Consider the following 284,503-nt stretch of genomic DNA (forward strand, 5'->3'; position numbering starts at 1 on the left):
CACCAACGGAGTCTCGTCGGCCTTCGCCGTACGGGGTTCTCCCGGACGGAAGGAAGGAGGGAGGGGTGGGGAGCGTGGTCCTCCTCATCCAGGCGTAATGTTTTTTCCGAGGAACGCTCGGGCTACGTGGAGTAGAGCCCGGCACACAGCGAATGGAGCTGGTGAGGGCGGGAGAGGAAAAACAGAATGGAAGCAAGAACCCAGGGTGGGAGACACTTGATTCTACTCTTCCGATTCGGGGTCAAGTTTCAGTGACTTCCCCGGAAGCTCTCACTGGCAACGGAGAAGCAGCCCGGCCTAGTGGATAGAGCACGGGCCCGGGCGTCAGAAGAACCGGGGTTCTGATCCTGCCTCCGCCACGTGTCCGCCGCGTGACCTTGGGCAAGTCACTCCGCTTCTCTGGGCCTCGTTACCTCCTCTGTAGAATGGGGGTTAACGTCACGACCCCTACGGGGGACCGGGACCCTGTCCAACCCGATTAGCTTGCATCTACCCCGGTGCCTGGCCCGTAGTATCTGTTGAGGAACCCGGCGATGGGCCCGAGAAGGGGAATGTATAAATGGTTTCGGCCTTAAGGTGGAGGAAAACCCGGGATAAGTCCCAGAGTGAGATAGGCCGAGACGACGAGGGCTCAGGAAGGGGGCTTCAGAGGAGCGGCACCGCGGAGAGAGGGATTCGCTCAGCCAACAAACAGATCGTTGGCTCTCCTGGTCTCTCCCGGAGGCTCCGGGGCTACCCTGACCCCGGGCTTTGGATGGGAACTCGGCCCCTCTCGACTCTCCCCTGGGGTCTGAGGGCGGGCGACTCCAGCTTCCGGGTGGGGCGGAGAGAATCTTAGATCCAAGACTCTCCGCGGCTTGGTCAGTTCGGGCTTTCCACGGGGGGCGGTTTATAGGGCCGGGTTCCGCATCCAGGTCCTCGGACGCTGCCAAATCCTCAGACGGGGGCGGGGGTCCGGAGCCCGAAAGGCTCCGCGATTCCCAGGGGCCCTCAGACCGAGGAAGCCTCGGGGCGGGACGGTCCCGCCCCGGGGCCGAGAGAGCCCCGGACCACCGAGTCGGCCACGCTCCCCTTGGGCTCGGGGAAACGCTTTCCTCCAGCGTGAGGAGAGGGCACCTTGTCCGACTGCCTATTTTGGACCTCACTCTCTGGGTCCTGAATCGCTACGAACGATCCCGCTGGGAGGGAGAGCGCCAGCGTCGGAGGACTGAAGGACCCACGACGGAGGGACGGCTGTGAACCCAAAGCCGGCCGCCTGGACCTCGGCTCACCGGGCCTTAGCCGGGGGATTTGGGGAATGGCGAGAGAGCGCTCAGAGAGCGTCAAATCCTTTGTCAGCTGGCCAGGTCCCCAGCAGTGGCCTTCACCCCTGACAGTCCCACACGATGATCACATTCCCACATGCCCAACGGGCACCCGGCTCATTTGGCTTTCCAACCGTGAGAAGCAGCGCGGCTCGGTGGACGGAACCCCGGCTTGGGTGGCGGAGGTCATGGGTTCTAACCCCGGCTCCGCCACCCGTCAGCCGTGTGGCTTTGGGCAAATCACTTCACTCCTCTGGGCCTCAGTTCCCTCATCTGTCAAATGGGGATGAAGATGGTGAGCCCCACGTGGGATGACCTCGTATCCCCCCCGGGGCTTGGCGCATACTAAGCGCTTAACAAGAACCGACATTATTATTATTAGTGGACGGATCACAGGCCTGAGAATCGGAAAGAACCGGATTCTAACCCCGGCTCGGCCACGTGCCGACTCTGTGACCTCGGGCCGCTCGCCTAAATTCTCTGTGCCTCAGTTACCTCATCTTGTAAAATGGGGATGAGAGTGGGAGCCCCGTGTGGGACAAGGACCGTGTCCACCTCGTTACGCCGTACCTCCCCCAGCCTTTAGGACAGCGTTTGGCGGAGAGCGAGCACTTAACAAGTACCGTAATTAAGTAACCCGACCCCCTCTCGCCCTCCCCGACAGCTCTCCTTTCCACACGTACCCCTTCCGGGCTCTCTCACCGACGAGGCAGCCCTCGCTTTAATCTACCCTTCTTTTCCGATTTCCAGACCTCTCAAGCCAAAGGTCCACAGCCCCGCACGATCGACTCGAATCGCAGACCCAGCTCCACCGGCCCAGAGGTGCCGGTTGATTTGGACGATCGGAATCGGAGGCTTTCCCATTGGTAACTGAGGCCTCAGATCCTCAGGGCTCTCTGGATTCAGCCCCGGTCCCCGACTCGTGACTCCTCGGCCGGAGGCCACCCACTGGATTCTGCTGACCATCGGCCCCGGGGGGAGCGGAAACAGACCCCTGCCCCGTGCCCGAATCTGCAGGGATCCTTGGTTTCGTGACAGTCGCAGATACATTAGTAGTTGATGACTCCCGGCGGCGGGCAGGGTCTTGAAGGGACGGTGCGTTTCCCAACGGGAAGATCCGCTGAGAGGACCGAGGGGAGAAGAAGACGCTTCACGCCGTGCCGGGAAGAGTGGGGTTTGTGCCTATGTGTGTGTGTGTGTGTGTGTTTCTTTTGCGTACGTGCGGACGCGCCAGTGAGACACAAGCCTTCCAGGAAGCCATGATAATAACGATGGTATTTGTTAAGCGCTTACTCTGTGCAAAGCACCGCACACACAAGGGGATACGAGGTGATCGGGATGTCCCACGTGGGGCTCCCAGTCTTCATCCCCATTTGACAGATGAGGGAACTGAGGCCCAGAGAAGTGAAGCGACCTGCCCGGAGTCACACGGCTGACGAGCGACGGAGCTGGGATTCGAACCCATGACCTCTGACTCCCCAGCCCGGGCGCTTTCCACTGAGCCCCGCTGCTTCTCCTGGACTGAGCGATACCAGGAAGGATCAGGGAAGTCTCTCGACTTCCGGGAACTTCTCCCCCCTTCCCTTCACACGGAGGACAATCGGTTTTTCCGAACCATCGCCCGGCACCGAGGCGCTCCTAGATCTCGTGGGTTCGCGTCTCCGAAGAGCCTCCCGTGTCCGAAAAGCGGTATGGCTCGGTGGAAAGAGCCCGGGCTGGGGAGCCGGAGGTCACGGGTTCGAATCCTGGCTCCGCCACCTGTCAGCCGGGTGACCGTGGGCGAGTCGCTTCACTTCTCTGGGCCTCAGTTCCCTCATCTGGAAAATGGGGATTAACCGGGAGCCTCACGTGGGACGACCCGAGGACCCCGTATCTCCCCCGGCGCTTAGAACGGTGCTCCGCACCTAGTAAGTGCTTAACAGATACCAACATTATCATTATTATCCTAAGCGCTGGGGTAGATAGATACAGGGTAATCAGATTGTCCCTCGTGGGGCTCACGGTCTTCATCCCCATTTGACAGGTGAGGTCACTGACCAGTGGCGGGGCCGGGATTAGAACCCGCGACCTCTGACTCCCAAGCCCGGATTCTTTCCGCTGAGCCGTGCTGCTTCTCTATGCGCAGAGCACTGTGCGAAGCACTTGGGAGAGTAGGATGCAAGAGAAGCAGCAGACTGGGTCCCCGCCCATTAGGAGTATCCATCATCCTCCCTTGGGATTGGCCTGAGTTTTGAAACTAAACAGGTCTGAGCCTGGTTAGTGTCTGTTTAGGTGTCTATGTGGGAGTCCAGGGTGCTTTGATCCTCCCAAGAGGGCAGCGCCCGGGACTCGGTGGTCTCTCGACTTACTTTCCGGTTTTATGATCTGACTTCTTTCTGTTGCCGAGTCGCCCATTCCCAGCGCTCAGTCCAGTGCTCTGCACATAGTAAGCGCTCAATGAATAAATACGATTGAACGATCTATTGGGTTCTGATGGTCTTCTACAGCCAAGGGCACTTGGATTTATACGCATCGAGTTCCCAAATAGCCACCACTAGGAATAATAATAATGTCGGTATTTGTTAAGCGCTTCCTACGCGCAGAGCGCTGTTCTAAGCGCTGGGGGAGATACAGGGTCATCAGGTTGTCCCACGTGAAGCTCACGGTCTCAATCCCCATTTTACAGATGAGGTCACTGAGGCCCGGAGAAGGGAAGCGACTCGCCCACGGTCACCCGGCTGGCAGGTGGCGGAGCCGGGATTCGGACCCGTGACCTCTGACTCCCCAGCCCGGGCTCTTGCCACTGAGCCGCGCTGCTTCTCATCCTGGCACGGAGTAAGCGCTTCACTATTGCCATCGTAAGGTTATTCATCACTCATCATTGGGAAGCGGCGGGGCTCAGTGGAAAGAGACTGGGTCTGGGACCCCGAGGTGGTGGGTTCTAAACCTGGCTCCGCCGCTTGTCTGCTGCGTGACCTCGGGCAAGCCCATTCCCTCCTCTGTGCCTCGGTGACCTCATCTGTCAAATGGGGATGAAGACTGGGAGCCCCACGTGGGGCGACCTGATATCCCTGCGTGTCCCCCAGCGCTTAGAACAGTGCTTGGCACCTAGTGAGCGCTTAACAAATGCCAGTATTCTTCTTCTTCTTCTTCTTCCTTGGGTCTCAGTGACCTCATCTGTCAAATGAGGATTTAGACTGTGAGCCCCACGTAGGGCAACCTCATGACCCTGTATCTCCCCCAGCGCTTAGCACACTGCTTGGCACCTAATGAGCGCTTAACAAATGCCAATGTTACTATTCTTCTTCTTCCCTGGGCCTCAGTGACCTGATCTGTCAAATGGGGTTGAAGACTGTGAGCCCCACGTGGGGCGACCTGATATCCCTGCGTGTCCCCCAGCGCTTAGAACAGTGCTTGGCACCTAGTAAGCGCTTAACAAATGCCAGTATTCTTCTTCTTCTTCTTCTTCTTCTTCTTCTTCTTCTTCTTCTTCCCTGGGCCTCAGTGACCTGATCTGCCAAATGGGGTTGAAGACTGTGAGCCCCACGTGGGGCGACCTGATATCCCTGCGTGTCCCCCAGCGCTTAGCACAGTGCTTGGCACCTAGTGAGTGCTTAACAAATGCCAATCTTCTTCTTCTTCTTCTTCCCTGGGCCTCAGTGACCTCATCTGTCAAATGAGGGTTTGCACTGTGAGCCCCGCGGGGGGGTGGGGGGGGGAGACACAACGTGCTGCCCCTGCCTGTCCCCCAGCGCTTAGCAGAGTGTCCCGGGCCGGGCCGGGCCGGGCCGGGCCGGGCCAGGCGCTGCAGGGCGAGCTCCCCTCTGGTTGCTCCCGCGCAGGCGCGTAGGGGTGGGGACCACCGAGGTGGGCGGCGGCGCTGCGTCCTAGAGCGGCCCGGAGGACCCCCGGCACCGCCCTCCCGACGGACTTCCGGTTTCCGACGCCCCCCCCCGGCCCGGAACCAAAGGTCCGGGGGGCCGCGCGCTCCGCCGGAGCCCCCCTCCGGCCCGCCGCTTCCCATTCCCATCCCCATCCCATCCCCATCCCATCCCATTCCCATCCGCATCCCCACCCATCCCTGCGGCCTGCGGCGGGGCCCGGCCGGCGCGGGGGAGGAAGAAAGGGGACGGAACCGCGCGGGCCGGAAGCGGCCGCCGGGGGCGCGCCGGGGCAGCGGGGGCGCGCGCGGCTAGGGTCGCCCGCTCCAGCGGGCCGCGCTTTTGGCTGGGCGCCCCCTCGCGGCGAAGCGCCGTACTAGACGCTCGGGAGACCGCACGGCAGACGTAGTAGACACCTCTCCTGAGCTGACTGTCTAGAGATCGGCCCGTGGCATTTATTGCGCGCCCCCTGGGTGCGCAGCGCCGTACTAGACGCTCGGGAGACCGCACGGCGGCGTAGTAGAGCCCTCTCCTGCCCACCGCGAGCTGTCTAGTGATCGGCCCGTGGCATTTATTGCGTGCCCCCTGGGCGCTCAGCACTGTACTAGACGCTCGGGAGAGCGCACGGCAGCGTAGTAGACCCCTCTCCTGCCCACAGCGAGCTGACTGTCTAGTGATCGGCCCGTGGCATTTATTGAGCGCTCCCCGGGTGCACAGCGCTGCGCTAGACGCTCGGGAGAGCCCCGTGCTGCATGGCAGACATCTTTCCTGCCCACAGAGAGCTGACAGTCTAGAGATCGGCCCGTGGCATTTATTGAGCACTTACTAGGTGCACAGCGCTGCACTAGACACTTGGGAGAGCGCACGGCAGCATAGTAGGCACCTTTCCTGAGCTGACAGTCTGGAGATCGGCCCGCGGCGTTTATTGAGCGCTCCCTGGGTGCCCAGCGCCGGGCTAGACGCTCGGGAGAGCGCACGGCAGCGTAGTAGACACCTTTCCTGAGCTGACTGTCCAGAGATCGGCCCGTGGGGTTTATTGAGCGCTTCCTGGGTGCCCAGCCCTGTACTGGTCACCTGGGAGAGTGCAGCGCAGCAGAGCTAGTAGCCACCTTTCCTGCCCACAGCGAGCTGACTGTCTAGTGATCGGCCCGTGGGATTCGTCGAGCGCTTCCCGCGTGCGCGGCACCGTACTAGATGCTGGGAGAGCACGGCGCGCCATACTAGACGCACCCTCCCCGCCCACGGTGAGCTGACGGTCTAAAGATCAGCCCGTGGGATTTATCGAGCGTTTCCCGGGTGCGCGGCGCTGCGCCAGACGCTCGGGAGACCGCGCGGCGGCACAGTAGACACCCCCTCCTGCCCACAGCGAGCCGACGGTCTAGAGATCGGCCCGTGGGACTATGGAGCGCTTCCCGGGTGCGCGGCGCTGTACCGGACGCTTGGGAGGCCACGCCGCGGCAGAGTTAGTAGACACGGTCCCGGCCCTCAGCGAGTTTATTCATAGATCGTGAGCTTTTCCGGTGCGGGATCCGTATCTCCTTCCCACCCGTCCGCCCTTTCCCAGCGCTTAGCGTGGTGCTCCGCACGGATTAACTGCTTGATAAATATTAAGCGTATTGATTACAGGTAAGATTGATATTATCGCTTACCACTGCCGGGAGGGCGAGGTACGTTTACCGGTCTGGGACCCAAGCGGGCGGTTCACGCGATTAAAAGTGATTCAGTTCGACGGAAAGGATCGATGGATCGGAATAGATGACGATCAACCCCTTTCAGAGCGTGAGCCCCGTGTGGGAGCGGGACCCCGTCCGACCCGATCATCTCGCGTCTGTCGCGGCGCTCAGCTCAGTGCACGGCGGGAGCCGAAGGGTCACCGTTGAAGAAAACGAGCGTCGACCGCGAAGCGACAGCCGAGGGGCGGCCAGACGGGGCCGAACCGTTCCCCGTCTCCTCCCGCGGGGTTTCCGGTCTTTAAACCGGCCGGCGTCCTCCCGACGGGGCAAGGGGAGAGATCCTCGGGGGCGGATCCCCACGACTCCAAGGAGAGCCCGATCCCGGGACGCGCGGGCGAGGGCGAAGGGGGACGGAGGGAGCGTCCGGCAAAGCCCCCCCCCGAAGCCCCTCGGTTCCGTCCCGTCGGACCCGCGGCCCTCGAGACGTCGTCGCGGGGGTGGGTTCTCCCGTCCCCCCCTCACCTCCCTTCCCGCCCCGGCCCCGTTCTCCCCGGGCCGTCCCGGAGCCCCTTCCGTCCGCCGCGGCCCCGGCGTCCGGCGGATGTTCCTCCTCCCCTCGGCCCCTTCTCCCGGCGGAGGCCCGACGTCGAGTCCGGATCCTCCCTCGGTTCCCGCAGGGGCGGGGAACGAGGCCGCCGTCGGGAAGGACGGCCCCGACCGCGAGAGACCCTCCGAGTGGCGCGAGCGCGCGAGGGGCTTCGGATTGAGCTCCCGCCTCATCCGCCACCGGACGACCCACGCGGGAGAGAAGCCCTACGGGAGATCCGCGGAGCCGGATCGGGCGGGACCGGACCGAGTCCGTCGGAGATTCATTCGATGGTATTCATCGAGCGCTTCCGACGTGCGGAGCGCCGTACTGAGCGCTTGGAATGGACAGGTCGGCACCAGATAGAGACGGTCCCTGCCCTCCGACGGGCTCACGGTCTCATCGACCCGGGGAGGGGGCCCACCGGCGGGATGCCCCGGGACCCGGGGGGGGGGGGGGGGCGAGGCGCGACGTGAGGCGGGAGGACGTGAAAGGGAGCTCGTCGGGTCCCGTCGGGGAAGAGCGAACCCGGGATCCCGAGACTCACCCTGCCCCTCGCGTCCAGCTCCCCCTCGTCGAACCGAACGGGCGGAGGAAGGCGGAGCGTTCCTCGTTCCGCCGTTGGTCCGACAGTACTCACTGAGCGCCGGCCACGTGCGGAGCGCCGTACTGAGAACGGACAGTGGGGCGGCCGATAGAGACCATCCCCGCCCGGTGACGGGGTGCGTCGGAAAGGCGATGGGCCTCTCCGACCGAGGCCGTCCCGGGTCAGGGGGAAGCGATCCCGCCTCGAACCCCGAAGCCGCCGGGACGGAGCGTCCGGAAGGCGCCGGAGGAACGGGCGCGCGGGGACGTTCCGCGAGCGGCCCCCGGGCCGCGGGCCCTCTGTCCGACGGGGCCGGTTCCGTAGCGCTCAACGAATAGTAAGCGCTCAACGAATGCCGCCGTCGTCATTATTCATCTAATAACGCCTCCCCGCCGGCTACGGGGCGACCCCGAATCCTGGGAGAAGAGCGGCGGGAGAAGCGCGCCCAGAGCCGGGACGCGTCGGATCGGGCAGCGGCCGCGTCCCCGACCCCGTCGAGGACGGAGGGTTCGAAACTCTGCCGCCCTCGCCCCGTCCCCTTCCCGGCCTCCTCTCTCATCTCCCGGCGCCCAGCGCGGCGCCTGGCACGTAGCAAGCGCTGGACAGACGCCGCCGTCACTGTCGCGTCGCGGTTTTCTGGAAGAGGGTTGGGGGCCGGGAAGCCGGCGCCGGCCCGTCGCTCTCCCCGGTTGGGCCGGCGAAGACGACGGGTCGAGGTCGAGAGGGGAGGCGGGCTGCGGGAGCGTGGTGAGGAGAGGAGCGGCGCGGCGCGGCGGAAAGAGCCCGGGCTTGGGAGCCGGAGGTCCCGGCTTCGAATCCCGGCCCGGCCGCCCGTCGGCTGCGTGACCGCGGGCGCGTCGCTTCACGGCCCTGTGCCTCGGTCCCCTCATCCGGAAAATGGGGATTCGCTGGGAGCCTCACGCGGGACGACCCGTCGACCCCCGTATCTCCCCCGGCGCTCAGAACGGCGCTCGGCACGTAGCGAGCGCTTAACGGACGCCGCCGTGACGATTATTTAGCCGTGAGGTCCGAGGGGGAGGCTCCTGGGAGAGAGGGATGTCGCCGGCTGACGGGCCGGCGCCGCGTCCCGCGAGGTGGACCGGATGAGATGCCAGCGGATCGGTCCTTCCGCTTGACCGCGGCCGCGCCGGGCCGGCGGTTGCCTTTCGGACGGGGGAAGGCCCGGCCGGATGCGGCGGAAGCCTCACGGAATAAAGACACGTCCGAGCAGTGATTTTTGCGGCCGTCGTCCTTCTCGGAAAGGGGGAAGGAGCGGGCCGGGATCGCCCCCGCTCAGGTCGTCCGTCCTCTCGGCCCGTGACCTCTCCCCTCTCTCCGCCCGACCTCACCCCCTGGAAACCGTCCGTCGTCCAGGCCGGCGGCTCCGGGAGGTAGCCCGAGGACACGGGCGCTCGGTGGAGGGGGCCCGGGAGTCGGAGGTCGTGGGTTCGAATCCCGGCTCCGCCACCCGTCGGCTGTGTGACCGTTTCCCTTCTCTGGGCCTCAGTTCCCTCATCTGGAAAATGGGGATTAACTGGGAGCCTCACGTGGGGCAACCCGATGACCCTGTATCTCCCCCGGCGCTCAGCACGGTGCTCTGCGCATAGTGAGCGCTTAACAGATACCGACATCGTCATCGTTATTATTAACGGAGTTAGCTGGTTCTCGAGGCACGGCCTTGAGTTCGGGGGGAGGAGAGCGTTCCCCCGGCAGCGCTCTCCCAGCTATTCCCGTCCGTCTCCGTACGGAAGGAACCCTTGCCTTACCGTGGAAATTCCCGCGCGGAAAACCCCGTGCCCAAGGCGGGACACGACCCATCGGGGCGATAACCGGACTGCAGGAGATTATCTCCCCCGTCTCCCAGGTACCGGTATTAATAATGGTGGGTTTGGGCAAGCGCGGCGCTTATTCTGTGCCAAGCACCGTACCGAGCAACGGGGTGGGCTCACTTTGGGTTACTGGTAAACCCCTAAGGCTTAGGGTCTCGGGGAAAAGAGTAGCCGCTGGGCCCTGAAGGATCGTCCCTTCCGAGCGCTTAGTACGGTGCCCTGCCCATAGTAAGCGCTCGATAAATACTACCGAATGAAGAAAGATCCTCAGGCCTCCAAGGGAGCCACGCTCTCTCCCAAACGGCTTTTGAGCCTCAACTCTCTCTTACTGGTGATTGGATAGGTGAGGAGGAGGTTTTTTCCCGTGGGAGGCAGCGTGGCTCAGGGGAAAGAGCCCGGGCTTGGGGGTCAGAGGTCATGGGTTCGAATGCCGGCCCCGCCACCTGTCAGCTGTGTGACCGTGGGCGAGTGGCTTCGCTTCTCTGGGCCTCGGTGACCTCATCTGTCAAATGGGGATGAAGACCGCGAGCCTCACGGGGGACGACCCCATCACCTCGCGTCCGCCCCCGGCGCTTAGGACGGGGCTCGGCACGGCGTAAGCGCTTAAATACCGGCGTCATCGTTGGCGTTATTAAAGCACCGAATGCCAGGCGCCGTATCAGCCACCGGCTCCGGTCGGAATCCCCCGATGGGCCTCGGGCACCGGTTTGCTTTCCTGGAAGTCCTCTGGGCGAGAGAGGGCCCGCGTCACCGAGTCAGCCGTGGACTGGCTGGTCGCCCCGGAGTTGCACGAGCCGCTTGGCCGACGGGATCCGGGCCCCGAGGTGTCCGGATAGCTAAAATGATAATCGTGTTAGCATCTGTCGGCGTAGGGCTAAGCCGATTTTACGAAACGTTCCGGTAGAGCTTGTCGTGGGCAGGGAACCTGTCTGCCGACGCTGTTATATCGCCACAGTCATAATAATGATGATGACGTTGGTATTTTTTTAAGCGCTTACTATGCGCCAAGCCCCGTTCTAAGCGCCGGGGTAGATACGAAGTCATCGGGTTCTCCCACACAGGGCACTCTAGGCTTCGAGTCTCTCCGTCCCCCGGCCCCCTCCCACCTCTCCTCCCTCCTCTCTCTCTCTCCCGCCCACCCCGCGCGCGCCGCTCCTCCGCCGCCCGCCTCCGCGCCGTCCCCCGTCCTCGCCCGTCCCGCCGTCGACCCCCGCGCCGGGTCCTCCCGCGGTCCCGGGACGCCCTCCCTCCTCCCCTCCGCCAAACTCATTCTCTTCCCCTCTTCGAAGCCCTGCCGAGGGCTCCCCTCCTCCGAGAGGCCTTCCCACACCGAGCTCCCCTTCTCCCTCCGCTCCCTCTGTCCCCCCCTCACCTCTCCGCAGCCAAACCCTCTTCTCCCCCCTCTCCCTCTGCTCCTCCCCCTCTCCCTTCCCCTCCCCTCGGCACTCTGCTCGTCCGCTCATTTGTATATATCTTTATCACCCTATCTATTTTGTTAATGAGATGTCCATCCCCTCGATTCTATTTATCGCCATTGTTCTAAGGAGACGTCCATCCCCCCCCCCCCCCCCCGATTCTATTTATCGCCGTCGTTTCGGCCCGTCCGTCTCCCCCGATTAGACTGTAAAACCGTCAGCGGGCGGGGACCGTCGCTATCTGTTGCCGACCTGTCCGTTCCGAGCGCTCAGTAGGGCGCTCTGCACGTCGTAAGCGCTCGATAATTGCTATTGAATGAAGGAAGGAGTTATCCCCATTTTACAGCTGAGGTGACTGAGACACGGAGAAGTGACTTGCCCAAGGTCACGCAGCTGAGAGGCGGCGGAGCCGGGACTAGAACCCAGGACCTCCGCCTCCCAAGCACACGGTGAGCACTCAATAGATACGATCGATCGGCGGATCGATTACGAAGAGTGCCTTTCGATGGAAACGAGGCGCTCGTCTCCCTCAGGCGCACAGTCGGGGAGCTAAGGTTCGACGTAACTACGTGACGGCCGGTCGACCCGGGCCTCCTCCCCGTCGGCCCCGCGGAATCGACCGTTGGCTATTCATCGGGTGCTCGCCGTGTCCCCAGCACTGTATATTCCATTCGATAGTATTTATCGAGCGCTGACTGTGTGCAGGGCACCGTACTAAGCGCTCGGAATGGACAGTTGGGCGACGGGTAAGCTCTTGGGAGACGGCAGTAGACTCCCGGTAGTCGGAAGACACGGTCCCTGCCTTCGAGGAGCTTACCATCTACCTTTGAGAGCGCACGAATCACGCTCCAGTTCATTACAACTCCAGTTTCTGGCTTCTGTAACGTGGCTTAGTGGCAAGGGCCCGCGCTGGCGCTTTAGAAGTCGCGGGTTCTAATCCCGGCCCCGCCACCCGTCGGCCGTGTGACTCGGGGCAAGTCCCTTCACCTCTCGGTGCCTCAGTTCCCTCATCTGCCAAATGGGGATGAAGACCGCGAGCTCCGTTTATTCTGTCAACGAGGTGTACGTCCCCTCGAGTCTGTTCATCTCGATGACGTCTTGTTTCTGTTTCGTCCTGTTTAGACCGGGAGCCCGTCGTTGGGCGGGGACGGTCTCTCTCCGTTGCCGAACTGTCCATTCCAAGCGCTCGGCGATAACAACGTTGGTATTCGTCGAGCGCTTACTATGTGCCGAGCACCGTTCTAAGCGCCGGGGTAGATTCGGGGTCATCGGATTGTCCCCCGTGGGGCTCACGGTCTTCCTCCCCATTTTCCAGATGAAGTCACTGAGGCCCAGAGAAGCGAAGTGACTCGCCCCCGGTCCCGCAGCTGACGCGTGGCGGAGCCGAGATTCGAACCCACGACCTCTGACTCCCAAGCCCGGGCTCTTTAATAATAAATAGTAACAACGTCGGTATCCGTTAGGCGCTCACTGTGCGCCGAGCACCGTTCTAAGCGCTGGGGTGGACACGGGGGAATCAGGTCGTCCCCCGTGGGGCCCGCGGTCTTCGTCCCCCTTTTACAGATGAGGTCACTGAGGCCCAGAGAAGCGAAGCGACTCGCCCACGGTGCCGCCGCTGAGGAGGGGCGGGGCCGGGATTCGAACTCACGACCTCCGACTCCAAAGCCCGGGCCCTCTCCCCTGAGCCGCGCTGCTTCGGACGGACGGGAAGGTGGTGAGACCGGACGAGGGAGACTGCAGCTGACTTTGGACGTGGTCGGTAAGAAGCAGCTCTTGGTACAGTGCTCTGCGCACAGTAAGCGCTCAATAAATAGTGGAATGAACGAATGAACCACCCGATGACCTCGTATCCGGCCCAGAGCTCAGAACAGGGCTCGGCACGTGACGAGCGCCTAACAGATACCGTCGTCACCGTTGGGTTTGAAATACACCCCGTCCCTCCCCGGTGAGTCGATCGTCCCCGTTTTGCAGATGAGGGAACCGAGGGCCCGAGAAGTCAAGCCGATAGCCCCAGGTCACGCGGCGGGCCTGCGGCGGAGTCACTCATCTCTTTTGACTGCTCGCTGCGAGAAGAGCGTCGTACTAAGCGCCCGGGAGAGTACGATGTAAGAGACCCGGTCCCTGCCCACCACAGGCTCCCAGTCCGGAAGGGGAGCCGGCCGTGAATATGAATAAAGAAAAGTACGGATGCGCGCTTGAAGCCCCGGGCTGCTTTCTGAACCCCAAACTCTCTCCTCCCGTCTCCCCCCCCCGGCACCCCCGACGCACACCTGCCACGTTTCCCTTCTATCCCGTATGTGCCCGTGTCGTTTCGGATAATATCGGTATCCGTTAGGCGCTTACTACGTGCAGAGCACTGCGCTAAGCGCCGGGGGAGAGACGGGGTCGTCGGGTCGTCCCCCCGTGAGGCTCGCGGTCTTCGTCCCCGTCCGCCAGACGAGGTCACCGAGGCCCAGAGAGGCGAAGCGCCTCGCCCACGGTCACCCAGCTGCCGAGGGGCCGAGCCGGGATCCGAACCCACGATCCGCGACTCCCAGGCCCGGGCTCTCTCCCCTGAGCCGCGCTGCCTCGGACGGAAGGGGAGGCGGTGCGCCCGGGCGAGGGAGACCGCGGCTGACTTCGGATGAGGTCGGCAAGAAGCAGCGTGGCTTAAGTGGGCTTAGGAGTCAGAGGTCCTGGGTTCTGATCCCGCTTCTGCCACTTGTCAGCCGGGTGACTTCGGGTAAGTCACTTCGCCTCTCTAGGTCTCAGTTCCCTCATCTGTCAAGCGGGGACGAAGTAAGTCTGTGAGCCCTCCTTGGGACACCCTGATGACCTCGTGTCTACGGCGCGGAAAGCTCGGTGAAAAAGAGCCCGGGCTCGGGAGTCGGAGGTCATGGGTTCGGATCCCCGCTCTGCCACTTGGCAGCTGGGTGACCGGGGGCGGGTCACCTCACTTCTCTGGGCCTCGGCGACCTCATCTGGAAAACGGGGATGAAGACGGTCAGCCCCACGTGGGACGACCCGATGACCCTGCGTCTCCCCCGGCGCTTAGAACGGTGCTCTGCGCATAGTGAGCGCTTAACGGGTACCAACGTGATTGTTACGATTATTTTCTTACCCCCCCCGGCGCTTAGAACAGTGCTCGGCACATGACGGGCGCTTAACAAGCACCGGTATCGTTATGATTATCATCTGGGAACTCTTAAAATCCGGGCGGGAAATGCGCGACCGGATAATCGAGTGTCCAGCGCAGTGATAATAATAATAATAATGATCTTGGTATCTGTTAAGCGCTTACTACGCGCCCGGCACCGTCCCAAGCGCCGGGGGAGATACAGGGTCGTCGGGCCGTCCCGCGGGAGGCCCCCGCCCGATCCCCGTTTGACAGACGAGGGAACCGAGGCCCAGAGAAGTGAAGCGACCCGCCCGCGGTCACCCGGCCGACGAGCGGCAGGGCCGGGAATCGAACCCGTGACCTCCGACTCCGAAGCCCGGGCTCTTTCCGCCGAGCCGCGCGGCGCTAAGGGGTGCCGGGGGGGGGGGGGGGGGGGGGAGAGAGGGGAGCCCGGGAGGGCGGAGGGGGCGGCTCGCGGGTGGGAGGGAAGGACGCCCCCGAAGCTCCAATTTGTCGTCCGGGTTGCTCGGGCCGTGGTGTCCGAAAAGGCCCGGAGGTTGGGGGATATCGGGAGGACAGGGAAATGGGAGTCAGTTCTCAATTTCCAATGCTTCCGCTTCTCACGGAGGGCCCTTGGGACGCTTCGAAATCGAAACGGCACCCCGGTTGTTATTTTCATCTCTCGTGATGGTCCCGTTGTCCCGTTCCATCTTCTCGGTGGCCGTGGTTTCGGCTGCGCCGCCCTCCCTCCTTTCCGGCGGCGGCGGCTCCGTTGTGGTATTCACCTCGTCGGAGGGGAGGTGGATCTACAGGGGCGCGTCCTCGGCGGCAAGAGAAGCAGCGCGGCTCGGCGGAGAGGGCCCGGGCTTGGGAGGCGGAGGTCGTGGGTTCGAGTCCCGGCTCCGCCGCCCGTCAGCTCTGTGACCGTGGGCTTCTCTCCGCCTCGGTGACCTCCTCTGTCAAACGGGGATGAAGACTGCGGGCCTCAGGCGGGTCGACCCGACGACCCCGTATCTGCCCCGGCGCTTAGGACGCTGCTCGGCACGTAGTAAGCGCTTACCAAATACCGACGTTATTACTGTCGTCGTTATCGTTCTCCACCCGTCCTTCAACACTTCCAGCTCCTCTCCCCCCAGCCCTCTTAAAATATCCCCCCTCGCTCTCTCCCGGACGAATCGTTTCTCCGCAGCCCCTTCCCTCCAAGCCCCGGGGGCCGGGAGCGAGCCATCCGATCTAGATAATCAGACGAATAACAGACGGATCTAATCTTAGAGAAGCGGCGCGGCTCGGTGGAAAGAGCCCGGGCTCGGGAGTCGGAGGGCGTGGGTTCGAATCCCGGCTCCGCCGCTCGTCGGCCGGGTGACTGGGGGCGAGTCACTTCATTTCTCCGGGCCTCGGTGACCTCGTCCGTCGGATGGGGATGAAGCCCGTGAGCCTCACGTGGGACGGCCCGATGACCCCGTATCCCCCCCCCCCCGGCGCTCTGCGCATAGTAAGCGCTTAACCGATACCGACATCCTTATTAATCCTCATTCTACCGACGAGGTAGCTGCGGCCCAGAGAAGTCAGGCGACTTGGCCAAGGTCACGCAGCGGACGCGCGGCGGGCTTGGGGTCAGAACCTAGATTTCCTGACTCCCGGGTCTCTTCTCCTTCTCGGGGAGCCGCACCGCTTCTCCCGTCGCCCCTCCGGGGGTTTTTATTGTCGTCTCAACGGTTGAAAGGCAGGCGACTGGAAATTCATCGCACCTCGTGTCTCTGCCTAGGCGGGCGGGGTTCTTGGGAGAACTGGAATCATAATTGCAGTATTTATTTGTTAAGAAGTGCTTATTACGCGCCGGGCGACAGGGTAGATAATCGGTTGACGGTCTCAGTAGGAGGGAGAACGTTCATTCATTCGTATTTATTGAGCGCTTCCTACGTGCAGAGCACCGTACTGAGCGCTTGCAACGGACAATTCGGCAACAGATAGAGACGGTCCCTGCCCACTGACGGGCTCACGGTCTAATCGGGGGAGACGGACGGACAGAAACGAGACAATATAATCTTATACGTTATATATATATGTAATATTATATATATACTTTATGTATTATATACATTATAGACCGTAAGCCCGTCAAAGGGCAGGGACCGTCTCTATCTGTTACCGATTTGTCCATTCCAAGCGCTCAGTCCGGTGCTCCGCACATAGGAAGCGCTCAATAAGTACTATTGAATGAGTAATCACCATAAATAGAATCGGGTATCGAAGCCCCGTCTTGCAGATCGAGAAGCAGCGCGGCTCCGTGGAAAGAGCCCGGGCTTGGGAGGCAGAGGTCATGGGTTCAAATCCCGGCTCCGCCACCCGTGTCACTCTGGGCAAGCCGCTTCACTTCCCTGGGCCTCGGTTCCCTCATCTGTCAAATGGGGATGAAGACTGGGACAACCCGATCACCTTATATCCCCCCCCCCAGCGCTTAGAACAGCGCTTTGCACATAGTAAGCGCTTAACGAGTGGCATCATTATTACCACCTCAGCGTTTAGGACAGTGCTCCGCACACAGTGAGTGCTTAAGAAGCCCCAACATCGTAATTATTACTTAGTGCTCAGTCCAGTGCTCTGCACGCAGCGAGCCCTCGAAAAATATGATTGAATGAATGACTGGCCGACGGACTGACTGAGACATACGATTGAATGACCTACTGACACACTTCATTCAATCGTATTTATTGAGCGCTCACTGTGTGCAGAGCACTGTTCTAAGCGCTTGAGCGCTGTACTAAGCGATTGAATGACTGACTGACGGACTGACTGACATTCGATCGATCGAATGAATGAATGAATGATATATGATTGAATGACTGACATACGATCGACTGACATCATAATCATAATAATGTTGGTATTCGTACCTCTTCCCCGAGGTAACTGAGGCCCAGGGAAGTCAAGTGACTCGCCCACAGTCACCCAGCTGACAAGTGGCGGAGCCGGGATTCGAACTCATGACCTCTGACTCCAAAGCCCGTGCTCTTTCCACCGAGCCACGCTGCTTCGGATTGAATGAATGAATGAATGACATACGATTGACTGAACGACACTTAGGATCGAATGGATGAACGAACGAATGACCGACATATGACTGAATGAATGAACGACCGACATACGATCGACTGAATGACCCCTACGATTGAATGAACGAATGACCGACACGTAGGATGGACTGATTGATTGAATGAATGAACGAGTGACCCATACGATCGAATGAACGAACGACGGACACATGATCGAATGACCGACCGACACGTATGAATGAATGAATGAATGAATGACACATATGACTGAATGACTGACACGATTGAATGAACGAACGACGGACACGTGATGGAATGACCGACCGACACATAGGATGGATTGATTGAATGAATGAGTGACCCATGCGATTGAATGAACGAACGACGGACACGTGATGGAATGACCGACCGACACATAGGATGGATTGATTGAATGAATGAGTGACCCATGCGATTGAATGAACGAACGACGGACACGTGATGGAATGACCGACCGACACATAGGATGGATTGATTGAATGAATGAGTGACCCATACGATCGAATGAACGAACGACGGACACATGATCGAATGACCGACCGACACGTATGAATGAATGAATGACACATATGACTGAATGACTGACACGATTGAATGAACGAACGACGGACACGTGATGGAGTGACCGACCGACACATAGGATGGATTGATTGAATGAATGAGTGACCCATACGAGTGAATGAACGAACGCCGGACACGTGATGGAATGACCGACCGACACATAGGATGGATTGATTGATTGAATGAATGAATGACACATATGACTGACCGCCTGACACATAGGATTGACTGACTATCACATCGGGCTGACTGAATGACTGCCCGACCCGTAGGATGGGATGACTGAATGCCTGCCTGACCCATAGGAATGAATGAGTGAATGCCTGCCCGACCCGTCGGATTGAATGACTGAACGCCCGCCCGCCCGCCCCCGCCAGCGCCCCCCAGCGTCCGAGGCCGGTGGTCTCCGGAGGCGGAGGCCGCGCAGGCGCGCCTGCCTCCTCCTCCCTCCCTCCCTCCCTCCCTCCCCCTCCCTCCCTCCCCCCCCCCCCTCCGTCCCCGCCCCCCGCGCCACCGGGGCCGGGCGGGCGAGGGGGCGGGGCCTCGTCCTCTCCTCGGCCGCTCATTGGGCGGCGTCGGCCTGGCGCCATCTCGGCCTAGGGGGCGTCCGGGGCTGCCGTTGGCTGAGGCCGCGGGGGGGGCGTGGCCCTCCCTCCCCTCCCTCTCTCCCTCCCTCCCTCCCTCCCTCCCTCCTCCTCGCCCAGCTCCCGGTTCCCCGCCTCCCCGGCGGGCCGCGGCCGGGCGGGGCCGCCGGCTTTTCCCCAGCCCGCCGCCTGCCCGAGCCCCGGCCGTGACACCCGGCCGCCGTCCGCCCGATTCCCCCCCCCCCCCGCGCCGGAGGACCGTCCCCCCGGGATTCGCCGCCGCCGCCGCCGCCCCGGGAGCGGGTGGACGAGCCGGACCGGTCCCGCCGCGCCGGAGGGGGATGGGGCCGGGGATATTCCCGGCATCCTCCGCGCCCGGAGGCCCTTGACATCGCTGGGGCCCCTCCGGCCGGCGGCCCCACGGCGGACGGACGGACGGACGGACGGACGGGAGGAGTCGCCCCCAAAAGCCCCGCCCGCCCGGCAGTCGGGCCCGAAATAGACGCGACCCCCCCGCTCCCCTCCATCCTCCGCCACGAATCCGAGCCGCCCCTTTCGGAGGGACTGGAGGGGGGGGGCCGCGCGTCCGCTGCCTTTCGGCGCCCGAGAACGCGTCTCTGTCCTCCCCTTTGGATAAACTCGGTCTCCGGGGGGTGTTAACCCCGCTGCCCTTCGGTAGGCGACTGGGGGGGTGGGGAGGGGGCGGCGGCCAAAGTCCCTCCTCTCCATTTCTATATACAAAAAAAAAAAATCGACCGTCGTCCCCGGAACCGTTGGGGCGGGGGCCGGGGGGGGGCCCGGGAAGCGAATGATTAGCCCCCGGCGAAGACAAGGAAGCCCCGGACGCGGACCCTCCGCCCTCCCGAAGAGAGGTTTGACCATGTGGACTTTCCTGGGGATCGCCACCTTCACCTACTTCTATAAGAAATGCGGGGACTTGGTGGGCTACGGCAACAGAGAGGTGCTGTCGTGCGTGCCGGTGTTCCTCTCGCTGGGTCTGCTGCTCTCTTATCGATACCGTTATCGCGACGGAGGCTTCCCCGGGCCCGAGCGGCGACGGTCCCGTCTCGGGCTCGCGTCCGACGTCCTCTCGGCCTTGCCTCTCGTTGGCTTCTTCTGGGCCGGACTGCCGTCCGGATCGGCAGGCGGAGACGAATTCCCATCCAGAAGGGTGAGTCGGGATGGGCTGAGTCTGGCCGGACGAACGCGCCCGGTTTTCTCCCGCGGAGGGTCGGGTTTCCAGATCCCGTAAACGGGAGGGTGCCGCCCCTAGAGAAGATTTCCCGCGTTTTCCGTGAAATCGTCTGAAAGAAACACCCGCCCCGGAGATTGGTTTTGAGCGACGGACTGCGCTTCTGGGAGGATTGAGCCGCGTGACCTCGGCCGGGTCACTTGCCCCGGCCTCGGTCCCCTCATCTGTCAAACGGGGCCGCGGACCGTGAGCCCCCACGCGGGACCACCCGAGGACCCCCCGGCCTCTCGCCCGGCGCCCGGCACGCGCTTGACGGAGAGCGGCGTGGCTCGGCGGAAGGGGCCCGGGCTTCGGAGTGCGAGGTCGTGAGTTCGATTCCCCGCCCTGCCGCTCGTCAGCCGGGTGACCGTGGGCCAGTGGCTTCGCATCTCCGGGGCTCTCGGTCCCCTCATCTGCGAAACGGGAGGGAGCCCGCCGAGCCCCCCACGTGGGACGGCCCGACTCCCCCGCGTCCACCCCGGCGCTCGGAACGGTGCCGGGCGCGTGGTGAGCGCTTGACGGAGGCCGGCGTTATGACTGGCTACCGCCGACGCCCTCCTCGGCGCGTCTCCGCCCCGCGCTCGGCACGGTGCCCGGCGCCTAAGTAGGCGCTCAGCGGACGCCCTGGAAGTGTCGACCGAGGGAAGGGGCCGATCCGCCGGGGCCTCGCCGCCTCGGGACCCGGTGGGCGAGGACGGAACCGAGCCTCTCGCTCGAGTCCCTCGGCCTCGGCGCTCCGTCCGTTTTCCGATGGCGCGCCTTATTTTTCATACTTTTAGGCCGCGGGTTTACAGACTAGATGGGTCTCGCTCGGCGTGAGGTCGTTTCGGCCGTATTTGCAGCAAGCGAGCGTGCCATCCGCACCGGCCGAATAGCGGGGCCGGGACCCTCCGGTACGTCCCGTGGCGTGTACTCCGGCCGCCGAACAGCGACCGAGGTTGGCGTCTGAGGTTTTGGAACACCGGCCCCCGAACGAAGACCGAAGGGATGGTTTCCAGCCAGTTGCTCGGCAGTATTTATCGAGCCCGTGCTGTGCGCGGGACTCCGAGCGAAGCCCTCGGGGGGGCGGGGGTGGGGGGCAGTCGAGTGAAAGGGTGGGATGCCCGCCCACGAGGAGTTAGCACCCAGTTAGTTAGCTGATTGACAGAACACGGGGAAGATGAGTTCCTAGCAATAACAGATCTTGTTCCGAATCTCAAAGATCTAGAACTTCCTGGAAACTTTGGAAAGACCCGCAGTCACGGTCGGTCACACCCCGGGGCTGTTTTCACAGCCTCTTCTCCTACAGAAAGTTGTCTGTTCTCGTGGAGAGATGACGATGAAAAGATTGCTGTGTTATCGTGGCCTTTAGGTGCTCACTCTGTGCCACGCCCTGTGCCGAGCGCAGGGGTACCACCGTTGGTATTTGTTGATGATGACGATAAGGATGTTGGTATTCGTTAAGCGCTCGCTACGTGCCGAGCACCGTCCTAAGCGCCCCGGGGGGGATACGGGGTCATCTTGTCGTCCCACGCGAGGCTCGCCGTTAATCCCCATTTCACAGATGAGGGAACTGAGGCACCCAGAAGTGAAGTGAGGTGGCGGGGTGGGGATTCGAACCCATGACCTGGGACCCCCAGGCCCGGGCTCTTCCCACGGAGCCACGCCGCTTCTCTGGGACGGGCTGGTCAGGTCAGGCACGGTTCCCGTCCCGCGGTCCAAGTAGGAGGGAGAACGGGTATCGAATCCCGATTAGACAGGCGGGGAAACCGAGGCACGGAGCAGTAAAGGGTCTGCCCAAGGTCCCGCAGCGAGCGAGTGGTGGAACCGGGAAGGGGAAAGGGATCGCGCAGGTAACACAGACGTGCCTTCCTTCGCCCGATCGGGGCCGCGCTTCAGCCAGCGGGTACGTCGGTATCCGTTGAGCGCTTACCGTGCGGTGCCGGGCCGTTCTAAGCGCTGAGGTAGATACCGGGTCATCGGGTCGGACGCGGTCCCGGTCCCACAGAGGGCTGAAATGGAAGGAGTAGAATTTAATCCCCATTTTACAGATGCGGTAGCTGAGGGCCGGAGAAGTTAAAGTGACTTGCCCGAGGTCGCGCAGCTGGCACGTGGCAGAGCCGGGACTAGAACCCGGGTAACCCTGCCTCCCAGATCCATGCGCTCTCTCTCTCAGGAGAAGCAGCGCGGCTCGGCGGAAAGAGCCCGGGCTTTGGAGTCGGGGTCATGGGTTCGAACGCCGGCTCTGCCGCTCGTCGGCTGGGCGACTGTGGGCGAGTCGCTTCACCGCTCTGGGCCTCGGTGACCTCATCTGTCAAACGGGGATGAAGACCGCGAGCCCCACGTGGGACGACCCGATTCCCCCGTGTCTGCCCCGGCGCTCAGAACGGTGCTCTGCGCGTAAGTGAGCGCTTAACGGATACCAACGGGATTGTTTCCACTGGGCCAGGCCGCTTCTCTCCAAGACTTACAGGCCGACATTCCTGACCCCTTGCTCCAAGTGAACTGCCCTCCCCACCGTCTCCGTCTCCCTCGTTGCTGTGCTCTCCGACTTGCCGCTGGGAATCAAATTGAAGTCCCCTTTTCCGGCTGCGTGTCTTTGTGTCTGGGCGAGAGGGCGCGTACGTTTGGTCAACAGCCCTTCCTTCTGCGCCGCATGCACCTAAAGTGGGTTCCCGGATGCAGGTTCGTTCATCCCACGCTACTGGCAAACTGACTCGCAAAAAGTGCCCCCCCCCCCCCCCCCCCCCGTCAGCGGCGTCGACCGTGTGGTTACTGGGCGCAGGGCACTGTACCGGGCGCTTGGGAGGGCACAGTCGACATCGTCCCTGCCGACGGTATCTACGGTCCGGTGGGGGGAGACGGACGTGGCTGGAAATCGCCGGGAGGGGAGCGTCGCCGGCTTCCCGACGGTCGCGGGAGGTGGATGAGTAGGCTGAACGGAGAAGCGGCCAGCGCGGCTCGGTGGAAAGAGCCCGGCCATGGGAGTCGGGGGTCATGGGTTCGGCTCCCGGCTCGGCCGCCTGTCAGCTGTGTGACCGTGGGCGAGTCACTTCACTTCTCTGGGCCTCGGTGACCTCATCTGTCAGATGGGGATGAAGACCGTGAGCCCCACGTGGGACGACCCGATGACCCCGTATCTCCCCCGGCGCTCAGAACGGTGCGCGGCGCACAGTGAGCGCTTAACAGATACCGACCCTTTTTTTTTTTTTTTCTTCTTTGAATTTTTGGCTCGGGAACTTAGGCGGGGAGAGATTTGAGAGGGGCCGGGGACACGATCCAGTGTTTAAACAGAAACCCCGCTCGAGTCCCGAGATTACATTTCCGAGGGACCGTTGAGAGGAAGGGCTAATTAACCGTCCCGTCCGCCTGATCTTCTTCCTAGGGCGAAAGGGGAAGAGAGGCTTCGGAGAGCGTCCCGCCCGGAGCCGCCGCCTCTACGCCGGCGATGCCTCGGCACGATCCAGAAGTTATCATCGTCGGGTCAGGCGTGCTCGGGTCAGCCCTAGCTGCCGTGCTCTCCAGGGACGGGAGGAAAGTGACCGTCATCGAAAGGGACCTAAAGGAGCCCGACAGGATAGTCGGAGAACTGCTGCAGCCCGGAGGTTATCGGGCCCTTAAAGATTTGGGCCTCGAAGGTGAGCGCCGTTTTAGGGTGCAGATTTGCCAGTTGTTCGGCGGATGGATATTCTCGACAGTGGAGAGTGGGAGCCGCCTGAGGGACGGGGACCGTGTCTGATCCCCCCCCCCCCCCCCCCCCCGGTGTTTTATTTCCCAGCGGTGAATACAGTGCTCTGCACGGAGAAGGGGCGTAGGAAACACCACGGCCGTTACCATTAGCGAAATTCCCCATGCTTCGCCTGACGTTTTAGCCAATTAAAGTCGTCCTCCAGTTCCGAAGCTGGTCCGAGTGACCCTTTCTACGTGCGGTGCCTTGCTAGGACGATGACATCGGTTCTGGCGTCCCGGCACTGGACGCGCGTGCTTCTCGGTCGGTCAGACCTCCGTTAGGTTTTCGTCGTGAAGAGCCGGCAGAGTGTGTAGTTCAGACCCGCCCCCCCCCCACTTTGCCGCGTCCGTTTTTGTAACCTCCGCATTGTTGCCGTCGACCCAGTCTGGAGAGCGTCTCTCCGGCCGGACCCGCCCTCTTTCGGGGCGTCAGGAGACCCGTCTGGGGTGGGCAGGGAGGAAGAAGGAGAGAAAGAACGAGATGGAGGTGGCCGAGGAGAAAGGACCACAGGTTCAGGTAGCGAGGAGGCCAGAATGGATAAACGGAGGGGACAAGGAGGGAAAACGAGATACGAGATTAAAGAATGGGCAATTCTGCGGGTTTACATAGATCTGATTTGAATTACGGTCTACGTGGAGCACTTGCCCGTGTGCTAGAACCCTCTGCTGAGCGCTGGGGTAGATAGCTGGTCATCCGAAACGTATATTCCAAGCGCTTAGTACAGTGCTCTGCACATAGTAAGCGCTCAATAAGTACTACTGAATGAATCTGATCGGCTACAGCGTCTCTCTCACGCAGGGCACACGCAGATGGTGTTTACTTACTCCGTGCTTACCGGGGTAGCTTCTGATCCGGTTGCGTTATTGGCGGTCTCTCTTCAGCTATTTGCGTAGTTGAAGATGAATTCATTTTACATTCTCTTGGCTCGCGTGCATTTCCGCCCTACGGTTAGAGGAGTCAAAGAACCGTCGACTCTCAAACCCTCTGCAGAGTTTATCAGTAGAAGGGCGAAAGCCGGTCGGTTCCCGGTTTCATTTGTAACTCTAGAAAAAAGACTCCAACAGACATGGATAATGTTTAGAAGCCCAGGCGTTGTAAACTTCCTTTCCTTGCTCCGGATTCACCGACGTTTATTTTGCAGATACGGTGGAAGGCCTCGACGCTCACGTTGTAAATGGCTACATAATCCACGATGGAGGAAGCAATTCAGAGGTTGAGATCCCCTACCCGCTATCCCCAGACAGCCAGGTGCAGAGCGGCCGAGCTTTTCATCACGGCCGTTTCATCATGGGGCTCCGAAAGGCGGCCATGGCGGAACCCAAGTAAGATGGGCCGGCGGAAGACGTCAGCTGGGTCGGCGGCCTCGCTCGGTCTGGCTCTTGGGACTCGGCGCGGAGCTGTCGTTCTGGGGGATTTTACAACCGCCCTGATTCGGCGGTCTTTAGCTGTAGCTAAATTCACTGTGGCGTCCGTGAAGCGCTCTCTGTGTGCCAAGCGCCGTTCTAAGCGCTGGGGAGGATACAGGGTGATCAGGTTGTCCCCCGTGGGGCTCCCAGTCTTCATCCCCATTGGACAGATGAGGTCACCGAGGCCCAGAGAAGCGAAGTGGCTCGCCCAGAGTCACCCAGCTGGCACGCGGCCGAACCGGGATTTGAACCCATGACCTCTGGCTCCCAAGCCCGGGCTCTTGCCACTGAGCCACGCCGCGTCTCTCATTCGAAGCAGGCCCTAAGAGAGGTCGACCGCCCTCAGCATGCCGCAGGACTCGGCGGGCAAAGGAAGGTTTCGGGAGGGTCGGCCGGTCAGTCGGCGGGGGTTTATCGAGTGCTTACCCTGGGCGGAGCACTGTGCTGAGCACTTGGGAGAGTACGGGTAACGACGTGACGGATCTAGTCCCTCCCACAGCGAGCTTAAAGTCGAGAGGGGTTTTGCAACCCCGGCTCCTGTGGTGCCGGCGACTCATTGGTTCCGGTCACTGCGACCAAATCCCCGCTCTCATCCTCGTTTTTCAAATAGAGTCGAAGGAGCACTGTCCAAGGCAACTCTTCGACTGCGAGACGTTTATTACTTTTGGATCCAGGTTGCGCATCGATCCGAGCCGTGGCCTGCGCGGGTGGACTTACCCGCGAAAGTTACTGTGCTTTGAACACGCTTTGCAATTCGTGTTGTCCGAGATCGACAGAAATGACTCAAGCCAATTCCGTGAAAGCGGAGCAGTTGGTAGGAGGTGGTTTTTATTAGGGAGGGACGTCCTCACTGGAGTTTCGTTTGAAGACTAGCTGGTTTGCTCAGGGTTAGAGAGGAAGGGTCGGGGAGATACGGCGAGGCAGAATTCCCCAAACTCAGTGACACGGAAGGGAGAGCGAACCAGGAAAAGGAGGGCTTAATCAGGGAAGGCCTCTGGGAGGAAATGTAACCTTCACAGGGTCGGGCAAGACTAGAAAACTGTCGCCGAAAGCTGGAAACGGGCAGGCCACCGTGGTTATGGTTGGGAGGTAGTGAAGGCTGAGAAGCTGAGAGGCAGCGGGGCTTAGTGGAAAAAGCGCGGGCTTGGGAGTCAGAGGTGGCGGGTTCTAATCCCGGCTCCGCCACCTGACAGCCCCGTGGCTTTGGGCCGGTCACCTAACTTCTCTGTGCCTCGGTGACCCCCGTCTGGAAGATGGGGATGAAGACCGTGAGCCTCAAGAGGGACAACCCGATTTACCTTGCGTCTACCCTAGTGCTTAGAACGGTGCTCGGCACGTGGGAAGCGCCTAACAGATGCCGGCGGTATTATTATTATTATTATTGAGGCAACGTGGGAAGCTTTTATTCTCACCGGTCCGTGCTGACATCCTCCACGTGGAAAAACACTGATTCCACGCTAGTGCAATTGCATATTATTTGGGGAATAGAGTGTTTTTGTCCTCGTTTTCTCTCACTGTTTTTCCTGAAGTTTTGATGGTGTTATTTCTTTCTCTCTCCCTTTCTGCCTCAGGTTGGGTCTCTCTCCTTTTTATCCCCTTCTCTCCTCCCACCCCTTCGAGACTCTCTGCTTTCCGCTCCCTCCGTTGAAGGTTCCGTCTCGTTTTCCGCTCTTTAGATTTGGGTACTTTCCTTATTACCTTCTTCCATTTTAAGGTTCTGTTCCGTGTTCTCCTTTCATGTTATTTATAATCTTCAAGTTTTTAAATATTCAGAATCATTCTTTAATGAGTCAGTATTGATTTTGTAAAAAAATCAATTTTCCAGCTCACTGGAGTGAGAATGACAAGGTATTTTCTAACCCGTTTTATTCCTTTATGTTTTTATTATGTTTTTAATAAGCGTGAGATTATCTGTCTATCCTCAGGGTAAGCAACCATTTTGACTCTTCTTGAATACTTTTTCCCTCCAGGTTTTCTTTTCCTCCGTCCTTTGTGGTTTTTCCTTGCAGTTACGGGAGCCAGCAAAGACATTTCTTCGCCTCTCGCTTCGGCAGTTGCCGCCAGGGCAGGGAGGAAGCTCACTGAACCATTCTCTCTCAGCCAGATGGGGTTCATCTCTACCCTGCCTTCTACAGAGCCGCTAGATTGATCGACGTGATCACGTTGGCGTTTCCTCCTGTGGCCCGACTGTAGTTTCTTAGGCGAGGGGGGCCCGTTGCCAATTAGGAATTGCCGGCGGGGCGTCTGCCAGATCAGCAGAATCCCGGTCACGGCGGCGGCCGCCCTCCCGGCTGGGGCCACTTTGATTCATTTCGATAGTATTTATTGAGCGTTTACTGTGTGCAGAGCACTGTACTAAGCGCTTGGAATGCACAGTTCGGCCACAGATAGAGACCATCCCTGCCCAGTGACGGGCTCACGGTCTAATCGACTGTACTATACCTGCAGTCGGGCGGGGGGGGGGGGGGGAGTCCGGTAAAACGGGGTCGTGTTCACCTCCCGTGGCTTTTCTTTTTCAGCACCAAGTTCATCGAGGGGGTTGTGTTACAGCTGCTAGAAGAAGATGACACTGTGATAGGGGTTCAGTACCGGGATAAAGAAACCGGAGACATCCAGGTAAGTTTGAGGCGATTTAGTCCTTTCAACACAGAGGAGGACTGGACCCTGTCCAGGAAGATGTGGAAGAGCGATCTTTGTTCTTTTGATTGGGGTTTATTAGTCGGCTATTCCTCACAACGGGCCCTGGAGAGCTCAAGTCAATCTCTTTCTAAAGCGGGTTAATTCTGAAGGCGCCAGATGGGAGGCCCCGTACATAAACGCACACTCCTCCTCTCTCCCTTCCCTTCTCTCCCTTCCCCTCCCTCACCTCCACCACTTGTAAAGCAACCCAGCCACATCATTTTCCAGCACAAAGACCAATAAACTACGTACATCTTGGCAAGCAGAACCCTGGGGCCTGTTCTGTGGTAGGTAGGCGCTGAGGGAAATTACACGAGAAACGTAAGGAAAGGCCCCATCCTCGAGGAGCTTACCGCGGGAGACGAGAAAACATCCTTCCCCCCCCAAATGCAAGAAAATTAGATACGTATACCCTAAAAGCTGGGGGAGTGAAATGTGGTGACGGTTGCAGAGATTTGGATAAAGAAGCCTTTGTGTGAGAGATTGGTTTTTAGAAGGGCTCTGGAGGAGGGGAGAGGACAGAGACGTGGTGAGACGGAGAGGAGGAGGGAGCGAATAACGGCTCCGTTGACGGAGGTGATGAGGTTGTATTGGACAGAGCGGAGGGACCAAAGCCGGCGAAGCAGGAGCCGGTCAAAAAAGGCCCAACGCCTCGAAGCCGGTGATCAAGAACTTGAATTTGATGGGCGTCGGGGCTGCCGACTGGGGGGAAAGTAAAGCGATGGGATCTGTGTTTGAGAAATCCCTACTGGTAGGTTGAAGAGAGAATACGGTGCGTGTATATGGACTAGAAAATGAGTCTTTTTCCACGCTGAATGTGCTTCATCTGGCTTATCGTTCGTTTGCGTCGTAGGAACTCCACGCGCCTCTCACAGTCGTCGCAGATGGACTCTTCTCGAAATTCAGGAAAAATCTGGTCTCCAACCAAGTTTTTGTCGCTTCCCATTTTGTAGGCTGCATTATGAAGGTAGGGGAGGCGTGTGATTCAAACAATAATGTCTGTCTTCATCTCGAGGATAGCAGATGCTTGAAAACTCCTTTTTTCCAGGATGCACCGCAGTTTAAAGCCAATCACGCCGAACTCATCTTAGCTAACCCCAGCCCAGTCCTCATCTATCAGATTTCGTCCAGTGAAACCCGAGTACTTGTCGACATTCGAGGGGAAATGCCAAGAAACTTAAGAGACTACATGGTGGAAAGGATATATCCGCAATTACCTGGTAAGGCAATTATATTCCTGTTTTGCAGCCTGGCGCTCTAACCCTCCCCCCGCCGCCGAAGGCATGACTGCCTGGCTTGGAAGTCGCCGGCCCACCTGGCGTCATTTCTCACTCACAGGGTGGTGGAGCAAGATTGAGGGTGGGATCGGGAGAGGACCACTCAGGCGGGAGATTTTCCCGAGGCTCTTTCCCAACCCTCACATCGGCAGAAGGTACTTGGGTTCATGAGAGGCGCCGGGGAGGCGGAAGATATTCCGCTTTAAACCCAGTGTGGGCAGGGATGGTCTCTCACGTGCTCGGTAAAGTGCCCTGCGCACACTGAGCGCTCAATAAATACCACCGAGTGAATGAATGAACAAGGCGAGAGGGTTGTGGGGCTGTTAGTCCAGTTTTAAGCGAGTGATGGGTTCTCCTGTTTTATTTACGAGGATGTATTCTGGCCTCTTACGAAGGATTTTCAGCGTTAAGTCCTTTTCCAAACAGTGCGCAGACAGACGAGGTGTCGCCGAAACGAAGACGTATTTCCGAAACGTGCGGTATGATTGAACTGAGAAGTTGAAACGTTCCTTTTTGTGTTGTTGCAGATCATATAAAAGAACCATTTCTCATATCGGTTCAGAACGATCGCTTTGAGGTCCCATGCCGGCAAGCTTCCTCCCTCCTTCACCGGTGAACAAGCGAGGTGGGGGTCATTGCATTTTCCACCCGGTAGTTTGTAAAAAGATCTGAGTGAATACGTAGGTATGATTTTTAGAAGTCTAATGATTCAGATTCCGGTAAAGAATCGAACCCTGCAAAAACGAAAGGCATTTCCTAGCGGAGCTGTACCGTATGGTGGAATCTCAACCATTTTTTTGAAATTTGTTGGGTCAGAATCGCATGGACAGTTGTCGCCCGTTTTCTTCAGTTTTTCCCTTTGGTAGGATTTGTATTAGCCGCCCAACCTCTCCCCTGGTTGGGGAAGAATATGCTAATGGAAGGTGCGGAAGACTCTGCCCGGGGGCGGGGGGGTGAGGAAGGGGGAAGGAGGGGGAGGAAGGGGGAAGAAGATGCTTTTTGGGGTGTCTGAAGCTTGGAGCCACCGAAGTTCAGAGCGGGAATTGAACTCACTCCATTTCTGACGGTATGGTCGCCAACGTGAATTTGGCAAGATATATTACCTAGAAACCTTTGACTTTTTTCCCTTCTGCTTAGGAGTTCTTCTTTTGGGAGACGCGTACAATATGAGACATCCTCTGACCGGAGGAGGGATGAGTGTTGTTTTGAATGATATAAAGATCTGGAGAGGGCTACTGAAAGGAATTCCAGATCTCTACGAGGACGCTGCGATTCTCCAGGTGAGACGTCCAGCCCCTCCGGGAGAAGAGAGTTCTCTCCGGGCGGCCGGGGCTCCAAGCCGGGAGGGTGGACTGAGGATGGGGTTCGGAATCGGGAGGGCCGACTGGAGTTGGATCCGTGCCCCTGTAGCGCTCCGGAATGCAGCGGAGACGAGGTTGGAAGCGAATAACAAAAGAATCGTCAAAAGATCTCAAAAAAACAGAAGGTGGCTGAGGAATCGGGGGAACCGCACAGTAATGGGGTACCTGAATTGGAGGCCTGGCTGGCAGATAGGTGGCCGGAGGCCCACGTAACACCCCTCTATCCAAAGAATTGGCTGTGGAGACCCGCTTTTTGCCAGCAGCACCCAGTAGGATAAGTGATAAGACAGCAAGCCCCCAATGCTCACCTTTTGGCTGCGTCGTGAGCTTTCTCGCTCTCTTAATCCCGTCTAGCTCTTGCTTGCCGTGGACTCCGGTGACCTCCCCCTCCTCTTAGAAACTATCTACGCTCGACTTCCCTCATACAGTATTCTTCTGGTTTTCTTCCTACCCCACCGATTCCTCCTCCTCAGTCTTCCTTCTCTCACCGTTTAACTGTGGGCGCCCCCCTTCGAAGAATTTTTCTTTCTCATCTTCTCATCGCGCTCTGCTGATTCTCTGGGGAAGCTCATTCGCTCTCGTGTCCTCAACTCTCTCCTTTCGGGAGAAACTCTCACACCAGCCCTGGTATCTCCCCTGGCTCAGGCGCTCGTGCTCCTCCTCCGTGTCCTGGGAACCGAACTCATTCCCCCACCCGCCCTTGCAAATCCAACTCCTCCCATCTTTTCTGTCGCCTTCAACGGTGCCCCTGAAGTATCTGCCCTTGATCTCGGTCTCTTAGTCTTGCTGGTTTCCCTCTGTGGAATTTCCTGGGCCTGCCCCTGCCTCCCCGCCTCCGTGGCCACCGCTTTGGTCGGTCGAGGACCGCTCTATCTGCCTCCTTACCGGTGGCCAGGCCTCCTTTCCGGGACAGAGAACTGTAAATGGTGGGGTTCCCCAGGGATCGGTGGTAGGACCGGTTTTGCTTTACGTCTTCATAAATGCTCAGGATGAGGAAGCGTGCAGTGAAATTTCCCAAGTGTGCAGATGACCCAACTCTCCTGGAATGCGAAAGACTATTCAGGAAGACCTCGTAATGCTGAACGAGTGGGTCAGAAAGGAGCAGAATAGGAATAAGTTGAAAGTAATTCAACTCGAAACTAAGCGGTAATAGGTACGAGTCCTAACTTGGGAAAAACGACTGTGGTATTCAATCAGTGGTTCAAAGGGTTCTAGGCCTCAAAAGGCCTTTCAGAGGCAGGATGAGCATGAGAAGCAGTGTGACCTGGCTAGTGCACAGGTTCAGGCATCAGAAGGTCCTGGGTTCTAATCCCAGCTCCGCCACCTGTCTGCCGTGTGACCTTGAGCAAGTCACTTCTCCGTGGCTCAGTGACCTCACGCGTAAAACGGGGATTAAGACTGGGAACTCCACGTGTCCGACCGATTAGCTTGCCAGGGCTTAGTAGGGTGGCTGGCATGGAGGAAATGCTTCACAGAAAGCATTCAAACAAAGGCTCTCTTTGGGAAGGAGATGGCAAGCAAAACCAAAGTCAGAGTTTTGCTGCAGTTTGTATCGCGGAAAACCTCCATCTGGAATTCGGCATGTAGTGTTGGTCACTGCCTCTCAGGACAGAACTGAGCCAGGGAAATTCGGAGCAGGGTGACCCCGATGGGGAAGGGGTTGGAGTTGTTTCTGAGTGATGGGAGACTGAAAAGATTGAGAGTTTTTCAGTCGGGGAAGGCAGGCTAGACAGAGGACATCATTTAAGTCTCTAATAATTGTATTTTTGAAAGGGTTTGGAGTACCCAAGCACTATTGCTAAGTGCTGGGGTAGGTTCACGATCATCAGTCGGACACAGTTTCTGTCTCGATCTAAGGGAAAGGCAGAACCTCATGGTAGAGATGGGGAAACTGAGCCACAGGGAATTTGGGATTTTGCCCCGGGTCACAAATAGGCAAGTGATGGGGCTGGGATTAGAACCCGGGCCCCCAGACTCCCGGGCCTGTGCTCTTGCACCATTAGGCCGCGCTAGGGTGTGGGCAGGGTAACCGTGGAGTTGTCGTTGACCACATCCCTTAGCAACAGGAGGAAGGGAGTACACACTGAAGCTCCAAGTGGGCAGGGACAAAAGAAACAGGTTCTTACATGTCAGCGGTAATGAGTCAACAGTAGGCACTGTTCAGGCTCACGAAGGGTTGAGTAAACTCAGGAATGAATGGCTCACAGTGGGTTCCTAAATGGAAGATCTGGGACGTGAGACGATACATCCCTAAACATCAGAATGGATATCGTCCGAGTGGTCAGCTGGTACGGCTGGGGAAAGGACGAGCCAGCGGAGACAACTCTTACGATTTTAAGCTTTGCCGCAGGGGAGCAGAGGTGTTCTCTCTCGCCTGCCGCGTTAAATGATTTTCTGGGGAATTATTTTCATCCCGCATACTCAATCACTCTTTCCTTTTCCAGGCCAAAAAAACCTTTTACTGGACAAGAAAAAATCTCATTCATTTGTAGTGAATGTTCTCGCTCAGGCCCTTTACGAGCTGTTCGCTGCCACAGACGGTAAGGGTAAAACTGAATTACAGAGCTTTCTGTTGAAGGAATAGGTTTTCCAGATCGTACCCCTAACCCACGTAGGTCAATCTTACGGTCGGTAGCGGTTGCCCCGTTCAGCAGCCCGCGGCCGTCTGCACGGCACCCGCTCGTTTGGACCGAATCCGTCGGTGCCCAGGAAGTTCTGAGCGTCGGTTCTTCCGCTGCTGGAATGTCCTGTTGGAAGAGACACGGCTCCTTCCCGGCAGACGCGGAAATCATTTGAAAGGCACGCCTAGCGCCTCTTTGGTCCAAACGGGTGCCGGCTCAGTCAACCCGCACGCACGTAGCTCTGCGATAGGGCAGGCGGATTTCCAGATGAAACAGTGTCCGTTCCCCTCCAAGGAAATGCCGGTCAAAGCAGATCAGATCTACGTAGGTAATCACTTACACGCCCGAGATCAGTAACCACGTAATTAGTTCACGTTTAAAATAATACCGGTAGGCACGGGAGAGGTTCGAGGGCGGGGACTCGAGTCCACTCCGCATTTTTACCAAGAAAACTCTAGGGCTACACTACCGGAACGATGGCGGACGGAGAGCGGGGCGCTCCGGGAGAGATGTGTCCGTGGAGTCGCTGCGGGTCGGCGACGACGGCACGAGGCAAGGCGAGACGAGGAATTATAAAAGCTGGCCCGCCTGGTCTAGAGAGGGTCGGTCCTTTCGGAGATGGCTTCGGGTGTACGGGCTGAAAATCGTGTTAAATCACATTGCAGATTCCCTGCATCAGCTGCGGAAGGCGTGCTTCCTTTACTTCAAGCTCGGAGGACAGTGTGTGGCCGGTCCGGTCGGGTTACTCTCCGTGTAAGTTGTTCCCTTGTGGGGGATGGGTGTGGAGCCCGGCAGCCCCTTTGACTTAATTTGTGCACTACTCTACTTAACTGATTTACTGACTACCTAAATGGGTGCAGAGCGCTGTACCGGACGCTTTGGAGAACACATTAAAATGAGCAGACGTGACGATCCCTGCCCACAGAGGATGAGGGGACGCGGGCTTATTTTTGCAGACCCAGCCTCAGTAATGACGTCTCATCAGACAAGTCGTATTGTTCTCGAACGGGCAGATCTTTTCTAGCCCGGGAAAGCGAGGCAGAGCTTGCTTGGGCCATTTAGATGCTTTCACGATCAGCCAGTGTCCGGATCAACCGTGACCACCCTCCGTAGGCACACGATGAACGCCGCGGCTTTCCCTGATACAGCTTCTTATTTTCCATTTCAGACTGACTCCTAACCCGTTGGCTCTGGTCGGACACTTCTTTGCCGTTTCACTGTACGCCGTTTACTTCTGTTTTAAGTCAGAACCCTGGATCACCAAACCAAGAGCCTTTTTCAGTAGCGGTGCTATCCTTTACCGGGCTTGTGGTGTCTTATTTCCTCTTATTTACTCTGAAATGAAGTACCTGATTCATTAAACTTGAAGTGGAACGGCTGAACGGACACGAGGAACACCCTGAGCCATAGGAGACATTTTGAGTGGGTGGGTGGGAATCCGCGCTACTAGATACTGGACTTTAAAATGCAAAAACCTTGGATCGAGATGGAAGATTAACTCGACTTTGAGACTATCTGTGTATAGACAGATGTAAACTACTTGTTTTACTTTGCAAGTGAAATTAGATATGAGGGACAGCCATTACATCTGTTCAGAGGGCTCACAAATTTTCTTAGGTTTATCTGCTGGGATGCACCGTTCCTGTTGGCAAGTAATTAAAATGAGGACTTGAATCCCTAGCCCCTCCGCGGCTGCCTTCGGTGCTGTGAGTTATTTCACACACCACCCACCCTGAGCGTCCAAACCTGACACTGTCCGAAAGCTAGGAATAATGGTTTGCGTGACACTGAAAATTCTAGGCTCTCCGGCGAAGGAGTGGTAGTCCAAGAATCGTAGGTAAAAATTTTGCTAGCATGGCCATAACTGGAACGTGAGGGACAGTCCCGTATAGATGAGTAGCAGACAGAGCAATGTTGCATATCTGTCGTTGAGGAGGGCTGGGGGTATTTTTTTGGATGATTTTGAACAAACACCACTAATGGTTGTGAGTTTAAAGGCATTTAAAAGATCACCTCATGGCATTCTTTCAGGAGAAGTCTTCAAAAGTAGGAAGTCGCAAGGATTTGCCAAGGACAGGTGAAACAGGAGACCCCGGGGGGAATATTACTCGGGAGGTATGGACTGAGGTTAGATAATGATCCTCGGATTTGGAGAGCATTTACGTAGCCCTGGGCCCCTCCCCCGAGTCGGGACCCGAAAACATTTCCGTCGAAACATTGCTCCTCTTCTACTTCGAGGACAAATCTAGGGCAATAGCAACCAGGTGACGGAGTCGAGATGAGAACCACAACGTACGGGATACGGATCGCCGAAGGCTTGTGTTAAAAGGTGATGTTGCGGCTTGAGGGTTCTGTTTCAGTACTGGATGCCCAAGGTGAATTTCAGTGAATGACAGTGAGTAAAACTAGAGAAAATCAGCTAAAACGGTGGGCCTCGAGTTTAGCTCTAGAACACCCAAGACGCATTTTATACACGACGGGTTTTCCAGAGCTCATGCTGGTTACTTTCGGCACCCGGAAAGGCTCAGTCGGTCTGAACTTTCCAGATAGTTTCGGTGCAGTGATACACCAGGCCCCTGCGTTGTCGCTGCTTACTCCACTCCCTCGGGGGAAGAGGTTTTTAAGTGAAAAGGAAACCCTGGCATCCTCTGAATGTGTAAATATCAGATTATTTTTTACTAATACTGTTTTACATAATACAAACGTCAGTTTTACCAAGAGTCCTTCAGAACGTAGCTCGGTGAATTGGGACAGAACAATTCACAGCGATCATCACTGGCAGACTGGCCGCCCGAGATTACACGGTGTAAATTGCGAAGAACGCGACAGAGGACGTCGTCGGGAGTACCAGGTGCTGTGAGATATCTGTTGGACCGGTAGAGGTTCACCCCGCCCCACACACACTTAAGACAAGAAGGTAGTTACGACACATTTACTTCACGGATGGGGAAATCACTGCCGGAACATCCCCCCGACCCCCGCGCAGAATAAAACAGAAAAGGTCACGGGACAGTTCTGAATTCATCGAAAATGAAGTTAGGCACATGGGCTTCAGCAACCTAAAAACAATTAAAGTACAGTTAAACAGCCACGGCCTAATCAAAGCAAGTCTGAAATACTTGGACTTCACCTGCGTTTTCTCTGTTCAGGGCTCAACAAAGTTAAGGAATTTGAGTTGGGCATCGGAAGAGCAGGATACCCGAAGACAGAGGTGGACTTTGGAAATTCTGCCAGATTTCCGCATTTAGAAAATTCCTGGCCGACTCTAGAGTTGTGACACGGCATTTCAGTTCTAACCCTTTTTCAGGTGCTTTATTTTTCCCCTTCTTCTCAAACTCTTCCATCCTAAGCTAAACTATCCGGGTTTTTCCGGAGAAGACCGTCCAAGACGATCATAGCAAAAAAGTACAGGCCCTTCTGCTCTACTGGTCTATGTGGACTTTAAAATCATTCCGTCTTCCCAGTGCTGTAGCAGTTCTATTACCGCCCTCCCAACCAGATGATTCCCCATATTCCCTTACCCTCCGCGGCAGTTTCGTGTAGCGGACGTAATCCTCCAGGAACAGAAGGGCCCCCACTACGTCCGCAGGCATTTCTGGGATCTTCTGGCTGCAAGAGTCCATTCATTCCATAGTATTTACTGAGCCCTTACTAATGTGCAGGGCGCTGTACTAAGCGCTTGGAATGGACAATTCGGCAACAGAGTCAATGAAAGCAAGCCACTGCTGTGCCGGCAGACTGGTTAGCGTTTTTAAAAGAACCCGAGGATCGGTGGAATCATGGCTGTGGAATCTCCACTCCCGGAGAACTATGACGGGGAGAAGGAAAAAACACCCGCCCCGTAAGATCTAGACATCTGCCTACCCGGGGGGGGGGGGGGGGGGGTCTGGACCAATGAACCCCACGGGGCCTTTCCCAGCTCCCAAATTTCTTTTGGGTTAGGCTTCCCATTATCGCTGCAGAGATGGCAAACGTCCCCGTGTCCCTGTCCTTCAAGGAAATAGACTTTTTTTTTTAAAAAAGAACCGGTATCCGTAAGGCGCTTCTTACGTTCCAGGGCATCGTGCTAAGCGCCGGGGTAGATACAAGTTAATCGGGTTGGACGTAGTCCAGGTCCCACGTGGAGACCACGGTTTTAATCCCCATTTTACAGAGGAACTAACTGAGGCGCAGAGAAGAGAACCGCCTCGTCCAAGGCCGCCCAGCAGACGGGTGGCAGAGCCGGGATTAGAATAATGGCAATGACGGTATCTGTTCAGCGCTTACTAGGTGCCGAGCGCCGTTTCAAGCGCCGGGACAGACAGAAGGTCAGCGGGTCGTCCCACGTGGGGCTCGCAGTCTTAATCCCTATTTTCCGGATGAGGTAAACTGGGGCCCGCAGAAGTGAAGCGACTGGCCCCGAGTCACACGGCGGACAGGTGGCGGAGCCGGGATTCGAACCAACTCTATCCCATTAGGCAACACTGCTTCGCACCCTCCCCTCTGGGTCTCCTCCCACGGCTCTGACAGAGTCCCACGGGGCCTGCCTTTGCTCCAGCCTCTCCTTCCCCTCTGCCTCCCGGTCACCCGAGCCCCTCGGCCACGAGACCCAAGCCCCCCCCCCCCCCCCGGGTCCGCCTCGCCACCCCCTCCGCCGACGGAGCCGCCCGGCCCTACCTCGTGCACTGTTCCACGGAGGAGCGGATAAACTGGCCGATCAGAGCGAGGAACTGTTCCGTGTAGCGGGAGTGGAACTGCTTCAGCAGAGTGAGGAGCCCCAGGACGAGGGGAGGCCAATCGACCGGGTCCGCCGGTTTCCGACAGACCATTCCTGAGGTGGAACGAGACCCCCGGTGAGATCCTGCCCGCCGTTCTGTCCTCCTGCCGTCCGGAGCCGGCGTTCAACCGTGACGCCGACCCGGTGGCCCCGCCTTTCTGGGACGCGTACCCTCCCGCGTGCTTACTACGTGCCCGGCGCTCGGCCGACGCCACCGACGGCGGCGGTGGGGGGGGGGGTGCCCTGCTGGCAGGGGGGCCACGGAGTGCGGGAATTGGAGGAGCCCGCTCTTAACGTTACGGCGTTCCGGACCCACGGCTCTTAGAGGGATCCGTGGAGAAGCCTGGCTTTGCCCCCGACGTATCCCGAGCTGGCGGTACAGCGGTCGGGTAGGAGGGAAAAATCAAGGGGATCTAACTCCCTCCGCCCCGTGAATCTCAGAGCCCCAAAAGGCACCCGGAGAGCACCGTTCCCCGCCACGTGGCCTCTACCGGTTTCCATTTCCCCACGAGCAGATATTCACGGCCCAGAGGCAGGCAGGCAGCCTGAGGGAACAGGAGAAGAGACAGAAGGCGGCCCCTTTTCCCTCCGCTCCCTCTCTACCTGCCCCTTCGCCTCCCCTCAGCTAAGCCTTTCTCCCCCTTTCCCTCTGCTCCTCCCCCTCTCTCTTCCCCTCCCCTCAGCACTGTGCTCATTTGTCTATATTTTTATTACCCTATTTATTCTGTTAATGCGATGTCCGTCCCCTCGATTCTATTTATTGCCGTCGTTTCTGTCTGTCTTCCCCGATTAGACTGTCAGCCCGTCAGTGGGCGGGGACCGTCTCTATCTGTTGCCGATTCGTACATTCCGAGCGCCTAGTACAGTGCTCTGCACGTAGTGAGCGCTCAATAAATGCTCCCGAACGAACGAATGAAGGCGTGAACCGTCCGCAGATTGCAAAATCGGCTCCCGAACAATCCAGGACCTCTAACCTGCCGGTTAGGGTCACGACGACCGTTAAAAAACTGGGGCATCGTATCGGAGTCCAAACCACATCTCCCTTCTATTTGGCTCGTCTCACCTCCCCCTCCACTGGACTCCTGCCACTCGAGTAGGTTCAGTGTACCCCGAGGGTGGATCTTGGCCTCGTTTTCTGCCCTCAGGGATCCTTCCCCGAAAACTTCCCGCTGACCGCGGAACCCCGCTGAGGGCCGGGGAGTCCTGACCAATTCCACTGTCTAGAAAACCGAGAGCCCTCAAAGCACTAACCTGATTATAATTACACCTCTTAGAGACAAAAATATATACGGTACCCAGGTTTTTGTTGTACTGAAGTTTTGGCAACTGGGCAATGAGAAACAGGAAATTGACAATGGGGAAATACGGCAGGCGCTTTGTCGTGATATAAATCTGAGGGAGAGAACGGAAGAAAAACGGGCGGTTTCAAAACACCGGACGGACCGAGTCTCCATTCCGCCTCACCGTGACCGAGAGAGGACGGCCCAGCTAAAGACAACGCTAAGGCCGGTGACGCCGATCCGTTCGCCTCCCCGTTGGGGGAGGGCGGAGGGCAAAGGTCTACAGAGCACAGCTCTCCCATTACCGTCCGCGAGTCGGAGGCCGGGGGGGGGGGGGGGAGGGGGGCGGGATCAGCCTTGGGCGGGCAGGACTGCCGGCACCATCTGCCCGAGCCCGAACTCCGTTGGATCGACTCGCCCGGACCGGCGGGCGAGCGGATCGACTGGGGGTAGGGCGGGAGTCTGACCTTATTCAGTGGGTTATGAATGCCGGCCGCTTCCAGGTAAGCTGTGATTTCATAGAGCAGGGTGTTATCTTCCTTGGGATAAGGCAGGGAAGGGTCCTGGTAGTGGGCTTCGATATCAGCCAAGATGGCCCTACACGACAACGGATCCGTCAAACCCACCGAGCGTCACGGAGGCGCCGGCCCGTGCACGGGAACGCGTCGGTTGTTATTAGGCAAGTCAACCCGAAGAGTCGTTCGGACGTTTAGGGTGAGCGAGGGCCCAGCCCCGCCACCTTCTCGGTGGGCCCCCGCCACACGCGTCTGACTCCACGGGGTGATGGACGGCCCCGAGGGCTCTCTGAACCGGACCCTCACACTCGCTCATCCCGGGTCTCTGCCAAGACCCGAGAGTTTCCAGTCGGGGCCGAAAAGACCCCAGATGGTGGCTTTTTAACCCACTCACTCTCTGAGGCTGTGCTCTCCCGATTCTCTCCTTCCCCTAAAGGCGAAAATCCTTGCCCCCTTCCCCTCTCCGTGCTCAAAAGGAAAAGCCGTCGCAGCTGAAACTAAAGAAATCGGGCCGGACCAGAACTCAAGCGCGAGGCTTGAGAAACGACAACAAGGTCTGCTTTTGGCCCCCATCTCCAAGGAGGCGATCCAGGTATTTCGGCGACCTCCGACCCCGTTCGCAAAGAACACGACGGCGGGAGCGGGAAATCCGGCCCGCTCTTCCACAGAGGGAACCTCGGGGCCCCTCGGACGGTCCGAACCTATCGGTTCTTACTTATTGAGATTCTCCAGGGCCGCCGCCAGATATTTGGAGTCGAACCTGCAGGAATAGTTCAGCTCATTGGCGATCTGCTGCCTCAAGATCTGCATCTGTCCAACCTGCGCACAAGCGAAAGACAAAGGTCGGCGAAGGCAGGACGAGGTCTAAGAGAGCGCCGCAAGTTAAAACGAAGTCGGAACGGGCCAGGAGCGGACGATAGGGTGGTTCTTCGCGGAAGCCTGAAGAGGCGCTCTGCAAACTCGGGAGCCGGTCTGCACAGTGGAAGGGGGAGGGATCCGAATACAAAATAGTTGAACACAGAACTGAAAAGGAAAATATATATATATACACACACGCACATATCAGTAAGCGTAGAGGAGTCAGGCCCCTAGGCCACCCCCGACGAAGGGCGGGCAGAAGCCACGCGACAACTTCTGGAACGGCAGCAAGGCCGCGGCAGGTCCTCCCCGTGGACTTCCCGGTAGAAATAACGGCATTTATTGAGCGCCTCCTCCACGTGAGGCGCTGGGCCGAGCGTTTGGGAAGGACGACAGAAGCCCCAAACGCCCTCCCCGTCCATACGGGGCTTCCGCTCTTTATGCCTGGAGGGGTGCCTTTATATCAGAGGACTGCTTCCTCCGGTTTCTGTTCTACTGCCCTCCTTTCCGGGTGCCATCTGGAACTCCTGAATCGCGGCCTGTCGTCCTGGTCGACCGGACCCGCTCTCCGTATCTGCCTCCCTCGTAGACCGGGAGCCCCCTGAAGACAAGGGACTCGACCGATGTCCGTATAATCGTCTAGAACTCAATATCCCGCGCGCCGTAAGGCTTAACTAACTTTTGCAGTAATAATCAGCCCCGCCATTCGCCCTCTGCTTTTTTTTTTTTTTTAAAAAAAACTGTACCTAAAACTCTTTTTAAAAACAGACATACCTTCATGATAGCCTCAAGGTACGCTCCCCAAATCTTCTGTGTTTTGGTAATGGCCGAAGAGTAGATTTTGCTTGAATTGGCTGAGAGGCAGAATGACACAAGACATGAGCGCATTTCGGGAGGGGCAGGGACGGGCTGACGTTCCTCTGGCTCAGCTGCGGCGATGTACTCACCTACAATGCCCTTCAGCGGGCTGACCGCATTCACGAGGGCTTTTAGGGTGTCCTGTACCGTTCTGTCCCTCAGGACAGTTCTCTGAAACGCGCTGAGGAAATTCTAAGAGAGATCAGTCGGGATTAAAAAAAAAAACAAACAAAACCAGAAAAAAAACCGCCCAAAACCAAGAGAGAAGCCTTCCTCTTCTAATGGTAGCGAGATTCCTTTCCTCCCCCACCCCCCCCCCCACCCGGCCTCGGCCGGAAGGGCGGGAGCTGACGATTCCAGACACGGAGGGCTTGTGGGATCCGACGTACCAGGCCACCCGGTCTACTGCGGTGCAAGTTCTATTCCCGAGACTCTCCCAGTACCTTACTCCCATTTCGGGGCTGGCGGGCCCCACGTAGAGAACTCGGCAGCTCCACCGCACCGCCAGGTCTCTGGGCGCTAACGGGGGGCCGGGGAGCGGCTGAGCCAGGCGAAGCGAGGCTCACCTGCAACTCTTTGACGATCATGAAACACAGCAGCCTGTCCAGCCCGTTCAGGCCAAAGGTGCCTAAGGTGGTTTGGATCTCCGAGAAGAGACGGCTGCTGGTGACTTCCTGGTGCGTCTTCAGGTCGTACCACGTGTTCAGCTGGTCGATGTAACACGTCGATCTGATTGGGAAACAAATCCGAACGAGAGCAAGTCAGCCCCGAGAGGGCCCGGGAACCTCAGTCGATCAATCCATCGATCGTGATTACTGAGCGCTTGCCGTGGGCAGAACACCGTACCGCTGAAGGACCGAGAGGAGCTCCCCACCTCTCCTCCCTGCCCCACGTCTAGGGGGAAGGTGCGAGAACCAGCACCCGCATCCCTAGAAACGCTCCGGCCCCACCGGGCCTCCCGGCCAATCGCCTACCGACGAAAGCGGACGCTGTTACCAGGGAAGAGCCCGGGACGTGGCCCTCGCTAACGGCTCAGTTGGCCAAAGAGCGAATCGGCGGCGGGCACGGAGAGAGGAGGAACCGGAGACGGTTCCTTCCGGATTCGGTTTCTGGACCCCCACCCGACCCCTTCTCTGCGGACTCCGTGGGAGGGTCATCCGGGGCCGGGGCCCAAGCCGACGGGCTCCGGCCCGATGACTGCGAATCATCTACCGAGTGCTCAGCACCCGGTCGGCCGTTGACAGACACCTCACGTCATCATCGTCATCACTACTGGACATCCCCTCCACGGTCAGGACGACGCAGAACCGCCGGGGGTGAACCAGGCGACGAGGGTGGAATATTTCCTATTGACCCCGGTGCCTGCGGGGCCCGAACGACTGCTACGAAAACAATCGTGTCTCCGCTGTCTGCGGATGAGCGTTCAGGGTTTCGACACCACTGGACTCGGGTCATTCTAATTACTCCGACGGCTCTGTAGACGTCCGTCCATTTCTAAATCTCTCCTGCCTCTCTCTCTACTCTAACACACGCTCCTGGAGGGCAGGGATTCCCTAACTCTCCGTGGCGCCCATCCGGGTCGACGTCGTCGGTTCACGCAGGTGACGGCTATCACGATCGGGTCCACGCAGCGGCTCCTCCGGAGAACGGCGGAGGCGGAAGTACGGAGCCGTCTGAAGCTCCCGGGGATTTCAAGCCAAAGACCTCGTTTGAAATCTTCCTCCCCTTCTTCTTTTCGGCAGCCAGACGTTTCCGAACATCTTCTGCTCATCACCCCCTCCGGTTTCCACATCCGGCGGCTCCGCCGTCGTCGCCCTGTTGGGCGATCGGCGGCCACCAGCCTTCTGGGCCATTTAGCCGATCACTTAATGGTATTTACCGAGCGCTCACCGTGTGCAGGGCGCCGCAGTGAGCGCTTAGAGAGGAGGCCACGAATGAATCGGCCGCCACGTTCCCTGCCCGGCTCGGGTGCGCTTACTTAGGGTCGGTGATCCTCAGGATTTCTCGACACAGGCGCCCGATGAAGGTGACTGACTCATCCACGGGAGTGAACTTGGGAATGGGGATGTGAGTCGACTGGTACACGCTCTGCCAGTCTTGAATCTAAGAAAGGAAAGACCGTAGCTTGGATGAAGCAGTTCGGCTTTTCGCAAATATCCCGTTACGGGGAGAGCGACGGGAAAAGCCGCGCCCTGCTCAGATGCTCCTTGCCAACGGCAGCTTCGAGGAGAGGAGGGGGGTCTGGGTCGGCTGCTGACATCCTGTCAAATCCCAAGACGAAATTCCACCCCCGCCCGTCCCCCTCCGGACTACGAGTAGCTTCAGTGGTGACGGAGCGAACGTCACCCTGGGGTTCGACCGGGACAGGATTCCCGCTCTCGCTCCCTCTCGGATGGGAAGCTCCACGTGTCCGATCCGATGACCTCGGATCTACTCTGCCATCTAGCTCGGTGCAGCTTGGCACGGGGTGAAGAGAGCTCTTCGGGTCGGATACGCCCCAAATTATTACCCCCCCGTTTACGGATGAGGACGCCGAGGCCCACGCCGGTTAAGTGATTTGCCCAGGGTTAAGCAGCGGGCCCATGGCCAGAGGCTGGGTTAGACCCCAACGTCTCTTGACCTGAGGAGCTCCTTCCATCGTGGCACCCTCCCTCCCTCAACCTCCCCGGTGTACATCCTGGTGGTGATTTCGCATGGGCATTTTCGTCGACCCGACCGGCCGCTGACCTAGAACCCGAGCTGTATGACGACGTTTCCGGGGATAAAACAAACTTCAAGGGTAAACGGCCCCCTTCAAAGATCGATCGGTTTCCACGGCGGACAGGTGGCGGAGCCGGGACCAGGACCCGGGCCCTTCTGACTCCCCGGCACGTGCTCTATCCACCCAGATCGTGCCGCTTCCCGGCTGACGCCAACTGTCCTCACAGACGGCTGTCACCGGCCCGGGCCGTGGTGCCTCAGGCCGCCGGCTCTCCCCGAAGCGGACCCGGGGGGTTTCCCGGTGCCCCGCCGCGTACCTTGGTTCTGAGGAAATTATTGCACTCCTGTTCCACGTTATAGTTGATGATGCGAGATACTTCTTCCTGCCAAATCTTCAGACCGTAAACGTTGACGTAATCTTGGATGTACTCGAAAGAGCGATGGAACCCATCCATGGTGGCTCCCATCTCTCTCAGCTTGGGCATCAGTTCGCTCGGCTAAAGGGAAGGGGAGAAACCAAGTGGATCGCACAGAAAAAGGCCGCAGCCCTTCCTAGGCGTCTGGGGTCTGCCGGGCCGCACGCATTGAGAGATGAAGAATAAATCATTCTTCCTGACCGTAAATGGAAAGCTTTTTTTTTTTTTTTTTTTACACGAGACGCAGCTTAGGGGAAAGAGCGCGGGCCTGGGAGTCGGATTCTAATCCCGGCTCTGCCACTTGCCTTCTGTGTGACCCTGGACAAGTCCTTGAACCGCTCTGTGCCTCAGTTTTTTCAAATGTGAAACGGGAATCGAACGCCTGTTCTCTCTTACTGAGGCTGTGAGCTCCAACTGGGACGGGCACTGGGCCCGATCCTACTACATGTCTCTGCCCCAGCACTGAGTTCAGTAATACCACATTTATCATTATTAGACTATTAAGATAACATAAAAAAAAAACCTACTTACTGACTGCCCGGGTGCGTAAACCGATACCGGACGAGTGCAAAAGGACGACGCTTTCACTAATTTTATTCTCTTGAACACCAGAGAACTTCAATGGGAGAAGGTGGGCTTGCAATCACTTTGCGTGGGCTGGTGATTTTTTGGAACTTTCCCAACAACGGGAGGTCCCAAATCGTCTGAAAAGTGTGTCGTCCCAAACACTGGAAATTAAACGTGAAACCCAAGTTTTCCCACCCGTCACCTTCGTGGAGCATCTCCATCTAGACTGTGAGCTCGTGGCGGGAAGGGAATGGGTCGGTTTATCGTCATACTGTACTCTTCCAAGTACTTGACACAGCGCGCTGTACACGGTAAGCGCTCGATAAATACAACGGACCGACTGACTCTATCCTGAGACGGCGGACAACGGCCCTTCCGCCAAGGATCGGTGGGGCTACGTCTCCGCTGAACGGCCTACACAGTCCTAGAGGGCGGGAGGGCTTTCGGACGCAGGAGGGGCCCCGGAAATCCTCAACTTGCAGCCCGGCACATTAGGGGGTGGACTCCCTTCCCGAAAGCTGCCTCTTAAAACGTGGAAACGCAACTACCTAAACCGACGTCGGATCAAGGAAGGGCCCGGGGATTTGCCAGCAGAGGAAGAGACGGTACCTTCCCAAACGATCAGTGGTATTTAGCCAGTACAGAGCGCTAAATGCTTGGGAGAGCACCGCGATATTACGAACGGTGATCGTAACAACAAGAATGATAACGTCGGTTAAAGGCTTTCCAAGCGTCAAGCGCTGTCCTGGGTGCTGCGGAGGTCCCAGAAGAATCGGGTTGGACCCAATCCCTGGCCCGTACGAGGCCCGCAGTGTAAGAGGGAGGGAGAACAGTTTCTGAATCTCCATTTTACCGGTGAAGCAACTGAGGCACGAACTTGAGAGACACGCCGAAGTCACAGAGTAGATGAGCGGCAGAGCTGGGATTGGAACCCGGGTGCGTACCTTGTCTCACAGGCCCGGGTTCTCTCCACTGGGCCGCGGGGCTGCTCGGAAGTAAGAGTCACGGCACCCGCCCTCAAAGAGTTCACCGTACTTAATACACACGAGACTGCGAGCCCTCGAGGGCAGGGACGGCATCTTCCGCCTCCGGTGTACTCTCCCAACGCGTTCTGCCCACGGCAGGCGCTCCGGGACCCCCCTGGGCTGACCGGTGGACGGATCCGCCCCGACGGCTCGCCGCTCGGTACCTTGGCTCGGGGATTGAAGATGAGCCCTCGGTGGAGGGCCAGGGCCACCCGTTTAACCAGCTCCTTCCTGATGCCGTCCTCCAGCAACCGCTTCGGGTCCACCTGTGCCCGAGTGACAGGAGGGACGTTCGGACATCGAGAAACAAAAACACCGGGAAGGCTACGGGTAGAAAACGCGACCCGACCAACCTAGAGCGGGGGGGGGACCGGCTCCCAATTTGCCCAAGGAGACTGAAAACGAGAGATCGCCAGCCCCGGGTTCACTCGGAAACACCGGCAAGGGCCGCCGACGGCGCCGGAGAGGCGGCGGCGGCTGGAAAGGGAGGGTCGGAGGGGAATCGCCGACCAGAGGTCACACGAGCGGCCCTCGTCACCACCTGGCTCTAGACCGTTAGGTCCCTGTGGGTCGGGAACATCTGCGCCCACTCTGCTGCACGGTGCTCAGTGCCCTGCACACGCTAAGTGCTCCATAAATACGATCGACCGGACTGGTCAGAGAAACTCTCGCAACTGAGGAGAAGCCATGCGGACGAGCGAGCGAGCGGGCAGGGAATGCGTCTATTTATCGCTATGTTGCATTCTCCCAAGCGCTTAGTACGTGCTCTGCACACAATAAGCGCTCATTAAACGTGACTGAATGAATCCAAGTGCCTGACTGCAGCCGCACTCAAACCACTTGCCCCATCCCGGGGAGGTTGGGGCAGCTCGGGGGAAGACGGGACCGCGCTGACCAGGACCTCGGGGAAAAACGGGAGAGCGGTGACGAATCAGGGAACGCGTCCATTAGCCGACGCGAGGACCCTTCACCCGCTGCAGGATTCAAACGGCCCCTTCTCCCTGCACCCTGAGGATTCATTCAACGGCATTTATTGAGCGGTTACTATGTGCAGAGCACCGTACTAAGCGCTTGGAACGCACAATTCGGCAACGGACAGAGAAAATCGGGCCAGGTTACCTTGATGATGCCGACCAGGGTTGTTTTCATCATTAGGATGCCTTCGGTGAAAATGGAGATGGCGTGGGTGAGCTTGGCCACCTTCAAGGGAAAGGGAGAGTTACGCTAGAGAGGAAGTTCGCGGTCTAATTCGAGGGGAGGTAAAGGCCTGTGCTATTTTAGGAGAAAATCACCGGCGCTGGAGTGGCCGAATGAGCTGGGACATTTGAGGACTCAGTCCCGGTCCCGCCGCCCCCTTCCTCGGCACCTGGAAGTCAGAGAGGAGGCGGGCGGAGGGGTCAGGTCCTTGGCTCTGTGGGGAGCCGCGGATCAAATTTCCTCAGAATCGAATTTTCATTTTGGGCTTTCGCTCTCTGTGGCCTGAGATTCATTTCTCGACTGGTCCTCTGGAGCCCTTCCTCTGCACTTCACCGTCTCCTAACTAATTCTTGCCCGTCTCCACTAGACTGTAGTAACTCCTTCGGGGCAGGGAACGTGTGTCCTTCTACTCTCCCAAGCACTCAGTACAGTGTCTACCACTTGGCAGGTGTTCGCTAAATGCCACGGATGGAGCGGTTAAGTCTTTCCTAACGACAGCGACACGGTCTCTTCCAACCCCTAATTTTCGGCCTGGTAGTCGTAAAACGCTGGAAAACCAAATGTCAGATGTGAACCGGACCTCGTAGCGTGGGACAAGCTGGGCGTAATCTCTCAATCTGTCTTTGTCCAGACGGGTAGGAACTTCAGCGATATCATGGGTCTGAAGCTTTATGATCTTCAGGAGCGAAGTAAACATGCTTTCTGGAATGATCTGCAAAACCTTCGAGAAAGAAGGAAAGAAAATCGAGACTATAAACGAGGACGATCTAACCGCTAGGCTCCTTTCTCGGGAGTTGGCATCGTCCACTAGCTCTCTAACTTGGGAGGGGAAGGGGAAGAGATTAAGGTAGGCTTCGGACCATGGAGCTTCTTCAAAAGAGCATCTGAAATCCACTCTGGGGCAGAACTTTTCAAACTTTTTTTTTTGAGACTACGGCGCCGGTGGCATTTCTGCACTTCGAGAAGCTCTGCGGTGGGAGGAGGAAAAGAGCACGCTGAACCCAGAACGGACGACTAAAACAGTATTTCCAAGGCGATCCGAAAGGGAGGCAGCCTGACCCGGCAGAAAGGGCCCGACAGAGGATCCGGGGTCTAATCCCAGCTCTGCCACTTAGCTGCCACGTGACCCTGAGCGAGTCGCCTAACCCCCTGGGGCCTCAGTTTCCTCACCTGTAAAATGGGGATTCATTACCTGTTCTCCCTTCCAGTTAGACCGTGAGTCCAGTGAGGGACCGTGTCCCACCGGATTATCTTTTATCTACCGCAGAGCTCAGTGCAGTGCTCGGCACGTAGAAAGCGCTTAACAAATGCATCGTTTTTAATAGCAGACTTCAACAGCGAGCTCATCGTCATTAAGGAAACCCAATGGTTTCTTTAAACTCCACCGAACAGAAACCCCATAGTTTCTTTAAACCAAATCAAACAGATCACCCTTATTCTCCCTTAGAACAGCAAACATGACAATGATTTATTCAAGGACTTAACCACTGTGGAAGGTAATCTCTCTCTAAGAGTTAAGAGTTTATTCTCTGGTTATTCCTGACCAAAGTTTCTAGGACCCGACGGCAGATAGGGCAAAGGAAAGACGTTCATTTATTCTATCGCCTACGAGCGACAGATAGAATTCTGGACTTTATTCGGTACCCCCCCAGCACACCGCACCAAACGGGCACTCCGTAAATGATACTAATATTACCGTGGTATTTTCTTACCTTTCGGACATAAGATACCAATTCTCCCGAATAATACTGTGACACGCTGAGAAGGTCAGGGCTGTTAGCCTGATTGATCCGGAGCAGGGGCAGATCAAGGGCAGAGGCGAGCTAGAGGAAAAAGGATAGAGGATTTTACTGCATATTTTCGGCTTTTACACCTCAGCTCTTCAGTGTACTTACTAGCACTCTATACCATGACAATCAGTCAGATAATCTGCTGTTCAAGCACTCTTCCCTTCGTCGGTCTCTCCCTTTAGACCGAAGGCCCCTTGAGGGCAGGGGTGATGCATTTCATCACTACCGTCCTCTCCCGAGAATTGACCACAGTGCTCGGCACACAGCGGGTGCTCAATCAAGGCAGCCGAATGATCGAAATATAGTTTTAAACCGGAAACCGCCCCTTAATTAAGTAATGGTTCACAGCCCCGGGCCCTCTTGCTCTCAGAACCACCACAGAAGGTGATGAATTCACGGTCTGGCCCATTCTGACTGGCTCTGAATAAAAGGGCGAGGTACGTTTTTTAAAATAATGGCGAGAGCCAAGCACCGCGGGGTAAGTTGGGCGTTTTGACCGGTGGGTGTGTGTGTGTGTTTTTTTTTTTTTAATGGCGTCGTTAAGCACTTGCTATGTACGAGGCACCGCGCTCGGCGCCGGGAGAGAGACAAGCCGATCAGGTTGGACCCCATCCACGTCTCACGCGGGGCTCACGCTCTTACATTTTACGGATGAGTGAACCGAGGCACAGAGAAGCAGGCGACCTACCCAAGATCACACGGCAGACGAGCGGCGGAGCGGGGATTAGAACCCAGGTCCTCCGGCTCCCTCTTCCCGCTAAGCCCCACTGCTTCTCGTGTGTTGACAGTGGGATCCCTCTTTACCCGCTACTGCTTCCTTACCCTTAAGGAGCAGTAAAAGGTCACCGCGCTTAGTCCGTGAGCCCCACGAGGGGCAGGAACCATTTCTAATTCCCACCTGCGTAGTCTCCCTCGGTGTTTAGGGCAGTGCTCCGCCCACACTGAGCGCTTAATAAATACTATTACTAAGGCCCTAAACTCACCTGGCGGGATGTGGGCCGACATCAAGCGCTGAGCTCTGTCTTACAGCTTGGACATGACTGAGGCAAAAATAAGGAGCTGAACCTTTCCGTGTCCCCTCCCGCATCTTTCTGCTCCGTAACCAAGGCTCGAGGCAGCCGTCTTCCCGCCTGAAACCCGAACCTCTACCTGCCTGACAGCACCACCCCCGCCCTCACCCGGGAGTCCGAGGTTCTCGCTCCATCCCTCCGCGCTGAATTTTCAAAGCCGAAGAAGGGCTCCTACATGAACTGGCGAGGCTCAGAAAACGTTTCCATCCGTAACACTGATACTCGGATTTAGACCTTTCCATTTAGGTGGGAATTTCATTCGTTCATTCAATAGTATTTATTGAGCGCTTACTATGTGCAGAGCACTGTACTAAGCGCTTGGGATGAACAAGTCGGCAACAGATAGAGACGGTCCCTGCCGTTTGACGGGCTTACGGTCTGATCGGGGGAGACGGACGGACGAGAACGATGGCACTAAACAGCGTCGAGGGGAAGAACGTCTCATAAAAACCATGGCAGCTAAATAGAATCGAGGCGATGTACAATTCATTAACAAAATAAATAGGGTAACGAAAATATATACAGTCGAGCGGACGGGTACAGTGCCGTGGGGATGGGAAGGGAGAGGTGGAGGAGCAGAGGGAAAAGGGGAAAATGAGGCTCTAGCTGCGGAGAGGTAAAGGGGGGATGGCAGAGGGAGTAGAGGGGGAAGAGGAGCTCAGTCTGGGAACGCCTCTTGGAGGAGGTGAGTTTTAAGTAAGGTTTCGAAGAGGGAAAGAGAATCGGTTTGGCGGAGGTGAGGAGGGAGGGCGTTCCGGGACCGCGGGAGGACGCGACCCGGGGGTCGACGGCGGGATGGGCGAGACCGAGGGACGGCGAGGAGGTGGGCGGCGGAGGAGCGGAGCGTGCGGGGTGGGCGGTAGAAAGAGAGAAGGGAGGAGAGGTAGGAAGGGGCGAGGTGATGGAGAGCCTCGAAGCCTAGAGTGAGGAGTTTTTGTTTGGAGCGGAGGTCGATAGGCAACCACTGGAGTCGTTTAAGAAGTGGAGTGACATGCCCAGATCGTTTCTGCGGGAAGATGAGCCGGGCAGCGGAGTGAAGAATAGACCGGAGCGGGGCGAGAGAGGAGGAAGGGAGGTCAGAGAGAAGGCCGACACGGTAGTCTAGCCGGGATATAACGAGAGCCCGTAACAGTAAGGTAGCCGTCTGGGTGGAGAGGAAAGGGCGGATCTCGGCGATATCGTAGAGGTGAAACCGGCAGGTCTCGGTAACGGATAGGATGCGTGGGGTGAACGAGAGGGACGAGTCAAGGATGACACCGAGATTGCGGGCCTGCGGGACGGGAAGGATGGTCGTGCCATCCACGGTGACGGAGAAGTCTGGGAGCGGACCGGGCTCGGGAGGGAAGATGAGGAGCTCAGTCTCGCTCATGTTGAGTTTTAGGTGGCGGGCCGACATCCAGGCGGAGACGTCCCGGAGGCGGGAGGAGACGCGAGCCCGAAGGGAGGGGGAGAGGACAGGGGCGGAGATGTAGATCCGCGTGTCATCTGCGTAGAGATGGTAGTCAAAGCCGTGAGAGCGGATGAGTTCACCGAGGGAGTGAGTGTAAATGGAGAACGGAAGAGGGCCGAGAACTGACCCTTGAGGAACTCCAACAGTTAAAGGATGGGAGGGGGAGGAGGCTCCAGCGTAGGAGACCGAGAATGATCGGCCAGAGAGGTAAGAGGAGAACCGGGAGAGGACGGAGTCAGTGAAGCCAAGGTGAGATAAGGTACGGAGGAGGAGGGGATGGTCGACAGTGTCAAAGGCAGCAGAGAGGTCAAGGAGGATCAGAATGGAGTAGGAGCCATTGGATTTGGCAAGAAGGAGGTCACGGGTGACCTTAGAGAGAGCGGTCTCGGTAGAGTGGAGGGGACGGAAGCCAGATCGGAGGGGGTCTGGGAGAGAATGGGAGTTAAGGAATTCTAGGCATCGATCGTAGACGACCCGTTCTAAGATTTTGGAAAGGAAGGGTAGTAGGGAGATAGGACGATAACTGGAGGGGGAAGTGGGGTCGAGAGCGGGTTTTTTTAGGATGGGGGAGACGTGGGCGTGTTTGAAGGCAGAGGGGAAGGAGCCCTTGGAGATCGAGTGGTTAAAAATAGAAGTTAAGGAAGGGAGGAGGGCAGGGGCGACGGTTTTAAGAAGGTGAGAGGGAATGGGGTCCGAGGCGCAGGCGGAGGGGGTGGCACTCGCGAGGAGGGAGGAGATCTCCTCTGAGGATACCGCAGGGAAGGATGGGAAAGTAGGGGAGGGGGTCGGTGGGGGGGAGGGGAGAGGCGGAGGGGTGACTTTGGGGAGCTCAGACCCGATCGTGTTGATTTTCGTGAGGAAATAGGTGGCCGGATCATTGGGGGTGAGAGATGGGGGAGGGGGAGGAACAGGGGGCCTAAGGAGAGAGTTAAAGGTCCGGAACAATCGGCGGGGGTGACGGGCGTGGGTGTCGATGAGGGAGGAGAAGAAGCTTTGCCCGGCGGAGGAGAGGGCAGAGTTAAGGCAGGAAAGGATAAATTTGAAGTGTGTGAGGTCGGCTCGGTGCTTGGACTTTCGCCAGCGGCGCTCGGCGGCTCGAGCGTAGGAGCGTAGGAGGCGGACGGAGGAGGCGATCCGGGGCCGTGGGTTAGTGGCGCGAGAGCCGGCGGAGGGAAAGGGGGGCGAGAGAGTCGAGATGAGTAGAGAGGGTGGAGTTGAGAGGGAATCTCGGGCCGAACTGCGGAGCGAGATGAGTTTCAGCCGGGAGCCGCTCGGCTCAGTCGTTCGAACTCGGTCCAGGCCCCCACCGGACTGTGAGCCCCCGGCGGGCGGGGATCACGCCAACCGAGTCCGCCGGATGGTGCTCTCCCGACCGCTCAGCGCCGTGCGCCGCACACGGTAAGCGCGCGGCAAATACCGCCGATGGACCGGTCGGTTGAGAGGTCCGTTTTCCGCTGGCTTACCTTTAGGAACGTAGCTCTGAGTTTAGTGACCATGGACGGGTTAGCCCTTATACTCTCCTGCATGATAGCCGTGAAACTAGAGAGAAAGACCGAGACGTGACGACGTTCCCCTAGGAGTGGCGTGTTCTTCCCAAATACGGCCACCCGATTCCCCCCAGTCGCAGCCCCCAGCTGGAACTGACGGTCACCAGGGAAGACTTTCCTCGCTTGATGGGGGGGGGGGGGGGGGGGCCCCAGGGCAGGGGGCTGATCAGATCGCGCCGCTAAGGGGTGAGGTGGCCCATCGATCAATCGATGGTATTTACCGAGCGTCATCGATCGATCCATCTTCATGTCTGCCTCCCCCCTCTAGACTACAACCTCCCCTCGGGCAACTCCGTCGTACCGTGACCCATTTACCGAGCCTTTACCGTCTGCGGAGCACTGCATTGAGAACTCGGCAGAGCACACTGATAATGATGTCGGTATTTGTTACGCGCCTATTTACGTGCAGAGCACTGTACTAAGCGCTGGGGTAGACACAGGGTAATCAGGCCGTCCCTCGTGGGGCTCACGGTCCCCGTTTTCAGAGACGAGGTAACTGAGGCCCCAGAGAAGTGAAGCGACTCGCCCACGGTCACACAGCCGCCAAGTGGCAGAGCCGGGATTCGAACCCATGACCCCCGACTCCCAAGCCCGGGCTCTCTGCACCGCGCGACGACGACGACTCCCCATTTCTTTGGAGAGGAAGCCCGGGAGACCGAAAGACAGTCAGCCGTTGCAAACGGTTTTTCAGGTGACCAGGTTGCCGGAGACGGAGTCATAAAATCCTCACCAACAACCCGAGCTCACCTGGCGAACGGCACTGAGGGAGACACTGGCAGTCCTGATGCTCCCCCTTGCGATTCAAAGAACGGGAAACCTCGTAATAATAACGATGGCATCCGTAAAGCGCTCACTATGTGCAAAGCGCTGGAGAGGATGCAGGGCGATCAGGTTGTCCCCCGTGGGGCGCGCAGTCCTCATCCCCATTTGACCGATGAGGGAAGGGAGGCCCAGAGAAGTGAAGCGACTGGCCCAGAGTCACGCAGCTGACAGGCGGCGGAGCCGGGATTTGAACCCGGGACCTCTGACCGCCGAGCCTGGGCTCTCTCCTTTCCTCCGAGCCACCCTGCTTCTCGAAACCATGCGGCGGCGTTCGGATTACTGCCCTCTTCCCCCTTTCATCCTCCTCCTCCTTCTACCCCCCAGCCCGTGTTTTGTTCCTTCCGATAATAATAATGATATTCACCGTGGTATAGGTTAAGCGGTTACTAGGTCCCAGGCATTATACTAAGCGCCGGGATAGAAAGACGAACGAGTTGGCCTCGGTTCCCGCCCCGGTCTCCTCTCAGGTCACGACCTCATTCGCTGCGCGTCGTTCTCCTCTCTCTCACCACCGACCTCGTGCTCCCGCCTCCCTTTCAGCCGGGAATTCCCTCTCCGCATAATGATCGTCGTCCCGATGACACTTCTGGCATTTGCGGAGCACTTCCTAAGTGCCGAGCACGGCCCTGGGGTCATCAGGTCCCCCATGGGGCTCGGCAGGAGGGAGAACCGGTATCGGAGCCCCACTTGGCCGACGACAAAACCGAGGGACGGAGAAGTTAAGCGACTTGCTCGAGGTCACGCGGCGGGTAGGCAGCGCGAACCGGGAACCCGGCCCCCCCGACTCCCGGGCCCGTGTTCCCGCCACCGGACCGAGCCGCTTCCGAAACGACACCTCCAGGAGGCCTCCCCCGACTCATCCCATCTCCCCACCCGCGGCCCCTGCCGTCTGCCGCTCCCACATCACCTAAGCGCTCGGGTACTCGACCGACGCTTCCGACCGTTACTTCACACTCCATTTCTTCCCCCAACCTGCGACGTACTTCAGCGCCCGTCTCCTCGGATGGCTGGGACGCTCCCGGAGGGCGGGGATCCGTATCTGCTCGTTCTACTCTAATCTCTCGAGTGCTCACCCGGCCGCCCCGCAGGCGGTAAGCGCCCGCTAGATACGATCGATCGATTTGACTCAGTCGTCGCTAAGGGTGAAGAGGTTTCCCGGGCCGACGAGAGCCCCCCCCCCCCCCGGAATCGCCACAGGTGAAAACGCCCCCGAGGAAATCGCGCACGGTACCTGTCGATCAACTGCCACGCAAAGGAGAGGTCACCGACGATCTGCATCGTGATCAGTACCTCCTCCTTGATGTTGATCGTTCTGATCATCTGATGGAGGAACTTGCGGGTGTCTGCCAGAAACTGACACACTTGCAGATTCGATTCCAGCTGGTGAAACTCCTGAACCTGGATTAAGGAGAGATTCACGTGAGACATTACAAGCTAGTTTCATTTCTCCCCGAAAATCCCGTTTGCCCACGGCGCCCCACCGAGGAACAAGTCTCGGAAAAGCTGCGCCGGGGGGCCTTCCGCCGGTTACGGCCCGAGAGACGTCTTAAGGGATTTCAGGTCCGAGAAGGGATCGGGGGTCCGTGGTGGGTTCCGGGAGTGGGAATTCAGGAACGTACCGCCTCACGTTCTTATGCCTCTGGATAGACGATTGGAAGGGCGGAGGTCACGAGAGTCCCCCGGGCCTCCCGCTGCTCCCTGTGGCCCGGGAATACGGGGCCCAGGGGTATCTGCGTTCTTCCATCACTCGGCGACGGACAACTGAGGAGACCACCTCTGTGCTCGAGGCACGTAGCTAGGAACTGAACCGCGATCGCTCGCTACTAATCGACAGTGGACTTTCTCCAGCTAAGGACCCCCGAGCTGGGGTCTGTTCATCTCACATCCAGGAAGGTAAATTCTCTTCCTTTCTGAAGAATTACAGATTTGCGGAGCACAGAGTCGGGGGCCTGGCGGATAATCATCATCTTGACACGATAGTGATAACGACGATTATAGGTGATCATATATACACCATAACGTATACGATACAATTCGGTAATAATGACGACGGTATCTGTTGAGCGCCTATCATGTTTCCAACATCGTTTTAAGCGCCGGGTAAATACGGGCTAATCGGGTTGGACACGGTCCCTGTCCGAAACGGGGCGCATCGTTAGCTTTCTTTTACGATCCACCACCGAAGGGGAGGCTCGACATTACAAGCAGAAAAGCCAGAAGCCTTCGTCTGCAAAACGAGGAGGAATGCACAGCATTTTCTTCCTAATTTCAGAAGAATAATAATGACGACGATAATGATAGTGGTATTTGCTCGGTGGGTACTAAGTGCCCGGCACCGTACTGAACGCTGGGGTGGATACAGGCAAATCGGGTTGGACACGGTCCCTGTCCCAGGTGGGGCTCGTAGTCTCAATCCCCATTTTACAGATGAGGTGACTGGGGCACAGAGAAGTGAAGCGACCTGCCCGCGGTCACACGGCGGCCACGTGGCAGAGCTAAGATCAGAACCCACGCCCCTCTGCCTCCCAGGCCCGTGCTCCGTCCACTAGGCCGTGCCGGTCCCGCGTTACCTCTTCCAACGCCTGGATGAGCTGCACGGTTTTTCGGCCTGCGGCGGTGGAATCGTCGTAATTCAGGGACAGGATCTGCTTTGAGATTTCTCTGAACCACGCTTGCAGATTTTCTGTTAAAGGAACGGACGGGGGAGGGTACCGAGACCGTTCCGAATCGGTCGACCGAGGGAGGGGTCGAAAGATCAAAAGCCACCCATCGTCCCCGTATCTCCTTTAAGCCAATCATTTCAACCGCTGCTCCCCGCGCTCCCGATCACGGGGGGTGGGGACCCGGAGCAAAACGGACTCCTCTTCATCCCCACGTGGCGCGCACACTATATCCGACCCGATCCTCGCATCTACCTCGGCGTTCGGTTCGGTGCTGGGCACGTGGTAGCCGCTTAACGGGTACTATTTCTCGTCACCCTCCCCCTCCCACCCCCCCCCCTCCTCCCCGCCTTCTGGTGGGAGGAGCTGACGCGCAGTGAAATGATCGAGGGGAAATGGGACGGGAGGAGAGACGAGGGGAAGCAAAGCAGCTCTCCTCGGGCAGCCCCTCTCCCTTCCCTCCGGTTTCGCTTCGCCTTCCCGGCCTCTCCTCGGCGGCGGTTACCGTTTCTCTCCACCCTGGTCAGGGGCTTCACTCCCGAAAAGACGTCCGCCAGTTCCGTCGTCCTTTCGGAGCCTTCCGCCCTGTAGCGCTCCCACTTGGCCTGCTTCTCTGACAGCATCTGCCTGAACATCTGCGGAGAGGACGGGAGACGCGCGGCGGGATGACCGGGCCGGGCCGGACCCCAATCTGGCCCCCGGGGCCGACGGACGCGACCCGCGAGAGGTGAATCTCGCCGCCGCCGCTTCCCCGGCAGAGCGGGTTCAGGGAGGCCCTGCCCGAGACGGAGGGGTGGCGTGTGGAACCTCTCCAACTTCGGTGCTGGGTTCCGAGGAGAGGGGCAGCACGTGAGGAGGTAGAAGACTGAACAAAGAAGGCCAGCGCATCCTCTGAGGGACTGTCAGGGTGTGGCGGCCCCAGAGAGAGCGTACACGTGTTCATTCCGTCGTATTTATCGAGCGCTCACCGCGTGCAGAACACTAGACCGAGCACTCGGAGAGCACCATCGGGCGACAGGGAGAGGTGATCCCTACCCCGCAACGGGCTCACGGTCTAGAAGCCGGGGAGACCGACAAGAGAACAAGTAAGCGGGCATCGGAGGCATCGATATCAATGGAATTATAGGTCACGTCGTTAATAAAATCAACAGAACGATAAACGGGTACATGTATACACGAGTCCTGTGGAGCGGGGAGGGGGGGTGGAGCAGAGGGAAGGAGATGGGGCGACGCGGGGGGGTGGCGGAGGAAGAGGGGGGCTTAGTCCGGAAAGGCTTCCTGGAGGGGTTGAGCTTTCAGCGGGGCTCTGAAGGGGGGAAGAGAGCTAGTTTGAGTAGGAGAAAATAAGAGAAGAACACATCGAGCACCCTAGTCGCTTCTCACCTCTTTCAGGATGAATTCAAACTGGGCCGTGTCCAGCAGCAACTGGAAGAGGATCTTGGCGTCGTACTTCGAATCGGTCAGAATCTGGTCTTTTATCTGCCGCAGCCGTTTGTTGTTCGGGTCGCAGGCTGAAAACGGGAGGGGAAAATGATCAGCCGGCGGAGCGCCGACAAGTCCTCCCGAGCGTCTCGCGCTCCCTCACCTCTTCGATATTCACCCTACTTCACGGGGAGAGTATTCTAATAATAAAGACCTCCTCGAACGCCCCGCGGGGCCTGGTCTGTTCGCTTCACTGAAGGGGCAGTGGATTTCCGGAAGCTGATGAGATGAAGCTTAGGCGGCGTGGCTCAGTGGAAAGAGCCCGGGATTGGGAGTCAGAGGTCATGGGTTCCAATCCCCGCTCCGCCACCTGTCAGCTGGGTGACTCTGGGCAGGTCGCTTCACTCCTCTGGGCCTCAGTTCCCTCGTCTGCAAAATGGGGATGAGGACCGTGAGCCCCGCGTGGGACGACCCGATCGCCCCGTTATCTCCCCCGGCGCTCAGAACGGCGCTTTGCGCGCACAGTAAGCGCTTAACAAATCCCATCATCATCGTGAAGCCCCCGGCTTCTTTCCGTCATCGCTCGCTCGGTTGGCAACGGAACTTCGGAGGTTGGAACTCAGGAAATGAAATATTGAAACTCTAACCGCTCGGCCATTTATCTCGTTCCAACGGAGTCAAGGAAAGATAACCACGGAGGAGGACCGTTGCCTGGCTCCCGCCTCACAAGGCCCGCACCTCGACCTTCAGATAGAAAGCTGAAGCACAGTGGCGTCGGGATTTCCCTCGAGTCCCGGGCCGACTCGCCTGTCGCACCGGCCTTCCGGAGACCGAGAGTAATTCCCACTGAAAACAGTTCATCGCCATTAAGAAGACCTCACTAGAAATGTGCGCTTCTACCGCGAGCGGACAGGACTGGGTCGCAATTATAAGACCATCAAGCGTCCGTGGGTGACGGTCGGTGGAACAGGTGTCTTTTCATTCCACACAGAGGGGTGGGAGAAGAGGCAAAGTGGTTTCTCCCCGGCGTGCAGGGGCGTTCTACCCTTCTTTCCTCACGCCAAACGCACCACACGGGCAAAACGGGTAAAGCCTCTTCTGTCTCCAAGGCACACAACCACGCGTGCGATTCATCTTTTTCTTTCCGGTCCATTTTCGACTCGCACGGTCGTCTTCGACGCCGGCCGCCCGTGCGAAGGGGGCGCGGGCGTGGTCTGGAGAGAAATACGGATCGCCGTTCCTTTCGGCGAAAGGGAGCCGGCAGGCGGCCGACGCGAGCTCAAAAGAGGCCCCGGCTGCTGAAGGGCCGGCACGGTCGGGCTGGCGCAGCGGGGAGGAAGATGAGCCAGCGGGAACGGCGCACGTTTGCCGGGTCTCGGCAGAACCAGAGTCTGGTTCAACTCTCGGCGGAGGACGCCGAGATTTGAGACGAAAAGGTCGGAGGGGAAGTATCGCGAAATACGCCGAGACGACTGAAAAGGACCCGACGAATCCCCTCCCCAAAACGGGACTGCCAAAAGGGGACTGCAGAATCCCCGAGATGTAAATTAAAGGGGCGGTGAGACGTTTACGACAGAGCGAGCCCCCGAGGAGCCACCCGGATCCAGGAGCTGGCACCCGAGGCAGAAGCTCGGAAAACACACAGGGAAGCAGCCAGCTGGCCGACGTATTTAGCTTCAATAAGGTGAGACCCTCCTTTTCTGTTTATTAAGCCTCGGTCCCAGTGGTCAACCCTCGGATCTGGGTGGCTCTCCCGTGAGCCCTCTCTAGCTTCTACGTCTCACGACACCTTTCACGTACAGAAGGATAACAGTAGTGACGGCGTACATCGAGCGCCCACTACGCGCCCGGCGCTGGGGCAGATGCAAGGTCGCCGGGGTGTCCCACGCCGGGGGCTCCCGGTCATAATCTCCGTTTTCACAGACGAGGTCACGGAGGCGACGAGAAGCGACGAGAAGCGACTCGCCCCGAGTCCCGCGGCTGATAGGCGGCCGGGCCGGGACCGGAACCCGCGACCTCCGACTCCCGAGCCCGGGCTCCTCCCACCGAGCCGCGCCGACGGCCCGAGGGGCGGCCGACCCCGACGTTACCCGGCTCCGCCGTGTGAAGCATCAGCCAGCGGATGGCGACGTTGCCGTCCCGCAGGCAGTTGAGCAGTCTGGGGATATTATCCAGGACCAGCTCCTCCCGCAGGTATCCCTCTTTGAGAAACTGCCGCACTTGGGCGTGCACGCGGGCGCCGGCCGCCGCGGACCGGCTCGCCTGCGGAGACAGAGAAGGGGGCGGCGTCGGCACCCCGGTCCTCTCGCCCGTCGGCCGGAGGGGTCGGGGGCGGGCGGACGCCGAACCGCCCAGAGGGAGGGAGAGCCCGACGCCGCCCGCCCGCCCCCGCCCGCTCCACGGGGCCGGGCCCGGAGGGTGAAAAGCGAGAGGCGGGCCGTTACGGAGGTACCGTTGTCGCGGCGGCGCCCGCCGCGCGCTCGTTCGATGGCATTTACCGAGCGCTCACCGTGTGCCCGGCACCGTACCGTGCACTTGGAAAGCGTAACTCGGCAAGGGAGCGGGACGATCCTTACCGGGCGTCGACGTGTAACGCCCTCCCGGCCCGGCACCGCCCCCGCCGGCGGCCCGGCTCTCCGAAATCCACCAGCCGGCGCTCGGGGATGCCGGTCTCCCCCCAGGGGCCGCGTAGGCGGGCCGGGCCTACCCGGCCCGGGACGCGGTGCGACGTTTAGGCCGTTCCCCCGCCGACCCCGCGCAACGGACGGAGCCCGGGCGAGAACGCTCCGGTGTGCCGCGGTCGCTCGGGGATCACGCGACGACACCTCTCCTTCCAAATCCCCGCCGCGGATGAGAGCGCTGCTCCCGAAGAGCCAGGCGGAGGCCCGCCCCTCAAACGCTCCCCGGGAAGTCCACCGAGCTCGAATCCCGCCCGACACCGGGGCCGCGCTCCCCTCTGAACGCTGGCCGGTTCGCCGGGACGTACCTGCTCCCTGACGTTCGAGAGATCCAACGTGTTATTAAGAGCCGTTCTGGCGGCCCTGTAGGGTTCCCAGGCCTCTGCGAGGTTGACCGTGATCCCCATGTAAATACTGATGACCTAAGGCGGGAGGCGAAACGGTTTTTAAGAGGCACTCGCGCTGAAAGCCGCGCAGGCCTTCCATCCCGGGCCCGCGGACGGAGCCGGGAGAGGGGACGGGAGCGACGCCTCGGTTTCCGGGGAAACGGCCCGGAGGAGGGAGGCCTTCGTCTCACGTCCTCCTAGCTCCGGACCCCGAGCCTCGCTCCTGGCCCGGTGCTCTCCGGAGCGCCAGAAGATTAAGAAGAAAAGGCGAGCCCAGGTGAGCGGAGAAATGCAAATGGCCGTTTTCCGGGCCTCCCTCCCCGTTCCCCGGCTGAAACTCGCAACGGGCTGAAATGTTTAAAGAGTTCGGACGAACGTGAGGTTATCATTTATGGAAGACGTAACTCTAATTTATTCACTCTCTAGACCGCAAGCTCCTTGACGGCAGGGATCGTGCGGAGCGGCGTGGCTCCGTGGAAAGAGCCCGGGCTTCGGGGTCAGGGGCCGCGGGTCCGACTCCCGGCTCTGCCACCCGTCAGCCGGGTGGCCGCGGGCCAGTCGCTTCGCTTCTCCGGGCCTCGGTTACCTCACCTGTAAAACGGGGATTGACCGTGAGCCTCGCGTGGGACGACCCGATTCCCCCGTATCTCCCCCGGCGCTCAGAACGGTGGTCCGCACGTAGTAAGCGCTTGACAGACGCCGACGTTATTACTTAGACCGACGTCACTGTACTACGCTCTCAGAACAAGCGTTCAGCACAGCGCTCGGTAAATACCACCGACTGACTGCTTTCCAGAGTTACCGGAAAGGGGGCATCAGAACTCTTTCTCCCATCCCTTCTTTGGTTCTGTGGTCCGTCTCCCCGCTTCCGGACCGTGAGCCCGTCGTCGGCTAGGGCGGTCTCCATCCGTTGCCAGACTGTACTTTCCGAGCGCCTGCTACGGTGCTCCGTCCACGGTGAGCGCTCAGTAAATACGATCGGACGAGTGAATGGATACAGTCCCCCCACCGATGCAGTTCAATCGCAAATTCTTTGGCTCACGCCGCCGTCTGCTACCCGAGCTTCTCGTTCGCATGGGCGGTACTAGGGCCGGCACCGTATTATCACCCTTCGATTTTCCTCGAGCCCTTTGACGGCGGTTACGTCCTTCTGTCTTACGGTATTGGATAAGCGCCCACCGTGTGCCCCCCACCCTACCGAGCGCCGGGGGAGATACGAGGTGATCAGGTTGGATACGGTCCGTGTCCCACGCGGGGCCCACGGCCTTAATCTCCATTTTATAGGCGAGGTAACCGAGGCACAGAGAAGTGAAGCGACTTGCCCACGGTCGCTCAGCAGGTAAGCGGCGGAGCCGGGACCGGAATCCGGGTCCCTCTGACTCCCGGGTCCGAACTCCAGGCCCCAGGCCACGCCGCTTCTCGTCGTGTCCCCACGACATCTTGGGAGCTAAGGAAATGGAGTTTCTCGGAGACGGGTGCCCTTAATGGCGGCTCACTGCTGCAGAGGCTGCATCTTGTCTGTATGAAAGCTTCTGTAGTGCCCAGAGGAGTGCCCCGAGCACCGCGACCGCCTAATGTTTATCGACGATGACGGGGACAGACAAATTCTCCAAATCCACAACTGCCGGGAACGAAGAGGACCGCTTTTTAAACGACAAAGATACGAAAAAAGGTAAACGTTACCCCGGTGCACGGCAAAACCACACCGCGGGTGCCGTCTTACACCAAAAAATGAAATAACCTAAACGAAAACGACGCGCGGCACTCTGGTCTCCACGGGTCAGGTGCTCCAGATGCAAGATGTGAACAAGACAAACACGCTTCCGACCCACTTCTAACAACCGGGCCCTTTCGGCAGCGGAAACGTTCTACGTTTAAAAAGATCCGACCGCCGACGGTCGCCGTTTGAGAAAAGGGAAACGTTTCACTCTCGTCGGTCCCTCCCTTATTAGGTTATTCTTAAAATTCTCTCGAAGATCTTCCCCGACGGTTTCCTCGTCCCTTACTTATCACATCGTATTTTGAAAGTCAAGGTTTGATTGTACTTTTTTAGCATCGACGACACTGGCGTTCATTCAGCCCTCACTCCGCGTCCAAGCACCCTACCGGGTTCGGACCCGATCCCGGGCCCGCGTGGGGCAACCGGCCCATCCAGCAACGCTACCCGCGGAGCGCTCACCGTGTGCGGAGCGCTGCCGCTCGGCTCCCGGGAGAGCGCGGCACACCGGGGTTGGCGGCGACGTCCCCCGCCCGCCAGGAGCTTGCAGTCCAGGGGGAGCCGAGTTCCCCACCCGGGACGCGGCCGACGAGGGGAACTCACCCAGTTATCCGGAAAGTATCTGTCCACAATCTCTCTCATTTTTGCCTGATGGGTGTGCAGAACGGATGGTTCAAAATAGAGAATCACATATAACATGGCAGCCTGATTGGCCAGAGCGGTGCTACGATGTTCCGGAAGAGGGTACGCGGAAACCTACGGTGAACGGCGGGGAGCCCCGGAGGGAACATTCAGAACACGTTCGAGGTTTCGCACCCCTCCCGGCACGCTCCGGGGCCGATCCCGACCGAACGCCCCCCCGCCCCCGGCCCCGGCCCCGCCGCCCCCGATCTTTCTGAGCAAAGGTTGGGCTGGGGCCCAGGAGAGTGGAGGAAGAGGCCAAAACAGGTCTCTAACCGAGCAAAAACGTGGAAATCGCCAGTCGGTCCGTCGACCGTATTTACTGAGCGCCGCCTGCGTGCAGAGCACTGTACGAAGCGCTTGGGAGAGCACGCTATAACGGGCAACGGGCACGTTTCCCGGCCCCGAACGAGCGCAGAGTTGCGCCGTGGCGCGGCGGATAGAGCCCGGGCCTGGGCGACGGGGTCACGGGTCCCGATCCCGGCTCCGCCGCTTGTCTGCCGCGTGACTCCGGGCGAGTCACTTCACTTCTCTGGGCCTCGGCTCCTCATCCGTCAAATGGGGATGAAGACCGGGAGCCCCACGTGGGACGACCCGATGGCTTTGTTTCTAGACAAGCAGCGCGGCTCAGCGGAAAGAGCACGGGCTTTGGAGTCGGAGGACATGGGTTCGAATCCCGGCTCGGCCACCCGTCAGCTCTGTGACTTTGGGCAGGTCACTTAACTTCTCGGACCCTCGGCTACCTCCTCCGTAAAATCAAGATTAAGACCCTGAGCCCCACGTGGGACAACCCGATCCCCCCCGTGTCTACCCCGGAGCTTGGGACAGTGCTCGGCACGTAGTAAGCGCTTAACAAACACCAACATCGTTATCCCGGCTCTGCCGCTTGTCGGCTGTGTGACCGTGGGCGAGTCACTTCACTTCTCTGCGCCTCAGTTCCCTCACCTGTAAAATGGGGATCGAGACCGTGAGCCCCACGTGGGACGACCCGATTCCCCCGTGTCTACCCCGGCGCTTAGAACGGTGCTCGGCACATAGTAAGCGCTTAACAAATACCAACGTTATTATTATCATTATTATTATTAACCCCAGCTCCGCCGCTTGTCGGCCGCGCGACTCTGGGCGAGTCACTTCACGTCTCTGGGCCTCGGTCGCCTCATCTGTAAAATGGGGATCGCGACCGTGAGCCCCGTGTGGGACAACCTGATTCCCTTGCATCTTCTCCAGCGCTCAGAACGGCGCTTTGCACATAGTAAGCGCGTAACAGATACCATTACCGTCCCCCCCCCAGCGCTTAGGGCAGCGCTCGGCACACGGTAAGCGTCCGACAAACGTCGTCATCGTTCCGGCCTGGGGGGCGGGGGGGGGGGGGGGGCGGCTCCAAAAAACCCCATCTGCGGGCCGGGCCCGCGGCCGGTCCTCGCCTGGTTGTAGATGTCGTCGGATCGCAACCTCCCGATGACCATGCCGACGAAGGTTTCGCTGACGGGCACCCTGCGGAAGTAATTCTCGGGGTAGCCCGGCGGCCTCTTGGCTCCCGGCTGGCCGGAGTAGCCCGTGCTCCGCAGCAGCTTGCAGATATCGTCCATGTTCGAGTCGGCCGAGGATCGAGCCGCGCTGGAGGAGGGTGAGAAACGAAACCGTGGGGCCGGGGAGATCCCGCCAGGAGAAGCCCGCGGCTTCGGGTCGACCCTACGGAGATCCTCTCTTTTCAACTGACCGACCCATCGAGGGCATCCACCGAGCCCCTACCGTGCGCAGACGTACCCGGCGACGCCTCTCCCGCCTCGGGGCTCCCCGGCTGCTCGAGGACGCAACGGACGGCCCCGGGGCCCGGCAGTTGAAATCTCCCCCGAAAGCCCCCGTCGCGTCCGACCGAACGCTGCGCGGCTCTGGGTCGCGTTGCAGTTCGGGAGGGCGCCGGCAACCCGTCCCCGGACTCGGGGCAAGGAGAGGGGTCTCCCGCCCCCCTCCTCCCGGTGGCGGCTTCAGCCGGTCGTGTTTCCGCTCGAACGTCCGCAGTCTGCTAACTCCGCGGGACTCCCCCAAACGCCTCGCACGGTGCTCCGCGCACGGTCGGCGCTCGGTGCCGCCGTCCGGTCGACCGACGGATCGATCGGCATCGCTACTCCCAGGCCACGGTTCCGGGAAGAATCCCGGCGGCTTGGCTCTCTGGCTTCTCCTTCGACACGCCCCGGGCTACTCCTCCCGTCGGGTCACCGGCCCGGAGCTCTTCGGAAACGCGACGGCCGGGCGGCCCGGGGCCGGGACGCGGCCGGATAGGAAAGGCTCCCTCCTACTCTTCGGAGTCAACATCAGGACGCCCCCCCCGGCTTTAGACTAAGCTCGATGCGGGGCGGGGAACGTGGCTGCCAGCGCTGCAGTACTGGACTCTCCCAAGCGCCCGGTACGGCGCTCGGCCCACGGTAAACCCTCAAGAAATACCTCTCGTCGGCCGACTGACCGTCCGGCGTAAACCCCGGAGGGGTCGGGGGACGGCTCACCGAATACTGACCCCGCGAGAACGAAAACCACCTTAAACGCTTACATTTGGAAGGGGCACTGGATCTCACAGGCCACCCGGAGCCGACCTCGCTCCTCTCCTTCCCCAGGAGTGGCTCTCTACTTTAGATTCAGGAGTCACGAACGGGGAGGCGGCCTTAATTCTTGCAAAAATACCGATCCCCCGTATCGTCCCCCTGTAGCTGCCGAGGCGCTCCGAAGGACGTGACGCGGCCTGGCGGAAAGGGCACGGGCCCGGGGGCTCGAGGACCCGGATCCTAATCCGGGCCCTGTCACCCGTCTGCTGTGAGACCGAGGGCAAACCGCTGAACTTCTCTGGGCCTCGGTCTCCCCATCTGCAGAACGAGGATTAGATCCTACCCCCTCCAGACCGTGAGTCCCGCGGGAGACAAGGACGGTGTCTAACCCGAGTGTCTCCTATCTACCCCGGCGCTCGGTAGGGTGCGGGGCACACGGCGTCAGCTCGACGAGTACCGTTATCGTTAGGAACGTATTCCCTGATGCTTTTTACCGGCGGAAACCCTTCGCGGCGATCCCGGACGCGAGGATACCTGTATCTGTAGTAGGAAACTAGCATCCTCTCTCTGACTTCTCCTTCGATTTTCTGGTCGATCACCATCAGCATGACTCCGTACAAGTACAGCGCTTCACACTGCCGAGAGAGAAGAGGACCGGTCAGACTCCCGTCCTCTAGTCATCCTCTCCGCATCTCCTCTAGGGGTGAATCTGATGCCGTGAGAGGGAGCTTCCCCATCCTGCTCCGGAATCAGACCGTGAGCCCGTCAGACGGCAGGGACCGTCTCTGTCCGTTGCCGACCTGTTCGTCCCGAGCGCTTAGTACGGTGCTCTGCACGTAGCGAGCGCTCAACAGATACTGTTGAATGAAATACTGTTGACTGACTCCTTCTGATCTTCGACACTGGTGCAGTGCTCCCCGGGTGTCCGGCGCTGCGGTCAGCTCTGGGGATTCGTTCATTCGTTCAACAGTATTTATTGAGCGCTTACCGCGTGCACAGCACCGTACCGAGCGCTCGGAACGGACAAACGGGCAACAGATGGAGACGGCCCCCGCCCTCCGATGGGCTTACGGTCTAATCGGGGGGAGACGGGCGGACGAGAACGACGGCGATGAACAGAGTCGAGGGGAAGAACGTCTCGTAAGAACAATGGACAATTCGGGTAGGGTCTTGAAGTTGGCGAGACGGAGAACCGGGCCACGGAGGGAGAAGAGGAGGAGAGCCGCGGCGCGTTACCGCCCGAGGGACGGTTCCCTCTTGGGCTTCCCCCCGCCGCCGCGGGACCGGCCCCGGTCACGACCGTCCCGGGGCCCTAACGGTCAGGAAGCGAGGTTTCCGGCTGCCTGCGCCCTCCGGTCGGCTGGATCCCTCCCCTCCCCTGCCACGGCGGGAGGCTGAGGGAGAGGGAAGGGGGAGGAGGACGCACGCCTCGGATCCCAAGTCCCCGACGGAGGAGCCCCGGATCACGCGGCCGACTGCCCGAAACCCCCGCCGTCACCGCGTCTTGATGAGGAGCGGGGTCCTCAAGCGCTCGCCTCAACACCGAGACCCAGTCAGGCGTGCGCCCGGCGGCAGCCCCGCGAACCGAAACGGACGCTGACCGGCCCGCCGACGGGAAATCCAGCCGGCTACACCAACGTGGGATGGGGAGCCGGCTTTTTCCCAACGATCCCTCCCAAAACTATTTTAAGCATTTCACCGCGTTTAGCAAAACACCATCCAAACCGCTAAACAGGCGAAGAAGGAAGACGCTTCTGTGGATGGAGGTGAGCCTTCCCACGACCCCCACAAACCCCGGCCTCCCTCTCTCCGGGGTCCCTCTCTCTCCTGACCTGACACACGCCAGGGAGACCCCCCCGACCCGTCCGGGGGACATCCCGAGCCCCGGGATGTGGGGGGGGGGGGGGCATGCGCCCCATCTCTGATCTGCCTCATCGTCAGGGGAAGGTGGGGGGGGGGGGGGGCGGGTCCCCACACCCTATACGCTCCAAGGCACGCTCCCGCCCCGCTAGGCTTCCCGTACAACCGGGACTGCCCTCCACCTCAACACGATGCGGGGGGATCTGGGGTCTTCTTTCGCGCTCTTCCGTCTCGTGTGCACTGAGGGGGCCTTCCTTTTCCCCGCCCACTAACGGGGGCTTTTCCTTCTCGCGCGCCCCATCCCCCAACCTGCTCTAGGGTAGAAGGGGGTTTTCGAATCTCCTAAGCGTTCACAGTCACTTCCTCCTCCTCCTCTGTTCCCCATACGCCCCTAGGGGCTTCCTTTTCGGGGCGCCGACACCTTCCTTCCGGGCTCGAGCACTCTGGGACTTTCTCTGCCTCACAGTCATCCCCTTTGGCCTGCTTCATTCATTCATTCATTCATTCGGAAGGATTTACCGAGCGCTTACTACGTGCAGAGCGCTGCACTAAGCGCTTGGAATGGACGATTCGGCAACCAGACAGACAATCCCTGCCCATCGACGGGCTTACGGTCCGATCGGAGGAGGCCGGGCTCCCTCCCGACTCCCAGGCAGGTGTCGGTCACCTCGACCTCACCCTCGGGATAAGAGGAAAACGCCGGTACGGGCTTTTAGCAGGTAACGGGAGGGAGAGGGGAATACGGTCTACGTGTCCGATCGCCAGCGTGGCCAACCGACGGGGTTCGGCGTCCCCGTCGCGCTTCGGTGATCTGAGCTGTCTGACCACTTACTAGAAGCTGCTTTCCATCTTCATTGAGAAGTACAGTTTCCAGTGTTTGCTGAATATAAACTCCTTCGTTAAGATCATCCAGATACCTGCAGAAGAAGAAGAGGAGACTTTACTTCCAGGACGAAGGAATTGCGCTTTCCTTCTCAAAAGACGTCTGCGTGGTTCGCCGACCGGAGATGCCGGATTTTCCTTCTCGAGCACGGGGACGGTCGCCGGGGGGGAGGTTTCGGGGAGATGAGGACCGAGACGGGATAGTCTTCCCGGAGCGGTCAGGACGCAAGCTCCCATCTTGGGTCTTTTCAGACCTGTTGGAAACGCCCAGGTTCTCTTCCCAGACGGTCACCTATGGGGTTACGGTCCCAGAGACTAAGGGGCAGAGATCCGATGGTCTTCCCCTTTAAGCTTCTCCTCCCTTCAGACTACCCTGCATACAACCGCCTGAATCTTTTTCTTTTTAAATCGTATTTATGAAGCTCTCCCCACGTGCCAAGCACCCTACCAAGCGTCGGGGGTAGAGACAAGCTAATCAGGTTGGACACGGTTCAGAGTTCACAGGTGGAGTTCCAGAGACTTGACGGTCGTCCCCTTTAAGCTTCCCCCTCCTTCAGTCTATCCTGCATACGACTGCTTGAATCTTCTTTTTTTTTTTTTAATGGTATTTATTAAGCTCTCACCATGTGCCCGAGCACTCTACTAAGCGGTAGATACAAGCTAATCGGGTTGGACACGGTTCACATCCCGCCCCATATCGGAGACTGACAGAGGACGAGAGAGAGACTGGTTCAAAGAAGTTCGGCGGGAGATGTTTTTCGGTAACAGCTTTTTACCGCTCATCGTTATCCACACGGAGGCCTTACTACGTACACAACATCGCCGCACGAGAATTTACGCGTAAATTCAAACCCGGAAGCAGAACGGGCTTACTGTCACTTCCATCAAGAAGGGATATAGGGTCGATGTACTAAGCAAGGAAGAGAAAAAGAATCTAGGAAACAGGAGATTCGACAATAATGATAATAATAATAATAATCACGCAACAGTAATAACAATAACGATATCCGCGTTAAGCGCTTACTACGGGCCGGGCCCTGTCGTAAGTGCGGGAGTAGGTCCGAGTCAATCAGGGTGACAGAGCCCCTGTCCCATATGGGAATCGGGCTAAGGAGGAGGGACAGCAAGGAGGGAATCCCCATTTCACAAATGAGGAAACCGACGTCCAGGGGAGGTCGGCGACTCGTCCGAGGTCACACGGCCGACAGATGCAGAGCAGGGACGAGAACCCATGACCTCTGACTCCCAAGCCCCGGCTCTTTCCACTACGCCACGTCGCTCTGCTCTAAGGAGGGATAAGCCGCCCGCGAAAAATCAATTTCGTTTTGCCTCGTCCCCCCCGTCGGAACGAAGTTCCAGCTGGGCTTCCGGATTACCTGTTCAAATCCACAATGTATTTATGCACGCTCTGAAAAGCTAAATAAAATCTCGTCACTATTTCTATGTTGTTTTCACGAAACTCTTCATCTAGATCCAACAGCTCTGGCTTCGCTTCCAGTCTGCTCTCACACATCTCTGGCCCCTGAGAAGGAAAGACGAAGGGGTGTAAAAACAGAATTTTAAAAAGCACTCCTCGGCACTCGGAGGAGCCTAAGACAACCACGGACCCCCGGTCTCAGGGCACGGAAGACGCGTCGGCCACCTCGCGTACCTTCTAGAGGAGAAGTGGATTTGCGCCGCACGAGACTCCGCGTGAATCGAAAAAAGTGAGGCGGAAGTATGGGACCCGAATACTTTCGTCGGTAGAGACTACAAAACCTCAGTCCCCGGGTGAATCTCGGACTCTAAATGAGCTCGTTTAGCTGCCTCTACGCCCGCGCGGCAGTGCGGACGGCCGAAACGAACAGCTCGGGGGCAAACACGAATCTGCCGACTTGAAAGATTGAGTCGGGCCGCCTTCGCCGATCGGATTAATTTAACGACCGCCCAGCCCCCGTTTGGCTCCGCGCGGCCGGGACAGAGTAAGGGGCTTTCCCAAATTCCCAGTGGTTCCCTCCTCGTCGTAACTCGCCAACCCGCGAGATAAAACGTCACCGAGATTCACGGTCTCGTTCGGACCCCGTTCCACCGCTCTCTTTCTCGGGCCACTAGATTCACTCCTCTCGTCAGATCACCGAATCTCTAGGGAACGGGACCCTAACGCCGCCTCTCCGGAAAAAGGACGCTCTACCGGGGTGTGTGTGGGGGGGGGGGGGGGCATTTACCTTAAAGTAACTGAAATCAAATATGATGTCTCCATATTTCTGCTGATCGGCTTTGTCTCTGAGCCGGAACACGCCGGGAATAAATTCAGACAGCCTCAGGAGCTCGGCGATGATGGCGTTGCCGCAAGAGACGATCCGCAACACGGCCTGGCCGCAGAGATTGTTCTCGGCGAGGAAATCCAGCATCGTGAGGAGAAGCCGACGAGGCTTCAGCCGGCGGGAGGAAACGCGCCCGCCCCTTCCCCGGATGCAATCTTCACCTCATCCCGCTCAGGGCAGGGTTCTCGGGAAGCGACCGCTCCGTTAAAGAATCTGTATCGGAAAGGACACGTCGTCGGGCGGCGCGGTGAACGAAAGAACATTTTCTTTCGCTATCGTCCCTAAAATAACTGTCTTCACTAACCGGGGCCACATCGGGGGGTGGACGCCGTGTCCCGTTACCCTAGTACTTGCTCAGGAGATACCTCACGGGTGGTCCCGGCCCCCCCCCCGAGCGCTTAGCACGATGCCCCGCAGACAGCGGGGGGGGGGGGCTCCGTAAATACGACGGAACGAATCCGAATGCGAATACGCTGCTGCCTCTGAGGCCTCGGAGGCCCCTGCGTTATTCGGCCTGATGTCATTCGTTCATTCGACAGTATTTATCGAGCACTTACTACGTGCAGAACGCCGTACGAGGCGCTCGGAACGGACGAACCGGCAACAGAAAGAGAAAGTCCCCGCCCACGGACGGGCTTACGGTCTCATCGGGGGAGACGGACCAAAAAAACTGCAATAAATCCGAACCTCTCATCCACCGGCCCGTGAACCCCTGGGGGAGGCGGCGTGGCTTCGCGGAAGGCGCCCCGGCTTGGGAGGCGGAGGACGTCGGTTCTAATCCTCGTCATGATGATAATAACGATAACAACGATAACGAGGATGGTGTCTGCTAAGACCTTACTATGTGCCAAACGCTCTTCTAAGGGCTTGGGAGGCAGGGGATGTGGGTTCTAGTGATAACGGCGATGGTATTTAAGCGCTTACTACGTGTCCAGCACCGTTCTAAGCGCTGGGGGAGTCACCAGGTCAAGAGTCTGCCCCCCGTGGGGCTCACGGTCTTCATCCCCATTTTCCAGATGAGGGAACTGAGGCAGAGGGAAGTGAGGTCACCCGGCTGTTAAGCGGCAGGGTCGGGATTAGAACCCACACCCTCCGACTCCCAAGCCACGCTGCCTCTCGTCCCGGCTCCACCTTCGCTTCCCCGTGCCTCAGTTCCCTCGTCTGTAAAACGGGGACGAAGACCGGCGGATCGAGCCCGGAGCCGAGAGTCAGAAGGTCGCGGGGTCCGATCCCGACTCCGCCACTCGTCTGCGGTGCGACTTCGGGCAAGTCACTTCACTGGGCCTCAGTTACCTCACCCGAGAAACGGGGACCGAGACTACGAGCCCCTGGGGGACGAGGACCGCGTCCAACCCGACCCGCCGCGCCCACCCTAGCGCTCAGTACAGCCCCTGGCACGTAGTTAAGCGCTTAACAAATATCATCGTTATTATGTGGGACAAGCCCATGACCCTGCACCTCTCCCAGCGCTTAGAACGGCGCCTAGCACACAGCAAGCGCTTAAACCAATACCGCCATCATCATTCTCCTCCCAGCGGTCAGAATGGTGCTCGGCGCAGAGTAGGCGTTTAACCAACACCACCGTTATCGTCACCCCGGCGTTTAGAACAGCGCGCGGCACACAGTAAGCACTCGAGCACCATCGTCATCATCATCCCGGCGCTTCGAACGGCGCTCGGCCCACAGCGAGCGCTTAACAAATACCGCCGTTATTACTGTCACCCCAGCGGTTAGAACAGGGCGTGGCCCATAGCGAGCGCCTAACAAATACCACCGTTATTATCGTCATCATCCCGGCGCTTGGAACGGCGCTCGGCCCATAGCGGGCGCTTAACCAATACCGTCGTTATTACCGCCCCAGCGCCCAGAGCGGGGCTTGGCTCATAGAAAGCACTCGACACAGACCGTCCTTATCATCGTCACTCTCACCCCGGCGCTTAGAACTTAGAGAGAAGCAGCGTGGCTCGGTGGAAAGAGCACGGGCTTTGGAGTCAGAAGTCATGAGTTCGAATCCCGGCTCGGCCACCTGTCAGCCGTGTGACTGTGGGCGAGTCACGTCACTTCTCCGGGCCTCAGTTCCCTCATCTGGAAAATGGGGATGAAGACCGTGGGCCCCACGTGGGACGACCCGATTCCCCCGCGTCTACCCCAGCGCTCGGAACGGCGCTCGGCACACAGTAAGCGCTTAACAAACACCAACATCCTCGTTATCATCATCAGAACGGTGCTCGGCCCACAGCGAGCGCTTAAACAGTGCTATCGTTATCACTGTCCCAGCGCTCGGAACAGGGCTTGGCTCATAGAAAGCGCTTGACACAGACCGTCGTCGTCGTCGTCGTCGCCGTCGTCACCGCCCCAGCGCTCGGCACATAGCAAGCGCTTAACCAGCAGCCTCAGCGTCGTCATCATCCCAGCGTTTAGAACGGCGCTTGGCCCGCAGGCAGCAGACGACAAGACCGTCATCATCATTCTCACCCCGGCGCTTCGAACAGCGCCCGGGCCCATAGCGAGCGCCTCGCCAATACCGTCGTCATCCTCTCACCCCGGCGCTCGGAACGGGGTTGGACCCACAGGAAGGACTCGGCAAATTCCATCATCGTCGTCACTATTCTAATCCCAGCGTTCGGACCGGGGCTTGGCCCGTAGGACGCGCTTAACCGACACCCTCGTCGCGACTCTCGTCCCCGCGTTTAGGACGGGGCTCGGCACACGGAAAGCAGATGACGATACCACCGTCAGTGTCCACTCTTACCCCAGCGTTCGGGACAGGGCTCGGCCCTTAGGGAGCGCTTAACCGATACCCTCACGGCCACTGCTATTGTTCCGGCGTTCGGAACGGGGCTTGGCCCCCGGTGAGCGCTTGACCCATACCCTCGTCGTTATCACTCTCCCCCCGGCGTTAGCCGATACCCTCGTCATGACTCTCATCCCAGCGTCCAGACCGGGGCTTGGCCCATAGTGAGCGCCGAGCCGAGACCCTCATCATCATCACTCTCACCCCAGCGTTTAGACCGGGGCTTGGCCCATAGTGAGCGCCGAGCCGAGACCCTCATCATGACTCTCATCCCAGCGTTTAGACCGGGGCTTGGCCCATAGTGAGCGCCGAGCCGAGACCCTCATCATCATCACTCTCATCCCAGCGTTTAGAACAGAGCTTGGCCCATAGTGAGCGCTGAGCCGAGCCCCTCATGATCATGACTCTTACCCCAGCGTTTAGAACAGGGCTTGGCCCATTGGAGGCGCTTAGCCGATAACCTCATCACGACTCATCCCAGCGTTTAGAACAGAGCTTGGCCCACAGGAAGCGCCGAACCGAGCCCCTCATCATTATGATTCTTATCCCAGCGTTTAGAACAGGGCTTGGCCCATTGGAGGCGCTTAGCCGATAACCTCATCACGACTCATCCCAGCGTTTAGAACAGAGCTTGGCCCATAGTGAGCGCCGAGCCGAGCCCCTCGTCATTAGGATTCTTAACCCAGCGTTTAGAACAGGGCTTGGCCCACAGGAAGCAGACGCCGACACCCTCATCATCGTCACCCCAGCGCTTAGAACGGGGCTTGGCCCATCACCCTTCTTCTTACCCCAGCGTTTAGGACAGCGGTCGGCCCCTAGCAAGGGCTGGAGAGCTGGCCCGCTGGGGGTCGGGGGTCGGGGGTCGGGGACGGGGCTCCCCGCGGCGGCCTTACCGTCGCCTCCCGCCTGTCACGTGACGGGGGTGGGGTGGGGGCGTTTGGGCGCGGGGCCGAGCGGAGCGGCGTCCAATGGCGGGGCTCCCCGCGTGTCACGTGACGGGGGTGGGCCGGGGCGCGATTGGGGGCGGAGCCGAACGGAGCGGCGTCCAATGACGGGACGCCCCCGGTGTCACGTGACGGGGGTGGGGGGGGACGGGGCCGAGCGGGGCGGCGTCCAATGACGGGGCGCCCCCGGTCGTCACGTGACGGGGATGGGAGGGGGGGCGCGAGTGGGACGGGGCCGAGCGGAGCGGCGTCCAATGACGGGGCGCCCCCGGTGTCACGTGACGGGGGTGGGGGGGGACGGGGCCGAGCGGGGCGGCGTCCAATGACGGGGCGCCCCCGGTCGTCACGTGACGGGGATGGGAGGGGGGGCGCGAGTGGGACGGGGCCGAGCGGAGCGGCGTCCAATGACGGGGCGCCCCCGGTGTCACGTGACGGGGGTGGGGGGGGACGGGGCCGAGCGGGGCGGCGTCCAATGACGGGGCGCCCCCGGCCGTCACGTGACGGGGGCGGGGGCCGGCGGCGCCGGGTGATGACGCCATCGGGGGGGCGCCGGGCGCGCTGGTCGACATAGGGACCCGCAGGGGGTCGGGCCCAGGTGAGCCGAGCCGGGGACCCCCGACCTCAGGTAAGGGGGGGAGGGGAAGGGGGGAGGGGAAACGCAGCGGCAGCGGCAGGAATGATGGCATTACTATGTGCAAAACCCTGGTCTGAGCGCCGGGGAGAGGAGAACGACGATGATGGCACCGGTTAAGCGCTTACTATGTGCAAAACACTGGTCTGAGCGCCGGGGAGAGGAGAACGACGATGATGATGGCAGTTTCTACTCAGTACCCAGCTGTGTGTATTTGTGTGCACGCACGTGCGGGCCATCAGCCCCCACTAGATTGTAAATTTGTTCATTCAGTCATATTTAGAGAAGCATATTTAGAGTCATATTAGAGAAGCAGCGTGGCTCAGTGGAAAGAGCACGGGCTTTGGAGTCAGGGCTCATGAGTTCGAATCCCGGCTCTGCCGCTCGTCGGCTGTGTGACCGTGGGCGAGTCACTTCACTTCTCTGGGCCTCGGTTCCCTCATCTGTAAAATGGGGATTAAGACCGTGAGCCCCACGTGGGACGACCCGGTTCCCCTGTGTCCGCCCCAGCGCGTAGAACAGCGCTCGGCACATAGTAAGCGCTTAACAAATGCCACCGCCGCTATCACTGTTATTGTTACGACCCGATGAGCCCGTATCTCCCCCGGCGCTTGGAACGGCGCTCTGCACATAGTGAGCGCTCAACGAATGCCACCATTCTTATTATCGTCCTCTCCGATTTGAGGGCTGCAAAAAACGTGGGCGTTTTCTGACCTTGGTTGTCGAATAAGGTCTCTCTCGTACTGGAGAGCGATGGTTTGGGAATCTAAAAAGCGTAGGGAACGTTCCTCCTTGAGCGCCTCCCGCCCAGGGGTTCACTCCCGTCGTTCGTTCGATAGTGTCTGTCGAGCGCTTACTAGGCGCACAGCACTGTACGTTCCTGCCGTAGCATTTCTAATAAAAAATTATAGCCATTTCATCGCTAGATGGCAAGCGCCGCACAGAGCCGAAGGCAAGAAAAAGCCAAATGATGATCCGGAGCCTCCGGCCCCCGTTCCGAAGACGGACCGCTACGTTGGGGGGCTCGACGCCGGCGGATGTTTAGGCCGGGTAGAGAAACTAGCGCTTTACCTCTAAGACCTGGTTTCCGTCGCCTCTCGCTTCCCAGGTCAAGGTTTGGAGATGTCGGGCCACTCGGGCTCGGCCCCTCCGTTCTCCTTCGGCTACTTGGAGTCCGCCATCTCCTCCCTGAAAAACTGCCAGTCCTGCATTAACGCCGGAACGGACGTCGCCGCGAACGTGGCGTTCAGTCTCGTGGAAACGCGGAGTAAGCGACGGCACTCGCGTCGACGGGACGATGCCTCTTCTGTGGGCCGACTGTAGCTTTGGGGCAGAGTATATCTGATTTGAGAGGGTTATTTTTCTCTTAGGATTGAGTGAGAAGTGGGTGTAAGTCGCACAGGTCTCCACGCCGAGAAGCTGCCTGACCTAGTGGAGCGAGCACGGGCCCGGGAGTCGGAAGGACCCGGGTTCTCTGCCGCTGGCCCGCGGTGTGACCTTGGGCGGCTCGTTCGGGGGTATTTATTGAGCGCCTGCTCTGTGCAGGGCACTGTACTAAGCGCTTGGGACGGACAGTTCGGCCACAGATAGGGACACTCCCTGCCCTATGACGGGCTCACGGTCTGAGCGCGGCTCAGCGGAAGGGGCCCGGGCTTGGGAGTCGGGGGTCACGGGTGGGAATCCCGGCCCGGCCGCTTGTCGGCTGGGTGGCCGTGGGCGAGTCACTTCGTTCGTTCGTGCAGGAGTATTTATTGAGCGCTTACTGTGCGCAGAGCACTGGACTGAGCGCTTGGAACGTACAAATCGGTAACAGACAGAGACGGTCCCTGCCCCTTGACGGGCTTACGGTCTAATTCTCTGTGCCTCGGTTACCTCCTCTGTAAGACGGGGACGAAGACCGTGAGCCTCACGTGGGACCGCCCGACGACCCCGGATCTCCCCCGGCGCTTAGAACGGTGCTCTGCGCGTAGTAAGGGCTTAACGGATCCCGACACCATTATTATTATTACTTCCCTGGGCCTCCGTTACCTCATCTATAGAACGGGGCTCGAGACCGTGAGCCCCACGTGGGGCTCAGTATTGTCCCCGCCACGTAGTAAGCACTTAAAGGATGCCCTTCGCTTTACCGCGTCTCCCCCGTTCGGCCCGTCACCGGGCAGGGGTGGTCTCCAGCTGTTGCCGAACTGTACGTGCCGAGCGCTCGGTACGGTGCTCTGCACGTAGTGGGCGCTCAGTGAGCGCCACTGCATGAACGAAATGCCGTTCAAAAAAATAGTTGCATCACTTCAGCTTCTGTTTTTATGACTCCCGCCTACATCCTGAAGGAAAAACCTTGGGGCGATTAGCCTTTCACTGGGCTATTTGCAAAAGACAGACGGTCGAAATGGCTCCCCAGCATCCCAGCCGTCGGGCAGCGCGGGCGCGCGCGCGCGGAGCGACGACGGGGCTCAACTCAGAGCGTCGGACGCCTGTGTCAGTCAGAACCTTAGCGGTAACTGAACTGCCTCCGAGGCGAGGACTCTCGAGTGGAGCGAAAAGATGACGCGCTCACGAGATTCCAGCAAAGGTTGACCCCGGGAGCCGGTTACCTCGGGGAATTCCCAAGTGTTTTCCACGTGGGGGGAGGAGTGATCCTCAGCTCTCTGAGATGACAGTCGTGCGGTCGACGGAAGTGGAGATGACGTCTCTGTCTCCGCCCAAGTGGACTTAGAGAAGGCCAAAGAATGGGAATCGAAACGAAGAGTCAGAGGGCCGGGGGTCGGGTTTAGCAGGTTGAGATTTCCCAAGCCCCTAATGCGATTCTGCCGTGGTTTGTCGTAGGTGGCACTTGGGTTCGATGCCCCCCGTCCAGGCTAGCGGTTAAATCGGAGAAGCATCTGGAAAGATGTCCCGGGCCGTGGTCCCCGTAGCCCCGGTCCCGGTCCCGGGCTGGCCTGCGCTGTCGTGTTTATCTGATGAAGACGATAACAGCAGTAACGACGTTGGTATCCGTTAAGCGCTTACTACGCGCAGAGCACCGTTCCAGGCGCCGGGGGAGATACGGGGTCGTCGGGTCGTCCCACGGGAGGCCCCCGGCCTCAGTCCCCGTTTTACGGACGAGGTAACCGAGGCCCAGAGAAGCGAAGCGACTTGCCCGCGGTCACACGGCTGCCGGGTGGCGGAGCGGGGATTCGGACCCCGTGGCCCCCGACTCTCCGGCCCGGGCTCTTCCCACCGAGCCACGCCGCTTGGGTATTAAGCCTCCCCCTGTGCTTGAAACGGGGCCCAGGGGCCCGTCTCTTCCCCCGCCAGTCCTCCCCACCGCGCCGCGAGGAGAATCCGGGACGAGAGGAGAGAAGACTCTAGGAGTGGGAACCGGGAGATCTGGGTCCTTCGTCCCGCCGCCTGTCTGCCGTGACACCTCGGAGCGGTCACTTAACTGCTCGGTGCCTCGGCGGCTTCGTCTGTAAAATGGGGATGAGATCCCAGTCACCTGTCCCTCTCAGACTCCGGGCGCCGTGGGGGAGGGGGACTGTCGATCCCGGGTTCGTTGATTCCCGGGCTCCTCGCGGCGCGGCCCGCTGGAAGGAGCCCGGGCTTGGGAGTCGGAGGTCACGGGTTCGAATCCCGGCTCCGCCCCTTGTCGGCCGTGTCACCGCGGGCGGGTCGCTTCTCGGCGCCTCGGTTCCCTGGTCTGTAAAAGGGGGATTAAGGCCCCGAGCCTCACGTGGGACGACCCGATGACCCCCGTATCTCCCCGAGCGCTTAGAACGGCGCTCGGCACAGGGTGAGCGCTTAACGGGTACCGTTATCGTTACGCCGGCGCTCGGCCCCCGGGTGATCTACTCGCCTTCACCCCAGCGCTTGGCGTAGCGCTTGTGACCGAGAGGGTTCGCGTTCCGCTGGAGAGCTAAACGAAGACGCCTGTAAGCGAATCGGAGTCGATCGGACGTGTCGAAGATGGCCAGAGATGACCAGAGGCATTTTGGGTTCATTTAACCGGCGTTACGGGATGTTGGCCGGAACTTTGGAGAATCTCATTTTTCTTCGGGGGGGGGGGGGCGGAGGCGAACATTAAATTGAGCCCCTTTACGGTCGTCCGTCCGTTCAGCCGAGCGTATCGAGCGCTTGCTCCGCCCGGAGCGCCGTACTAGGCGCTTGGAAAGTACGGTTGGGCAACGGAGAGAATCCCTGCCCAGCAACGGGCTCACGGTCCAGAAGGGGGAATCAGTAATGTCGATCCCGCCGGTAACCTCTCTGGCGTGGATTTGCTCCGCCACTTTTCAGTGTTCGGGTCCGCCTTCCTTTTCTCCTAAGCCCGCGTTTGAGGTGAGAAGGGATCGCGCGGGGCGGGGGGGGGGGGGGCGTCCGGCGGACGGCCCCGGGGTAAGCTTTGAAGTTCCCCCCCCGGGAGCGGCGGAGCGGGAGCCAGGACCGCAGGGAGCGCCTCTGTCTGACGGGATCCCCAACGCTCGCGATGAGCTGGGAGCCGACTCCCTCGGTAAACACGATCGTCGTAACGATAATGGGATCTGTTAAGCGCTCACCGTGTCATAATAATAACGCCCGTCTTTGTCAGGCGCCTACCGTACGCCGTCCGAAGTGCCGGGGTAGATGCGGCGGCGGCGGCGGGTCGTCCCGCCCGAGGCTCGCGGTCTCGATCCCCGTCTCACAGACGTGGGTAACGAGGCACCGGGAGGTCAGGTGACTCGCCCGAGGTCGCGCAGCTGACGGGTGCCGGGCAGCGTACTGAGCGCCGGGGCGGAGGTCAGCGAATCGGGGCGGGCGCGGCCCCCGGCCCACGTGGGGCCCGCGCGGCCTCGGTCCCCGTTTAGGGAGGCGGCGGGGCTCGGCGGAAAGAGCCCGGGCTCTCTCCGCTCCGCTTCCGACCTCCGGGGAGCCGGGAGGCCGTCACGTAGCAGACGTGACTCCGCTGCGTCTGGGGGCGGCCGTTGTCACCGCAGAAAATGCTTTCTCCGGGCCACCGCGATGCGAGGAGACCTTCAGGGGACCCCGGCGTTCACGGGCCCGTTGCCCGCTCCGGGGCCGGGCCCGGGGACCGGACGCCCCGCTCGTCCTAAGAGACGGCGGGACGCGGACCCGGAGGTCGGGGGGGCCCGGGTTCGAATGCCGGCCCCATGGCTCGGTGGCCGTGGCCCCCGGGGCAAGTCGCTGGACCTCTCGGTGCCTCGGCGACCTCGGCCGTAGAGCGGGGGGCCGTGCGCGCCGAGGGCGGTGTCCGACCTAGGGGCTTGGGGGTCGGAGGGCGTGGGTCCCGCCCCCGGCGCCGCCGCCCGTCAGCTGCGCGACCTTGGGCAAGTCGCCTCACTTCCCCGGGCCTCAGTTCCCTCATCTGGAAAATGGGGATTAAGCCCGTGGGCCCCACGCGGGACAACCGGATGACCGCGTATCCACCCCGGCGCTCCGAACGGCGATCGGCGCACGGTGAGCGCTTAGCGAACGTTATCGTCCTTAGCTTGTATTAGAGGAGCGGCCGGCTCAGTGGAAGGAGCGCGGGCTCGGGAGTCGGAGGCCCCGGGTTCTAATCCCGGCTCCGCCGCTGGTCGGCTGTGTGATGACCTTGGGCAAGTCGCTCGACTTCAGTGTGCCTCGGTCCCCTCCTCTGTCAAATGGCGATTAGAACCGCGAGCCCCACGTGGGACAGCCTGGTCGCCTTGGATCCCCCAGCGCTTGGAACGGTGCTTTGCACGTGGTAAGCGCTTCACGGATACCGCGACTTATTCGTTTTATTTCTCTGCGCCGGCACCTCTAGAGCGGAAGCTCGTCGCGGGCCGGGATGCGTCCGTTCGTTGTATCGCGCCCCTCAGTAAACGCTCCACGGATGGGATCGAATGAGTGCGTTGCCTTCGTATCGTAAGCACACGGGAAATAAATACCGTAAACGAGACCCCGTGGGCTCCGTTAATTCGGCAAGCACGTTCCCGAGCAGTGCGATTTATTTTAAGCAGTTTCAGATGCGGGGTTACAGTTGACGCGCTTCTGTCCTATTCAGTTGTTTCGGCGATGCCGAGTATCAGTTCTCCGATCCGGTCACCGTCCGTCCGTCTGTGGGTCACTGGAGACTTTTTGCACGGTAGAGAAAGGTTCAAAGGAACCGTTTTTAGGTCTGTCGGGGTCTCGCGCTCTTTATTCCCTGCCCCCGCAGCCGGTGGAGATACTCACCTACCTACCCGCGCGCCCTGCCGCCTCCCCGTCCGTAACTGATTCTGTCGTCCCACTTCCCCTCCGGAACGTAAGCTCCTTGAGGGCGGACACCTTGCCTGCCAGCTCCACCGGACCCTTCCCGGCGTTGAGCACGGTGCACCGCACGCGATGAGAGCTCGGTGGATACCACGGCTTGGACCCGACCCGAGAGCCGTGGGGCCCCGGCGATCGCCTCTGAGGCGATCGCCTCTGAGGCGGCCCCACGGCGGCTTAGACCCAATAATAGTGGCTCTTTCCACTGAGCCACGCTGCTACTGGTGCCCTCAAGGTGGAGAGGACTCTAAAAGAAAAAACGAACGGCGGGTCGTGGGGTTTTTTTTTCAATCCGGAATTCAGACTCCGGAACCGACGCCCACATCTTAACAAGCGCCGGACGTCGGCCTCCGTAAAGCGATGCGACGCCTCTGATCGTTTTTACGCCTTTCACGCGGGGACGCGGTTTGGCTTTCGATGTCTTAGGCCCAGATTCCTCCGTCGCCTCTAAATTCGCCTCCGCCTAAAGCGGTGGTCCTCGGGATTGGCTTGTTGCGGAGAAGGGGCTAAGCTCCCCACGTCGTCACTGTGAACAGCGGGGAGGCAGCGCGGCTCACTGGCAGGAGCCCGGGCTCGGGGGTCGGGGGTCGGGGGTTCGAATCCCGGCTCGGCCACCGGGCGGATGCGGGACCGCGGGCGAGTCGCTCAACTTCTCTGGGCCTCGGCGACCTCGTCTGCGAAACGGGGATGAAGACCGCGAGCCCCCCGCGGGACCACCCGGTGACCCCGTATCTCTCCCGGCGCTTAGAACGGTGCTCGGCACCTAGTAAGCGCGTAACAGATACCAACGTTACTATTATCAGTGAGGTCACGTCTCCTCCAAGAGGCCGTCCCCGATCAAGCCCTCTTCCCCGGCTCGCTCTCCCTTCTGCGTCGTCTACGCCCGTCGGTGTACCGTCTCTGGACGCTTAGTAACGTCGGTGTCCGTTAAGCGTTCGCCGTGTGCCGAGCGCCGTTCTAAAGCGCCGGGGAGATGCGGGGTCAGCGGGCCGTCCCACGTCAGGCCCGCGGTTGATCCCCATTTTACAGGTGAGGCAACCGGGGCCCGGAGAAGTGAAGCGACTCGCCCACGGTCACACAGTTGACGAGGGGCGGGGCCGGGATTCGAACCCATGACCTCGGACTCCGAGGCCCGGGCTCTTTCCACCGAGCCGCGCCGGACAGTTGATGTTCGTCGCCTCCCCCGAACCCCCAGCATTTATGAACGTGTCTTTAAATCAGATATCATAAATTACCGACCTGTTCTTATCAGTGTCCTCCTCCCCCTCTAGCTTGTCGCGGGCGGGGAACGTGTCCGCTCAGTCTCCTGGTATTGTACTCTCCCAAGCGTTCAGTCCGGTGCTCTGCGCGCAGCGCTCGGTGGACACGATCGACCGACGGAAGAGATCCTGAGGTATTCGGTGCCACGTGCGAGAAAAGGAATCACATACGCGGAGAGAGATCCAGGAGGTGGCGGCAAAATTCTCTTACTCGAAACCAGGCGCGGGCCTCGGAGAACCGGTGATGGGAATCGACTCCCTGCGCCTTGCAGTCCGCGGGCTATCGGAATTTGGGATGGTGGAATCTTGTCCACCCCCCCCCCCCCCCCCACGGTGAAAACGTGGTGCAAGTAAAGAGAAGAGGGGATTCCCCTTCTGAGGCCGCGCCGTCCGACTGGGGCGATCAGGGGCAGACGGCCCGGCAACCCCCTCTGCGGGGTACTGCCTTTAGATACTGTCAGTTTGCAGTTTCATCCCCAAGGATTCCGTTACCCGAGATGCTCCCCGTCCTCCTTATCCTGGAGGGCGCACGTTCGATTGCGGGTTTGATGCGAACTGTGAGTGAATCCGCACGCGTCGCCCCGTTAAGCCGATAGGGTCCGCCGATTCTCGGACGCGTCAAACCCGCCGGGACGGGCTCACGAGAAGGAGTCTCCCACTCCGAGCTCCGCAGGAGGCAACTCTGCCCTCCCTCCGGGTTAGAGGACCCGTTTCGCTCAGGTCGGCGGCGTGTAACGGCCTCTCCCACCGCCGGGCCGGTGGCGTCCGTCCAGGCAGTTTGGGGACGTCGGGCCGCGGTGCGCAAGGCGCTCTCCCTTCCCGTCGGCCTCCTCGGCGTGACAGCCGAGCCGTTTCCTTTTTAAGGGCTATGGAGAGGAAGGTTACTTGGCAGCCGAGGGATTCGCCTCGCCTCGTGCGACCGTGGCGTCTCACTCTGTAAACTTCCAGCCGTCCTCGCACCTCCGCTTTTTATTTCTTTCACTGAACGTGACCACCTCTCCGTCGGCACCGTCCCCCGTCCCCCCCCCCCCCGCCCCCGCCACCGTGGAACGTGTAGAAATAATTGCTTGCCGTGCTCTCTCCCGCTTATCAATCTCTCCCGTTGGCATCGAGATGTCGCTCTCTGCCCCGGCAGTGACTCGCGTTTCAGGTTCGAGGGAGAATTCCTAACTGACGCGAGGACCGCCCGGGCCGTTCGAGGCCTCCTGCGGCGTGTCCTCGTGCGGTCCCGCCGGCGTCTTCGGAGGGAAGGCATAGTTCGAGCTCTCGGGGCCCCGCGTGGGCGCGAAGGCGATCGACGCGGAGTAAACCGAATTGCGGTCGTTGGGTCCGATGAGGAGATCGGTCCGATTCCGCCGTACGGTGACGTTCGGAGATAACCGAGGCCGGTGTAACGGTAGGCGGAGACGGCGCGTTCGGTCCCGACGGGGACGAGAAGGTCCCCGGGGTCCTCCGGGACCCTCTCGAGGATCGGTATCCCTTTTACCGTGCGATAATGGACCCGGCTATCACGGGGATCCTCGAAGGGAGCGCGGGCGCCGCTCGGCTGTCCGGGGGCTGCTGACCCCGTTGCCGAATTCCCCGGACGCGTTTCTCTCCCTCGCCTTCCCTTTCTCTTTTTTCTCTGCTCTCTTCCTTCGTTCTCGGCATTTCACTTCTCATTAACTCTTCCCCTGGAGGGTGGGGGAGAGGCAGGGAGTGGAGGGGAACCCCAAATCAGTCAACGTTTTGTAATTCTGCTTCCCGCCGGAGTAGCAGAAAATAGAAACCGCCGACTAAGGCAATCCTTTCGGTTTACCGGCGGGCGGCGGCAGAACGGAACGGGAGCGGGGCAGAAGATGACCGACCCCGAGGAGCGGCTCTCTCCCTCCGGGCCTCCGTCTCTCTTCCCTCACGGATCCCCCTGGGACCCCCCCCCCCCCAACCTGACTCAGGGCCGCCCCTTTCCACGGGGCTCTTAGGACAGCGCAAAGGAGGGGACGGGGGACCTCCGGTCCCTCTCCTCCCCGGTTGACGCAGAATAGACGGAATCGCGGCCGACCGGTCCGGTTCCATCGTGCTGTCGTATCTGGAAGTAACCGAGGCCGGCGCGACGGTAAGCGGAGACGGCGTATTCGGTCCCGACGGGGCCGGAGAAACCAAGGGGGCCCCTCGGTCCCACCGTGGGACGGGAGCCCCTGTGTCATCGTGGCCTGAGCTCTTCAACGAGACTTCTCGGAAGCCGTGGACGTGGCCGCCACGGGGTTCCTTGTAGGTGGTCGGCGGCAGTAGCCGGCCTGGCCGGAAGGTCCGGGGACGAGGCGTTCCTCCCGCGTGCCTTCTCCGGGGTCTGGGGGGGGGGGTGGGGGGCGGGCCGGGGGCCGGGAGCCGGGAGGCCGCTCTCTCTTTCTTCCTGGCCTCGGACGAGGGACGGGGAGAGGCGCCGGAGGCAGCCGGGGTCCCGAGGAGGTGAGGAGGAGCTAGGCTGGGCCCGTGCCCTTCCTTCCTTCCCACCCCTGGGCATCCAGACCCGGGCCCCTCACCCCCAGTCCGACTTTCAACCGGTCCCGCCCCGCTCGGGAATGCAATTCCTCTCGGCCTCCGCTCCTACGGTCGAACGGTGGTTCCGTTTAATTCCCTTCTGACGCGGGGGGATGAGGAAACGGGAAATCGGCTTCCCCGCGGCGCATCGCCGTGAGGAGGAGCGTGGCCTGGCGGAGAGATAATGGACCTGGAAGTCAGAGGACCCGGGTTCTGATCTCACCTCTGCCAGTCTCCGTCCGCGTGACCTCGGGCAAGTGGCTCAACTCCCCTGGGCCTCGGCTTCCTCGTCGTAAAGCGGGGATCCGGTACCCGTTCTACCTCCTCTTTAGACCGCGAGCCCCTTGCGGGACAGGGACCGCGTCCAACCCGAATAACTCGTAATCCGCCCCAGCGCTTGGAACGGCGCGCGACCCCCGCTCCGCGCTCACCAGACGCCGCGCCCGTAACGGCGGGCGCGCGGTTTCCGTCAGACCCCGCCCGGACGGTATCGGGCTCCCGCTCGCGCCTACGTGTTCCATCTTTATCGATCTGCGCGACGGGAGAGCGAGCTCTTTAAAGTCAGCGTGGGCCCGCCGGAGGTTACGCTGCCTCTAGCAAGCGGGGGCTCCGCAGTTGCCGTGACAGATTAGGACTGTCGGCCTCCTTCCTAGGGTGTTCCCGCCCACCCGTCTCCACCTCAAGCGCCAGGCACTCATTTGCTCTCGCCCGGCGGGAGAGAACTGCAGATCCAGCACGGAGAGGATCGGTGGCGGTTGAGGAGATCTTGCCTCGCAGGTGGGCGGGACCGTTTCGGGAAGCCCGCCCCTTGAATTCAAAGTTTATATGCTCCCTGTGCTTGGATCCCAACTCAAAGAAGCCGCTCATTTACTCATTTATTTATTTTTCGGGGTGTCCGTTAAGCGTTATTTGCCAGGCGCTCTACCGGGCCCCGGGGAAGACGCTAGCCGACGAGGTCGGTCCCGGTCCCGCGTGGGGTCGGTCTTAATCCCCGTTTTACGGATGTGGCGGCCGAAACGGAGAAGTTGAGGGACTCGCCCGAGGTCACCCGGCGGAACCCGGGTCCTCCGACTCCCAGGCCTCTGCCCTCTCCAGTTTCGGGGACCGGGATGAATCCCCGAAATGGAGTTCTCTTTTAGGCCTGTGGCCGACTCCTGGGAAGTCGGGGTTGGGTCAGAGGAGGCTCCGCGTAGCCGGTGACGTTTCGGGCGTGTTCGGTTATCTTAAGACACGGGGAAGCGGCGTGGCGCGGCCTAGCGGAGACGGCTCGGCTCTGGGCCGGAGGACCCGGATTCTCACCCCGGCCCCTCTCGCTGCCCACTGTGTGTTACCTTCCCCGGGCCCAAGCTTCCTCAACTCGTAAAATGGGCATTCGAAGCCTGTCCTCCCTCCTGCTTTCACTGGGAGCCCCACGTGAGGCGGAGACCGTGCCCGATCCGATTGACCTGCATCTACCCCAGCGCTTCGAAGAGTGCTCGGCGTGTGATGATGATAATAATAACAGCAATAACAATAACGTTGGCATCTGTTAAGCGCTTACTCTGTGCAGAGCACCGTTCTAAGCGCCGGGGTGGATACGGGGTCGTCGGGTCGTCCCACGCGAGGCTCACGGTCTTCTTCGTCCCCATTTGACAGGTGAGGCCACCGAGGCACCGAGGAGCGAAGCGACCCGCCCGCGGTGGCGCGGCCGACGGGTGGCCGAGCCGGGACCCGAACCCGTGACCTCTGACTCCCCGGCCCGTGCTCTTTCCGCTGAGCCACGGCGTACAGTAAGCGCTTGGCGAATACCTTCGATGAACAAATAATGGACGGCGAGTATCGTCGAAAGAGGGCCGCAGGAGATGGTGCCGAGCGGTTTCTTCTCTTTCCAAGTAGGAACGTCGGGTCCGTTATCGAGGCCGCTGATAAAGTGGGCGGCGATACGGCCTGTGTAGTCTCTCTCGGGGCTTAGCGCGGTGCGCCGCGCTTAGCGAGCCTTAATTGGATCACCTACTAGGTGGGGTTAAGACCGCGGGCCCCGAGAGGGACGGGCCCCGGGGTCCAACCTGATTACCTTCAAACTACCCCACCGCTTAGAACGGCGCCTGGCACGTGGCGTTTAACCCGTGCGATTATGACAATTGTATTATTATTCTAATTACGGTATTTAAGTCGCTACTACGTGCGGGGCACCGTACCAAGCGCCGGGGTGGATCCAAGCGAACCGGGTCGGACACAGTCCCTGTCCCACGTGGGGCTCACGGACTCAATCCCCATTTCACAGAGGAGAAGACCGCGGCGCAGAGAAGCGAAGTGACTTGCGCGAGGTCGCCCAGCAGCCAGGTGGTGGAGATGGGATTGGAACCCGGGACCTCCCGACTCCCACGCTCCGTACTCTAGGCCCTGCTCGGCGTGGCTCAGTGGAAAGAGCCCGGGCTCGGTAGTCGGAGGTCGTGGGTTCGAATCCCGGCCCCGCCACCTGTCAGCCGGGTGACCGTGGGCAACTCGCTTCGCTTCTCTGCGCCTCAGCTCCCCCATCTGTAAAATGGGGATAAAGACCGTGGGCCCTGTGTGGGACAACCTGATGACCTTGTGTCCTCCCCAGCGCTTAGAACAGTGCTCGGCACGTAGTAAGCGCTTAACGAATGCCATCGTTATTATTATTATACCCTGATGACCCTCTATCTCCCCCAGCGCTTAGAACAGTGCTCGGCACGTAGTAAGCGCTTAACGAATACCAACATCATTATTATTGTTATTATCGTTGCTCCGTGCTGCTTCCCGGTATTACTGTCACTGTCGTCATTCCGCCTGCCGGCGGCCTTTGAGTTCGCAGAAAAAGGAAAGGTTTTGCCCCGTCTCATTCAGCCCTCTTTCGACGGTACTCATTCCGTATGATTTTATCATTTACGACATAGGACGTGACCGAAGGCGGAGCCCCCTAGCCGCGTGGCGGTGGTCCGCCCCAGACCCTGGGCGCGGACCCGAGAGGGGGGAGGGCGCGGTGCGAGGCGTCGCCGTGGCTGGCGCCGACCACCCGGGGGTATGTCCGGCTGGCGGCACCTGGGCCTCTCCCGCCGCCACCCCCCCAGGCCCCAAACTGAAGTCTTAGGAAAGGCGTAGGCGGCTCTAGTTGATTCTCTCAGCGAGAGCCAGCGGGGCCTTGTCCTTCAGTAGTATTTATTGAGCGCTTACTGTGCGCGGAGCACTGGACTCGGCGCGTGTTCGCCCCGAGTGGCAGAGGGCCGGGAGAGACGCCCCGTCACCTTCGACGGGCAGAGGGGCGAGAGACGGTTTCACGCAGGATACGGCGATGACGGATGCTCCGGTCGGGAGCGACCGATGAGCCTCGGTCCCGAGAATTCGGGCGTGAACGGGAGACCGTTCCCTCGATTCTGTCGCGTCACCGGTCCCCGGGCGCTCGGTAGCCCCGGTAAGCGTTCAGAAGACCCCGTCGATCGGCGGATGGGGAATCAACGCAGAGGAATCGACGCTGGTACCGCGGCCTGGGCGGCGCCGGTTAATCCGTGGTATCTGCCGAGGGCTCGCCGTGGGCGCAGCGCTGTACTGAATGCTCGGGAGCAATATAACGACGTTGGCGTTTGTTAAGCGCTCGCTACGTGCAGAGCGCCGTTCCGAGCGCGGGGGTAGACCCGGGGGAATCAGGCTGTCCCTCGCGGGGCTCACGGTCTTCACCCCCATTTTACGGTCGAGGTCACCGAGGCCCAGAGAAGCGAAGCGACTCGCCCACGGTCACGCGGCCGACGGGCGGCGGAGCCGGGATTCGGGCCCCTGACCCCCGGCTCCGAAGCCCGGGCTCTTTCCGCCGAGCCACGCCGCTTCTCAGCGGTTCGGTAGCCCCCGTGGGTTCCCGTGAGGGGCAGGAATCTGATGAGCGAGGCGGGCGGGGGTGCGGCGCGCGGCCGAGGACGGGCGCGATCTTTCCCGGCGTCGGTCGGCTGCAGGCGGGACCGGGACCCCAGATCTCCCGATTCCCAGAGCGGCGGCGGCGGCAGCGTCTTCACGCCCCAGGGCAGCTCTGTGGCACCGTTTGAAGCCTCTCCGGTCCGGAGACTTGCCGGGGTCACAGAAGCTCCATCGAGACCCTTGAGGAAGGAGGGAGGGGGAAAAAAAAAAAACCCAGGAACCACTTTCAGGTTAATTGGGATGGGGACTTCCTCAACAGAAAAAGGAGCGGAGCTCCCGAGGACTAGACGGAAATAGGTACTTAAACTAGTTGACCAAGGGAAGGTTACCTGATGGATTTCAAAGAAGGTGCGCTTTGGGGGGGAGACTCTGGGCTTTTAAATATGTTTGACCCCGTACTGGAATTCAGTGACTTTTCTTTTTTTTTCTCCCCCCCCCCCCCCCCCGAGAGATTTCCAACATCCCGTTCCTCATCTTCTCCATGCTTCCAGTCCCGCGCTTTTGAGGACGCTTGGGCGGAGATGGAATTCGTTGATGTTGCAATCCTCGGGCCTGTTCCTGTGCTACTTATTATTTCACAATTTCCAAAGTGCACCACGAGCTTTTCTAGGTGCTTAACTGTTTGGAAACAAAATACAAATATTAGTTCAGATAGAGGCGCATACCAGATGAATGCATCAAATCTCGACGACACCCCGGAACCGCTCCCGGGACCTGGCGCTGACGGAGATGACCCGGCGTAAACAGAAGAGAGGAAGGGAAAAAGGTTAAGTGCTTCGATGGGAAAGGTTTAAAATCCCGAGGGGGGATCGCGACAGACCTCCTGTAGATGGCTTTCTGGGGCAAGGAGATCCTTTATCCCGAGTTGGTAGATCCGACCTGAAAGATAGAGGCGGCGAAGCTCGCCCCAGTGAAGAAGGGCTCTCCCGCGGCGCTCAGAACGGTGTTTGACGCGTGCCGAGTGCTTTGGTGTCTCTCTCTCTCTGCGGGGTGGGAGAGATCCGCTTTAAAGATCTAAGAAAAAGATTGGAGAAGCAGCAGAGAGGCTCGTACGAAGTCACACGGGGGGAAAGAAGACCGTGAACATTGAGCTTTTGGCTAAAAAACAAGGGAAGGGACCATTTGAGTCCTCCTTGGAATTTTACGTTCCATTCTCTTCTCCGGGGGGCGGGGGGGGGCATGAAGAAACGATCGATATTCTAGCGGCGTACAGAGTCGGGGCACGGCACGCTTCGGGTGACGCCCCGAGAAAGCAGGGGGTTGGATTGGAAATCCCTAGATGATTCTGCGAGGTCTCTGATGTCTCGGGATTTCCGAGAAAAGAAAATCTCACGCGGAAAGAGTTCGTTCGCTTCAGTCGCGCGGGGGGAGGTTAAAGACGCAGATGAGCCGGGGTGCAGAAGCGTAACGGAAGATCACAGCCTGTTCTGAATTGTCACACGATAGCTTCAATTAAGGCTCACATTTATCTTAAGCGGCAGGGTCGTGAAATGAAATGTAAAAAATATTTCCGCGGGTTTGGACCGGTGGTCAGGCACGGCATCCGTATTGGAATTGAGCTTCAGTGTTTCGTGGGTTAGGTTACCTAGGTTTCTGAAATTTGGGAACTTGGGGTCGTTTCTAGGGAATGGGAAATGAGGGACGAGGGGATCCGAGCTAGCTTCTTCCGAAAACTCTCTTTTTTCCCCCCGCCATCTGTCCGGAGACGTCGGTAGCACGGAGTCCTGGGAAGAGAGAGGCGTTGAAAGAGAAGATGTCGAGTCTCCCGTTTTGATTCCCCCAGTTGGTAGAGATGGGGGGGGGGGCGGGGGGGGGGGAATCTGTATCGCTCATCACCTTCTTCTTGGGCCGGAGGAGGAGGAACGTGTTGACGCTTACTCTGTAGTCAGAGTAATGTTTATTGACCGCCCACCGCTGGGTCACCCAGAGAGGATTCGGGGAAAACCAGCTTCCGGTCTCGGTGGCCAACGACTGGATGGATACAGGGCAGGATCTGTGATCCATGGGGAGTCTCGGGGATCTTCCAACTCTAACCCAGCTCTCGGCCTTCCTAGGTGGAGCCCGGACTGGGCAGCCCCGAGTTGTAGAGGGTCTCGCCGTGGCCGTGGGTAGAGAAGAGTGACTCCACCTCCCTTCTCCCAATGCACATGTCAGCTTGCCCACCAGTGGAGGTCTCACGGATCTTCCCCAGCCTGGGAGAAACACACTCACCGACTCTGATCTCGGGTGGCCCGGTACCTTTGAAGACTAGCCTGACTTAATGAAAAAGGGGTGTGGGAAGAGAATCGGAGAGCGGAGAGTGAGATTCTGATCTCAGACGTGAATGTCGAACTGACCGTTTGCAAGCGGGCCTCTCTGTCAGCTTCCACACCTGCCTAGAGTAGCCGAGGAAAGCATCAGAGACTTTTAAAATGGGGAAAATTACCTAAAGGGAACCACTGAGCGGGGAAGAAATGCCGTGGGAGTTCTTTAATCAATAAAAGGTTTGCGGTATCACGGTGCTATCTTGGAAGTTATAGGAAGGTGTGGGCAGGGGACGTGTCTACCAATTCTGCTTACAATACTCTCCCGAGCGCTTAGCACGGTGTTCTGCGCGCATTAAGCGAAGGCAGTGCCCTGGTGATAAGGTAGGTGGCTTTCGTTTCACGGTGAAATTTCATTTCATCTTTGCATTTGGATTAGCTCCCTTTATCCTCCCCTCCCTCATCCCCACAGCATTTATATACATATCCGTAATTTATTTATATTAATAAATAATTAATACGTGCAGGGCACCGTTCTAAGCGCTGGGGGAGATAACGGGGGAATCGGGTCGTCCCACGTGAGGCTCACGGTCAATCCCCATTTTACAGATGCGGTAACCGAGGCCCGGAGAGGCGAAGCGACTCGCCCGCGGTCACCCGGCTGACGGGTGGCAGAGCCGGGAGTCGAACCCAAGACCCCTGACTCCGAAGCCCGGGCTCTTTCCGCTGAGCCGCGCTGCTTCCCCCAAGCGCTTTAATTAATAGAACGTTGTACAACTTCCTACAGCTTCCAGGATAGCACCGTGATATTACATTTTGTTAATTAAAAGCGCTTGGGGGAAGCATATTGTACGCTCCCAAGCGCTTCGTACAGTTCTCTGCACGCTGTAAGTGTGGGTGTTTGGAGATTTCTCCGGATTCTTAAGATGGCTTTTCCTGTGATTTCTTTACTCGTTTCCCCCTACGCATTTATACGTAGGGTGTTTTGCCACAGACGTCCATCTTGTGAGTCGCTACTAGATGGTTGTAATTGCCGCTGTAGCGTCCCCTGCGTGTTGATGATTCTCCCTGAATCACTCCCTGACCACTTACTGAATGCCCGGAGACACGGCGGAGTTAGGAGGCGTCACGCTGACCCTCGGGGGGCTTACGGTCCGTGCGCGGAGCGCCGTACTTAAATGGCCGGGAGGGGACAATACAGTTGATCGACCCGATCCGGTCAGGGAAGGCAACGGGGCCTAGTAGAGAGAGCATCCGCCTTCCAGTCGATCACTCGAACGGGTCACCCGACCTCGTGGTTTCCAGTAATAATCAATAGCAATAGCGATGACGATGACTGCGGTACTTGTCAAGCTCTGGCGTCGTGCCGGGCACTGAGCCGAACGCTGGTGCGGATATGTGCGGATCGGGCTGGACGCGGTCCCCGTCCCACGTACCCCCCTTTTACGGACGAGGTAGCCGATCATAATAATGAGGATGTTGGTATTCGTCGAGCGCTTACTATGTGCCAGAGCACTGTACCCTGATACGGGGTAATCAGGTGGTCCCACGTGAGGCTCACGGTTAATCCCCGTTTTCCAGATGAGGTAACCGAGGCACGGAGAAGTGAAGTGACTCGCCCGCGGTCGCACAGCTGACGAGCGGCGGAGCCGGGAGTCGAACTCATGACCTCTGACTCCGGAGCCCGGGCTCTTTTCCACTGAGCCACGCTGCTAAGGTAACAGAGAGGTGAAGCGACCTGCCCTGGGTCACACAGCAGCCCGGGGGCGGAGCCGGGATCGGAACCCAGGGCCTTCCGACTCCCGGGCCCGGGCTCCATCCGCTAGGCCGTGCCGCTTCTCTGGGTATTTATGTTTATCTGCCGTGAAAGAGGAGATACGAGAGCAACCCAGCTGTGCCTGAGAGAAAATTGCCAAAGACATTTCCCGTGGTTGCCGCGTGAACAGGTTATCCGAGTGGAGTGACCGGTACCGTTCGAATGACAGGTTTTCATTGAAATTATGGGACTCGGAGACGGTCTTGACATCTCTTTTCACTTCCTTCAGCACCTCCCTCCGTGACCCAGTTTCTGGTTCGCCGTGGCTCGCGATCTACCCGACGATAGGGCGCCACCCCGCTTCCACCCCACTTAGAGAAGCGGCGCGGCTCAGCGGGAAGAGCACGGGCTCTGGAGTCCGAGGTCATGGGTTCGAATGCCGGCTCGGCCACTCGTCAGCTGTGGGACTTTGGGCCGGTCACTTGACTTCTCGGTGCCTCCGTTGCCTCATCTCCAAAATGGGGATGAGGACCGCGAGCCCCACGTGGGACAACCTGATTCCCCCGTGTCTACCCCGGCGCTTAGAACGGTGCCCGGCACATTGTAAGCGCTTAACCAATACCGACGTTATTCCCCGAGGGACTCCCTTCTAATTTAGCGGTGCTCACTGTCACCGGACCTCCTGATGTCGCTGGGAATCAAATTCAGCGAATACCTCGCCTTCGGGTTACGTCCCCGGACTCCCACGACGGACGCTTAAGCTCCTCCGTTGGTTCTTCCGGCCGACCGTCCGGTCCGGTCCGCTCGTCGTCGCTTAAACCGGATCGTGCGCGGCGAACGTCTCTAGGATCCCTCACCTTTCGACCTACCGGAGTTCGAGAGGCGGAGGCGGAACCTTGGCTCTCGGCCGTGGGTCGATTCCGGAGAGGATCTCGTCGGCGAGGCGACCGACCGTCGGCATTGCTGTGCCGTAGCGTCTCTGAAGGGGACACTCACCCGCTCACTGTGGGTGATCACTCTCAACGGTACGGCTCTCTAGGTTTCCCCTTCTCACCGAGGGCCGTTTGGGTGTCGCGGCGCCTTTCATAGGGGTGCAGAGCCTTGCCCGCGTTCACACTGAGCCCCGTTGCTTTTGTGTTTTCCGACTGGGGGGCCGAACGGGGACGTCTCGATCCTGGGATGGGTCGGTCGCCCATCGCGGTTGGGTAGGAAGAGAGGAAGACGAGGGCGCGGAAGGACTGTGAGCTTTCTCTTCTAAATGGAGGACCTGCGGGAGGTTTTTTTTTTTCTTTTAAACTAAGAAGTTTGAAATTCGGCAGGAGCGTACAGCGTGCTACACGCCTTTTCCGAGTGCTGGGTCGCATACTAGATAATCAGGTCAGATGGTCTCCGTCCCATACGGCACTCGCGGTCTCAGGGGAGAGGGAAAACAGGTTGAATAGTGAAATAATCCTCATTTTACAGGCGAGGAGACTGAGGTACAGAGAAGGTAAGTGGTTTGCCCGAAGTTCCGCGGCTGGCAGTTGGCGGGAGCGAGATTAGAACCCGGGTTTCCCGAGTCCCAATCCTGTGTTCTTTCCGCTAGGTTGCACTGCTTCTCTCTTTTTTGTTATACTCCGACCTTTGTGGCCGATTTTTCCATTCTCTTTAGCCGCCTAGTCCTCTTGATTATCCGTGAAGCTGTTTTCGGGCTCCCGCGTGGCCTAGTGGATGGAGCACGGGCCCTGGAGGCGGGAGGATCCGGGTTCTGATTCCGGCTCCGCCACGTGTCCGCTGTGTGACTCGGGCAATTCACTTAACTTCTCTGAGCCTCAGTTACCCCATCTGTGAAATGGGGTTTCGGATTGTGACCCGGGGACCGTGTCCAATCCGATTTGCTCGTATCCACCCCGGCGCTCGGACCGGTGCCGTGCTTAAACAGATACCGCCGTTTTATTATTGTCGTTATCATCACCGTAATTACCACATCCCTACCCGTCGCTTCTGACGTTACTACCGGACCTGGAGGATCTGTAGCACGGAGGAACAGCCGGAAGTACCAGTCGATCAGTCGATCAGTCGTATTTACCGAGCTCCTACTGAGCGCAGAGCATCGTTCTGAGCACTTGGGAGAGTACACGATAACGGAGTTGGTAGACACGTTCCCTGCCCGTAAGGAATCTAGAGGGGAAGACGGACATGAATACGAATAAGTCAATTACAGGTATGCACGTACCTTGTGGGGTGAGTGATGGGTACAAATCCAGGTGCAAGGGTGACACGGAAGGACCGGGGTTCCAATCCCAGCTCCGCCATTTGTCTGCTGCGTGACCTCGGGCCGGTCGCTTGTCTGTGCCTCGGTTACCTCATCTGTAAAATGGGGGTTAAACCGCGAGCCCCATGTAGGACGTGGACCGTGTCCAAGCTGATTAGCTTGCATCTGTCCCGGCGCTTCGTACCGTGCCTGGCACCGAGTGAGCGCTTGACACGCCACACGTAAGAAAACGAGAGGGAAGGAGGTCTGCGTCGGGGAAGCCCTCTTGGAGGAGATGCGTATTTAATGCCACGTTATGTCTCTTCTCTGTTTTAACCGAAAGAATCTCCGGGGTCACCGCCGGGTTTGTAATGGCAATTAAGGGCATTCAGCCTCCGGCCCTTCCACTTGCGGGAAATCGTAGCCACTTGGACAGGCTCAGAAACCTGGTTAAATCTTTAGAAAGAGGGGCACACGGAACCAGCGGTGAAGGAGATGGAAGAGGGGAAGCACACGAGACCGGCAGCCGGGAGACCCGGGTTCTCGTCCCAGCGGCGCCACCCACCCGCCGGGTGACCTCGGGTGAGTCACGTGACTTCTCAGAAGCCTGGTTCTCTCCATAGAATTGGAGTCAGGTACCTGTATCGGTCAGTGGTCTCTATTAGGTCTTCTCCGCGTGCGGGGCACCGAACTAGGCGCTTGGGAGAGTCCGGTACGGTACAGTTGGTAGAGGACCCCTGCCGACAGGGAAGGCGGTCACAGTCTACGGTACGGGACGGACATCAGAGGAAATTGCGGAGAGGGGAGATGGCAGCGGGTAGCAACGTGCACCCGGGTGCTGGGGATGGGATGGGTTTCGGATTGCTTGAGGAGGTACACGCCCCCGGGAGCGGACGCTTTGCAGAGGGGAGGGTGAGTGGGGTCGGGAGATGAGGGGTTAATCAGGGAAGGCCTCTCGGAGGAGATGCCGTTTGGGGGCGGGGGGAAGAACGGGGGTCTGAGGGATATGAATGGGAGGGCGGTTCCCGGCCAGAGAGAGGACGCGGGCAAGGGTCGGGTGGCTACGTAGACGAGATGGAGGTCCAGTGAGTAGGTAGGAGTTAAAGGAGCGAAGCGTGCAGGCTGGGGTGTGGCAAGGGACCAGCGGAGTCGGGGAGGAGCGGGAAGAGCCGATGGTGAGGATTTTTCCGACGGACCCGGAGCCGGACGGGCACCCGTCGGAGGTTGCGGAGGAGTGGGGGGGGGGGGGGGCGTGGGTCGAGTGGCGGGTTTTAGGAAAACGATCCGAGCAGCAGAGCGAGGCGCGGACCGGAGAGGGGAGAGGCGGGGAGGTTCGGGAAGAAGAGCGACAGAGTGGTCCGGGCGGGGTGCGGTCGGCGGTTGGATCGGGACCGTAGCGGTCCGAATGAAGAGGAAGGGGCGGGTCCAGAGCCCGGAGAAGATGGAACCGACGGGATCCGGCCCACCCGTCGGGACGAGCGGCCGCCGTAGAGCTGCCGCGGACCGAGCCCGTCGCCTGGCCGCAGACCGCGGGGCTCTGAGGGATCCGGGCCGGACACGGTCCGGTTCGCGGAATCCCCGGGGGGCTCGGCCTTCCCGGGAGAGGAATTCAAGTCGTCCCGCACGGCGCCGGGCAGGCCGAGACGTGGCGCGGCGACCGCCCTGAGGCCGCCCAGATTCTGGGCCTGGTCCGGATCAGCAGGAGGGGATGGCACGTGGGTAAGCCAGGTAAGCCACCAGCTGGACCGGCCACATCCCGACACCGTCAAACTGAAAGATGAGGAGCCCCGGGAAGCTCAGGGCGGCGAAATACGGGATGTAGAAGGAGAGGAAGGGGGTCGGCGAGGCGAGCGCCCGGGCGGGAGCCTCGGTGCCGCGGTCCCGCAGGGCCCCCGGGTGTCTCCGGAGGGAGACGGTCGGCGGGACGGAGGAGACCGGGAGCAGGAGGAACGGGACGCACGGCGCGATGACCGCGGAGCACGGGAGATGGTGCCGCCGGAAGAGGTTCCCCTCCGCCTCGGTGCCGTTCCCCGAGACGTTCCTCCGGGAGGAGACGGCGAAGTAGCCGACGACGAAGGGGAGGGAGGACGCGAAGGAGATCGGCGGGGAACCGACGAGGAACCGGGGCACCAGCTCCGAGATCCTCCGCTTCAGCCAGAGGAAGGGGGGGGGTGGGTGAAGGTGGCGATCTTCACGCAGCGGAAGACGCCGAGCCCCGCGGCCTGCCGGAAGGAGATGGGGTTCGGGAGCGTCCCCAGGGAGCCGAAGGAGAGGAAGAGGACGCGTCGTATTGGTACGCGTTGGGGAAGAGGATGGCCCCGATCCCGTTCAGCAGCGTTGCCCACGGCGGGAGGAACTGGGAGGCCGCCAGACCGGCCCCGGCGGTGTCGCCCGGGGGCAGCCTCCTGCGTCGGAGCCACTCGCCGCCCAGCAGCCCCGCGATGAATCCGTTGCCCGGGGCCCCCCACCGGCAGGACCGGCTGGTGAAGGCCGAAGAAGAAGACGGTCAGCGGGCCTCAGTCGGGTCCCGGGGGATGTGAGGCGCCGTCGGCTCAGTTACCGCCGGTTCCCCTCGTCGGTTCTTGATTTGCCTTTCCTGGATTTGCCTGCTCCCGGCGTGAAAGGGGACCGGGGAAGACGATCTGGGATCGGGGCCGCTCCCGTTGTCCTGGCCGAGACCTCCCCGGTGTCTCGGGTCACCTGGGGGTCCCTTCTCCGGCACCTTCCATCTCCTCCTCCTCCTCCTCTCCCCTGAGCCGGGATGGACTTGATTCCGTTTAGTTGCCATTGTCTTTACGAGACGTTCTTCCCCTCGACTCTGTTCGTCGCCGTCGTTCTCGTCCGTCCGTCTCCCCCGATCAGACCGTGAGCCCGTCGGACGGCGGGGACCGTCTCTGTCTGTTGCCGACTTGTTCGTTGCGAGCGCTTAGTACGGTGCTCTGCGCACGGTAGGCGCTCAGTAAATACTATTGAATGAGTGGACCCCTAGGAGAGAGGTGACGGACCTCTCTCCGGGAGGAGGATGGCTTCCTGTCGGCCCCGGGGGACCCGAGCTCCACCAGGTATCCGGGGAGGGGGCGGGAGCGCTGCGGAAATCCCCCTCGGCGCCCCGCCACCAGCGGGGTCGCGGCTCGTCGGCGGCGGACGGCGGACCCGGTCCCGTCCGGCGGACCGGCCGTCCTCCAAATGAGAAGCGGGAAGGACAGCGTAAATCGCACCGCTAAGGGAGGAGATCGCCGCGGGCGCTCGAGAATATATATCGCCGTGTCTCCCGAGGAAGAGTTTTGGTCGACCTCTGCGGAAAAATATGGCAACTGATTTCTACTGCCCGTGTTATTCTTCGTTAGAGTTGTAGACAGGTACTCGAATAGATGGGCTTTTATTTTCCGAGGAGAGCGTCAGGGTCGCCGTTTTCCCACACGAAGCGGACGGTCCTTTCCGTCGGCTCTGAGGCGCTCAGTCAGCTCTCCCCACTCCCCAACCCCACCCCGCTTATTTCCTTCGGCAACCCAACCCACTCTTCTACCACCAGCCGACTCGCTGTACCTCGATCCGGTCTAACTCGCTGCGAAGCCCTTGCCCTCGCTCTCCCTCTGGCCCGGGATTCCCGCCCGCTTCTTCTTCCACCTCTCTAGCCACCTTCAGAGCTTTAGAACCACATCCCTTCTAAGAGGGCTTCCCCGTTTAAGCCCTGTTTTCCCCTCCTCCCTCTCTCGTCCGCATCGCCTACGTACTTGGATCGGTACCCTTTAAACCCTCGCTATTCGTCTCGCTCTCAGCCCTTCCGCGCTTATGTACGTATCGGTTATTTATGTATATTATTATTTTTCGGTCACTGTGGCTGAACTCCGAGCCACGGGGAGCCTGGAATTCTTCTAACCACCGTCCCCTACCGACCTTCGTTTCTGTCGACGTGTTTTCTCAGTGTTTTGTGTCTGTCACCGATCCCCCCTGCCCTCTTTCATAATTAGATAACGATGATAACGACGGTCTCTGGGAAGCGCCTACTCTGTGAGCCCCGTGGAGACCCGCGACCTCGTGTCAGCCGGTTCCCACCCGTATCCTTTCCCGGAGCTTAAATCGGGGCTCCGCACGCCGTAAGCGCTTAATAAACGTCACCGCCACATTTTTCCTGTGAGGCGGAAGATGCCGAACGTCTCACTTTCGCAACGCTCCCGGCGGTTGGGGGATTCGTGGTGGTTTAAGCTACGGGGCAGAGAGAAATGAAGTCTCTTATTAAATAGTTCTCCGGCGGCGGCCGGTAAATTAAGCTTCCGCAGAAATCGCTAAATCGGTAAGTGAAATCGCATGGGCCCAGCTGTAACCGTTTGCGGACAGGAGCGTTAATCGAGCATCTGCTTGGCGTAACGCATCGTACCGAGCGCGTGGGAGCACAACACGAAGAAGCGATACATTCCCTGCCCTCACAGAGCTCACGTTCTAACGGGGAAGGTAATCGGCGGTGATGTCGGGGAGCGTCTCGTCTTCTGCCGTGGAGCCGTCTGCGACATCTCTCCCGGAACACCCCCCCCCCCCCCCCCCACCTCCGTCGGCGGTCGTTCTGGGAGTGGGTCACGCTTGGAAAAATCAGGCAGTGTCAACGGATGACTCGTTCGAAGCTGCCCAAATATTATAAAATTACTTTTACAAAGCGTATAAACAAAGTTTACTGGGAACAGCCCAGACCGTAAAATTCTCCGAATGTATAATTATGGCTTAGATGATAGTGGCACGCACACCCACGCGCATCCACACGCTTCTCTGTCTAGGTGTTGCTCTTTTTCGAAGATACCGCTGTAGCGTCTTACCCGTGTGGCAAGATAAAGGTTTGGCGGGAACTAGCCTCCGGGAAGCCACCTGTGACTTGAGTGAGGAAGACAGTGTTTAGGGCGCTTTTTCCAGTGTGACCTCCCTCCCCGGTCCCACCTCCATTCCGAGGGAGCAGTGCCTGCGTAAATAAGGCTGCTCAGATACTCAGAGGGTTGCAGAGGGTTGCGGTTTAACGGTCACGATCCATCCACAGCACCTACGAGGTCCGCCCTTCCTCTCCGCCCAGGCCGCTAGCCGAGGGTGCCGACCGACCCTGCTCACGTCGCGGCTAGACCGGCGCATCCTGCTCGCCGGTCTCCCCGCCTCCAGCCCCCCGGCCCGCCTCCGATCTCCACTCCGCGCCGTCGCGCGGATCGATCGTCGGCTCGTCTCGAGACGCCCCGCCTCCTCAGAATCCTCCGCCGACTTCCCGCGTCCGTCTGCGTCGCACGCAGACGCCTCCCGCTCATTTTTAAGTTCTCTCGACCCGTCGGCCCCGGGTCGCGCGTCCGTTCTCTTCACGGGTTACTCTCCGGCTCGCTCTCTCCCCTCTTCTCGAGCTCGCCTCCTGACCGTACCTTGCCCTCGCCGCTCCCCCCGCCGTTCCCCGGGTGCAGAGGTTCCTCCCTCCACGGGTCCAATAGATCACGGCGATTCCCACGTTCAGTACTGTTACTATTATCGCTAAAATGACTGCGATCTCAGCCCCCACAGACCTAGTTCCGGGACGGGATCTTAGCCTTCTTAACCTGGGGAGATGTCCCCCGGCACTGCCCCGAGAGCGAAAATGGATCTGGCCCCGTTAACGGCCGCCCACTTAGCCTGTGGAGTCGCGGGGGGGGGGCGGGCCGGCGAATAGCCGAACGGCTGCCGATATCACCCTCGGAACCTGTGACACCTTTTCTCTCTCCCACTTCCGATCAGATCGCTGTTCACTAGGTGCAGGGCGTCTGTATAATAATACCTGTGGTGTTTAAGTGCTCACTCTGTGCCAGACACCGTACTAAGCGCTGGGGTGGATACGGACTGATTAGATTGGACGCGGGCCCTGTCCCACGTGGGGCTCCCGGTCCCATTTTTTACAGATGAGGTAACTGAGGCACAGAGAAGTGAAGCGACCTGCCCAGGGTCACACGGCAGGCGAGTGGCGGAACCGGGATCGGAACCCCAGGTCCTTACGATTCCCGGGCCTGGGCTCTATCTCACCGGGCCACGTTGCTTCTCCATATCACGAGAGCCCTGCGCACCCACAGTTCATCCGGTCCTTCGGCTGTCGGCGGCGAGGCTGTGGGCTGTGTTGGGTAACTCGTGTTTTTCTGTAAAAACGATGGCATTTGCTAAGCGCCTACTACGGGCAAAGCGCCGTGCTAAGCGCTTGAGGGCGTGGGCCCGGCGCTGGTAAAGAGCGGGCAGCAATCATTCTCTAACCCTCAGCATCCCACTCCGATCCTCTTCACTTAAACTGGAACCGAAAGAAACCAAGTGGAACGGAGAATCCAAAAGCTTGAAAGACTCAACTGCCTAGCGGATGGAACGCGGGTCTGGCAGTCGGAAGGACCTGGGTTCTGATCCCGGCCCTGCCGCTCGTCGGCTGTGCGATCTCGGGCCAGTCACTTCACTTCTCTGTGCCTCAGGTACCTCATCTGTAAAGCGGAGATTAAGACCGTGAAACCCACGTGAGATAGGGACTGCGTCCAACCCGATTTGCTTGCATTCATCCCAGGGCACGGAATTGTGCCTGGCCCGTAGCGCTTAACAGGCACCACGGTTATCGTCACCATCGACACGGGACAAACGAGCGCCGCCGCATGTGACATTCGACACGAAGCCCTGATCTGAGTCACGCGGCTGTCGACCGCGAAAGACGGCTCAGACAGCAGAGCCTTCTGATTCTCGGCGTGGCTCAGTGGAAAGAGCCCGGGCTTGGGAGTCAGAGGTCATGGGTTCGAATCCCGGCTCTGCCACTTGTCAAGCTGTGTGACCGGGGGCGAGTCGCTTAACTTCTCTGTGCCTCGGTCACCTCACCTGGAAAATGGGGATTAAGACCGTGAGCCTCACGTGGGACGACCTGATGACCCTGTATCTACCCCAGCGCTTAGAACAGTGCTCTGCACGTAGTAAGCGCTTAACAAATACCAACATTATTATTATTATTACCCCAGCGCTTAGAACAGTGCTCTGCACGTAGTAGGCGCTTAACAAACACCAACGTTATTATTCTCCCCAGCCGGCTTTCTGAAGAGCGGAGGAGCTTTTACCCTCCCGAACTGAACGGGTAATCTAGATCGTCATCACAGATGCGGGTCGGGCGAGAAGGCTTGTGACGAACGAACGGGGTCGGTTAGGATCATCTGCCAAACACCTCGCTTCTTTCTACGCTGTGCCGCTGATCGAAGAAGTCACGATGGTTGCCCTCGAGGCCCTCGCGCATCCCCAGTGGGCGCGGCCCTCCTTTTTCCCGCTCCTGTGGTTGGTCTCGGCTTAATTTTGATCGCGAGCGCGCCGCGCGGGAACTTTAGGTGATCCGCCGCCGCTCGTTGAGAACCAGGAGGAGCGGGCGCCTGACAGTCACGGACGCTTAATACCGGCTAGTCGTCCGTTAACGATGTTTCACCGGCGGGTCGGAGCGCGTGCGTCCCTTTAGTCTTTTCAGCGGATCGGAACTCATGGTATCAAGAGACTCAGTTAAACCGTTTCCGCTTTGGTTCCCGGATGTGCTAATTGGCTAATGAAAGTGAACTTACGGGGATGTAGGGAGAAAAGAAATCTTCAATAAAAATGGTAAAGCACCCAAAAATAGCGACGACACTCTGAATGCGGTAGTGTTCCAAAGGAAAACGGCCATATATATTAGTCCACCCTCAGTTTTCGTGTTTCAGTTGGGAATCTTATATACCTATTGAATGAAAATGGGTATGTGACAAATCCCGGTAATGGTCAGTACCTTTTCCCTTAGGTACGTTCGAATGTAAATTGAACTTAAATAAATGCGTCTCGTTTTCACGATTTAAAGTTATGCAGCCTGGCATCCGGTATGGTTCCTTTCTCCTCTTTCCATGATCGTGTAGTCATTTCCTTCGTTTCTACCTGAGTTTCCCCTTGGGGTCACTGTCGGTTTTGAGCAAAAGAGCCGTCCCATAATAGTAATATCCGTGGTACTTGGGAAGGGGTTTCTGTGTGCCAGGCACTGTACTAAGCACTGGGATAGATCCGAAATAATCAGCGGGCACAGTCCCTGCCCCACGTAGGGCTCACCGGGGAGACGGATGGTGAATCTCTATTTTGCAGAGGAGGAAACCGAGCCACAGAGAAGTTGAGACTCTCCCGAGATCCCCCAGCAAACAAGTAATCGTAATAATAATAATAAAAAAAATGTTGGTATCTGTTCAGCGCTCGCTCCGTGCAGAGCACTGTTCTAAGCACTGAGGTAGGTAGGTAGGTAGAGGGGGATCAGGTTGTCCCACGTGAGGCTCCCAGTTTTAATCCCCATTTTACAGATGAGGTAACTGAGGCCCAGAGAAGCGAAGCGACTCGCCCACGGTCACGCAGCTGACAAGTGGTAGAGCTGGGATTCGAACCCTTGACCTCTGACTCCCAAGCCCGGGCTCTTTCCGCTGGGCCACGCTGCGCGCAAGTGATGGAGCCGGGATTAGAACCCCGGTCTCCTGACTCCCAGGTCTGGTCTCATAATAATGACGATAGTAACGATAATTGTACTAAGCGCTGGGGTGGATTACACGGCTATTGGGTTGGACACAGTCCCTGGCCCACATTGGACTCCCAGTCTTAATCCCCATTTTACAGATGAGGTGACTAAGGCACAGAGAAGTGAAGTGACTTGCCCAAGGTCACAGAGCCAACAAGTGGCAGGGCTGGGATTAGAAGCCAGGGCCTTCTGACTCTCGTCCCTGGGCTCTGTCCACTAGGCCACACTTCTGCCACTGGCTTCGAGTCTCTCCGTCCCCCGGCCCCCTCCCACCTCTCCTCCCTCCTCTCTCTCTCCCGCCCACCCCGCGCGCGCCGCTCCTCCGCCGCCCGCCTCCGCGCCGTCCCCCGTCCTCGCCCGTCCCGCCGTCGACCCCCGCGCCGGGTCCTCCCGCGGTCCCGGGACGCCCTCCCTCCTCCCCTCCGCCAAACTCATTCTCTTCCCCTCTTCGAAGCCCTGCCGAGGGCTCCCCTCCTCCGAGAGGCCTTCCCACACCGAGCTCCCCTTCTCCCTCCGCTCCCTCTGTCCCCCCCTCACCTCTCCGCAGCCAAACCCTCTCTTCTCCCCCCTCTCCCTCTGCTCCTCCCCCTCTCCCTTCCCATCCTCTCGGGACCGTACTCGTCCGCTCGACTGTACGTTATATATCTTCATTACCCTATCTATTTTGCTAATGAGATGTACATCGCCTCGATTCTATTTATTTGCTGTTATTCTAATGAGACGTCCATCCCCTCGATTCTATTTATCGCCATCGTTCTCGTCCGTCCTTCTCCCCCGATTAGACCGTGAGCCCGTCAGAGGGCAGGGACCGTGTCTATCTGTTACCGTCTTGTACGTTCCAGGCGCTCAGTACGGTGCTCTGCACGTAGTAAGCGCTCAATAAATACTAATGAATGAATGAATGAATGGTCCGGGTTTCATATTCTGAGCAGCAGACGTACACAGTGAGCCTTCTTTATGCCAATCTCTTTTGTAACGAAAACATGAGCGATGACAATACCTCATTTATTGTACAGCGCCTTCACGCGGATCGATGCCGTTTGGTCCTCCTGTCTGTGTGAGGCAGGGGGAGGAAGGTTTTCTCATTCCCATTTTACGGATGAGGAAACCGAGGCACAGAGGGCTTAAGCGGCAGAGCCGGGACCAGGACTCAAGTCCCCGGGCAGTTCCCTTGGTCCTCGCGAATTGCGGTGCAGTGTAATTTATATTTCCGTGACCCATGTCACAGAATGCCCGGGAAATCCAGCTCTCGAAAGAATCCCCTTCTGTCTCGTTGCTACCGAAAGGATCTTAAAACGTTTAAAAATTAACTGGGCTTCTGTGGAATATATCGGTACAGTGATTTCCATTTGCCTGAAGAAGAAAAATGATAGATATAAATCGATATACTTTATTTTGCAGCCAAGGTAGAAGATGAAAACTGTATGGAAAATGTGATGTTAGAATACGCTGCTCTGGATCGAGAACTAAATCAATACATCTGGGCAGTTGAAGGTACGGTAAATCAGGTAAGATTAATAATTACAAGTCCTTACGATTTCCCCCCCAGGCGGTTCAGTAAACTTGCATCAGTTCTTAATCGATGAGGGACATTTCTACTCTAACGTTAATGATGATAACAGCTGGGGTATTTGTTAAGTGCTCACTGTACGCTATGCACTGCGTTAAACACTTGGACAGATCCAGGATAATCGTGTTGGGCGCAACGTTCTGGAAGGACCCTGCATTTTGGAAAAATTGTGCTCTAGTTAGCGCTGATTCAGTGGGGATTACGGGGTTAATAATGGTAATGTTGGTATTTGTTAAGCGCTCACTATGCGCAGAGCCCTGTTCCGAGCGCTGGGGGAGATACAGGGTCATCGGGTCGTCCCACGTGAGGCTCACATTCTTCATCCCCATTTTCCAGATGGGGTAACTGAGGCCCAGAGAAGTGAGGTGACTTGCCCACAGTCACACAGCTGCCAAGGGGCAGAGTCGGGATTGGAACCCGTGACCCCTGACTCATTAGGTTAGGGTTAGGGAGTAGAGAGTTTGAGGATAGCTCCGTGGCTGACCTTTTTGGATAAAATTCAAATACTATGATCTCCAGGCTATTAGAATGCATTACACCCTTGCCATTTGCTTTTATTTTACGGTAATAAATACCGTAAAGGTGCACAAACCCAAAGAAACCCGAAGTCCCCGTAGAGGCCGGGCAGCGTCACAGCTTCGCAGCTTGACCTGCGCGACCCACAGCCGCACAGTCGTCTCCTCTTACACCGAGTTATTTGCGCCAGTTTCGGGGCGACGCCGTACCCGGAACGGGCTTGTGTCGGGGGAAGAGCATTCCCGAATTCTCCCAGTGGGTTGAATCCGCAGCACGTGGTGGAAACGTGTTGAAGCGGAGCACGTGAAGTGTGAGAAAGGGGCTTCCTCCCTTTAACCTCTCTGCTTGCTACCGAAGGGAAGCGGGTTTTGGCGCGGAGGTGGACGAAGCACCGGTTACGTTACGGCAGAGAGCTGTGCACAGGCAGCTGGGTTTTGGAGGGGAGAGGCACAGCTGTTCAAAGAAAGATTTAAAGCGACAGGCGGAGAACGAGACAAAGCGGTAAAGACCCCAGAAAGGTTTCGCTAAAATAAAAGACACCGGGGCCCATTCTGGCACTCACGTAAATACGGCGGCACCTAATAATAACGTTGGTATTTGTTAGGCGCTTAACTAAGTGCAGAGCACCGTTCTAAGCGCTGGGCCGGGGGGGATACAGGGTCGTCGGGTTGACCCACGTGAGGCTCCCGGTTAATCCCCACTTTCCAGATGAGGTCACTGAGGCCCGGAGAAGTGGAGTGACTTGCCCACGGTCACCCAGCTGCCGAGTGGCCGGGATTCGAACCCACGACCTCCGACTCCCAAACCCGGGCTCTTTCCGCTGAGCCACGCCGTTTCCACACCTACACCCGCGGAACGGAGAAAGACTGTAAAAACATGACCTTCCGTCCTTACCGAACCTTTCTCTCTGCTCCGCTCCCCCCGCCCTCGCCACCTCCCTCAGTTGGGGAAGTTTCACCGATTTGAGTTTGTATATTGAACTGTAATTAAGCACAACTAGGAATCAAACGATCAGCTCAGTAGAGGAAGTAAGGTTCTTGAGGCACGGGCTTGCGGCGGTGAATTTCTTTTCCCCTCCCTCTGCCCCTCAGCCTGTTCCCTTCACTGTCGGTGGACGGTGGTGCGAGGAAGGCGGGCAGAGAGTGGAGAATTTCTCCTGACCCCCGCCGTAGTGATATTTATCTTCCTGCCCTTGATCCTCGCTTCTCGTATTCGGAGTCGGGGCCGAAGACTACCCCAAAACCAGCGTCTTCCCTCCGACGAGGGCCCCGGGGATCCGCGTCGCGATGTCTCCGTCCCTGAACGTAAAGATCCAACCGGGCAGCCGTCTTGAAGTGTTTGTTCCCTGACCTTTTACCCCCTTCCCCCTTATGCAAGAAAGCCCGATTGAACAAAATCCATAAAAGATCGTCACAAACTTCGGAATGCTAGATTAGATGCGAAATCAAGACTACGTGAGGTTTCGTCGTCTCTTTGGAATCAGGTATTTAGCCAAGCTTCCTGTTTAACTTGTTGACCCTCCCTTCCACAGTGTCAGGTCACGTGTCGCCCGTAAATTCTCCAAAAAACCTTGCGTAACTGTCCTGTTTTCCATCCCCGCTCAAGCACCCGACTCAGTCTCCACCGGCCACTCTTTAGGGCTCACCTCCGGTCTCCCGTGACCGGACGCTCCGTAAACTCGGGGTCACGCGGTTCAAGGCCCAGTGTCAAAATTTCAAAAAAGGGATGATGGTGAACAGGATGAACTCAACTGAAGACCGGCTCTAACTCGGCTGCTTCCAGGCCTCACAGGAACAGTATTAGGGAGATAAAATGGGAACAGAGCAATGCTTTCGTGAGCACCATGTTGGGTAATAAATGAGCGATCAGGTTGCAGAGAGATTTCTGAGAAATCCTTTGTCCTGTGAACAGTAGAAACTCCCCACTGAACAGATTTAGTACACCTGTGAAATAGTACCTTGTACTTTGGGTCCCTTGATAGCGTCTCATTCGGGCCTAGCCAAGCTTTCCATAAATTAATTAAGCATCAGTCAGCTCTGTCTAGTTGACGGAAGAAGATGAATTGAAATCTGACGGGAAGCGGTGTAAATATCCACTCAGCAATGCCAGGAAGATGTTTGACGTCTATGTAATTTCTGACTGTGATCCTGTTACTGCCGTGATCCCTTTCGAAGGCTGTCTGCGCTGATTTTGTAAGCTTTAATGGTAATCATTGTGATGTTAAGCACTTACTAGGTATGAGGCACTCTACAGAGTGCTGGGGTAGATAAAGTACAATCAGCCCGGACACAGTCCTTGTCCCACATGGGGCTCAGAGTCTTAGTTGGGAGAATAATAGTAATAATTAATAAAAGTGTGGTATAAAGTGCTTATTTTGTGCCGGGCACCGTTCTAGGCGCTGGGGCAGATCCAAGATAATCGGGTTGGGCACACTCCCCATTCCTCTCGGGGCTCGCGGTCTTAATCCCCAATTTACAGATGAAGGCACTGAGGCACAGAGAAGTTAAGTGACTTGTCCAGGCTCACACAGCAGACAAGGGGCAGAGCCAGGATTAGAGCCTGGGTCCTCTGACTCCCAGGCCTGTGCTCTTTCCCCCCGGGCCGTGGAAGTGACTTGCCCTAGGTCACAAAACGGGCAAGCAGCAGAGTTGGGCTGAGAGCCCCGCTCCTCTGACTCGCAGACCCGTGCTCTTTCCGCTAGGCCACACTGTATTAAGTACTCAGATAAAATCAGGAGTCATTTTTGGTTTAGTAGTCTCTTCCAGTTTTAGGAGTTACTACGGTGGTCAGGTTGTACGGTAAATATATCTTGAAGGGAAGAGGCCGTAGCAAAAGTTTTGAAAGCATGGGAAGCCATTTAGGTTGCCCGCCCGTGTAACTTGTATTCTTCCTTAGAGTTATCCCCGCTCTGAATTGGACCCATCGAATGATGCAGTCTTGCTCTGACCCTTTCGTCCCGTTCTAGGTGATCTGATAGGCCTTTCTGTCTCAAATTTTCACGATTGTGTAAATGCGGCTAGGTGGCGCGAACTGTAGTGGAAAAAAAAAAAAAAGAACAGATCTTTGCTCCAAATAACTTAGTTGACTTTTCCTGTTGTGCTCACTGACTTGGGGCGATTTACTTTATCTTTGTAGCGAGGGCTTAAACTATCTTGTGTAAATATATGCCTACCCATTTTCAAAGTATATTGAAGATCATTTTTCACAGGCTATATAGATATGCTACAGCTCGCTGCTCGACTGGCCTTTTCAACTGGAAGTGAAGCCAGCTGGTCTAGTGGAAAGGATCAGCTCTAACACTTAATTGTGGGGCAGTTTCTGTGCTCTAATTTCCCTGCCTATACAATGAGGGCAAGAATACCTTTTCTTCGTACCATCATAGGAATACTGAGAGGATAAAATAATATTTCAGTCTACTCTCACGCCGTTGAGTTTTTAGGAAAGTTTAAGATGGTATTATTATTTTTAAACTGATGGATTTAAAACTTTATACTCCAAACACAGAAAGTAATGCAGGCAAATCCCCACTTTACGACAGTATAGGAGCTCTAAAATTCTCTATTTTCCGGAAAGATGAGCCCAAGGCAACTTCCGTCTTGTTTGGCGTGGCAGACCAAGTCACTCTCCAAAACTTATTTGAGTTCCAACCTTTAGGGAAGTGAGTTTCTCTTTGGTGCTTTAGGTAACTGAATTTTAGCCCAGTATGCAAGGATGGGGTGGTTGAGACTCTAGAAGAACCGTTAATTTAGAAACTGGATCATCTCCATCGATTCTGATTTGGGCTTTGCCCACTGCAGAAACACCGTCGGCCATTTCCGGCTGTATTAGCTGTTGATAGCATCCGGGCAAATTGGGAACAAAAGCAGACGATGTTGGGATGAGAGGAAGAGGAAACAGATTTCCCGTCAGGGTGGTCAATGAAGGACAAGTAGACAGCAGGTAAAAAGAGATGGATTTTTTTTTTAACGCTATTTGTTAAACACTTGCTACGTGCCAGTCACTGTACTGAGCCCTGGATTAGGAATCAGCTAATTAGGTTGGACACGGTCCATGTCCTATGCGGAGCCCACATACTGAAAATTCCCATTTTACAGATGAGGTAATTGAGTCACAGAGAAGTAAGTGAATTACCGAAGATCACACAGCAGACATGTGGAGGAGCTGAGATTAGAACCCAGGTCCTCGGAATCCCGGCCCTCTGATTTTTCCATTAAGCCACACTACTTCTCCAATTTTCTTGTAGTTTTTGTAGTTCTTTCTCAAGGTGCTAATATGAAAGCTTACTGGCTTAAGGACCAAAGAATCTTTAGCTAGTCAGGGGCAGGTGACACATGAGGAAACTGATGTCTGACCAGTTAAATAACTCACCTGAAGTCCCGTCACAAATTTATGCAAGATTAGAACCCAGGTCTAACTCTGGCACTTGTCGATCGTTCAGTATTGGCATTTGTTAAGCGCTTACTGCGTGCCGGTCACTGTGCTAAGTGCCGGGACGGATGGAAGCAAATCGGGTTGGACACAATCCCCGTCCCCTGTGGAGCTCGCAGTCTCAATCCCCATTTTACAGATGAGGTAACTTGGGCACAGAGAAGTGAAGCGACTTGCCCAAGGCCACACAGCAGACAAGTGGGATTAGAACCCATGACCTTCTGACGCCCAGGCCCGGGCTCGGCCCACTAAGCCACGCTTCTTCTACGATGGAGTAGAGGCCGTTGGATCTGGCCAGAAGGAGGTCATCGAGAGGGTATTTTCTGTGAAGCGAAGGGAGCGGAAGCCAGATTAGAGGGTGGAGTCAACGAGAGAATCGAGGGAGAGGAAGCAGGCGGGTTGAGACAACTCACCCGAGGCGTTTGGAGAGGAACGGGAGGAGGGATTTAGGCAAAAACCGGAGGGGCCCGCGGGATCGAGGGAGGAACAAGGGAGCACGTATGAGAGCGGCGGGGAAGGAGCCATTGGAAAGTGAATGCTTCGAGATGGGCGAGTGTTTAGATGAGTTGTAGACGGGCTGAATTTGAGACAAGGCAGGAGATCTCTTGAAATATTGCCGGGAAAGATGGGAGAGTCAAAGAGGGAGCAGGAGGAGGGAGGGACTGGAGAGAAAGCTGGGGAGATTTAAGGAGTGCGGCCCTGCTGGTTTCTGTTTTGTCAGTCAAGTACATGGCGAGGTCCCCGGGGCACGAGATCAGCGGGTAGAGGGAAAGAGGACCGTAGGCCCGTCGATGGGCAGGGACTGTCTCTATCTGTTGCCGACCTGTACGTTCCAAGCGCTCGGTACAGTGCCCTGCACATAGTAAGCGCTCAATAAATGCTATTGAACGAATGAACGAGGAGGGAGTTGAAAGTCGCAAACACCTGGTGTAGGTATTGGGCATGAGAGTCAATAGGGTTGGACTGTTTGCACCTATCCTTAGGTGAGGAGAAATTTGAAATGGACGAGGTCAATAAGATGCCCCGAGAGTTTTATTTGCTTCTCAAAATGAATATGGCAGAGTTTAAAGCAGGGTAGAAATTGGCTTCGCATAAGCTGTCGAAATCGAGATAATAATTAATATAATAAAAGAATGAGGTGGGTCGAAGGTTTGGTTTACCTCGGCGGCGTCATTACGCAACTGGTTGAAAAGGTTTTTGACGCATCGCTTCCCGATCCCTCCCCGCCCTTTTATCGGTTATTAAGCTTTGCCCTTTTGTAAACCTTATTTTTCAATTACCGTGATAAATGTCTTATCTGCTGCCACTGCCCTATCTTGATGATCTTCAGGGGTGTTCTTCTAGGCCTCTCTAGTTCCTGTAGATGAAGACCCTATCCACGTGTATCCGTGTACATAGTGGTACCGAAGCTCTTACCGTGTGCCGGTTGGGTCCCGCCTGGGGCTCACAGTCTAGGTAGGAGGGAGAACAGAGTTTGAGACGATGGGATGGAGATACGAAGAAGTGTCTTGCCCAGAGTCACGCATCGGGCAAGTGGCAGAGGTGGGATGAGAATCCAGGTCCTCTGCCTCCCGGGCTCTTTCCACCAGGCCACGCACGTGTGCCATTTAGAGGCCATCTGGTCCACATCCACGCAGATCACAAGATCCGAAGGGTGATAGCATTTGCCTCGCAGACGGAGACGCAGAACATGCAAACTGATCTTCATTTGCAAACTGGCGACTCCGGAAGCAGTAGTGGAACGAAATGTGATTTCATGGAACCACCTACAATTGATGTGGATATTTTCAGGTCCAGATCTTCACCAAGTTGGAAGGTTCAGAGCTTCCACCTACATACTCACAAAAATAAGACTTCAAACTATCTGGATTCATAGCCTGGAATGGAATGCTCCAAACGTGTATTTTTTACTAATCGTATCTGCCAAGTGCTTACTCTGTGCCAGTCACTGTACCGAGAACTGGGGTAGATTCAAGATCGTCCGGTTTGACACAGTCCATGTCCAACGTGGGGCTCACGGTCTTAATCTCCATTTTACTGAGGAGCCAGTTGAGGCACAGAGACTTGCCCAAGGTCTCCCCACAGACAAGTGATGGGGCCGGGATTAGAACCCAGATCTTCTGACTTCCAGGCCCTTGCTCTTCCCACTCGGTCCCACCGCTCTTACGTTCATTTACCTGGATGATTTGACATGTGGATGTTCCCCAAAGGCTATGCCGACTCTCGGTGTCCGTGGCCATCCAGAACGAAGTGGGTGTGGAGAAACGAAATCCATCTCAAAACCTCCAAAGCCTCATTTTTTAACCAATAGTTTCAGTCTCCTCCTCTCCAAACCATTTTTTATCATAACCGATAAGAAGCAGCAACATAAACAGATTGAGTTTCAATTGCCCTTTCCACTTTCTACCCTTTGCTGAAGGTGAATAGAAGGGAGGAAGAAGACTCGGAGGGCTTCCCTGAGCCACAATAAAATGTCCGGCCCCCAAATAGAGAGGAGACTGAGGTTTTAGTATGTTAACTTTAGTCACTCATCTATCTCCTTTGGGTGCCCCCAGGAGCCTTAGAACTGTTCTAGATTAGAGACAGAATAAACTGATTTTTCTATAACTATCTGTCACCGTTCTTTTTTAATTCTCAAATGTTGAGGGTAAGCCTAAAGGTTGAACTTTGGGGGCAGGCAGGAAAGACCCAAGTATTAACTACGGGCCAAGAATGTAGACACAAAGGGATGATGGAATGGCTCCTGGGTTCTAATTCCAGTTCTGCCGATTTGCTCGCTGTCACTTAACCTCTCTGTGCCTCAACGGTCCCTGTGCCACCTCTGCTTCTCAGTGGTAAAATGTGGAATCCGTGCGTGTTCTCTTTTCTACTTAGACTGTGAGCCCCATGCGGGGCAGGGACTGTTTCCAACCTAATTAACCTGTACCTATCCCAGCACACAGGACGGCGTTTGACACTTAGTAAACTCTTAACAAATACCCTTTCAAAAAAAAAGATCCTGGAGGTGAAAGCGGGAGGAAACCCTCCGCCAGTGGGCTGAGAGGCAGTGGATGCTTAGGAGAGCGACTGATTGGAGGCGGATGATTGCACAGTGAGGCTTATGGAGAAGAATTCTCGTCCTATAGTTGAGCAGCAAATTGCAAACCACCCCAAAATGGCAGGGAGTGGAGGGGAATCCCATACTGGGTACTGTCCTCGTCAGCAGTTGGCGGAGAAACCTCTTCCTGGAATAAATGCTACTTGAAGGTGATGGTGATGAAGGAAGAACTATAGAGAAGCAAGAAAATAGAAGGGCCGACTAACCCTTTCAAAGACTACCTTGGAAAAGCGGCTGTAATCGACGTCGCTATTCTTTTAGGTGTACGAGAAGTTGAGTAAATCTTTCTCCGAAATGCATTTGACGTCTCTTGAATCCGGACCTGATGACGCTGGGGCCGACTGACCCTTTCAAAGACTACCTTGGAAAAGCGGCTGTAATCGACGTCGCTTTTTTTTTTAGGTGTACGAGAAGTTGAGTAAATCTTTCTCTTAAATGCATTTGACGTCTCTTGAATCCGGACCTAACGATGCCGTTGACCGTAGCCCCTCGTCTCCAGAAATTCCTCTACTCGCCTCACTGATCGTAGGTATTGAGCTAGGGAGAGAACCCTGAAGGAAATGCCAACTGTAGAAATGTTTTTCTCATGCATCAGTCTTACACTGTCGATTCGTTCCATTTGCCCAATCCTTTTAAGTGGATGCCGTCGGAGACTGGAGCCACAACACTCTTGGATTTTATGTAAATATCTGTAATTTATTTATATCAGTGTCTGTTTCCCTCTCTAGAGCGTAAACTCACTGTGGGGAGGGAATGTGTCCACCGGCTCAGTATTGTGCCCTCCCCAGCGATTAGCTTAGTGCTCTGTACACAGTAATCGCTCAGTAAATAACAGTGGTTGATAGGGCCAGGGATGAGCGGCTATTTTGGAGCCATTTCACTGAGGAATGTTAGCTCCTTTACATCTGTTGCACCGTAGTGCCGTTGACTAGCGGTTAAATGCAGTGACAGTTTTCTCTTTCGTTCTTTTGTGATCTGTCAGGACTGATACTTGAAAGGAGGGGCTTTTTAGATTCCATTTCCGTCTGGGGCTTTTTAAAGGAAATTTTTGTGAAAAGTTACACAACCCCAAATTTATTCAAATGCTCAGTAAAGACTCTTTGGAGAAATTCTAAAGAGACATAAAATAATAGGGTCATTCATTTTGAAAAGTTCCTACTTGGCTCATGCTCACTTTGCGTTTTGAAATATAATTCAAGTGTTTTTAGACATTGCCCAGAATTTGCAAATTACTTTCAGGCACTTAGAAAATTAACTTGAGGCTGGTTGGCTGCAGTTAACTAGTTTTACCCTTAATTTTCTAAGTGCCTGAAAGTGATTTCCATCATTTGGTGGCTAATCTTTCCCTCTGTCTCCTTGACTCTCCACCATCCTTCCTCCGTTCCCCTTTACGGCCTTCCTGCACCCTTTAGGTGTCGGGACTTTGTTATTTATGGCCCCAAGAAGGCCGGACATCGCGCAGATGTGAACTGTTACTGTCTTACTAGCTGGCAGATCACTGGGCTACTTTTATCGTGTGGAGGTATCCTAAAGACCGACCCGATATCCACCGTCAGTGTTTAATGTACATAGAGTCACTCTTGGCACTAAAAATATATGTATCGATGTTCATTCACTCCTTTTTATTCATTCGTCGATCCGTTTGTTCACCTTTCCACACTCATGCTGTTCTCCATCGTGTCCTCCTCCTTCCTCCTGCCCCTGTTATTTCTAGATACTTTCATTCATTCACTCAGTCGTATTTATTAAGCCCTTACTGTGTGCGGGGCACTGTACTAAATGCCTGGGAAACTACAGTACAACAATAAACGGTGACATTCCCTGCCCACAATGGGTCTATAGTCCAGAGGGGGGAGAGACAGGCATCAGTACTTTCTGACTGGCACCCCCCCCATTAAACTGTAAGCTCCTTGAGGCCAGTGTTTCTGCCTTTTTTTTTTTTGTCTTTCCCTAATGGTATTTGTTTCTGCCTTTTTTTCTTTCCCTAATGGTATTTGTTAAGCATTTCCTGTGTGTCCAACACTGTTCTAAATAGGGGGCGAGGGGGATACGGGTTGATTAGGTTGGACACGGTCCCTGTCCTGCATAGGGCTCACAGTCTAAGTAGGCGGGAAAACAGGAGAACTGAGGCTCAGAGAAGTGAAGTGACTTGCCCGAGGTCACACAGCCAGCGATTGGCAGAGCCGGGATTCGAACCCAAGTCCTCCTACTTGCCGATTCCCCCGTACTTCTTCCAAGGGTTTAATAGGGTGCTCTGTCCACAGTCTGCGCTCAGGAAATACTGTCGGTCGAAGGCAGGAGAGAATACGAGGTCGAGACCAAAGATATTCTTTCTGAGAGCCTATCCGCTCCTGTGATTTCAACGAGCGAATCTGAGCACGGAGTGAACGTGAAGTGAGAAGGGCGGAGGATTGAGAACTGAGCGTTAGATGCTCCCGCGGTTCGAGGTGAGAGGAAGAGGATCCGGCCAAGAGAAATAAAAAGAGGTTAGAAGAGAAGAAGATGAGAACCGAGATCAGATTCAGTCGGTCGTGTTTATTGAGCGCTTACTGAGTGCAGAGCACCGTACTAAGCGCTTGGAAAGTACAGTTAGCAAGAGAGAGAGCCAATCCCTGCCCACAGTGGGCTCACGGTCTCGAAGATAGAGTTTCAAGATGGAGGGATTGGTCCACCAAGTTAAAAGTAACAGGATGGTTAAAGGGGCGTTAGAAGGGATAAGAGATAGCGGCTTCGAGGTGTCGTGCGCTGTATCGAAGCGGCGTGGCTCAGTGGAAGGAGCCCGGGCTTGGGAGTCAGAGGTCACGGGTTCGAATCCCGGCTCTGCCACTTGTCAGCTGTGTGGCTGTGGGCGAGTCACTTCCCTTCCCTGGGCCTCGGTCACCTCATCTGTCAAATGGGGATGAAGACTGTGAGCCTCACGTGGGACAACCTCATGACCCTGTATCTACCCCAGCGCTTAGAACGGTGCTCTGCACTTAGTAAGCGCTTAACAAATAGCAACGATGTTATCACTATCATTATAAGGGATCGAGAAGAGAATTGTAAGGAAGTTAGAGTAGCACAGAGATGTTGGGAGGGCATCTAGTCTGTTCAGCTGATTTAGACAAGAGTGGGAGAAGAGAGGTGGGACAAGAGCTGTTGGGTCAGTAGGGTTAAGAGTTGAGTTTTTGACCAGGAAAGCCTCCTTCCTCCCCTCCCGAACCCCTGGTGTACGGCCCCGCCCAGAAGGTGTGGAGGATAGGTCGATAATCTTTGATAATCTTTGACATGCACTAGCTCCTCAGCACTTCTGTACATATCCTGATTCTCGGCCGTTTCCCCTAACTAACTTATTTTAATGCCTGCTTCCCCCATCTGGACCGTAAGGTTCTCGTGGGCGGGGATCACGTCTGCCGACTCTCTGTCAGATTGTTCTCTCCCGAGCTCTGCCGCTCAGTAGATCCCCGTGATTGACTGGTCGATTGATTCCCCAGAGTTCCCACGGATCCCTGAGCTGTAGGATTCCCAGCGGGCCTTTGCTTTTCGACCCCTGGGAGCGAAGCCTCCCATGTCACTGTTAGAACTTGGGGAACGCTGTTGCTGTGTGAAACCGTGGGCGGGTTGCGGAATGCCCTCAGTCGGTCATTCGGTGGTATTTACTGAGCGCTGTGTGCAGAACACTATACTGAGCGCTTGGGAAAGTTCAACGGGGTTGATAGACACATTCCCTGCCCGCAAGGAGCTTACAGTCCGGAGGGGCAGCCAGATATTGAAATAAATGACGGATAACGGTCATTTTCTAGCCGCCGATTCAGTTGTTCGTCATTTACACCAATCTGTCTTTAAGTGGCTCTTATTACGGTCGGTCATCTGCTGAGTCTGAGGGTGGAGTAGCGTCCGGTGATTTTGAGGTCCGAGGTGCGTCTCCGTCAGCGAGTGGTCCCCGCGGTGCGGAGATGGGATGGATGCCGATTCCAGCTTTCGCAGCCTATTTCTTCGAGTCGATTTTTTCCTCACCCCAAATTAGAAAAAATGGAAATGAAATGTGAGAAGTTGAAATACAAACCGTGTCGGTTGATTTAGTCATCTTTCTTTTTGGTAAATGTTTCTGTATATCCACTGCCGTGCTCTTTCTCCAAAGTCATTTACATAAGTTTCTTGTATCGTTTTGACAAGTGACTAATATGTTCTAGTTGATTTGAATTGTATGTGCATTGAGTCATTTTTTATTATGAAATATTTAAACTTTAAGTCCCTATATATAGCCATGAGGAAATACTTTAAAAGGATTTAAACCTTCTGATCTTTTGGCTCGTTTCGGCAGACTCATCGTATCGCAATGAAAAAAGAACACGACCGATGAAAAGTCGTCGAATGCGATGAGCCGGTGCTCCAAGAATGTCGATTGCTTAGCGGAATCTGTACCCGGAGTTTCGGACCCATCGAAACCTGCCCCGCCGATAGATGGGGTAGAAGGACGGGGGAGGCGGTCGGCTTGTGGGAACCCCCTCCGCCTCCGCCGAGCGCTTGGCTACTCCATTGAAGCGTCCATTAGCCCTTCGATACTCATCCCGGCCCCGCGACACTTAGCTGAATATCCTTATATTCTTCTACTTCCCCTCTGTAATTTATTTTAATGCCCGCCTCCCCGAGTAGACCGTAAACTCCCTGTGGGCAGGGACCGTGTCTACCTACTCTCATCGTATTGGGCATTCCCAAGCGCTTCGTACGGCGCTCCGCACACGGGAAGCGCTCAGTAGGTAGCACTGATTGACTGAACCGGAGAGAGGTGGGCCGCTCCTCGGCTGGGCTCTCTTACCGTGATACCCTGGGCTGTCGGAGCCACTGGGTATGCCCTGCAAGGAATATTTTTAGAATGAAAGTGCTTGGGGAAGTGGGAAGTGGAGAACACCCCTCCCAGGGCGTAGAGGGGGGTTTCCCCTCCCGCTGTAGTGACATTCAGTCTAAGAAGTTTCAGGGCCACCGCTGGAGAAGGACAGTAAATGGTGTAGAAAGGAGAGAAAGGGGGAATGAGGAAAGGATCGCGTTAGTTTTTATGGACCGTGGCTTCCCTGCGTTTGTGAAGGATAGGATAGGCCTGGCGAGGTGGAGAACGGACAGCCGGGGGCCGCGGGGGAGAAACGGGGGCGGGTGGAGATCTAATCCCCCGATTGGTCTGTGAGCCCGTCGGTGGGCGGGGACCGTCTCTCTCTGTTGCCCACTTGTCCATTCCGAGCGCTCGGTACAGTGCTCTGCACATAGTAAGCGCTCAGTATTGAATGAGTGAGTGGAGGTGCGGACCCGGTGGAGGGGAAGAGGAGTGGACCGCGGAGTACTTCGGTTGGAAGCTCCTCGAGGGCGGGGAACGTATCTTCTAACTCCCTTGGATTGTTTTCTCTCATCTGCTCACTACGGGGCCGTGCACGGTGAGCGCTCGGTAAATATCACTGATTACGCGACGACCTAGACTCCGACAGGTAGAGAAGGAGGGGAAGATCTCTAACGGGAGGGTAGGGGGAGAGGCACGGTTTGATGATGGATTTGAGATGACGATCGAAGACACTGACTCCTAAGAGGGTGACTTCAGTGTTTCTTGCTTTAAGAAAGGGACATCGCTCCCAGCGTCAGGAGGTCGGACAGACCCGGGGATCTGGGGAAAGGATGAACGGTGCAGGTGCTGTGGTGAGATTTTATTTGTAACCATTTTCCCGTAAAGTGCACCGTCGATTTTCCCTTTTTATGTGCCCGCCCGTATCAGGTAAAGCCCGGGATATCCCTGAGAAGCAGAGTGGCTCGGTGGCAAGAGCCTGGGCTTGGGAGTCAGAGGTCGTGGGTTCGAATCCCAACTCCGCCACCTGTCTGCTCTGTGACTCTGGGCAAGTCACTTCACTTCTCGGTGCCTCAGTTACCTCATCTGCAAAATGGAGATTAAAACTGTGAGCCCCACATGGGACAACTTGATCACCTTGTATCCCCCCCAGGGCTGAGAACAGTGCTTTGCACAAAGTAAGGGCTTAACAGACGCCACCGTCATTATTATCATTATTATATCCCGGAGGGACCACACACTCACCTCACGTAATTATCCTTAAAGATGAATGAAGGGTGGATCAGAGCACGTTTGCTCTGGTGTCCGGTGCCCTTGGAAGAAATCTGGCCGAGCCCGGAAGACTCTAGGAAGGGCAAGTAGGTTGTAGATGAATCCGGGTCTGGAGCTGAGGAAACCCTGGTTTCAATCAGCTTTTTTTTCTTTCTTTTTTACGGTATCCGTTAAGCACTTACTCTGTGCCAGGCGCTGTACTACGCACTGGGGTAGTCAAGCTGATCAAGTGGGACACAGTCCCCGTCCCATATGGGGCTCACGGTCTCAATCCCCACTGTACAGATGAGGTAACAGAAGCGAAGTTAATTGACTTGCCCGGGGTCACACAGCAGCCAAATGGCAGAGCCGGGATTAGATAGAACCCAGGTCCTTTTGAATCCCGGGCCAGGGTCCTTTCCACAAGGCCACAGTCCTTCTCAAGACCCCAGGTCCACCTCCCAGGGATCCTCTAAGCACTTAGTACAGTGCTTGGCACACAGTGAGTGCCCAATAAATGCGATCGAATGAATGAACGAGTCCTCAGTCAGAGATGGCCCGAGCCTCAGCCGGATTCCTCTCGTTCCAGGCCGGTGAGTATCCGGCGGTGGTGCGGAGCCGGCGAAATGAAGGTGATTTGCTTCCCCGGTGAATTTTTCCTCCGTGGAAGATCTTTTAACTCAGTCCAGTTGCCAGCCCGAACCCTCTTCGGGTTTGAACTCGGCCCCCCAGGAAGGAGGGACGTCTAGAACTTCCTTCGGAGGTCGGGCAGGTCGGACCACCGCCTTCCGTGAGGTGGATGCCTCCGCGTTCCTTTGTTTGGCTTGTAAATTAAATTTCACGGGGCGGACTGAGAGGCTTAGGTTTCTTGACCGAAAGAGCCGCGCAGGCCCTCGGAGCGTGCCGGGCCTGGAGCCGGGAGCTGCCGAGCAGCGGTTGGAATTCGCCGGAGGTTAAGGCCAGATCCGGGGATGGCAGAGGGTGAGTCACCTCCGATTTGGCCGCCTCGGGCTGTTTTCAACACCGAGGGTCCCGGTCTGTCGGCCAGGACGGACTAAGCCCGTGAGCTACGGAGAGGACTCCCTTCAAGTCTGACCCGAATCAGCCCCGGAGCCTCCCGGCGAGGCGACGACAGAGCCGTCTTGACGTCGGCGAGGTGCCGCGACCGTCGAAGAGGCCTGAGCCGGCCGCCCTCCCGGTTTGCTTTCACCCGCCTTCCTTGGCTCTGCCCCGCTGCCCTCACTGGAGGGAGGAGGTGACCGAACGGACGGGCCGGGCGTCACCCGGGGCCGCGTTCTCATAGCCTTTCCTCTCTGAGGCTCAGGCTCAGTTGAACACGTCGAAGCAGAGCTGTTTTCTAACTCTTTCCACCTCCTAGGTGGGCCTCAGCTTGGCAGTCAGTCGGTGGAATTCATCAAACGCTTACTGTGTGCAGAGCACTGTACCGGACGCTTGGGAGAGCACAAGGCGGGAGATTTGGTAAACATGGTCCCTGACCTCGAGGAGCTTCTACTCTACGGGTCGCTAGGCCTTCCCAGCTCCCGGTCCATAGGTGATAACTCTCTGCGTGCCGATTTAACGCTTAAAGCCACCTAAGAAATGACGCGGATATCATCGCTCTTCTATAGAGAATCTGGACCCCGGTGTGCGTGGTGGGGATTCTGAGATTCCCGTCTCTCCACTCGTCATTATCTCCGTCTGAAGTGCGTTGATCTGTCACTTACCAGTACGGCGCATTCTCGTTAATCACCAGAATGACCCATAACTTCCTTGAGAAAGAAATCATCCCATTCTTTCTAGGGTCCTTCTGCATTCTTACGGGCCTTATAATAGAGATCGGTCACGCCTGTTCGCCGTGTTCCGTTCAGCCAGACAGAAGTCCACTGTTCAACTCATTGACTAATAACGTTGTCGTAACAGTCTCACAATGCACAATAGACGCGAGAAGCCACTTTAACTCAGAGTTCCTCCCCAGTTTAAAGCTACCCTCTTGGTCTAGCTTGGCTGCCGAATGAGTAAATTGCCAGACTCTACCAGATCTATATTGATAGGTGCCTGGTTTGCTTATTTATTTAATCTCCTTAATCCTACCAAGACATAGTGCTGAGGTTTTTTTTGGCTTTCGTATTGATGTTTCCCCACCTGTAGTGATTTGCATGTCTTCTCGGTTGGCTGAAAGAGAAGCAGTGTTGCCTAATGGATAGAGCGAGGGCCTGGGAGGCAGAAGGACCCGGGTTCTCATGCCGACTCGGCCGCTTGTCCGCTGTGAGACCTTCGGCAAGTTCATTCGTTCATTCAGTAGTATTTACTGAGCGCTTACTATGTGCAGAGCACTGTACTGAGCGCTTGGAATGTGCAAGTCGGCAACAGAGAGACACGGTCCCTGCCCTCCGACGGGCTCACGGTCTCATCGGGGGAGACGGGCAGACGAGAACGATGGCAATAGATAGAGTCAGAGGGAAGAACATCTCATAAAAACAATGGCAAATAAATAGAATCGGGGTGACGTACATCTCATTAAACAAAATAAATAGGGCGATGAAGATACAGACAGTCGAGCGGACGAGTACGGTGCCGAGGGGGTGGGACGGGAGAGGGGGAGGAGGAGAGGGAAAGGGGGGAGGAGAGGGTTTAGCTGCGGAGAGGTGGGGGGGGGGTAGAGGGAGCGGAGGGAAACGGGGGAGCTCAGTCTGGGAAGGCCTCTTGGAGGAGGTGAGTCACTTCACCTCTCTGGGCCTCAATTATCTCATCTGTAAAATGGGGATTAAGACGGTGAGCCCAGCGTGGAACAGGGACCCGATTATCTTATATCTCTCCTCGTGCCTGGCACGTAGTAAGCACCCAACGAATACCGCGATCATTATCATTATTGTTATTACAAATAGCCAGCTTCTTTAGGTTCAGGTTGGCCAAGGCCTAGAATCTCTTGACCTGTCGATATGCTGATTTTCACTCAGCGCAGACCACCCGCAACTGTGGAAAGGGTGAAAGAGTACTGTTGACCAGATGGACGTTAGCCTCCCGAGCACTGCGGGGCTGCCCTAAGGCTCAATTCTGGATCTGCTTCTATCCTCCATCTACACCCGCTCCCTTGGAGAGCTCGGTTGCTTCCTCCCCTTCAACTATCATCTCTAGCTCACTTAACTTCTCTATGCCTCCGTTTCCTCGTCTGAAAGGGGGAGCTTACCTATCTGTTTCTCATGGCATTTCTAATGGTATTTATTAAGCACTCACTAGGTGCCAGGCAGTGTATTAAGCACCGGGGGAGATACAAGTTAATCTGGTTGGATACAGTTCATGCCCCAAATTGGGCTCACAGTCTTAAAGCCCCATTTTACAGATGAGGTAACTGAGGCACAGAGCGGTTAAGTGATTTGCCCACAATCCCAACAGCCAAGAGGCGGAGCCGGGATTAGAATCCAGGCCCTTCTGACTTCCAGGCTCTTGCTTTATCCACTAGGCCACGCTGCCTTCTTCTCTGTTCTCCCTCTAGTTAAACCGTGAGTCCCATCTGGGGCGTCCCTGCCCTACATGGGATTGTATCCAATCCACTTAACTCTAGACTGTAAACTCGCTGCGGAAGAGAATGCGTCTGCCAAATCCGTTGGACTCTCCCAACTGCTCAGTTCAGTGCTCCGCACGTAGTAAGCGCCCAGTGAAAGCCGCTGACTCCTTGATCGTGAATCTACCCCCGTGCTTAATACGGTGCTTGGCACATAGGGAGCAATTAACAGATACCGTTATTATTAAGTTGCTCGTGAGAAATGGTATAAAGCGGTAGGATTCATGAATTGGAAATGTTGGCAGCAGAACAGATGATTTTGCGTGGGGCGGTTGAAAGGGTGGGTCCTCGTTGCCAGGACATTTGCCCGGGGGGGCAGCTGGGATCCGAGTTGGCAGTTTCCCTTCCCACCGTGTGCTGCTCTCTCTTGCTAAGAAAAGTCAACCCTGGGAGCCATTAACATCCTCGGAGTAATTTTGAAATCTGATCGAATTAAGGCGATTGAAGGAGACTGATAGGAAGCTCGGTTAACGAAACACGCTTAGAGAAGTAAAGTTTTCGCGTAATTTATCTGGGGCTCCGGCTCGCGTGTGACAGGGAAGTAGTTTTTCATTAATGGTAATTAAATATGCGCTCTGTCTCGTACAAAATATGTAGTAGTCCCCTCAGAGTTAAAGGTTAGAAACGGGCCTAATAAAAAAAATAGCAACATGATTTATAATGCAAGTTTAGCAAGTGCGGAGGAGGAATACGATCATTGCGAAAGAACTGCTCGAACAGGGATGCTGACATCAGTCGAAATGACAGATGGAAGAAAAAATGGAAAAGAAAGTAGAGCATCTCTGGTTTTTGCTTTTTACCGAGATTCCGTGTATACGAAACTGGCAAGGACAGGACACCTTAGAGACTTGAATAGAAACATACCGAAATACAATGGAAGGGAAAATAGAGCATCTCTGGTTTTGCTGACTTTTTACTGAGATTCTGTGTATATGAAACTGGCAAAGGCAGGGAATCTTAGAGACTTAAATAGAAACATACTGAAATACAAGAACGGTTTTGAAAGTTACCAGGAGGCCGGTTATGTTTATGTTTTTGAAACACACTGTCCCTTCCCTTTGGAAAATATTAGGCTTTGTTTGATTAGAGCAGCCAGTTCTGATTGAGGGTAAAAAAATAAGGAAAAAATTTACGCTTTATCATTATAATGGCCTTGGAAGGGGGCTAAAGCAGTGAAGAGATATCCCTCCCCGAGGAGGGTGCGTGTGTTTGTCTGGGGGCAAGCAGTGACGGTGTATTAGGAGACAGTAACCCATGGAGGGTGTGAGACCTCGAGGAAGAAATGGATTTTTAAATGGATTTTTTTCCCCGGCTAATTTGGTGTTGGACTTTCGAGCTATTTCGTTCCCTGCTTAAGCCGATTTAAACCTGAAGATCCACTTCCTCGAGATTATAGCTAAATGAAGATTGCTTGAGCGAGAGAAAGGGTAACTCCAAATTGTTTATGAGTTAGCTGAGCCCGCATTCTTTTAGGACTTTGAGCCGAAAGATCAGAAGCAGGATGAAATAGGGAGTGATGGCTCAGTGAAGGAAGGTCGCTTTTAAAGAGGGGCAAAGTCAAGCGTAGAATAAAATAACCGAGTCGCGAGAGGCACATAAAGAGGTTTGTAACTGAGGGGAAAGTGTAAACGCTCATGAAGCGTATCTCTGTGAACTGAAGGATAACGTTGCGGTGTGGGGAAATCAGAGAATGTGGAGGTTTCTTCCTTCTGCCTCCTTTCTTGCCCCTCTTTTCCATTTTCTCCCATCTCTCCGGCCATTTCTGTGCTCCTGCTGCCTGTGGAGCCGGAAATGAGGGAGAATGCGACTTGGATTTCACCCGATGCATCCCCGAGCGCCTCACAGTGCCTGTGGGCAGAGAGGTGGGCGGGAGTGGTGGCGTGTGAATGTTAGACTCCGTGCCACTGCGGGCATTAATTGGAAACGGGCTACAATCGCACAAAGGTCTCAACTCGCCTGACATCCAAGCGTTATCCCACAACTGTGAAGGGAGAGATTTTCAAATTATAAATATGGTAGCTATGGCTTCGAGCACGTGCTCCAGTCTTGGCTTCAAAACACAATTCGAGCAACAAAATCTCCTCGCTACGCAAGGCACCAGTTCTACCACCGAACCACCACCGCAGTGAGAGGTGCCAAGTAAATGATAAAGGCAGCTGCCAGGGAATGCGCATGCTGGATTGAATTCACGTGGAGGCATTTTGATAAGGATGTTAGGGATGCTTGGGGTTGCGAAGGAAGGGAAAAGAAGAGTGCAAGCATCTCTACTTTCTCGCGTTGCCTAATCGGAACAGTTCCGTTCCGTGTACCCGGTCGCTTTACCAGGCCACCTGCCCAGGTGTATTTTTCCTCTTCTTACAAAGGGCAGAGCAGCTCAGAGTCTCAGAGAGTAACAAAGGTATGGTGTAAGTAGGCAGGTTTTATTAACTCCGGGGCCAGACGCGAAAGCTTATTTTGAACCGTTCCCCGGAGATTTCTGTCAAGTGAGATAGGAGGAGAATCTGGTAGCGAGATTGTAGCTGGGGGCCTGGGAGCAGAAATCTTAGCTTGCGTTCAAGGCCTGCCACTGACTCACTGTGACCCCAAGGCAAGGCACTCAACCACTCTGTGCTACGGTTTCCTCACATCTGTAAAATGGGGATAATGATACTTGTGAAGTGCTTTGAGCTAGTCAGATAAAAGGTGCTACGTACATGCAAAGTATTCTTAATAACAACAATTATAATCTCTCTCCCCCCAACGTGATACATGTTGAAATTCAAGAGCGTTTAAAAAAGAAAAAAGAACAACCACGCTTCCCCACAGAAGGGTGTCTGTGCTATTTAGGCATGGTTTTTTTCATCCAACCAAGGGAGAGAAAAGATCACTAGTTCGGCCCTCCTCATGGAAATCCTCTCGCCGCTTTCTGGGTAAACAAGTGGTTCCCGTTTGATTCTGACCCGTAGTGGGCCTAACGCCATCCTAAATTTACTGGAGCGATTTTCGGCAGCGGAGGCAGTTGGCAACACGATTACGTAGATGGCAGGTCACCCCCTCGCTACAAGATAGGCCGCGTGAAGCGTCCCTGTTTTCAACGATATTGGTCCGTCGGCGGCCAGCGCGTCCGTCCCGCCTCCGAACTTGAACGTTCCCGTGACGGCCCTCGACGGGCCAGGAGGAGAAGAGGTGTTTGCAGGTGGGTTGGCTGCTATGCGAACGAGGTGTGTTATGGCGTGTTGGCAACCCTTGAGGTCCGCTTGATGTGTCATAATGCACAGCGGGGAAATATTATCTCTTAAGTGTTCTGTCAGAAGTCAAGCCCATGCCAGATAATAGCACCAGGAAATAAGCTCAGCTCAAAGAACTGGATCCAACCAAGTTCAGGGCAAGTTGTGCAATTGGCAACAGAAACTGGCATCAGATGAAGGGGCATAATCGACACTGGTCATCGTCGGGTTGTGCGATGCCTTTTAAACAGGGCAGAGGCGGTACCGTAAACCGTGTAAAAGATAGAGTGGGTCTCCGTGTGCCCAGGAGTTGACCGGTAGGTCACCCAGGGTGAAACCAACCGGAGTCTCAGCCCGGACATGCCTGCCAGTAAAACTTTCCCAAGCTTTTGCCTTTTAAATGTAATCTTCTGTGGGGACGTTACCTGATGTACATTTATGATGGGGCATGACCGGTTCCGTTGTGTCGTAAGCGCGGGGTGTCATCGGTCTGGGTCCACTTCCAGATTCGGGCCCGGCCCAAGAGCGGCTTCGTCAGTCCCTCCCAGTTCGGGCGATGGCGTCCGGCGTGAGAGTCAGCTGGGCGGCTCCAGTACAGTAAGGTCGTGGATGCGAATTGAAATCTGGAGGATGTGGACTGGAAAGCAGTTTCTACTCAGTACCCAGCTGTGTGTATTTGTGCGCACGCACGTGCGGGCCATCAGCCCCCACTAGATTGTAAATTTGTTCATTCAGTCATATTTATCGAGCACTTCCTGTGTGCAGAGCACTGTACTTAGCACTTGGGAAGTGCAGTTCAGCAAGAAATAGGGACAGTCCCTGCCCACAGCGGGATCACAGTCTAGAAGGGGGGAACGGACAGCAGAACAAGAAAACAGGCATCGGTGGCATCGTTATAGATGAATAGAATCATAGGTATATACACATCATTAATAAAAACAAAGATAATTATAATTATGAAGGCATGTATAAACAAGTACTGTGGGGCGGGGAGGGGGGGTAGAGCAAAGGGAGCGAGTCGGGGTGACGGGGAGGGATGGGGGAGCAGAGGAAAAGGGGGGCTCAGTCTGGGAAGGCCTCCTGGAGGAGGTGAGCCTTCAGTAGGGCTTTGAAGGGGGGAAGTGTGCCAGTTTGGCGGATTTGAGGAGGGAGGGCATTCCAGATCAGAGGAGGGAGGTGGGCCCGGGGTCGACGGCGGGACGGGGAGAACGAGGCCCAGTGAGAAGGTTAGCGGCACCAGAGGAGCGGAGTGTGCCGGCCGGGTTGGAGAAGGGGAGAAGGGAGGTGAGTTAGGAGGGGGCTGAGGTGATGGAGAGCTTTGAAGCCAAGAGCGAGGAAGTTTTGCTTAATGCGGAGGTTGATAGGCAACCACTGGAGATTTTTGAGGAGGAGGGTTCTCAACGTTTCTGCAGAAAGGTAATCGGGGCGGCAGAGTGAAAGGTAGACTGAAGCGACTAAATTCCCTAAGGGCAGGGATCGTCTCCCCCAACTCTGTGTTATAGTAGAGTGCTCTGCGCACGGTAAACGTGCAGCGAATACCACCGACCGGTTGACTTCTAAGGCCATTTTGCTTTTGTTAAACTTACCAAATATTTGCTTTTTATTCACAACCGAAAGCCGACCACCGAACAATTAGAAATTACTGTTTTGGGAAGAGTGGAAGACTAAGAGCCTGATTCAGTTACATGGATGACTCATTTATTCTGGATTTTCACATGATTCAAAAGTGTGAATGACTCAGCCCACTAATGTTCTCAGCTCCCATGAGCTCCTCTCTGTGAAATAATAGTGATCGAGCAATAGTAATGGAAGGCGGAGACGCTGATTTTACCCCGTGGAGTAAACTGACACTCTCTGAGTTGCTACAAATGTTGAAAATGCTGGTTTAGAAGAAAGCATAGCTACCTCCTCTGTAGGTGAACAAATAGGAAAAAACTCAGTAGCGTATTTGGCTTTGAAAACGTTCTTTTAAAATTACTGGGGGAGGACTCAAATTTCATGGTTCATCCGTTATTATTTCCTCCGATCGGGGAAAACCGATTCAACCTCAGATTAATCCTTCGGCTTCCAGCGTTCACAGACTCCCATATGTGAGTTACCTTTCATTCTCCACCCCACGGTGTTGCTTTCATGTGGGTAAATCTGAAAGTCAAAGTGCCTTACTGAAAGTTAGCTAAAGCAGGGGCTGAGGTGGGAATACTATTCAGAGGGTTAGAGCGTATGTAGTCCTGTATTGCACCCACCAAATACCACCGCTTTAATCGATCCTTTCCCAGATGTGCCTAAGAAACCGGAACCCAAAGACGTGAACGAAACGGTGCTCGTTTGATTTTTCTATTGAATAACCGGATCGTAACCAGGCGAATCCACTGTACCGTTCGTCTCCAGATTCCTCGTCCTTAAATGCAGAGTGCGTCACAAAAGACCGATTAAGACACGCAGTTCCACGTAGGAACAGCTTGGGTGTGATTGGTTTTTAAAGAGCTAGAAAATAGTCCAGAGGACTTGAACTCCAGCTCTGTAAAACTCGAAGAGCCCAGGAACGTGTTCCCGAAGAGTAGACGTAAGTAGGAATCTGTGACTCTCCACTTCAGAGCTGTCATCCAGGCGCGCATTTCGCTCCGTGTTCTCATCGTCCGCCGTCACTAGGGTATTGTATTTGTTTTTAAAAATGATTTCACCACTCCTGTCGTCTTTCTTGCCTCTCGACACTTCCCTCCAGTTCCATTGGCTAATCACGATCGATAAAAAATGCAGCCAATCCCTTGATTTCATTCTGAATCTGGGGATGTCAGAGGGCGGGGCCGTTCCCAACCGAATCCAACCGGGCTTGCCTTCGAATGCGAACGATCCTGGTTGCTCAGGATGAAGGCGGCTGTGTGCCGCGCATTTCTGCCTCTCAGGAACTGCAGTTGTTTGATTGGTCCGGGGTAGGCTCAGAGGCAGGCAGGGGTGGGATCGGGGAAGAGAAAACTTGCTTGGGAATCTCAGGAGGCGGGGCAGGGGAGGAGAGGGAGAGAGCAATAGATCAGGCAGGAGAGGAGGAAGGGTGAAGAGAATGACCAACGGGGAGTTGGTTAGGGAAATGGAAAATGAATAGACATGGTGGGGGTGGGGGCGGGGGGAGGAGAAGAGGCTGAAAGGAAACTAGAAAAAGACAGAATGAGGGGAAAGGAAGCAGATGGGACATGGGGAGAAGAGGCGAGCGATTGGTTGAAGGAGCAGGAACAAGAGAGGGGAGGAGGCCGCAAGGCAGTGAAAGGAACGGAAGGGGTTTGGAGGGATGTCGTGGCGGGGAGGGGTACACAAAGAGGACAAAAGATTTCAGGAAAAGGCAGAAATATGCATTGATTAGAAAAGGGGAAAGAAAATGAGGGGAGGAAAGTGAGGAGAGGCACCTGGAAGGAACAAAGTAGAGAAACAGGTAACATGACACATAAAACATGGGGGTCAAAGGTGAAGAGATAGCGGCAGGAAAGAAAGAAAGGAAAAGGACCCAGGGAGACGTGGGGTAAAGAGCATCAGCAGCTATATAATCCCGTTGAAAACGGAGTACTCCTCCAAGCGAATAATAGGAAACCGTACTTCTGTTGTAGTTGAATTGTTTATTCTGCTCATCCCATTTTCCCTCTGGTTAGAGCCCTTTTCAGTTAACGCTCTCGTCCCTTCTCATCAGCGCTTCATAATTTGCTCTGCACAAAGTAAGCCCTTAACACATGTAATTAATAATGATATTCTGGTTCATCATCTCAACCTAAACGCAGTCGCAATCAGATGAGTGTCTATCATGTTTTTTTAAACATTTCCAGAACACTCTGGGCATTCCACTTTAACGTTTATCAACATTCAAATTTGGCAGTTCTTCCTTATATCTAATGTAAATACGTCCGGCTTCGGTTTGTCTCTCCTCCCTCGTTCTGCCCTCAGTAGAAACGGAGAGCAGCTGGACACCGTTCTCCGAAGAATATGAACTACTTTGAGTAGCAGATCCGTCACTTGCCAGAACCTTTACTCATCCACCTTTCTCCAAATCTGATCTTTTTTCGTCGTTGTTGCCAGCTACAGAACAACTCCTTGCGCGTTCCCTGCCACCTAAAATGAAAAGTGATTATAGACGAAGCTCTTTATCTTTCTTTTCCCTTTTTCATCCTCCCCGATTCTCTATCCATTTCGGTAGTGCCACCCTCCTCCTAGAGCCCAACGGTAAGATCATCTTATCGTCCCGGGGGGGGGGCTGGGAAAGGGGAATCGAAGGAGAGATACCACCGGCCCTCTTGGGTATTCGCTAAAGTCTCCCTTCTTCCTTTCCTTAGAGAGCAGCGTGGGCAGGAGGGATGGAAGCATCTCGCCATTACCGTACATTACCGAGCGTGGGTTGGTTTCCAAGCCGGAATACTAGTGACAGCTGGAAGAGCCCCCGAACGAATCCCCTTTCCCCCCGAGGTTATTTATCAAACAACAGACGGAGTCCCATTTTATGGGTGTGGTTGCCCTTGGCTCCTTTTGAGAGATGAACACTCTTTCATTCATCACACCGCGGGTGGTGAGCGTGAGGATTGTATCTCCAGAGAAAATGGTCAGGCACCACGTATCAACAGGCTGAAGGGGTTTTGGGGGACATTCATGGCCGAGAGGTCCATAATAGATCATTAGAGAGAAAAGACACCCTCAAGGATGCGATTGAATGTCACGGAGGCTGGCCAGCGCCTCATCTCTCCGCAAGGCAGAACACTCGGGTGTAGATGAACCACTGGTCTACGCGGTGTCTGTTCCCGTTACGGCCAGACCCGCTCTGATTTTTTTGGAGCAGTGAAAGGCCTATTATCTGAAGCCAGTCAGCCATCTCGATGTGAAGGCGTGACCTTATCGCCCCGTCTTTTGAGGAAGTAACTCGTGCAGTCAAAACCATGAAAAATGGGAAGGCACCCGGATGTGATGGTATTCCCACGTTCCTGCAGAGAGCAAGAGAGAGGAGAAGCAGTCTGGCCTTGTGGGAAAAGCATAGCCCTGGGAATCGGAGAAGCAGCACGGACCGTGGAAAGAGCACGGGCCTGGAAGCCAGAGGATCTGGGTTCCAGTCCCGGATCTGCCACTTGTCTGCTCTGTGACCTTGGGCAAGTCATTGAACTTATCTGGGCCTCAGTCCCTGCATCTGTAAAATTACACTTGCTAGGTGGCAGGCACTGTACTACGCGGGGGTGGTAGATGCAAACTAATCAGGTTGGACAATCCATGGGGCTCATACCCTTCATCTGTAAAATGGAGATGAAGGGTATGAGCCCCATGGATTGTCCAACCTGATTAGTTTGCATCTACCACCCCCGGGTAGTACAGTGCCTGCCACCTAGTAAGTGTTTAACGAATACAATGTAAAAAAAAAAATGGTTGTAAAGCCTGATGAAGTTTGAAAGTGTGCAGGGTTGTTCAGAAGGAGCTGGGCTACTATAGAGTGTTTTATGAAGAAAAGAAGGCTGCTTGTTTAACCTAAATGGAACAGATTCTCAGCTAAGGTGGAAAAACCTCTAACAGGATCTGGAGCAGATAAAACTTCTTCAGCAACCTCCTGCACAGCCTCAGAGTCGTATCACTCCTCATTAGGTAATGTTGTGATGTAACGCTTTCGATTTAACCGAAAACTAAAGAAGAGCTTAGTGATATTTAACATTTCCAACTGAAGCATGAAAAAGGATTTCCCACTTTTTCAGAGGTTCTAGGATAGATCCTAATTTCTAGAATAGATCCTAATTTATAAATGTGTAAATCTCTAGAACAACTAATCTCCTGTTACCACCTCGTTTTCAAAAAACATAACCCAGTTATATTGAGAGAGGTGCCTGTACTAATCCAGAAAGGAACTGATGTTTAGTTACATACTTTCCATACAATCATACTGATTAACCCTAGTGATGATAAATTCTCTTCCCAGTGCACGCCAGTTTTTTTTACATCAAGTTTTCTGAGTTTACTTTTACAAGCTCGCTGTGGGCAGGGAATGTGTCTTTATTCTTATAGTGTACTCTCCCAAGCGTGTAGTACAGTGCTGTGCACACTGTAAGCCTCAATGAGTGTTGATTGAATGAATGAGTGAATGAATTCCCTTCAAGGTGGTGGCCAAATAAACTCCGAATAACTTGTTAAATTCATCACCTGTTCCCCACCATAAAAGAAGAGCTCAGGCGAGTACTCCTGGAGAGATTTTAGTGGTGTAGACTTGTTTTTATCATCAAGATGATCAAGGGGCCTAATAGTGATAATAGTATTTATTAAGGGCTTACTGTGTGCAAAGCACTAGGAGAGACTCCACGGTTGGGAATTAGACCCGGGTACTGTACCTCTGGGCGCTCCCCAACTAAGGATACGAATCAAAAGATTTAAACTTAAGTTGGTTTTGTATCTCCCCATCATCTCTTCTTATAAAATCTTTGTGTATTTCTGTTCAACCTGTCAATAAGTTGTGCGATGCGTGGTCCCCTCCCACACACAAATTCTGCATCTCCGAGAGGGACACGTTCGGCTGGCACAGAGCCTAAACTTCGGTTTGGACCCAGTTCAAAGGACTGTCCTCCCCAAACACACACGCTCACTGAGATGATTTTCTCTTCAGACCATCTGCGATTTAAAAGCCTGGTTGGTAAAATATCGATATTTCATATTCTGATATTCGTATTTCAGTTCAGTTTACCTGCTTCCCACTGGGGCATTTAGTTAAGCGAAGGAACAATCAAATCAGTTGGGGAAATAATCTTTTTTCATTTATTTAGAAACTCAGAATCGAAGAGCCTGAATAAGTAGCTCAGGGTCACCAACGAAAATGGCCGAAGGATTACTTAAGTTCGTGACTTTCTTTCTTTTGCAGTTTTGCTCTTCCTTGGCTGACCCATGTGGAAACCAATTAATGGTTTAACGACATTTTCCTTTGCCTTTCTCTGACCTTTTTTGCATCAAAAAGACTAACTATTCATTAGTTGTTTTCTTTCCCAGAAGCAACTTTCCATCACGGCTTCGGCTCCTTATAGAGCTCATTCCCTCGTAATATTATTCAAGACATTATGTTGGCAGAATATCCGTTTTCCCGCACGGAGACCTGCCTCACCTCCTAACGGGAGGTCAAAATAACATCACTTCCACCCAAAATTCATCCCCTAACGTCATCTTATTGCGCATTTTCCTGTTAGTGGGGGAACCTAGTTTTTCCTTCCAATTAATTTTATAACGTGTTGCACTTAGGCCGTTTTCTTAGAACAGACCTTCTCCCTCAAGGGCAAGAGTAGACATAGTTCAGAAGCAAGCCCAGGAGGTTTGGCTTGCATGATATTGTTTTATGAAGCCATTTTTCCTGTTTAACGCAGTCGTGATAATGGAACTCAGCCCCTGACAAAAAGCACCACTCTACTAGTCATAGTAGGTAAACCTCATTCTTTGGGTAAAGCCATGAATTAATTCTACCGAGTGTGTCTTGGGGTAAAAATAGCTGGGTCTGGTCACAGCTGGCCCTTGGAGAAACTCGGAGAAACCTGTGGTTTCGCCCCCAAATCTTCTGTGTGCTTGTGCCGTGGGGAAGGTGTATGTCTTGCTTTTTAGTCGCGTCATCTTTTTTTCTTCTTTCCCAGCTAAAGCGTGACTGCCCAGAAACAATACCAGATTTACAGTCCATGGTTCAAGAGAAGCTGTCAACTGTGCAGAGAAAGAACTGTGATGCCAACCTCCAAAAGAATGAAAAGTTCATGCAGTTTAAAGAACAATTGAGAAACCTGAAGCAACAGTGTAAGTTGGCGGTTTTTGGAAATGACCTTATTGTAAACTGTACCGTGAGTCCATCTAACGCGGCCAATCGATGCCGTGCTTCTCTTTTTCCTTTTTGAGTAACTCTTGATTAGTAAATTGTTTTAGAACATTTGGAGCTAATTAAGCCTCACTCCTTGCTAAGAGTCACACACTAGCCTCTTTTAGCAATAATGTAAATTCGCCTCTTCAGGAGTTTAAAAAGTGTGGGAAGAAGTTGTTCTTGTTTTCGCTCTGGCTCCCACCACAGTCTCCATTTGCAACATGAAAGGCAAATGTATTTGGTGCCCTTTTTTGGAATTAGTCCTGAGGTTTTGTCTTTAGAAATCGCTTTCTTTTAAAGATAGCATTTTCTTTAAATTGATGCTGAGATCTCAAAAAAGGATTAGGGAAGCTAATTTACTTTTGTCAATTGAACCAATAGCTCAAGTTTCACAATTTAGGATGTTTTGCAATTGTAAAGAGGCCTTTGCTTTAACTTTAAATTTCCGGAGTAAGCAGTTTTCCGACCATATGCTCGCAAATTTACAGATCCTATGTACGGCAGGGCGTTGCGGCGGAGTTTGATCTAAACCGACGGGCTCCATTACTCCAAATGGGTGTGCAATTTGCCAACCAGGTGCCAGATCTTCCTGGGCTAGCGGGCTTGCAGTTCGGGGGTTTGGAAAGACTACTAAATGAGCTTAAATGCCCGAAGACAATACTAAACTCTAACGGGCCACAGATTTGATTTTTTAGCTGTTGTTTAGTAGCATTTGAAAACCTTATATGTGAAAATTGCAATTTCTCTCTATCCTGTTTACTGCGGAGAGCTCGGTGAGTTGTCTTGCTTAGTTTTTGAAAAGACAGCGAATGCAGTTTTCATACAATGGCATGTGGGCAAATTACCATCTCTCCCTTTTTCCCCCAATCACTCCTCTAATTTAATCCTTCAGGAACAATTAAATAATATACACCTTTTCTTTTAAGGGTCATTTAACCATTCCCTCTTCTTTTCTGGGATACTCTTACCATTCACCACTTTAATGGACTGGGAACTATTAAGCATTTCTTGAAGTTTTCTTTTAACCCTCCAGTTTAAAGGCTGAGTTGGTAATTCCAGGCAATCAATCTGTTCAACGTATGAGAGCGGGGAAACTTTTTAAAATATGGAAAATATTTGCACCAAAAGCTCTAGATGGAAAAGAACCTATGAGGAGGGTTGAAAGAAGTGAAGTTATTTGGCCAGGGAAGAGAGAAAAGAGCAAGAGATTACTTAATGACTTCTTATACAGATGTCGGCAACCCACTTTTTCTCCGGAAAATGGGTTTGAGTTGCAGCATCGGAGACTTGGCTCTGTCACGGAAATCAAACGTCATTCGGTCACCTTGCACGCCGAAAAATAGCAGCACCCGGAGGGTTTGCGGAGACTGGATTTCAATCCAGTTCCAATGGGAAGGTATTGAACCACCAACTGGAACTTTGGGGACTGAGCGATCAGTCCTGAAACAACAGGTCCTGTGGAGGTTCGCTTTCTAGCTGCTCTGGGGAGCTCCAGGCTGGTGCCTCAGCTCCAGCTAAATTTGGAGCTGTGAGCAGCAGCTTCCCTCAGGAACCGCTCCTGGTAATGTGGTTTTCAGAACAGCTGGTGTTTTACAGTGCGAGAAGTTGATTGGCCTGGCGACCCCCCGCTTCCAGGCAGATGTCCCACTTCCTCCTCACAACCCCCCAGCTATTGGGGAGGGAAGGTTGAAGGGATGAAGGGAGGGAGAATCTATGCCCCCTGTCCCCAGTTGTGGAATGCATGGGAGATTGAACTGTGGCATGGATCATCGAAGAAGTCGAGAGTTTTCTCTGCTGCAGGATTTAAAATAACCCCCGTTGGGGTGGTTTTCCGGCAGTTCTACATGGATTCAAATCTGTCCTTGCTGTGAGCCGACTCGGAGACCCATTATAATAATTTTGTATAACTTTCCCAGACTTCAGTAGCCTAAGTTTACAAGTTCTGAAGAGGAACAGCTCAGTTGAGAGAGTTTCTTGCAGAGATAACTGTGGAAGTCTGTATGTACTCCTTTTATTTTATGAACTTTTTTTTCTCCAAATTGACTTACGTATTTTAGGAAAGGGATGCTACAGTTGAACACCACAGTTGGCTCCTTATTTCCATTTTACCAGAGCAACTCAAAAAATTAAGAAATCATCTTCTGTCTGCCTTGGAGGTGCTTGCTTTTTCAGATACATGATGCTACTTCCTTAAAGAAGAATCGAGAGCCATTCACTTTCAGTATTTGCATTGGAGGAGCTTTTAAAGAGAGGTTTTCTAAAACAGAAAAGGCAGCAAAGAACGTATGTTTAGAATTTAATCTCACCCCTATATTTATTGGAGTGCAGGTATCGTTGCTAGTTAAAATCTGTGTTTTCTGTGAAGGGAAAAAAGTTAAGTAGTCTAGTGGAAAGAGGATGGGCCTTGGGAGTCAGAAGAGCTGGGTTCTAATCCCAGCTCAGCCATCTTCCCGCTGTATTTATTGAATGCTTACTGTGCGCTCGGGAGAGTGCGATACAACAGATTTGGAAAGGTGGTCTTGGAAAATCATCCCTGAAACGGGATATACCTGCCCTGGCCCTATCTGACTTCCCTCTTGCCAGCCAACATCTTCATGCCGAGATAGTTTTTCAGCATGTGGTAAATGGACAGTTTCCAAGGTTGTGTGTAGTGTTTTATATATTTTTTTAAATTCTATTTTATGGTATTTGTTAAGTGCTTGCTATGTGCCAGGAACCGTAATAAGTACTGAGATAAAGACAAGTTGGACACATTCCATGTCCCTCATGGGGCTTGCAATCCTCTTAATCCCCCCTTTTTCAGATGAGGTAGCTAAAGCCCAGAGAAGGGAAATGACTTGCCTGAGGTTACACAGCAGACGAATGGCAGAGCCGGGATCGGAACCCACGTTCTTCTGACTCCCAGGCTCTTTCTCTGCCCGCTAGGCCACGCTGCTTCACTGTTTTGGACTCTGCAAGTAGCTAGTGTTTTGTCTCCAAGATAAAATGAAAGAAAAACACTTGCGCATGTCTTGGCCAACAAGTATTGGAGATATGCAATCACCATATTGCATATCTTTAAGCGTTGACGAAGGGAGCTATTAGAGAGGGAGGAGGGGAACTTAAGGATCAATCAATCAATCCATAACCTCTACCCAGTGCTTAATAGATGCAGAGGACTATACTAAGATAGCACTTGGGAAAGTACAATACAGCCAAGTTGACAGATATGATTCCTGTCTTCAAGAACTTTACGATCTAGTGGGGAAGACAGATGATAAAGTAAAATGACAAGATAGGAGGAGCAGCAGACCATAAGGATATTCACTTAAGTGCCGTGGGGCTAAGAAGGTAGCCGATCCATCCCTAAGCAGTAATATCAAAAACGGCAACCTTCACCCATTTCCCCTTAGCATCCTGCCGGAGATGGAAATACGGCGCTGCATAGATTATTGGCCTGTCCCATTCCCATTCGTGGCATTTCTTAATGCTTACGTTGCGTGGTGATTCTGTGAAAACAACCAGTTGGTGGTCTCTCCACTCTGTTTTGCTACAGCGGTTTGGTTTCACAGTTAATATCGCCGAGTACGCCAAGTTATTAGTAGTTGGCAACATAAGCCTCGTGGCGTGAATTCCAGTATGCAAGATAAAACCTTCAGAGCGCACTTCAGTCATTTTACGGAAGTATTGAAAGATTTAAATAAATGACAAAATATTGCTAAAACCGTCAACCAATCTAAGACACGTACTCTGACTGGTAAGGGTGAGAGAGAAAATGTTGAGAGGGTTACAGATCATTTTTTAGTGCAATTCTGGTTTTGACAGACTTCCTCCACGGTAAAGCAGATGCTGGGAGGTAGTTGGGAAGGAAACAGTGAGGTGCGCAGAATGAACCACTCTTTCCTCTCCTCAGGTGAAAATTCTACAGCTTCAGTCATTGTATTTGGATAAAAAGGATGATCACATTAATTGCAGTTTTTGCTTCAGTGCATTCTGTGGATCTGGAATGAGCCATAGGTCAGTTAATCAGTCAAGCGTATTTATTGAGCGCTTACCGTGTGCAGTACAGCAGAGTCGGTAGACACATTCCCTGCCCACAACGAGCTTACGGTCTAGAGGTGGCTACAAATAAGAACAGCAGCTGAATATGAGGGAATATACCATTTTATGCGATGTGCTTTCCCGTAGCGTGGCAGAGGGGGCCGAAGGTTGCGTGGATCATCAGTATACCGAGTGCCGGACTGACCTCTGTCTGTGAGGCGCCGTGGTCTAGTGGAACGGGTCTAGGTGTCAGGAAAACCAGGTTCTCTTCCCAGCTCTCCACTGGCCTGCTGTGTGCCTCGGTTCCCTTATCTGTAAACTGGGGATAAGATAGATTGAGAGCCCCATGGGCCAGGAACTGTCGCCAATCTGATAATCGTTATCGACCCCCAACGTCTTAGCATCCAGTAAGCATTTAATGAATGCCCTAATTATTATTAGAGTCCAGGTTCACAGTGATTTTTTTTTTCTGGTGAGAAAATTTAACGACGGTTATTTATTTCTCTCGGGCCATTCAGGTTTAATTTCCATCGAGAAGTATTTTTGTCGTTGATATGTCGGCTTAAAAAGTAGAGAGAGAGTGAATTTCAGGTGGCAAGGAAATGAAAATTAGAAGAATAGGTGTGGTCCCCAGGCTAATTTTTGACTGGTGCTTTCTGCAAGTGTGTCATAGCTATTTGTGGATAAGAGCAGTTGAACGCTATGGGGAATTTCCTACAGATTGCCGTTCAGAAGCATTTTTCTCCTCAACCTGGCTCCCTTTGGACAGTTTAAATTCGATTCTATTTTTAAAAAAGATGTCAATCAAAGGTTTTAAGTCGTTAAAGCCAAGTTCTTTGATTGATGTTGTATTTAAATGCCAGCCATAAACCCTCCAAGGTATATCATCCAAATACGGTTTTTAACCAAGTGTGAAGATGGGTGATTCATCGCTTTTCCCTGCAGTGTTCAATACATCAATGAAAGAACCTTAGAAACAAAACAATTAGTTATAGAAAACACCTACCAGATTATGCCGTCTCTCATTCGGCTTTTATAGAGGATTGCTTCCTCTAAAGTAAGTTGCTTGTTTCATCCTGTCCTGTTTTTCATGCCCCTGAGTGTTGGAATTTCCACACATTTCTGAGCGAGTTTCAGAGTCTCTGTTATTCCCCGACGAGACCCAAAGAGACAGTGTGTCTTGGTTCAGCAGCTGTGGGAGGGTGTTTTAGAGGGGGGGTATGGGGGTGTTCAGAGGGGAGCAGAGGTGGGAAGGGTGACCATCCTAAGGTAGGCGAGCACGCACGAGAGAGGGACGGAGGGGATTAAGGATCTGTGTATTTAAGCGCTCAGTAAGTGCTATTGAATGAATGAATGTGGGGAGGGAACAGGGAGCCCTGAAGCCAGGTATGGTTATTTTGGAATTGGAAGGATTGGTTCACGGTGTGGAGGTTTGTCCTCGGGGCAGATAAACCACCCCGAAGATTTCCTAAGTAACAGTTGCGTGCACCGAGGCGGAGGCTCAGATCAGTCCATCGATCTGTGGTATTTACCGAGAGCTTACCGTGTTCCGGATACTAAGCGCTTGGGAGGGTCCAGATGAGTTGGTAGACACATTCCGTGCCCACAGCGAGCTTACGGTTTGCAGTCAAAGAGAAGGGTAGCCCTTTTCTTCTCCTCCTTCCTTTCCTTTCTCTGTGCCCTCTTCTTTTTCCTCTTCTCTTTCCCTCCCTCCACCCCCCTCCCTTTCCTCTACCCACTCTGTAGATAATCCACCTCCTTTTCCACCTTTAGAAACGTAGGCCTTTGCCCGTCAACATTCTTTAGGACGGGAGGACGTTCAAGACGTGGGCCTTGACTCCGGTCCGGGCTGGCGGACGAGCTTCGGTCCCGAACCTTCAGGACGGAGAACGTGCTCGGACGCATGGATTCTAGCGCAGAGGGCATAGAGTGCAACGAACGCGTAGGCGGGCGGGGTGTTGCACACTGAAAGCGCACGTGCGGTCGATGGTCTGCTGCAAGTAGAACTGCAAGTAGAACTCTGATTTCCAAAGTAGCGCTCTTTCCACCAGGTGAACAACAGCCCCATTTTTTTTTTTATAGCGGTGTTTGTTAAGCACTTCCAATATGCCGGGCACCGTTCTAAGTACCACGGTAGATCCAAGATGATCCGGTTGGGCACAGTCCCTGTCCCACATGGGGCTCACAGTCTTCATCCCCATTTGATAGATGAGGGAACTGAGGCCCAGAAAAGTGAACTGACTTGCCCAAGGTCCCACAGCAGGCAATATGCTACAGATATTTATTTATATTAATATATAAATCACATTCGAGGATACCTTTCGGTATCCCAGTCGACATTATGCCTCTGATCAAGGAGAGCCACTTTTCCCCTCTATGCCCATGCCAGTCTGATCCCCGGTCACAACTTTGCTTTCCCAGGAGTTCTTTCGCCGGCTCTCAGTTCTGCCGTAACACGCGTGTCCGCAACACACTTCGGCTAGGATGTTGCGAGGGAGTTAGGGAACGCACTTCCGACACGGCGAGCCTGTCGGGGCTCGACACGCGGCGTCATCGCAAGGAGCCGTGTTTCCGAAGGAAGTGCAGCGGTGTCAGAACGGGTGAATGCCACAGCGCGAAGTTTGGCAAGCACGGAACCCTCGTGTTAAAGGAGAACTGGGTGTGTCACACTGGTATAATAAGTTTAATGACGGAGGCCAGTTAAATGGTGAATCCATCCACGTGTACAAGACATATCCGGAATTAAATCAGGTTCCTGGGATGTTAGCGGCTCCTTAACGCTGGCAGAGCATTCATTCCTACTATGTGGTTTTATTAGGCGGAACACAGAGGATGGACAAAAGCGAAATTCTAAGCACCTGCAATATGGTGAGCGGAAAGAGAATATTCGCAAGAGGAGAGAACAGAAGAACTGTTGCAAAGATAGCGTGAAGCAGCAAGTGCATATAAATATGGGAATTGGCAAGCCCAGGACCTCACCTTTCTTCCCATGTTGGCGTTGGTGAGATCAGGAACTGCGTGGCCTAGTGGAAAGAGCACGGGCTTGGGAGTCAGAGGACGTGGGTTCTAATCCCGCTCTGCCACACGTCTGCTGTGTGACCTTGGGCTAATCGCTTCCTTGGGCCTCAGTCCCCTCATCTGTAAAATGGGGATTAAGACTGTGAACCCCTCGTGGGACAACCTGATGACCCGGTATCTACCCCAGCAATTAGAACAGTGCTTGGCATGTAGTGACTGCTTAACAAATACCATCATAATTATTATTATTATTATTATTACCCCAGCGCTTAGTATGGTCTTTGACATATGATAATGTTGGTATTTGTTAAGCGCTTACTATGTGCAGAGCGCTGTTCTAAGTGCTGGGGTAGATTCAGGGTAATCAGGCTGCACCATGTGAGGCTCACAGTTAATCCCCATTTTACAGATGAGGTGACTGAGGCACAGAGAAGTGAAGTGACTTGCCCACAGTCCCACAGCTGACAAGTGGCCGAGCCGGGATTCGAACCCATGACCTCTGACTCCTAAGCCCGGGCTCTTTCTACTGAGCCACGCTATCTGTGCTTAACAAATGCCATGATTACCATCAGGTGCCAGTAGGAAGAATTCTGGAACAATATAGCTTCATATCATTTTTTTCCCCTTTAGCTAGTGTTTATAATGAACTCTGCTCAATGTTTTTCTTCTATCACCCATTATTGAATTGAAAAAAAAAAAGACCTGTGTCTTCTACCTTGAAGCTGCTGAGAGGAGCTCTCTTTGAGCTTCTGCAGTTGTATAAAGGAATCCTGCCATGTTGCTTACTCTGTGGAAATTTGCTCATGTAGTTTGCGGGGACGTGTTTTACAATAGTAACTAATACTATTATTAATAATAATATAAAATGGTATTAGGGCCTTTCTTTCCTCCTGAAAAATTGCCCCTTCTTCCAATCTCACCTCCATCCCAAATTTGACATCTGATATGGGCCAGGGCTTGAAGTTTCTATTGGGAAATCCCACGACTGTTTATACAGTAGTAACGACTAAATCAATGAGAGACCTGTCTTTTTTTAGGGAGATTGACTCCATAAGTGGGCCTTAACTAGTTGTAAAATGAAATTCCCCATTTATCGTTATTACTTATATAGGGTCCATATTTGTGGGCGTTTCTGCTAAGGAGCAAATCACGATAGGCAGAAGGCTCCGACTTTGTTATCCTGGAACTTATATCAATAGGAAGATCAAGGCACTTTGTTTTGTTGTCTTCCCTGGATTTTTCTTTCGGTGGTGTTCCTATCGGGACTTTTTGTGGCGAGAGATGAGAACGGGAAGGAGGAGGAGCGAACCGTTCATTCGTTCAGTTGTATTTATTGAGCGCTTACCGTGTGCAAAGTACCCTACTAAGCAACTTGGGAGAGTCCAATACAGGAAACAGACACAGTCCCTGCCCACGGGGAACTCACCGTTCAGCTCTGACCCTGCCCACTATTTACCATTCCCTTTTTGCAGAGCAGGGAAATTGGACTGGTATTAATAGGCACACTGTCTTGTCTCTCTCCCCTTGCTGCCCCCGCTTTTCACCTCCCCTAGTTGTTTGGCTGTGTAATTGTTCAAGCTCAGTTTGAAAAACAGTCCGCACCTCTAGGTTCGGAGGCTGCACGGTAGCCAGCCCTCATAGCTTTTCGCACAAGGGCTTTTCACTGGAGTTGTGTAAATCTAACATCTGCAACAGTCCTTAACTATCTCCTTTTCAAAAACGTTAACCAAAGCTCTCGGCCCTAATTTGATGCAGTTAGCAAATGTTCTTTTCTTTCCTTTTGGAGGAAGAGGAGGTCCAAGTTCTTGTCATTCCCACTTTTCCTGAGGCTAGCTATTGGAACAGCTGTCTTCCTGGTGCAGATTTGGTAAGAAAGAGGAAAATGAACTGTGAATAATCATCTGGTTGTTTCGCCTGCCACAGATCAGGCGAGATGGAATATCGGTGCAGTGACCGTCAAACTTATTTTATACTTAGAAGAATTTCCTTCTTTATGTTTAATGCCTATTTTCTTCCAGCTACACTAGAATAGGTACCTCAGATGAGTTTCATATTACTGTATTAGGCAAATGTCTGGATTTAGAATAAGTTCTTTGACTCCTTGTGACACGGTTACTTTGCCCGCATGAGTTATTTTTCAAAGTTTCCTATCTCAGCCGTTTGCTTTCGGAGCCTTCAGAAAGACATTCACAATGAATCACGTTGTGGAAGAATTGCTTCCCGGTTTCAGCTAAGTGGAAAAAAAAAAAAGTGCCTAATAAGTTTAGTTGTTTTGAAATGTAGTTTTACTGTCCCCTCGCTCGGGGTAGTTCAAGGAATAAGATGCTTGCTTAGACTCCTTATGACACAGATATTTTGCATGCGTGAGTTATTTTTCAGTTTCTTATCTCAGCTGTTTGCTTTTGGAATCTTCAGAAAGGACATTCGGAGTGAATCATGTTGTGGAAGAATTGCTGCCGATTTTATCTAAGTGGAAAAAAAATGCCTAATAGATCTGGTTGTTTTGAAATGCAGTTTTACCCCCCTACCCCACCCTCCAGCTCTTCCCTCAGCCCCACAGAGAATCAATCAATCGATCATATTTATCGAGTGCTTACAGTGTGCAGAGCACTGCACTAAGCACTTGAGAAAGTACAACAGTACAACACAACAGACACGTTCCCTGCCCACAGCAAGCTTACAGTCTGGAGGGCGAGACAGACACTAATATAAACAAATAAACACGTCTGTCACCTCTGTTGTATTGTTCTCTCCCAAGTGCTTAGTACAGTGCTCTGCACACAGTAAGTGCCCAATAAATATGATTAATTGATTTTTGCTGTCCCTACGTTCAGGGGCTTCGACTGTACGGGCTAACGCTTAGCAAAAAGTGAGTTTTTATGATTAGAATTTAAATCTCTGAAGAGAGCGGCTCATGAGGGAAATTTAAATCCCACCGTAGTACAGTTTCGTCTGGGGTGTGTCCTAACAGATGAGTTTTCTGCTTCCCCTTTGAAAGTATCCTTAAGAGGTTCAGATTGATCAATTATGTATGTTCATGCTCTGGAAGATGCTACCTAAGCATTGAGGTAAGGTAAGTGTAGATAGAGAATAAAAGACTAAGATTCTGTCCATCACTGCTTAGCGATGTACCGAATACAGAACGGAGCCACACTTACCGTTTGAACAGGCGACGCTGAGTTATTTTTCAGTATCTCTCATGACCCAGAAGAGCATCCCTACTTCCGTTCCGCTGTGAAGCTAACCTCAGCCTTCGGTTTGAAAATCGCCCAGAGCAAATAGTTGCAATAGTCACCCCACGTATTATTTCGATACGTAGTTTTCAAAGCTTTTGGAACCCATTTCCACCTGAGGTGTACAAAAGCTCACAATAGCCCTGCAGTTGTCAGAAAAAGAGCTTCAAAATCTGCCATCTTCCCATATGGCTTGTGATTGATGATAAAATAATGGCAGCAGGGCAAGATCTGATTCATTGTTGTTGATCACTGGGGCGGGATATACGGTGACGAGCCAGTCGGTCGATTTGGCTTGAAAGCTGACTTTCGTGAGCCTCATTAAAGTTATACTTCGAGGTGTTTTATGTGGATGTTTTGGAGACTTTCCTCGATCACATGACTACTTCCCTATATCGTTCCCGTTTCTCGCCGCTTCGCTTTCCCCATTACACTTTCTTTCATGGCTCTTCTTCCAGCTTTCCCTTCTCTTTCGATGTCTTTGGGGATGAAAGCCCAGTAGACGTGGAAGCTAGAAGTAGGATGTAACCGGCAGTTATGCCTTAGCCTAGAAAATTAGACAGGCACTTGGGAACAGTGCTAGAGAAGGGAATTCCCTCCTGCCTTTGAAAGGAAAGTGTTAGGTTCGTATGTCAGATTTATCAATCTATTAGTGAATCCCCCAAAAATCTCAATCCAGGAAGGGGTAGAATTACTAAAATCGGACAGTAACGCGGTCTTCCCCAAATAGAATGGAGCTATGAAACAGTGGCTAGTGTTCCTCTAATGGACCCTTTCAGCACTATTATTGTACAGGATTTTAAAGGGACTGTTAATGGTGTGCATGCCCTTTCTTTACGCACTGTTAAAATTGGAGGAAAAAAAAAGCCCCAAACCAGCGGCCGAATGACGCAGAAAACCCGGCGTCTCAGATTTCGGTTGTCAATGAAAGATGAGCATTTGCAGATAATTTATCTGGCAGGATTCCTGCACCTAATGGCTGCATGTATACCATAAACATTGGGAAGGAGCAACCATGGAAACACTTGTTTTCTTGCGTGGCTAAATTTACTCTGGGTTGAATATTAACACAGTGCCTGGCAGTACTTTAAAAGCAAAAATAGCTTAAGCGTGAGTCACTGTGAGTCATTTATTGCTGGGACTGCTATACTGCCTAGAGCTTGACATTGAACAAGTTGGCAGCCTGAATTGCTACATTTTTTCTAGGAACTCTGAACACATTTCATTCTCGTGAATTCGCTTGTGCAACGATATTAAACAGAGTATTGTGTTTGTTTTGCTTTCAAAGTCAGAGGCATCTGAGAATGGTGAAACGAGAGAACTTTTCTTGGGGCTTCTGGAGAAGTGAGATTCTTGGAATTCTGGGACAGTGGTACACAGTCGATCGCCTTTAACTCTGGTGATGAAATTGAATGGACAGGCAATAGGTTTTGAAAGGTCTTGACCCTTGTGGCATCAGGTATCACCCGCGAGAGAACCATTGTTCGTATGAGTAGAGCAAGAAGGAGACGTCTAAACCTCTGAAATGTTCTGTCCCTGTGGACTGTGCCAGGTGGAAACTGGTTTAATCGTTCGGTGAGACAGTCAGAAAGTTCTACCTTGCAGTGGACCAGGACCATAACCTTGTAAACTTCTCTCCTGCCGTCAAGGATTATATAATGGGAAGTTGGACGGCTTTAAGCAACACCCCGAACCAGTCTACGGTATTTCTGTTGGCCCTTTAATTCGTTGCATGCCTTTCCCTGAGTAGGGCATGTGGGCGAGAAAGGGAGCGAGTGAGTAGCTCGTTGGCCGACTCTGGGAAAGCCTATAAATGCTGGGCTGATCTCATCGGGGCAGGGGTCGGGAGCAGCTGAGAATCCAAGACTTTATATTTGAAGATAGATTTTTCGTGATGTTGCAATCTTTATTTTCACATGCTTTGGTGACTCTTTTTAGTGGCATTATTTCACCGAGTAAAACTTGTCCATTTTATCCTTTGGAACGGATTCAAGCAAGAGGGCTTCGTGCATTCCATGTTATACGTTCTTGTGCCCATTGACTTGGCGTGGCATTTGTGACCCAGTAAGTCTCTCACTGAGGTGACCTAAAAGTGGGGCTTGTGATTATTTGGAAATGGTTTTACCATAAAATAGCGAAAAGATGCAGCCCAGTCAGGAGAGGTTTCAACATAGTTGCATAATGTGTTTCACATTACAACTTGTACTCCACTTGACTTCATCGAAATCCATACAAGGTCTCTTTCAGAAAGACATGGTGAGTTAGCATCATTATGAAAAACAGTTTGTCAAGTCCTTACTCATAATGTATCCTCTGTTGCTCAGTTTTCAGAAGTTAGGTCGCTCGACCACGCCCAGAAGCCCTTTCGGAGGACTAAAATCCATGTATTTGCATTTAGGCTGAAGTAAAAATCCTTCCAGTGGAAGAAACTGTTTTTAAACATGCATTTTGCTGTAGCCAGGTGTTTTTAGAGTTTAAAAATTGCTTTCGCCTTTTAAAGCGCACGTTGGAAAATTGGTTATATGCCAAACCTTCGGCTTTATGTACCGTTTCTCTTCCACCCATTGGAGGAGCGAGCCCCTAAGGTGAAGCAGGAAGCCTTGGGTATTATAACCATCTCTTCTTGAAACTGGAGATGGCGATCCATCGTGGCTGATCCTTTAGAATTTCTTTGGTGGTGGGAGGCAGCGTGGTGGATAAGGACTCCTGTTGAGGGTTTTTATAATAATAATAACGATGATGATAATTGTCAAACGCTTACTAGGTGCCAAGCACTATGCAATTAGAGAAGCAGCGTGGCCTGGCGGATGGAGCACGGGCCGGGGAGTCAGAAGGACCCGGGTTCTAGTCCCGCCTCTGCCACTTTTCTGCTGTGTGACCTTGGGCAAGTCACTTCACTCCCGTGCCTCAGTTCCCTCATCCGTAAAATGGGAATAAAGACCGCGAGCCCCACGCGGGACCGAGACGGTGTCCGGCCTGATTGCCCCACTTGTCTGCTGTGAGACTGTGGGCAAGTCACTTCACTACTCTGTGCCTCAGTTACCTCATCTGTAAAATGGGGATTAAGACCGTGAGCCCCACGTGGGACATCCTGATTCCCCTGTGTCTACCCCAGCGCTTAGAACAGCGCCCTGCACATAGTAAGCGCTTAACAAATACCAACGTTATTACCTCGTGGCCACCTCAGCGCTTAGAATGGTGCCTGGCACGTAGTAATCATTTAACACCATAAAAAAACAAAATTGGAGCCTTGAAAAGTGACTTCATTAAATGAGCCGAACTCGAGAAAGGTTTCTCTCATATATACTGGATCCTTCATAGGTCAAGATGTGTTAGTCACTAAAAAGAGTGGTTCCTGAGAACTAAGTGTTCCTCTTTGCCCCAGAGACTAAAACAAGCGTTTAAATAAGTCAGCGAGTCAACAGTTCAGATTGGGACGTGTGAGGCAATAGGGAACTAAGTAGTTATGAGCAAATCGGTGAGTCCTACCGTACTGTCACAGGGACCTGAGGATCGATCCTAAGGCAGGATCCGAGGGCTTTGGAAAGCCGGGAGTTGAGGCAGATGAACAGCGGCTTGGTGGTGGGGGAAGTTTACCTCGTTAGCTCAATCTCCTCCCGCCGCCCTGTCATCACCGCTCTCCTCCTTCCCTGCACCTACATTCTGACTTACTGCTCTGACGTCTCCACTGTCATCTCCTTCCCTCCCTACGGTCTCCATTATCATCTCCTTCCCTCCCTACAATCTTCCCGCTAGGAAAAGCAAATGAAAAATGTTCTTCCGGTCCCCTTTTCTCACAGTATAGAAATCCTGTGATTCCGGTGCCGAGAAGTGCGGCGTAGGGTGGCCTGGGAACCTTCCGAACCTATGAAAACCAGTCCTACCCATGTGACGTTAGAAACATTCGGTTGAATGAAGCGGTGTGGCCTAGTGGAGAGAGCACGGGCCCGGGAGTCAGAAGGACCGGGGTTCTCGTCTCGGCTCCGCCGCCTGTCTGCTGCGTGACCTCGGGCAGGTCACTTCACTTCTCTGCCTCAGTTACCTCATCTGTAAAATGGGGATTAAGACTGTGAGCCCCAAGTGGGACATGGACCGGGTCCAAACTGATGAGCTCGCACCTATCCAACCCTCGGTACGGTACCTGGTACACAGTAAGCGCTCGATAAGTACCGTTAAAAAAAGATGAGGGAATTCACAAAACATCCCATATATCTTTCTTTCGATTATACCCGTCGGTATCTCAAGTTGCTTCTCAGTTACCCCTCGGTACGATCGACCATTCTGCTAATACATTAAAGCGGTGACTTGGTGTACTAGAAAGAGGAAACCTGAGGCGTCACCGAAGGAAGAGTGAGAAAAACGGGGAGGGGAACGTAAGCGTTGGCGCTGCAGTTTCTCTGACTTCACCTCCGCCTTCTGGGTCCGCGCCGGGGCTGGTTGTGAGCCCTGGGGTCGGGTACTGCCGCAGCGGGCCGCCGTCCTGTCACCCGGTCACGGGGTTCGGAGTGGTGTGAGGCGCTCCAACCCCCGTCCCACCCCCAACGGACAAACCGGGAAGGGCTCAGGTGGGGACTCTCCCTGCTCCCACGAACCCCCGGAGCAGGGATAAGAAGAACCACCGCTGTCTGGTCCCGGCCAGGATCCGAGCAGGGGCAGTGGTCTGCATCCTCTTCTTCCTCCTCCTGGCGGGCGGCCAAAGGTGCCATCTTGCCTCCGTCTCTGATCCATTTCGGCTTCAGGGGAAGGGCGGGGAGCTTAGCTCGGGCAGCTCACCCTTTCCTAAAACTATGGAGCCAAGTGAAGGCCCCCCCCCCCCCCCCCTTGCCCGTGTCTCCCCCCGGCCCCCATCCCCGAGCCCTCTCCCCAAAGCCAGGGCCGGTGCATTCCATTTTCCCACTCCCTACCGACCCCAGCCCCTCTCAGGGTCACACCTGGAGAGTTTCCGGTACTCTACCAGTCTCGACTACGGGAGGGAGAGTCAAGCAGAGGCAGCAGCGTCGCTCAGTGGAAAGAGCCCGGGCTTGGGAGACAGAGGTCATGGGTTCGAATCCCAGCTCTACCACCTGTCAGCTGTGTGACTGTGGGAAGTCACTTTCTTCATTCATTCATTCATTCAGTAGTATTTATTGAGTGCTTGCTACGTGCAGAGCACTGTACCAATAGAGAAGCGGCATGGCTCACTGGAAAGAGCCCGGGCACGGGAGTCAGAGTTCGTGGGTTCGAATCCCGGCTCTGCCGCTTGGCAGCTGTGTGACCGTGGGCAAGGCACTTCACTTCTCGGTGCCTCAGTTCCCTCATCTGTAAAATGGGGATTAACTGTGAGCCCCACGTGGGGACGACCTCTGCCCTCTGACTCCGAAGCCCAGGCTCTTTCCACTGAGCCACGCTGCTTCTCCAAGACAAGAACAACCGGCCACGGGGCAGTGCTCGCTCCCTGCACTTTGGAAAGGGGAAGTGGTGTGGCCTAGTGGAAAGAGCCCGGCTTTGGGAATTAGAGGATCTGGGTTCCAATCCTGGCTCTGCCGATGCTTGCTGGGTGACTTTGAGCAAGTCACTTCACTGAATCTCAGTTTCCACAGGGGGTTAAATACCTGTTCTCCCTCCTACTTAGACTGAGAGCCCCATGAGAGACGGGGTCTGTGTCCACCCTAATGAACGTGGACCTACCCCAGTACTTAGAACAGTGTTTGACAAACAGTAAGCGCTTAACAAATACATTTCTCTACAGGAAGGACAGAACTAATATCCTCAAACCACTCAGTATACCAGCCCACTGTTAAGACAACTCTATTTACAGACCAGAAGGATGGCTCTCTACGATCAGAGGCTTAGAGGAGATCAGCAAACCGAAGGATATTCAAAAAAGGGCAAGAAGCCCTGCCAGCGGAAAAGGCAGGAGTGCAGCGAAAGATCTTCATTTGCCCATCGTAGCGGAGGTTCTCGGTCACGTGTTGATCTTTGTCAGCCGCCCTCAGGGGTGTATCTGGGATAAGACTTTCGGGTGTCTTCTGTGACTTTGAAGGGTCGCGGATTCTAATCCCATCTCTGCCACTTGTCCGCTGGGGGACCTTGGGCAAGTCGTGTAACTTCTCTGAGCCTTAGACGGTGGATCAGGGTCCGAATCCAGGTGATCCTTCTCGTACCTTTCTTCGGCATTTAGTCCAGCGTTCGGCGCACGGTAAGGCCCGAAGAAGCACGTTGCCCGACGATAAAAATATGGCAGATGCAGCCCGATCCCAAGGCCAGCTTCGGCGTGTCAGTCGGCTGTTTCTGGGGCCTGTGCAAAATTCCCAGTAAGCAGGTCAGAGTTTTCCATCCCCAGCGGGTGGTCCAGAAAGGATGTCTCCTGCGGCCTGCCTAGGACTGAAACTGAAAAGTGAGGATATTCGTTCATTCATTCAATCGTATTTATTGTGTTTAGAGCACTGTATTAAACTCTTGGGAGAGTATGATATTAAGCTCTTGGGAGAGTTGGTAGGCGCATTCCCTGCCCACAAGGAGCTTACAGTCCAGACAGTGCTGTTCTTAAAATAAAAGGAACATTTTAAATTCCTCTGTATGTTGGGAAATCCCTCCGGCGGTCTTTTCTTTGATCTGTCTTTTCTCTACGTCATCATCTTTATCATCGTGTTCATCATCCTCACCGCCACCAATCAGTCGATTATATTTAGCGAGCGCTTACGGCGTGCAGATCACCGAACTGAGCGCTCGGGAGAGAACAGTATGACAGAGTTGGTAGACGTGTTTCCGGCCCACAAAGAACTTACAGTCTAGAGGGTGAGACAGACATTAATCTAAACCAGTAAATCAGCATCGTCGTGATACTTAATTGACGATTATCGCGGCCCCGCGGAGGTGACGACCCTCACACGGCTGAGGAGGGGAGCCCTTCCGACCCGTGCTTCTGTTTGCCCGGTGGGTCGCCCAGACGGGTCTGTGGTTAGCTCAGGTGCCCACGGAGAGCCAGCGAGGTGACGGGATAGGGTAGGGTGGCCAAAGGAAGTGGCTGGGAAACCGGGGCATGGCTGGTGTTGAAAAATCGGCCGGTTTGGAGAGGGGAGGTGGGGTCTCCCTCTTGGACACCAGAGGACAGCAGAAAAGGGTAAAAAGAGCACGGGTCTTTAGAGGTGCCTTGGCAGTGCCCCTTTGAGAAAAGACCGGTAAATACCCTGGTCCTTTGCGCCGGGCTAGCGGCAGCCACTCAGGGGCAGAAGTTGACCTCAGCAGATCCTCTCCCAAGTGTCTGGTACTCCTGAAGCACACTCTCGAGGCCACTTGAATCTCAGTGACACTTATTTAGAGAATCAAAGTTTCTTCCCAGGATTTTGAGAACAGGAGGAGCAAGTAGAGTTTCAGATCCCGTATCATTAGCTAAAGATCTGTGCCTCAACGTAAAAAAAAACACCACGTATCAGAGCTCTTTCTCTAGGTAGACACATTCTGAATCTGCACGTTTCTTGTTGCAATAATGTGTCACACACAAAAGTGATCCCTTCAGCTGATAATGTGTGAAATAAACGATTGTCGGGGAGATTCACAGAACAAGGATGATCGTCCATTTAAGTGCTTAGAAATTAATTTTTGCGAGAAGGCCTATTTAAATGGGGCCAGTCCAATCTAGACCTGAGGCAGCCAGAAAAATGGCAATGTCATCTCTCTGTCCTTTCTGAGCTTTTTCATGCATGCAGGTCTGATTCTTTACCTTCTTCAACTATTTTGGCAGATCCTAAGGTAGAAATCACGAGGGGCTCGCAATTTAGTTCCTCGATTTAGGGAATGTTCTGTCTGAGTGCCTGGCAGGTAAACAAGATATTTTATTTCCCAATGACTTTTTCATATGATGGTGACAAACTCCATTGCAAAACAATGGTCACATTCCAATATTGCAGGCAGGTTCTGGAGGCTTTTATTGCACAACTGCTTACTCTGTCATATATTGCAGTACAGTGAACTTACAGAGAAAGAGTCGCAAGCATGATAAATCGTTTTTAACTTGAAAGATTTTCATCCTCAGCTGGATAATGACTCCATTTCGGTTCTAAGAGCCTTTTTTTTTTTTGTCCTTGGGCCAGTGTGGGTGAAATCTCCAATTATTAACTTTCACTGTGAGAGTGTTAGGATATCATAAAACTGTAAACAGTACTTCAGGACCTTAGGTCAGTAATGTTAACATTAACTCCAGCTTTATAAATTTAGAAGCCAGTTCGAATGGTAGGGTAATATAAACGAAGGTCCTTGGATGGATTTCTTTTACCGTCCTTGTAGTTGGTCGTCAGAACTCTAATCTCGTATTTAACGGTAATAAGACAGGTTTAAAACAATACGAGTCTATTGTGCTCTCAGATAAGTTTATATTTTTTATGGTAATCGTGAAGCGCTTACTCTGTGGAGAGACTGTACTGAACGCTGGGGTAGATACAAGTTGATCAGGTTGTCCCACGTGGGGTTCACAGTCTTAATCCCCATATTACAGATGAGGCAACTGAGGTACAGAGAAGTGAAGTGACTTGCTCAGGGTCACGCAGCAGACAGGAGGCAGAGCCGGGGTTAGAACCCAGGTCCTTCTGACTCCCGGGCCCGTGCTCTATCCACTAGGCCACGCTGCTTTTCACGATTGATGAACTGAATTGCCGACTGCCATAACAAAATCTTTCCTTTGCCTTATTTTGGATGGTTTAATTCGCTGTAGCCAAGGAGCAGGGAGCATTGAGATGGGGAAGATTTTTTTTTTTTAATAGGACCATTCTTTCTTGGATCTCATGGTTAATCTGCCTATCGTCTCTTTGTAGGGCAGCTATTATTGGCTGTTATCTGCTATCTTAATGTTGGATTTCTGTATGGTCTGTTTGTCTTGAGTCACTCTAACATTCCGCACGAGCTCAGTTGAATACAAATCCCAACTTTGGCAGGAAAATACCCCCGGAGCTGTGAAAGGTCACTTGATTCATTCAGTCGTATTTGTACGGCGCATACTGTGTACAGAGCACTGTATTAAGCGCTTGGAAAAGTACAATACAACAATAAACAGTGACATCCCCTGCCCCCAACGAGCTCTCTGTCAGCCGTGATAGTACAGAGGCCCCAGTCTGACTTGTAGCCACTATCCTACCCTCAGGCCCGGCCTCCGGCCTCATCCGACCTCTCCTTCACCTGTCCCGATCCAGTTCTCTCTGCTCGGTACACATTTTTAGTGCATTTTCTAGGTTGACTCTGTGGGGCTTGGAGACCGCTCCAGCTGGTGACTTTCCTGGGAGAGCCGGGGGCATGGAATGAATAGATATTTGGCCTTCTCCCACCTTTGGACAGTTCTGCTGCCCAAGTAGCCCTGAAAGGGGAAGGGAAGAAAAGGTCAAGGGTCTTCCCAGTCCTTCATCAGCCTAGCTGCCTGCCACAGCCTCATCCTGAACTCCCGCGGGAATTGTTTAATTGTGATATCTGTTAAGCACTTACCGTGTGCCAGGCACCCTGCTAAGCGCTGGGGTGGATACGAGCAAATTGGGTGGGGGACAGTCCCTGTCCCACATGGGAGCTCACACTCTTAATCCCGTTTTACAACTGATCGATCAGTCGTATTTATCGAGTGCTTACTGTGCAGGGCACTGTACTAAGCGTTTGGTAGAGTACAGCACAGTAACAGACACATTCCCTGCCCACGGTGAGCTTACAGTCTAGCGGGGGGAGACAGACATTAAATAAACAATTTTTGGATATATATGTAAGTGCCGTGGGGCTGGGCGACCCAGAAGGGAGTGGGAAAAGAGGAAATGAGGGTCTAGTCAGGGAAGGCCTCTCGGAGGAGTTGAGCTCTGAAGGCCGGGAGAGTGGTTGGCTGTCGGTCGTGAAAAGGCAGGGCGTTCCAGGCCAGAGGAGGACGGGGGCGAGAGGTTGGCGGTGGGATGGATGAGACCGAGGTACAGTGAGTAGGTTGACGTTAGAGGAGCGAAGAGTGCGAGCCGGGTTGTAGTAGAAGAGTAACAAGGTGAGGTAGGAGGGGACAAGGCGATTGAGTGCTTTACAGCCAATGGTTAAGGAGTTTCTGTGAGAGATGAGGGAACTGAGGTACAGAGAAGTGAAGTGACTTGCCCAGGGTCACCCAGCAGAGCCGGGATTAGAACCCAACTTCCTACTTACCGATTCGAGGGTCAAAGGGGTTGGAGGATGAAATGAGTGGAGGTGGCGGGGATCGGCTATCAGTGGAGGAAGCGATGGATAAGGGCTATTTTTACCCTCCAGCAGCCGCTTCTCAGAACCCAAGTAACCTCTGCAAGTTTTTTGTTTCGTTTCGTTTTTTACTTTTTGAAAGGAGAGGGAGGTCACACGGTCCTCATTATGCCGATGGCGCGGCCGGGAAAGCTGAGGCCCAGGGCCGCAGAGTACCTTGCTCAACATTCCCGAGACCGTATCTGTGGAATTTAGACTAAAATCCAGGGCCTCTGAATCCCAGCCAGCATTTTTGTCACTAAACCTCACCGACATCATTTTGGACAGTGACAATGTAAAACTGAGAACAGGTAATCTCTTTATTTCACCTCAGATTCATCTGGTATGTTCCCAGAGCACTTATCAAAGGGCAGGCGAAGGGTAGAGGAATCAGTGAATCGCAACCCCCAGCCGTGAGACACAAAAGCTGTTTATCAGTAGAGGATAACAGGACACAACGGTGGTTTAGGACAGAACGTGACTAACGTAGATTGTGTAAAAGAGCTCTAAAATTATGTAAACCTCGGTCGAGTTACTTAAATTGATGTTTTTGTCGAACTTTTAAGGGTCAGAGGTTTGCTGACCCGCTAATAGTTGGGTTCTCCTGCACTCGCTTGAGCAAATGTTAAATTTCTAAACCGGGTTCAAAATATTTCATAAGAGAGTTGCTAATTAAAGCTTAAGAAAACTCCCCAAAACATGGGAAAGCTTACGCTAGATACTAGATAAAGCAGACTCCCTCGACTTGATGCCATTTGAAAGCCGTTAATTACATTTTGATTGTTGCTCCCTCCCATCCCACCACAGATTTAGGAGGTCACCTGCAATTACAACAGGTGTAACCTTTTCTCTCTTTGTTCTTTTAAGACCAACCCCAGTTTGATCTTTGAGCTTCCCATGCTTCCCGCCCTCCTCCTCCATCAGCCTTGTATCTTCTGCCCCGTTCCGGGTCTCTGTGAAATGCACGACGTGAGCTAAACGTTAGCCTCGGGGGTAAAGTATGAGGATTGATATTTTGGCTCTTCTCTGCCAAATAACAAAAGAGGGGGAAGTCAGGATGGGCTGGAGACCGTCCGGCCGTCGATGGTACTTCTTGAGCACTCACCGTACGCAGAGCGCTGTACGAGGGGATTGGGAGTCTACGACACAGTGGAGCGGGTGGACGTGATCCTTCTCCTCAGAAGAGCTTACAGTCTAGAAGAAGGAGGCAACCTCTTCTGGGCAAACATTTAAAAGGGGCGGTGGTCAGGTGCTGCGGTGAGGGTGCGGTTTCAGAGCGGGCAGCCGCTCAGGGATATCGCTCAGAGGGGGCCAGGCCACGGACTTGGCGGTGAAAGGTTTTAAAGGGTGCGGTTCGAGTTCGAAGCAGCCCCCGAGTGAACACGAGCCTGGGAGGGAAAGCGAAAGATCTGGAGCCAGCAGGGGAGGAGGAGTGTCCCCGACCGGACTCTCACATGACATCATCCTATCATCACCCCATGTGCGTGTGCAGCAGTGTAACACAACGACATCATGAAGAAGTTGCACGCGTGCACAGCGTAACCTAGCAGCAGCGTGAGGAACAGGGGGCCGGCGGCGAATTTTTTCCCGACCTCGGGGCGGCCAAGTGTCTGAAGCCGACCCTAGTGAGTAGTTTTACAATTGCCTCATATTTTGGCCCTTTTTCCAAGATCTAGATAATCGGGTCTCTTCCACGGAGTCAGAGCAATCCATTATAAGGAAAAGTAAAGTGGAATCCCAAACATCCCCACGAAGAGTTTATCTCCTCTGGAAAGCACACTCTCATCAACTGGTCCAAACCCTCTGAGTCTCAGGAGCCCGTTGGGCTGAATTGCCTGCTGGAGGACTCGAGAGCGCAAGAACGCAGGCCTTGCAGAACTGGTGTTTAGATATCCGTTGCAGTCCTTCCTGTGGTCTGGCCTATCAACAAATGCAAACTTGGAACGGGGTCAATAAAACAATCTGTGCAGAAGGGTTGTTTCGCCTCTTCATCCCGATCCAAACGGTGGCCGGCCGTCACAGGTCCGGGGAACGGAATCAGGTTGATACTGATCTAGAGGATCCCCCCTGGCTTGAGCCCTGACGCCAGCCAGTCAATCCGTGGCATTTATCGAGCACTTACATGTGTACAGAACACTGTACTGAGCCCTTGGGAGACTACTACACTGAGAAGCAGCGTGGCTCAGTGGAAAGAGCACGGGCTTGGGAGGCAGAGGTCGTGGGTTCGAATCCCCGCTCTGCCACTTGTCAGCTGTGTGACTGTGGGCAAGTCACTTCACTTCTCTGCCCCTCAGTTACCTCATCTGTAAAATGGGGATTAACTGTGAGCCCCACGGGGGATAACCTGATTACCCTGTATCCACCCCCGGCGCTTAGAACAGTGCTCTGCACATAGTAAGCGCTTAAATGCCAGCGTTATTATTACCATACGGCAGAGTGGCAAAGGGCTTGCAGTCTAGCGAAGATCACAGACGTTAAAGTAAAGGCCGTCGATTTATTTTAACTTCCAGCCCCTCTGCTAGGTTATGAGCTGCTTGAGGGGAAGGATCGTGTCTACTGACTCCGTTGTGTTTTTCTCTCCCAAGTGCCGAGTATGGTGTTCCTCTCGCAGTAAGGGCTCGATGAATGCCACTGATTAATTGCGAGGGGAAGCAAGAGAAAATAGGGTTACGTACGCGAACGCTGTGGTGGGGGGGGTGAGTATCAGAAGAATTTAGGGGTTATGGACCCAAATGCATAGGTGATGCAGGTATGAGGGAGAAGAGGGTGGGGAGATGAGAGGTTTGTTAGGGAAGGCACCCTGGAGGAGATAGGATATTAATAAGGCTTTGAAGATGGGGAGAGTGGTGATCTGTCGGATATGAAGTGGGAGAAGTTCCAAGCAGGAGGGGGGGCACGAGCAAGGCGTGAGCATGAAATGTGTCTTGACACACGTTTATTAGTTTTACATTTTGTTTTTATTGCAGAGATTTATATGGCACTTTTCCTCCAGAGAACCTGAGATGAACTGATACTGGTCTGCTAGCCTTCTTTTTTTTTCCCCCAAACCGATTTTACCACCTTACATTGAATGTTTCTGTTGAATAGAGAGCATCCTGTTCAAAAATAAATCATTCTCCTTTTTTTTTTTTTAATTTTAAGAGGCAGGAACAAAGAGCTTCCTCGTAGAAAGAGCAGGGGTGTGGAATTCAGGAGGTCGATTCTACCCTTCAGCCTGCTTCTGGCTTTCTGTGTGACCTGGGGCAAGTTATTTACTTCTCTGTGCTTCGGCTGCCTCATCTATGAAATGGGATGTTACCTGCTCTCAATTCCTCTTAGGACGCGAGCCCGTAAAGGGTGGGCACTGTGGCCGATTGGATTATCTTGCCTCTGCACTAGTGGGAAGCGTGGTGCTTTAACGCGTAATAAGCATTTAATAACTTTAATAATAGTTTGAGAACAATCTCATTCCCCCCCCCCACCCCCCTCACCCTCCTTATAGAATGCTGTTGCTTTTTCAGTTGGTTTACATTGCCCGAGAACATTTTGTCTCGGGGGGCTTTCTCAGTTCCCAGTGGCAGCAACCACAGGATGAGAATATTTAGTGTTCCGGGAGCATTTCCTAACATAATGCTAGTTTGGGGAGACAGCAGTAAAATGGCACCCTCTTTGACAACTCAGAGAAAGAATTTGCTTGAAGGTGAGGAGAGTGGTGGTCTGTCACCCACGAAGGGGGAGAGAGTTTCAGGCCAGAGGGTGGACATGGGCAAGGGGCTGTAGCGAGATCGACCGGATCGAGATAACAGAGAGTAGGTTGGCGTTGGAGGGGCTAACTGTGTAGGCTCGGTTGGAGGAAATCGGGGAGGTAAGATAGGAAGGAGGGAGGGAGCCGACTGAGCGCCTCGAAGCCAATGGCAAGGAGCTTCTGTTTGATGTGGGGGTGGACTGGCAGCTACCGGAGGTTTCGGAAGAGTAGGGAGACGTGGACTTTTTTTTTAGAAAAATGATCCGGGCAGCAGAGTGAAGTAAGGACCGGAGTGGAAAGACAAAAGGCAGGGAGGTCAGTGAGGAAGCTGAAGCAGGAGTCAAGGCAGGATATGATAAGCGCTTGAATCAGCATAGCAGCAGTTCGGATGGAGAGGAAAGGGCGGATTCAGCGATGTCGTGAAGGTCGAACCGACAGGATCTGGTAACAGACCTGAACGTGTGGGTTGAAAGAGAGAGACGAGTCGACCGTGGGTTGCCTGGGAAAATGACAAAGGAAAGTTGACCATATCAAATAGCGACTAAGGCCGAGAATCTGACCGGGGCCCAAAAAAGATCTGAAGATTATTTCGGACTGACAGTTTATAGCGTAGAACTGAGAAGCCTAGAGAGAGATGAGGAAATCTCAGGTCATCCAGGCTAGTATTTTTGGGAAGCAATATGGCCCAGTAGATAAAAGCACGGGCCTGGGAGCCGCAGGGCCTGGGTTCTAATCCCTGCTCCTGCTTTGTGCCTGCTCTGTGACCTTGGGTAAGTCACTTCACTTCTCTGTGCCTCAGTTTCCTAAATTATAAAATGGGATCGAATACCTGTTCTCCCTCCTCCTTGACTGTGAGCCCCATCTAGGACAGAGATTGTATCCCAACTGATTATCTTGTATCTACTCTAGAATAATGTTTGGAACATAATGCGCACTAAACCAATACCATTAAAAAGCAACAGAAACACCTCACTTGAAAGATGGGTTTATTATGCTAAAAACATCAGTTTGCTCATTTGTTCTCATTCAGGTTTTGGCTCTTGTCAGCTACAGAGCTGTTCTAAAGAATGGTGTTTATTTTACTGGAGAATGCTGAAGAATTTATCAATCAGTTGTGGAGTGAGTCTAGACCTGGAAATAGAGTGGTGTCACTTGGCAGATTGGGTAACTTAATATTATTGGGGATTCTATAACTAGAAAAAAGAAACCAGAATTTCAATGGAGAGGTGAAAAAGCAAAGGTTTTATGCACCAAAGAACTCTGTTAATAACTTCCTGTGATCCTCTTTTTCTTGAGCTTGTCAGGCTCAAATTATTTAGCATTTAGTGAGCATCATCAAGGTGATAGTCACAGTACAGAGCAAGTTTGTACAAGCTTAAACCATATCTTTGTGAATCGTGGTAAAGTGAGAAAAGGAGATCGTGTTCAGCGGATTGAAAATCTTGGTTTCCAGTTCTTTCTTTGAAAAGTAAGATGGTTATTTGTTTTACAGAGGCATTACGCTCTTTTATATCGGCACCTTCTTCATGATCAGTCGTGTTCATTGAGCACTTACTGTGTGCAGAACATTGTCTTACACACTTGGGATAGTACAGCAGAGTTGGTAGACACATTCCCTGCCCACGGCGAGCTTACGGTCACTTAGCTTTCCTCTTTTTCTATATATTTCAGAAGATCTAGACAATCCTTTTATAGTTCTGATAGGATTTAGCTGTGGCTTTTCAAGTAGAGCCAGCAGACTATCAACCGCTTGGTCAAAAGAGTGAATGCATGATGGATGCTAATCGCTTGGTTATTTGCTATTGCCTGTCGGTTTGCCTCCGAGATCGAAAATGTATTAATTTAGTTTGATTGGCATATTAAACTCTTGTGCTCTCTATTCCTCTAAGTAAATCTGCTCAAGATATGCCTAATCTGGCAGGGTCACCTGACAGCAGGATTTAGAGATTAGCTTTGAAAACAGCCAGAAAAAACCATCTGCATTGGTGAACAACTAATCAGGTGAGGAAATAAAGCAGAAAAAGCATTTGCAAGATCAGTTTTATGCACCATATTTGTTAAGTATATCGCACGCTGCCTTCCCTTTGTCCGGCTACTCCCAACTTGTGCTAGCTACATCATGGGTCCGGTTGACCAATCTCCCAGGCAGACCTCCTCACCCTCCCCTGTAGCCCACTATGCCCTGCCCTGCTTCTGAGTCGTTGCAGAGGTGGTCCGTTGCCCAGAATACTAATCTCCTTCCTTCCGCCAAGAGAGAATCTCCATCGGTGCCCACTCTACGGGGATGACCGGGGAGAGAACCCCCCCAGTTTTCTGAGCTGGCCTCGCAGACCTGCTCACCCAGGGTCTCTGGCAAGACCTGAGAGTTCCCAGAAAGATCCAAAAAAGCCCCAGACGGTGGCGGCTCTCTGACCTTTTACCTCTTTGAAGTCAGATGTACCTGTTGCCTAATGTATATTTCCTTAGTTTACTAAAATTTATCGTGTGATGTGCTTTGTTGCCCAGATAGAAAGGACACGGCCTAGTTAGTGGACAGAGAATGCCCCTGGAAGTCAGGGGACCTGGGTTTTAATCCCGGCTCTTTCACTTGCCTTCTGACCTTGGGAAAGTCACAACTTCTCTGTGCCTCAGTTTCCTCAACTGTAAAAATGGGGCTTCGATACTTGTTCTCCCTTCTGCTTAGACCGTGCGCCCCTTAAGCCCGCTGTGGGCAGGGGCTGCCTCTCTTTATTGCTGATTTGTACTTTCCAAGTGCTTAGTACGGAGCTCTGCGCACAGTAAGCGCTCAATAAATATGATTGAACGAATGAATGAGTGTGGGACAGGGGCCGCGAACGCCCTGATTAACTTTGTATTCATGTCTGTCTCCCCCTCCAGACTGTAAACTCGTTACGGGAAGGTAACGGGTCTGCTAATTCTGTTGTATTCTACTCTTCCAAGTGTTAAGTATAGTGCTCGTCACATAGTAAGAGCTCAGTAACTGATTTATCGATTGCTTAACTTGTATGTACTCCAGCATTTAGAACAGTGCTTGCCACATAACAAGTGCTATATTTTTTCTGAGAGCTTTTCATTTTGACTTTGGGCCGTTAATTTCACTGTAGTCAAACCGTCCGGATTCCGTTCCGCTAAATGGTAATTTTTTTATGGTATTCATTCTCTCTATTGCTCTGATCAAGCCACAGCCTATTCAGGGCCCGTTGGGTCAGAACCAGGATCCTCCCCACCCCCGGTGCTTCTAAACTCTCTCTCCTGAGGGTACCCTGGACTGTCTCACATCCTTCGTCCATCCTTTTCACTTGGGGAGATTTACTCAGTAGTCTCTGTCGGCTCCTCCCATTCCCGTCCCTGAACTTTCTCCTCTCTTGCTCAATGCCTCTGGAATTTCTTACCTTGCTCAGTCTGCCAGACTCCCTCCTATCCGTGATTCAAGCAGCTCCTGAAATTCACTTCCTCCACGAAACATTCCCCAGATGATTGGAAGATCGATCAGTGGTGATTTTTCCCCAAGATTACCACTCACTCAAAGTCACTCCAGATATGCGCGTTCCTTGACTGCTCATTTGTTTCTTTTATGTAATTGCTTTTTTATGTCATCTGTCTCCTTTTTTCTTACTGTCTCAGTGACTTGGCTTTACTGTTTTCAGCTTTATCAAAGCCCAAGTGATTTTGACAGGACCCGTCCCGGTGCTTTCTGAAAATGAGTCATTCGTACGTGCTTTTGGTAATTACGATAAAGATTTGCTCTGAATAATCGATTCAAACACAGTTGATTCCCAGTATAATGTGGACTTTGGGGGACCATACAGTCTTTCATTCATTCGATAGTATTTATTGAGTGCTTACTATTCATTCATTCATTCAATAGTATTTATTGAGCGCTTACTATGTGCAGAGCACTGTACTAAGCGCTTGGGATGAACAAGTTGGCAACAGATAGAGACGGTCCCTGCCGTTTGACGGGCTTACGGTCTAATGTGCAGAGCACTGTACTAAGCGCCTGGAATGTACAAATCAGCAACAGATAGAGACAGTCCCTGCCCATTGCCGGGCTCACAGTCTAATCGGGGGAGACGGACAGACAGAAACATTAGCGATAAATAGAATCAAGGGGATGTACATCTCATTAGCAAAATAAATAGGGTCTTCTTCTCCCACCTCCCCTCAAGTAACTAACTGAGCGATGAACCCGAAGCGGCACGGCCTTGTGGAATGAACCCAGCCCTAAGAAGCAACGTGGCCTAGTGGAAAAATCCCGGGCCTGGGAGTCAGAGGACCTGGGTTCTTATCTAGGCTCTGCCACTTGTCTGCCGTGTGACCTTGGGCAAGTCGCGTCACTTCTCTGTGCCCGTGTCACCTCATCTGTGAAATGGGGATTAAGACCTGGAGCGCCGTGAGGGACGGGGACTGCATCCAACCTGATTAGCTGGTATCTACCCTGCCGCTTAGAACCGTGCCTGGCACATAATAAGCGCTTACCAGATCCCATTAAAAATAAAAGGAAACACAACGAAATAAATCGTAAGAACCCGAGCCACCGATCCAGTCGACTCTGTCCGACCCAGCAATCTCCTCGTTCTCTGCCAAATCCGTGAATGCCAGGGGTTCTCTGGCGTGGGGCCGGGGAAGTAAAGGGATCACCTCGCAGCACGTGCGGTGCCCTGGACCTGAAGGGGAACCAGGCACGTATTCCAGGGAGAAGCCACCGGCCTGGGAGCCCTCCCAACCCTCTCTCTTCCACTTCTCCTGATGGCCCTACTGGGAACATTGGCCCAGTGAGACAAGACTGCTGGGAGTTACCTGGAGCTCCCCTCCTGCCACTTCTGCTTTATCGTGGTTCCTCGGTAGCCCAGGAGCTCCTGGGAGTCGGGGAAGAAGAGTAATATCTAAAAGAGGCTTTACTCATCACCCAACAAACAACAGTATCAGCAAAAGTCAAGGATGGGAAACAGTATATAGGAGGCATTTATATATACCCGAGGGCCAACAAGCCCTATTTCTTTCTCTCTGTTGTGCCCTGTTTCTCCCTGCCTTTCTCCAGTCAATTAATTGGTAATATTTACTGAGTTCCTACTGGATGTAAGGGCATGTTGTTGAGCACCTGGGAGAGCGGAATAGGTCTCCCGATCCTTCTCTCTCAGTGTCTTATTGCCCGTAGCTGTATTTTTTCCTCTGCTTTCCTTTTCTTCCTCTTTGACAGACCTTCTCGTTCTGTTTTCCTCTAACCTTTACTTTTTTTAATCACTGTCTTCCTTTGTCTCCTTCACTCCTCCCTCTCTCACCTCCCCCTACCTTACGTCATCTAGTAAGGTAATCTGCCTTTTTCTGCATAGTCGAGGGACATTTTGCAAGGATTTTTCAATTCTTAAAAAATACGGTGATAGGAAAGTTTCATGAGTGTGCGTGCTCTGGAGGGCGAAGACCATTTGACCTTGAATTCCTTTCCAGGACTGTTTTTCTGTATTGAGTGCTTACAGCGTGCAGAGCAGTGTACTGAGCGCTTGGGAGAGTACAGTACAGAGGAGCAGCGTGGCCCAGTGGATAGAGCAAAGGCCTGGGAGTCAGAAGGACCTGGGTTCTAATTCCGGCTCTGCCACTTCTCTGCTGTGTGACCTCACTCGTCTGTGCCTTCCTTACCTCAGCTGTAAAATGGGGATTTAATCTTCCAGCTTCCGATTTAAGACTGTGAGGCCCATGTGGGACCGGGACTGTGTCTAACCTGATTATTTTTTATAGGCACCCCAGCGCTTAGTACAGTGACTGGCACAAAGTAAGCACTTAAGTACCATACCAAAAAAAAAAAAAAAAAAGCAATGCCCCTCCAGCTTTTGAGCTGGAAACCCAGATTCGCTCACCCCAGGTCTCTAGAAGCAGCGTGGCTCAGCGGAAAGAGCCTGGGCTTGGGAGTCAGAGGTCATGGGTTTGAATCCCGGCTCTGCCACTTGTCAGCTGTGGGACTGTGGGCAAGTCACTTCACTTCTCTGTGCCTCAGTTACCTCATCCGTAACATGGGGATTAACTGTGAGCCTCACGTGGGACAGCCTGATTCCCCTGTATCTACCCCAGTGCTTAGAACAGTGCTCTGCACATAATAAGCGCTTGACAAATACCAACATTATTATTATTAAAAAGACCTGAGAGATTTTGTTCGATGATTGGCATTTATTAAGCAGCTCCTTTGGGCAGGAAACCGTACTGAGCTCTTAGGAGAGGACGGTAGGTTTAGAAGAGACGATCCGGACCCTCAAGGAGCAGGACAGCAAACGGCTCTCAGACCCACATATAGTTGTCCTTTGTATCCGGAGCAGGCAAATCGGCTACTATTACAATCCTCTTAGCTACTTGAAGCCCTTCCCTGCCTGTCTCCCTCCTCTCCCCCCGACCCTGAAATCCATACCCTCTTTTTGGCCCTCCCACTCGAAACGGTAAATTGGCATCTGTGTACCTAGGGGATGGTGCTATCTCAGGGATGCATCTCAGGCATGTAACATCAGACATAGGATGCCCAGTGACCCTGGAATAGCCAAACAGATCATGACCCTAAGAGTACAGGCTTGAAGGCCAGTTTGGGTCAACTGGCTCTTTATAAATATGACCTAGATACGGATCAGGCGTCATATACCTGGACTCGGAAGCTGCATGAGGATTGTGCAGCGCATCGTGCTTTCTCGTCTTATAGAGAGGTGCCCTCTTTCGATTTAGGCTTTTCTTTTTGCTTGGTTCACAGCTCTGGATCCCAGATCTCTGTTTTGATTTTGAACTTAGTCACGATGATAATACTTGGCCCCCTTTACATCTTCAAAGAGGTTGACTGACATTAGATAATTAATCCATACAACACCCCCGTGAGGTAGGTAAGGATCATCGCTCCATTTTACAGATGAGGAAACACACACCTTCGGTGACTTGCCCAAGGCCGTAAAACGAGTCATCGGTTGAGCTGAGATTAGAATTCAGAATCTCCCCATTCCCATTGCTTGGCTCATACTGGGCCACACGCCCTCTCCGCATCGTGCCTCTCCAGACAACGCAAACTAAGGAGCTGATGTCAAGACTGTGGCTCAGTTTTGCCAGTTGTTTATGTTTAACCAGTCTGAACGTACCTGGCTCTCCCTTTCCAAGTCAGGATAGCAGTCCACCTGGAGGCAATTATTTTTTTAATCATTATTATCATTGTTGTTGTTGCACTGGGTTCTTAACTGTGCGTCGAACGTGGTTCCGAGCTCTGGGCTGGGTGCGGGTTAATCAGGGCGGACCCCGGCCCTGTCCCACGTGGGGCTCCCAGGCTAAGAGTGGAGAACAAGCACTGAATCCCCATTTTGCAGGTGAAGAAACTGAGGCGCAGAGAAGCGGGAGGGACTCGCGCAGGTCGCCCAGCTGGCAGAGCTGGCATCAGGACCCAGGTCCTGGGACTCTCGGGCGGCGTTCTTTCATTCATCCATTCAGTCCTATTTATTGAGCGCTTACTGGGCGCAGAGCACTGTACTAAGCGCTGGGAAAGCACAATGCCACTAGGCCAGGCTGCTCAAGTCTTGGACACGTGGAGAGGGGACAGAGAGGTCAGGGCCGACAGTCAGGTGCTGCCTATCCGTGAGGCCGGACCGCGGCACCCGGTCCGTCCAAAAGGGGACAGTTATTCTGTTAATTGATCGGTGAAACTGTGACGTCACCACCGTGGCCCGATCTGTCAGTCAACAGCCCGCACTAAGCACTGACTAGGCAGCTTCACCGATCTTCTATTTAGAGCCCTTCGATTGGGGTTGGATTAACCGCTCAGCAGGCCAGTTAAATTTCCAGGATGCTTTGCCAGCAGGGTGAGATATCTAGAGATAGGTGACATCACCTGCCTGCAATCGGGCAAGGCCACCCTCTCTTTTCTTTTCTCTTCCTTTCTCACTTGAAGCCTTCTTTTCATTTCTCTCCTCTACTTCACCCTCTCCAAAAGGGCAGAGAGCCTCCAGTGTTACGTGGGGAAGCGTGACCCCAATTAAAATACGTGGAAGGGACCGGCACGGCTAGTAGGGGAGGGCGGTGGAGAAACCCCACGCAGTAAAACGATTTTATAAGGACTGACTTTTCTTATTCCAGGAAAAGGTGTGCTTACAGGAAGCGGTAGCGGAATACCTTCCCGACCGACCTCCGTGCTACGTTTAACTTTTGAGGAATCCTAATTCCACGAGGATAATTTATCCGAGTGGTTTTCGACATCGGGTCGGCCAGCAACTGGTGTTATTCGGTGTTCGCCGACAGATATGGGAACGTAATTTCACTCATACTGTAGGTCAGTCATAAGTAAATGCCTTCCAAAACATTATAGTCATGTTACAGTAAACTTTTTATATTTGTTGCATCACAAAGATTTATTGAAGTGATAAAAGTTATTATGGAAAACAGTGTGCGGTAACTATGGCAACAGTTATTTGATCTCACAGTAATTAGCTGAGCATTTAGTTGCACAATGCTTTCACAATGCCTTCATGGTCAGTTCATTAAACAAAATTAGCTTTTGTTTGAACTTTCATCATACAGTTGTCCTAAACTTGTTTTTAGTTCAAAAGAATTGGGAAGTATTTTTTTTTTTAAACTGCCTTTCCAACATTTACGTTGTGAAGCTATTTGGGGTTGTCACCGAGCTCGATCCGGTCATCGTTTAACGTGCTTATGTATCTGATCCGTTGCACAGTCCCCCTGAAGTATTTCTTGTGCACAGTTAAAGCACTAAGCGCTGGAGGACTCTGAATTTCTAGCCTTCGCTTTTCGGTCTACTAGGAGCAAGTTGCGGGGATTTGAAGACTCCATTTCCCCATCTAAGAAATATTCAGAAATATTTCTGAATATCAGACCTCCGTCACCGAATGACTAGCCACTCATTCTGCCTTCATCGTCATTGTTGAGCAGTCAGGCGCACGCTCTGAATTCAGAAAGGGCATGTGTCTTGGTGTAAATGATTATCCACCTACGCTTGTGTCTCTAAGGTGAATCGAAACACTGTGTCAGCTGTCACCGGTGGAGAATTCTGCCACGCTTGAAGGGCTCTGAAGAGAGTTCAGAGGTAGCTTGGACCGGAATGCCCTGTATCCAAGGAAAGCTAGGAAGATTTGCTTTTTAAGACATGTGTGTACTGCATATTCATTTAGCCCATTTTTTTGCATCTCCCGAATAAGGACATTGTAAATCTCTCCCTTTCTGGCTGTCGCAAGGCTGTGGTTTCTCTCCGCCACAGCTACCAATCTGTAGACAATTAAAAGTGCTATTTTTCAGGCATAAATTACACTCTTTTACAAAACAGAGAGAAGACCCATTATTTATTTAGAGGGAGTATTCACAATTGCCCCGGAGAGTCCTCAGACCTTGAGGTTGATTTGACTCTAATCAAAAAACTGCCCCTGGTTCGTTCCAAGCGCTTAGTACAGTGCTCTGCTCATCGTAAGCGCTCAGTAAATACTACTGAATGAACGATTTATCAGCTTCTATCAGATGAGCATAAATTTGAGTCCACTTTTCTTCCAAAGGCGTGACTCCAACATTAAAGCTTTCCTGATGAGGGAGGTTAATAATACGCTGAGCTCCCAATGTAGAATTTGAATTCTTCGGAAGCATGTAGTCCAGACTCCAAGGGACTGATTACTGAGACCAAAATATTTCTTTAACTATGAAACTTATATCGCTAATCACAAGTACACACTTGTTTGTTGGTGTGTCTACTTCAACTGAAGTAAAAGCTTTCTATATAAATATATATGATTGCTTCAGCGCTTAAGCATTTTTTAAAATTAACTCATCAAAAACTGCATTCCACTCTTATTACAGAGCTATTTTGGGAATAAATGTTTTGATGGATGTGGTTCATTACACCTGGTTGCTGACACTTTCCTGAGCCCTAGGCAGAAAGTCACAGATGGAGGATCCAGATATAGCATGTGTTTAACTTTTTCCTCAGTTCTTCTGCAAACAATTGAATTCTGTGGTAACGCGAGCATTAATGCTTTTCATTCCACTGGGAGCAGGGTAACTCTCCTCTGGAAAGTTCTCTTGGTATATTAAAAATGTAATGTTGATGTTGAAGTTGTTTCATGTAGTTTTTTATGTTTTTAATCCCAAGCCATTGTCTGTTAGCTAGAATATCATCAGCAGAATCAGGCGCTTGGTAAAGTCTATTTAAATTCTTACCAGAAGCCAATTTAGCCAGATTTCCAGGCCCTAGTAATATCTGTACCACTGGGAATTATTCACAAAAGAAGAATGTTACTAAGATAGGTTTTTGCAAGTATTTTTTCCTCTTTCTGAAAGCTAGAAGACCGTAGATTGTAGACTCTGGACTGTGAGCTCATCTCTAAGCTGTAAGCTCACTGTGGGTAGGGAATCTACCTGTTTATTGTTATATTGTACTCTTCCAAGTGCCGATTACAGTGTTCTGCACACAGTAAGAGCTCAATAAATATGATTGAATGAAAGAATGAATAAAAGTGTTGGGGTGCCAGGAAATGATAGTGTGTATTAAGTCGCTGCTCTGTGTTGCGCACCGTACTAAGTATCCGGGAGAAGACTATAGGGTTAGAGATAAAATTTCAGCCCTCAAGGCGTTAACGGTCCAAATTGATTATCGGGTGAACTGGAATCCATTTTGGTATTCTAGAAGATCAGTCAATGCAAAGTATTGACAACTTACCACGTGCAGAGCACTGAATGTACTTAGTGCTTGGGAGAGTACAATACAACAGAGATGAGAGGTGGGTTCCCTGCCCTTAATGAGATTATTAGAGTCTAAGGGAAACGGAGACCTGTGTCACCTCTCTCCACTTCTCCATAGGCCTCTCCCTTGGGCCTTCTTTGTCACTTCCCAAATACCTCTTTGTGGTCTCATCTTGTCCCCTCTCAGCTGGCGTGTCATCTTCTCCTTTTCCCCTTCCCTGTATTTCCTCTGTTTCCCCAATTTCTAATCTTTCCTTCCTTGGCTGGTAAACGTATGGAATCTGTACCCAATGCATAATAATAATAATAATAATAATGTTGGTATTTGTTAAGCGCTTACTAGGTGCCGAGCACTGTTCCAAGCGCTGGGGTAGACACAGGGGAATCAGGTTGTCCCACGTGGGGCTCACAGTCTTCATCCCCATTTTACAGATGAGGGAACTGAGGCACAGAGAAGTGAAGTGACTCGCCCACAGTCACACAGCCGACAAGTGGCAGAGCCGGGATTCGAACTCATGAGCCCTGACTCCAAAGCCCAGGCTCTTTCCACTGAGCCACGCTGCTTCTCCGTGCATCAATCAGTCAGTCAATCAATAACCACCTGGAAGTCGGATGGGCAGATAATATTAATAGGCTTGAGAAAGGTGTGAGAAGCGGTGCATTGGAGGGGAAAGAGCAAGGGCCTGCCAGTCAGAGGACCTGGGTTCTAATCCCAGCTCCGTCACTTGTGTGCACTGCGACTGTGGGCAAGTCACTTCACTTCTCTGGCTCAGTGTCCTCGGCTGCAAGAAGGGATTCAATCCCTGTTCTCCCTCCTTCTTAGACTGTAAGTAGCTCACAGTTTAAGTAGGAGGGAGAACCGGGATCGAATCCTCATTTTGCAGTGGAGGAAACTGAAACATACGTGAAGTGATTTACCCCAGGTCACGCAGTAGGCAAGTGACAGAGTTGGGATTAGAACCCGGTCCTCAGGTTCCCAGGTCCTGGCTTCGTTCACTGGGCCACGCTGCTTCCCCGGTTCTGCTATTCTGGCAGCATTTACATTTCCAAACCTTTGCAGAAAACTATTAAGCCTACAGATAAAGAAGACGGTCGTTTTCTCTGTTTTCGCATTTTCGTGATCGGCAGCATATTAAACTGGATGTGAAAGTAATAAAATCGAGTTAAGGTGTCAAATTAGTCAAATTTTAACTTGGATCATGTGAAAGTGTGTCCATTCATTTGGAGTTAATTAGTAGAGGAGTGATTTAATAACCCTTAAAGACTTTCTAGTAAATTGCCGGGTTATTTCCACATGGTGTGAAATTGGTATTGCTTCATAAGAAAGTAAAGCGGTTGTTAAACCCACCAGATATCGGCAAACAGATAGTTAAAGCCTTGTGCTCAGATCATCTAAACCCCTCTATAAACAGTACAAGCAGAAACAAGGATAGGAGAGCTAGTAAAAACTTAGAATTTTAGGCTGGCAGATGCCTCTGAGAGGGGCTGGCTCGATGCAGTGAGGTGGCGGGAAAGCCCCCGGGATCTCCTGTAAAAGGAATCTTTTGGCAACCGAATTGTATTTTCCAGCTAGCGTTTTGAAATTGCTGGACTCTCCTTTTGAGGCATTTACCTGAAAGGCTCTAGGGATGCCTCATCTGTAAAATGCAGTATGCGTTTTATTATATGGCTTTATTGTACCGTGGACAAACTGCCTATTTGAAGCAATAAAGCTCACTTGACGGCAGACTTTCTAACGAGCCGGGATTTTTTTTTTCCAACAATTAGACTGCTCTCATCGCGTAGAACATAAAAATGCCCTCCATAAATGAGCCCATTAACTTCTTGTTATTTAGACAACAACAACGACCAAAAAAAACCCCAAGAGAAAACGGCAGCCTCTATATGAAGTCCACCTGACCTTCAGGTTTGAAGTTAACGGGCCAGGGGAGAGTTTTTTTGGCGCGTTTGTCCGAGTGCGGGTTGGGAGAACCGTGTGGGACCCGGGGATATTCCACATCCTGGGCATGGAAAGGTCTCCCCTTGGTGAAGAATGTGTAGGTCTAGAAATGTTCTCACCCCTCAGAAGCCAATTGGCCTTGTTGCTTGGGAACTAGGGGGAGAAACACCCGAGGGTCTGTAGATTCTTTATTTAAGTAGAAAAGCTCCCTGACAATCCACTGACTAATTGAGGAAATATTTTTATTGCATTGTAAAAAGCTGGAGTTTGGTAAGGGAAATCAGGTTATTAACCTGAGTACTTTATTTGCTACTATATCTGGACTGGGTAAACATGTTTAATTTAGTAATTTAGGACTTTCTCAGACTCATATTTGCCTCCCTGGCTGCTAGCCTACAAAACCTCCTGTTTTCCTAAACTGCACAGCTGCAGAAGACTCGCTGTCTTTTTCAGGAAGATAACCCCACCCTACCCACCCACCCAGAATAGACCAATTAATGCAAATATCATTTTTTTCCTCCGTCTCTTTCCATTTTGGGTCTGGAAGCCATATGACAATCGAGTAGTTAAAAATGGCTTTGGAGAATACTCGCTCCATCCTTCATTCCTTAGCATGCGTGGTGGGTATCGAGCTGCTTCTGTTCAGGAGGGCGGGGATATCCCCAGGAGCAATATTTGGGAATGTCTGCCTGGCATCCATGAGGGAGTATATATCCTTCTTGCAATTTATAGGACTCTAAGAGAATGCTAATAGGGCAGAGGCCCCTCGCTTTCTGACTTACTTTATGGAAGATGAGTTGGAGCTTTATTTGGCCAACTGAGGCAGAAGCAGAAAAATCACCGTGACACAAGTTTAAACGAAGCTTATAGTAATTACTTGACATCCCCTGAGGTTGAAACGTTTTATACATGTCACAGATCCTCAGAGTTCCTTGAGACAAGTCGGCATTAAGTGTCAGGATATTCTCAGATATAATGGGCGAAAAAACAGAGGCCAAAATCAAGTGATTTGTCAAAGGACGGTGTTGGAGCCGGGCATGGGACCATATGAAATTGGTTCTATTTTTTCCTGCTTCCTCGACTTTCATTTTAATGATTCATTCATTCATTCATTCACTCAGTCGTATTTATTGAGCACTTACTGTGTGCAAAGCACTGTACTGAGTGCTCGGGAGAGTACGATACAACAATAAACGGACACGTTCTCTGCCCTCAACGAGCTTATGACCTACAGGGGGAGGCAGACATTAATATGAATAAATAAATAACAAATATGTTCATAACTGCTGTGGGGCTGGGAGGGGAACGAATAAAGCTTCTTGGGTGCATCAATAGGGATAGAACATGCGGGAACCAAAAACAACTTCTGTCAGTCCCGGCATTGGTCAGGCCCCTGTATTAGAACAAAGGCCCTTCTTAACTGGTAAAATCACTTACCCCCACTTTCCTGGCTACCGTCTTCAGCCTATTACTCTTTGGTGGCGCCTTCCTTTCCTTCTCCCTCGAACACTCCCGTGTCTCCTCTATCCTAAGAATAATCTTCCGTAGATCCCTATATACCCTCTAGCTATCTCCCTACCTCCGTCTTCCCACACCTTATCCAATTCCCTGAGTGGGACGTTATTGCCCGCTGCCTCTATTTCCTCTCCTCCAACTCCCGTCTTCACCCTGGATAATCTGTTTTAGGCCCCTCGGCCCTATTGAGGTTTCTCTGTCCAAGGCCACAAGCGGGGCCTGCGTCTTGCCAAACCTAACAGATTCTCCTCTCCTAACCCCCCCGTCGTCTTCGATGCCTTACACACCGTAGATCACTCCTTTCTCCTGGAAAGACTTCGTAGCCGTGGTTTCTCTGACACCACTCTCTCCTGGTTTTCATCCTCCCTGTCCGATCCTTCCCGGTCTCTTTTTTTCCCACATTTCCCTCAGCTTCCCACCTCCTAACTATAACTCCCCTTCATGGTTCTGTTCCGGGTCCCCTTTTCTTCTCATTTTACAATCCCTCCCTTGGGGAGCTCCTGTGCTCCCAAGGTATCAACTGTCTCCTCCATGTGGATAGCTCCCAAGTCTACCTCACTAGCCCTCACCTTACTCCTTCTCTGTAATCGCACGTTTTCTCTGGAGTGTGAACTCGTCGTGAGCAGGGAATGATTCTGCCAACTCTGTTGCATTGTACTCTCCCGGTAGCTTAATGCAGTGCCTTTCACACAGTAAGCACTCAGTAAATACCATCGATTGATCTCCTGCCTCCAGGACAGCTCTACGTGGTTATCGCGAAGAAGCAGCGTGGCTCAGTGGAAAGAGTCCAGGTTTGGGAGTCAGAGGTCATGCGTTCTAGTCCTGGCTCCGCCACTTGTCTGTTGTGTGATTTTGGGCGAGTCACTTCACTTCGCTGTGCCTCAGGTACCTCATCTGTAAAATGGGGATGAAGACTGTGAGCTCCATGTGGGACAACCTGATCACCCTGTATCTTCCCCAGCACTTAGAACAGTACTTTGCACATAGTAAGCGCTGAACAAATACCAACATTATCATTATTGTTATTATCACACCGGCACCACAAGCCAATATGTCTTCCTTCCCAAATCTCCTCTGTTTAACTTACTTCGTCTAGCTAACAACACCCCCATCCTCTCCATCTCTGAAACTTGCACCCGGGCATTTTTCTGTAACTCTCTTTCAACCCCCATATTCAGTCTGTCATCAAATCCTGTTGGTTTTTCCTCCCCAATATTTCTGGAGTCTGCCCCTTAGTCTCCATCCAAATGGCCACCTCACTGCTCTAGAGACCCTTTCATATCCCCACTTCACTACTGCATCTCCTCCCAGATTTCACTGCTTTACAGTCTCTCCCCTCTCTAATCCGTACTTCACTCTACTGCCTGGATTGTTTCTCTAAAGCATCATTCTTCATATAGTGATAATAATGTCGGTATTTGTTAAGCGCTTACTATGTGCAGAGCACTGTTCTAAGCGCTGGGGTAGCTACGGGGTAATCAGGTCGTCCCACGTGAGGCTCACAGTTAATCACCATTTTACAGATGAGGTAACAGGCACAGAGAAGTGAAGTGACTCGCCCACGGTCACACAGCTGACAAGTGGCAGAGCCGGGAGCCGATCCCATGACCTCTGACTCCGAAGCCCAGGCTCTTTCCACTGAGCCACGCTGTATATAGCTCCTCATTCCGTAAAACCCTCCAATGGATGCCCATTCCTCTCCACATCAAGTAGAAACTCTTGACCATCAGCTTTAGGGCAATCGACTGTCTCCCTACTGCATATATACTGTCTTCTTCCACCACACCCCAGCTCACACTCTTCATTCCTTTCAAGCTGACCTACTCCCTGGGCCTTGTCCTCATCTCTCCCACCACCTCTTGCTCACCTCTTTCCCATCTGCCTCGAACTCCTTTGCCCTTCATATCCAACGTGCTTCAGCTCTTCCCAACCTCAAGCTCTCTGAAATCACATCTTCTCCGGGAGACTTTACCCAATTAATTTCTGATCTCCCAGTTTATATCCCCCTGCTCCATAACTGCCACTTCATCACTTCCATGCCACCTAATCACCCAAGTCCTCCCAACCTCCTATTCCACCTCCATATATGCTGAACATACCCCATTTCTTAAGCACTAACTTATGTACAAATCCCCCTTTCCTTCCTCCAAGCTATAATTTATTTAATGTCTTCTCCTTTAGATTGTTAACTCCTTGAAGGCAGGGATAATGTTTGCTAATCCTGTGTTTTGAAAATAATGTGGAGAAACTGGAGAAGTTCCAGGGAGGAGCAAGGACTTTTTCAAAGGATGGAGGTGAGCTTCTGCAGGGTTGGGGTGATTTAATAACTGCCTTCAAGGAGAGGAGACTTCTCACAAAGACCCTTAACGACCCATTGTCATTTGAATTCACAGAAGAACAAGTTTATAGGGTGGCAAGTTGGATAAGGCAGTAAGAAGAACTTCTTGACCGTAAGGGAGTTTGTAAGTTCGGAGTAAACTAACAGGCATCTCCAACTATGGGAATCTTTCCGTGGTGGATGATTGTCTGTCTGATTTAGCCATTTTAAACATCAAATCTGCTTTGAGTCAACGGGCTAAACTAGATAGCGTTTGGAGTGTCTTTCCAGTTCTGCACTAGTGCGATTTGAGGGAATAAGCTATTTTTCTGAATCTTCAGAAGCCTTTCAGATAACCTACAGATAAGGTGAAGATGCCATTAGGGTATATTCTCAGACAGCATGAACAATGTAAAAGTAACCATGATGATTTGGGAACGAAATAAATGCTAAATGGGCTCTGTCTGCAAAATGCATTGCACCTCAGGCCGAGGGGACCTTAAATAAAGCGGTGAGGAAGGAAAATACTTAATGGCAACTGAGAATAAATACACTGATCAAAATATAGGGGGGCTGGGTCTCTCAAATGAGGCTGAGTGAAAAGGGTACTTGACTTTTTAGCATGTTTTGGGAGGTGATGTTCTCACTGCTTTACTGCTAACACCTGCAACACCTGCCTAATTTATCAATAAAAACCTCACTAAGATTCAGTCCCAGCGAGATTCTAAGAGGTAGCAGCAGCTACTCCCACATCTGTTTCAATGATGCAGTGTGAAAAAGATGCTAAAAATAAGGGAAATTTGACTTAATATATTTTTTGCTATACTGAGAAGTGTCAATTGAGCTAAATTAGAAGGATCCCTAACTTCAAAATAGCTTTAAGACTTCCTGCTATGGTTTGCACCGGTAAGCCCCAAATATTTACTCTAAAACGCTATTTGCTAGCAAACTTGAAATGCACCACGTCCGTCTCGTCTCTCGCCAGCTGGGGAAGAGGAACATCCACGGCAGCAGGGAATGGCCGTAAATCAACCGGGCACAATTCCGAGAAAGTTGCATCTTGGCCGGAAATATTGATCGCCCAGAATAGGTCAGAGTGAGCCTCCTGCTTGTTGCCCAGAGAGCGCGGACTGAGGTTTCCTTATTATCCGCGGTATTGCTGGAACTTCAGTGAGCAGCGTGGACTAGTGGATAGAGCACAGGCCTGGGAGTCGGAAGGACCTGGGTTTCAAACGCGGTTTTGCCACTTATCTGCTGCGTGACCTTGGGCAAGTCATTTCACGGGAAAAATTTTCTCGGTTCCCTCATGTGTGACATGGGAGTTAAGACTGTGGGCCCTATGTGGGACATGAGCTGTATCCAACCCGATTAGCTTGTATCCACCCCAGCGCTTAAAACAGTGCCCGGAACATAGTAAGCACTTAACCAACACCACAATTATTAATTATTATTAAGTTGTACTTTAAATTTTTTCAACAGCGCCGTTAAATATGCCACAGGGCCTCCGTCGAGGTTTTCAAAATTCTCGTCAAATTGCGAGGGATAGCTTTTTTAAAAAACGTCAGAACCTCCATTTAGCGAGGTCCTGTGTACGCGTGGGCTCACGCTTAATTAACTACATCTTCTCCTCAGTGTAACAGCCCGAAGGTAGGAAGAAGGTAGGAAGAAGGAGAGAGAGAGAGAGAGGCCTTCGAGTGACGGTCCGTAGCTTCCACATTGGAACTCCTGATTCGATGAGGTGTCCCCAGACGGCAATATGTCCAGGCACCAGCCTCACTAGGGGTGTCCGTGAGGGTTCTTCCAGAGCGTAGACTCTCTTCCCACTGGTTTGGTGTCAGCTTCGTCAGACATCTACGTGCCTGTGATGCCTGGGTGTGGGGCCTTTGGGCAAGCATTGCGTTGCCACCCTGCCCTCGGAAATATAGGTACAATACTTAGCTCTTAACTTCTTAGCCCCAAATTTGTATTGGAATCGCCGAATCAATTTAGGACAATACCTAATCATCGCGGCTGGGTCATCGCCAATCTAGCCCTACTTTTTTTTTCCTCCCAAAGAGACGGGTGTCGGTGTTAACCTGCACTCCATTTTTTGGTGCTTTAACGCTGCTGGGTTGCACACTAGTAGGGAACATCCACTTATACGCACTGTGGGAAGATAATGTCGGTAGCTTATCAGTGCTTTCAGGCACACCCACACGCATAAACTGTGTAGCGTTTCGCCGTCGGCGTTGTCGTCTTCAAATATGAAGGAGGACCATAGGTTCCTACAGTTTATTAGCAAAAATGAAACTGTCTTTTTTATGGTATTTGTTAAGCGCTTACTACGTGCCAGGCACTGTACTCAACGCTGGGGTAGATGCAAATTAATCAGGATGGACGCGGTCCCCGCCCCACATGGGGCTCACAGCCTTAATCCCCGTTTTACAGATGAAGTTACTGAGGCCCAGAGAAGCCAAGTGCCCAAGGTCACACGACTGACAAATGGTAGAGGTGGGATTAGAACCCAGGTCCCTCTGAGTCCCTGGCTCATGCTCTATCCACTAGGCCATGCCGCTTTCCTGAGCTCTTTGTGCATCAGAGCAGAGAAGAGCCTGAAGTAAGGTGAGCTCCCTGTAAATTGAGGTGCTTGCTTGTACAGTACTTCGTTGTGGATTTTTCCTCTACCCTGAAAGCTCCTCGAAGGCGAAGCCTCATCTGTATATCTAATAACTCTTCAAGTACAGTGCCGTGCCCACCCTTGGCGTTCAGTAGAGAAGCAGCGTGACCTAGTGGAAATAGCACGGGCCTGCGAGTCAGGGGATCTGAGTTCTAGTCCCGGCTCCACCGCCTACCTGCCGCGTGACCTTGGACGAGTCACTTTTCTGTGCCTTAGTTCCCTCGGCTGCAAAATGGAGATTCAGTCCCTGGTTCTCCTACTTAGACTGGCCACCCGGGGGACGCCAGATTATCTTGTTTCTACCCCAGTGTCTGGCACGAAGTACAGTGCTTGGACTTAACGGATATCACAGTCATTTATCACTACTTGTGAACCGACAGCCTCTACGCTTCCCCGGGCTCCCCAGAAGATGGCTTTCGACCGTGTCCCAGTGTGCCTTTTTCCGTGGGCGTTTGCTAGTTAAACAGTGACGCCCCATTCTTGACCCAGCTGCCAAATCGCTTGGGACTTTGTAGGTGAGGCTGCGAGGGGCTGATCGACCTTCGTTTGCAAAGACCGCTCCGAACGCACCCGTGCCGCTTCTCAACGGTGCAGATTGAGAGAGTCCCATTTTCAATCGAAGGAGAATTTGCGAGAAACGCCGAAAGCCGTTGGAGACCGTTGGTAAAAGGCCTCTCGTTGGGAAGACTCGGGCGTAACTCCTCCTCGTCCCCGGAGGCCCTTCACTTGGTAGAGGCTTCCGAGGGAAGCTGACCGTTCTCCACCGCTTCTCGCCTCACCGGCCACCCGCCGCCTGATAGCAGAGGTGACCCGTCACAGCTGACTGGAAACTCCTCCTCCGACTGACCTGTTAGGTCAGGGACTTGATAATAATAATAATAATAATAATAATACCATAATTATTATTATTAATACTGTTGGTATCTGTTAAGCGCTTGCAGATGTGAAGAGCACTCTTCTAAGCGCTGGAGTAGCTACAGGGTAATCAGGGTGTCCCACGTGAGGCTCACAGTCTTCATCCCCATTTGACAGGTGAGATCACTGAGGCACAGAGAAGGGAAGTGACTTGCCCACAGTCCCACAGCTGACAAGGGGCAGAGCTGGGATTCGAACCCGTGACCTCTGACTCCCCAGCCCGGGCTCTTTCCACCGAGCCGCGCTGCTTCTGATCATGTCGCTCGTGCAGGTGTGATGTGGGCTGTGCCATGGCATTGGTGGTAGGTGGCACCTCTGAATTTTCCATGTCTGCCAGGTGCTTTCTCTGTTTCTGGCGGTTTGGGGCAGAGGGTAATGGCCATCCTGTACCATCTTGTTAAAATCTTGTTCCTCCCGCTCCCGCTATCTGGAGATAAGTTTGATCTCCCGCTCTTCCCCCTTAGATCTGAAGTTCCTCGAGTCTGGGAAGCAGCGTGGCTCAGTGGAAAGAGCCTGGGCTTCGGAGTCAGAGGCCGTGGGTTCGACTCCCGGCTCTGCCACTTGTCAGCTGGGTGACTGTGGGCGAGTCGCTTCACTTCTCTGGGCCTCAGTTCCCTCATCTGTAAAATGGGGATTAACCGGGAGCCTCACGTGGGACGACCTGAATCCCGGCTCGGCCACTTGTCAGCTGTGTGACTTTGGGCAAGTCACTTAACTTCTCGGTGCCTCAGTGACCTCATCTGTAAAATGGGGATTAAGACTGTGAGCCCCACGTGGGACAACCTGATTCCCCTGTGTCTACCCCAGCGCTTAGAACAGTGCTCGGCACATAGTAAGCGCTTAACAAATACCAGCATTATTATTATAGTATCAAGCACTGTTAGGGTAGGTACCGGTTCATCAGGTGGGACACAGCCCCTGCCCCACGTGGGGCTCAAAGTTGAAGTAGGAGGGAGAACAGGCGTTTTCATCCCCATTTTACAGATGGGGAAACCAAGGTGCAGAGAAGTTGAGCGACATGCCCAAGGTCTCACAGAGGGCAGCTGGCAGAGCTGGGATTGCCCCTCTAATAGACTGTAAGCTCGATGTGGGCAGGGAATGTGTCTGTTTATCGTTGTATTGTGCACACCGTAAGTGCTCAGTAAATACAAATGAATGAATGAATTCGAATCCGGGTCCTCTGGCTCCCAGTCCTGTGATCTGTGTACTAGGCCATGCCGCTTCACCATCTTTATTAAATGAATTTAAGTTCACCTATTGTTGGAATTGTAAGAACGATGATGGAAGAACACACACATTAGATGAAATCTCTCTGAATGGGAGTGATGCTTCACATGCGGTTGTACTGTAAGGGAAAGAAATAATAGTAATAACGATTGTGGAATTTGTTAAGCATTTACTATGCGCCAGGCACTGTACTAGGTGCTGGGGTGGATACAAGCAAATCCCTTTGGAAACGTGGCACTCACAGTCTCAATCCCCATTTCACAGACGAGGTAACTGAGGCACAGAAAAGTGAAGTGGCTTGCCCAAGGTCACACAGCAGACAAGAAGTGGAAGTCAGATTCATTTTGAGAATTACTGCAGAGTATATTTCTGTAACATGGAGAGAGATTTGTTTTTTTGAATACAGACAAATCCATTCTCCTTCTGAGAGGCAATTTTTTAATTTATTTTAGATTTCCTTCGGGAGAACTGGGGAAGCTTCGTGAGAAAAGGGAAGTGTCAGGTAAGGAACTGAAACTCTCAGAAGGCATTTGAGAGGTTCAGGTTCCTAGTGACAGCATTTAACTGATTTTCCATTCCCCGTCATCAGGAGCCACAGGGTCTAGGTATTTTAAATCCAGACAATCCCATTCTTTTCCCCTCTAAAATGTTTTCCCCGGAAGAACGGTGGGTTCCGCACTGAATTTAGATGCATTTGCTACTAGTAGGGACACACCGCGTTAGTAAACAGAATGAGGGTTTCTCTCCTGCTTTAAGGAGAAGTCGTATTGCCTAATGGAAAGAGCAGCGGCCCGAGAATCAAAAGACCTCGGTTCTAATCGCGGCTCTACCGCTTGCCTGTTGTGGGACCTCGGGCAAATCACTTGACTTCTCTGTGCCTCAGTTCCTTTATCTGCAAAATGGGGATTCAGTACCTGTCGTCCCTCCTACTCAGAATGTGAGCCCTAGGAGTGACCTGATAGTCTTATGTCGGCTCCAGCGTTTAGCAGAGTGCTTGGCACATTCTGAGTGCGTAACAGATACCCCTCTTATTAGGAAGCATGCAGTGAAACTCTGTAGAATTGTGGGAAGCAGAAGTTTTGAAACACAGTGGCAAATCCCCCGTCGTTTGTCTTTCTCAACTTGACAGCCCTGAAATTAACAGGGTCCTCAGAATTGAGGAGACTCAAACGTATTTTTTATATCTGTTATTTTGTCGTTATGCATTGTGGTGAAGTAGTCACGTCTTTTTCGAGACGATCATCATCTCGAAGTAGTAAGTATAACAAGATCCGTAGTGAAAGATGAAGGTGAGTTGTTGTAATCTCCCAACTGTGGTGTATGAGTGATAAGCCTTTTGAACAGAAAATGTGCTTGGGGAAACTCACTAGAAAAATCAAAATTAGGAACGAGGAGAAGAAGAAGAAGAAAAATTGTGGTATTTCTGAAGAGCTTGCTGTGTGCTTTACTTACTCGGCCTGGGGCGGAAACAACCAAATCATATTGGGCACGGTCCCTGTCCCGTGCGGGGCGCCCGGTCTTAATCCCCGTTTTACAGATTAAGTAACTGAGGCACAGTGAGGTGACTTGCCCAGGGCCACACGGCAGACAAGTCGCGCAGCTGGGATTAGAACCCATGACCCTCTGACGCCCAGGCCCGTGCTCTGTCCACTTCACCATGCTCCTTCTTTCAATAAAAGAAGTGATCTTTCTTGATAGGTAGGATCTGGATCTTTTATCAGTTTAAAAAAAAAAACCAGAAAAACTAAGTCGGTAATCATAAAGAAACGGGAAAAGAATCGGTTAATAAAAATGAAGGAAAGAGACATTTTCCTGGAGCTATTTACAGCTGTAAATAGCAGCTGCCAGGACTGAGAGCTAAACTGTAAATAAACCTGATTCGTTCGATAATTGCTGAAATACCTACCTAGAGACTGCCCAGATCGACTAGGCTTCTATATGTATGCAAAAAGATCAATATAAGAACTATCGAGCCCTCCCGGTGTATTGATAAATGTCCTGTGAAACGGGCAAGGGGAAGTTGTTTAAATTCAAGTAAGGTTTTTCCAGTTATCGGTGGAAACAAAGGAATTATTTAAGAAACAGTTACTAGGTGACTACATTTTTCAGACGTACTCAACTCCAAGTAGCTTCACGCATCCACTTTTGAACGCGGTTCCCGTGTCGTTGGCTTCTGCCAAACTTTCTGAAGTATCTCGGCTGGGAAGAATGCCAGAAAATCCCAGGAAAGATCAAGATAGCTCTGATTAGGATTTCTTTAAATGAGAACTTGTTTCCAGCCAGTATGGTGGCCGTCCTTGTCTCCCTTTCCGTGTCCTTCACCGGCGGCAAGGCTTCTTTCCAAAGAGGTATATTCAGCACTTCAGGACAAAGATTACACTCCAGGAATTTTTCTACATCATGGATCCCGTGGATTTTAAGTGAAAAATGTCAATAGGCCCCTTCTGAAAAGCGTGGCATAATGGATAGAGGGCTTGGGAGTCAGAAGGTCCTGGGTTCTAATTCCAGCTCTACCACTCGTCTGCTGTGTGACCTCGGGCAAGTCACTTCACCTCAGTTACCTCAGCTGTAAAACGGGGATTGAGACCGTGAGCCCCTTGAGGGTCAGGGACGGTGTCCGACCCGATCTGCTCGTTTCCACCCCGGCACATAGTAAGCGATTAACGAATGCCATTATTGTTATTATTCTGAAGAAAGCCTCTCCTTCGTTCAGAGGAGCCATCGGGGATGTGTGGGTCTTGCAGGCTGGCTCACAGACACGCAAGAAACGCCGCCGCTCCTAACCCCATCACTAGACGAGGGTGGTCCCTTTGCAAATCCGCTACCATTCAACCCCTCAGGCTGGGACAGTATCTGCGTCCTAGATGTGGCTTGGACTTTCAGCCGTGATGTCCAGCCCCATTCCCTCAACTTTGAATTTAGGAGCCTTTCGACCTGTGGAAGAGGAGTCGAGGAAGCTAAGTGAACGGGACGTAGGTTTTTCTCGAACTCTCTCACAGGGCCTCGGTGGTTCAAACTAGCACCGAGGGTCTTGTGGCCTATAAAATATGGTTCCCGGTGGTGTTGGACTGAAGGTCTGTGGAACCACACAGGTGGAAAATCATCATTCTAGAGGACGCGGCATGTACCGGGGTGAAAGGGAGAAGAAGTTTTAACAGCCCAGGTAGGCAGCTGAGGAAAAAAAAGAAAACTCCATGAATGTGATCTAGGACTGGAATTTGGGAAACATAATTGAGCGCGAAACTTCCAGATGGTGGCGGGGGTGGGGGGAGAGGGCGGGATGCGTGTTTTCATAGAACAGTGTCTCTGGTAATGCAGGAGCCTTCCTTTGAAAGGACTTGGGAAGTTTTGCAAGAAGAAGTTGACTTAGGAGATTTCCTGATTCGCCTCGTACCAGTTTGGTTACTTTTGAAGTCCTGTAGGTGAAGAATCAGGTTTTGCAATAGGCTGGAACTACTGATGAGTTAGAGTATCCCAGCAAAGTGATATGCTTGGTTGTATTTCATTTTAGTCCAGTCACGAAAACTCTCGGAAACCACCCATCCTTTTTGGGTTGCAGCAACTCGAACCCTTTCCGTAAAGATGGTTCTGAGTGAGTGGTGGCGGGTTTTTGAAGTAGAATGTCATTTTGATACCAAAAGTATTCCTGTGTTCTACTTGAGAGAGCCCTATTCCCTCCAGAGTGGCTTATTCACGAGTATAGATGAGATTTTTCTTCCTCCGCAGAACGGACGCTGTAACTAGAAGCCAATAGCACGTCGTGAGTATTGGGTTCCTTCGATGCTTAGGCAGTTTGAAAGGGGCGCTTGCCCCTGTCCCCTCGAAACAAAAATGAAATACTGTTGAGGTTCTCGTTGGCCAGATATGCTCACCCAGCTAGGAGGTTAGTCGTACAAAATGAGTTCATTCATGAAATTCAAAACGCCTTATGAAACGGGGCCCATTAAGCGCTATTATGTGCCATTTACTAGATAATTCAGACCCCGGTTTGGTTACTGCTCAGTGATGTCATTCGGGAAAAACTTGGAAGTGAAGATCCCTGCTTCTTCCAGGCTTATCGGCAGAGATTTGAAATGGCTCAAAGTAAAGCGAATGCTTTTTTCTCTCCCTGATCCCTAAAGACGCCGTCAGTATTCTGGGCCAATAATTTGTCATCTGAAACTACTTAAAGTGGGTTGGGCTTTCTTGAAAGGCTGGGCGATGCGATGACATTGGTTTTTGGCAGCAGGCTCAGGAAAGCACCTTTTTATATCTCCGGCTGATCCAATGTCACTCGATTCCGGTAATAGCATTGTCATTTTTAGCTCCGGCCGTACCTAAATTTCATTATTCGTGATTTTTCTCGGTCACGCCTATAGCGACTTAGCCTCTGAACGTTTATTGTAAAGGTAGTTGAAAAAAAAAAAAAAGCAGTCCTGCCACTATTCGGGTCTGCCGTGTGACCTTGGGCCGGTCTTCGATCTTCTCTGCGCCTCAGTTTCCTCATCTGTGAAAGAGTGATCGGATACCTCTTCTCCCTCCCCACTTACGGTGTGAACGCTGCATGGGATCGGGACCGTGATCCATCTGTTTATCTTGGGTTTTTGCTTGGCACAGAGTAAGTGCTTAATAAATGTCACAATTAGGGAATATACATAAATAGAAGGTTTCATTCGGTGTATCGCTCGATCGGTCCTCCCCAGTCTCTCTCGCCATCGCCTCCTCTGCCTCCCACCCCCTACCTGTGGAGAGTCTACCATCCTCAGCGGAGATTGTGTCTCCCAACTCCGTCCTACCGTACTCTCCCGAGCGCTTAGTACAGTACTCTGCCCCCAGTGAGCTCTCAGAAATAGAGAAGCGACATGGCCAGATAGTAAGAGCCCGGGCTTGGGAGTCAAAGGACATGGGTTCTAAACCCGGCTCCGTACTTGTCTGCTGCGTGACCTTGGGCAAGACACTTCACTTCTCTGTGCCTCAGTTACCTCATCTGTGAAAGGGGGATTCAAACTGTCAGCCCCACGTGGGACAACCTGATGACCCTGTATCCACCCCAGCGCTTAGAACAGTGCTTGGCACGTAGTCAGTGCTGAAGAGAACCATTATTTTTTTATTTTTATTAATAATTACCTCCATTCCATCCATGGTATTTACTGAGCCTTCACTGTGGGCAGAACGAAGTCCGCAGCGCTCGGGAGAGTGCGGTACGATAGAGTTGGGGGACACAATCTCTGCTGAGGATGGTAGGGTAGATAAGAGATAAGAAGGGTGTATTATCCCGAGCCCTTAGTACAGTGCTCTGCACACGGTAAGCACTCGGTAAATACCACCGACCGATGGATTGATTAAAAACGTGAGCCGCCGCTACCGTGGACCTCGGCCCTTCCGAGTTCAACTCGATGTCAGACCCCACCTGGCTTCTGCCCAGGCAGCTGCGTGTGATGCAAATACGTATCCTTGTTTTAATAATAGAAATGACTACTTGTTTCTGGGGGCTTTTTAAATTATTTCTCTGCGGTCAGTTTCACATTCAGTCATTCAACTAGCCTTGCACATTTCTGTAGATCGTTAATCGGTCTGCCTTTATTATTTTTTTTCCGATCGCCAAATTTTTTCCTCCTTTCGTTGTCAGATTTCAGGCTCGGGTTTTCCGTCTCTGAGGTCGACTCTCCCCGTCGAGACGCCTGCGGACGCAGCAAGTGCAGCTCCAAAGGCTGCCAAGGATTATGCGGTCTCCCTCTACTCTGTCCTTGGTATTTTTTTAATATGGTATTTATCAAGTGCTTGCTATGTGGCAGGCACTGTATTAAGCGCTGGGATAGATACAAGCTAATCAGATTGGCTATAGTCCCTGTCCCACAGAATAATAATGATGGCATCCGTTGAGCGCTTACTATGTGCCAAGCACTGTTCTAAGTGCCGGGGGGGGGGGGGGGTACAAGGTAATCAGGTTGTTCCCACATGGGGCTCACAGTCTTAATCCCCATTTTACAGATGAGGTAACGGAGGCACAGAGAAGTGAAGTGACTTGCCCAAATCATGCAGCCGACAAGGGGTGGAGTAGGGATTAGAACCCATGACCTCTGACTCCCAAGCCCGGGCTCTTTCCACTGAACCACACCCCTCCTTTGCCTGCTGCTCTGCCGTCGCCCACGTCGGTCCGTTAAGCGGCCCCGAGGAGATATTGCACAGGAGTGGAGCGTGTCTGCCCACCCTGCTGCGCTCTCCCAAGTGTTTAGGGCAGTGTTCTGTGCGGAGGAGGTGCTCAGTCAGTACTCTCGGGTGATCGATCGGTCCGGTGGCGACTACAGTGGCTACAGCAGAATTATTGCTGGGGATCGTGTTCCCAGTTGGTAACCCCAGAAGCAGCGTGGCTCAGTGGAAAGAGCCCGGGCTTAGGCGTCGGAGGTCATGGGTTCGAATGCCGGCTCCGCCACCCGTCAGCTGTGTGACTTCGAGCGAGTCACTTGACTTCTCGGTGCCTCAGTTACCTCAACTGTAAAAGGGGGATGAAGACTGTGAGCCTCACGTGGGACAACCTGATTATCTTGTATCTACCCCAGGGCTTAGAACAGTGCTCGGCACAGAGTAAGCGCTTAAAAAATACCAACATTATTATTATTACTAAGCACTTGGGAGAGCACAATACAACAGTATACACACACATTCCCTGCCCGCAATGAGCTTACAGTCTAGAAGGTGGGGGAGACAGACATTAATATAAATAAGTTACAGATATGTTCAGTCATTCGATCCCCTAAGAAGAAGAAGAAGAATACCCGTACTTTTTAAGCGCTTACTTTGTGCCCAGCGCTGTTCTGAGTTCTAAGGGAAGTCAATCAGGTTTGACACAGTCTCGGTCCCATATGGGGTTCATAGTCCTGATCCCCATTTTATAGATGAGGCAGCCGAGGTCCAGAGAACTGAAGTGAGTCGCCCAAGATCAGATCCCAGGTCCTTCTGACTCCCGGGCCCGGCTTCCGTCCACTAAGTCGACCCCCGTTATCAGCTGGGGTGCTGCATTGTCTGACGCTCTGTTTTACCATGTTCTTAAATTGGCGCCTTCCAATGTTCCCGTGCCCGCCTCCCTGCTGCTCCCTTTGTCCGGGAGATGCGTTTCCCCTCTCCCCACCCCCCTGGGACTACCCGTGAATTTGGACCAGTCTTTCACTGGGCACCGGGGAGCGTCACCCGGGACTTGGTGGCTCCAGAAACCGCGCCGTCTTTACTCTCACTTGGCGTTGGTTAAAAGTGTTTACTGGACGCCAAGCGCCCTTCTAAGCGCCGGTGTGTAGTCGGGATAATCAGCTCGTTCCTTCATTCGGTCGTATTTATTGAGCGGTTACTGGGTGCAGAGCACCGTGCTAAACGCCTGGAAAGTACAATTCGGCGACAGGTCGAGACAATCCCTACCCAACAGCGGGCTCAGACACGGTCCCCGTCCTAATAATAATAATGTTGGTATTTGTTAAGCGCTTACTATGTCCCGAGCACTGTTCTAAGCGCTGGGGTAGACACAGGGGAATCAGGTTGTCCCACGTGGGGCTCACAGTCTTAATCCCCATTTTACAGATGAGGGAACCGAGGCGCAGAGAAGTGAAGTGACTCGCCCACAGTCACACAGCCGACAAGTGGCAGAGCCGGGATTCGAACTCATGGGCCCTGACTCCAAAGCCCGTGCTCTTTCCACTGAGCCACGCTGCTTCTCCAGCGTACAGCGTACGTACGTACGTACAGCGTCCTGTACGGCGCTCACAGTTCCTAGACCGAATCACTGTGGAATTTCAGAAGCGAAAGTCCCCTTTGGGATGTTTCCCCGGAAGTTGGTATTCCCTCCCACCTTGAGCTCTCTGTGCCTTCCACCCTGGCTCTAAGTGGCCCGCTGATGAGAGATTTCCTTCGAGAGGCCGACCCGGAGCCTGAACGAGTTTCAGAAGAAAAGTGCCGATGGCAATCTGAAAATGGGTGAGAGGATTAGCCACATTTAGTCCCTCCACCAAGCGTTCCCGCTCCCGGCATTCTCCATTCGGGCCACGCTGGAGCTTCAAGCTGCTCCCGCACGCTCTTGGACTCTCCCGTCTCCGCCCAGACTTTGAACCTATTTGGTGTATTGGTTTGAGTTGTTTGTTGTGTTGTGTATTTGTGTCTGTCTCCAGTCCCCCCTCCCCATTCAGATTCTTAGATTTTGAGCCCTCCTCCCTGCGCCTGTCGAGGGACAGGACCGTGTCTGATTCATTCATTCATGCAGTAGTATTTACTGAGCGCTTACCGGGTGCAGAGCACTGTACTAAGCGCTTGGAATGTACAGTTGGGCAACAGATAGAGACAATCCCTGCCCAGTGACGGGCTCACGGTCTAATCGGGGGAGAAAAATACAGTCTGCCGAAACCAGGGATTCCCACCTGTGTATTCTCTCCCAGTGCTCGGCATTCATTTATTTTGACGCTATTGGTGCCTGTCTACTCGCTTCGTTTCGTATTCGGTCTCTCTCCCCCTTCTAGACCGTGAGCCCGTTGTTGGGTAGGGATCGCCTCTGCTCTGCACGCGGGAAGCACTCAATAAATACGATCGAATGAATGAACGAACGCGGTGCTCTGCACACAGTAAGCGTTTAATAATAATAATAATCTTGGTATTTGTTAAGCGCTTACTATGTGCCAAGCACTGTTTTCAGCGCTGGGGTAGATACAGGGTAATCGGGTTGTCCCACGCAAGGCTCACAGTCTTAATTAGAGAAACAGTGGAAAGAGGCAGAGGTCGTGGGTTCGAATCCCGGCTCTGCCGCTTGTCTGCCACTTGTCGGCTGTGTGTGCAAGTCACTTAACTTCTCTGCGCCTCAGTTACCTCATCTGTAAAATGGGGATTAACTGTGAGCCTTATGTGGGACAACCTGATTACCCTGTATCTACCCCAGCTCTTAGAACAGTGCTCTGCACCTAGTAAGTGCTTAACAAATACCAACATTATCATTATCATTATTAATCCCCATTTTTCAGATGAAGTAACTGAGGCACCGAGAAGTTAAGTGACTTGCCCGAAGTCACCCAGCTGACAGGTGGCGGAGCCGGGATTAGAACCCATGACCTCTGACTCCTAAGCCCGGGCTCTTGCCACTGAGCCACGCTGCAGAAGTAACAGACAGGTTCGCTTGACCCCCCCCCCCAACTATCCCTTAGGAAACAAAACACCTCTCGTTCTTCTAGACTGTGAGCTCCTTGTGGGCAGGGAATGCTACTGTATTGTACTCTCCCAAGCGCTGAGTAGAGTGCTGTGAACAGAGTAAGCGTTCAGTAGACACCACCGATTGAATAAGTGATTACTTGAAGCCCCAGAATAATAATAATAATGTTGGTATTTGTTAAGCGCTTACTATGTGCAGAGCCCTGTTCTAAGTGCTGGGGTAGATTCAGGGTCATCAGATTGTTCCACGTGAGGCTCCCAGTCTTAATCCCCATTTTACAGATGAGGTAACGGAGGCCCGGAGAAGTGAAGTGACTCGCCCAGAGTCACAGAGCTGACCAGTGGCAGAGTGGGATGCGAACCCGTGATCTCTGACTCCCAAGCCCGTGCTCTTTCCGCTGAGCCACAGGAGCTCGCAACAGCTATTGCACCGTGCATTTCCGTGGAGCCGGCGGCCCCCGTCTCCCATTTTCCGCCTGAGGTGCCTTTGAGCACCATAAGTGCCCGGGGATTGTGAAACTCCAGCTACATTTATAGACGAAATACCTAGATGATGGGCAGCTCTCCAGTGCAGCATTTCTGTTCAAACATTATTGAGTGTATCTAAATTGGGGCATTTTCACAGTCCTTCAAAGAAACATTTTGTCGGAGAGAACGGTTATTACTGTACCGGAGAGAGTAGCTTTGATTTTATTGGGAGTAAGCACGCGTAGACCGCTTCATCCGTGGAGGGCTTCAATAGTGATAGTGATATAATTCGGAGAAGCGGCACGGCTCAGCGGAAAAAGCACGGGCTTTGGAGTCAGAGGTCATGGGTTCGAATCCCGGCTCTGCCACTTGTCAGCTGTGTCACTGTGGGCGAGTCACTTAATTTCTCTGTGCCTCAGTGACCTCATCTGTAAAATGGGGATGAAGACTGTGAGCCCCACGAGGGACAACCTGATTCCCCTGTGTCTACCCCAGCGCTTAGAACAGTGCTTAAGCGCTTAACCAATACCAACAGATACCAACATTATAGCTCTTTCAACCTGTTCTCCCTCCACTCTGAGTCCCAGGTGGGACCTGGTTATCTTGCGTCTCTCCCAGCGCCTGGTACGACGTTCGGCACATGCTGAGCACTTAACGGATACCACGGTTATTATTATTATTGGCAGTAGAATTGTAATAGAGCAGGTGCTTACCTTGGGAGCCAGTGGAGTCTTTTCCACTTACGCCAGCCAGCTATTTTCAAGATTCCTCCCGGACCTCTCCACCTCCCAGAAAGTGCTACCTGGTTCTTGGGTCAGAAACTTTCATTCCTGGTGCATTAGCCCCAGCCGACGGAGTCTGGGGCTTCTGATTTCCGGTGTCATTCTATTTCCCCCGAGGGCAGGGAGGGTGATTTTTTTTCTTCCCTTTCTCTTGGTTCATTATCTTGCCGTAATGTCATGCTTCACTCTGGAAAATATGCTTTTGATATTAGCGGCCCACGGCACATTATAAAGTTTGGCTTCTCTAGATTGGAATCTGCAAAAAAGGTTATTTATAATTCTGTTTTTACAGCCGACTTATTGCTAAGTGGTTTGGGAGGAAGTGAGAGGAGGGATCGTCTTGGTCTGCCATCTTTTTGAAACAGAAAAGAACTGATGTTTAATGAAAATACGTTCAGATTCTCGAATCACTTGCAGGTGACGGGCTGGATGAGTGCGGGGGGTACGTTTCTGGGAATTAATAGGAGAACTGTAGTCTTCTGATTGCGGTTTTGCCGGAGGAAAAATGTGCGTAAATTCAAGCGGTTTACGGCAAAGTGCCTTTGTTATCGAAATTCATAAGCTGAGCAGGAAGACGGGGCCGGTGAAAAGAATAAGACCTCCAAGGAAATCTAAATTCAGTCAAAAGTGGTGGTTTAGTAGGTATTACCATCCCCACCCCGGCCAATATTGCCTCATTACCTTCTTATGGAATTAGTCATCACCCTTCAGTTAAAGAGTCCAAAGTTCAGATGGAGCCAGGACTACTTCATCTGGCATCCAGTCCATCTCCAGGATGCCAGTTTCTGTGGTACGTATTCTGTTTCCCCAAATCAAGAATTTACTTGGTTGTCACTGCCGCCCGGAACTATTCGGACATTAGTTTCAAGGTTGACCCAGAACCAAAATAGCGACATGGGAGGGGGCGATATGGTCCTCGTTACCGATTTCACCTCAAATGATGCGTCGGGTTTCACAGCAGCTGCCTCGTCAACTAAACTTGCTCTCCGTTATTGACTCAGTGGTTTCCGTGGGGACGATCGGGCCCCCCTCTCTACAGACCGTTTTCTGGGAAGCAGCATGGCCTAGTGGAAAGAGCGCAGGCCTGGGAGTCTGAGGACCTAGGTTCTGATTTCGGCTCTGCCACTCGTCCGTTACGTGACCTTGGTTGAGTCGCTTAACTTCTAGGCGCCTCGGTCTCCTCTCCTGTAAAGTGGGGATGAAATCTTACTCCCTCTTTCCTAGATGGCGAGCCCCTTGTGGGACGGGGACCGTGTCCAACCTCATGACCTTGTATCTACCCCAGCACGTAGACCAGTGCTTGGTACGCAGCAAGCCCTTAGCGGATACGCCAAGTCTTAGCAAATACCGGAATTATCGTTGTTAAGTCCCGGCAGCCTGGTCGTACGGGGGGATATTCAAGTCAGAGTGGCCGGGAGAGCAAGCGGAGATGTGACAGGAAGAACTTAGGAGTTAGTTCGGGGTAGAGGCGGGACCCAGAGGCCGCCATTCAGGGATCCTTGGTGTTCCTACGGGATCAGAGTCATCATTAGCGACCTCCGATCTCTCCGAGAAGGTGTGTTTGATAAAGAACTCTCACGGAATGGTGGGAAGAAAAGTAGGTTGGAAGGACATTGGAGTAGCAGGTGTGTTTGAGTTTAATTCCCGCATCCAAATCCTTAAATGCCTGACCCGAATGGGAGCCTGTGTTTTACCTGAGACATAATCGCATTCTTAAAAAAAAAAAAAAAACCACACGCAAAAAGAATACCCTAAATTAAACATGAGACCGGGCTACCCCAGGATGAAGCGGCACCTCAGAACCTCTTGGCCACCTGCCCCCATGAGTTCTTGCCGCCTCTGGACCCGGGAGGCTTGGAGTCGGGGCGGGAGCGTGGTTGAAGAGCGGAAATTCTACTGCTTCCGCCCTTCGTGTCTTGTCCCGCTTTAAAATTCCCGCTCTTCCACTTTCCCGAGCCATGGGAGGCAGTTGGATAAGTGTAAAGCGGTCGTGGCCACCCAGGACGCTGGTCGAACGCCGATCCGAAATGTATCTGTCCCATGGGGTGATCGTCACCTGCCCGCTCTGATGGACCTGCTTGAGGCAGATGGTCTTCTTTTTCATAAAACTACTTATCCAGGTTTCCACTTGGCCACCCGGGGTTCTGCCTCATCTCCAGTGAAAAGTTCAAGGAAACTGAAAAGAGGAGGGTGGGGAGGGCATTTCCATGCCTGAGCCTGCCGCACCGGCCCTAATATCAGAACACCACGGGTGTCTTTTGCAACCAGATTTCAAGTGTGCGTGTTTGTGTATGTGTGGTGGCGGGGGCCGTGGTTTGGTGGGGACTGCCAAAGGAACAGTCACTTCACTTCTCCGGGCCTCAGTTACCACATCTGTAAAATCGGGATTGAGACCGTGATCCCCACGTCGCACAGGGACTGTGTTCAACCCGATTTGCTTCTCTCTACCCCAGCGCTTAATACAGTGCCTGGCACTTAGTAAGTGCTTAACAAGGGGCACAATTAATATTATTATTTATAACAATAATGGTATTTGTGTGTTAAGCCCTTACTGTGTGGCAAGCACTGTTCTAAGCGCTGGGGTAGATGCAAGGTAATCAGGTTGCCCCAAGTGGGGCTCACAGTCTGAAACCTCATTTTACAGATGAGCTGACTGAGGCACAGAGGAAGTGAAGTGACTTGCCCAGGGTCACAAAGCGGACAAGTGGCGGAGCTGGGATTAGAACCCCCGCCCTCTGACTCCCAAGTGCATGCTCTCGTGATTACGTTGTCTTGTTTTCGCCCGTCCGTCTCCCCCGATTAGACCGTGAGCCCGTCAGTGGGCAGGGATTGTCTCTGTCTGTTGCCGAATTGTCCACTCCACGCGCTTAGTACAGTGCTCTGCACAGAGTAAGCGCTCAATAAATACTATTGAATGAGCGAATGAATGAATGCTCTCCCCACTAAGCCACGCTGCTTCTCTGCAGCAACAACAACAAGGATAATAATTAGTTTGCCATTGATGGAGGAGCAGATTTCTCCCTTGCTCCTAAGTACCTCCGGCCTGGAGATGCACGAGACCCAGTCACAGAACATGAAAGCGAGGGCCTTGGGCCCAAGAGGTCACGATCCCATCCTCCGCTCCAAAGATACCCACTGTGAGTTGGACCCCTTGGAGGAAGTCAAGGCTGGTTTTCACCCCCAGCAACATAATTCAAAGGGAAAGGATTCAGCCCTGAGAGGCAGCAAGGCCTAGAAGAAACACCACAAAGGTAGGAGTCAGAGGACCTGGGTTCTCTTTTCAGCTCCACCACTTACCTGCGGTGACACCTTGGGCCAGTCACGGATGTGGCAGGAAAGCGGCGCAGAGCCCGAAGTGGGCAGGCAGTCACCCGCCTTTCCGTGACAGCAGACTCTAGACGTTGAGCCGTAGACTCTAGACAGAAAGCTCGCTGTGGGCAGGGAAGGTGTCCGAAATACCGTTCTCTTGTCCTCTCCCAAGCCCTTAATGCAGTGCTCAGCGCTCAGTAAATACGATTAACTGACTGTCACTTGCTATCCACTAAATGGGTGTCTACCGTGATCGCCGTGTACAGGAGACCAACGCTTTTTCTGGGGCCGGTACGTTTCAGCAAAGAGACGAGCTAAATCCTTTATCCAGCTGCAAACACGGCCTTGATGAAGTTGACTCGGCCTCTGTGCCTCGCCTCTCTCATTCTTAAAATGGAAACGGTAATACTTTCCTCCTTCCACCCACCCGAGGGTAATTTGAGTGAGATAATGTTAGCGAAGTACTCAGAGACTCTCGAAAGAATGGCGCCATAGAAATACTAAGTGTTGTTATCGCTGTATAGAATTTATAATTAGTTTACAAAATTCACCGAGCACTTAGGAAGCTTTGGATGAAAGGTCATATATGAATATTAGTCATTCATTCCATCGTCATCATTGTTTCGCTCTGCCATAGAAAATGTTATTAGTGCGTTCAGTGAAATTCCCTTGCCGCTTGTTTCCAGTGGGGTCACTGACTTAAAAAATAGTTCAGTGGAGCGGGTTTGCAGCGACTTCGGTGGGGCAGACTTTCAGAACATTTGAGCAAGGGTTACCCGTAACGAAAACATGACCTAATGCAATTGGACTGTCAAAACATGAAGTACCAGCCTGTGGTTAAAAGGTTCTTTTTTTGTGTGTTTTTTTTTTTAAAAAAAAGAAACAAATGTGAAAATGCAGCCTGTGAAAATCTAGAATAGATGATAAAGCACCTAGGGTGGAAACCTTTTTACTTTTTAATCTCTTCGGTGATGTACGGTGCGCTCACTCTATTTAAACGGAGACACCGGGGCCGCGTAAGGTATGATTAAACACGAATAATAGATGGTATCTTCCCATTGGGAAACGCAGATGGTTCATGTAATTACAGTAGTAGAATGAGATGTCAGAAGCGTCTTGAAATATATAGGTGGAACTCAAGGAGAACTAGAGGAAATTCGGAGTTGCCGGAGAGGACAGATTGTATCTGTGTTATGTAAAAACACATTTTCCACCAGGGATCCTCACTACAAAGGGGGGGAAAAGAATGCAGATGAGATTTCCAAATTCGACCGAAAAGTTAGGAAATATGAAATTTAAGCCTCTCGTGACAGTATTGATTCATCTTCGGCTTTGCCTAACCGATCTTTTCAGATGGGGCCATTGTGGAAACACGGATTGGTACTGTGGCCGTATGTCAACCTTGTGGCCCAGTTTGAAAGAGCCCCCTTGGCCCAAACTCACTGGTGGCCCGAAGATAATTTAGGCAGTCGATGCCTGGCAAAGCCCGGCTCATCTTAGTCTTCTTTCGTCCATAACCATGGCATTTAACAGTCTTTCTAGTGCTGTCGGTCAGGTGGCCTAGTGGAAAGAGCACAGGCCTGGGAGTCAGGGGACCTGGGTTCTGATCCCATTTCTGCCGCTTACTTGCCCGCTCCGAGATCTTGGTCAAGTCACTCAACTTCTCTGGGCCTCAGTTTCCTCATCTGGAAAATGGGGATTAAATTTCTGTTCTCCCTCCTACTTAGCCTGTGAGGCCCATGTGGGACAGAGCCTGCGTCTGGCCTGATTAACTTTTATCTACCCCAGTCCTTAGTACAGGGCTTGACACATAGTAAGTGCTTAATAATGGCTGCAATTATTATTTTTATTAATAACAATAGGCATCGTTGTTAACCATCAGTCAGTAATATTTATTTAGAACTGACTGTGTGCAGAGCACTGTACCGAACGCCTAGGCGAGGACAGTAGAGTTAGGTGAAAACACAGATCGTACCCTTACGGTTTCATGGGAAAGCCAGAAACGGTTTGGGGGCGAAAAAAGAATGCGTTGAATTTTTTTTTTTTTAACGGTACTTGTTAAGTGCTTACTCTGTTCAACCATTGTTCTAAGCCCTGGGATAGATACAGATTAGGTTGGACACCGTCCCTGTCCCATATGGGGCTCACAGTCTGTGTAGGAGGGAGTAGGATTGAATCCCCACTTTGCAGATGGGATAACTGAGGCACAGAGCAGTTAAGTGACTTGCCCAATGTCACACAGCAGACATGTGGCAGAGTCGGGTTTTGAACTCTTGGAGCTTGAGTTTCGTGTTTGTCCTGATAAAGACCTTCCAGCGTCCCGTGAAAGTTTGTAGACTCTTTTAAACCTTTTTTACTCCTCCTATCTCTTTTCCTAAAGCAGTTGACTCTTCACCTCCCTCTTCCTCTTGGAAACCTTGTTCAACACCTGCCCTTTTCCACTGCTCGCCTCTGCCTACTTCTTGGCCCAATTATCCTCACCAGTTTTTGAGGCATTAATTTGTGTTTGGACCCTTTTTTTAAAAAGAAAAAAGGTATTTGTTAAGCTCTTACTATGTGCCAGGCACTGTACTAAGGTAGATATGAGATAATTAGGTTGAACACAGTCCTTGCCCAGTGTGGGCCCACAGTCTTAATCCCCATTTTACAGGTGATGTAACTGAGGCAGCGAGAAAATGAAGTGACGATACCCAAGGTCACACAGCAGACAAGCGGAGCTGGGTTTAGAACCCACATCCTCTGATTCCCAGGCCCGTGCTCTTTCCACTAGGCCACGCAGCTTCACGGCCTCGAACTGTGCATCTGAAGATACGTGTTTACATCTCGAGGATGAAGCTGACTCACTGTGCCCTACGATCATCTCTTTGAGCTTCAGTTTTCCCAGTGGTGGCGTAAGGATCGATACAGTAATATCTACGATGATATTTGGAGTTGATTAGAAGACAGCTCCTATATAAATGCAAATCGATATTAGGCGATAATATAGAAATACGTATTAGCAAACTGATGTGAATCGAAGTAAACTGGAAGGGGTTTTTTTTTCTTTTCTGAGACTCTGATTTTTCAAGAATGTAAGCATGAGAGAAGCATCCGTTGGTATATAAATCCAGTGTTCTGCAGGAGAATCTGTAACCTAACAGGGCCCAGTGTGTTAATTTGGGAGCGAGCCACCCCCTCCGCCACTACTGTAGTTCAGCAGGAGTTGATTTTATTACCGTTATCACTATCACTATATTTGTTAAGCGCTTACTCTGTGTCAAGCCTAAGGAAGGTACAGGTTAATCAGGTAGGGTCCAGACCCTGTCCCACATGGGACTCACACTTTTATCAGGCCATTTGGGGAAGTACTTTGTTCTGGGTATTCAAAGAGGTATTTGCAGATCTCCTCAGGAAATCTGTTCTCTTAGCAACCCACGGTGAACGCCTGTGTCACCCAAATAGAGTAGCAGAATTAGTTCAGACTTCTCATCCTTTGCAGTGAAATTATGTCCAATTGCGCTACATACTATTCTGCTTAGGTCTGGGGAAGAGATAAGAATTATCTTTATCTCTGCTCTTTGATTAGGTGCAATTAACTTTGTGAGTTTCAGGAAACTGATGGTGTCGTGTGGAACTACCTTTCAACCAGAGGGTTTTTGCAACACCCCTCCGGTCGTAGGTGCTCTAAAGTAGAATAGAAAATACAAAAGGAAATCGTTCCCACTCACGTGGAGTGTAAATTTTAAGTGCAGAATGGACAAGAATATTCCTTAATCACTGTGTACCTTTTGTTCCTTTTTCCTTCGGAGGGGAGAGTCGTTTGGTGTGGGGTTTTGCATTGTGCCGTAAGAGGTTTCCGGCGGAGGGAAGAAAGGAGGGATGGGTTAGCATTTTCTAGTCATCCCCTTGTAGCGGGGCCTTGAGGGAACACAAGGGCAGATAGAGATTGGACTCGGGGAGTTCGGACAACCTCCTGACCTTAATCGGAGCAGACTTCCTTGGGAAGCTTTTGAGAAGAGCTTGGCATCGGTGAACCAGAAGAACAAAGGGAGGATGAAGGACAACCTGGAAAAAATGCAGAGGGGCAGGAGGGTGAGGAGGGTAAGGAAGGAACACAAGAGGTTGGGGTTTAACTTGATTCAGACTGAAGGAGCAGACGGAAAAGGAAGAAAAATGCAAAGGGAAACAGAAAGGTGGAGGACCTCGAATCTAACTGTAAGAAACTGGTAGATAAGGTTGAAGGTAACAGGTTACTGGGAAGTTTTAAGAGGGGTTTTGATGCATGTGCAGTGACCTTCATTGATTTTTAGGAGGGAGGTGGTAGAAGGGAGATGATCTGGAAGATAAAAGTTAAAACATCCCAGCTCAGAGTTAATTAATTAACTCTGGGCCTCAGTTACCTGATCTGTAAAATGGGGATTAAGTCTGTGAGCCCCACGGGGGGACAACCCGATTACCTTGTATCTACCCCAGCGCTTAAGAACAGTGCTTGGCACATAGTAAGCACTTAACGGATACCGTCGTCATCGATTAGGTTCTATATATGTTGGTGGAAATTGACGGAAAGGAGTAAATCCTTAAGATTTCACAGTGAAGAACCAAGTGACTTTGCAATAGCTTGGATCTGAAGGAAAGAAGTGGGCCGTGAAGAAGCTTGTGATTTTGAATTTGGGAGGCAAGATGGCTGGACCTCCCACAGTAATGGAGAAGTTGGGATGGAACTGTGGGAAAGATAAGCCACTCGTACAGGAGTTCCTATAAATTGCTCCACCTCGTGTGTCTATGTAGATAGCTTCCTCCTACCCTAATGTTTTTGACCCAATCTCTTGTTTTCAAGTCTGCGAGAGGGAACGTCAAGAGGCAAGGTAGAAACACAGACAGTGGGGTCCTGGAATCCAGTCAGACCACCAGCACTGAAGCGGTACTTTTCGTGTCACACGTTAACTGGTAGACAGGATCCTTGTGGCCAAATTTTCAGTGGGGGAACTAAGATGAAAAGCGGGCCGGGGTTTCAAAGACAGTTAGGGATTGGACCTGCACGGGCATCCGAGAGCTTAAAAGGCCAAAGACTACCATTTGGAGATCTTTCGATAATAATAAAGGTGGTATTTAAGTGCTTTTCATGTATCGACATTGTACCAAGCACTGGGATAATCAGGTTGGACACAGTCCCTGACCTACGTGGAGCTCACAGTCTAAATAGAAGAGATTGCGGGTATTGAATCTCCATTTTATAGATGAGGAGACTGAGATCCAGTGAAGTGACTTGTATTTAAGCGCTTTTCATGTATCGACATTGTACCAAGCACTGGGATAATCAGATTGGACACAGTCCCTGCCCTACGTGGGGCTCACAGACTAAATAGAAGAGATTACGGGTATTGAATCTCCATTTTATAGATGAGGAAACTGAGGTCCAGTGAAGTGACTTGTCCTAGTTCAGCAGGCAAGGGGCAAAGCAAGGATTAGAACCCAGGACCGCTCTTTCCACTGCTTTTCCTGATTCTCACCGCTTCTCTACCTGATTGGAAACTCTCAGGATTGTCCGAGACCTGGGACGAGCGAGTCTCGGATGTTCAGTTCAAAAATCTGGGAGCAGTTGCCTCCCCCATCCCTATGAAGTTGGCCGCTACGCGTGGAACATATGAAGAGAATGGCCACTCTGTTTCCTCTGAAATGGGGTAACCGTAAAAAGAGTAGTCAGAAGAAATATTTAAGGCACAATGAAGCAAAACCTGAATGCTTAGCAGTTGGGAGATGGCAGTGGACAACAGGTCAGCGGACAACGGGCGGCAGTCGGAAATGGGAAGCCCGTCTCGGGGCAGAGGCTTTTGAGAAGATCATGACGCCAAGAGGGAGTCACAAAATTAGCTTCGGCACTGTGAGTTTCATATGCCTTAGAGTGCAGCAAACTACAGTCTTTACGGGCACGCGATGCGGAAGAGATTGTCAGTCACACATTGATCTTATCAGCCACTCCCGCATACATTGATTAAAATCTCCCAGCTAGTAGTCATCTTTGACCCCAAAAAACCTCTTGCTCTCTCTCTCGCTCTCTCTCCCTCTCACCCTCTCTCCCTCTCCCTCTCTCCCTCCCCCCTTCCCCTTTGTCTGTTTTTCTCTTCCATTTTTCTCTCTCTCTGTGCTGGTGATGTCAGGGAACGATGCCCAGCAGCAAGAGGTGAGGAACTGGACAGTGAGAGATCCAGGTCTCAAGGATGTATTTTGGAGTCATTTGAGCCGATGGTGTTTTTTAAGCGCTTACTTTGTGCCAAGCAATGCCGCTGATACAAAGTAATGAAATGGGACCCAGTCCCTGTCCCACACGGGACCCATAATCTAAGAGGGAGGGAAAATGGATATTTAATCCATTATAGAGGTGAGGAAACTGAGGCACAAAAGGTCAAGTGGTGGAGCTGGGATTAGAAACCAGATCTCCTAATTCCCGGTTTTGTGTTCTTTCCATCAGGCCGTGCTGCTTCCCTCAGCATGGCTCAGTGGAAAGAGCACGGGCTTTGGAGTCAGGGCTCATGAGTTCGAATCCCAGCTCTGCCACTTGTCAGCTGTGTGACTGTGGGCAAGTCACTTAACTTCTCTGTGCCTCAGTTCCCTCATCTGTAAAATGGGGATTAACTGTGAGCCCCACGTGGGACAACCTGATTCCCCTGTCTACCCCAGCGCTTAGAACAGTGCTCGGCACATAGTAAGCGCTTAACAAATACCAACATTAGTATTATTATTATCTATATAATCCAAGCGAAGACTCTAGTCAGCATCCCGGCGAGGGGGATATAGGAAGGGAGGAAAAAGGAAATAGGAAAATGTTAGCAGTTAGAGTCTGCAGTCAGAGCCAGGTCCTAGGAGAAGCTTCAGTTTAGGAGGTTGAAATGCAGAGGCAGAGGAGTTACAAGAGAAGTAAATTTGGATGTAAAAGATCAGAAGCCCTAGGGGAAGCTTCAGTTTAGGAGGTGGAAATGCAGAGGCCGAGAGGAGTTAAGTGAGAAGTAAATTGGGATGTGAAAGATGGTGATAGATGGGTTGAAATAGCCACTGGTTCCGGGGCACTGCAGGTCTCTGTTGCTCCGGCCCCAAATTGGTGTGGTAGCACATTTACTGGAAGAGGGACTGGGATGATTCAACCCCGGTTGAACCTGAGGAAAGATCTGTGAATGCTGAACATCGATTTGATCTCGCAAATGCAGGTCTCCCAATGGGTCCTCGGGTCATTTCAATTACCTAGGAAACAAAGAGGCTGTCGGTCGGTAAAATTATTGTCAGTTTTTCCCACCTCCAAAATAAAATGTAAGCCTTACAGTTTGCTGTAACGTAGAACTCTGTTGACAGGAGCAACTTGGTGAAATCACAGCTATTAAATTTAGTTGCCTCGTTATTGTGCAATATATGGGCATTTCCCCTTTCTTTCCTGTAAACTGTGATGTTTCTGGTGATCGGCATTAAAATGATTTTTCCTTATTAAAGAATTCTCAGCTGAAGTCATCAGGAATTCCCCTCTAAAATATTTTTAGTAAAAAGTCAGAAAAAATCAGATGGAAAAGGGAGAAATTCGGAGGTTTTTAGTCTGTTAAACTGATTTTGGAGGAGCCGATCGAAAAAAATGGCTCACTTTTCTTTAGAATCAGAAAATCAGCTCTAGTTTAACGTTTTAAAAACGTGGCTACCATTTATCCCATAATTTTCTGAATACTGCCTGCTAAAATATTTAAAACATACCGAAGGGGTGTGGTGTCCTCAAATATCACCGCGGTAGGTCCCACCTCGACCAGCAGAAAAGCCGAGAGCCTGAACGTTAGGCACATATCCCACTCCGCTGAAGCTTACACAACTTCAGCTTCAAGACGTGAAGCTGAGGGAAGGAAAATCAGTGCTGGGAAGTTTGCAGAGAGTATTTTGGAAAAACGGGGAGTTGAAATTATGGTTCAGAATGCTGGAAGGTAGTCATGGTGGATAGTGTGGTGTGCAAGGGTGTGCTTTATGTGGTTGTAAACACTTACAAACACACATATACACACACATATCTCCTTCTCTGATCCTGGAAACCCTGATATGGAGCAGGAAGCAGGAGCAAGGCCAAGGATGGTGTAGGGATGCTAAGGCCCAGGTGAAGGCAAGGGGCCAGTTGTAAGGGGGATTGGATGAAGGTTTTTTTTCCCACCAAATCTGCCGGTGTCACTCTCAGCCCTTCAGAGCATCTCTTCTCAAACCTCCCCGTCCCCTCCTCCACTCTTTGCCTTTTTTTACTTCTCTGGCCTTTTTGGGCTCCCCTGATAATAATAATAATAATGTTTGTTAAGTGCTTACTATGTGCCGAACGCTGTTCTAATTGCTGGAATAGATACAAGATACTCAGGCCCTGTCACAATCGATCAGTCATTCATTGAGCACCTACACTGTGCAGAGCACTGTACTGAGTGCTTGGGAGAGTACAGTGTAACGGAATTGATAGACACGCCTTGCCCACAGTGAGTTTACAGTCGCACTTCCAGCCTAGAGGAGCTCCCGACCTAAGCGGGAGGGAGTACGGGTCTCGAATCCCCATTGAACAGATGAGAAAGCTGAGACCCAGAGAAGTGAAGTGACTTGCCCCAGATCACACAACAGGCAAGTGGCAGATCCTCTGACTCCCAGACCCACACTCTTTCCACTAGGCCAGGCTGTTGTACTGTCCTCTCCCAAGTGCTTAGTCCAGTGCTCTGCACTAAGTAAGCACTCAAGCGCTTAGTACAGTGCTCTGCACATAGTAAGCGTTCAATAAATGCTATTGAATGAATGAATTCAACCTCTCTGTGCCTCAGATACTTCATCTGTACACTGGGGACTAAGACTGTGAGCCTCGTGTGGGATATCGACCGGGGCCAACGTGAGTGTCTTATAATAATAATAATAATAATAATAATAATGTTGGTATTTGTTAAGCGCTTACTATGTGCCGAGCACTGTTCTAAGCGCTGGGGTAGACACAGGGGAATCACGTCGTCCCACGTGGGGCTCACAGTCTTAATCCCCTTTTTACAGATGAGGTAACTGAGGCCCAGAGAAGTGAAGTGACTCGCCCACAGTCACACAGCTGACAAGTGGCAGGATCCGGGAGTCGAACTCATGACCTCTGACTCCGAAGCCCAGGCTCTTTCCACTGAGCCACGCTGCTTTCCTGCTTCCCTATCTTATCTATCCCAGTGTTTAGTAGAGCACCTGGCGCAGAGTAAGCGCTTAACAAATACTGTAAAAATAATTTGATGAGCAAGATTTCAGAAGTAGGAAGCTTGATTTGAATAACAATGATCACCGTGGTATTTGTTAAGCGTTTACTATGTGTCAGGCCCCGTACTAAGTCCCGGGGATACAAGACCGTCAGGTTGGACGCAGTTCCCTTTCCCATATGGGACTCACAATCTTAATCCCCATTTTACGGATGAGGTAATTGAGGCACAGAGAAGGTAAGTGACTCGCCTGGAGTCCCACAGCAGACAAGCGGTGGCGCTGAGATTACAACCCAGGTCCCTCTGACTGCCGGGCCCGTGCTTGTCCACTGTGCTCCACTGCTTCTCAGTATATGTTTGGACAGCTTCACTGGGATCTTTGTGGTTAAATGGTTTACTGAAACTGGTAATCTGGGTTACTCTCTGAGTTGTTTGTGATAAGCTCCTATGAAATAACTCCCTTTAAGTCGGAAGATTTTAGCTTTCTAAACCTGTCATAATTATGACTGAAATCTTTGAGCCTCAGGAACTCTATTATGTGCTTTGGGATTAATTGGGATCTCACTTGGCATTTTCTCTACCTTCGGATCCTAACTTCCTCGGAGTTGGACGAGTTTCATGTCGAAGTCCATCTTGCCTAACCTTGATTGCAAACCTTGCCTTGTTACCTAAGTTTTTAGGATAAGGTCGAATCGGCAGGTCAGGTCCCCGTTTTAAACTTGACGGCCATTCCAAGACAAAGGATCATCAAGAATGCAAAATCTAGCTGTTCACCTTGAATCGTTAGCCAAAAGAGTTTCAAAATTAATTTATTATTTTCCTGGTATTTTTGACTTGATAATGCCTTGTGTGTCTGTGGCTTTATTCCTGTTCTTACACTTGGCTGGAATCCGTAGGTTTTGGCAGTCTTCAAGAGGAATTCACTTTTTTAGCCCTAACAATTGATTGTTTTTTGGCAGGAACAGGATAAGATGTTTATTTTAAGTGGATATGAGATCCTTACTAACTTTAGCCCGCTAAAATGGAACAAGTGTTTTAGTTTATTAGCCTGTTCAAGTTTGTTATTGAGCCTATTGATCATGAGACTATTAATAATAATAATATTGGTATTGGTTACGCGCTTACTATGTGCCAAACACTGTTCTAATGCCATCCTTGAATTTTTTACTTTCCTTAATGACATCTGTTAAACTTTCACGCTGAGATTACTAAAGATTCCAGTGAGAGACAAAATAATCAGATCGGATCAGGGGCTCACAATCTAGGAAATAGGAAAAGCCTCATCCCTCTTTACCAGTGAGGAAACGGAGGCAGAGAGTGGTCACACAGCAGGCTTAATACTCTAATCAATCATTCAATCAATCTGTGGCATTTGAGTGCTTACTGAGAGCAGAACACTATACTAAGCGCTTGGGAGAGCACAGTACAACAGTGTAGTTGGACATGTTGCACCAGGAGTTTGTGGTCTAAAGGGGGTGTTGGTGATGGCGTGTTTCTTGGGGTTTGTTCCTTCTCCACTGTTTACCACCATTCTTCTCTCCTTCATTCGGTCCTATTTATTCAGTCGTATTTATTGAGCGCTCACTGTGTGCCGAGCACTGTCCTGACTCTGCACCTGGCTCTGATACCGGTTTCCCTGATTACCTCATTTTTCATTGTTGCCATTCATTCATTCAATCAATAGTATTTATTGAGCGCTTACTATGTGCAGAGCACTGTACTAAGCGCTTGGAATATCCAATTCGGCAACAGATAGGGACAGTCCCTGCCCGATAATGGGCTCAGTGTCTAAACGGGGGAGACAGACAGCAAAGCAAAAGAGAACAAAACAAAAACAAGACAACATCAAGCCATTCTCATCCGATTTCCCTTCTGGGAAAAACACATCAAAGAAGGGATGGGGACCAATGCATTCTCACCCCAACCATAGCACAGTGCTCTCCACACACTGAAGAAATACAGTTACCACTTCCCTTCGATCCTGCCGTTTCCCACGTGACAAGCATGCTTTATGTATTTCTTTTTGACCTCCCTAGTTGAAAGTATTTTTGTGTTTTCTCACCCAAGGAGCGGTAGCTCCATGTGGGATTTCATTATTCGGTACATGTAATTCGGTATTCGCCCAAAGTACAGTGCATTATATCGAAGGGGAGCTTCCTAAGCACTGCTGCTGCTACTGCTAATACAAATAATAATTGTGGTGTTGGTTAAGCACTTACTATGTGCCAGGCACTGTACTAAGCGCTGGGGTAGGTACAAGCAAATCGCGTTGGACACAATCCCTGTCCCTCACAGGGCTCAGCCTCCATCCCCATTTTACAGCTGAGGAAAATGAGGCACAGAGAAGTGTGCCCAAGGCCACACAGACAAGTGGCAGAGCCGGGATTAGAACCCATGACCTCCTGACTCCCAGGCCCGGGCTCTAACGACTACGCCATGACGCTCCCTTAACGATGATGATGTCGGTATTTGTTAAGCCCTTACTATGTGCCAAACACTGTTCTAATCGGTGGGGTAGATTCCAGGTAATCAGGTTGTGCCTTGTGGAGCTCACAGTCTTAACCTCCATTTTACAGATGAGGTAACTGAGGCCCAGAGAAGTGAAGTGACTTGCCCAAAGTCACACGGCTGACAAGTGGTGGGGCCGGGATTAGAACCCACGACCTCTGACTCCCAAACCCGGGCTCTTGCCACGAAGCCATGCTGCTCCCAAAGAAGGGCTGCCTTGGGCCAGCTGCAGCAGGCTCCCTGGAGAGCAAGTGATAATGGTTATTGCATTCAGTTACTCGTTTCTTTTCTGCTTCTGCTCAACTCCCTATCCTTCACATCTCCGGCCTCGGGAGACAGCGGTCACGGGTTTTAATCCCGGCTCCGCCACTTGTCAGCTGTGTGACTTTGGCGAGTCGCCTCACTTCACTGGGCCTCAGTTACCTCATCTGTAAAATGGCGATTAAGACCGTGAGCCCCACATGGGATAACTTAATTACCTTGTATCTACCCCAGCACTTGACACTTAGTAAGCGCTTAATTAATACCATCATTATTATTATTATTATTATCTCCAGGATGTACGTGTGTGGGTCGTTGTTAGCGTGTGGATGGGAGTGTCTTTCTCTTTCCTGCCTCCTTCTCATATTAAGTGCTCTGCACACAGTAAACACTCAATAAATTCTACCGATTGACTAGAATGATAGTCGTACACCATTGGCTTTGCTTCCTGGCCCAGTTTGGGCTTGAGAAATTCTGGTCATTTTTAAGTATGAAGCATATAAGTTATCCAGTCCCTACCCTTCAGGGTGAACGTTTAAGGAGACAAGTAGACACAAACTATTCTTTCTTTGTTTTTGCCCCTTTTATACTCAAAAGGCAGGACATTCTTTCCTCTAAGGTAATTTGTTCCTCTGAAAAGTGGTGGTCCTTATGTGAGGCCTCAGATAAGTGCTTAGGTACTAGGTAGATTTCATGATCCATTTCATACTAAAGGCTAACGATAGCTTTAAATTTTTTTTTAAATGAATCACAGTGTTTTCCCAGTAATCAGAAACATACTCGTTTTCTTTTTGGCAAAACAAAATAATGTGGTTATAAGGTAAAAAAAAAAAAGTATTATTAGTAATAAAAGCGTACAGTAGGTTCCTTCCCCACAAACCACCCTTTCTATCAGGCCATTTTCTTTTCTCGATGAAGTTGAGATGGTAGTGGCAGTGTGCAATTAGCAACACAGGAAGTTTCTCCTCCAGGGCTACTGGTAATCTTCAAATTTGGCATCAGCGGAGGGTTAGATAGTGGGTACATAATTCTCATAGCAACTTTCTCTGAGGAGATCAAAGTGCCCTGTGGACATAATCTAATTAATCCTCACGACGTGAATCCTCCCAGGTAAGTAGCTCCTTTTATCATGTCTCTATAGATAAAGAAAAGAGGTCCAAAGAAGGTGGTGGACTTTCCATAGGTCACTGACTTTTTCAGCCCTCTTCCCCCTGAGTCTGTGCTGAAAGTACCTGATGGATCTGCCCTTCCCGGTCTTTCAATCTTCAAAACAATAACCGAACTTCTTATTAATGACAACACCGATAATTGCGGTATTTGGTAGGCACTTACTGGGTGCAAGCACTGTCCTAAGCGCTGAGGTAAATTCCAGATAATCAGTTTGGACAGAGTCCCGGTCCCTCCTCTGATTCCCAGTCTAAGGATTTCACAAATGAGGCACCGAGAAGTGAAGCGACTCCCCCAAGACGATTCGCAAGTGGCAGGTCGGGGATTAGAACTCGGGTCCCGTGATTCCCAGGCCTATGCTCTTTCCACTTGACCATGCCACTTCACCCGTTCTAGGAGTTTCTGAGCAAGTTACGGCCACCTCAGCGGTGTGAAAGAAAAGGCTGAATTGTCTCAAAAGTTTGCTTTCGTGTGGGCTTCACGCCCCACCTTGGAGACCCTATGAGAACTTGCGAGAACCTATATTTTTGGGCCACTCCCTTGAATGAGGCTATTCTTTGGCCTGTTCATCCCCTTTATGGATTTCCCTCTACATCTAGGTCTGGACCCTGCCATGCTGTGATTAGCAAACATTTTCCTTCTTTAAGGCTGTCTCCCCACTGAAGCTGTTGTTGGGCTTCTTCCTTTCCCCTTCAGTTGCTGAGGGAGAGATTTTTGAAGTTCTGTTTAGTTCTGTCCAAGTAAAATTACTTGGTTATTTGATTCTGTGAAAAGAGATGTAGCCCTGTGAACCAGCTATTAATTTCAAAATTATTTGGCTTGTAATGTGTTTTAAGCCACCAGGCAATACGATTCGGGCTAGACCAGTTTTACTTCCTAGAAGATGGATATGGCAGTCGAATGGGTGTTGGGACCAAGGATGCAAAAGAGGTAACCTCATCTGGGTAGAGCATTAGACTGGCAGAAAGAAGAAAAGCTCAATTCTTGGCTCAATCTTCTCTAAATTGAGCAAGTCATTCCATCCCTCTCTCACACCCTCTCTCTGTGCTCAACTGAAAGATGAAGGTAATATTGCCTACTAGATGATTATTATAAAATCACAACTCCTCCAAGAGGCCTTCCCAGACCCACCCCTGGATTTCCCCTGTCCGCTCTCCCCGCTGCGTTGACTTGGCTGTGTAGCCTTTAAGCTCTCTGATACTCACCACAGCCCCACGATACTTATTTTATTAAGGTATTTGTTAAGCGCTTACTACTACTAATAATAATAATTATGGTATTTGTTAAGCGCTTACTATGTGCAGAGCACTGTTCTAAGCGCTGGGGTAGATACAGGGTAGTCAGATTGTCCCATGCGGGGCTCACACTTCTTAATCCCCGTTTTTACAGATGAGGTAACTGAGGCCCAGAGAAGTTAAGTGACTTGCCCAAGGTACACAGCAGACAAGTGGCGGAGCCGGGATTAGAACCCACGACCTCTGACTCCCAAGCCCGTGCTCTTTCCACTAAACCACGCCGCTTCTTCTGTACTAAAGACTGTAATATGTAAATGTGTAAATATTCATATACTCTACTATTTCCCCTGTCCCTCATCTATTTTCAAATAAGCCCCTGCCGTAGACTGTAAGTTCCTTGTGGGCAGGGATCGTGACCACCAACTCTGTTGTACTTGCTGAAACATTTAGTACAGTTCTCTGCATAGATTAAGCACTCATTAAACACTCCTAAGGGGTGGATGGATTTATTGCGGATTAGCCTAGTATATGTACAGTGCTTCTAGATGACTTGTACTCTGAATAATCATCAAGGTGCTAAACTAAAGTCACTGGGAAATGTTTGGCCGTGTTGTGCAAGGGGTGTTTTCAAAGTGATTGAATTTGGTCATGTAGTCAGTAAGTATTTCTGGGAGAATGGTCGTGTTTTCCAGAATGCAACATACTCTTGCTATTCAGAGTTAGTACCTTTTTAGTCATCCTGGGAGGGGTCAGAGGTTCAACGTGTTTCCTCTATGACCAAAGACTAGTTTTAATACAGCCCAAACACTGTACAACTTGCTCCGTTTTACAGATTGTCAATCCCGAGAGCTGATCCAGCAATCAACTCAGAAATCCAATAGTTTAGACTCGCTACTTAAATTCCAATAGTGCTTTCGCACAGTTTCTGTAACTTGAAAGAAACGGGACTGCTTTGGTCCGCAAATGTATTTTGTCTTTCGTTCCTGGGTCACCTCCTTTCCTCTCTGCCCCCCATTAAATCCTAGACCTAGAAGGTCCGTGGGAGGTCAGCTGGTCTAGTCTCCTGGTCCAGGGAGAGAAATGACCAAAGTATCTCCGTCAGAGAATTATCAATCATATTTATTGAGTGCTTATCGTGCAGAGCACCGTACTAAGCGTGTACGAAAACATGCTCACACACGGGCTGGAACTTCTCCCATGTGAGATTTGAGTGTGTGGATATCCATTCATTAAGGCCATGTCTCTGCCAATCCCCTCCTATGTTTGAACTGGCCGTCCTGGTCTAGAGGAGTACAGTAATCAATTAATGGCATTTATTGAGTGCTTACTATGTGCAGAGCACTGTACTAAGCTCAGGGGAGAGTACAGTGGAATTAGCAGACACTTTCCCTGCCCATAAAGAGATAATCGTATATAAGGTCTATTATCAGAGGGCTTTAGGAGTAAGGTAAGCGCTACGTTTGGTTCTGAAATAAGGCTGGTTTTCGGAACCCACTGGAGATTTCAGTTAAATTTCACTGGGAAAATGAACTCAATCCCTGCCTTTCAAATGAATTTCATTTATGTTGCCGCTGTTGAGTTACAACGCTCCTCCTCCCAAACAGAAGACATGTCTGTACCTATTTCTCCTTTGTAGTCCAGTGACTCTTGTAAAATAATGCCGTGATTATAAGGCTTCCTCAATGCAATTTTCAACACACAAGTAATAGCCGCACTCACCTACCTGCTACACTTGGGCAATCGCCTCTGTTACGCAGTGAATCATCATCGTCATTCCTGATATTGGTCATAGCGAAGCAAGTTTTCGTGATTTGACATTCAGCTTTTATTTGCTACGTTAGTAATAGCACTTATTTCAGTGACACGATTTAATCCATTTTGTAAGCAGCGAGAGGCCGACTCATCTCAGGCAAGTGCGTTTGCCTGGAGAACGTGATATGGTAGCGTTTCTCTTGTATCCGAGATTTCCCCTGAAAAGCGTCACTTGCTACCGTTCAACGTGTTCTGATGCTTACCGCCTCCATTTGAAGATTTTCGTAGCTGCTTGAAAATTGGATGAGCGGCTAGAACTTGTGGCTGTGTTCTTGCTCTGCAAAGCATCGAGTTAGTATTATTATCAATTCATAATATTATTAAAGAGAAAGAGCGCGGCATAGTGGACAGAGCCCGGGCCTGGGAGTCACAGGACCTGGGTTCTAATTCCGGCTCCACCACCTGACTTGCTGTGTGACCTAGGGCAAGCCACTTCTCTGTGCCTCAGTTCCCTCATCTGCAAAATGAGGATTCAATACCCGTTCTTCCCCCTACAGACTGAGAGCTCTGTGTGGGACCTGATTATCTTGTATCTACCCCAGTGCTTAGAACGTTGCTTGGCACACAGTAAGTGCTTAGCAAATACTCTTTTTCTCCTTCTCCTCTCCCTCCTTCTTTTTCTTCTTCTTAGTAATAGTTATTGTATCAAAAGAACAGTGCTTTTAGCAATGAGGGGAAACTGGTAAACACTTTCATCTCTGAAAAGATCTTTCTCATCATCATCATCAGTGGTGTTTTTTGAGCGTTTACTGTGTGCAGAGCACTGTATTAAGCGATTGGGAAAGTATAACAGAGTTGGTAGACAGGGTCCCTGTCCACAAGGAGCTTACAGTCGAGAGGGGAGAAAGACATTAATGTAAATAAATAATTTATCATATATAATTTACAGAGGTCTGGAAAGAGCCTGGACTTCGGAGTCAAGGGCTATGGGTTCGACTCCCGGCTCTGCCACTTGTCAGCTGTGTGACTGTGGGCAAGTCACTTAACTTCTCTGTGCCTCAGTTACCTCATCTGTAAAATGGGGATTAACTGTGAGCCTCACGTGGGACAACCTGATTACCCTGTATCTACCCCAGCGCTTAGAACAGTGCTCCTCACATAGTAAGCGCTTAACAAATACCAACATTATTATAAAAGTGCTGTGAGGTTGAAAGGTGGGCGAATATTAAACGCCCAAGGGTCAGAGATCCCAAATGCCCAGATGACACAGGAGATAGACAGGGAACCGGGGAAAAGAGGACTTAATCGGGGAAGGCCTTCTGGAGGAAATGTGACCTTAATAAGCAATTGCCACTGTTATTTGATCAGCTTGGACAAAAATAGACCCTTATTGGATTGAATTTTTTCCCCCGAGTTTCCTTCATATTACCTTTGAAAAACGTCGAACCTGTTTCTGTTTGACAGTTGAGAAGGGATTCGTTTGTACCAGACAAGTAATGAATCTCGTTTGTTCTGAAAGCAACGGGCAAGCCCTTATTGCATCAAAATCTCCCAGGGGAGTAAACACCAAGGGTCTTTTCCTGAGTTTCACTGGTCGTTGCAGCAAATATTTCAACAGAACTTCGGAAGCAATAGAAGGGAAAAAGTAAGCTAACAAACCAATGCTGAAGTCTAAAATACAAACGAGGCAAACATTATTTACTGTCGTACTAGCATTTAGGTTACAGATCATTTCCAAACGTAACGTGCTTATTTGTCAGTGTTCGAGAAGAAGGACGGGAGTTGTTGAAGCCCTCCACGGTCAAAGAGTTAGGTTTGTTAAGAGCAGCGAATAGGATGCTTGGAGAACGTAGGCTGGAAAGAAATGAGCGTACTTCGCAATTCCAAACGATCTGTGGTCCTCATGATGTGATACAAGATGATCACATCAGACCCAATCCATGTTGCTTGGGACTCAGGAGACTTGGATCCTAATCCCGAATCCGCCACTTACCCGCTAGGTGACCTTGGTAAACTCGTCTAATGGCTCTGTGCCTCGGTTTCCCCCTCTGTAAAATGGGAATACGCTTCCTATTCTCCTGTAGATTCTGGGGAAGCAGCAGACTCTAGGCCAGCGCCCCCTTCCCTCTCTCCCTGCTCCCCCCCCCCCCCACCTTCCACTTCCTAGGTGGAAGATCAAAATCTGGTTGGTAGAGATTGCTGTCTATAATAGGCCTGACTCCACTGGTCAGTAGTTTTGATCCTGAAGTTTTAGGAGGGGATTAAAGCTAAATGGGAAATACAGTGGGAAAGCAGCATGGGAATGGAGATCGCGGTTCTATTTCCAACTCTGCCATCTGCCCACTGCATGACCTTGGACAAGTCACTCAAGTCCTTTTCACCTCAGTTTCCTTATCTATAAAATGGGTAGTCAGTACCTTATCCTCCTCCCCCTTAGACCGGGAGCCCTGTGTGGGACAGGGACTCTATCCGTCCTGATTATCTTGTATCTACTCCAGCCTTAGCCCTGTACTTGGAACATAAGGAGGTCCTTAACAAATAGTGCAGTTATTACGATTCCTTTCTCACAGAGGCAGGAAGATGGGAGAAAAGAGCTATATGAATAAAAAGAAATTGTGGTACCTTATTATTTTTGTTATTTAGTAACTTTTTAATGCCTTCTCAATACCCGTCTCATATGAAAGTGTGATTGAGGCCCACTAGATTTCCATCTAACCATGGAAACCCAAAGCTATCTCGTTTCAATATAAAAGTAGGTCAAGAATATGAAATGTTATGCGGATGCCGTGTTTTCCTTCCGAGATAATTCTCTTTTGCTAACAGAAATCAGATTGGATATGTTTTCATTGGAAAGAGGCGGAAGAGTAACAGTACGATGTAAGAGAAACGAGTACCGTGTTTTATTAGTGATTTCCAGCTGGCGCTACCCAGAATGATTAAGTTAATTACACTTTTAAATGGGTTTTTTTTCTTAACATTTTGGCACTTGGCATTTTGACAACAGTCACAGTTGAATCATATTTGAAATGACGTGAGAGCCATGGGAAAATTTTCCTCCTTTCGTTCATTGTGTATTTATGTTACTATTTGGCTGTAAATATTCTCAAAATTGTAAAAGCAATTCAAGACAAAAAAGAACTCTATTAGGTCATCTAGTGATTATAAGAAAAAGTAGGATTCTTCCTTATGGAATAGTTTCTAATCCTTTTTAGATCTAGTCTTTTATTATCGAAGAAGAGGGGGCTCACTCAGAAGGTAGTCCTGCAGTCTAATTGTCCAGGTTTTTCCCGATAATTAGTTAAATTCTTCCTTTTCTTAATTCCATCCCATTGCTCCTAATTAAATCCCCTATAATTACTCCACTAATTACATCCCCTTTTAAATTTCTCCATCCTTGGTGTCTGCCCATTGTTTATTTTTAAACTGCCTCCTTTCCTCTCCAGACTCTGAAGCCCATTTCCCTACTGTGGCCACACATTGATTAGGTTGGAATTCCTCATTCAAAGTTTAAAAAAAAAAAAAAAACAACCCAAAGAAGAGCCCCAGCTGTGCCTGTGTCTTAAGTCATCTGTCCCTGGTTCATTCTTTCTTCAGCAGAGCCGTTTGGGATTCTTTCCTCTGAATTTTGGATGCATTGATATTAAAAGGACACGGTTAACTCATGGAAATAAGTAAGAAATTGAATCCAGCAATTCAGCATTCTCTTAAGATATTAATGGATCTGGGCTAATTATCACCGTGACTTCTCACCTGAGGGAAAGCTATGTATCTTCCCCTCAGACAGAAAATATTTCCTCGCCTGATTCTCGAGTCTTCCCTAAAGGCCTGAGAAGGTGGCCATTGCACAGCTCTTCTCCACGGGGTTCAGAAAACCAGTTCTTCAGGATGCCCTATTTTATCCTCAACTGTTGGCTTTTGGAGGGGGGGGCAGGGGGAGTGGTGCCTTTCAGTCATACTCCCTTTTGCTTTGAATAAGTTAATAAAGACCTGTCCGCTGCAATATAAAATAGAAATCATACAGACAGTGGGAATGAAAACAAGACTTTCCAAATATCCGGCCCCCCGCTCCGCTTCTCCCTGGTCTCACATCCAGGTTTCCTAGCTATCAAGGTTAGGGTGCTTTCCACTGGTTTATTGTGCTTATTCTTCTTAATAATACCAGTGACATTACTCTGTGCCAGGAATGTTGCCAAGTGCTGGGATCGATACAAGATAATAAGTTTAGGCACAGATTCTGGCCCACATGGAGCTCGCAGTCTTAGAGGGAGGGAGAACAGATATTTGATCCTCATTCTACAGACGCGGAAGCGGAGGTACAGAGAGGTTAAGCGACTTGCCTGAGGTCACACAGCAGGCAGGCGGTAGAGCCAGGACTAGAACCCGGGTGTCCGGATTCCCAGTCCCAAATCCTTTCTGTTTAGGCCACACGGCCTCCCCAGCTAGGTTCATGGCTAAAGCCGTCTCGTAGGTGTCGTGGCCGAGTGCCATTTTGCTTCAGTGCACCTTTCAATGCCTTAATCATCACCTCTGGTGATAAACTCTTCCATTTTGCCTTGTGCCCAAGGTCAAACGCACCCACGAGCTCAGCCTTAAATTAAAATGATACCAGGAAAAAGAAAAATGCTGTCATTGACATCCTTGGGCGTGCGTGATGGAAAATAATGGGTGTTCATGGTCAGTCAGGGATTGTTAATATCAAAAAATAAGGAAGTTTTAAAATTGTGATTTCTTCATGTTTACAGAATGAACACATGACTCAGGCGTATTGTACACATTCACAAGAGCAGTGTCCTAACTTGATCCCTATTGTTTTCTTTGCATGAGAGGAAGCCTTCGGGATTTTTTTTTTTAATTTATAAAAACAAAGGAGAGATTTAAATATTTGCACTTTTATCTGTGCCATTTATTCCCCAGACTACTGCTTCTTTTCGCATCACAAGATTTTTTTTTTTTTGCTTTCGTTTTATAAGCGTCTGTTGATTTTTAATTTAGTTGCTTCTTCTGAGACAGAACTTTCTTGGCTGGCACGGACATCCTCAAAGAAGAGACTGAAAATAGATTTCACAGTCTCAGCAGCATATCTAGAAATCCATTAGACTCTGGGATATCCCAATCCTCTTTTTTAAAATAATTGTACTAAGCGCTTAACCACATGCCAGACACTGTTCCAAGCACTGGGGTAGACACAGAGTAATCAGGGTGGACATAGTCCATGTCCCACGTGGGACTCACAGTCTTAATCCCCATTTTGGAACCCAGGCCCGTGTTCTTTTCTCTGTGCAACTAACGGGTCTCTCTCACACTGTTCACCCTTAAAAATTCTCCCTTGCTCTGCTTTTGCGTTTGCTCTTCGTATTGCCTGGCGTTGGTTTGCATTCTGTCCCTGGTGATTCTCTAACCAGAATTTCCGTCTAGAGGAGCCATCCAATTCCTTCTTGCCACATACCAGATACCAGCTCGCGCTTTGCCTTCAGCCGTTCTTTTCCAGGAAGCCTCGGCTCCGTCACCTCGCCTGACCGTAGCCTTCGCTTTACCCTCCGGTCCTCCTCGCCGTTGGGGCCTCGCTTCAGGTCACCCCTCAGCACCTTCCTGGGCGATCTGCTGGCATTCATTTTTCTCACTACCCCCGGGCCGCAGCGAAACCCGTTGCCGTGAGCGTTTCTTGGATGGCATTCCAGAATTGCGTTGTAGGGGACCCTGCCTCGCTCTTTGATGTTACCAGGGACGGCTAGGTGAGAAATAAGATGTTTAGACCGTGAGCCTGTTATCGGTCAGGGGTTGTCTCTATCTGTTGCCGAATTCTACGTAATAATGTTGGTATTTGTTAAGCGCTTACTATGTGCCGAGCGAGCACTGTTCTAAGCGCTGGGGTAGGTACAGGGTAATCAGGTTGGCCCACGTGAGGCTCACGGTCTTCATCCCCATTTTACAGATGAGGTCACTGAGGCACCGAGAATAATAATGTTGGTATTTGTTAAGCGCTTACTCTGTGCAGAGCACTGTTCTAAGCGCTGGGGGAGAGAGCACTGTTCTAAGCGCCGGGGGAGATGCGGGGTCATCAGGTTGTCCCGCGTGAGGCTCACCGTTAATCCCCATTTTACAGATGAGGTAACTGAGGCACAGAGAAGTTAAGCGACGGGGCCCAAAGTCACACAGCTGAGAGGTGGCGGAGCCGGGATTAGAACCCATGACCTCTGACTCCTAAATCCGGGCTCTTGCCACTGAGCCACGCTGCTTCTCCGTACATTCCAAGCCCTTAGTACGGTGCTCTGCACATAGTAAGCGCTCAATAAATCCTATTCAATGAATGAGCCGTACACTCAGCCCTACCAGGACGTGTCTTCACTGCGCGTTTTGGATTAACGCAGTGGCAGAATTAGGGGACCGGGGTTCTGACGGCACGCTGCGCTAATGAACGAACGGCGACGCCTACGCATGTGGAGATCAACCTGAGGAAGTGGTACAACGTGGGCTTCCCCAACAAAGGGGTTCTGCAAGGACACAATCCTCACATTGTAGGTTACCTGACTGTAGGAGATAGGCTTACCCTGACCGGAAAAAAGTTTGGCCACCTCAGCTACTCCGTGGACCTACTTCCTGCTGCCACATTCATCCCACCCGCTGGCAACGTCGCTAAGGTTCTCCCTGTGCTGTTAGGCTTTCAGGAGATGTATCTGGGAGTCACAAAAGCCCATCTTTATTAAACGTTGTTACCTCTTTTTTGAAAAATATCAATCGCTATTATTTATTGAGCGCTTTCTGTGTGCAGAGAGTACTGTACTATGAGCTTGGGAGAGTACGGTATAACAAGTCGGTAGAAGGGTTCCCTGCCCGCAACGAACTTACGTTCTTCTTCTCCAAAATTATATGGAGAAGCAGCATGGCCTCGAGGTAAGAGCGGAGGCCTGGAGTCGGAGGACTTGGGTTCTAATCCTGTCTCTGGCACGTAACTGCTGGGTGACTTTGGGCAAGTCACTTCTCTGTTGTGCAGTTTCCTCATCTGTAAAATGGGGATTCAGTACCTGTTCCCCCTCCTCCTCAGACTGGGACCCCTATGTGGGATGGGAACAGGGTCCGAACTGATTATCTTACATCCATCCCAGTGCTTAGTACAGTGCCTGCAACATAGTAAACATTTAACAAATATTGCAGCTATTGTTAAAGTTCTTTTCCTCAGGTGTATGTGTATTCATCCGTTCCTTCCCGCCCTCTCTGCCACTTCTGATTCACCCTCTCCGGTCCAGGTACTCTGGTTTTCCTCTCGTGTCCGCCCCTTCTCTTCCAGCTAGGTGGGGGGTTTACCCCGAAACAGATCTGCAAAGTCACTGCCGCTTTGACGGAATCTCCTGGCTTGATGGCCGGATGGGGTCAAAGTGGGTGCCGGCACCGTGGCGTTCAGAAGTGGCTTCGCGCGTGGCCGCCCTGTGATGTATATCGGGGTGTGAGGTGTTCTTGGCACTCATGACTATGGCACGGTCCAATTCCGCTACCTGGCCTTCACCCTCCCGTACTGCCCCTCCAACTTTTGCGTCATTAGGTCACGTGCCGCTTTAGATCAGAATTCCGGGTCAGCGTTTGGCCCTGGGTGACTGCTGAAGTTCTTAATTGTGTATTGAGATTCCCAGGACACAGTCATCCGTGCAAACTCTCGAAAGACAGATTCAAGGACTTTTGATAGCGTTAATCCCGGAGAAGCAGCGTTGCCTAGTGGATAGTGCACAGGCCTGGGAGTCAGGAGGCCTTGGGTTCTAATCCCGGCCCTGCCACCTGTCTGCTTATAACCCCGGGCGAGTCACTTCACTTCTCTGTGCCTCAGTTACCTCATCTGTACAGTGGGGATTAAGATGTGAGCTCCATGTGGGACAGGGACTCTGTCCAACCTGTATTGCTTGTATCCACCCAGTATAAACCAGTACAGTTACTGGCTTAGAGTAAGCACATAACAGATACCATGATGATGAGGATGATTACTACCTTAAGATGGATAAATTTCCCAAAGGGAGCCCTATCCTGACCTGACGTTCACTTTTCACCTGGTGTCTTTCGAGATGGCTGAGTTCAGTGAACTGAACAAGAACATTATCAGGTCTTTCCTTTTCCACTTAGTCATTTCCCTGCTCCCCATCCACCTATAAATGGATCAGGCTTCCCGTCGCCGTAGTATATCAGACGGGCATGGTTCTGAGGAGCTCATCACATCACCTCAAGGAAATCATTGAACCGGGGCTCGGTTTCCCCATCTTTTAAATGGATCACGCTACCCCATCGTCCTCTTTAGCATCCGTGTGTAAATGACAGCTGTCGACCTGTGTCGGCTTTCTCCCCTATTGGACGGCAAACTCCCCAAGGAGCGGAGATCGTGTCTTTCAGACAGCTACCACGTAATAGATTCTGTTCACAATCACGATCCCCTGGTATTACTGAACAACGACTGTCGGCCAGCTGATCATTTTCAACAGGAGAAAAAATATTTGCAGGGTCTTAGTGCTAGGTAGTTGAGAAACATGACCATTTGGTTATCGGAAGGTGGATAACCTGAATAATTGATTCCGGTAATATGGGAGAGCACCGTCCAGAGACTTCGAAGTGCCGATTTCTAAGAACCTCCCAGGAAATGGCCGTTTCACCGGAGAGCAGTTGTAGAGACCTTCCATGTCAGAGCCTTGGCCCGCTGCCACTCACAAATGATTTTAAAAGCACATGGAGCCTGCTCTCGTGTTGGCCAACCCTGTCCGGCCCTGGGTAGATTGTTTGGGAAGGAACAAATGAAGGAGCAATTTAGCTCCCGGCCAGGGAGGCGTGCGTGTATGCCGCCTATCTGGTTTGGCATCCATTCCGTGGTTGTGCTCACATCTCTTTGAACTCAGGGAAACCTCAGGGACGGAGGGAAGGGCTGAGAGCGATACAGGGACCACACTGTCACTTGCTGAAAATGACTGACCAGGTAGATTGAAATTAGCCGGCTCTTTCCTCACCATTCCTCTCGTGGTAATGAGGCAAATAAGGCAGCCAAGCTGCTGGACACTGCCTAAGGATGATAAAGTTTCTGTTATCCCCCCAGAGAAATGTTTGTTTTTAATTGCAAAAAGAATGGACATCTCATGAAATCATGAGGACAGCCAGGTACTTTGAGAAATGCAGGGAACCTTTTGTTCTGGTGGAGCTAAGGACCACTGTAACCTGACTTTGCCAAAATGCAACATTTCTGAGGAGAGGCAAGTAAAATGATTTCTATGAAATGAGCAGAAAAACCTGTCTTTCAAGTGAGTGAGATAGGCAAAATTTTCCTTCTTCTTTTTTCACTGAGTCTGGCTTTTCTTCCTTTCTCTCTGGCTTGTTCCTTTCTGTCTGTTCTCTGGGGGCAGGCCTTTTCTTCCCTTGCCTAATCTTATCTCTGCCTTTCCTCACTCCTGTTTCCTCATTATCCATTCCAAAATTTTGGGCCCTCTTTTCATTTTACCAATTCTCCCTTCCTCTTTTTTCTCTCCTTGTTTATCTCTTCCCCTCGTTAATTCCTATTATTGCCTGCTCTTCTCCTCTTCCCTTTCAGCTACCCCTTCTCATTCCCTACATCCTGCTCCTCCCAGCTCACCTCATCCCCCTTCCTCTCCATTCAGTCTCTCTCTGTTATCACTGAGTCAGAAATGAGATCCAGGCCACCCCTTGCTCCTCTGTAATTTGGCACTGACGAAGAGAGAGGCTTATTCATTCTGATCCTGCCTAAAATCGAGAGCTCTAGACTGTAAGCTTGTGCTGGGCAGGAAGGATGTCTGTCAACTGTCTTTTACTGAATCCTCCGAAGCATTTAGTACAGTGCTCTGCACATAATAAGCTCTCAATAAGTGCTGTTGATTGATTGAGTGATGGACGGGCTGTAAAAGACTCAGCAGATGCTTGGTAATTCCACTCAGGGAATTCCCCTTTTTATTATGATCATTATGGTATCTATTAAGCACTATATTGTCAAGTTCTAAATGCTGGTGTAGATACCAGTTAATTAAGCTGGACCAAGTCTCTGTTCCATATGGGCCTCACAGTCTAAGTAGGAGGCATTGGAAGCAGGCATTGAATTCCCATTTTACAGATGAGAGAAGTCAAGTGATTTGGCCAAAGACACACAGCAGGTAACTGGTACAGCCGAGATTAGAACCCAGGTCCTCTGACTCTCGGACCTGGGCTCTTTCCCTGGGTCACGCTGCTCCTTTAAGCCTACACAGGCACTGAAATGGGAGCTAATCCTTCTTTTATTCCCCCACAGCTTTAGTATTTGTTGGAACGGGAGCAGGGAGACCGAAAGGAGATGATAATTTTTAGCATCTCTGAAATCAAGGTGGGATCTTAAGGAGTCCCTCTTTCCTCCTCTGTCTCCCTTTAGGGGGCTGAACCAAGATTCCGGCGTCCTCATCCCTCTGCGAATGGATGGTTTCCTTCAAGGCAATCAAAAGAGCACCCTGCCCACATACCTTTGGTGAATACTAGTCAGGGAGTGGATACTTAAAAGCTGGCATTAGCGTGGTCATTCATTCAATCCTATTTGTTAAGCACTTACTGTGTGCAGAGCACTGTACTTAGCATTTGGGGCAGTACAATACAACAATAAACGACATCCCCTGCCCATAAAGAGTTCACAGTCTAGGTGGGGGAGCCAGACATCAATACGAATAAATAAAATTACAGATACATACATAAGTGCTGTGGGGCCGGGGGCAGGGGAACAGCAAAGGGGGAAAGTCAGGGCGATGCAGAAAGGAGTGGGAAATGAGGAAAAGTGGGGCTTAGTCTGGGAAGGCCTCTCGGGGGAGATGGGCCTTCGATAAGGCTTTGAAATGGGGTGGGGGGGGGCGGCGGGAGTCATTGTCTGTTGGATTTGAGGAGGGTCTTGTCGGTTGACAAGAAACCTGTTCCGAATGCGTGTGGGTGTGTGTGTATGATGAGGGAAACTGCTCATGTTGTCGGTCCAGGAGGCAGAGCTCAGTTCCGAGCATCAGGAGACCTGGGTTCTCATCCCGGCTGGGGCCGGGTGTCATCAGTGGAGAAGGGTTCTGACCGAAGAACACTTAGGACGTTCCACAGGACGAGACAGGGCAGGCATCGTGAAGAGTGACCGGCTAATGTGGGCGACGGAGACCACAGCGGCTACCAAGGCAACCGACTACGGAATTACGGCGCTTCGGCCCCAGGCCGCGGACACCTGGACCCCAACTGGGGCCGGTGGATACGAATCCTCCACGTGTGCTTTGTAATGTGCCGCACCACGGCCCACCCGATGGCTCCCTGCGCGCCGTGCTCTGGGCGGGGGGACGGGGATGAGGGCAGCTGGGGGCCGGGGAGGACGCCATCCACTCTCCCTGGCATTCAGTCCTTCCGTGCAGGTTGTTCATCCTAAATCTCAGGCCCAGATCTTGACAGGAGACTCCCATCAGCGTGCGTGCGTATCTATGAAATCACCGACTTCCATAAAGGTTTCCCACTCAGTCGCGATAGGCCAAAACATCCGTGAAGGATTTTCTTCACGTGCTGCTAATTTACAGCCAAAGAATGTCTTTAGAAATATGCATCTCGGCTTAATTGAAAATCTGCCTAGCAGTCGGCTCTTCTCGGCTTGCATAAAACCGTCTGACTAACTTGGTAAAGTGCCCACGGGGCAGAAAACTGAGTAATACCGGGTCTGTGGGTGGCCACGACCGAACACCACTTTTGACCACAAGTCTAGGTCTGTATTCGGCTTTGTAATTACTGTATGGCCTGTTGCCGTTGTAAAACATATAGTTACCCCCTGCTCTGTGTTCACGATCGAGGCCGGGAGTTGAGGTAAAACCGTGGGCAGCTGCACAAAACTGTACCGAGATGAGGAGGCGTTTGTGCTTGTGCGTGCGTGAGCACACTTCAGATTATTCATTTCACCCTACCCTTTCAGCATATGTTGTTTATAAGTATGCATCATTAAATTTAGCAAACCAATCAAGTGTTGGGCAAAGACCATCACAAAGCTAAAGACTTAAAGGCCAAAAGGATAGGCAGAGAAACACGTTGAGTCATCACACGGTATCTCCTAGCAGGCTGCGGCGCCTTACTCATCCTTTTCTAATCTATAATTACAAATGTGTGTGTTCTTCTGTGAGGTATTTATTTTCATTCAATCTCTTTTTTAAAAATTTCATCCCGTTCCCCCAATCTGTTAGAATTTCCCCGTGCGTTAGGCCCAGCCTCCAAAATCAGTCCATCATTCAATCAATCGGTGGTATTTAATGAGGGCTTACTTCTCGCAGAGTACTGTGCTAGGTAATCGGGAAGAGTGCAGTACTCATCCAAGTTGGCAGACATGATTCCTTCCCATAGGGAACTTAGAAAATAGAGGAGGACCCGGCACTGTTCCTCAATTTAATTACATGTTCTCCCTGGCACCGGTGTGATTTTGAATGGACTCTTAAAATTGACGTTTTCAATATTTTTAAATTTTAAATAGACCAAGGGCGGGTCCTCTTTTGAATATTTTGAAGAATTCGTATCTGTCCTCTTGTATTCATTCTCGGGATCGGTTTAAGGATCGTACTTTTAGTAACTTCAGCGTAGCCATATTTTTCTGTTTTTCTTAAAATGTTTTTGAAATCCAGTTCCAGTAAAAGGTTTAGCCTCTCCTTTAATCACCAACCTTGCCCATTGTATTAAAAAGCGCACATTTGTGGGAGCTTTCCTTTTTCTCCATCCTCTGGCACTTCTTTCCATTAGCCTGTGTCGTTGGGAATTGCCATTCTCCTTCCTTCCTTCTGACAATTTGTTGAATTCAGCATCAACGTCTGAATTCCTGTGGATTGGCCTTCTTTTCTTATGTATCTTCTTTCAGTTGCCGGTTCCCAACTTGTTCGTCCGGCCACTCCCTGGCCTATCAACTATTAGGCATCTGCTCCCGATTAAGGCTTTCAATGAAGTCTGAAGCAAAGATATCATTGAGAATTTCAGCCTTTCCTCTTGTAATCTGTGAAATAGTGGGTCTAATCTGTAAATGGTGGGTCTTTTCTTTATCTCAACCGTATTTTCCCCGTCTGGAAACCTATCAAACGTGGTCTCGTTTCTTTCTACACCCTTTGAACTGCATTTTGCTCTCCCATGAATTGGCATGAATGGGAAAAGTGCTTGGCATCAAATGGGAATTGTTCGTGTTTTCTGCCTTTGGGATTTTTTTCATCCCTATCATTATTTTGCAGTTCCAGTCACCCCTTTGCAATGCCTTAGGTCGAATGTATTGATTGAATTCTGGCTTTTAAAAATATTCCATCCCCTCACATATAGCTTACCGCTGAAAAATATTTTCGGCTTCTAGAAGAGGCTAGCTACCTACATTTCCTCTTCCCTTGAGTGTCTCTGTCAATGGGCTGTAACTCACCGCGGACATTCTTCCCCTTTCTCAGTTTTGAGAGCCATTTCCTTTTGTGATCATTCCTCCCAGTTGTCACCTCCAATTTCCAACTTCCCCAATCATCCTTCCTTGTTGGTGGTTATTATATATTGTGTTGCTGTATCTTGCTTCCCCCGCCCTCCGAAACGAAATGGATGCCCCGAGAGCTTTTGCATCTATTTCCCCTTCTGTGTCACCAAGAGCCAACCAAAGCTAAGATTGTCTCGGCATTTTATTTTCAATGTAACCATTGTTGCTCCTCCCGGTGATCTTTGGTTTGGGAGTGAATTGGTTCCTGTGTAATGGCACAGGACGGAAAACTCTGAATGAAACACCGCCCTCTGAAAATGGCCGCTGGCAATCTGTATTGGTACTGAGTTGCATTCCTGACCACTCTTTTTCACATATATTATTTTCCTTGAGTCAGATTCGATGTCTAGTTGCAAGTTGTTATTATTACTATTGCCATCAGTTAAACGTGCACTGTGCGAGGCACCGTACAGTGGATTGAGAAAACATACAAGGAAATGAATTAAGACTTGGTTCCTGGGACGTAGGAGAATTCACAGTCTATGTTAGGAATGGTGGGGAAAGCACATATAGAGAACAACAGAAAAAAATAGGATACCCTCCCGATGAACTCAAGATAAAGCTGAGTCGTAAAGGTAGCCCCAGTAGTTCTCAGTAATACTGTTGTTTGATTGGAAAAAAAAAATGTTTGAACGTAGTTGCACGAGTCTCAGCCCTACTGGCCAAATGTTCCCAGTCCCAAATGGCTGCAACCTTGAAGCCTGGAATGGTTAGTACTCAAAGTGTTGTCTGGGAACAGGGCATTCCCTGGAATAGGGAACAGGCCCAGGCAACCAGTAACTCTCCCTCTCCTTCCCCACCTTTTTTTTTTAATGTCAAATTAGTGCCAAAAATTATCTTATTCAGATGCTTATGTAAATTATGATTCTCTTCATGAGCCCCCCCACCCTTCGTGTTACCTCCACGTTGGATACTGGCTCTGTCCCCTCCTTCTAGACTGTGAGCCCGTTGTTGGGTAGCGGTTGTCTCTATTTGTTGCCAAATTGTACTCTCCAAGCACTTAGCACAGTGCTCTGCACAGAGTAAGTGCCCAGTAAATACGAGTGAATGAATGAGGAGGAGAAGAAATGACTTTATTTTGTTGCTCTTTTATCATAGATGGTCTCCAAGAAGATTCAGCTGTTGGTGAAACAGAGGACCAAGATGACGATATGATTGTGACCCAAAGCCAGACCAACTCTATCTGTCCCATCACCCAGGTATCTTGTGCTTCTTAAAAAAACACAAAAAAACCTAACAAAAAAGCGATCTTCGAGTGGCTTCTCCAGCAGAGCATCCCGTCCCAAAGCGCTTTCTCATTTGAATGTAGATTTTGGGGGAGGGGCCCAAGAGATGCAGGTGGAATGACGTGGTTAAAGAGAAGACCGGCAGGTGGGCCAAAATAGCTGCCAGATTGGCAGCCACTGGGCTGGAGAGAATTTGCGGGCTACCGGTCAACCATGAGATGTACTAGGAACAACCTGATGATTCGCAGAGTGACCACAATTGACGCCACCTGCTCTCCCGGATCTGGGTGTCTCTGCAGCTCGCTTTAATAAATATTATCTGTAAGTAGAGAGAACAGGAAGCTAGACGTAGAAATCCTGGTAGAGCATTCGGAAAACACGAATCCTGATGGCGGTCGTTCAGTCGGCTCGCCGAGAAGGGGCCAGGCATTGGGTTCTCTGATTGTGATCTCCTTGGTTCCAGTTGGAAATGAAGAATCCAGTGAAAAATAAAGTATGTGGCCACTACTATGAAGAGGAAGCCATTAAAAAAATGATCCAGTCGAAACAGAAGCGAAAGAAAAAAGCCTGGTGAGTATTAAAGAATGAGACAAAAGCTACCGTCCTTCCTCCCGGGGTACCAAATCAGAAGGAGTTTTGTTCAGGAAATGTTTTTCCGTTGGCAGAGCGAAAGGAAGGGATACTTAAAAGTCTGCCCTAATGACATCCTCTTCATTAGCAGCGTAAACATGGAAGCTAACTTTCTGCAAAAACAATGTGGGGGGTGGGGTGGGAGAGGAATTTTGTAAGTTGTTCAGGAAGGATGTGGGAAAGGAATGCGTGATTCAGCCGTACCTGCAAAAAGAAAGAAGAAAATCCTAGTTTTAGCATTTTAAAATGCTAGACAAATGCCTTTTAGATAAGTTCATTTTCAGTGTATTTTTATGCCTCAAATGTCTCTAAAATTCCCTCCAGTTCCCTGAAGCTTAAATTTGGGCCTGTCAGTAAGAGGCCAGGCCCTCTCTACTGCTCAGAAGGTGTTTCGATTTTCACAGAACCGTTTGCTGACGCTATCTCGTACTTGCCCACGATGAGTTGGGTAGGACAGGTGTCATGTTCAAGGGGTGTGTGGGAATTCCTCCCGGAAGAGCTTTCACATTTTAAAATGGCCTCCAGTGGTCACTGGTGCATGGTCCTACCAACGTAAGGATTCCAAGACACCCGGGTTAGATTAAATCTGCCCTTTTCCCTCGTCCCACAACTTCCTTCTTGGCTATCCACCTGAAACTCATCTCTCTACTTTTTTTAATCTGGCAGGTCAGAGCCCAGGTAATAGGAGAGTGGCTGGTTGAGTCAAACCGAGAAGGCTTTCTGTAATAGATGGGGGTGAAATAACAACAACAACAATAATAATAGTATTTGCGAAGCGCTTAAAAGATGCCGTGAAATGTGCTGAGCACTGGGGTAGGCAGCAGGAGAATGGGTATCTTATTTCCATTTTTACAAATGAGGTAACTGTGGCCCAGAGAAGTGAAGTGACTTGCCCAAGGTCACAAAACAGGCAGGTGACAGAGCCAGGGTTAGAAACCCAGCTTCCTGACTCCCAGGCCCGTGCTCTGTACCTGTCTCCTACAAAGGCTTGTCGTCTGCTCCACAGTAATCAGCGGAATTTACCGAGCACCTTGTGTGTGTAGGGGACTGTACTCGGATCAGAACCGAGGTCTCTTGACTTCCAGGCCTGGGGACATTCCCGTAGGCCACACAGCTTCCTTAAATCTGACCCATAAGCCGTAGGGCCTAGTTCTGCCATGGTCCTGTCCCCCCTTTGAGGCACACACCGATGCCCCCGCGAAGGCACAGATGGCTCAAGAGTTAGCCTTCGATCCCCCTCCCCTCACCCTAAATGATCCTTTTGATTTCTTGGGTTCCCTCCGCCCCTTGAGCTGCCTCTGGTCTTGAGAGCGGCTGGGAGAACTGAGTAATATAGAGATCGCTAATAATACCCGTCATTAGGTGAAAGATTTTCCCTTGACACTATTGGATGACTTTACTTGGAAACACTAATCGTTTTAGGTCATTGGTCCCCATCAGTTTGAGTTGTGGGAAATGTACATAGAAGTTCTTCCTGAAATAGCTCACGGTGCTTTGGTTGCCCGGCCTGTATTAAGGTCTAAAGAAATTTTCCCTCCCCGTCTCCTAGATCATCCTATGGGAAAAGGAGCAGTCCTTTGGGGATCAGAACCCTATTAGGGGAACGCCATAAAGTAGCACCTCCTCTTGTCCGCTGCGTGACACTGGGCACGATCTTGTGTCTTTAAGAGGAGCGGCCTTGTTCGGTGATACATTGTTTTATAATAATTTATTCTCTTCGATAAAAAGTACCAGAGTTTTTAAAACCGCTGTGGCATTCCTATGGGTTGAGTGTGTGTGTACCTCTATATACATATAAATAAAATGTACACACATTTACTTACCTAGCCAAAGCGACACCTGTCTTTTTTCCCCACATTCTGAACCTCTTCTCATACAACTGAGCTTAAATGCTTTATGCCAGTATATCAATCCACTAAAGTTGAATTGAGTGTGCTGCCACCTTATCTCCCACTGTGGTCAAACCCATTGGGTGTGTCTGAGAATACTCTCATTTTTACTAATTGAAACCCTCTGATGTCATCAGGAAGTCTCCACCACCTCCTCGCTGCCACTTCCCTATCCAAAAGATTATTCACTGTCTGGATATGAGCTTGAGGCGTGTATCCACTGTCACATGCAGGGGAAGAAAAACTGTGAATGTGCCATCTTACGGCTGCTCGTCGGGTCCATTTACGAAACGTATTTTTAACAGGCAGCGTGACTGTTTCTCAGATCGGCGAAAGGGAGAAAAATGCATAATTCAGCACGAATCCTTTATTCCCACTAACTCACCGCCTCTTCTTTCATCCCAATATGAGGCAAACCCAGGGGTCTGCCGGTTAGATCGTTTGTCCGGTGTCCTGCCCCAAGAAAGAGCAGCGTGCAGAAGTTGCCGGGCAGATGGATAGAGTACGCATCCTATTTTTAAAGATCCGTGGGATGTTTCAGGTGCCACCTGGCCCAGCTTCTGACACCTGGGTCTCCGTGCCCCTTTACTGAGGCTTCCTTGAGGCTCCATCCCATGACTTGTAGATCAAAAAGTTTCCCACAAAAGGCCTGGGAAGCCTTCGAGGTCCTCCTCACCAGTCTCGCACCCCGAGGACAAGCTGCTGAGGAGTGAAGAGAATGCCTGTGCTTGCCAGCCCCATCCCTGTGCAGCTTTTACACTCACTAGTCGCTCAGGCACTCTCTTCAGTTACAAATAGACAACTAGTATTTACTAGAGAAAAAGTTTCAACGACGTCAGTATTCGTAAAACCGAATCTTAAATTTGATCCAAAAGAACTTGTTTTTAATTCAAACCCAGGAGATACTGCCCCTCTGAGACACTGCTGTACTTCTCGTGGCGGCTCCTAGAAGCGGCGTGATCTGGCGGATAGAGCACGGGCCTGGGAGTCAGGAGTTGGGTTCTAATCCTGGCTCCGCCGCTTGTCTGCTGTGTGACACTGGGCAAGTCACTCAACTTCTCTGTGCCCGTTACCTCATCTGTACAGTGGGGATTAAGACAGTGAGTCCCATGTGGGACGGGGACTGTGTCCACCCTGATTAACTTGTATCTACCCCATCACTTACTACACTGCCTGGCACATAGTAACTGCTTAACAAATACCATTAACAAAAAAGCTTCTATATGGGACCATCGTCCACAGGTCTATCCTTGGTAGTTCCACTTCCACACATCTGTCCCCTCCTCCTTGAGGCACTCTGGGCCTTCTCTCTTTCCCTACCTCGTCTTCCTTTCCCAGCCCCTCCCCCGCAATTGGCCGTGCTCCAGCAGATGTCACCGGGGTGTATAAGTGACGTGCCATCCACAACAGCTTTCCCTCTGGGAGGGATCCCGAGGAGGGAGCAGTTTCCCTACTTTATACCCTGGGCCTTTTCCCCTCCTTTCTGGGTGTCTGTATTTCTCTATCTTGCCACCAACCTCTCGCCCACATCCCGCCTCTGGCCTGGAATGCCCTCCATTCCTCACATCCATCAGACAGTTACTCTCCCCCTGACCTCAAAGCCTTCTTGAAGGCATATTTCCTCCAGGAAGCCTTCCCTGACTAATCCCTCCTGTCCACTTGTCCCACTCCCTTCTGCGTCTCCCTGACTTGCTCCCTTTATTCATCCCCCCCTCCCGGCCCCACAGCATTTATGTCCGTATCCATCATTTATTTTTTCTATCCATGTCTGTCTCCCCTTCTAGACTGTACGTTCGTTATGGGCGGGGAACACGTCCACCAGCTCTGTTACATCTTACTCTCCCAATCGCTTAGCGCAGGTGTTCTGCACACAGTAAGCGCTCAATAAGTAAGATTGACTGACTGGCTGCGTAGAAGAGGCTAAGCCTGCCAGCTGTCACTGCTCTCGGAATGAAGAACCCGCCAAACTTTTATAACTTGGTTCCGTTTGGAGATTTAACTGAGAAAGACTGTTCAGTTGCGAGCCCTAAATTTAGGATACAGTTCAAATATGAAATACTGAACTAGATATGACTGTTAGGTAAATTAATTCTCTAATGATAATTCATATTTGATCTTTTTTTTTCCCCCCTCTGAACAGCTGTCCTAAAATTGGCTGCAGCCACTCGGATGTAAAGTTATCGGATCTTGTGCCAACCCCAGCTTTTAAAAGAGCGATGGAGAGTAGCAATAAAAGAATGAGTGACAGTCAGAGTAAATAAAGCTGAAGGGCAACGGTGTCTACTCTTGCTGCAAAGAAAATCTGCTTAGGATTGTATAAGAGCAAATGCTGATTTTAAACCACTTGGAAAACTTGTTACTTAAAATATTTCATTTGTAGGAAAAATTGAGGATGACAGATGTTGAGTAATGATTTTGTTCTGCTTTGTTTTATTTAGTAAATAAAGTGCATTTTGCTTCATTGAAATTTTTGTGGAGTCTTGTATCTTCATTTTATGCATTTTAGAAAAGGTAAAGGTTCATTCATTGCCATTGTTTTGTATTTCAAATTCCTCAGATAATTTCTGATGCTTTTTTTTTTTACAGAGTTCTACATTTTCATAGCAAAATTTCAGATTCTTATAATTAAAGCTTTTATTTTGGCACCATGGTAAAGGATAGTAGTAAGGTGGCAGATAACAGGATGATACAATGTTCTTTCAAGAAGAACATAGAGAAGCAGTAGGGTAGTGGATAGAACCTGGGTCTGGGAGTCAGAAGGCCCTGGTTCTAATCCCAAATCCACCACTTGTCTGTTACTGGGTGACCTTGGACAAGTCACTTCACTTCTCTGCGCCTCAGTTTCCTCATCTATAAAATGGGGATTAAGACTTTGAGCCCCAGTGACTGTGTCCAACCTGATTAGCTTGTGTCTACTCCAGCACTTAGCGTACAGTGCCTAGTACATAGTAAGTGCTTAACAGATACACCCCCCAAAAAATGAAGACGATAATAACCCCTATAATATTTACCGTGAATCGTCTATTGGAAACAGAATGGGTCTGGAGTCATGAGGCCTGGATTTTAGACCGAGCCTGCTGTCGAGAAGTCGCTTAGCCCCTTCGTGTTTCGATTTCCTTATCTATAAAATTGGGATAACTTCTGCCTCTCCCTATCTCGGAAAGGCTCTGAGATGATAAAATGAAGTAAGTATTGTAAAAATGCTTTGAAGTTTTGAAGAAATAAAAGCCCTCTACGCATTCAGAGTATTATCTTAAGTGTTCCAGTTATGTATATCTACTCAACCTTGTAGAGCTTTGGTGTTTTAAGTTAGAAGTGGGCCATTGTTTGAGCTCTAATTCCCAAAGCTTTTGCAGGCCAGACCTCTTCTCACAACTGGGGGAGAATAGCTAGCTCGAGGCAGAAAGCCACCCATTTTTATCTTCTGCCCACAGTCACCTATGAAGTCGGTCACCAGTAACATAGATTTTTCAATTATAAGAATCAGAAAACCTTTAACAGTGAAAAACAAACAGTCTGGTCTGAGGCCTAATGGCAGCGGGGCCTAATAATGTTGGTATTTGTTAAGCGCTTACTATGTGCAGAGCACTGTTCTAAGCGCTGGGGGGGATACAGGGTCATCAGGTTGTCCCACGAGAGGCTCACAGTCTTCATCCCCATTTTACAAGAGGCCCTCCCAGACCGAGCTCCTCTTCTCCCTCTACTCCCTCTGCCACAACCCCTTTACCTCTCCGCAGCTAAACCCTCTTTTTCCCCCTTTCCCTCTGCTCCTCCGCCTCTCCCTTCCCATCCCCACAGCACTGTGCTCGTCCGCTCGACTGTATATATTTCCGTTACCCTATTTATTTTGTTAACGAATTGTACATCGCCTCGATTCTATTTAGTCGCCATCGGTTTTTACGAGACGTTCTTCCCCTCGACTCTATTTATCGCCATCGTTCTCGTCCGTCCGTCCCCCCCGATCAGACCGTAAGCCCGTCAAACGGCAGGGACCGTCTCTACCTGTTGCCGACCTGTTCATCCCAAGCGCTTAGTACAGTGCTCTGCACCTAGTAAGCGCTCAATAAATACTATTGAATGAATGAATGAATTTTACAGATGAGGTCACTGAGGCCCAGAGAAGTGAAGTGACTCGCCCACAGTCACACGGCTGACAAGTGGCAGAGCCGGGATTCGAACCCATGACCTCTGACTCCCAAGCCCGGGCTCTTTCCACTGAGCCACGCTGCTAATGGAGAGAGCCCCGGGCTTGGGAGTCAGAGGAGCTGTGTTCTAATCCCCCCGCTCTGCCATTTGCCTGCTGTGTGACTTTGGGCAAGTCACTTAACATTTCTGTGCCTTTGTTTCCTCACCTGAGAAATGGGGATTAAATACCTGCTCTCCCTCCCCTTTAGACTGTGAGTCGTGTACACAACCTGCCCTGCCCTGAGGAACCAATCCCCAGCCTCATTCCTAGCTGGGCCTTAACTCACTTTGGAGTCACGAGGGAGTGTAACCTCGAATATGCACAGCTGCCTCCTCCGGGCTGCTTTGACTTGTCATTCCTTCAGATGTGTGCACAACCCGTGATTACCAGTGTGGCGCCCAAATCTTGCAAAATTTTGGTTTGGGGGACCACTGTGTTCTCTCCTCCAACGTCAGTTTCAGGGAGCCTGAAATGGGGGAGGAGGGAACAGGCCATCCCTAAGCCCTAAGCCTGGCCCTTTTTCCAGCACCCAGGAAGTGTTGAGTAAACAGCTTGGACCGAATAAAACTAGGAGAGAACCGAAGCTCCCCTGGAATTGTCCTCAAGAACCGTGATGTGTTAATCTAGAAATATTCACGATGAATGTTCATGAGTGAATCATTGTTTCATCCTTTGACTCTGGAATCCAGTTTCCTAAACTTCTTATAGCCTCCGGGCAAAATCTTTCTTCCTAGGACTATCCTCTACTTAGGAATTCTGATCTCATCATGTAAATGAGGAACTCGGAAGTCTCGCGCTGGTAGCGAGCGCAGGATGCCAACATCAAAATCCATCTTGTCATTTGAAAGATCCCATGGGTAAGTTATTCAGATGTCATTATGACCTGTTCAAAAACCCTACCAAAAGACACATTTGGAAGTCCATTTTGTCAGTCATTTTCATTTGGGTGTGCTTTCTTTTATGCTCTAACAAAAAAACAGATGCAGCCTGGCCAAGTGGGAAGAAGCACAGGTCTGGGAGTCAGAGAGGATCTGAGTTCTAAATCCCCGCTGCGCCATTTGTCTGCTGGGGGCTTTGGGCAAGTCGCTCAGCTTCTCTGAGCCTCAGTTTTCTCATCTGTAAAATGAGGATTAAGACTGTGAGTCCCGTGTGGGATATTGACTGTGTCCAACCTGATTATCCTGTATCTACTCCTATGCTTAGTACGGTGCCTGGCGTATATCTCCCCCAGTGCTTAGAACAGTGCTCTGCACATAGTAAGCGCTTAACAAATACCAACATTATTATTATTATTATTATTATATAGTAAGTGCTAAACAGATATTTAAAATGAAAAAAAACAAACCACCAAAAATCCCGATAATGTTTTTCTCACCACAAATCATAGTCTTAAAGTTTCATTTTTTTGTGTTGTTCGGAACCTGACCCCTTTCTTTTAGCCCTAGAAGCACCATGCAAAGTGTCACCAACATTATCTGACCATCCCTAGTTAATGAGGATGCACTCTGAACTGTGATCGGTGACTCAAATTACATTCATGTCTTTAAAAATGTGCTAGTATGCCGTTGTAGAGCAAGAAATCGGGCTGAGGAATAACTGAAGTCCTTACTGTCTCTGATTTAAACAAACCCTATACCTAACAGTATCAAAAATCAAAGTCAGAGACTCGACAAACTTTATTTTCATCATTAAGGGCAGACTCAATCCCCAAAGTACCAGGCTGCCCAGGATTGATCATCTCTCATCAGGATTCCCTCTGGACCAGCTGCCTCAGACCAAATGGAGAGGGACAACATTCCCACCCTCCTCACCTTTCTCTAGATTTCCTTCCTAATCAGAACCAATTCTATCATTATCATCACCATCGCCCTATAAGATTATATAAAATTGATCCAGGGCCAGGGGAATATTTTTGGTTGTTTTTTTGTTGTTGTTGTTGTTGTTTTTGTTTTTAGTTTAACCACAGCAGAAAAAAATTAGGGCTTGGAGTAACAGAAATGGAGGTTTTAAATGTACTATTTATTCATTTAGTCATTTATCAAGTGCTTTCTGTGTGCAGAGCACTGTCCTAAGCACTTGGGAAAATACAGTACAACAATAAAGAGTGACAATCCCTAATAATAATAATAGTAATTATTATTATTATTATTGTGGTATTTGTTAAGCGCTGTGTGCCAGGTACAGTTCTAAGTGCTGGGGTAGATGCAAGATAATCAGGTTGGACACAGTCCCTGTCCCACAGAGGGCTCTCAGTCTTCATCCCCATTTTACAGATGAGGGAACTGAAGCACAGAGAAGTTGTGACTTGCCCAAAGTCACACAGCAGACAAGTGGCAGAGCTGGGATTAGAATCCATGACCTTCTGACTTCCAGGCCCATACTCTATACTCTAGGCCATGGTTGCTTCTCACAAGGAGCTCACAGTCTTCCTATGTCAGTGTTGGTATCCATTGATGATTCAGAATCTTCCTCCCTACAAAGCTGTATGATGTTTAGGTTGACTGAATTTTCTTCACACCTCTCCATCTCCAAGAGCTGTTCTAGATTTTCTTGACCTCTTGAGTTTCCTCATATCCAGTGATTTTTCATGTGACAGCTTCGTGTATTCTCTGTCTTTAGGGTTTTTTTTTTTTTTTAGTTTTAGTTTTAATGTGGGCTTGCACTAGTTTCTGCCTTTTCTGTAAGTCTAACCACATGACAGATAATGAAACCTGGTTCTTTCATGACTGGTAGAAAATAATAGCGCCCCATCAAAAAAGGTTAGAGGGAGATTAAGAAATGGAAAATGTATGATTCGCAGAAGTGGACACGGCCCACAAACGGGACCGCAGAGAGTACAGATAATGTCACCGACGAAAGGAATTGTTCGGGGAAGATAGGGAAAAGGAGATACCTTATTGCCCTACCTACCACCAAGGATAGCCACCCATGCCCAGGGCCCAGGAAACAGGAGAGGTGGGTCGGGAGCGTGTGGGTTGAAATGAAGGATGAAGAGAATGAGAGCACCGTCGTGGTAATGGAATCTATTTGAAATCTACAGACTAGGAAGAGAGGGCTGAGGAAGTCTTCTTTGGTCAACTCATCAAAACAGTTTTGGGTCAAGACTGGAGGGGTTGGGAGATTTTAACTACCAAGTTATAGCTGTAGTTTGGTGGCGCCCCTGATTGTCACAGAGACTTTGGGGTTGTACTGGGGATAATTTCCTAGGTACCTGCCTTGAGCATGTAAAGGTGAGTAGATACCAGGGTGGGTACAGTCACGAGTAGGTCAAATTCAAGATCCATTGGGAAGGAAGGAAATAATAGAACAAAGACAAAACTCATGAGAGCAAACTTGGAAAAGGTGTGGGGAGCTGGTGAGAAGGATGCAATGGAACAAAAACCTAGATGTACTCCTAACACTAGCAGTAGTAATCACTTACTGTGTGCAAAGCACTGTATTAAGGCCTGGGGAAAAACACAAGTTTGAAAATTTGATAAGATGCCTGGCTCCCAAAAGATTCAGAGTCTAAGAAGCCCAAGTGAGCTGAACTTGAGAAGCCATTCTGCAGGCTTAAAAACAGAGAGTACTAGTGAAGAGGAAGACCAGGCCGAGAACCGATGAATTTAAGCGTTACAAAAGTGAAAATTAAACTCCATAGCCTCAGAAGAGGCTAAAGAACTAACACAACTATTTAGGGGCAAGGTTAGTAAACATGAAATCTAGAAAAAAGTAGGAGATTAAAAAAGTGGCAAAAATGGCCCTCCAATTATATTAAAAGATAGGGGGAGCATAGTCTCCCACCACCCTCCCCTCAACCCTGCCTCCCGTGGCCCTGCACAGACAGGAAGGGAACTCTGTTAACTTATGACTTTGAAAACACTGAGACTTTTGATTTTTGTTTTCACTTCTGTTTTCACAAAAAATATCAAAAAATTAGTAGCTGACCAGGACAAGTCCCCTTTGAGGTGAAAGGTTAGAAAGCCAAACAAGACTAAGGAAAAACTAAGTTAAAGGCTATATTTTGAAAAAAAAAATGTATTTAAGGAGGTAACCTGAAGAGATGGCAGAAACGTTTCAATAGTGTCCTGAGCTCACCTCCAACTTCAGCCGTCGAGGAGGGAAAGGTTCTGCAAAACCTAGAAAACCTACCAACAAGCCCAAGATGTGCGTTCGTCCCGACTCCTGAGGAAGTCGCAGGGGCAGATGCATTAAAACTGGCACCTCGTGGCACCTGGCAGACACCAGAAGCAGTGTGGCCTAGTAGATGGAGCACGATTCTGGGGAGTCAGAAGGACCTGGGTTCTAATCCTAACTCCACCGCTTGTCTGCCGCTGAGTGACCATGAGCAAGTCACTTCTCTGTGTCCCAGTTACCTCATCTGTAAAATTGGGGACTGAGACCGTGAGCCCCATGTGGGACGTGGACTGTGTTCAACCTGATTTGCTTGTATCCAACCCAGCGCTTAGTACCGTGCCTGGCACATAGTAAATGCTTACTAGATACCATTTAAAATAAAAAGAACTTATGAGCACGGAGAGATTCTGCTCCTGAAACTCTTCTCCAAACTTCTCCATTCCCTCCTCCTGCTCCTCCTCCCTCTAGCCCTCCCCATCCCCCCTCCCAACACCCACATGAAAACCTGATGACTGAAATGGGATTCTTTTTCAAAAAGGAGCTGTGAGGTAGAAAGAGAAAGCCCCTCCCGGATGGTTCGTAAGCAGGGTTTCGGTAAAAATCAGGGCATCGGAATCTTGTGGCATTTTTCCAAGCTCAAAATAATGTAGCAGGAAGCGACTACTATCTCAATCGTTCGATAGTTCGAATTGAGCGCCTACTTTGTGCGGAGCCTGGACTAAGCCCTTAGCTGAGAACAGTAGCAACAGAGTTGTTAGACGCGATCTCTGCCCTCATTCATTCATTCAGTCGTATTTATTGAGTGCTTACTATGTGCAGGGCACTGTACTAGGTGTTGGGGGAGTACAATACGACAGTAAAGTCACATTCCCTGCCCACAATGAGCTTACAGTCTGGGGGCCGAGGGGACAGGCATTAATATAAAAAAATAAATTGCAGATATGTACATAAGCACCCTCGGGGCGCATACAGACCGTCTCTTCCCAAATGACTTTTCTTGGGGAACCCTCGGAGCCAGACAGTGAGGGCAGGGGTAAGGCAGGGGGGAAATCTGGGGAATGACCCTTTAACTGGGCCAAACCCCCTCTGAACCGGGTAGGAGAGCAGCTTGGAATAATAATAATAATATTGGTATTTGTTAAGCGCTTACTATGTGCCGAGCACTGTTCTAAGCACTGGGGTAGACATAGGGGAATCAGGTTGTCCCACGTGGGGCTCACAGTTTTCATCCCCATTTTACAGATGAGGGAACTGAGGCGCAGAGAGGTTAAGTGACTCGCCCACAGTCACACAGCCGACAAGTGGCAGAGCCGGGATTCGAACTCATGAGCCCTGACTCCAAAGCCCGTGCTCTTTCCACTGAGCCACGCTGCTTCTCCAAGTAGTGGGTGAATTTCACTGGTTGCACAGTGATACGGGTCCCATTGGCTCAGTGGGATTTTCCCAGCCCCGTGGGCCCCGAAAGGCCTTGGACAGGTTAGTTACTCTTCCCGAGAGGTAATCTGGCCCTGCTTCTCCCCTGACCCTGGAAGCCAGAAAAGGAAAGCAGAGTCGGGGAGGGGGGGCAGGAGGGGTCGTCTTTGCCTTCTGGAGCCTGGGAGTAAAGTCTTGATTAAACCTTCTGACTGCCTGAGTGAATGCCTCTTGACCTTCAGTGTTTACAAAGCCATTTGTCTACTTTGTGACCTCAGGCAAGTCACTTCATTCATTCATTCATTCATTCATCGTATTTATTGAGCACTTTCTGTGTGCAGAATACTGTATTAAGCACTTGGCAGAGTACAATACAGCAATAAACAGACACATTCCCTGCACTTAACTTGTGTGCCTCAGTTACCTCATCTGTAAAATAGACTGTGAGACCCATATGGGACAGGAACTCTGTCCAACCTGATTTGTATCTACCACAGGACTTAGTACAGTACCTGGCACATAGCACTTAACAAAAGCCATGATCGTGATCATTATATTAACATATATATGTATATGAATATATAATGAATGAATACATATATTGGTTAAATTCATTCAATTGTATTTATTGAACGCTTCCTGTGTGCAGAGCACTATACTAAGCGCTTGGAAAGTACAATTCATAGATCTGTGAACTGCTTCTCAAACCTCTTGTACCCAACAGGTTTAAAATAGACCTTTTAAAAGTGTGAATCTCCCCGCTCCAACTCCCATTCCCCCAGACTGCTTTATCTGGGGCGGAGCGTTTCCCCAAAGGCTTTGTTTAATCACAGATAACTCCAAGACTTAAGAATTGAAACTGGCCCTTCATAAGGAACACCTGGAGGGTGCTTGGAAGCATATTTCGAAATAACCGTTACTAGAGAGAGCTGAACACCTCGCTTGGGCACAAAACAGTGAGGAGAGTTTTAGGGGTTGTTTGTTGTTCAACCGCCTTGAACTCTAGTTCCATCTGGAGAAAAGCACAGCTTCCCAGCTGTACCAAGGCCATGCAGGAATTCTAGGGTCCATTTGCATTTTCTGTTGATAACCTCTAGCCGGCAAATGAAGTGCCAGAGCCTTGGGGTAGGTTTGGATTTGGGGGCTGGGCCAGAGAAGGAACCCTGAAGGAAAAGAAAAGTTGGGATGGGGCAGCAGGCCTGAAGGTTGTGCAAGCTGGTCTGCTTCCCACCAAGCGGGAGAGTGGGCTTCTGGGGCCAGAGCCGGCCCTGGACCGGGAAGACCACCTGCCCCCAGTGTGCTGAAGCAACACGTCCCGCCCTGGCATCGCCCATCCAGCTAGGTAGGTAATAATAATACTGATAATGTCGGCATTTGTTAAGCGCTTACTATGTGCAGAGCACTGTTCTACGCGCGGGGGGAGATACGGGGTAATCAGGTTGTCCCACGTGAGGCTCACAGTCTTCATCCCCATTTTACAGATGAGGTCACTGAGGCCCAGCGAAGTTAAGTGACTTGCCCACAGTCACACAGCTAAGTGGCAGAGTCTTGTGGCGAAGTGGGTCCTGAGGTAATGACCCCTCCCCACCCTCATTCTCGCTCCCCCTCCAGCCAGCTCGCCCACGCCAAAGCTTTCTTTATGGTACAGTCATTTCTCCTATGCTTGGGGTTTTCACTGTGTGTTCTAGATATGACAAGCCTGGGGGTTAACCAGTGGTCTCTCTCCCCCACCACCGCCCCGCTCCCCCAAGCGACATGGAAAGGCAGTGACATTCCATCCAGAGCAGCATCTCCACCTTGCAGGAGATCTGAGTGTATCTACTTGTCTTGGTTCAGTCAATCAAAGGTATTTATTGAGCGTTACTATGGGCAGAATACATAGTACGCTCAGAAGAGTAAGGATGATGGTATTGGTTAAGCACTTACTCTGTGCCAAACGCTGTTCTAAGCGCTGGCACAGATACGAGGTTATCAGTTTGTCCCACGTGGGGCTCACAGTCTTACTCCTAATTATACAGATGAGGTAACTGAGGCACAGAGAAGTGAAGTGACTTGCCCAAAGTCACACAGCTGACAAGTGGCGGAGCCGGGTTTAGAAACCTCGACCTCTGACTCCCAAGCCCGGGCTCTTTCCACCCACCCACGCTGCTAGAGTACAGTACAACAAAATTAGCAGACGCGTTCCCTGCCCCTAATGAGCTGACAGTCTAAAGCAGTGGTTGAATCTGCTTTAACTTCTGTTTAGTTATGGTGTGCAAAATGATTCTTCTCTTTTAATTTTGTAAATTTACAACAGCAGTGTTGCATTCCAGCGAGATTTTGCCTCTGGAGATTGATTATGGATAACTGCAAGCCCACCTTGTGTATGTCAATATGATTTACTTTCACAATTGCGACCGATAAATTGAAATAGTCCATTGCCTTTTCATATGAAGACCGTCAGGTGAACAGACCCGTGATGATCTTACTGAGGGTATATCAATGGGTAATAATAATAATTATTATTATAGTGTTAAGCACTTTACTGTGTGTCAAGCACTGTTCTAAGCCTTGGGAGAGAAACAAGTTTATCAGCTTGTAGGCAGTCTTAGGGGCTCACAGTTGGTGAAGACTAGAATGAATGTGAAATCTGCAAGGGTGGAATCAGATTCATTCACTCATTCAATCGTATTTATTGAGCGCTAATTATGTGCAGAGCACTGTACTAAGTGCTTATGACGAGTCAATCAGCTGTACTGAGCACCTATTGTTCGCAGAGCACTGTCCTAAGTAGGGGGAAGAGGGCAGTGGAATTTGTAGGCATGAAACCTGCTCTCAAGAAGCCGTCATAGTCAAGAGAAGCTAATCGAGATCCCCTTGGCCATTTTCAAAGCTTGGTGAGGAGCTTAGCTTTTTTTTCTACATTTTATAGTATCATTTTGACATTCTGATATGCCTCAGTGAGAGGCTCAGAAAGACATTTGATGGGAGAACAGATCCCTTGCGTTCGGCTTCTCCTCCCTCCTCGGGCCCTAAGGCGTGTTTCATTTAAATCAATAATAATTGTTAATCATCATCATCATCATCATAATTGTGGCGTTGGTTAAACACTAGTTGCCAAGCAGTGTGCTAAATGTTGGGGCAGACACGATGCAATCAGATCAGACACAGCCCCTGCCCAATTTGGGACTCACAGTCGAAGGGTAAGGGAGAACAAGCATTTAATGCCCATTCTACTGATGAGGAGACAGAGATAGAAAACTGAAGTGACTGGCCGAAGGTCACGCAGCAGACAAGTAGCAGAACCGCGACTAAAATCCAGATCTCTGACTCCTAATCCTGGGCTCTCTCCACAAGGCCATGCTACTTTTCATCTCCTAATGAGACTCGTTAATCTCATTAATAACGAACTTATTACCCAGGAAGTGAGCCTTGGAGTTCAGCTTTAGTATTCCCACCCTAACAGAAAAGGTCACTAAAATCCTGAAAGTTCATCCTGAGAGCTAACCTGACTCTCTCTTCCTCTTTCCTCGGTGGAGGCGCAGACAGATGGTGCGGTTCCCCGGCGAAGCAGGCCAGGCAATGGCATCGGTCCAAGCCCGGGCCCGGCACTGAGCGAGAATGGGAAAGCTGAATGAAGAGACACATGCGACATATGGTTTCACTAACAACATGGTGACCCTCAAAAATGTGCCCGCGAGAGAAGTTCAAAGCAGGACAACAAAAATCCATTATGAAAACCACGTGCCCGATGGGAAAGTTACTCATTACTGAAAAGCAGTTGAAAAAATCGGGCTTTCCCGGTCTATTTTTTAATATTTCCAAACCAGCTCTGTCTAACTAGAGGGGCTAACAGTGCTAACACAGAGAAGGTTGAGCAGACTGTGAATTTGGCTGGTTGCTTGGGCGTCTTCTGGAAACAGATGGTCCGTGTTTACTGATGGAGCTTAGGTGTGAGGCCCATCACGTTTGCGTTGGATTTGTCCCCCAGGAAGACCTGTGCTGCAGTGCCACCTGAACTCTGCCTCGGGGGTAGGGGCCTGCCTCGTTCCCAAGGAACAGAACGAAGGGGTTCGGCCTGGAGAGCCAAAGTTGTAGCGCAGGCATTTGCGGAAGGCCCACTGGGTGCGATGCATTGCTAGAAACGCTTGGGAAAGTACATCGGAAGCATGTTCCTTGCCCATGAGGAGTTTCTATAATAATAATAATAATAATAATATTGGTATTGTGTTAAGTGCTTACTATGTTCTAAGCGCTGGGGGGGATACAAGGTAATCAGGTTATCCCATGAGGAGCTCACAGTCTTCATCCCCACTTTCCAGATGAGGGAACTGAGGCCCAGAGAAGTGAAGTGACCTGCCCAAAGTCACACAGCTGACAGTGGCAGAGCCGGGATTAGTACCCATGACCTCTGACTCCCAAGCCCGGGCTCTTTCCACTGAGCCACGCCGCTTCTCTACGTCAACCTTTCACTCAGTGTTTGTCCACAGCGTCTTCTTGAGCTGGAATTTCCCCTCCGTCTTGGCCTCCACTGTGAGCAGGTTGACCCCGGAGAGAAAGCTGGTCCCAGCCTCGCCCAAGCTGTATTGGTCATCTCTTGGCCGCCAGGTTCCCCGGGGACTCGGGGCTGAACTGTGGCCTGCTGCCCTGGCTTCCGGATTTCCCAGAGACCCTCCCCTGGTGAACGGGAGCAGCGGCAGGGCCTAGTGAATAGACCGCGAGTCTAGGAGTCAGAGGGACCTGGGTTCTAGTCCTGGCTCCGCCACCCGTCTGCTACGTGACCTTGGACGAATCACTTCACTTCTCTGCGCTTCCGCTACTTCACCTGTAAAATGGGGATGATGACCGTGAGCCCCATGTGGGACATGGACTGTGACCAACCTGATTACCTTGCATCTACCCCAGCGCTTCGAGCGGTGCCTGGCACACAGTAAGTACTTAACAGATACCATAAAAGAAATATGGAGTCTTCCAGAGGGTCCGAGCTCAGAAGCAGGAAAGAGATCCACAGATAACTCAAGGGAGCTAGCGCTCTCTGGACCAGAGAAGCTTCCGGCCCCACAAACAGCTGGTAGGGAGGAGCCCGGCTTTAGTGGCTGCAGTGGCTCGTTTATATTTTCCGGTTCTTTAGGTCCGAGGGCCCCGAGACCACTTCAGGCACAGTCAGTCTTCACACCCAGAGAAAGAGAATTTGGAAAAACTGAACAAGAAGCACCATGAAAGACCATGGGCCGGGGAATCCGAGGACTCAGGTTCTGACCTCACTTCTACCGCTTGCCTGCTAGGGCAGGTCGATTTTCTGGGCCTCAGTCTCCTCATCTGTAAAATGGGGACCTGCTCCCTGTCCTACTTAGACCGTGAGCTCCGTGTGCGACGGGGACTGTGACTGACCTGAGTATCTTGTATTTACCCCGGTTCTTGACACAGTGCGTGGCACGTAGTAAGCACTTAATAATCGTGATAATTATTATTATAGTATTTGTCAAGTGCTTACTGTATGCCGGCCACTGTACTAAGCGCTGGGGTGGATTCAAGCAAATCGGGTTGGACACAGTCCCTGTCCCATGTGGGGCTCTCAATCCCCATTTTGTAGATGAGGTAACTGAGGCACAGAGAAGTGAAGTGACTTGCCCAAGATCACACAGCAGACCAGTGGTGGAGCTGGGATTAGAACCCATGACTCTCTGACTTCCAGGCCCGTGCTCTATCTATTAAGCAAAGCTGCTTCTCAACATGCTGCTTAACAAATACTCCCATCGTTATTATTATCATTACTGTTATTGTTATTAAGCAGAATCTGGAAATCAATGGATGATGGGACCTGGACATTATCATTCTCTGCAGAAAACAGGTCATAGGTTTTCCCTTCTCGAAGTGATCAAATACCATTATTACTATTTATTATTATTATTATTATTAATAATAATGATAACAACCTGAACAAGTACTATTATTTTCACCCTTCTAAATTCCACTGTAATTGCTTCAATAAGTGTTATTATTATTATTATTATTGTTGTTGTTGTTCCTTCTTCTTATTATTATATGGACCCGAGCAGCCTTCCTCATTCAACCCAGTCTCCACCCCAGCTCTGTAGAAGCCTTTTCTGTAATTGTCACAGGGGATCTATTATACTCTCCCAAGGGTTTAGAACAATGTTCAGCGCTCAGTAAGCCCTCGGGAAATACCACGGATCGACTGGCTGGATCTCGCAGGACAAGAAAACCGGCGACGGAGGACCCTCTGTTCATCTGGGGCCAGGCGACGACCATCAGTCCATCCGACTGATTTACGGAGTGCTTACCTGTCCGCCATTTAAGAGCGTGAGGAGAAAGGGCTGCCCACGGACGACCTTACAGTTCGGAGGAGCTTACGGTCCAGAGAACAATGCTTTGATATCGGGCATCCACCACCACAGGTGCTTAACCACATATGCAAAATAGGCAGAATAAGGTCCCGCTTTCCCCCCCCCACCTCTTCGAACACAGGTCACTGTCCTGCTGTCTTGGAAAGCGGGGAGGAGGCGAGTTTCTGGAGCCTGTGAGAATGGAACAGAGTCAGAGTGCCAGCTGGAACTAGAGGTCTCAATATCATAACGGGGAGGGGAGAGAGTCAGAGCTGGGCAAACACGCTCTCGCCTCCCAGCTCAGTCAATCAATCCATCAGTGGTATTTATCGAGCGCTTCCTGTGCTTGGGAGAGCCTTCCTGATTCTCCCCGGAGGAAGAGAAACGGGGACGTGAAAGCGGCGTGCAAAGATGATGTGAACTTGGAACCTTAGTCATGTGAAAAGGATATCTAATAAGTACCTAGAAACTTGCTCCCTTCCTTTATCTAGGGGCGAAAAGCGAAATTCCCTCCCCAGAATTGCTCGGTCATCAATTGCTCACGATTATTCACCCGCAGATGGGGAAACGATGGTCCATAATTAACCTCCTGTTCCCTGACTGTTCCCTGAACGGGGAATGTGTCCATGAGTCACTTTACAAGGGAGCAGGCATAGGTGGGTCAGGGCTCTTCACACCCTTCCCGATAGGAGACTTAAGAAAGGATTAGATCAGAACGACTACATCCGACAACAGTTCCTTCTCAGGGAAGAACTCGGAGAACGGCAGGATGCCGACGATGGCATGTGTTAAGCGCCTACTATCCGTCGAGCACTGCTCTAAGCGCTGGCTAGATACGAGCTAATTAGGTTGGACACAATCCCTGCCCCACGTGGGGCCCGCAGTCTCGATCCCCATTTTACGGATGAGGAAACTGAGGCCCGGAGGAGTGAAGTTCACATGGCAGACAAGTGGACGGTGCGGGATTGGAACCCAGTTCCTTGTGACTCCCGAGCCCGTGCTCTATCCACTAGGCCACGCTGCTTCTCCCTTACACTGTCAACCCTCCTCCTGGGACCTGGATTTCATTTGCAGTGGCGGTAAATGGGATTCACTCAGCTCTGTCAGAAAGCATCTTCTCACCACCCGTTTCGGCAGGGACGTTGACAGAGAAAAGCAGAGGGCCCCTAGTAGGAAGAGCGCGGGCCTAGGAGTCAGAGAATCCTGATCCTAATTCCGGCTCAATCGGGTGCCTGCTGCGTGACCTTGGGCAAATCACTTCACTTCTCTGGGCTTGTTTCCTCATCTGTAAAATGGGAATTCACTACCTGTTCTCCCATCTATTTAGACTGCGAGCCTTTGTGGGATAGGGATTGTACCTCACCCAAGTATCTTGCTTTGACACTAGGGTTTAACGCATGGAAAGGATTTAACAAATACCGTTATTATTATTCTTATCATTTGGGAATATCTGTCAGTCGGCCAGAGCCTGTTTAGATACAGAGGTGCACGGGCCGCTAGTTTTCCTTATCACATGGTTGTCTCAGGGTTATGCAAGAATGCAACACTTATATTAGAGGAGAACGGGGTGAATGGTAAGATTTTGGAATCACCCAAAATAATCCCCCAATTTGTTTCAGATAAAGGCTGTCTTCCAATTGCTTGGGTTGCTTGAAAAAAATGAAGTGAACTTGAATGGTTCCTACCTGTGTCATAGCGGTAACTGTAGTTTTTTTTATGGTCTTTGTTAAGCCCTTACTATGTGCGAGGCAGCGTACTAAGCACTGGGGTAGATACTTAGCACTTAGCATCCGTCAGATTAGACGTCCCACAGTGTCCCACATGGGGCTCACAGTCTTAATCCCCATTTTACAGATGAGGGAACCGAGGCGCGGACAAGTGAAGTGACTTCCCCCGGGTCACAGAGCAGACAAATGGCAGAGCCTGGATTAGAACCCAGGGAGTCTGACTCCCGGGCCCTCGCTCTACCCATTAGGCCACACTGCTTCTCTACCAGTAGTAATAGTAACAGCCGTGTAATTCTTGCATTGTTCTCAGCCTACTGAAAGGGGACTGTCTAGCTGGTATTTTCTCACCGAGGTCTCCGTCAACTGCTCCCCTCCCAAACCCACCCATCTCCCGCTCCTCACCTTTCCCCGGGGAAAACCTCCACCATCCATCTTTTCCAACTCTCCCACCTCCGCCCCTTGGCTCACGCCTCCCCGCACCCAGAACACCTCCTCCTCACTTTGCCTTTCGCACGGATTTCTCTCTCAGGGGAAAGAAGTACTAAAGGTCCTATCCTCAATTCTGGGAAACCCACAGCCAAGCCACCTCAGAGGATCTGAAACCGATCGGTAGCAAGCTGCAATCTTCCCCCTCTACCACAGCCACAGGGGAGATCGGATTCATTCGTCTGATCCCTACGTGCGGAGTCCCTGATCGCGATGGATGGAATCACGAGGCGTCCAGGTGGAGAGGAAAAATTTAACAGCCTGCGGCCGTTAAAGTGGAAAAAACCTCAGGCCGCCGAAATTGAGTGTCACGTCGACGGCACCGAAGCCTCCTCCGACGCTTCCCCATTTCCCTTTAAATCACCTACCACGCTAGCTGCCGTTCTGAGTTGTCCCGAGCTGCTTCTCTTTTAGTAAATTCCTCCGTGGGGGGGAGTGACACAGTCGGGTTTCTGCGGCCGGGGTGACGTGGTCTAGTGGACGGAGATGGGACTAGGAGTCGGGAAACTGGGGAATCTAGTCCCCACCTCCCCACCTTTCTGAGCCTCAGTTTTCTTATCTGTAAAACGGGGATAGGTTAGACCGAGAGCCCAGCACCTAGCACGTAGTAAGCGCTTATTAACTGCCATAATTAACCATCTGCATGATTCAGGCCAAAGTAGGCTCAGGATGTGAAATAATCAGATGACTGAGTTGTCCGTCGCTCTTGGCCGTGGAGACCTGGCTGGGAAGGCAGTGTCCTACCCGCTGATCCACTCATTTCCACTGAGTCTCGCCGAGTTACTGTAACGCGATTTTCCCATATCATAGCAAGAAGGAACACGCCCTAGTGGAGACCGCGTGGGCCTGGGGGTCAGAAGGGTCTGGGTTCTGATCCTGGATCCCCGCCAAGTATCTGCTGTGTGATCTTGGGCGAGTCACCTCACTCACTTCATCTGGAAAATGGGGATTAAGACGGTGAGCCCCATGTGGGACAGGGACGGTGCCCAACCTGATTAGCTTGTACCTACCCCAGCACTTAGAACAGTGTTCGACACATAGTAAGTGCTTTAAAAATACTATCATTCTTCTTGGTATTATTATTATGCTCTCCGAGAACTCGACCCCGTGAGAGAGGAGGATCGGTGTATTCACTTGAGGATTTAGGTACGTCTGAGAATATTCCACTGAGACTCATTCATCACTTTTTTTTTTTAGTGCAATGTAGCATGTATTGATTTTCATCTGTAAAGACCCACCTGTTTTGGGTGGTGTTTGTCCCAGAGAACCCATCTCTTTCCTTAGCCTCCCTTTTAGGAGTTCTTAGCTCCAGGTACATGCAACCAGAGGCTAAGGAAACACACCCCTCCAACATTTTCAACACAGCCTGCCATTATTCACAGAGTCCGTGAACTGTAATTAGCGTGGTCCAAGTCATAGCAAAACACTGATCAATCCCTCCGGGCCACGGCCTCCTGTTGACACATACGATAATCTGTTGTACAAAGGATGAGGAAGGGACAGAGAGGAAGAGACACACACACACACACACACACACAGACATGGTTGGTGTGACCTCCCGGCTGCATAACGTGATTAGCCATCTGAAGATAAAGGAATTTCGTGCTAACCACTGGAAGATTCTCTACGATAGGCACTAGGGTGACTTTTCATCATATTTTAGTGCGAATCGCAATGACTCACTTATCAAGTTAGGAAACACACACTACAGCATGTATTCACATTTTTGTTCTCTCCCATTACCAATGCCAAGACTATTTCCAACTTACGGTAACGCTCACAAGAGAATCATTGACGTGAGCTAGGAGGGGCAGGTATGGGCTGATACTTGACTCAGAAGGAATAGTCAACAAACAACCAGGTAAGAAGCCAAGTGGCTGGTTCACTGTGAAGCATGCCGCATTAGGGGTAGGCTACCCGTGATGTGTGGATTGGATCAGCCCCGATTCACATTCCCGCAAGCGGGCCCGTCAGATGGCTCTGAACTCTACCCTGACCATTCTCTTTGGTCTCCCGGAGAAGTCACGGGGCGGGGCGGTGAGAGGAGAGAGGCGATAGCCTCGTCTTCTCGTCTCTTCCCTCTCCCCTCTCCCTCCCCTGGGCCAAGATCTCTTTCCCCCGATGCAGAGTTCACCTCTCCCTTCCACAGTGTTCCTGGGACACTGGCTGGAGGGGCTTTTTCCCTCTGTATCTGTTATTTCCAAACCTCTTATAACCACCCCCAGCCAACTCCGCTGCCAACGACGTTTTTGTGATACAGAGAGTCTCGCGATCAATGAATGCACGAAGGAAACACCGTTGGGATTCTATACGCCGTCTTGCCAAAATCCCCACTTGGTTTTGTGTCGGGTTCTGCCCACTGTGGCGTTAAAATTTTCCTCCAGACTCTTCAGGAGAATCTCGCTGCTGATCCGTACCCACGCAGAGGAGGCCACGAATCCAACACCGCGTGGTTGGAGACCGGCCGCTTTTTCAACCACCGTGATTCAGAGAGGTTGAAAAAAGCAAGGGTGATGGGTTCACCCGATTACCTACCTCTCCTCTGCCTATTTCCTTCCATCTGCAAAATCAGCGGGCACTCGGGAGCCATAAAGGACTGAGAAAATCTAAAAACCCCCACCGTCGGGAAATTATATTTATCGAGCACCTATTGGGTCCACTTGGGAGAGTAAAATGGACCAAGAGATGCCCTCACTTACCCTCCAGCTTAACCCCCACGCACCAGGGCGGGGACGTGGTCACCATAGAAAATGTGATCCTGCCACGCACAGAGAAGAGGGGGAAAGGGTCCCCCGAAGCCGGGACACTCGCTACACTGGCGCTGCCTGAATCTCCCTCCTGGCCTTACCGCAACCTGGCTGCTGAGAGGAGAATCAGCGTGGCCCAGTGGATAGAGCACGGGCCTGGGAGTCAGAAGGACCTGGGTCCTAATCCCAGCCCCTCCACTTGTCTACCGTTTGACCTTGGGGAAGTCACTTCACTTCTCAGTGCCTCGGCTCCCTCATCTGTAAAATGGGGATTAAGAGTGTGAGCCCCACTTGGGACAGGGACTGTGTATCCAACCCAATTGGATTGTATCTACTCCAGAGCTTAGTACAGTGCCTGGCACATAGTAAACGCTTAACAAATGTCTTTTTTTTTTAAAAAAAAAAAAAGGAGGGGATACCCTGGACAAGACTATAAATTGCTGCTCCCATCAGCATTTGCTCTTTGCTCTTCCTTCTTCTCATCCTCCTCTCCCTAATAATAATGATGTTGGTATTTGTTAAGCGCTTACTATGTGCAGAGCACTGTTCTAAGCGCTGGGGTAGATACAGGGTAATCAGGTTGTCCCACATGAGGCTCACAGTCTTCATCCCCATTTTACAGATGAGGTAACTGAGGCACAGAGAATTAGACTGTAAGCCTGTTAAAGGGTAGGGAATGTCTCTATCTGTTACCGATTTGTGCACTCCAAGCGCCCAGTACAGTGCTCTGCACACAGTAAGCGCTCAATAAATACTACTGAATGAATGAACGAAGTGACTCGCCCACAGTCACCCAGCCGACAAGTGGCCGGGCCGGGATTCCAACCCATGACCTCTGACTCCCAAGCCCGGGCTCTTTCTGCTGAGCCACGCTTAGACCGTGAGCCCGTCATTGGGCAGGGAGTGTCTCTATCTGTTGCCGAATTGTCCATTCCAAGCGCTTAGTACAGTGCTCTGCACAGAGTAGGCGCTCAATAAATACTACTGAATGAAGGAATCACCCAAGGTCACACCGTGGACGAATGGCAGAGAACCCAGGTCCTTCCGACTCCCGGGCCCGTGCTCGCTCCACTAGGTCAGGCAGCTTCTCGGCGTGGAAGCTTGTGCGATTTATACCCATTTACGACTCTATTTTAAGGAAAAAAAACCCCTGATAATCACCTCTCAAATGATGTATATTTTAACCAAACTGGCTTGAGGGACCGCTGCTGCCTGAACTTCCTCCCCCTTCACATCCGGGCAGACCCCTGCTCTTTCAGTCTTCAAAGTCTTTCTGAAATCACATCTCTTCCAGGGGGCTTTCCTTGATTAATCTCTCATCTTTGCCCTCTATCCCCCCGGCCCCCAACCCCGATTCCTGCCCCTCCAGCATTTCTTCATCAGCTAGGCACTCGGGTACTCGTACCCACCTCTCCCTTGTCGCGCTTATTTTATAATCCATGGCTTCCCCTGCCTGTAATTCATTTTTGTACCTGCCTCCCCGACTTGACGGTAAGCGCCTTGAGGGCAGGGATCAAGAAGCAGCATTGGCGTAATGGAGACTGCCCGGGCCTGGGAGTCAGGAGGACCCGCGTTCTAATTCCGGCTCCGCCACTTATCTCCTGTGTGACCTTGGGCAAGTCAGTTTGCTTCTCTGTGCCTCAGTCACCTCATCCGTAAAATGGGGATTGAGACCGTGAGCCCCACGTGAGACGGGGACTGCGTCCAACCCGATTTCCTTTAACTATTCCAGCACTTTGTACGGTGCCTTGCACAGAGTAAGCGCTTAACAAATACAAAATGATTATAATTATACCCACGCGTTCTAACGCATTCTCCCGAGTGCTTAGTACGGTGTTCTACACAAAATAAGCACTCAGTAAATACCATTGTTCGGATCCATCGGTTGAATGGGTTGGGGCCCGGGAGAGGGGTTGCCCAGAGGCACAATCGATGGATTGTATTTACTGAGCCCTTACTGTGTGCAGAGCACTATACTAAGTGCTTGGGAGAGTACAATATTACAGAGTAACGGACACATTCCCCGCTCACCCCGACCTTCCAGTCTAGAGGACGAGCTTACGAAACTTCCATTTAAGACCTCAGCTCCTCGAGCAAGCTCTTCCACTCGGCGGAGTGAAGGGAAAACTCTGCGAAGCCCCGTAGAGAGAACATCCTTCAGCCCAGGTGGCAGAGCAATTTGTTATCTGTTACTTCCCCTTTATTATCTGCAATGGTATCTGTCCTGGCCGGATACCCTAGGGAACCCAGTGAAACCTTCCTGTAGCCTTGCCTTTTGGTCTTTTCCCATTCATGGGGTTTGTTTGGTAAAGTCTCAATCTGAGCCCATAAAGCATAATTATGTCCCACTCGGCTAGTTTCCCACACCGGCTAATGAAAACGTTCACCTAGAGACCACGATAAGGGAGCTTCCCTCTGCTTGAACCCCAGCGATTTTAAGGTTCCCGTAATCAATCACTGTTATTTATTGAGCACTTACTGTGTGCAGAGCACCGGACCAAACCCAGGGGAGAGTACAGTGCAACGCAATATACGGTTTGGAATAAGCACAGTTTTCCACGGCCATGAATCAGCCAGGCCCAGAGCGGGCATTTGTTTGGAGAAGCGGCATGGCGTAATGGATAGAGAGAGCACGGGCTTAGGAGTCAGAGGTTATGGGCTCCGGCTCCGCCACCTGTCAGCTGTGTGACGTTGGGCAGGTCACTTCACTTCTCTGTGCCTCAGCTACCTCATCTGTAAAATGGGGATTAAGACTGCGAGCCTCACGTGGGACAACCTGATCACCCCGCATCTCCCCCAGCGCTTAGAACAGTGCTCTGCACATAGTAAGCGCTTAACAAATACCAACATCATCATTATTATCATTATTACTGCCGAGGGCTGAGTGACTCTGGGGATGTGGACCCCTCGGTGATACAGAGAAGCTTTTTGCGCGGGTCCTCGTGTCACCCTCAGTTACGGTACTTATTAAGCGCTTGTAAGTGCTGAGTAGATAGAGGATTATCAGGTTGGACAGAGTCCCTGTCCCACCCGGTGCTCACAATCTAGGCGGTACAGAGAGGAGGTATCTTTGTCCCCATTTTACGGTCGAGGAAACTAACGCACAGAGAGGGTGAGTGACTTGCCCACGGTCACACAGCGAGCCAGTGGGGGAGCTGGGACTAGAATAATAATAATGTCGGTATTTGTTAAGCGCTTACTATGTGCGGAGCAGAAGCCGGGACTCCTGACTCCCAGGCCCGTGCTCTTTCCATGAGGCCAGGCCTCCTCCCGGGTCAGCAAGGGTCGGGGGGTGTCTGGAATTCTTTGGTGTCGTTAGCGATGGGTCTAGTCAGCCACCTGCCCCTTCAGGCTGCTCGCGCTCTCGCTCTCCTCCACCCACAGTGTTTCCGTCATGAGTGCCCTCCCACCCACAGGATCAGAGGGGCACCTGGGTTCCACCAGCGTCGCCTCACTCTCTCCGAGGGCTTCACGCCGCCGAGATCCAGTCCCTTCCCTCGGTACTTTCCTCTCCATCTCATTGCAATTTTTTCCACCTTTGCCCTCCGTTATTTTCTCAGAGTGAAAAGTGAATGAGCAATTTGCGAAGATGAGAAAAATCGGCCTGCCGAGTGGTGAAATTATTGTCGTTTTTCTTGAGCGATTCGACAAGCGGCGGCGTTAAACAGAGGGCGGAAAAGGTATGCGAGAGTGAGTTTCCACGCCGGGCGTTTCTATATCGCACCTCGGTGAAGTGGATAAGTGGATGCTTAGGAGGGGACTGCGAGAATTTTGGGCCGTGAGAGGAAGAGGGCCGGCTCCAGGCAGCAAGCGAGAGAAGCAGCTGGCTCTGGGTGCTCCATCAAGTGGTTAGCAGAGTGGTGGAGAATCTGAAAAATTCACAACCCCGATGATTTTATCAGCGAGTGGATGGCAGTTTCTTCCCTACCTCAGGGTGGCCAGATTTCTGAGGCCAGTCCCGCCAAGGGCCACTTAGCGGGCAGGGATTGTCTCTCTCTCTCCCTCTCTCTATTGCTGTATTGTATTTTTCCAAGCCCTCACTAAATACGCCGCACACAGTAAACGCTCGATAAATATGATGGAATAAATGCCCCAAATGGCTCACTGCCTCTTCCTCTGCCCCTGCTATGGACGGAGCCGGTTACTTGGTCTATCGGTGGTATTTATTGAGGACTTACCGTGGGCCGAACGCTGTAGTAAGCGCTCGGGAGAGCACAGTGCAATGGAGTTGGTAGACAGGATTCCTCCTCTCAAGGACCCAGAACCGAAGCCGTTTCCCTTAAGTCAAACCTCCACGCCTCGGGCAATCGTGAACTCTGGTTGAAGTTCCCGAAGCCACGCAGTGCGGTATCTCTAGGCCCGAATACCTCACGGTGTGTGACTATTTCCCATGTCCCCGATTCACGAGGGTGATGTTGTTTTAACCTGGTCGGGTCCACTGCCCCGAAGGAGAGCCGAATGGGTTTGCAAGAATAGCCTTCTGGGTTCATCACTTTCTCTCTTTTATGTTTCCCAGGTGCCTTATCGATTCTTCCGGCCACCAGGCCACCATGGTGGTGCTACTTGGGGGGAAAGCTTAACTGGGATACTGAATGCTACATTAGCATTCTGAAAAAGAGGTTACAGGGCCAGGGGGCACTTCGGACCGTCACCGATTACCGTTTGTTCATTCAATAGTATTTATTGAGCGCTTACTATGTGCAGAGCACTGTACTAAGCGCTTGGGATGAACAAGTCAGCAACAGATAGAGACGGTCCCTGCCGTTTGACGGGCTTACGGTCTAATCGGGGGAGACGGACAGACGAGAACGATGGCACTAAACAGCGTCGAGGGGAAGAACATCTCGTAAAAACGATGGCAACTAAATAGAATCGAGGCGATGTACAATTCATTAACAAAATAAATAGGGTAACGGAAATATATACAGTCGAGCGGATGAGTACGGTGCCGTGGGGATGGGAAGGGAGAGGTGGAGGAGCAGAGGGAAAAGGGGAAAATGAGGCTCTAGCTGCGGAGAGGTAAAGGGGGGATGGCAGAGGGAGTAGAGGGGGAAGAGGAGCTCAGTCTGGGAACGCCTCTTGGAGGAGGTGATTTTTAAGTAGGGTTTTGAAGAGGGAAAGAGAATCGGTTTGGCGGAGGTGAGGAGGGAGGGCGTTCCGGGACCGCGGGAGGACGCGACCCGGGGGTCGACGGCGGGATGGGCGAGACCGAGGGACGGCGAGGAGGTGGGCGGCGGAGGAGCGGAGCGTGCGGGGTGGGCGGTAGAAAGAGAGAAGGGAGGAGAGGTAGGAAGGGGCGAGGTGACGGAGAGCCTCGAAGCCTAGAGTGAGGAGTTTTTGTTCGGAGCGGAGGTCGATAGGCAACCACTGGAGTCGTTTAAGAAGGGGAGTGACACGCCCAGATCGTTTCTGCGAGAAGATGAGCCGGGCAGCGGAGTGAAGAATAGACCGGAGCGGGGCGAGAGAGGAGGAAGGGAGGTCAGAGAGAAGGCCGACACGGTAGTCTAGCCGGGATATAACGAGAGCCCGTAACAGTAAGGTAGCCGTCTGGGTGGAGAGGAAAGGGCGGATCTTGGCGATATCGTAGAGGTGAAACCGGCAGGTCTCGGTAACGGATAGGATGTGTGGGGCGAACGAGAGGGACGAGTCAAGGATGACACCGAGATTGCGGGCCTGAGAGACGGGAGTTTGTCTGAATGTGTTTATTCCCCAAGGGTGTGAAAATGCCTACACCCACGAGATTCCTCTGTTCCTCCACATTTATCATTACCCTGGAAAATTAGAGCTTTTTCTCCTGTTCTTTCTTCCCTCCTCCCTCTGCACCCTGCACCTAGGAGTGTGAGGGTAATTTCTGATGGAGAATATCTGTTAAATGTACTGGTTTTCCCATATTATCCAGCCCAACCTCCCCCCTTGCTCGGTCCCACCGTCTCTCTTCCGAAAACCCTTCTTCTTTCCTTGACCATTTCAGAGAAGCGGAGTGATCCGGAGTGTATCTGATGCAAGCCTTCTGATGCAAGCCCTACCCACCAAGCCCTTCAGCTCAGGGGCCAGGATTATAAAGTGAGGGAAGAATATGGATTGACAAGCTTAACTGTGGTATTTGTTTACCCGCTTACTGTGGGCCAAGAACTGTACCGAGCGCTGGTCCTCCGTGGGGCTCGCGGTCTAAGTAGGAGGGAGAACGGTAGCGAATCTCCATTTTTTTTTCAGATGAGGGACCTGAGGCAGAGAGAAATCAAGTGATTTGTCCAAGGTCACGCAGCAGACGCGTGGCAGAGCTGGGATTGGAACCCAGCTCCTCTGAATTCCCTGGCCCCGGGCTCTTTCCACTAGGCCGTACCGCTCCCCAGGGATACATTTTGCGCAAGCTTCCGCAGAGGCACATTTCAGTCTAAGTGACGGAAAACGGAACGTTTGGAGAGGCAGGATGAATTACTTAAAAATAGCCCGCAGAACTCGAATCGAATCATTTTTCATAATGAAAAATGCAACCCCCCCCTCCCCCGACACCCCACCCTACAGGTTAAATTCCTTTGTGTCCAGATGACTCATGGCATTGCAAATCCATTAATCCCTTTAGCACAATAGTTGCATGTGTTCCTTAAAATTCATCTAGCCTGGCTGAAGGCACAATTCGTCTGCAGAGTCACCATTTTCATCTCAGCTAAAGTCTGCACCCTTACCACTCTGCCCCATTCTATGCAAAATCCAACCTCCAACAATGAGTTCTTTTTCGTGAATTAATTAATTAATTCAGTTGTATTTGTTAAGCGCTTACCCAGTACAGAGCACCGTACTAGGCGCTAGTGAGCGCGCAATACCACAATACACGGTGACATTCCCTGCCCACAACAAGCTCACCGTCTAGATGGGGGGGAGACAGGCAGCAATAAAAATTAATCAAATTGCAGTTATCTACCTAAATGCTGTGGGGCTGGGGGCGTGGGAAGGGCAAAGGGAGCGAGTCAGGGTGACGCGGGGGTAGTGAGAGACGAGGAGAAGCGGGGCTTAGTCTGGGAAGCCCTCTTGGAGGGGAGATGTGCCTTCTGTCCATTCCAAACGCTTAGCACAGTGCTCCGCACCCAGTGAGCGCTCAATCGATACGGTCGAATGAATGAATAAGGCTTTGAAGTCGGGGAGGAAACACATCCCTCCTGTGGTCCCACAGAGAATAGTTTCCAACAGAATGTAAGGGTGATAGAGCTCAGTCCAACCGGCCTTTTAAAAATGAGGCAGAAATAAAGTATGTATGGATATGATACGGTACGAATGTTCAGAAAGATAGGGGAAAGATAAAGATTAGGGAGTGCCAAATCTAGATGATTGATCACATGGCCTAAAACTATCCCGTTCGGAGGGTGAGGGTTACTCTCGGTGAACCATGATACACTGTGGGTGTCGGGGTAGGGGAGGATTTTCTAGGAAAGCATTTAGACCACCCTAATTGCCCACTCCACGGGGGCGGCGCTAAAACGGTAGCTTCGGCTAAGCTCTCACCGTGCGGCAAGCTCAGTACGAAGCGCTGGGGTAGATGCGAGATAATCAGGTCAGACGCAGTCCGCGGCCCTCGTCGACCCGCGGTATACTACGTGGGAGGGAGAACGGCTAACGGATCCCCCTTTTACGGATCGGATACGAAAGAGTTCAGTGACTTAAAAACTCCCCTGTGCCTCTGTTACCTCATCTCTAAAACGGAGATACGCGTGTGAGCCCCATGTGGGACGGGGACTGGCTCCAACTCGACTAGCCTGTACCCACCTCGGTGCTTAGAACTGTGCTTGGCGCGTAGTAAGCGCCTAACAAGTATCATCATCATTCTTAGTATTGCCATTATTACGACGCCCATCTCCATCGCTACTAACATTCTCAGTCGAAGGGCCACCGAGAAGCTTCGTCCAAGGACCCATTTCCACAAGGAGCAGCATGCCTAGCCATCAGTCGGTCCTTCGGTCATATTTATTGAGCGCCTACCGTGTGCAGAGCACTCTACGAAGCGCATGGGAGAGGCCAGTACAACTACATGACGGTCCCATTCCCCGCCCACGACGGGCTTAGAGCCTAGAGGTGGGGGAGACAGAGTGTACAGTCAGGAAGAGGAGAGGGACATTAATACAAATAAATGATTGAGGTGTACATAAGTGGCGTGGGGCAGGCCGGGGGAGATGAATGAAGGGAACAGGTCAGGGTGAGGCAGAAGGGGGTTGAAGAAAAGGAAAAGAGGGCTTAGTCAGGGAAGGCCTCTTGGAGGAGATGGGCCTTCGATAAAGTTTTGAACGGAGGGGAGAGAAACTGTCAGTGGGATTCATTCATTCGGTCGTATTTGGTGAGTGGTCACCGTGTGCAAAGCACCCGTACTGAGCGCCTGGGAGAGGGCACTATAGCAACAGACACATTCCCTGCCCACGACGGGAATCCTTTAGTCGTTTTGCCGAAAGCCTCACAGGCTGGCACCAATTTTGGTTCTATTCCCCGGTGGGGAGGGCCCGGGTGTCGGGTAAGTGGATAGACCCAAGGGGCTTCTCTTGCACCGCTCTGGCTTCCCGGAGAGGGTGGATGTTTAATAAACAGGGGGCAGGAGGTAGGTCAGCAGGTACCCCGCAGTCCTCCGACAACAGACCGGGCGCCGCTGTCGAGGACAAGGATCGCACGGGCCTGAGTCTGAACAACGCCCTCAACTTTCAGCCCATTTTCCAGAGTATTTTGGGGAAACTGAATGGACTGGAATCCGTACCCTCTAAACCCTTGATCGTCATCATCATCATCATAATGATGGCGTTCGTTAAGCGCTTTCTAAGTGCCCAGCACTGTTCTAAGCGCTGGGGGTGGGGGAGGGATACAAGTTAATCAGGTTGTCCCACGTGGGGCTCACAGTCTTACTCCTAATTATACAGATGAGGTAACTGAGGCACAGAGAAGTGAAGTGACTTGCCCGAAGTCACACAGCTGACAAGTGGCGGAGCCGGGATTGGAACCCCTGGCCTCCGACTCCCGAGCCCGGGACCTTTCCACCGAGCCACGCCGCTTCGCTGCTGCGTTCTTCACGGCGCCGACTCCCTTTTTTATACGGTATTCGTTACTACGTGTCAGACGCTGAACTGAGCGCTGGGGTAGCTACAAGCCGATCAGGTGGGACGCAGTCCATGACCCACCCGGGCCTCGGTCTTGCTCCCCGTACTAGAGATGACTCATTCGATCGTACTTCTTGAGCGCTTACTGTGTGCACGGCATTGTACTAAGCACTTACTAGGCGCGAAGCACCGCTCTGAGCGCTGGGGTAGTTAGAGGGTAACCGGGTCGCCCCACGTGGGGGCTCTCACTTTCTATCCCCATCTTCCAGATGAGGTCACCGAGGCACGGAGAAGCCGAGTGACTCGCCCAAGGTCACCCGGCGGACAAGTGGCGGGACGAGAACCCACGTCGTCTGACCCAGTGAGGCTGGAGCAGGAGCGGGAGCTGGAGCAGGAGCACCAGCAGGAGAGGGAGCACCAGCGGGAGCATCAGGGGGAGCACCACCGGGAGCGGGGGCAGGAGCACCAACAGGAGCGTGGAGCAGGAGCATTAGCAGGTGCAGTGGTAGGGGCGGGAGCACTAGCGGGAGTACTAAGGAGCAGAAGCACCAGCAGGAGTACAATGAGGAGCACCAGCGGGAGCACCCGCGGGAGCGCGAGGAGGAGCTGGAGCACCGGCAGGGGCACGAGGAGGAGCAGGAGGAGGAGCAGGAGGAGGAGCAGGAGCACTGGCACCAGCAGGACCCCGAGGAGGAGCAAGAGCCCGAGGAGGAGCACCAGCAGGGGCACGAGGAGGAGCAGGAGCACCAGCAGGGGCAAGAGGAGGAGCAGAAACAGAAGCGGGAGGAGGAGCAGGAGGAGGAGCAGGAGCACTGGCACCAGCAGGACCCCGAGGAGGAGCAAGAGCCCGAGGAGGAGCACCAGCAGGGGCACGAGGAGGAGCAGGAGCATCAGCAGGGGCAAGAGGAGGAGCAGAAACAGAAGCGGGAGGAGGAGCAGGAGGAGGAGCAGGAGCACTGGCACCAGCAGGACCCCGAGGAGGAGCAAGAGCCCGAGGAGGAGCACCAGCAGGGGCACGAGGAGGAGCAGGAGCACCAGCAGGGGCAAGAGGAGGAGCAGAAACAGAAGCGGGAGGAGGAGCAGGAGGAGGAGCAGGAGCACTGGCACCAGCAGGACCCCGAGGAGGAGCAAGAGCCCGAGGAGGAGCACCAGCAGGGGCACGAGGAGGAGCAGGAGCATCAGCAGGGGCAAGAGGAGGAGCAGAAACAGAAGCGGGAGGAGGAGCAGGAGGAGGAGCAGGAGCACTGGCACCAGCAGGAGCCCGAGGAGGAGCAAGAGCCCGAGGAGGAGCACCAGCTAGGGGCACGAGGAGGAGCAGAAACAGAAGCGGGAGGAGGAGCACTAGCACCAGCAGGAGCCCGAGGAGGAGCACCAGCGGGGCCAGGACCACGAGGAAAAGCCCCGACCGGAGGAAAACGATTATTCAAGCGGGGTCGTGCAAATGTGAGAGTTCTTCTAGAATGGGAGAGGAGGAGCACCGGCGGCGGCAGCGGCGGCCTGGTTGCACAACCCGGCTCCCCACTGTTTACATGTAACCGGACGGTGTGTGTGTGTCCGGGTGTGTGTGTGTGTGTGTACACACACAGCGTGAGTCACCGGGAGGAGGAGGAGGAGGAGGAGGAGGAGGAAGAGGAGGAGGAGGAGGGAGAGGAGGAGGGGGCGTGGCGAGGGCGGGTCGGTGCGGTGGCGCAGCGCGGCGGGCCGGGGCTCCGCTCTGTCCGTGTGTGTCCGTCGGGCCCCGGCTGCGGGTCGGTGGGTCGGGGGGTGTGTGTGTGTGTGTGTGTGTGTGTGTGTGTGTTGGTGTGCAGGTGTGAGGTGGCGTGTCGGGGTGCGGGAGGGAGCGCGGTCGGGGACGGGACCGGACGGGACGGGACCGGACCGCGCCAGGCCAGGCCAGGACCGGCCGCGCAGCGCCCCGCGCAGCATCCGCACCGGGGCCCGGCCCCCGGGGCCCGGGCAGGTGGCCGTCCGGTCCGCCCTCCCCGATGAGCGGCGGCCAGCCCGGAGGCCGGCCCGGAGGCCGGCCCGGAGGAGGAGGCGGCGGCGGCGGCGGCGGCCTCTTGCTGCCCGGCGGCCGGCCCGCCCCGGCCAAGCGCCTCCTCGATGGCGACGAGCGGGTCGCCGCCCTGGCCAAGTGTCCGCGCCTGGCGGCCGACGAGCTCAGCCCTCCGGCCTCGCCTCCTCCGGGAGGTCCTCCTCCTCCTCCTCCTCCTCCTCCTCCGGGCCGCCCTCCTCCTCCCGCTCCTCCCGCCGCCCCGCCGGGGCCCAGCCGCATCGCCGGCTACCTGCTGCTGCCCCTGGCCCAGCGGGACCAGGTGTCCAGGGCCCTCAGCGTCCACACCGGCCGGGAGCTCCGCTGCAAGGTGAGCCCGCCCCCGACGCGCCCCCCGGATCCCACCCGCCCAGCGCTGGCCGCTGGGGCTCCTCGCACTCGCGACACGGCGTCGGGCTATCCCTTAAGCGCCACACTGTGCGCGGAGCACCGTTCTGGGCGCCGCGGCCCGTACGAGGTCGATAGGTTGGTCCCCGGGGACCGTTCTGAAGTCTTGACTACGTGCTGAGCACCGTTCTGAGCGCCGCGGCCCGCACGAGGTCGATAGGTTGGTCCCGAGTACTATTCTGAAGCGCTGACTAGGTGCTGAGCACCGTTCTGAGCGCTGCTCCCCATACGAGGTCGATAGGTTGGTCCCCGAGCACCGTTCTGAAGTCTTGACTATGTGCTGAGCACCGTTCTGAGCGCCGCGGCCCGTACGAGGTCGATAGGTTGGTCCCGAGTACTATTCTGAAGCGCTGACTAGGTGCTGAGCACCGTTCTGAGCGCTGCTCCCCATACGAGGTCGATAGGTTGGTCCCCGAGCACCGTTCTGAAGTCTTGACTATGTACTGAACACCGTTCTGAGCGCTGCGGCCCACACGAGGTCGATAGGTTGGTCCCCGAGGACCGTTCTGAAGTCTTGACTATGTGCTGAGCACCGTTCTGAGCGCTGCTCCCCATACGAGGTCGATAGGTTGGTCCCCGAGCACCGTTCTGAAGTCCTGACTATGTGCTGAACACCGTTCTGAGCGCTGCGGCCCACACGAGGTCGATAGGTTGGTCCCCAAGTACTATTCTGAATCACTATGTGCGGAGCACCGTTCTGAGCGCCGCGACCCATACGAGGTCGATAGGTTGGACCCAAGTACTATTCCGAAGCGCTGACTAGGTGCTGAGCACCGTTCTGAGCGCCGCGGCCCATACGAGGTCGATAGGTTGGTCCCCGAGGACCGTTCCGAATTAATGTGCCATTTGTTAAGCGCTTGCTGTGTGCAGAGCACTGTTCTAAGCGCAGGGATAGATACAGGGTCATCGGGTCGTCCCACGTGAGGCTCACTGTCTTCATCCCCGTTTTACAGAGGAGGGAACTGAGGCCCAGAGGAGTCGTGACTGCGTTCTAAGCGCAGGGGCTCATAGGAGATCGATAGTCGTCCCCCATATCATGTTCTGAAGCGGTGACTCTGTGCAGAGCACCCTTCCGAGCCCTGGGGCACATAGGAGGTCAATAGGTTGTCCCCTACAGAGTAGTCGGAAGCGCTGACTCTGTGCAGAGCACCGTTCCGAGCGCCGGGGCACTGACAAGGTCAATGGGTTGTCCCTCGTGGGGCTCCCGGTCTTCATCCCCATTTGGCAGATGAGACAACTGAGGCCCAGAGCAGGGAAGTGACCTGCCCAGAGTCACCCAGCCGACGAGTGGCGGAGCCGGGATTAGAACCGTGGAAAGAATGAATGAAGGACGGTGGGGGGCGGGGGCGGGGGGGGTCCCCATCCCGGGTCTGTCCCGTGTCTGCCGTGCGACCTCGGCTGAGTCGTCGCCCTTCTCGGCCTCCCGGCGACCTCACCTGAATAAGGGGGGATCAGAGTGGGAACCCCGAGAGGGACGGGGACCCCGTCCGACTCGATTCCCTTCTGTCTGCTTGGCACCTCATAATAATGCCGGGATTTCTGAAGCGCTCACTGTGTGCCGAGCACCGAGCGCTCGGCTACCGCGGTTGTTATTCGTATCTGTTAAGCGCTCACTGTGTCAAGCACTAAGCGCCCAACAATGACCGCGATTGTTATTATTATCTGTTAAGCGCTTACTACGTGCCAAGCACTAAGCGCTCAACAATGACCGCGATTGTTATTATTATCTGTTAAGCGCTCACTACGGGCCAAGCACCGTTCTGAGCGCCGGGAGGGGCGGGGGGGGGAGATACAAGGTCATCAGGTTGGCCCAGCCGGGGCTCACGGTCCTCACCCCCGTTTTACAGACGAGGGAACTGAGGCCCAGACAAGTGAAGCGGCTTGCCCAGGGTCGGAGGCGGGATTAGAACCCAAGTCCTCCGACTCCCAAGCCCCGGGCTGTGGCCACTGTGGCACGCCGCGCCTCGTGGCCCGCAGACCCCAAGAAGGGGAGGGGGCCGGACGAGGCAGGACCCTCCAGCGGCCGGGGACTTAAAGCCACGGGTCCCTCCTCCCAAAATAGGGCCCGCCGAACAATAAAGGGTCCGGCAGTGGTCACTGCCCATGGGGGTCACTGCTAAAGCCCGCCGCTGGATTTTCTTTATGGGGGGGATCCCTTTCTCCCAGCATCACAGACCGGATTGGATTTGGGGGAGGGGACGAGAGGAACGCCGAGTTCCCACCGAGCCCCCTCCCCGTTTTATCCTTTGTTCTCCCGGTCGCTCTCCTTTCCTCGCCCCCTTTGTGTTCCCGGTTTCCTCGAGCTCCCTGCCCTGAATTTTCCCTCCGGTCAGTGTGCTTCCTCCCCCCCACCCTCCCCCGCTTGTCTCGGGTTTCTCTCAATCCATTCCTCCCCCCCCCCCCCCAACCCCCACGACCCCCTCCATCCCCTCCATCCCCCTCATCTCTCCTTGGGCTTTTGTGTCTCTTTGGTCTGAAGCCTTTCTGGCCTTTCCTGACTTTCCCCAGCCCACTCTCCCCCCCCCCCAAAAAAAAGAGCAGGTGGGGTGATGAGGAGGATGAGGGTGACCCCGGGGCTCGGCTCCCCAGGCCTCGGTCCTGAAAATGGGATTTCGATGGAAGGCGAGACCCGCCCCCCTTCTCGGGCTTGAAAAGTGGCGTTTCCGACCAGTCCCGGCGTGGCTTCTTTCTCCTTTGTCTCCTCTCCCCCCCCTCGACTTTGTCGTCCCTCTCGGCCGCCTTTCCCTAAGGCTTTTTGACCGTGCTGGTGGTCGGTGCTGTTCTGACCGCTTTCCCCAACTTGGCCTTCCCTTTGTCTCCAGGCCTTACTTTCTTTCTTTCAGCCCGGTGAGGCTTCTTTCTTTCTGCCTTATTGTCCCCCATCCTCCTTTCCCTCCAGTCACGGTGCTCTTCCCGCCCCTCTCTTCCCTCCTCCCTTCGGGTCGGGAGGGGGGCTTTCTCAGCCGCTGCTCGGGCCCGCCCTCCCCTCCCCATCCGAGATGCGGATGGTGGAGGGGTGCTGGGGGTTTAGGGAGAGGAGAAAGGGGGGTGTTTAGCTCCCGCTTCTCTTGCCCATTCCCTCCCCCAAGCACCTCCTTTTGTTTCCAAGAGGTGATGGGACCACCTCGGCTAAAGCTTTGATTGTTTCTGCTTGGGGGGGAACCGAATGGTCATTTTTCCTCCGCAGCCAGGCCGGGAGCAGCGTCCCCAGAATAAGCCGCACGTGCAGGCAGCCTGGTCGGACAGTACGGTCACCCGCTGCCTCGGGAGGACCTTCCGCCTCAGAGGGCCAGCGGCGTCCCGGAGCCGCGTCCCCGGCCGGTGCCACCCCAACGGGCCAGGGAGCAGTTCGGATCCCTGGCTTGACCCACTGACGCCCACAGCCCCGATTAGATCTTAGAGCCTCCGGTAGGAGCATCGTAGCCCCGTCCCCGTGGGGGCTGGCGGGGAGGAGAAGGAGGGCTGGGGATGTGACCGGTCGGTGATGCGGGTCAGTTAGGTCCCTAGGGGAATCTCAAGAGGCGAGGGAGTCACCGTCCGGGGCCCGGAGGCGCCGTGCGTTCTTCACCTCGGAGTCCGGCTCTCGGGCAGGGCCGCGTGGGGTACGCTCGCCATCTCCCCGTCCCCGGCTCCTAATGCCGCCCCCGTCTGCGGGAGCTCGAGGGGCGCTTGGATGGGGGTACCCCGCAGAGGCGGAGAAGCTCCCCGCTGCCTTAGGACGTGCGTTCCCTCCCACTCTGGCCGCCTCCCCTTCCCTTCCTCTGTGTGTGGCTGGGATTTTCCTTTCGATGGGAGAGTTTGCTTTCGGGGGCTCTTAGAAATGGGATCGGCTCCGTTTCTCCTCTAACCCAAAGCGTCCTAAAACAGCTTCCCAGATCCCGGGGGCTCCTGTGCCCCGATGCTCACTGATCCCCCGGGACTCCTCCTCGAGCAGCTCTCCCGCACCAGGCCCCTTCCCCAGGAATGAGGGATCGGCGCTTCTCAACACACACACACACTCACACACACACACGGACACACACAGACGACCCACACGGACACACTGTCACACTCACACACACACGCTTCTCCCTCTTCTCTTCTGCTGCTCTCCATCTGGTGTCTCAACGGGTCTCCGTCTGCGAACTGGCTGCTGCCACCTGCTGTCTGACGTTCACCAGATTTCCCGTCTCTCGAAAACCCTGAATTGGAAGGAAAAAACCCTAACATTTCTGGGGAGTTGAGGCCAAAGGGCCAGCTTGGGATAAGCGGGAGGAAGGAGCCGGGGGGAGGAAGGGGCGGGGGGGATTTTCCTTGCTGGAAATCGATGAGACCAGCACTGGGATGGGGTGGGAACCACAGATTGTGCAACCCATCCAGTTCCTCCCGGCAGATAATAGCCAAATCCAGATGGTGACGGTTCCGTGTGTCACCGTTTCCAGTTGAGTCTAGGATGTGAGTAACTGGGACGAAAACAAAAGCCCTTTAAAAGAGCACAGTTGGTTTCTTAGAAAAGAAGCCACTCGTTCCGCAGGAAAAAGATCAGGAGATCCAAGACTCTTCTCCCGTGAGCGCTCCCCCCGGGGCTGACTCTGGGATCTCGGCTGAGCGTTAGCGGCCTCTCTAAGGTGTCTGGCTGCAGCCCCGTCCCCTCTCTGCTTTTCCAATGCAGTTTCCTCCTCCTCCTCTTCCGGGGGGAGAAGCTGCCTTCTTCCCTTGCTGTCTTCCACCGCCCCCCCCCCCCCCCGCCACTGTTTCCCTCAGTTTGCAGAAGCTCCCCGAAGCCCCGATGAATTTTTTGGCAACTTTCACCTGGAGGAGAGGGGAATGATGTCCCACTTCCGGATGAGAGGGTGGAGAGAGGACCTGGCCAAAGAGGGGTGACTCTCTGGGTCCTCTTGCCTCGTTCTCCCATCTGAAGGCCGACTTGTTTGTAATGATAGTAATTAACGACGATGGTATTCGTTAGGAGCTTACTATCTGCCAAGCACTGTTCTAAGCGCCGGGGTAGATACGAGGTGATCGGGTTTTCCCACGTGGGGGCACACGGTCTCAATCCCCATTTTACAGATGAGGAAACTGAGGCACAGAGAAGAGATGCGATTTGCCCATAGCCACACCGCCGACCGGTGGCGGGGCTGGGATTAGAGCCCACGACCTCTGACTCCCGAGCCCCTGCTCTCTCCACTAAGACACGCTGCTTCCGCTCTTACCGAGTCCGGTGACGGGGGAATCAATTTTCCACCTTCTTTCTGCAGGTGTTCCCCATTAAACACTACCAGGACAAAATCCGGCCGTACATTCAGCTGCCATCCCACAGGAACATCACGGGGATAGTGGAGGTGATTCTGGGGGACACCAAAGCCTACGTCTTCTTCGACAAGGACTTTGGGGACATGCACTCCTACGTGAGGAGCCGCAAAAGGCTGCGGGAAGAAGAGGCCGCCCGGCTGTTCAAGCAGATTGTCTCTGCCGTGGCCCACTGCCACCAGTCCGCCATCGTACTGGGCGACTTGAAACTCAGGAAATTTGTCTTCTCCACAGAGGAAAGGTGAGGGGCAGCTTCCGACGGCCCTGGCGGGCGCTGGTGGTGGGAGGGGGGTGGGGAGGGGAGAGGCGGGAGGAGAGGCCAGGTGGGCTCGGTGGCGGGATCCACCTACGGAGTGGGACTGCCGACTCGGTCGGATCACCACGGGGCTGGTGGCGGTAACCGTATTGACGAAATGTGCCCGAGACACCTGGGTAGAAGAGCCACCGTCCAATTCCCCCATCCCCTTCCTTTGAGGACTTCAGCTAAAGCTGCTTACTCTTCCCTCGGTTCTCCAGGAAGGCGGGAAAAGACAGCGATCGATTTTAGAGGGGTGAAAGATGATCTTGCGCTCCAGTCGGGATAGCGGTGTTCTTTTGGGATGCACAGATTCTCCTCTCTCCTCGTGAGCGCCGCTGATCGCCGTGTAGAAAGAATCCCTCCCTCCCACCTCCCGGTGCCAGAACGGTTCGGTAGTCGGAAACATTTAGAAGTCGAAGCTGCTGCAGCCTCAAGGGCGGACGCGCGCACGGACGCTCTGCCTCCACGTGCTCCGTGGGGTGGGTTTTTTCGCGTCGCTACTCGGAATGCAGTCCATTTGACTCCTCGATGGAAACTGGCGCGAGTTGAATGCTAAAGGCAGGCTATGACTTACCCCCTGAAGGGCTCTTTCTTATTTGAAGAGATTAGAAATCCACGAGGCGTTCCAAGGTTAGGGGCAGTGTATAGGGTTCGAGGTAGTCCCTATCAGTTTCGTAGGTTGTGGCCGCTTTCTGCACGAGATTCGACTCAGCCAGACTCGGTTCGATTACTCGTCCGCCCGCTGTAGAGTTCCTGCCTTCTGTATCCCAACAGAAACGTGCGGGCACGAGGGACAGGAAGGTGAAAACGAATAGATCGCGCGGGCGGTGGGACACGAGGGCTGCAATCAGAAGCAAACCGAAATTATTGGAACCGCGTTGGGGGAAGACGGGTCTTGGCTTCGCACCGGTTATGCTTTTTGGGAAACTCCGGTCGCAGAAAGGTCTGCAGGTTCATCGAGCAAGAAACGCATAGGTGTTGCGGGAAAGAGCGGTCTGTGCGATTCCGCTGCCGTGTGCCCTGCCCTCCCAGGATGAGGGCCTCCCCCCGCCCCCGCCTCTCTCCCCCACCGCTTTCCTAGATGGTGCACGCTATCCGGCTGACTTTTCTCAAACTGCATCGCACCGGCTAGTATGGACAGTGAATTTGGCAACCGGGAGGTTAAGCAATTCAAGTCTGACGCTATTAGTCTTAACAAGCACAGGTGCAGAGTTTTAGTGCCGCGGCAGCCAATCGGAGGCGGACGGTAGAGGTTGAGTCATATTTTCCGTGTGCAGAACCGATGGGTGTTTTACATAACGACAGAGGTCACATCGAGGACAGGCTGAAGCTAACACATTCACAACCCCCGCGAACAGGAAGGCAGAAACGAGGCCTTTGAGAGGAAAAGGAATCGATCCATCAGCCGGTCTCCGAGAGTTGAGGTTCGTTCCGGTGCCCCGGTGGAGCTCGGTCCTTCCAGGGACTGGAGGCCCAGATTCCTCGCCTCGAGGCGAGCGGCGGCAGGAAGGTCGAGAAGTCGGAGGCGGCGCATAGTGAAACCTAATAAAAGAGGCTCCAAAAGGCCTTTCTGACAGGTGGTTTTCAAATACAGATGGTCTCCTTGTCAGCATATAGATGTGGTTTATAGGCGTGAGTGAGGGACCCCTCTGCCTACCTCTCTGTTCGGCTTTGAGGACCCGTTCTAAAAAAGTACACATCCCTTCCGCTTTCGCAAGTGGCATAAAGAAAATCCACAGTCTTTATTCACGTCCCACCGTCAATATAACTGTATTTGACTACACCTGCAAGGGGGGTGTGTGTGTGTGCATAATGAAAAAGACTTGGGCTTTTCATATACCCTCCCTATGTGGTTCCTGGTGGTTACTAACTTGACAGCGCATTAAATCGCCTAAACTGAAGTGCAGCATCCTCCCCGCCCCCCGCCCCCCTCCAGGAAGGAGAATTCAGAGCTGCCCCGGAATGGGGCGCGACGGATCTCAGAGAAGCAGCGTGGCTTCTCGGGGGAAAGAGCGTGGACCTGGTTTCTAATTCTGACTCCGCTCCATGCCTTCTTGTGTGACCTTGGACGAGTCTCTTCACTTCTCTGTGCCTCAGTTACCTCTTCTGTAAAATGGGGATTAAGACTGTGAGTGGGACATGTGGGACATGGGCTGCGTTCAATCTGATGAGCTTGGATCTGCCCCGGTGCTTAGTACGGTGCCTGGCTCTTGGTAAGCGCTCAACAGCGTGGCTCAGTGGAAAGAGCCCGGGCTTGGGAGTCAGAGGTCATGGGTTCGAAGCCCGGATCCACCGCTTGTCAGCTGGGTGACTGGGCAAGTTACTTCACTTCTCTGGGCCTCGGTTGCCTCATCTGTAAAACGGGGATTAAGACTGTGAGCCCCACGGGGGATAATCCGATCAGCTCGCAGCCCCCCCCAGCACTTAGAACAGTGCTTTGCACATAGTAAGCGCTGAACAGATGCCATCATGATTATTAACAAATGCCATTAAAAATAAAACCCCGTCCGTCGCAAACTCGGGTTAATTTTGCAGAGGGACTGTCTGTCGTTGACATGCTCTGATCCACAAGCACCGATCTGACCCAGATACTGGGAGGGCTTGGCCAGCATTTATGAAAATCTGCCTGTGAAAGGTGTAACCCGGGAATGGCTTTGTTATCCTGCTCTGTGCTTTTCGTTTCTCTCGCGCTGGCCTTTCCCCGTTGTTCGCTCAGATGCAGCGATGAGATCTTTGTCCCCCTCGACCGTGAAGATAATGAATCTTAGCGGTTAGCCGCTCGGCTGAGCGGAAAGAGCACCAGACCAGGAGTCGGGAGCCCTGGGTGCTAATCCCGGCTCCGTCGCTGGCCCGCTGCGTTACCTTGGCCAAGTCGCTTAACTTCTCTAGGCTTCAGTTTCCTCGTCGGTCAAACGGGGATCCGATACCTGTTCTCCCTTCCCGTTAGACTGTCAGCCCCCCGCGGGACGGAGACCGTCCGATCCGACCGTCGTATATCTACCTCGACACCTAGTACGCTCTTGACCAATACCCCAGCGATGGTAATAACAGTTAGTACTTTTCCTTCGGTCTTCCCCCAGCTACTCCTGACGCGACTGTGTATTTTTCTGTCTTGCAGAACCCAGCTGAGATTAGAGAGCCTGGAAGACACTCACATAATCAAAGGGGAAGACGACGCTCTGTCGGATAAACACGGCTGCCCGGCCTACGTGAGCCCTGAGATCTTAAACACCACCGGGACCTATTCCGGCAAGTCGGCGGATGTTTGGAGTTTAGGGGTGATGCTTTTCACCCTCTTGGTCGGACGCTACCCTTTCCACGACTTGGACCCCACCGCCCTCTTCTCCAAGATTCGCCGTGGACAGTTCTGCATCCCCGACCACTTATCTCCCAAGGCCCGGTGCCTCATCCGTAGCCTCCTGAGGCGGGAGCCGTCCGAGAGACTCACCGCCCCCGAGATCCTGCTCCACCCCTGGTTCGAGAGCGTCCTGGAACCTGGACACACGGAGCAGGAAACGGGAACTTCCGATCAGATGGTTCCAGAGCAGCAAGAAGACAGTGATATGAGTTCCTTATTCTGCTAATCCCAAAACCTCAAAAACCTCACAGTTCTCACTCATGGCATTTTTTTTTTTTTTTTAAGGGTTTCATTTTTCCACTTAATAGACGGATAGAGTTTTCAGCGTCGGGTCCAGCCCGAGAAGTGACCGTGTAAAAACGGCAGCCCCTTCCCCCAGATATCCGCTCTCCGTGTTTGAGTCGTGTGGTGTGACTTGACTGTTGTGAGCCCTTTTAGCGGCTTCCCTACCCAACCGGAAAGTCTCTCAGAGCATCCCAAGAGCTCCATCTTCTGCAGGGGAAATTAAAACAGCCAGTTTTTATTTTATTATTTTATTTTTTGGTTCCCCAAGATGACAGAGATGAAGTCCGGTGTAGGCTTACCGTGGTTGGAGCTTATCGGCGGAGAGGACTCGATCTGAACGTCCTAGAAGAAGAACCCTCAACCCTGATCTACGCGCTGCCCCTTTATCAGTCTCTTATCCGGCTGGCACCGTATCTTGAATGAGAAAAACTGATGGCCCAGTGAAATCACTATTGCTGCTCTGTTGGGAGGTAGACGGTTGAGATCCCGCGATATCGACCTACCTACCTTATTGGAAGTTTGGAGAGGCAGGCATCCCTAAACTCACCCGCTCGGGCTCCCAGCTCTCCCCCACTTCCTCTGGCAGACTCTCTCTGTAGCACTTGGGGCCAGGGAAAAGCTAACCCTGCCTCAGAACCAAACCTCTCTCTGATTTCTGATATACACTAAGGCCTTTTTCCTGAGCAGGAGCCTTCTCCCCTCCCCCCCGCATCACCACCACCACCACACGCACGCACGTTGTGAAAGGTCCAAGTTATAAAGCACAACATCAGATTCAGAGCCGCAGCCTGCTCCCCCCACACTGGCCTCCCGCGGGCGGGCCGTAGCGGGGGGGAAATCTCCCGAAACCCTCTCGAACGGGTTTGCTTCTTTCCCCCTCCCTTTGGCGGTTAACATTTCATCCGTCCCCACGGCCGGCTCTGGGCGGCGGAAGCTCGGGAGTCGGTCGTACAGAATGTTTTCGGCTTTCGGCGGGCCGCGGTTTAACGCCGAGAAGGTGAATCTTCGGGAGATGCTCCGAGCGGCTCCTTCGGATGGTCCTAACCCTACGCGTGTCCTGTCTGCCTCTTGGCCGGTGGCTTTTCTCTTGCATGATTGTTAACTTTCCAGACTCTCTGTGGTTAAGGAATACGCCTGTGTGATCGGTTGTCGAGAGGAGCCCCCATCCTGTAGAAGATCACGCCCGCTGGGTCTCCTGCGGGTCTCCCGGGCTGGTTTGGCGCGGAATGGCAACTTGCATTAAAAAACAGAACGAAACAAAAAAAACACGTTAAAAAAAACTTTACCAGATGAAGTACAAGCAAAATTCTCGGACAGAAGATACAGTGAATTGGTTAAACGGGTAAATTAAATATACTGTATAGTGAAAAATGGCACCGAACCAGTGCGGCTATTTTAACGGCCGAAGCCTCGGCCGGCTACGACACGCATTGTGAGAAGGCCATGAATACCTCATGTACTGTGTACTTTGTACATAAATTTTACTTTTTTTAATATATCTATTATTTTTTGTTGTTTGGCTAGGAGGCTGTAATGTGTATGTCTGAATAACCCAAGGTGTCAGAGAACAGTTAAATGTGAATTCCTGTTAGCAATACTAACTTGACCGAATCATGGGAATTAGAGAAGAGGGGGACAGACACCCCCGTTGCACTAAAGCTCTCATGGTTGCTTGACATTTGTATCTGTGATACAGCATAAGTTGAAAGAGTCTGTGTTGGCTGGCAGTTGAGCCTGCCAGAAAGCTAAAACACTATGTCCAGCGTGTAAATATGTGTATGTATATATATATATATATATGTGTGTGTATATATATATACACGTATATATATGTGGAGATTGAGAGGAAAGCCTGACTTGTAGAGAAGTTTTAATAAACAGTTTCTTAAGTATGCTCTTTTTTCCCTTTTGTAAGCCAAATCCATTTTTACCTTTTGCGTTTCCATACCACGGGGAAGCTTCGTCGACGTAAAACGTTGTGCCGGGCCAGAGGACGTTTCTGACTGTCAGCAGGATCGTCTTCCACCTGGTGGGTGGACACCTCCACTTCCAACCTGGGTTTTAACCGCGTCGATGTTTCTTCTCTTAAGGCGGAATTCAGAGCTCCTCTGGGGGACGATTGGATGGGTAGAATTGCGGAGGATCCGTCGGAGAAAGAGATTCTCCAAGGGACACTCTCGTGTTCAGAGTTGGTTTTCTCGGGGTTGGGGGAAGGCAGCTTCGGAGAGCCGACCGGCCATCCCGGGGGTCTTCTCAGTCCTGATTTGGAAGGCTCGGGGTCGCCGCTCGGAAGAGCCGAGGGGGTGATCGTTGTCTTCATCCCTGAGGCCTGGAAACCCAGGCTCTTGAACCCTTTAAGTCGAATTGATCCGGGGTGCAAGAGAAGGTTTCGTTTCCTGATTGTTCTAATGCGGAACCCCTTTAAAAAGTAAGTGTTTGGTGCTCGGGAAGAGCGGTCTGGAGACCAGGCATAGAATCTAGCCATACTGCGTGAGACCTGATTAACTCGATCTACCCCAGCGCTAAGAACAATGCTTGATGTATAGTAAACGTTTAACAAATACCATAATGATATTTATTTAAAAGGCCCGAAACAAAACATCCTTTGAGTGAACTGGGTTCCGAAGATCAGGTGTTCGTGTTTTCTAAAAGCACGTTCAGTTTGCTGGCGTTAGGCGGTTCCTTCGAAATATTTACTCTTTGGCAAATGCTCATTCTAGCTTATACTAGCCGCCTTTTCACGGCTGCATAATAGGTGAAGTAGGATGCAAAATACCAAGCGAGATCCTAACAAACTGCCTTTTCCACCTCCCCAAAGGAAATACTTTGGACCTCTCTAAAGTGCTTTATAATCTAAAGATTTCAAAACACTTTGCAAACAATTAAAGTTACGACACTTTCACATGTTCCCCTTACACGGTACCCGTGCTACATAAGAACTCGAGGAGGCGATTGGCTGGAAAGCGGCACGTGATGCCTCGAGTCAATAAACCCAATCTCTTTCAAGATTAAACCGCATCTGGGGCAATAGCTATCAATCAGATTAGACGATATCGATGGACATTGGCTGCTGCAGCTATTAGTGCAGAAAGCAAGGCACATTTTTCAGGGTCTTTTGGAAGCCTCTCGTTCGTAAGACCACTTAGGGAAGGGGAATTTTTGAGGGGGGGGGATGAAGGCTGGGTCGGGATCGGCCACAGAGAGCCGCGTGGCCTGGTGGATAGAGCACGGGTCGAGGAGTCAGGAGGACCTGGGTTTTAATTCCGACTCCTCCGCTGGTCTGCTGTGTGACCTTGGACAAGTCACTTAACTCCTCTGTGCCTCAGTTCCCTCATGTAAAATGGGGATTAAGACTGTGAGCCCTTCGTGAGACAGGGACTGTGTCCAACCTGATTATCTCGGATCTACCCCAGCGATTAGTAAAGTGCCTGGTACATAGTAAGGACTCAACAAATACCTGGGGGGGGGGGGGGAGGGCTGGGGTGGAAAGCTAACAGGCCAGGCGGCTCTCATTTTGATCTTCTCGGTGCCCATCGGAAAGTCTCAGGCTTGGCAGATTTGGGATGAGCGAGTATGCTGCTGGCTATGGTAGGGGGCACAACACCTATGATAATAATAATAATTATTGTATTTGTTAAGCGCTTCCTCTGCGGCAAGCACTGTACTAAGCGCTGGGATAGATTCAAGATCATCGGGTCCCACCTGGGGCTCACAATCCAACTAGGAGGGAGAACAGGTATTGAATCCCCATTTTGGCGGATGAGATCACTGAGGCCCAGAGAAGTGATGTGTCTTGCCCAAGGTAAGTGACAGAGAGGGACTTAGAAGCCCTTTCCTTCGACTCCCAGGCCTGTTCTCTTTCCACCAGGCCACGCCGCTTCATTTCTAAACACTGACCAAAGCAAATAGGAATTCTTCTAATGAAGGATATGGAGATTTCTGTGACCTCCGTCTTGGACTTTGCTTTCACCTGCTACTGACCAAAGAAGCGGAGACGCTCAGTTCTGCCGAAACAGGTGATTTCACGACGGGCTCTGGCTAGGGCGCGGTGGCAGAATTACAGATGGGTCTTCCGACAACGTGTGTCTGTCGATAGGACGTGGCGTGGTGTTGGAAGAAGCGGTCGTGCACATACGTGTGGCATGGAACAGGGGAGGATTTCACCATGGGTAGTCCTTAATACAGACACCTCGGGTAGCTCACCGTGTTCTGGGAGAACTAAGTGTACGAAAACTGGACCAAGTTCTGTCGAGGGCATGAAACCAACCCAATAAGAGTCTGGTAAAGCTAAGACTCCTTCTGGACTCTTGAATTTTCAGTGTTCCGCTGCTTGTGTTCGTTTTGATATTTGACAAAAGGACCGAAATGTAACTACTGGGACTATAGATTTTTTTTCTGGCACAAGGGGGTAGCTAGCGGATAGGAAGTTCGTGAAATGTGTCAACGCAAGTGTTTTTTTAAATGGTATTTGTTAAGCGCTTACTCGGTGTCAAGCACTGCTTTAAGCGCTTGGGTAGGTAGGTACAAGTCACGCAAGTCGTACACGGAGCCTGTCCCACATGGGCTCACAGTCTAATTAGAAGGGAGACCAGGTATTGAATCCCCATTTTAGAGTTGAGGAAACTGAGGGACCGAGAATAATAATAATAATGATGGTATCTGTTAAGCGCCTACTATGTGCCAAGCACTGTTCTAAGCACTGGGGGATACAAGGTGAACAGGTTGTCCCACGTGGAGCTCGCAGTCTTAATCCCCATTTTACAGACGAGGTAACTGAGGCACAGAGAAGTGAAGTGACTCGCCCAAAGTCACGTAGCTGACAGGTGGTGGAGCGGGATTAGAACCCATGACCTCGGACTCCCAAGCCCAGGCTCTTTCCACTGAGCCACGCTGCCGGATCCTCTGATTCCCGGGCCTGTGTTCTATGTACCGGCCACGCTGCTTCCCAGGACCTGTTTCCTACTTGTTTCCACCACAGCTAAAATGGGAATTCTTTCTTTTGATTACTTGTAGTTTTACTCCCTTCTGTGGTTTTACACTTTAATGGCAATTTCAGTAAGTGTTCCTGCTCTGGGTATGCATGGCAAACCTCAACCAGCAAGCGGATCTAGAGTGAAAGCAAATTATGACGGTGGCATTTGTTGAGCACTTCCTAAGTGCCAACCACGAGGGTAGATACAAAATAAGCAGATCAGACATAGTCCCAGTCCCACAGTCTCGGGGGAGGGAGAACGGGTGTTTAATTCCCATTTTACAGATGAGGAAACTGAGGCACAGGGAAGTTGAGTGATTTGCCCAAGCTCACACTGTAGGCAAGTGGCAGAGGCAGGATTAGAATGCAGGTCTTCTGACTCTCAGGCCTGTGCTCTTTTTATTTGGCTCCACCGCTTCTCTACTGAGGAGGAATTTTGAAAGGAAAGAATTGCACAGGAATATAAAATCAGCCAGAGAAAGAAGGAAAGGGTTTCTACTTGAGTTTTCCTCTCCTGTAACTCTCGGTATGTCCAGTGACTTTGATAAGATGCATTGGACATATTTTCCATGCACTCTGGGCATGTCAGACACCGAAATGGATCCGGTTACTCAAAGTTGCCTTCATAGGAGTATATAAATACATCCAGGGCCTAATAGTTGACTAATTGTCCCAAGCCTGTTTCTTAATAAGAAGACTACTTGATATTGAGTTAATAAGCTAAGTGTCACCATTTCGGTTATTCTGAGAAGGACAGGAAAGGTCACAGAGTACTGCTTTCACCCACTTGCACCTCTTTACAAGGACCTGGCTTCTAATCTTGGCTCCACCACTTGTCTGCTGTGTGAGCTCGGGCAAGTCACTTCACTTCTCTGTGCTTCAGATACCTCATCTGTAGGACTGAGACTGTGAGCCCCACGTGGGACACGGACTTGAGACCAACCTGATTAGCTTGTATCTCACCCCAGTGCTTAGAACATTGCTTGACCCAGAGCAAGCCCTTAAGAAATAATAGTAATTTGGTAAAAATACCATCGTCGTCGTCAACGTGATCTACCGCCTGGCACTTAGTAAGTGCTTAACAAATACCATTATCCAAAAAAAAAAAAAAAAAGGTTAATTCTTTTCAGCTGTCAAAGATTTCTCCCACCTGGCCCTACAGGGGAGTTGAAATGCACATAAATATTGTTGCATCCTATTCATTCATTCAATCATATTTATTGAGTGCTTACTGTATGCAAAGCACTGTACTAGGCGCTTGGGAAAGTACAATAAAACAATTCACAGCCACATTCCCTGCCCGCACTGAGCTTACATCCATTCTCTTTACTGATGAGCACGTGGTAATGTATCAGTGTCTATCCGCATTTGTCCCAGAAAGGATTCCTATTACTTTGTTCATGTTCATACATGATGTCATTGTCCTCAGAGCTTTGAAAAACAAGCATGTTAAGTCAGTGTAGTATTCATGGAATTGAAGAAATGTTTATTTGCACAAGGCTTGGCATAAAAATAAAATGAGAAGGAGCATGGCCTCGGAAAGGGCTCGGGTCTGAGAGTCAGAGGTCCAGGTTTCTAAACCCGGCTCTGTGGCTTGCTTACTTTGTGGCCTTGGGCAAATCACTTAACTTCCCTGGGCCTCAGTTTCCTCATCTGTAAAATGGAGATTCAATACCTGTTCTCCCTCCTACTTTGACCGTGAGCCCTCTGAGGGGAGGGGACTGTGTCCGACCTGATTAGCTTATACCTACCCCGGTGCTTAGTATCGTGCCTGGCACATAATAAGTGCTTAATGAATACTATTACTATTTTATTAATAATGATAGCAATCATAAAATGCGAGTGTCTCAATTCTTCAGTTCTTCCCGTATCTAGTTGTCTTGCTATGTGTTGACCTGCTGTTTAGAGGTGAAGTTTCAGGGCTCTGGTGTGCAGACTGCATTTTCTATTTTCTATTTCAGTTTCAGCCCATGCTTCGGTAGTGAGAATGCTGTTTGCAAGAGTCTAGAATAACTCAATGGATCTTATATTTGGAGGTTGGAGATTCACCCCTTGTCTCGTGGCTTCGAGTCGTCCCCGACTCATAGCCGCACCGCAGACACATCTCTCCCCGAACGTCCCGCTGTCCATCTGCAGTGGTTCGGGTAGTGGATCCAGGGAGTTTTAGGGTTGAAATCCTTTGGGGCGACTTCCTGTTCAAATTGGGGAAGGGGGGCAAGGGATTTCCTCAAGTCCCAGTCACAACCACGCAGCGTTTACTCATTCACAGCCTTGTGAGGCACTGCTGTACGTATCTATTTACATGCTCCAGTCGATCAATCAGTCAGTGGTACTTGTTGAGCACTTGCTGTGTGCAGAGCACTGTACTGTCCTTGGGAGAGTACAACACAGTAGAGCTGGCGAGAAGCAGCGTGGTGCAGTGGAAAGAGCACGGGCTTTGGAGTCAGGGCTCATGAGTTCGAATCCCAGCTCTGCCACTTGTCGGCTGTGTGACTGTGGGCGAGTCACTTAACTTCTCTGTGCCTCGGTTCCCTCATCTGTAAAATGGGGATTAAGACTGTGAGCCCCATGTGGGACAACCTGATTCCCCTGTGTTTACCCCAGTGCTTAGAACAGTGCTCTGCACCTAGTAAGTGCTCAATAAATACTTTTTTGGAGAAGCAGCGTGGCTCAGTGGAAAGAGCAAGGGCTTTGGAGTCAGGGCTCATGAGTTCGAATCCCAGCTCTGCCACTTGTCGGCTGTGTGACTGTGGGTAAGTCACTTCACTTCTCTGCGCCTCAGTTCCCTCATCTGTAAAATGGGGATTAAGACTGTGAGCCCCACGTGGGACAACCTAATTCCCCTATGTCTACCCCAGCGCTTAGAACAGTGCTCGGCACATAGTAAGCGCTTAACAAATACCAACATTATTATTATTACAAAGGACTTAAAGTTTAGAGGGGGAGACATGCTCTGCTATTTAAGCACTTACTTCCCCACATATCCCTCTTTCCATTCTCTTCCTCTAAGGTAAATAAGTCTGTGTGAATTGTAAGCTCCTTAAGGGCATGGATTGTATTTTTTGCCTTATCTCCGAAGCACTTAGAACAGCACGCTGCCCGATGTGCTCAATCAGTACATTGATTGATTGGTGATTTGCTTTTTGCGGTCTATCAGTCACTCCATCAAGGGCACCTTCCCTGCCTTCTAGCAGCTTAAAATCTAGTGGGAGTTTACAACCTCGTGGATGTTTACAGTCTCGCTTATAATCTAGCTGGAGCAAAAGTGTTGGTTTTCTTTTTCTGGAGCGGCACTGAATTCTCAGGGAGAATCCAATTCTTTACCGTCAGTATCCCCTGCACCCCTCAATACTTAAATCCCGCCAGTGCGAAAATGAATGAATCATTTGGGCACGCTGCCCCTCTCCCCCCACCGACCAAGCCGTCTATTTTATAGCCCCAAACAAACTTGCTATGACGTGCCACTTCCTGACTGGGTTTAAGTTATTATGTAGGGCGGTGCGTGATCAGGAAAGAGGATGGAATGTAAGCAGTAACTCAGAAAATGGCTGGAAATTCATCATGCCACCTGCCTATTTCCTGTATTGGGTCAGAGCTGCATTCTGAGGTGGCCCCCTCCACTTCCTAATTTGGCTTTGAAGCTCCAGGAGTAGAAGCATCAATTTCCTCCTGTCAAGTAGAAACACGAGCCTAACTGCGCTGAGCAATCATCTTTCTAACAACAGAAAGATGCGTACAAGAGACTAAAATAAACAAAATGCAAGAAGCAGGAGGTAGACTTTTTCCATGCCATGAAGTTAGGTATGGATCTGAACAGGTGGGCCCTTGGCATCCAGGTAACTTTTCAGTCGTGCCTGATAGAGTTTCATCTGGCTCAGATGGAGCCCTGCCTGCCCTGAGCTGCCCTCCCCCCGTCCCCCACCACCCCTTCCCCTTCCCGTTTGAAAGTTGCCTGATTGATTTGCACATCTAGAGGTCCAGCTTCACTAGTCACAAGGTGGGCTTGGGAGGCACCATTTACCATCACCCGTGGGAGAATGGCACTCAGTCAATCAATCGGTTGCATTTATTGAGCGCTTACTGTGTGCAGAGCACTGTACTATGCGCTCGGGAGTGTATAATAGTAATAATAAGGGCGATGGTATTTGTTAAGCGCTTACTATGTGCCAAGCACTGTTGGAAGCACTGGGGTGGATACAAGGTAATCAGGTTGTCCCACCTGGGGCTCACAGTCTTAATCCCCATTTTACAGATGAGGCAACTGAGGCCCAGAGAAGTGAAGTGACTCGCCCAAAGTCACTCAGCTGACAAGTGGCAGAGCGGGGATTAGAACCCGCGACCTCAGACTCCCAAGCCCGTGTTCTTGCCACTAAGCCACGGTCCCACAACAGAGTTGGTAGACAGGCTCCCTGCCCACAAGGGGCTTACTTTCAGGGCCGAGGATGCCGCGCGTGCACCTATGCGTGTGCAGGGGGTGAAGCTTGGGCCCTGCAGGGGATTATTTCCAGCGGAGAAACGCCCCCTTAACGAGCTCCCATGGATTCTTCCCCTGGAGGGATTGGAAATCTTCACCTTGGTGATCAAAATGCCCGGAAAAGTGCAGCTGATGAATTAAGAAGTGGGGGGAGATCTTCAGCGGCTCTAATTAGATTGGGCCCCTCTTGCGCAAACTACAGATTAGGAAAGGATTAGGTAACAAGGGGTGACTAAAGTATTACACATGCCATTGGCCGCTAGCCAAAGAATGTACTATGCGAAAGCTGGCGTTGCCTAACAAGTCAAATATAGCCCTGGACCCAGGGCGACTCCCCTTTCCTAGCGATGGGAGTTGAGTTTCTGCTGTGCCTTTCTGGGATCTTGTTCTAGGAAACAAAAATTCACTTGGGCTTCTTTTGTTACTTTCAAGGTGTGACCACCCCCAAAATAGAAACCGTGAGGGCAAGCTGCATTCACACCGAGTGAGGAATGGGGTGAAAAGGTGAGTTTGGGGCTCAGAGTGTGTTTCCTGTAATAGGTCCCGGGCCTGGAATGGTCTCCCCCATTGGAGCGGAAGCTCTCTGTGAGCCGGGAACATGTACCTTGATGGTTTTGGATTTTCCAAATGCGTAGTGCAGGGCATTGCACCCGAGGGTGCTCAAGAAATACTGCTGCTAACCGCTAACTGATGGTGCTTTCTGGGCCAGAAGATTCCGGCCTCCTCCTCCCCGGGGGGAAAAGTCAGGCAGTTTCAAGCAAGAACTCCAATTAGCCAGCTTAGGTCCAAGGCAGTGCCCACCAAGAGAGTGGAAGTGATAGTAGCAGTAAGCATCGAGTGCAAATGCAATGACTGTATTAGGCACTTGGGAAGGTAGGACAGAAGCAAGAAAAATGTTCCCTGTCCACAAGAAGCTTACGCTCTGCAGAGAATCAGTGCAAATCCCAATCCTTGCACTCCTGGAACCTTAATTCCTCTGAAGAACTTTAACCCTCTGGAAGATCCGTGGGAGGATGGAAGGAGGAGATTCTGAGAGAGAGAGAAAGAGAGATGCACAGAGAGGCCGGCGGGAGCTGGAGAGTGTTGGAGTCTTTCTCTGGAGAAGTTACAGAAAGGCCAGGATGGCGTGGAGGATATGTTCTTCTCCCACCCAGCCACTCAAAGGGCCAGATTCTCCCTTCTGCAGCTGGAGAGGGTACCTACGTATGCCCAGAGGGTACCTATATGTGGCTTTTACCCCCATCTTTTCTCCCACATCCTCCTCCCCATCTTTCCCAAAATGTTGACTTGCTGATGGAAGACCCGAGTTCTGTCCCAGCTATCTGACCCCCTTGGGATGTGACCTTAACCTCCCTGAGCCTGTTTCCTCATCTGTAAAATGGTGGTAAGCTACCTGCTCTCCCCGCCTTTTAGACTGTGAGCCCAGTGTGGAATAGAGTCTAAGTTCGACCTAATTATCTTCTGTCTAACCCAGGGCTAAAAAAAGAACTTTGGAACATAAGTGCTTAATAAATATAATTAGAAATATTTATTATCTCTCTTTCTACACGCATACTGGCACGCACGTTCGCTTCGTTACCAATAACGTTCTGTGAGGCGGATAGAGAGAAAATGCATTTTGGAGAAAAATTGCATATTAATCCAAGGGGCTCTTCTTCTAGGTGGAGAATGTGCTAGAACTGTAAAGGATGGATGTAGTTCTTCAGATCAGAATAGCATAAAAATCACAATATTATTATTAAATTTGTCAAGTGCTTTCTATGTGCCAAGCACTGTTCTAAGGGCTGGGGTAGGTACAAGGTTATCAGGCTGGACACAGTCCCTGTCCCTCATGGAGTTCACAGTCAAGGTAGAACATAATGAGAATGACTCATTTTCAGGCGTTTGGTGTTCAAATTCTCATTAGGTGCCCAAATTCACGGCATTCCTCCATATTGCAAACTGCAAATGCAGAGAAGGTAGACTCAGAAATCCCATTCTATGATTCTTGTTGGGCATTCTCTCCCCATCCCCCTACCCCCGACCTCAAATCTCAATAAACACCTTTGCAAACGGCTTTGAAGGGAAGCAGCAAAGCTCTATTCCGTCAATGCTACTCGGGCTCTGGGACCAGAATTACGGGCCCGCTCACCATCATCGAATCGTGAGAAATCGGATGCCGCCTGCGTTGGCCAGCGGGCTTCCAAATGCGAGCTGACGGGTGCCCTTCTCCGTGGGACTGAGTTCCTCCCGAATTGTAAATTCCACCGTGCAGGCAGCTGACGGGGAACAGAAATGTGAACTAGCTAAGGAGAATCAGGAGGGTTGAAGTAGGGGAGGGGAGGGCCGCCGAAAATTGGCCAGGCGCCCGGCCTGGGCTTGGAGAGGGCCGGGGGTGAGTTTGGAGCTCGAAGAATAGGGGCTGCCCCAATTATTGAGCGATTACTGGGTGCGGAGCACAGCACTGAGCGCTTGACGGAGTACAGTATAACAATAAACAGCCACGCTCCCTGCCCACAACGAGCTTACAGTCTAAAGGGGGAAACGGACATTAATGTAAACAAATGAATCGCAGATATGTATTTAAGTGCTGTGTATTTACTCTCTCAAGCACTTAGTACGGTGCTCTGTACGTAATAAATGCTCGATAAATACCACTGATTGATTGACGGATTATTCGTTAAGCTCTTGCTCAGTGCTAAGCACTCTACTAAGCAATGGGGTCAATCCACTCCATTCGGCTCAGAAACAGTCCCTAACTCAATTGTACTCTCCCTCACGGCACCCTCTGAACATAGAGAAAAAAGCAGTATGCCCTAGTAGAAAGAGCACTGGTCTGGGAGTCAGAGGACCTGGGTTCCAATCCCCGCTCTGCCACTTATCTGCTGTGAGACCTTGGCAAGTAAGTCACTTAACTTCCTCATGCCTCAGTTTCCTCATCTGTAAAATGAGGAGTCAATACTTGTTCTCCTTCCTCCTAAGACTGGGAGCCTCATGTGGACCAGGGACTGTGTCCAGCCTATCTTGTATCTACCCCAGCACTTAGTACAGTGCTTGACTCATAGTAAGCACCTAACAAAGAAGACAATTATTGTTATTAATAGGTGCTCACCATATATGACGGAATGATTTAGGGAAGCATATGTAATGGTTGTTTAGTGGAAGGAGCTTGGAGACAGGGGGACTGACCCTTCCAGCGCTAGGCTTCACCGCTGCCCCGTGGATTTTGGAGAGAACCTGAAACATAACGGAGGGTGATAATAATAATATTAATAATAGTAATAATAACAGTCACATTCTCTCTCCCACGTAGGGCTCAAAGTCTAAGTAGGAGGCAGAACCAGTGTCAAATCGCCATTTCACAGATAAGGAAACGGAGGCACGGAGAAGTCAAGTAACTTGCCCAAAGTCGCTCCGCAGGCAAGTGGCAGAGTCAGGATGAGAACCCGGGTCCTCTGACTCCCAAGTCCAGGTTCTTTCCGCTAGGCTATGATGCCAACACGCACGTGCCCGGGGCTCGGAAGGCGAACGCCGGTGGATTTGCCAATCTGAAAGTTGCAAGCATTTGAGTGGAAATGTCCCGGATGTTCTTGCCTCCAAGAAGCTCCTCTCTCTTCCACGTTGTTGACGATCCGTCATGTGGGATGCTAGCCTCGCTCTTTCTGAAATTCTTTGGATTTCATCAACTCGCTCTGTAATGCTGTTAAGACACACTCCACTGGGCTGTTTCAGCAATCTTTCCCTGTAATGACATTTCTGGGTGAGCCCAGGGTTCTGACCTGTAACCTTGCACCAGCACTGACACAGCTTAGACTGAGACTGAGTCAGCAGCAGCTGGACTCGCCTCCAAGACGCTGAGCAACCCCTTATGATGTCGATTCCTGAAATCCTTCAGATCAGCCACGGCGAGGACGGGGCCAGGCCGATGGTCTCCCAGCCCCTGCAAGTTCTGCAGTCGGTGACACGGGAGAGGGCTACGGGCCTGGGAGTCAGAAGGACCTGGGCTCTGATCCCGGCTCCGCCACCCGTGTGCTGTGTGACCTTGAGCGAGTCACTTCACTTCTCTGGGCCTTGGCTACCTCAACTGTAAAATGGGGATGAAGAGTGTGGACGGGGCCGTGTCCAACCTGATTAGCCAGTATCTACCTCGGCACTCAGAACAGCACTTGATACAGAGCAAGTGCTTAACGGATACCATCATCCTCAACCTCATCATCCTCACTGTCCCCATCCTACCCAAGAAAGGAGGGAGTTAATCTGCTTCGGACCAGCAGACGCTTTGACCGTGGAGAAGATCTGGAGAACTCGTGGAGCAGGGTGGGGGTGGTGATCCCAAAGCCTTCTACCCTAGGGGAAAGAGGCACATTCTTTCACTTCAGCGGGCTGGGCAATCAGTCAATCAGGCATATTTACTGAGCGCTCTCTGTGTGCCGAGCACTGCACTAAAGGGAGCGTTCTGACTCTGGACTGGAGAAATGGGAAGTCGTTCTGCCGGGTGGATGCAGACAAGTGTACATGACCTCTGGACCGTAAGCTCCTTGGGAACATGTCTACCAACTCTCTTACTCTGTGCTCTTCCAAGCGTTCTGCACCCGGTGAGGCTCGATAAATACCGTCAACTGATTGATAGATCGAGTTGTAAGTGGCGCCTCTGGTCGGCTGTGACTCATTGAGGGGATCTTTTCGACTCAATTCAACGATGGCATGTATTTAGCTTTTACTAGTTCTTAAATACTGTGTTAAGTACTGGGGTAGATTTAGGATAATCAGATCAGACGCAGGCCTAAGAGGGAGGAAGATGGATATTTTATCCCCATTTTACAGATGAAGGAACTGAGGCTCAGAGAGGGTAAGCGGTTTACCCAAGTTCACCCAGCAGGCAGGTGGCAGGGCCGAGATTAGAATCTGGGTCTCCTGACTCCCAGGCCGGTCCCCTTTCACTAGGCCATGCTGCCCTGTGACGTACCAAACCTAGCGGCATACTTCAGGGGCAGCAGGATCAGGAAGCAAGCCAGAAAGAAAATCCAACTGCGAAACAGGGCTCCCTCACAAAGGCAGGAATCTTTTCTAGATTGCTTTCAGAGATTTGAGGAAGCCATTCCGCCGGTTGGAGACTGTTTGAACGTAATGCAAAGTGACCATCTTTTGGCCTCTAATGCTGACTTTGGGGTGTTTCCCTTCTGAAAAGGAGGTGCGTTAGCTCGCTGAGGACCCCCAGGCAAGGCCGAGATCCAGATATCCGAGTGACAGATGGATGTTCAAAACCCGAGTGGCTCAGACTGTGCAGACGGGGCCAACGGCCCGAGAGCATCTGGGGCGCCTGATTGCCCCAGACTATTAGCGCCCCAAACTCCAATCCTCCTTTGCTGTGCCAAGAACCGTCTGCCGGGTGACCTCGGGCAAGTCACTTAACTTCCTCGGGCCTCAGTTTCTGGCCTGTAAAATGGGAATGTCTGTTCTCCCTCTCCCGAGACCATGAGCCCCGTGTGGGATGGTGACTGTGTCCGATTTTGTGTCTACACCAGCACATGAGGAAGCACCAAACAAATATTATTCGTTATTATTATTATTATTATTGTTATCAGCATTATTCCTCTGCTATCTGCTCCTGCTGGGAGCTGCCTGTTGATTGTGCTTTTTCCTTAGTAACTGGGAATTCTTGGACTGCCCTTGGGGGAACTGGATCTCTTGTTTCCCAGAGGCAGAACAGAGTCAAATGGGTCACAGGCCCCGGCAGGGAGGGGACGGTAAAGGACAGAGATCGCATATGCCCTAGGACGTTCCTGGGACCGAAAGGTCTAGGAATGCCCGGAAGCCTCCAGAGGGGTGGAATGTGGCTCTGAGCGCCCTCGCCCTTGGTGACTCTAAGAATGGGCACCCACCATGTCGGCAGCCATGCTGGCCACCGGGGTCACGGACCCCGGCAGCCCCACCAAGAGACCCAGCCCAGCAGGGCTGAAGGCAGCAACACCTCTAGTCTCGTTCAACTCATGGATTGGTTGGCCATGGTAGAAGCTCTGGCCTCCCACAGGGTCATGGGTCAGTTCCCTCCTGGCCTCCCTCCCTGCCCTTCCCTCCCCGCACTCCTCCCCGCTCCCAACTCTGTCTTTAAGAAACTTTTCCTTGAAAAAATTTGGGAAACTAAAACTCCCCCAAAACAACTTTTACTTTCCCAGGTTGCATTCCCTTCTACGAGGCACCCTGCTTCACCAATCAGAGTTTGCCTCGATGGGTGAGCAGATTTGCCAGAGGGAAAAGGTGAGAGCAACCTTTGATCACTGAACAAAACCAACCAAGTATGCCAGGGGACCCGAATGGCCCCTTCAGAATGGCCCCTCCAGGATGGCACTTCCTCTAACTCAATTTATTTTATAATTACCTTACTGTTCCTCTCTACCGCTAGTCTGGTGGAGGGTATGGGCGGGGAATGTTTCTATTTATTGTTATATTGGATTCTGCCGAGAGCTTAGTACGGTGCTCTGCACCCAATAAGCGCTTAATAAATATGATTGAATGAATGAATGAATGGGTACTTTATTGTGCTCCCCTAAGTGCTCAGAGACAGTGCTCTGCTTACAATAAGCGCTTGAAAAATACCACCCATATGGCCAGAGCCCTTAATAATTATCAATCAATTAATCAATCATATTTATTGAGTGCTTA

The 284,503-nt window shown here is 52.5% G+C and overlaps 4 protein-coding genes across 10 annotated transcripts; 3 read left to right on the plus strand and 1 right to left on the minus strand.

Annotated features, from left to right (window-relative positions):
- Window positions 1-19,343: 19,343 nt before the first annotated feature.
- SQLE (squalene epoxidase) lies at window positions 19,344-34,266 on the plus strand. Its single transcript, XM_001508750.5, is given in 13 exon segments — window positions 19,344-19,758; window positions 23,183-23,435; window positions 24,669-24,849; window positions 27,453-27,549; window positions 28,466-28,579; window positions 28,661-28,832; window positions 29,417-29,466; window positions 29,469-29,514; window positions 30,027-30,169; window positions 32,695-32,722; window positions 32,725-32,790; window positions 33,537-33,624; window positions 34,040-34,266. Coding segments are annotated over 13 exon segments (1,794 nt in total). The 5' UTR covers window positions 19,344-19,395; the 3' UTR covers window positions 34,233-34,266.
- A 1,254-nt stretch (window positions 34,267-35,520) lies between these two features.
- WASHC5 (WASH complex subunit 5) lies at window positions 35,521-74,571 on the minus strand. Of its 4 annotated transcripts, none has more exons than XM_029062104.2 (29): window positions 74,539-74,571; window positions 70,753-71,064; window positions 69,925-70,070; window positions 68,499-68,583; window positions 66,341-66,441; window positions 64,691-64,883; window positions 63,189-63,341; window positions 60,791-60,904; window positions 59,895-60,066; window positions 57,766-57,893; window positions 56,888-57,017; window positions 56,293-56,405; window positions 54,954-55,120; window positions 52,817-52,892; window positions 48,756-48,866; window positions 47,624-47,764; window positions 46,966-47,046; window positions 46,011-46,112; window positions 44,156-44,335; window positions 43,117-43,241; window positions 41,705-41,867; window positions 41,228-41,330; window positions 41,055-41,134; window positions 40,138-40,241; window positions 39,375-39,504; window positions 38,923-39,019; window positions 37,528-37,681; window positions 36,393-36,480; window positions 35,521-35,930 (listed from the first exon to the last, which is right to left on the minus strand). In XM_029062104.2, exons 2-29 carry the CDS (start codon window positions 70,936-70,938, stop codon window positions 35,874-35,876), a joined length of 3,480 nt encoding a protein of 1,159 aa, XP_028917937.1. In that variant the 5' UTR covers window positions 70,939-71,064; window positions 74,539-74,571; the 3' UTR covers window positions 35,521-35,873. The 4 variants fall into 4 exon arrangements, 3 of the variants coding, with proteins under 3 accessions (XP_028917937.1, XP_028917936.1, XP_028917938.1); XM_029062103.1 differs by lacking the exon at window positions 74,539-74,571 and adding an exon at window positions 74,434-74,518; XR_005659904.1 differs by lacking the exons at window positions 35,521-35,930; window positions 74,539-74,571 and adding exons at window positions 38,119-38,172; window positions 74,434-74,518.
- Window positions 74,572-75,103: 532 nt separating this feature from the next.
- NSMCE2 (NSE2 (MMS21) homolog, SMC5-SMC6 complex SUMO ligase) lies at window positions 75,104-229,140 on the plus strand. 4 transcript variants are annotated; one of them, XM_007661131.3, is made up of 7 exons: window positions 75,104-75,214; window positions 76,329-76,487; window positions 105,291-105,397; window positions 133,937-134,090; window positions 224,027-224,127; window positions 224,618-224,724; window positions 228,814-229,140. In XM_007661131.3, the coding sequence occupies exons 2-7, from the start codon at window positions 76,343-76,345 to the stop codon at window positions 228,932-228,934; spliced, it is 735 nt and encodes a 244-aa protein (XP_007659321.1). In that variant the 5' UTR covers window positions 75,104-75,214; window positions 76,329-76,342; the 3' UTR covers window positions 228,935-229,140. The 4 variants fall into 4 exon arrangements, with proteins under 4 accessions (XP_007659321.1, XP_007659327.1, XP_007659333.1 ...); XM_007661137.3 differs by having other exon boundaries at window positions 75,104-75,184; XM_007661143.3 differs by lacking the exons at window positions 75,104-75,214; window positions 76,329-76,487 and adding an exon at window positions 89,800-89,908.
- Window positions 229,141-245,140: 16,000 nt separating this feature from the next.
- TRIB1 (tribbles pseudokinase 1) lies at window positions 245,141-270,309 on the plus strand. Its single transcript, XM_007661121.3, has 5 exons — window positions 245,141-245,340; window positions 257,270-257,494; window positions 258,814-259,108; window positions 264,423-264,715; window positions 267,891-270,309. Exons 1-5 carry the CDS (start codon window positions 245,141-245,143, stop codon window positions 268,354-268,356), a joined length of 1,479 nt encoding a protein of 492 aa, XP_007659311.2. The 3' UTR covers window positions 268,357-270,309.
- The last annotated feature ends 14,194 nt before the right edge of the window (window positions 270,310-284,503 follow it).

This window comes from Ornithorhynchus anatinus, chromosome 4, assembly GCF_004115215.2.
Source record: "Ornithorhynchus anatinus isolate Pmale09 chromosome 4, mOrnAna1.pri.v4, whole genome shotgun sequence".
NCBI lineage: Eukaryota > Metazoa > Chordata > Mammalia > Monotremata > Ornithorhynchidae > Ornithorhynchus > Ornithorhynchus anatinus.

Excerpts from the sequence above, each read along its gene's own strand:
- WASHC5 (XM_029062104.2), bottom strand. The coding sequence starts at position 70,938 with ATGCTGGATTTCCTCGCCGAGAACAATCTCTGCGGCCAGGCCGTGTTG. Across the intron at positions 55,121-56,292 it reads TCATCCAGGCGTTGGAAGAG|GTTCAGGAGTTTCACCAGCT; the intron begins GTAACGCGGGAC and ends TCCTTAATCCAG. Across the intron at positions 36,481-37,527 it reads TCCGTGGAACAGTGCACGAG|CCAGAAGATCCCAGAAATGC; the intron begins GTAGGGCCGGGC and ends GGACTCTTGCAG.
- NSMCE2 (XM_039911677.1), top strand. The coding sequence starts at position 95,746 with ATGGCAATTAAGGGCATTCAGCCTCCGGCCCTTCCACTTGCGGGAAAT. Across the intron at positions 224,128-224,617 it reads CTATCTGTCCCATCACCCAG|TTGGAAATGAAGAATCCAGT; the intron begins GTATCTTGTGCT and ends CCTTGGTTCCAG. Across the intron at positions 224,725-228,813 it reads AAGCGAAAGAAAAAAGCCTG|CTGTCCTAAAATTGGCTGCA; the intron begins GTGAGTATTAAA and ends CCCTCTGAACAG.
- TRIB1 (XM_007661121.3), top strand. The coding sequence starts at position 245,141 with ATGGATGGAATCACGAGGCGTCCAGGTGGAGAGGAAAAATTTAACAGC. Across the intron at positions 259,109-264,422 it reads GCCGGGAGCTCCGCTGCAAG|GTGTTCCCCATTAAACACTA; the intron begins GTGAGCCCGCCC and ends TTCTTTCTGCAG. Across the intron at positions 264,716-267,890 it reads GTCTTCTCCACAGAGGAAAG|AACCCAGCTGAGATTAGAGA; the intron begins GTGAGGGGCAGC and ends TCTGTCTTGCAG.